The sequence below is a fragment of the Galleria mellonella genome, unplaced genomic scaffold, assembly GCF_026898425.1.
Source record: "Galleria mellonella isolate WM207_F2 unplaced genomic scaffold, CSIRO_AGI_GalMel_v1 utg65, whole genome shotgun sequence".
NCBI lineage: Eukaryota > Metazoa > Arthropoda > Insecta > Lepidoptera > Pyralidae > Galleria > Galleria mellonella.
The window spans coordinates 14,445,765-14,734,122 of record NW_026442138.1 but is presented as its reverse complement, the minus strand read 5'-3'; the positions used below and the strand labels follow the sequence as shown (position 1 = coordinate 14,734,122).

Sequence of the window (288,358 nt, the reverse complement as noted above, 5' to 3'; positions counted from 1 at the left end):
TCCAGTTGAAAATTATACAAAATCTCAATTCTTTTTTAAGATTAAACTACGATCCCTTTTATTGGTGAAATTTTACTACTCCGTACATGACTTCTGTACTGGTGATTAACGTAAATAATTGAAAATAAATTTGACATGTATATAATATTACAATGAAGTTGTCAACTTATTGCAAAGTGTTATTGGGTGGTTGTAATATTCAGGTTAATCTAATGCTTTTGTATATTTCTCCCTTATTTCAGACACAATGTACATTGTTTTTAATAAATAACTAATGACTATCAGGTCGACCTCAACGTGGTTGACCCTGGAAATCATCATGAACAATTCTCGTTGAATTCGTCACGATGGGCTAACTGACCTGTTTCATCTTCACCTATCATCCTTCACTGGTGCCCCGCCGGTGTATACCGATAGCGCGGGTGGGGTTACTATTTCATTATAACCCTTAAAAACACGGTTACACGGACGAAGTGAGGAGTAAAAGCTAGTGTATAACACTTGAGCAGTTTAAACGAACTGGTTGCCACGACACTAGTTTAGATTACGGCCGGAGTGTTTGTTGCTTAAACCCGTAATCGCCGGCACGTCTCCCAGTGGGGTAATTTGCTTCGAGCACCTACCCATCCATCTTCAATACCCACCGCTGTACTTTGAGGATCAGACCGGAGATTATCACAACTTCCGCAGTCCTAAAATACATTGTTTCGCGTACGTTTATAAAATTTGCATGATGTAATCGCAATTTTATAAGCGATTTGCCAAAGATAGAGTTATAGATAAGAGGTTTATAATTTTCCGTGTGGTCCCGGCATAGAATGGGCCACACCTTCCATTCCAGTGGGTGTCGTAAGAGTCGACGAAAAGAGGCGGGTAATGGGCAGAAGCGTCACTCTTAAAACATCTCTAAAACTTAACTGTGGTTGCCAATCCGCCTGCCAAGCGTGGCAATTATATGGCAGTACTCTCCCAGGGAAGAGCAGTTAAAGGATTATATGATGAATTCATCTGTATGTATGTATTTCAATATATACAACTTGGTTAGCTGGGGGGAAAGGGATTGTTAGTAAAGGAGATTGAGAATTCCATTGCTAGCAATATACCCAACCAGGTCGACCTCCTCGTGATTCCCCCTGGAAACTATCATGATTAATTCCTGATGAATTCATCATGATGGGCTAACTGGCCTGTTTTCATCCTCATCGATCACCCTTCACTGGTGCCCCGCCAGCGTATCAAAAGCAAGCGCAGGCGGGGTTACTATTCCATTTTCTACTAATAAAAAAAAAAAACTTGGTTAGCAGAGAGATGTAGGTTCCACTGGATCAAACCACTGGATAAGACATATACTAGATTTTAAGCTAAAGCTTCAGGGACACAACTGTGAATACAGCAATTTGTTTGATATATTGGAACAAACATACAGATAGACAGACATACAAAAATAAAAAAAAATATCGTTTTACCTTTTATTGCCCTTATTAAGACCCTTCTAATTGTTTTTTCTAAAATATCTCTTATGTAAATACATCTCGAGTACCATAAGTACTCGAAATTGTATTCGAATACAGTGTATCCAATTTCTCTATATTGAATACTCGATTACCTATTAGCTATTCGAGTCAGTACTCGAGCTAGCTTGACTCCGCTTGCCTACCTCGTTTATCACTAAGCCAAATTAAATCACAAAGTTTTAACCGACTTCAAGAAAAAGGAGGTTCCCAAATCGGTTGTGTTTTTGCCAATGCTAATGGCTTACATCGGGTTTTCCCTATTTCACATATAAAGAATTGTATTTTAATGCATAAAAAAGTTAGAGTGCATTTTATTGAAGCCCACTGTGTGCATGTTTAAATATATATAAATATATATGTATTTATGTCTATTATATAATAATATATCACGGGAAATACATATAAATATAGTTTGTCATTTTCCCCCATTAAAAACAAACCCGCCGGCCAAGCGTGGCAACTACTGCCAAAATATTTTTATGTCCAGCAGGTAGCAGTCATCGGCTGAAAAAATAAAAAATATTTCTTTTCCAGGTTATTGCTTATAATTACTATATATAGCTAGGTATCTAAGACCTAAGCTCCTTAGATAATAGCGTATAGATAAACAAGCGGGCGTCATTTTAATCCGGTAATCTTTGTTGGCGAGTCAATAAGGCATTTAATGGAGTTTCCACCCGGAGATGTGAGTAGCTCTGTTACTGCGAGAAATATCTACCGTATCCAAGCCAAGGGGCATTATGAATTCAAATGTTTCCCATTCTGACAACATGTGCCAACTTTGCCGGCGAAAATCTGGGACAGAAAGCTAATCGTGGAGCTTTTAATCAAAGTGAGTACGACGCCATGGTGTTCGAGATATGTGTCAAGGTTTTTGGGTCGTTTTATTGGTGTAATAAAAAAATTTGTGTACAAAATATGGTGAATGTAATGAGCAATGCCAGGCGGTACTATTGAACCGGTTGGTAATAATTAAGACGGTATTTTACATAAAAAATTACTACAATTCTAGCAAAACAAGCAATTTTGATTTAAAAACTAAACTACTTAACCGATTTTAATAGAATTTCTATGGAACTAATCTGTAAGTATATCGTTTTAGATAAAAAAAATATTTTTTTAAATCGGTATATAAATGACGGAGTTGGGGGGAAAGGGATTGTTAGTAATGGAAACTAAAAATCCCATTGTTAGCAATATACCCAACCAGGTCGACCTCCTCGTGGTTCCCCCTGGAAACTATCATGGTTGATTTCGTCTGACTTCATCATGATGGGTTAACTGGCTTGTTTTTATTCTCATCGATCACCACTCACTGGTGCCTCGCCAGCGTATCCCGTTAGCGCAGGCGGGGTTACCATTCCATTTTCACCCACCAAAAAAAAAATGACGGAGTTATGAGGTACTAAACATAAAAAAAATATAACCGATATGAGAACTCTCGTCTTTTCGAAGTCTGTTAAAAAGGAAGGTAATGCTATTTGGGTGTAAGTAAAAATTTTGTGCAATTTATAGTCTTTTTCTTTAATGGATGATAATGGAATAATAATAGTAATAAATTTATTTATTTCGACTATCAGTTTATGGGCGATAGTCATCCTTTTTTATAGTGGTGTAGCAAAAACATTAGTTTTGTTTTTAACCAACTTTAGAAAAATGAGGAGCATATCTACATTATATCGTGTAATACTCGTAAATACGATAGCCCGATCCTCTTATTGTGGGTCAAAATTATTATGGGGGCCATAAAATGATTTTTGTATTTTTTTTCTACTAATATATTTAAGTCAAATGTTACTAACAAAAATGAATCTTTGTAATCTATAATAAAGAATATATATATATATATATATATATATATATATATATATATATATATATATAGAAATTTTATCAAAATCGGTTCAGTGGTTTGATTTGTAAATTACAACAACTGATTTCGCTACGATCGATGTCGGTGTATTTTACCGTTTGGTTACGTCGATTTTCCTCACTAAAAATATTATTATAGTAGGTAGCAAACTGTTTTATCTTTTTTTTTTACAATAGAATTATTCATTGTTATGACTAAAAAATAACAAAAATAAATATTTCTTGGACTAATTATTCTAAAAGCTGTCTATTTACGTCTCAAAGTCATAACACTGATAATCTTAATGGAAAATTCTAGAATAACAAAATTGTTATCGGGTACTAATTATTGTAACACAGATCTGTTTAATTCAGGTAATTCACATATATTAAATAAAGTTTTTACCCATGAATTCGTCCAACTGTGGCCCCGGCATAGAATGGGCCACCCCTTCCTTTTCCGTTGGTGTCGTAAAAGGTAACTAAGGAAACCAGAGGGAGACTTTGTACAAAAGTCGATTGCTTGCGTACCTCTGTCCCATTCGTGTTTCAACCTGAAAGTAATTGTGTTTGTATGGCTATGTTTCGGTTTGAAGGGTGGGATATGGCGTGAATTTACTGGGTATGGAGGAATAACACCTGAGTCCTCAGGAATGGCAACACATGGGGGGTATCATGGGCGAAACAGTATACTCTGTTATGTCCATAGTACTGCTCATGTGTACAGGTGACGGATACCACTTTCCATCAGGTGGGCCGTCAACCTGTTGTATTTTAAGTTGTATAAAAAAAAAAAACTTAATGATAGAGAGATAGGCAGCACTCTCCCTCTTAAAACATCACTAAGGCCTAACTGCGGTTGCTAATCTGTCTGACAAGCATACGAAGCATAAGCAAGAAAAGGCCGGCAGTACACCTGCAATGCCGCTGGTGTTGTGGTTGATCATGGGCGGCGGTAGTCACTTACCATCAGGTGAGCCGCATGCTCGTTTGCCCCCTGTGTTGTAAAAAAAAAGCATAGCAACTACTTGTAAAACCCCTCCCTTATGGGGAAGGTCTATGTTTAAAAATGGCCTATTAAACCCGAAGGATAAGCAAGCTGAGGTGGCAATGGGCTGGTTTTTTATTCGTCACATGGTTCACTGCTGGACATAAGTCTCCCCATAGACTGCCATAAAGAACGGGTCCTGAGCCACCTGCATCCACTGACTCCTTGCAATGCATTTCAGGTTGTCACTCTATCTAGTGGGGGGTCGTCTTACACTGCGTTTACCCGTACGAGGTTGCCACTCGGGGAACCTGTTCTGAACTGAACATGTTTCATCTATTTATTGTTAGTCTATAATAATCTATAATTAAAATTTTGTTGTAGGCAAATAGCTAAAAGGCGTTGACTAGATGCAGACAAACATTTAAATTAATTAAAGCATTACACTAGAATATTCATTTAGAAGTATAAATTGCTATGTGGTCCCTTCATAGAATTAGCCACCCCTTTTTTCCCATGCGTGTCGTAAGAAGTGATTGAAGGAACCTATTTTTTTAATGGGTGATAATGGAATAGTAACCCTGTCGGTATACGCTGGTGGGACACCAGTGAGAGGTGATAGGCGAAGATGAAAGCAGATCAGTTAGCCCATTGTGACGAATTCCACTAGAATAAACCACAATGGTTTCCAGGGGAACTACGTGGAGGTCGGCCTGACGGGGTGTAACAATCCCATTTTTTCCCCTAAGGGAACCTATTGGTTGTCGGATAAACAGCACCCTCTCTCTTAAAACAGCACCAAATCCTAACTGCGGTAGCCAATCCGTCTGCCAAGCTTGGCAACTGCACAACTAAACCTCGATGCTGGAAGCTTATGTAGCCGGCAGATTGACGTGATAATACCACCTTTCAAACCGAAACACAGCCATTTATTTTATTATACTAATGACGAATAGAGAAAGCTTTTGCCTTTTATTATATAAAGATCATTACACTGTACGAACAAACTCACGATCACATCGTGTGTAGTAATGTAATTACCCCCAAAGTTGTGTGTTCAGACGAAATTCCAACTAAATAACGGTTTCCTGGTAACCAATAATAGTATCTAAATCTATAATATCAATTAAGCTGAAATTTGATTTAACTCCATGAGAAGTCTAAACAAACAATTTGCTAATTATATTATTTATATGAAATAAAACTCGATATTTTAATTTATGCCCGTATTACTGTATTGTTTGTTTAGGTATTTTCAACTTTAATGTAATAATCAGAAGACATTTTTATATATTTATTTATTTATAGGATTACCAACATAAGATACAGTTAATCATTTCAATACAATACACTGGTAGATTAGATCTGACTGTTCTTACATTTATAGGCGACCACAGCGTGCCTTGTGTTTGATAAACATTAAAATAGAATTAAATTATTAAATAACTAAATATATTAACAATATGAATAATAACATAATATAAATAATGGAAATTGTAATATAATTATTATAAATTATAAATAAATATAATGCAATGGCGAGGTACATTAACATTTTAATTTAGCCATAAACAAAGAGTGACTATCGTTGTGAATATCAAGTTCAGGCTTGGTTTTTACTATATCATTATACAGACGCGTTATGAGGACGATAGGTGATGACGATATAGGTACAATATTGCCTACAAAAACTGCCAACTGCCAGTGTTTGTAGGAACATAGAGCAGCGGTAGGTTTTTTTTATAACACTGAAGTAGCAAATAAGCATATGACCCACCTGACGGTAAGTGGTTACCGTAGCCTATGAAGACCTGCAATTCCAGAGGTATTATGCGCGCGTTGCTGAACTTGAAGAAACCTCTTTACCCCTCTTTTGAAGAACCCCATGCTGTAGGCTCTTGGGACAACCTCGGCAGGGAGCTCGTTCCATAACCTGAGTGTTCGTGGAACAAAATGGTAAGCTGCGCCTTTTCCTGTGTGGGATAATGGGATTCTAATATGTTCGAAGAAATGTGGGTAAGTCAAATCCAGTTTCAATTATTTTATTTTTTCATTTAAAGTGAGCCAGTATACCCACGAATAGTTTGAACCTCTAGTTAGGATACCATTGACTTATGAGAGACCAGGTATGAAAATTGGGGACACATAGACCAATGGAAAGTTCATTTCCTAAATTAGCCCGACAGGGAATTGAACCCGAGATCTTATTAACACAGAGCGATGCGTCCACCAGATCACCAGAGATCGTCAAATATCGTCAATTCATGTTCAGAACAACGATCTAACTAAGAGTCCTTGTTGCGTAATTGTTTTCATAATCGATTATGTTTACTAGCTTGTTGTTACCATATCAGTTTATTGCCGATTGAAACCACCGTAAGCCCCATATTAGGTTAGTGATGATTGAAGCCACTGTTACTCTCATTTTAATTTAGTACCGATTGAAATCACCGTTGGTGTCATTAATGTAGTGACGTTTGAAACCACTATTTATCCTATATTAATTTAGTGACGAATAAAACCACCGTTGGTCCTATTTTAACTTAGTACCGATTGAAACCACCGTTGGTGTCATATTAATGTGGTGACGATTGAAACCACCATTTGCCCCATATTAATTTAGTGACAAATAAAACCACCGTTCATCCCATTTTAACTTAGTATCGATGAAACCACTGTTGATGTCATATTAATGTAGTGACAATTGAAACCACCATTTGTCCCATTCTATTTTAGTACTACTGCGCCCGTATTAGTTTCATGACGAATAAAATCACTGTTGGTTCCATATTAATTTAGTGACGCATAAATCCACCGTAGGTCTCATATTAATTTTGTAGCGATTGAAACCACCATTTATTTTATTTTAATTTAGTACCGATTGAAACCACGGGTGCTTCGATTATAATTAGTACCAATTGAAATCACCATTGGTCCATATTAATTTAGTACCGACTGAAATCACCCTTGGTCTCATATTAATTTAGTGATAATTAAATTGACGTTTTTCTTTGTGGAACAGAAACTGTTAGAAAGCTAAACTCGAATATATACATTCGTATAACCCGTGACTTCGTATTTATCGAAATATTTCGTCGGTTACAATCAAACGTAATGTATGTTTAAGCTAAAAGTATTTCATATTATTATTATTCATGTTATGTAATGAAAATAAAATTTATACAACGAAGTATATAAATAATTTTTATAAAGAATATTTAACCGGGAGTAATGTTGAATAGCGGACAATGAACCGATGAATAAATGAGGATAATAATCGCAAAGTACACTGTGCTGCCCGTGGCATCCCATCCGATTAAATATCATAAAGTTCATTCACCTCATTACATTTAATCAAAGATAATTGTCTGACCCACTCGTAATCTTTCGGAGTTTATAATTGAAATCGTCTAATCGTAATGAGTATTAAGTTACCCCGCCACAGGCAACTTAATTAGTACGCTGAATTACTGGACAACATCCGAGTAACTCATCATCTGATGTTGTGAACAATCATTTTGCACTTTAAAATATGAGTTAAAATTACTTAAAATTATATAATTTTAACTGTAGAGTTAAAAAGAAATATATAAAAGGTGGTACTAAGCAATCTAATAGTTATTTTTTTTATTTTTGGGTTGTTTCGATAAAAATATATGTGTGGAGTATAAAAGAAAGAATAGAAATGTAAAGTAGGTGATTTTCAGATAGAAAACTAATTAACATTGTCCTTATATATTCTGCTTCTGAGAAGGCGTGCTTATATTTATAGATAGATAGATAGATACTTTTTATTGTTTCCTCCCAAAGATTACAATAGTAAACTTATTATAAATATAAACAATTACAAGAAATAATCACAGTGAGAAAACAATGGGCGACCTTATCGCTAAAAGCGATCTCTTCCCGGCAACCTTTGGATGGAGAGGAGTAATTATAAACAATTTGGTGGGAAGCACGATGAAAAATTTTGTTACTTCTAAATATGGAGATGTGATACTTGTAATAATGTAAATATATATCCCTACTCATTTTTTTTATTAATTATACGCTTTTAGTTTTGGAACGACCTCCTATTACATGGCGTGACTACCTCAAATGCATTGCAGGTAGTCAGTGGATGCAGATGGCTCAGGACCGTTCCTTATGGCAGTCTATGGGGGAGCCCTATGTTCAGCAGTGGATGGATAATGACTGAGATGATGATGATGATGATGATGCTTTTAATTTGAATTATAAATATTATTCATAATATTTTAATGTAATAATTACCAGATTAACTTACGTTTTTTTTTACAACACAGGGGGCAAACGAGCATGCGGCTCACCTGATGGTAGTGACTACCGCCGCCCATGTTCACCCGCAATACCAAAGGCATTGCAGGTGTGCTGCCGGCCTTTTAAAAAGGAATATGCTCTTTTCTTGAAGGTTATGTTTTCGTATCGGTTACGTGTAATTAGATCGAGAGAGGCTCGATAGTTTCGGGGTCAATTCTTGATCCTTAATCATGAGCGGCTAAGACCGGTGGTTATTACATTAAAATAGTATCATCATCATCATATCAGCCGTCTTCTGTTTACTATTGAACATAAGCTTCCTCCAAAAGGGGGTTTTGCTAGTATTTTTCACACTTGGCAGACGGATTGGCAACCGCAGTTAGGCCTTGGTGATGTTCTAAGAGACGCTATTGTTCATTCCTCGTCCCTTATTATATCCCCGTCACGCGTATAATTATCCCCTTTAACCTGAGACTTAAGTCTCGGCTAAGAGCTAGTAAAAATATAACTCTAGAACGATTACGTTTTTAAGATTTATGTTTACATTGTTTATATTTTTCATTTTAAATTTTCGCAATAATGTTTGGTTGTGTGATTGTTATCGATTGAATAACTAAAAGTATTTAAATAAAATTTCGTGTACATGTATAGTATATATATATATATATATATATATATATATATATATATAGCTTTTTATACCAAACTACGCTAGCAAATCCACGAGTTACAGTTAATTTACACATAATCTCACTGGAAACATTGTGCATAGATTAATAGCGTTAGTTGGGCGATATAAATTTTGCTACAAACTTCTGTCCTGTATACAATTAATTGTATAGTTTCATCAAGGTCACACACTTGTTTATTAGTATATTGTAGATACATTAGATATCGTTATCAACTTTGCATTCATGACACGTGGAATGATTTATTTATTTAACTCTTATGTACATAGTAAATGTACACATGGCATACATAACGCTTATATGTGTTCTCTATCTGTCAACCATGGGGCAAACAGGTGACGGTATTTTAAAATAAAGGAAACTAAATGAGATTTTATTTCGTAAAAAGGTAACTGCAGTTTTTTAAGTTACAGTACTAATATTAATATAAAAGGAAAGTATAAAAAAATAAAGGGAAACTATAAAAAAATATATACACTAATTCTTACTAATATTGTAAATTTGAAAGTGAGTTTGTTTGTTACCTTATAGCACTTTAACTGCTTAAATAATCACTATGAAATTTAGTATACTATTTTGGATGAATAAAAATATAGTAAACTTTTTATTCCGGTTAGTAGATATACGTATAAAAAATTTTTTTTCTGCAACTTAGAATGGCAAACAAGATGACGGCCCACCTAATGGAAACTGGTAACCGTCGCTTATAGACATGAGCACACTGTTTAGCCCATGATATCCCTCCCCCCTCCCCCATGCGTTGCCATTCCTGAGGACTCAGGTGTTATTCCGCTGTACCCTGTAAATTTACTGCCATGTTTCACCCTTCAAACCGAAATACAGCCATGCAAACACAATTTATCTGTATCTTCTGTTCAGACCACATTTACCCTGGCGTGAAGATATATACTTCAAAAAATATTCTATTACACGTTTGAATCTAAATAGGAAACGAGGACTGTAATATTCCCTTGAGCGCGGATTGTATCGACTTTTCGCTTGATCGTTAACGTGTACCATAAAATCTAATACTCGCAAATGGGTGGCACGAGGAAAGGTTTAACGCATGGTGAGTGGAGTAATGCCCATTTAGAAAAATGCCGGACCGGTGCGTGACGCAACATGTATTACTGGGCGGGTTCCGTAGCGTTTACAATGGAACGCTTCCTTTCGTGCTTAATTACCGCTTCGATTCTAGTAAAACAACCTTGTTAAGCACGTTGCTAGAATTGTTCTCTCGTGTAAGGCAATTAAAACGACTCTTAATATAGATATTTGAGGGTTTTAAATAATCGACTTTAAATTTATGTAAGGGTACCTTTATCTTATCTTATATTTGCATATGGGGTCAGTATAGCCATTATACGTCGACCCATCAGGATCTTTTGTGCTTCCCTCTGCCTTATACCATCATTTCATAGATCCTATGTGTTACCTTAACGATATTCGGCGGTTTGAGATATCTGTAGTCCCCTGGCTCTGGATAAGTCTTTCCCAGTAGACTAATACGCATACTTGCCAATGAATCACAGTTGCACATCAAGTGTTCCATGGATTCCTTAGTGGCGATTTAAACATTTGTTGTCTATAAGCTTTTTAAAACCCATGTGTATGTTATAGAATATGGTAGGTCACGGTGATGGCAAGAAAACGAAGACTTACAATTGGATTTTATTTTAGATTTTATTTTCGTTAATTACAGATAATAAATAGACGTGTAGTGTCGATCGCATCTAGGTGCAGACTGGGGCGTGGCGTCCTTTGCGCCGATTATAAGTTTAAAACCGACTGCACGCAGAGACAATGACATAGACAAACTATTTTATTAATAATTGGGTTTTGAGGCACAGAACGCGTCGCTTACACCATCCTTACCAACTTTTACAATTCAATACTATATTCTCTAATATTTACTAATATTTTTTGTTGGACTAAGAAAAGGATTGCTTCAAATTTGTGCCCCTAAAATCTGCTGCTCTAGTTTCCAGCCTACTCAGCCTGCATATCAGTACAAGAGAAAGATTCCTTGAAATAAAACGATGTAACAAGTTGCTTGCATTTCATCGTTGAAACCTTAATAGATTGTTAAAAATTAAGGTTATTGGACCCAACGCAATCTGCCAGCACAAAGATCATCACAATCTACGCACAAAAGCTCGTCTTCAAATCGTTTTGTCTTCGAATTTTCTTTGTAAATTCAATTTGCTCTAAATGGGTGCTTCAGCGGCGTTATTTCCTTGTGGATAGCGGGTTATTGGTTTACATAATTGTCCTTGTTAACAGCTCAGTTGCTTATTAGTAACCTGAATATTGTACTGCGTTTTCGAAATGATGAAATGTTCAAGTCACTTGATCAGCAGGTGGAATTAAAAGGTAATTGTATAAAAACATTATTTATTATTTAGTTAAATTTTTTAGACAAGTTACAATGAAAGAAGGGCTTAGGAGGGTAATGCTTGTGGATATACGGGCATATAACCCTTTCAGACCCAAGATTTTTTTTCAGATTAAATATATTTTCGTGTTTTGGAGCCAAGCCATCTTGCCGGCATGCACGAGACTACTGCACTACCTAACCGTTAAAATGATTTTCTTATTGGTTGGTTTAGAATCTCACTATCATGTTGTTTCAGCTTCGTGCGTAAAAATGAATTGCGCGCGGGTTTAGAATTTTTTAAAGTTACAACTCACGCCCGTATCGTTCAGGTCTGAAAGGGATAAGTATGTACGAATGTGTGCCATAATGTGTAATAATATGTGTAAAAAAAATAAGTTTTTTTTTTAATAATTAAGGTAATTCTTATTTTGACAAGGATGGCGAGGCCCTCAAAGACCGAGTGTGAATGTGAGAAATGTTTAAGGGAATTAAAATAATCTTATATGAGTAAAGTCTCTTACTATTGCCATCAAAGCGAATATGTAAATCTAAATATTTTGATGGACTCCAAAGAACACAGTTACAATTTTTTTTCTAATGATAAATATGGTGTAAATACACTGTGAAAAAACCTGTCTGTCATCCGAGTTTTGTAACTTTGTCACGTTCCCTTGTTTTAATTACTTCGACTGACAGTAAGTTGTTATTGTAATCATGAATATGTATGTTACCAGAAGCAACAGGTGAGCATTAACAACTCTGAAATGACCTTTTAATGTTATTTTTTAAAATTTATGCTTACTTTTAGAAAAAATCACTATGGTTTATTTAAAGCTTAGCATTTTTAAAATTATTTTTATGCAACTTAGAATTGCAAGCTGATGACCCACCTGATGGAAAGTGGTAACCGTCGCCTATAGACATAAGCAGTACCATAGACATAACAGAGTATACTGTTTCGCCCACTATACCGCCCCTGCATTGCCATTCCTGAGGATTAAGATGATATGCCTCTGTATTCTGTAAATTCACTGCCATGTCCCACCCTTCAAACCAAAATACAGCCATGCAAACACAGCTGCTTCTCTTTATAAACATGAAGAGGACAGAGGTATCCAAGCAAACGACTTTTGTACGAAGTCTCCCTCTGGTCTTGTTTTTAGGATATAAATTCTCTATCATATATGGTGAGTGATGAAATAATATATCACGTTGGGCTATGACCGGGCGGAACTCCGAAACGGTATTTGTTGGTAATGCAAACAAATGTTTCGATAAAGAGCATTGGAAAACTGTATCCATAAAGCCGTATTGGTCGTAAATTGGGAAACGGTTTACTTAGCTTGTTACCTGTAGCTGTTTTCCTCTTTGATATAGTTAGACGAGATCTAATAAGAAGACGTCAAATGATTTAAAGTAAGACAGGATAAATTGTACCGTGGAAAAATTCAGAAGATATATTGTTACGAGTGCTTATTTTTTTTTATATTAGAGGGAGACTTTGTACAAAAGTCGATTGCTTGGGTATCTCTGTCTCATTCGTGTTTCAACCGTGAAGCAGTTGTGTTTGCATGCCTGTGTTTCGGTTTGAAGGGGGGGATATGGCGTGAATTTACAGGGTACAGAGGAATAACACCTGAGTCCTCAGGAATGGCAACGCATGGGGGGTATCATGGGCGAAACAGTATACTCTGTTATGTCTATGGTACTGCTCATGTCTATAGGCGACGGTTACTACTTTCCATCAGGTGGGCCGTCAGCTTGTTTGCCATTCTAAGTTGTATAAAAAAAAAAAGCTAAACATAAACTGTATAAAACACAGTAAAAAATTGAATATATACAATAATACAATAAAAACAGCTGTATACACCTACATATGTAAATAATAAAAGTACATGAATAATAATATAACATTAATACATAAATAACAATAAACTTACACACGTAGATAGTGTTTTACTTACTTAAATGATCTTGAATTCATTACAATTAATAGTACATTACTGCGGCGGCCAGCAACTGAGGCATTGATGGACGAACGTGCAAATGTAGGCCGAGGTGTAACCGAGGCACACATATGTGAGTCTATCAATGCCTAGTTGTGGCCATGGCTTGTATAGTACTTTTCTCAAACAATGCGCGGAAATCAAAAACACAATTTTACTTTTTAAGTTCAATGACGAATAACGGACAATAATATTTTTTTACGCGCCATAATGTTCCTTTGTTTTTTTTCAATTAATAGCTTTCTATTTGCAAGCCAGTTCGAAATTTAAATAAAATCTTTTATTAGTTACCTCCTTGGTAGCCATGTTTCGAAGTAAAAGGTCATTCCATTTTTAAATTACAGGACAGATATGAGTTTACATAGTAATTTATCTGGCCGCAAAACATGACAGATATGGATTTTTATACAACTTTTGCCGGCCGCTGCCTGCATGTATCTGGCCAGTACGGCAATTTTAATTTATCACTAAGAAGATTATCAAAATAATGCTTACATTTCCAAGCATGTTTGAGAAAAAAGATCAAACTAGTTTGAAGAGCATTCGACGTAACAACAAACAAGTGACTGGCGTACAAACATTAGCAAAGCGATTACCATGAACGAGTATATCCGCTAGCTTTTGTTTACTTATTTGCTCGCTAAAGTGCAGGTAACGAGGTGCAACGGCTAAATCAGCCGTCAATCTTTAAGTTATTCGGAGTCTTCGTTAATCGGTCGACAAACATATTCAGCCGGTTTTAATTAATATTTTCTTTTATACAACTTAGAATGGCAAACAAGCTGAAGGCCCACCTGATGGAAAGTGGTAACCGTCGACTATAGACATGAGCAGTACCATGGACATAACAGAGTATACTGTTTCGCCCATGAAAATTCCATTCTCCAACCCATTCTCTCTCTGGTAAAAGTCTATTTGAATAAAGATTTGAATTTTAATCATTAAGGAGCCAAGAGGTGACAAACAAACAAATTTACTTTTACATAATATTAAAAAGAATATCAATAATAAACGTCATCATCAGCCGTTATCCGTCCACTGCTGGACATAAGCCTCCCCCATAGACTGCCATAAAGAACGGTCCTGAGCCACCTGCATCCACTGACTCCCTGCAATGAATTTCAGGTCGTCATTTCATCTAGTGGGGGGTCGTCCTACACTGCGCTTACCCGTACGCGGTCGCCACTAAAGAACCTTTCTTCCCCGTCGGTAAATAATAAACATAAGATGCAAATAATATATAGTACGGTATATATTATTAATATATGTCCGTGTTATAATTACGTCCAAGCCTCCCCCGTAACATTGTGTGCATCGTGTCGAGGCGCCGCCTGTCAGGATTACGTCAACCTGCCGCGCTGTACACGTCAAATGGCCGCTAGATGTCAGCTCAGTGCTGGCAGTTGAGAGATGAAACTCAAACTGTAACGGTCAGATATTGTTTTATATTAAAAGCTTTTATTTTACTTTTAATGTATTATTATTAACATGAATCAAAAATTGATACTTCTGGACGCCTTAAGGGATTGTTATTTAATTGTGTGAAAATTGTTTTGGCTATTTTCGATCTCTCTAACCCCATATAAGGATATAGGTATAAGATACCAGAGGGAGACTTTGTACGAAAGTCGATTGCTTGGATACCTCTGTCCCATTCGTGTTTCAACCGTGAAGCAGTTGTGTTCGCATGGCTGTGTTTCGGTTTGAAGGGTGGGATATGGCGTGAATTTACTGGGTACGGAGGAATAACACCTGAGTCCTCAGGAATGGCAACGCATGGGGGGTATCATGGGCGAAACAGTATACTCTGTTATGTCCATGGTACTGCTCATGTCTATAGGCGACGGTTACCACTTTTCATCAGGTGGGCCGTCAGCTTGTTTGCCATTCTAAGTAGTATAAAAAAAAGGTATATGACAGATATATGAGGTAACAAACATAAAAAAATGCCACGGAATAGAGAACAGCCTTCTTCTTTAAAGTCGGTTGATTAGTTATTTAAATAAGAAGCAAAGAACAGTGGTATATTTAGTTTTATTTTGGGTCGTACCTCAGACAAGATTGACCTTACGTACAGAGGTCGTGTGGGTACGCTCCCGAATATATTGTATTAGACCTCGGCCAGGGATGTGAGTGACATGGGCTTCCATTGCCCTATACCCTGTGGGCCCACCTTTGAAAACTCCGATGCAAGCTGTGTAAAAAATAAACAAACATAAGGTATTCACTAAATTATATGAACAAACGTATTGACCTGCATTTACTTTTAATGAAATATCTGCTAAATGTTATATTCAATACGTCTGAATGCCTTGAATGCGTCTGAATGGGGTCTGGCATTTAGTGTGTGCATTTATAATCTTCTTATACCACCTCTCCAACTAGTGGAGTTTTTCTTTTTCTTTTTTTATACAACTTAGAATGGCAAACAAGCTGACGGCCCACCTGATGGAAAGTGGTAACCGTCGCCTATAGACACAACTGCTTTCCGGTTGAAACACGAAAGGGACAGAGGTACCCAAGCAATCAGCTTTTGTACAAAGTCTCCCTCTGGTTTGGTATCAGATCACTCTGTCCTTGTTTTTTTCGAGATGAAATAATTCGGCTGCATCATCATTTCAGCCGTTATCCTTACAATGCTGAATATAAGCCTTCCCCATAGACTGCCATAAAGAACGGTCGTAAGGCATCTGCATTCATTGATGATGATTGCAATGTATTTCAGCTCGTCACTCCATCCACTGGAAGTTTGCCCTACACTGAGTTTGCCCATACGGGGTCACTACTCAAGAATCTTTCTTCCCCACCGGTTGTCAGTACTTCGAACTATATAACCAGCCCATTACCACTTCAGTTTGTTTGTCCTTCTTAGTCCATAGGAACTATACATGTGTGTTCATGTCATAACATGAACATCCCACTGTTATGTCTATGGTCCCACTCTTACGTCATGTGTTGCCATTTCTGAGGAGGATATAATGTTATACCACCGTGTTCTGTAATTTTACTTATGTAACGTATGTTTGCAATGCAATAGCGTAGTAGCATCCTAGTAAAATACTTATTTCCTTTAATGAAGTAACATACAGAAGACATGTAGGTAGGTAGATACAAAGTATTCGGATAATCGAGGAAAACTTTCAGGCCTTTTACATTCTAGACGTTCCTTGTTACGTTTGAATTGAGTTTCTTTGAGCAATCACGTATTTATCATTATGGAACGACGTCAGCATAACAATACCATTAGTTTCTTTTGGAAAACAAGATTTTGACGAAGGCTAAGAATACAGAATACGAATATATTTAGCTCCGCAAAAATCCGAGCGCCCTTAGACTTTTATTGTCATGTAAGCCGCTAAGAAGTTTCGTTTTATACAATTTCCATACAATGTACACTACACTACATGCAAGCACGTACGCACTCACGCACGTACGAACGCACGCATGAACGCACGCACACATACACACACACTCACATCCCACACGCGCATACACACACACGCATAAGCACGTACGCACGTACGCACGCACGCACGCACGCACACAAATGCACACTTACACGCACGTGCGTACATGCACACACACAAACACACATGTGCGTTGTTATTATATATAATTAATTTATTAAGATATTATAGCTTATTATTTTTTATTTTTCTTAACCTATTCCGATAATGAAGTACCACGTTCGTGATTCGCTGTTCATGCCAAATGTTGACTGGTAGAGAATGCTACTAGCATTAAGTCCGACTTTTGTACCATATTTTATTTTGGTCAATAAACTTATTTAAATAAAAAATTATAAAATAAAAAGTTTCCCTCAAAAATAATAAATAAATAAATAAAACAATTGTTTGTATAAATTTGTAACTCCGTTCCGGAACACCACTACACCAGTCCATTTATTTTCAAGTGATACTACAAACAATCTTCAAACATAATAAGACCCTTTTACCCGTGTCGTTGTTAAAAACGGAATTCAAAAACCATACGTAAGATATAGTATCATCTTAACTGAAGCGGACGGCACGAGCTTTATCCTTGTTTGTGGGGGTCGATACTCGTGGGCGGATCTCTTTGATAAAATCGGAAATGTTCCACATCAATTTTTGAGCACTCTTTGTAATATTAAGATGAAAGGAATGCGCTACAATTATATACGGACAGACAAAAGGGACATGTGACCTTTGTTCTGTGTCCGTATAGCTATGATAATGTTTAAAAACAAAACAAAATGTGTAATTAGAGATTGACGATGAATTATCAAGTATTCGTTAGGTTTTGTTAAGGGACGGCTACGAGCGCGTGACATTACATGACAGGCGTCTATAGGCTACGGTAACCCCCGTTTACTATCAGGCGGGCCGTATGCTTGTTTGTCACCATAGTAGTATAAAAAAAGAAAATAATAATAATAAATATTTTTACATTATTACATGTATCGTATCTCTATATTAAGAAATAATTGAATTACATCGTGCCTCCGATCAAACTGTTTATAACTACTCCTCTCCATCCAAAGGTTGGCTGGAAGAGATCGCTCTCAGCGATAAGGTCGCCCATTGTTTTCTCATTGTGATTATTTCTTGTTTATATTTATAATAAGTTTACTATTGTAATCTTTTGAAGGAAACAATCAAGATATATATATATATATATATATATATATATATATATATATATATATATATATTTCGGAATAGTCATTTTTATTTTATAAACTAACGCCCAGTTAGGAATGCAATTTCAGCTGAGTAGAACGGGCGAGAAACACAGCTGTTGCGTTTTTTCAAATACAAGTTTACAACAAAATAATTATAAATATATAAAATGATTATCACAAACTACGTATTTGTAATGAAAAAGAAAGATGACAAAGTCTTTAATTTTGTTGGTATTTAGAACACAGTATGCTGCTTTACGAAATATGAAAACATAAATATGAAAGATTTTTTTTTATCAATGATGGGATATATAAATATAGCCATAATGAAATAATCAAAGCATGGTCCAATTCAGTAAATTGGGGGGAAAGGGATTGTTAGTAATGGAGACTAAAAATCCCATTGCTAGCAATATACCTAACCAGGTCGACCTCCACGCGGTTCCCTCTTGGAAACTATCATGATTAATTCTTTATAATGAATTCATCATGATGGTCTAACTGGCCTGTTTTCATTCTCATTGATTACCCTTCACTGGTGCTCCGCCAGCGTATCCCGTTAGCGCAGGCGGGGTTACCATACCATTTTCATCCAACAAGAAAAAAAAAAATCAGTAAATTATTTTTAATACTCTCTAAACCAGTGTTTGTGTGGTTAATCTCATGAATCCAATATTTCCAATCTTTTGACTTGTTTTACGTTCCTCTTGACATATTCCACTTCCTTCAATAATGAACTGTCAATAAAAACCTTGTCAAGTTTCGTCACAAAGTTCGATGCATTATATTGTTGGATCTGACAATACTTCAGAATAACGTAATGTTGTGAAAATCTTTCGGCGAGTCGAGAGTGTGCGAGATTTCAAGAAATCTAGTTTCAGTCGGTGCGGAAAAATGTGCTATCACCACAAGAAAATAGAGTTAAATGAGGCTAAATGTTACCAGAGGGAGACTGTACAAAAGTCGATTGCTCCGGTACCTCTGACCCATTCGTGTTTCAACCGTGAAGCAGTTGTTTGCATGGCTGTGTTTCGGTTTGAAGGGTGGGATATGGCGTAAATTTACAGGGTACAGAGATATAACACCTGAGTCCTCAGGAATGACAACGCATGGGGAGTATAATGGGCGAAACAGTATACTTTGTTATGTCCATGGTACTGCTCATGTCTACAGGCGACGGTTACCACTTTCCATCAGGTTGGCCGTCAGCTTGTTTGCTATTCTAAGTTGTATAAAAAAAAAATATTCTGTGCAAACCAAGCCATAGGTAAAAAAAAATGGGTTATTTTTGAGTTTGTCCATTAAAAATAAAAAGTCAAATATAATTCCTTTATAATAATAGAAGAGTTTGAAGTCATCGTATTTGAATTAGTTTTTTCTAGTCAACAAAGTTTATGATCGATAAATTCTGCTATCTCACTTTAACAATATTTTAGTAATCATACACGTTGGCATTGGATATTCTAAGCTTCGTGGCATCCCATTAATCTTGTGTTCTATCAGTATCCGTGTTTTATTCAAACGTAAATATGGCTGTGAAATCGTAGAACCCTGTTACGTTCACTGCAAATGTTTTCCTTGTAGCAAAGAAAATAAAGTACAATACGAGACCACTTCTTTATCAATCGACTTGAAAGAGAAAGCTCTCAAATCGATTGTATTTTTTGTCCAATGATTGTTACCTCATAATTCCGTCAGTTTTTTTAATGGATGATAATGGAATGGTGACCCCACCCGCGCTATCGGTATACACCGGCGGGGCACCAGTGAAAGATGATAGGTGAGGATGAAGTAAGTCAGTTAGCCCATCGTGATGAATTCAATAAGAATTGTTCACGATGGTTTCCAGGGGGAACCACGTGGAGGTCGACCTAATAGGACATATTGCTAGCAATGGAGCTGTCAAACTCCATTGCTAAAAATCCCCCCCCCCCCCCCCCCCCCCCCCCCAACACCGTCAGTTGTAAACCGATTTGGAAAATTCTTTTTTAATCTGAAAAAAATACATTTAAAGATTGGTCTCATAAATTTTTTTAATAAAATAATAATAATATTTTAATTATTGGACTACGTATAATAAAATTACATGTAATCCTGACTCCTAAATTAGCGTTAACTGTATGTCAGGAACTAGTGCATTCCCAAGTTACTATTTAGTTATAGTTCCACATATGTATATATACATGCAGAGGGAGACTTTGTACAAAAGTCGATTGCTTGGGTACCTCATACATCTAGATATCAGCACTGTATGATGGTTGGGTGAATTATTAATTTGTTTACATTTTCATTAAATCCCATTGAAACAGGTAATACTTACCTGTGCGCCCGCATTCGGTACAGGCGAATGGCAACAAAGGGACGCATTTCCGTACAATTTCCTAAGGCCCCCGCACTGCACGATGGAGATTGATGGTGTCTACCTTATTTCTTTTGAGATGGAACTTATTAGTTCGCCATCTATTTGGGTATGACGTGCCAGTGACTTGGAATATAACTGATGTATTATTCATTATTCTTAAGTTAATACAGAAACAATGGAGCCGAGTGAAAAATGAACGAGGAAAACAGTCCGCGTCCTCCCAAATAATGGGATAAGACAGCGCGATGATTTTTTTTGTCTCTAATAAGAGGTTTTAATTCTTTTTTTTGTCAGACAAGCTGACGGCCTGCCTAATGGAAAGTAGTATTTATAGATATAGTTTACATATCGTCATAGTCGTAGAATACTGACGGATCTATGCTACGTACTGCTCATGTCTGTAGGCGACGGTTACCACTTTCCATTAGGTGGGCCGTCAGCTTGTTTGCCATTTTAAGTTGCATAAAAAAAATAAACAAATGGACTATAAAACAAAACATGTCGAATCTATTAATTTAACACGGCGATTTCAGCTGTCATATTAGTAAAAAAGAATTATCAAAATCGGCTCAAATATCGCGTAATAAGTAAAAATATAGCGTAATATACAAAAGTAAAACAGGTGAACTGAATATCTACCTTTGGAAGTCACTTATAAATATCAAAGTTCAGTTCAAAGTCAAAATAAACTTTATTTAAGTAGGCTTACACAAAAGCCCTTTTAAATCGTCATTTTTTGTGATTTTGCTTTACTTTTGGAAAGTTATCGTTGACAAGAAACTACAAGAAACTCCATAGTTTCTTATCTTTTCAAATCTCCGTTGACATTATGAGTATTTTATAAATATATTACAACTGACGATTCGGCTTAGCTTCATGTGGGTATACTGAATTTTCGAAAATATATAGCCCATGTTACTTGCTAATAATGTATCTTTCTCCGGGATTTTTTTTTTAAATCAATTGGAAACTTTTCGAGTATATTCATTACAAACGAACAAATAATCGATCAAATCTTTTCTCTTTATGCTGCTGCCCAGCCCTCGCTCTTCCTTAGTCGCCCCTTACGACACCCACGTGAAAGGAAGGGGTGGTCTATTCTACGCCAGGACTGAATGGCTGATATACTGTATATCAGAGGAAAATTATCTTTAAGCTAAACTAGGCACGTGTCTAGGAAGCATGGGTATAAAGGGGCACGCGCGCGGCGACAAACAGAGTATACTCTGTTCTTTAATAAAGTATTCAGTTTCAAAAGCTTTTTTTTTCTTATAGGCGGTTTAATAATTAAAAAATGTCTACTCAAAAATGTAATCGTTATTAAGTGTAATTGAATATAAAAAAATATTTATTTACTTACCTAAATAACTTTATTATACAAAAGGCTCACTTAATGCTAGTAGCATTCTCATGTTATTGTAATATTCATATACTTACTTGTTTAAAAATTTAAGATTGTTATCAATATGATGCAAGTTAATAAGTTAACTGAGTCCTCAGGAATGGCAATGCATGGGGGGTATCATGGGCGAAACAGTATACACTGTTATGTCCATGCTGCTCATGTCTATAGGCGACGGTTACCACTTTCCATCAGGTGGAGCGTCAGCTTGTTTGCTATTATATTTGCATTTTAAGTTATATATATATATAAAATTTCTATTTCACACTACATAATATAGAATAATTGTTGGTTGGCGTATAATATGTGAACTCAGGTGTCATACAAAATACGATTATTACGGAATATAATACACAAAAAAAAGGACTGCTATTCGTTCAGATATAATAAAACATTTAAAAAAATATATTCACACACACAGAGAGAGAGAGAGAGAGAGCGGAATTCAGTTTTTGAGTGGCGACCAGCTTTGCGACGATTTATTTAAAATAATATTACGTGCTTGGAATAAATTTGTACAAAGCGAGCTTAGCAGTGTTTACATGAGTGGCGGTACTGAAAAATATTTCCTTGCCAATTGTTTTTACAAGCTTTTATTGTCAGTACAAGTAAATGATTGTGGCGATTCGCAAATAATGGTTGTAAATCGTGGCTTTGCCCAGTGTACCAATTTACAATCATATCCGTTTGTTGAAATCAATGTTGTTTGCCATATATAAATATACCAGAGTGAGACTTTGCACAAATGTCGTTTACTTGGACACCTCTGTACAATTCGTGTTTCTACCGTAAAACAGTTGTGTTTGCATGGCTGTGTTTCAGTTTGAAAGATGGGATAGGGCAGTGAATTTACAGGGTACATAGGAATAATACCCGAGTCTCGGCTCTCGTCTGGTCTCGGCTTATAACCTCGTGACCCGAAGGTGGTAGTCTCCGAAGCTGAAGCCAGGGTAAAGGGGTACGCTCCGAGGCCCCTACCTCGCCTGGTGGGCCAAGAGAAGACTGATTGATCTGATATCCACGCGGGCGAAGTAACGGGCAAAACACTAGTGCCATATAAAATTCTCTTCTAGTCAATTTTATGACTATTAAATAAGCCATTTCTCTTTGAGGAATTTTATAAATCTTGTTTATCGCTAAGCTAAATCCACCTGTTGATATATGATCCAGTATTTTTTTTATAATCAGGTATTTCTAGGTAAATTCTTTGAGCTAAGTTAATGAAGCTTATTTTTATTCGTTTTAACATAAGAACAGTATGATTAGAGTATACTACATTGATTACAACTAGTAAGCCCTGTCAAGTCGACCTCCACGCGGTTTCCCCTGAAAACTATCGTGATTTATACTTGTTGAATTCGTCACGATAGGCTAACTGATCTGCTTTCATCCTCACCAATCATCTCTCACTGGTGCCGCCTACGCTATATAGGCGGGGTTACCATTCCATTATCATCCATTAAAAAAAAACTACATTTCTTTATTCCCGTATCGGTTTCCTTTAAAACTTATGGGATCAATTTCATCATCGATGATTAATGACGCTTAAATTCGATGTCGTAGAAAGTTTAAGTATTTATAAAAGATCAACGTCCCAACGGCACTCGAGGTCGACGTCTGATCTCTGTAATGTGAGACGCCGCTGAAGCGTTCTTTTTTCTTTGACACATAATAATGTTTTTGAACTTAATAAGGTTCAATTTCGCAACGTCACTTTATATTAGAGTGTAGTATATTGATTATACGTCTTCACTGATAGATTTTATCGAGAAAATATTAGGTGTGAGTAATAAACAGCCGCGTGGTACCGGAATAGAATACGCCACCCATTTTCCTATGAGTGTTGTCTGCTAAGCGTGGCGATTACTGGTAAAACCTCCCAGGGGAGAGACCTATGTTCAGCAGTGGACAGTTAACGTTTAATATGATGACGATAATGGGTACTAAACAAAACAGATAAACGTATGTAAAATATCTAAAATTAGATCGAACTATTAATCAAAATAATAATGAAATCTTAATGAATAACAAGTCAATTTGCTCTGCAAAAATTATAACTTCAATTGTGAATACATACATATGCACACATATGCGCGCGCACACACACACACACACACACACACATACATGTACTCACATGTATTGACACACACATGCACGCACGCACGCATACAGGCACGCACACAGTACGAGAGAGAAAATGACGATATTTCGTATACGCATTACATTGAGAACACAAAATTGTAAGTATACAAATAAATCTGCTTCGCAACTAAGCAAAAAGATTTTTCAATGCGATTTCTCTGCAGCTTCGTCATCATAAAATTCATATGAGGCCAACAGGGAAGTGGATTGTGTCGATTGAAAAAAATATATGTATCTGAAAATTGTTTCAGAATTGGCGACGTACTCGCGTAATATGCAAATTTTGACGACGACAGAAATCTTTCATTTTGGAAGTTATTAAAAAAAAATTCATCAAGTCATTTGTTTTGAGTCTTATTTTTGTTTATAAGATTTTTATTTATGAAACACGCATATAAATAAATGCAGATGTTAACAATATAATTTTAATTGATAAACATGTCTTTTTTACAACACAGGGGGCAAACGAGCATGCGGCTCACCTGATGGTAAGTGACTACCGCCGCCCATGATCACTCACAACACCAGCGGCATTGCAGGTATGCTGCCGGCCTTTTAAAAAGGAATATGCTCTTTTCTTTAAAGTTATGATATCGTATCGGTTTAGAAATACTGTCGGTGGAAGTTGATTAGAAAGAATGGCTGTGCATGGAAGAAAGTGCCTTGAAAAACGCACGGTGGAAAACCGTCACTCATCCAGATGGTTGGGATGAAACTTTAGTTTGTGGCGGGTTGTACGGTGGTGAGAATCAGCAGCAGGTGTCAACCCGAACAATTCCTCAGAGCACTCCTCTTGATAAATTAGGTAGAAGATGCATAGAGATGCAAGATCTCTACGCAGTTTCAGTGGGTCAAGTCGGACAGTAAGGCGCTGATCATCAATAATTCGAGCCGCCCGAACTTGAATGTGGTCTAATGGAAGGAGTTGGTACTGTGGCGCTCCGGCCTATTGGTGAAAACAGTATTCCATATGTGGCCTGACTTGAGCTTTACACAATTTTAAGCGGTGTTCCGGCGTGAAATACGATCTCACTCTATTGAGCACACCTAACTTTTTGGAAGCTATCTTAGTCGTTTTCCTCCAGATGACCGCAAAACTGGACGTCGCTAGATATATCAACGCCCAGAACTCCTAGATTCGACTTTTTATCAAGAGAAGTGCCCTGAAAGTGAGGAGATACGACAAATGACGTCTTCTTTACGGTGAACGCGCAGACTTGTGTCTTATTAGGGTTGAATTGGACAAGATTGTGTTCGCCTCATATCGAAACTTTATAAAAAAATATATAGGTATACCCTTACTATATGTAGGTATTTATGCCTGATTTAGGTAGTAATATACTGTTATTGGTAATACGTCGTACGTACGTAAAGTCGTACGTCGCAAAACTTTACAGGCAAGAATAAAGTGCTACATAAAACGGTTTCGGTTTGAAGGGTGAGATATGGTAGTGAATTTACAGTGTACAGAGGAATAAAACCTGAGTCCTCAGAAATGGCAACACATGGGAGGGTGTCATGGGTGAAATAGTATACTCTGTTATGCCCATGGTACCTGCTCATGTCTATAGGCGACGGTTACCACTTTTTATCAGGTGGGCCGTCAGATTGTTTGCCATTGTAAGTTGCATAAAAAAAACTTATAGTATTTTTATTTCAGTACATTATAAACTCTTCTCTCCTGAAAATCAGACTTCCATTTTTATTTAATACTACCAACATAACGGTAATAACTTGTCTAAGATAATGTTGATTAATCACAACTCGACAGCACAGTATTAAGATGAGTTAAGCGCGTTAGTTACACGAAATTACGCCGTCTCCAAGAATTTACGGTCGGACATTACGATCTGGAGGAGGCGGCGGGGGAGGGGGGTGATGCATGCGCCACGTGAGGGATGTAAAATATTCATAAGCCCCTAAGTGACATCATCGATTATTATAATACGACCCGAACGCTCTTGTTCGCGGTGTCATCGCTCACAAAAGCGGTTACCATAAAATTATAATGATCCCCCGATAAAAAGAGCTTGGATCGCTATCTTGTATTATGGGCATGATGGTATTGTAATGAGTAATGAATGAATGGTGGCCTAATGGAATGATATTGAAAAAAATTTCTACATAAAAAAAAACACTGATAAAATTATTATGTACTAATTATTATGTATTAATCCGAGCCTGATTACATTATAAATTATTGCTATTATTATTGAAAGAGGGGCTTTTTTCAGGCAGACAAACCTGTGACACTGCGAACTTTCCATCATCTTCTGTGCTCGTCCTTTTTTAAAGTTCGCCGCTAATTTCTTTCAGTGATAAGAATTTAAAGATATTTTTTGTAGCGACGTTTTTTGTCTCCTCAGGATATAAAGTATATTTTCCAAAGAAGATATATCGTTTATGAATGAGTGGGCTACAGATATAAATTAAGTGCTGCTGCGTTGCAAGAAATACGCGTTATAATGAAGTTTTTTTTTTTTATATTTACAGGCTTTTATCCTATAAGGATATGTCAGACCTATCATACCCTAATCTTAAAATGTATTTCACATACTTAATACATTAATGCATTAATAAATAATAAATAATACCTCAGTAGTCTTTTTTATTAGAGGGAATCATTGATGGAAAAATATAGCAATTATGAAGTTACATTACAGAAATAATAAAAATACATACCACATCCTATGGGTAAAACCCATAGGATGTGTAAAATTTAAAAGAAAAGTATCTGTTATTACAGGTTTAAGCCAATACTTTACATTATATTCATCTTTATAACCTATATTATCTCACTAGATGTTTCCTGCGGTTTTGCATTTAAAACAATACATAAAGTCTATGTGTTAAGTTAACCTTTTTTGTTATACAACTTAGAATGGCAAACAAGCTGACGGCCCACCTGATGGAAAGTGGTAACCGTCGCCTATAGACATAAGCAGTACCATGAATATAACAGAGTATACTGTTTCGCCCATGATACCACCCATGCGTTGCCATTCCTGAGGACTCAGGTGTTATTTCTCTGTACCCAGTAAATTCACGCCATATCCCACCGTACAAATCGAAACACAGCCATGCAAACACAACTGCTTCACGCTTGAAACACGAATGGGACAGAGGTACCCAAGCTACCATTACCTTCATTATAAATTTTATTCAAATCCATTAAGACTAAGTGCTATTGAATTACAAATATCTTAACATACAAATTTCCAAACGTAAGTTGGCCGTGTGGTCCCGGCATAGAATAGGCCTCCCTTTCCTTTCCTGTGGGTGTCATAAGAGGCGATTGAGGGAACTTAATGACAGTGGGATAGGCAGCACCGTCCCTTTTAAAACATATTTAAAAGCCTAACTGCGGTTGTCAATCCGCCTGCCAAGCGTGGCAAGTATTAGCAAATCCCTCCAAGGAGGAGGCTTATGTTCAGTGGACAGTACTCTACTAACATCATTGTACAATAGTACAATGATGTACTAATAACGTGAAAGATTACAATAGTAATATTTTGGAGGAAACAATAAAGAGTATCTATCTATCTATCTATCATGTAGTTACATCATTAAAAAGTTTTTGTATCAAATTCCATTATGGCAAAGGGTGTATTTAAAGCAGTCAAGCTTTAGAGATGTTTTTAGAGTGATGCTGCTGCCCATTCCTCGCCCTCCCTTAGTCGGCTCTTACGACAGGAAGGAACTACTCCTTCTTAGGAAGGGGTGGCCTATTATATGTCGAAACCACACGCATGTATATATATATATATATATATATATAGTATGTATGTCTGATTATGCGTGTTAAGTAGTTATTTGGTTTTATTCGAGTATTCTGACACTTCCCTATGGTTGACTGGGAGAGAATGCTTTTAGCATTAAGTCCGCCATGTTCACATATTTGTACTAATGAATAAATAAATAAATAAATAAACATTTGAATAAAGATGATTTGGTAAGCTGAAGTGGCAATGGGCTGGTCGCACAGCTCGAAGAACCGACAACCGATGGGGCAGAAAGTGTCTTGAGTGGCGACTCCGTATGATAAACGCAGTGTAGGACGATCCCCTACTAGATGGTGTGACGTGACCCCTACAAAGCATGCCGAATGGCCGATAGCCATATATATCATATGTTTATTTGATCAATAAATTTATTTAAATAAATAAATAAAATATTTTACTTTTGCCTGTATTCGTTTAAAAATTGTACATTTGTAAAGATATTTAGAGGTTTCTCATACGCTCGAACTACTTTGAATGAAATTTATTTATGAATTCATATTATAACTTTTTTCTAAATACTGTAAAATAGAATCTATGCCCTTGTCTGTCTATTTCAACGCTTATATTTTTTAAACTGTGCATCGGGGTTTGATAAGGGTTTCACTCTCTTTGACACATTTTTTACGAAAAGTTTCCTAAGTACTATTTGTACTAGTGCAAAGTCAGGCCGAATCGCTAGTTTTTTTAATGCAACTTAGAATGGCAAACAAGCTGACGGCTCACCTGATGGAAAGTGGTAACCGTCGCCTATAGACATGAGCAGTACCATGGACATAACAGTGTACTCTTTCGCCCATGATACCCCCCATGCGTTGCCATTCCTGAGGAATAAGGTTATTTAATAAAAAAGAAATTCAAAATAAAGCACGTACTTTTTATACGTAATGTACCTTTTAAATTGCCATCAGAATGACTTTTATTTTTATGGTTTCACCAACGGCCTACAACGCACCGTATCGCCACCTACATACCTCTCCAAGGATATATATATTTTTTCTAATTTTACTTGACAATTCAATTATGAAGTTTGAAGAAACGCGAGTAATTACATTTTCTAAGTAAAAATAGACCGCATAACGATCCAACAAGAGATTTTTATCAAAATATATTATATAAATATAATTAATACATGTTAATTTAATTATTTGGATCGGAAACTTCTTAGAAATATATAATAACATTTCAATATTGATAAAAGAAATTTTGTTTTACGGAATGATGTTTCCGTTTAATTAGAACGATAATTATAACAAGTTCTAAAGGGACTGTGTTTTAAAATTATAAATAATAAAAAGAAATGTATTTATTTTACAAATAATATCATAAAGAACGGTCTTGAGCTACCTACATTAAAAAAAAAAATAGACAGCGCCACAAAATCATTTCAAAATCACATAGAACGACATCCTTAAGACACTTTTAGTGAATAATTCACTAAAAGTGTCTTAGGGATGGCACCTAGAATATATAATAACTTACCTAAATCCCTCACAGACAGATGACATAAAAAAATTTAAAAATAAACTGTATGAATACCTAGTAAACAGAACATACTATTCAATTGACGATTTCCTTGAAGATAAATGTAATAAATTTCTATAATATTATAATTTTTTACTATAAATGTGACATTGTTGATTTTTTTTATATAATTTATTTTTTTTTATATAATTGCAAATTTGTATACCTCGATATATGGGGTTGACCATAGAGGACCTATCTTGTTTTACCATCCATTGTTACCTATGTATCACGATTTAAATAAATAAATACATCCACCGACTTCCTGCAATGCATTTGAGGTCGTCACTTCATTTACCCCTGTTGTCCTACACTGCGTTTACTCGTACAAATTCGCCGCTCAAGAACCTTTCTTTCCCATCCGTTGTCAGTTCTTCGAGAGACAAAAGTGCCCAAGCAAACGACTTTTGTATAAAGTTCATGTACATGTATTTTCAAAAATACGATTATAATATTTAATATAAGCGTTTTACTGTCGACTGTCCGTCATCCTCATTTCCATATTCATCGCAATCCGGACGAAGATGTCGCAGTCTCGACGCGAAAAAGGAAAAGGGTGATCAGCTGCTAACGAGGCCATACACACACGTCGCGGGCCTGCCTAATGCCATTCTCCATTTTAAATGTATTTCTTGTCCTTTTCGTTTGTATTTTCGCTTGTTTTCACATATATGTAATTTGGTTTGGATATGACTCATTTTTTGTTGGGTGACATTTCTGAAAACGGAATAAGAACGTTTTAAATTACCAAATTTAAGAGTTTTTTTTTATTGTAGTGACAATCAAGCAGGACGGCCTGCATTTCACATCGTGGAAAGTCGTGATCATTGCCTGCAAAATGAAATATATAGTAAGCAGAGTCGCGGGTTTTTTTTGATGGGTGAAAATGGTATGGTAACCTCGCCTGCGCTAACGGAATACGCTGGCGGAGCACCAGTGAAGGGTGAGAGGTAGATGAGAATGAAAACAGGCCAGTTAGCCCATCATGATGAATTCATCAGGAATTAACCATGATAGATTCCTGGGGGAACCGCGACGAGGTCGACCTGGTTGGGTATATTGCTAGCAATGGGATTCTCAGTCTCCATTACTAACAATCCCTTTCCCCCTCAGAGTCATGGGTTGTGAATTGAAAGACCCCGATTATCAAGACAAGTTTAATACGAGCAACAAGTAATACACAGTTGTTAGCTATGGCGGGATTGCGCTCTAGGTCTAGGTACATGTAAGACATTTGCGAATGTATTGGCGGCCGGCGTAAGACTACTGTAGAGGGCGCCAGTGCCTATTATTTATAATCAGTGGGTGAGTGCCCGCGAGTGGCCCGGATTGGTCGTTCTACTATGTTGGTAGTAGTGACGGTGGGTTGTAACATAAATATGTATATATTTTTTTATAATACATAGAGTAGCAAACAAAGTGACGGCTTACCTTATGAAAAGTGACAGTTGTGATTCATTCATTCTTTCATATCAGCCGTTAACTGTCCACTGCTGAACAATGGCCTCCCCCATAAGGGGGGGGGGGATTGCCAGAGGTCATGATTCGCAGGTGGGTTAGAAACCGCAGTTTTTTTTAATGGATGAAAATGGTATGGTAACATATACGCTGATGGGGCACCAGTGATAGATGACTAGAGAGCATGAAAGCAGGTCAGTTATCTCATCCTGACGAATTCAACTAGAATTAACCACTATATTATGGTTTCCAGGGGCAACCACGTTGAGGTTAACCTGACAGGGTATATTGTTAATAATGGGGCTATTTGACCTATTACTAATAATCCCTTTCCTTCCGGCAACCCCAGTTAGGCTTTGAGTGATGCATTAAGAGAGACGCTCGTGTCCATCCCTCGCCTATTGAGTTCTCTTATTCGCCTCTTACGCCTCTTACACCCATGGGAAGGAAAAGGGTGACTCATTTTGTGTCGGGACTACGCGTACCTACAGTCATTAATAATAGCATGGATGATCACTAAATACACTGTGATGCCCATAGTATATCTCGTGTGTTGGCATTTAAAAAAAAAAAATATTATGCTTATGCCTCTTGTAATTTCATTGCTGTATCCCACTAGTCAACATACAAACATAACTGTTTAGCGACAGAAAATATAGAAACGTGAGTAGAACATAGGTATTCAAGCGGAGAACTTTTGTCAAGTCTTCTTAAATTCCAAAATTAATTAAATATTTCTATTGATTTTTTTCGGGCATAATACAATTTTTTTTATACAACTTAAAATGGCAAACAAGCTGACAGCCCACTTGATGGAAAGTGGTAACAGTCGCCTTTACACTTGAGCAGTACCATGGACATAACAGAGTATACTGTTTCCCCCACGATACCCTCCATGCGTTGCCATTCCTGAGGACTCAGGTGTTATTCCTTTGTACCCAGTAAATTCACGCCATATCCCATCCTTCAAACCGAAACACAGCCATGCAAACACAACTGCTTTACAGTTGAAATACGAATAGGACAAAGGTACCCAAGCAAACGACTTTTGCACAAAGTCTCCCTCTGGTGAAACAAATATTTAGTAATTAAGGAAAAATGATGTATTTTAATCTATATGAATAATGACAGTGATTTTATTAAACCTTCTGAGATCGGTTGTTGTTTTCCTTCACTTTATCTCCCATAACAAGAGCTTAATGTTGGTAAAGCGTAATTCTCGACACCTGTCAACACAAGTTTCGCCGCATCGCCGCCGCGCGACCTCGAATGAAGGGAAATTTTGTAGGGATCAATAACAAATTAAGATACTGTTTAATTAACAACGCTTGTTTGCACAAGTTTGAATGTTACGAAACAGTCTTTCAAGTACTCACTCTGCGTCTGAAACAGTAGGCGTAACAGTGTACGGAATGTGCATTTAATCGTTTGGTAACTTTAATATGGTAGCATATTTGCTATTATTTCGTGTCATCATTCGGCAAGCATTGTTTTGCTCACTAACTCTGCATACTGGGTTAATTATTAGTACAAAAACTATCTAATCTTTTAAGTTGGAACAAACAACATATTTATAGAATTTTATGAAAGTCGTTTGAGTGGTTTTGGAGATTAAAATGAACGGACATGAGGTTTTTGTATATTACGATTTTGTTTTATACAACTTAGAATGGCAAACAAGCTGATGGAAGGTGATGACCGTCGCCTATAAACATGAGCAGTAACAGAGTTTACTGTTTCGCCCATGATACCCCCCATGCGTTGCCATTTATGAGGACTTAGGTGTTATTTCTCTGTACTCAGTAAATTTACGCCATATCCCACGTTTCAAACCGAAACACAGCCATGCAAACACAACTGCTTCACGGAAGAAACACGAAAGGGACAGAGGTACCTAAGCAATCGACTTTTATACAAAGTCTTCCTCTGGTATCATGAGAATCAATGAGAATGATTTACTCACAACTGTTGACCGCACTATGCCGTGTCACTAAGTGCTTTTCACGCTTTGTTTGAAAGATCCGAGGCTATAGGATGAAGGAATCACGTCTTGGGGAAGGCCTATTATACTCGTAGGGCGCTTAAGTGGGCTGATCTATCCATATCTACAGTTTCGTGTCAAACACGCGTATGCGTGAATTGTAGTGATTTGGAAAAATAAGTAAGATATAACCAACCAGAAGACCTTGTTAATATTCCCATTGTAATCTCTGATACAGAGGCAGACAAATTTAGTTCTCTGAATCGGCAACACATGCGATGTGCCTTTGGGCTGTATGTACTTATATTGTTTGATCTTTATGTTTACATCTATGATTAGGACTATAGGTTTTCTTTAACGATGATATTTTATTTACTTTTTTATTTAATACTTCATTGTATATACTAATTATATTTAAAAATACGACATAGGTAATTAAATGTACAAAAACAAGCTTCACTCTAAAAGAGTTCTCTTCCAGCACACCCGAAGTGGAAAGCAGCATCAGTGTCAGCAGATAGAGCGGTGTACAATAGGGGGAAAATTTTCAAACATAGGAACTAAACAAACTTATTAATACTTATATTACCATTCCATTATCACCCTTTTAAAGAAAATACTTCAATATCTTTATTAATTTTATAATAATAAAATTGTAATTCGCAATTAATAAATCGATCAATCATATAGATCGATTTTTTAATTGCATTACTCAACATCTTGCTCTTTTTATTTAATTAATCGAAACGTTGAATCGTTTGATACTTAAAAGTCGACGTTCTTTGTCAGTAAATGGATTATACAACAATGTCAACTGACAAAACGGGTAACTCCAGTCGATACAATCTATTTGTTATTCATGAAAACTGACAGATTAAACGCGTTTGTGTCTGACGCAGATTCCTGATTTATAATTATCCACAATTAATTTTAAATGTCCTCGAATAAGGCCTCTTATGTTCTCTTTTTAAATGATTTTCGATAGGACATCGTTATTCCGTTACCAATTGTGTACCGATTTCTATAATTCTTTCTGAAAGCGACAAGGTTTATTTCCGATTTGTTACATACTCGTACATATTTTGTTACGATTAAAGTGGTTTTTCTTTGTGGATCTAAATTCTGGTTGTAACGGAGCAAAATATATTTGATAAAGTACAATAAGTTTAAAAATAAAACATTATAATATTTAGTACTAAGTAACAAGTCGTGTTTGTGGCCCAAAGCAATCAGATCGGCTAATTAAAACCTGAATTTGTAGTAGTTAGTAAGCATGGATATGTTGTTACTTTTAGATAATTATTGCTTAATGAAATTGTTATTAATAACATTTCACAGTTATTCAATTTGTGAAATTTCACAGACTGTGATTTTCACTTGTATATAATTATAATTGAAACTGAAACTACGTAAAATGAAGTAAGAAATATGAATATGAAGGTGGATATATAATAGTTCTTCAGACTTCAGATGATTTAATGAATAACTGTGGTATTTGGATATATGTTATCTACGATTATTCATTTAATTCTATTTATAACAGTCTACATAAAGAGAAGTAACAGTTGCGACGTAAAAATCACCAAATCATATGAAATTTCATAATTATGTTATTTGTGAAATATCTCAATAATGTAATATATCTCTCCCTCTGGTAGAATTTCTTACTTTAAGCTATATGCTTAAAAACTAGTTTGCATAAATATAATAGGTTGTTATTAAATATTTTTTGATGATTTCTTAATAACTGTTAAAGTTAAAACATCATTCTATTTTCCCTTTTACGTTCACATTATTTTAGATTTTACTTTAGAAGCTAAAGAAGGGTGATTTTTTTTTTCTATATTTTCTGTCATAAGTCGAAAACTTTTCCGCATAAAAACTTTATGGTGCGTTTTGCGTTGCGTGCGTTGCTAACCCTTTTTTAAACGGTTTTATTTAGCTCGACCTGTACGGTATTTATTTATTTGGGTCAAAATTAGAAATTGGAATTTAAGCACCTTCCCGTTGTCAGATTGATCTGAAATTTGGTACACACATTTAATTTAGATGACAATACAATATAATAAAATCAATAACATTATAAATCTAAGATGGCCGCCGATACAAAATGGAGGATTACATATTTTTCCTTAACCCCCGCAATATGGGTATCAAATGAAAGGGCTACACTAGTAAAACACGATGATTATGTCAAAATTTAAAATTCAAGATGAATGCCGTTCCAATATGGCGGACTAGGTACATATTTTTCCACAACCACCACAATATGGGTATCAAATAATAGGACTACACTGAGACACCCAGACACTAGACACTCGGACACTAGACACTCAGACGCTAGACCCTCAGACACTAGACACTCAGACACTCAGACCCTAGACACACAGACACTAGACACTCGGATACAAGACACTCGGACACTAGACACTCAGACACTAGACACTCGACACTCGACACTCGACACTCAGACACTAAACACCAGACACAAGACACTCAGACACTCGACACTCAGACACTAGACACTAGACACTAGACACTAGACACTAGACACTCGTCACTAGACACTCGACACTCGACACTCGACACTCGACACTCGACACTCGACACTCGACACTCGACACAAAGACACTAAGACCACACTAGACACTTAGACACTCGACACTCAGACACTGGACACTCCGACACTCGGATATAAGACACTCAGACACTAGACTCTCAGACACTTGACACTCAGACACCTAGACACTAGACACTCAGACACTAGAGACTCAGACACTAGACAGTCGAAACTCGACACTCGACACTTGACACTCGACACTCGACACTCGACACTCGACACTCGACACTCGACACTCGACACTCGACACTCGACACTTAGACACAAGACACTCAGACACTCGACACTCAGACACTAGACACTAGACACTCGTCACTAGACACTCGACACTCGACACTCGACACTCGACACTCGACACTCGACACTCGACACTCAGACAATAAACACTAGACACTAGACACTCAGACACTCGACACTCAGACACTAGACACTCGACACTCGACACTCGACACTCAGATACTAAATACTAGACACTAGACACTCAGACATCCAGACACTAGACACTCAGACACTGGACACTCGGATACAAGACACTCAGACACTAGACTCTCAGACACTTGACACTCAGACACCCAGACACTAGACACTCTGACACTCGACACTCGACACTCAGACACTAAACACCAGACACTAGACACTCAGACACTCGACACTCGACGTCACTCGACACTCGACACTCGACACTCGATACTCGACACTCGACACCCGACACTCGACACTCGACACTCGACACTCGACAATCAGACACTAAACACTAGACACTAGACACTCAGACACTCGACACTCAGACACTCGACACTCAGACACTCGACACTCAGACACTAGACACTCGACATTCGACACTCGACACTCAAACACTAGACACTAGACACTCCGACACTCGGATATAAGACACTCAGACACTAGACTCTCAGACACTTGACACTCAGACACCCAGACACTAGACACTCAGACACTAGACACTCAGACACTAGACACTCGAAACTCGACACTCGACACTTGACACTCGACACTCGACACTCGACACTTAGACACAAGACACTCAGACACTCGACACTCAGACACTAGACACTAGACACTCGTCACTAGACACTCGACACTTGACACTCGACACTCGACACTCGACACTCGACACTTGACACTCGACACTCGACACTCAGACACTAAACACTAGACACTAGACACTAGACACTCAGATATCCAGACATCCAGACACTAGACACTCAGACACTGGACACTCGGATACAAGACACTCAGACACTAGACTCTCAGACACTTGACACTCAGACACCCAGACACTAGACACTCTGACACTCGACACTCGACACTCAGACACTAAACACCAGACACTAGACACTCAGACACTCGACACTCGACGTCACTCGACACTCGACACTCGACACTCGACACTCGACACCCGACACTCGACACTCGACACTCGACAATCAGACACTAAACACTAGACACTAGACACTCCGACACTCGGATACAAGACACTCAGACACTAGACTCTCAGACACTTGACACTCGAAACTCGACACTCGACACTTGACACTCGACACTCAGACACTAAACACCAGACACAAGACACTCAGACACTCGACACTCAGACACTAGACACTAGACACTAGACACTCGTCACTAGACACTCGACACTCGACACTCGACACTCAGACAATAAACACTAGACACTAGACACTCAGACACTCGACACTCAGACACTAGACACTCGACACTCGACACTCGACACTCAGATACTAAACACTAGACACTAGACACTCAGACATCCAGACACTAGACACTCAGACACTGGACACTCGGATACAAGACACTCAGACACTAGACTCTCAGACACTTGACACCCAGACACCCAGACACTAGACACTCTGACACTCGACACTCAGACACTAAACACCAGACACTCAGACACTCGACACTCGACACTCGACACTCGACACTCGACACTCGACACTCGACACTCGACACTCGACACTCGACACTCGACACTCGACACCCGACACTCGACACTTGACACTCGACACTCAGACACTAAACACTAGACACTAGACACTAGACACTCAGACACTCGACACTCAGACACTAGACACTCGACACTCAAATACTAAACACTAGACACTAGACACTCCGACACTCGGATATAAGACACTCAGACACTAGACTCTCAGACACTTGACACTCAGACACCCAGACACTAGACACTCAGACACTAGACACTCGAAACTCGACACTCGACACTTGACACTCGACACTCGACACTCGACACTTAGACACAAGACACTCAGACACTCGACACTCAGACACTAGACACTAGACACTCGTCACTAGACACTCGACACTTGACACTCGACACTCGACACTCGACACTCGACACTCGACACTCGACACTCGACACTCAGACACTAAACACTAGACACTAGACACTAGACACTCAGACATCCAGACACTAGACACTCAGACACTGGACACTCGGATACAAGACAGTCAGACACTAGACTCTCAGACACTTGACACTCAGACACCCAGACACTAGACACTCTGACACTCGACACTCGACACTCAGACACTAAACACCAGACACTAGACACTCAGACACTCGACACTCGACGTCACTCGACACTCGACACTCGACACTCGACACTCGACACCCGACACTCGACACTCGACACTCGACAATCAGACACTAAACACTAGACACTAGACACTCCGACACTCGGATACAAGACACTCAGACACTAGACTCTCAGACACTTGACACTCGAAACTCGACACTCGACACTTGACACTCGACACTCGACACTCGACACTCGACACTCGACACTCGACACTTAGACACTCGACACTCGACACTCGACACTCGACACTTAGACACTAGACACTCAGACACCCAGACACTAGACACTCAGACACTAGACCCTCGGATACAAGACACTCAGACACTAGACACTCAGACACTAGACACTAGACACTCGACACTCGACACTCGACACTCGACACTCAGACACTAAACACTAGACACTAGACACTAGACACTCAGACACTCGACACTCAGACACTAGACACTCGACACTCGACACTCGACACTCGACACTCAGATACTAAACACTAGACACTAGACACTCAGACACTGGACACTCGGATACAAGACACTCAGACACTAGACTCTCAGACACTTGACACTCAGACACCTTTTTGGCCTCAGTTCCGTCGAACCCAAATGTACGAAACAGATATATCATCAGTTTTAATTGACTTTGGCACAGACGGCATGCACGTTATTTACCCTAAAGCCATACAGTTTCCAGCAAAATTCAATTATGATACGGCTGAAAAAAGGATGTTGCCCTTAGTTTTGTCATGAGCATTCACCGTCCATAAAATGCAGGGCAGCACCGTCGACCATGCAGTAGTATATTTGGGCTCAAAATGGTTTGAGGAAGGACAAGCATACGTAGCTCTAAGTCGAGTCAAGTCTCTGGAAGGGCTATGTATTGAGGAATTAGATTGTACTAAATTATCAGGTAAGAAACCATGTAATAATGATGCACTGAATGAATTAAATAAAATGAGGAATATTCGGTAAACAATTTCACTAAATACTAAAAACAAGAAAATAAAAATCGGTAAAAAAACTTTTAAGTTAAACGGTTTTATTTTATGTGCACTGAAAACTACAAAATAAATAAATAGTTACTTACCTATCAACCTACGTAGGTGATCTCGGTCATTAATATCTCTGATGGTAGTGGTTGTCATAACATGAACCATGTCAGCGGCCGAAAGGCAGTTCATGAGAGAACACTAACACCGGGGTTTGCTTGGTAGGTAAACTAAGCAGCCCGCACTATAACAAGTAGGTATTTTGACCTTCTAGTTCAGAAATATTTTAGTACTAGGCAGAATAGCTTTTAGGCATATTAGACTAAAATAAAAACGTGGGGCCCCTCTGAAATCATACCTATAGCAGAGCATATCTTATACTTTGGTAGATCATGAGCTCGGCGTTCGCTGGTGAAGCCGTAACGGCTGGTTATTGATGGTCAAAACCTCCAGTTACGATTATAGTAAGTCGATTCAGCGGACCCTGGACTCCGGAGCTATGAGGTTTCGGATGCGACCGGGATAAACCGCTAGGATGATGATGATGACGATTATAATTAGTCGATGCAATCCACACTTAGTATAGTAGAAAGTAATACAGAAATAGTTAATGGGCCCCACGTTTTTATTTTAGTCTAATATGCCTAAAAGCTATTCTGCCTAGTACTAAAATATTTCTGAACTAGAAGGTCAAAATACCTACTTGTTATAGTGCGGGCTGCTTAGTTTACCTACTAAGCAAACCCTGGTGTTAGTGTTCTCTCATGAACTGCCTTTCGGCCGCTGACATGGTTCATGTTATGACAACCACTACCATCAGAGATATTAATGACCGAGATCACCTACGTAGGTTGATAGGTAAGTAACTATTTATTTATTTTGTAGTTTTCAGTGCACATAAAATAAAACCGTTTAACTTAAAAGTTTTTTTACCGATTTTTATTTACCTTATTGGTACGGAACCTTAAAACGGTTGTAAACTACTATGAAACAGGAAATTTTAGGCCCATATACACTCGAAAATATATTCGGAAGCCAATTTTACTAAAATTACTAACTTTTAGTGGCGATAATTTTTATTGCTTTTTCCTTTGCGTGTGTACAGTTCCAATAGAATATTGTGACTTACAATTTTTATATATAGATATATATTTTTAAAAAAACTTTGAAGTAAAGTCATATATAAATATTTAGTGTTTTATACAGGGTTTCTTTTATTGGATGAAAATGGAATAGTAACCCCGCCTGCGCTAACGGGATACGCTGGCGGGGCACCAGTGAAGTGTGATAGATGAGAATGAAAACAGGCCAGTTAGCCCATCATGATGAATTCATCTGGAATTAATCATGATAGTTTCCAGAGGGAACCACGGGGAGGTCGACCTGGTTGAGTATATTGCTAGCTACGGGATTCTCAGTCTCCATTACTAACAATCACTTCCCCCCCACTTTTATACAGGGTTTTATCCGCTATATTTTTTAATGTATGATAATGTAATAATTATTCCGCCTACGTCACTGGTCAGAGGGTAGGGAAGGGGGTGGGGAGATTATTTATACCGAGATACTCATTGTTAGTAATATACCTTGTCCCCCCAGGAAACCATTATGATTAATGCCTAATGAATTCGATATGATGGGGTCATCTGAATTGACTTTGATGTCATTTATCATCTCTCACCGGTGCCCCGCCACTGTATTTATTAGTTTTTTTTAACAACTTAGAATGGCAAAAAATCGGACGGCCCACTTGATGGAAAGTCGTAACCGTCGCCTATAGACATGAGCAGTACCATGAACATAACAGAGTATACTATTTCACCCATGATACCCCCCATGCGTTGCTATTCCTGAGGACTCAGGTGTTATTCCTCTATACCCAGTAAATTCACGCCATATCTCACCCTTCAAACCGAAACACAGCCATGCAAACACAAATGCTTCACGGTTGAAACACGAGTGGGACAGAGGTACCCAAGCAATCGACTTTTATACAAAGTCTCCCTCTGTATACCGATAGCATAAGCGGATGCTTCATTCTGTTTTCATACATTAAAATACGCCGTTGAATTTCATTTGCGTGGAACTTCTGGGTATTTTTTCTAAATGAATATGATGATAAAAGAATGGTAACCCCGCCTGCGCCTGAGGAATGATAAGTGAGAATGTAAAGGCAGGTCAGTTAGCCCATCGTATTGAATACACCTGGAATTCAGTACGATGGTTGCTAGGACCATGTGGAGGTTAACCTGATAGGGTATATTGCCAGCAATGACACCGGTAATTCGCATTATATATTGGGTATTGACCTAATTACTAATAATACCTTTCCTCCAAACGGGAGAGGATTGTTAGTAACGCAATCTACCAGTCCCATTGCTGGCAATATACATACTCAGATCGACTTCTACTCGGTTCCCCTTGAAAGACATGGTGATAAATTCTTGTGTAATTCGTTACGATGGGCTAACTGATCTGCTTTCATCATCACCTATATCTGGGGCTTTGCCAGCGTGTACCAATAGCGCAGGTGAGGGGAGAAAGGGATTGTTAGTAATGGAGATTGAGGATTCCATTGCTAGCAATATACCCAACCTGGTCGACCTCCTCGCGGTTCCCCCTGGAAACTATCATGGTTAATTCCTGATGAATTCATCATGATGGGCTAACTGGCCTGTTTTCATTCTCATCTATCACCCTTCACTGGTGCTTCGCAAGCGTATACCGTTAGCGCAGGCGGGGTTACCATATCATTTTCACCAATAAAAAAAAAAATAGCGCAGGTGAAGTCCATTCCATTATCATGCATAAAAAACCCTTATCTCCCACCTTCCTTTTATGTGCTTACATATAATATATATGAAGTTAAGTCAGTGGATCTACCGTAATCAATTCGTCAGGAATTAACAATGTTTGTTTCCGGGGAGAGCCGCGATAAGATCAACCTGATAAGGTATACCCTTGGGGAGATTAGTTCCAATTACAATAACAACATTTGTCTGTCTAAATCGATAGCACAGATCGGATTATTATTCAATTTTATTCTATTAGAAAAATAAATATTTACAATAATTTTCAATTTATTTCTTTACATAACTACATGTCTGTTTTGCCAAATGTTGACTGGGAGGGAATGCTACATATATTTTTTTTATGCAATTTACTATGGATAACAAGCTGACGGCCCACCTGATGGAAAGTGGTAACCGTCGCCTATAGACATGAGCAGTGCCATGGACAAAACAGAGTATACTGTTTCACCCATGATACCCCCCTGCGTTGTCATTCCTGAGGACTAAGTTGTTATTCCTTTGTACCCTGTAAATTCACTGTCATATCCCACCCTTTAAACACAACTACTTCACAGTAGAAACACGAATAGGACAATGCTTATATAGCATTAAGTCCGCCTTTTGTACCAAACATTTTTTGTAATGTGGTCAGTATAGAATAAAAAAAAAAAATAAAAAAAAAAGAACCCAAGTGTATTTGTAGCAGAAATAAATCATAACCGATAACAGATAATATTATGCGACTCTTTTATTCATTACTCGTTCTCATTAAATATTTATTCGAGGATGACCGTGTGGGAGGGAGATAGCAAATCACGAGTACTCGTGTGTAAAAGTCAATTTAAATTACGAAATTAGAGGTAGCAACTATATATATATATATACATATATATATATATATATATATATATATATATATATATATATATATATATATATATATATATATATATATATATATATATATATATCTGTAGTTTAATTATGAAATCAATATAGTTAGTACCTCTAGTCTAAGGTTAGGTCGCAAATTTTAAATCGACTGTGATTTTTTTTTGCAATCGATATGACCGTATTTATTTAATTATTTATTTTATTTCATTATGTATCTTATCTTGATACGCTATCCAGATATAATATTTTTCAGGGGTAGCGATCGACAGGTCGATCGCTTCTATTAGTCCAGTCGATCGTGGCAAGGCAAAAAATATAACATTTTGCTAAGAATATTTTTCAATTTTATGTTTTCCCTCTTAATAAAATGAAAAAACATTTAAAACACTACATAATTGTGTACTGAACTATGTTGTTTCATTTGGGATTTCAAAAAGTATGTAATTGGTAGATCGCACACGATTTCGTCAGTAAACAGTTGGTCTTGGGTCTAGTCAAGTCGGCTACCCCAAGTGTAATTTATTGGCTTTCCTATTTCTGAAATGTACGCCCACAAAATAATGGGCAAAGATTAATTTTTAATAAAACTAGTGTTATGAAACTAGTTACGTTATGAAAATGTGACGTGAAATTATTTACAGTGTTGCGAAAAAATTTCTAACATTTAACAAGACTTTAATACGTTCTGACTAATTGTAACAAGTTTAAATTATTTTTATCATTTATGAAATTTGATTCGTAAAATAAATTTTAGTTTAAAATTATATAATGTTTCTAAATATGGACGTAAATATATATATACATCCTGTTACATTTTATAGAAGGGTAAGGGCACCCGTTAAAATACCCAAGGGTGAGATTGAGGATAAGCAATATTTTATTTCATTATTTTATTTAGGGTACGAGTTACGATTACCTAAAATTTAGCAGAGTGATAAATTATCACTGACGTTATTAATGTGAAAGTGTATTTCATTTATGCATTGTTATTTTCTTTCCTAACCAACTTCAAAAAGAAGGCAGTTTTCAATTTGTTTTTTTTTTTGATGGGTGAAAATGGAATGGTAACCCCGTCTGCGCCAACGCGATACGCTGGCGGAGCACCAGTGAAGGGTGATAGATGAGAATAAAAACAGGCCAGTTAGCCCATCATGATGAATTCATCAGGAATTAACCATGATAGTTTCCAGGGGGAACCACGAGGAGGTCGACCTTGTTGGGTATATTGCTAGCAATGGGATTCTCAGTCTCCATTACTAATAATCCCTTTCCCCCTCTTTCAATTTGGTTGTATTTTTTATATAAATGAATGAATTCATTAAACATTGTGTTGTACAGTACATAACATATAGTAAACCTTGACCATGAGGTTGACATTTTTACAATTTTATTTGCATAAATTTGTGCAATTTTACCACAATATGCACTTGCTTGAAATAATATACACGAAATTCTTTGTCTCACAAACAAACGCACGCACGCCGCAAGCACGCACGCACGCACGCATGTACGCACGCACGCACGTGTATTTTATTTTGTTTTGTATAGTCGTTTTCGCAATTTTAATTTTAGCCTTACTTAATAAAAATTGTGCATGCTGTCCGAGTCGAGGTGGACATTTTTAAATAAAAAAAAATTGTGTAGCTTCTCCCATTTTCCCAACATTTCTCTTTACTGCTCTGCTCCTATTGGTCGTAGTGTATTAAAAAGTATACTATAACCTGCTTAGGAGTATGAAGAATAATTGTACCAAGTTTCGTTAAAATCCGTCGAGTAGTTTTTGTTTCTATAACGAAAATACAGACAGACAGACAAAAATTGTACTGATTGCATTTTTGGCATCAGTATCGATCACAAATCACCCCCTGATAGTAATTTTGGAAATATATTTCATGTACAGAATTGACCTCTATACAGATTTATTATAAGTATAGATAACTAAAAATAATATAAAAAAAAAATAAAACTTACATACTTGTACATAATATGTTCACCCTTTCACATTTAACAGCTCATCCATCTAGATCCAAGCAATTCGTAACGAGAAATGCTTAAGTGGCCACTTTCGTTTTGATTGCGACTAAAGGATACAGCAACTATAGAAGTACTCAGTCATTGTGTATGGAACCATACGTCTCTGAGTAGTGTTTTCCTGCTTCTATTATATACATGTTATGTATTATCGGTTTTTTTCTATTGTTATTTTATATTTTAACTAACTGTTGCCTTTGGCTTTGCACGTGTTAGATATTTATTTTAAATTATATCAATTTTCTTAAACATCTTGTGTTAAAATGTGTACTTACATTTATGAATTAAAATCAGACTAACTACTTTAAATATAATAAAACGTTAAAATCGTTATTATACCAAATTTGGTAATAAATTATTCTTGTAATATATATAACAAATTTATATTTTAATTAACTTTATAATTATTTATTGTCATGATACTTGAATAAAAAGAAATGAAATTGTAAGAACACGTGGTCTCGCTGACTTGTTCACTCGAATTCGGCCCTGTAGATATAAAAGATTGTTATTTGGGTGCTGGTCGTTTTCGCTGCTGTTGCTTTCTAAACAAGTTTAAGTAAGACACGTACACACCTTACCTTTACCCTTAATTACTATACAATTGTATCGTTATACTTTGTTTTTTTTTTTTTTTTTTTACAACAATAGGCAAAACGAGCATACGCTGTCAAATCAAATCTGAAGAAGACTTTCTGATGAAGTCAAAAAGATAGTCAGATACGCCTAACAAAATAGATTCATAAAATTTCTCGTTATATATACGAAAATAGCTGATTCAGATGAATGGTTTGAATCAGATGGTAGATTATTTTCCCACCGGAAATACACCATAGCTGTATAATTAGATTCTTAGTTTTGACAATTCGCAATGTATTTTTTTTTTTCAATTGGTGTAAATGGTATGGTAACCCCACCTGCGCTAACGGGATACGCTGGCGGAGCACCAGTGAAGGGTGATAGATGAGAATGAAAACAGGCCAGTTAGCCCATCATGATGAATTCATCACGAATTAACCATGATAGTTTCCAGGGAGAACCGCGAGGAGGTCGACCTGGTTGGGTATATTGCTAGCAATGGGATTCTCAGTCTCTATTACTAACAATCCCTTTCCCCCCAATTCGCAATGTATTTGTATTTTTTTGGAAATTTATCACTGGTTTTCAGTTCAGAAACATGATCTGAATTCACTGTTTAAATTTTTGCCAAACTGCATCTTACACTCTGTATATACATATATGCCACCAAAGGGAGATTTTATACAAAAGTCGTTTGCTTGGACACCTCTGTCCCATTTGTGTTTCTACCGTGAAGCAATTGTATTTGCATGGTTGTGTTTCGGTTAGAAGGGTGAGATATGGCAGTAGTCAGGTATGGCAACGCATGGGGGTATCATGGGCGAAACAATATACTCTGTTATGTCCATGGTACTGCTCATGTCTATAGGCGACGGTTACCACTCTCCATTAGATGGGCCGTCAGCTTGTTTGCCATTATAAGTTGTATAACAATATATATACCTTAACTACTTATACAATTGTATCGTTATAATTGTTAATTTTCTTGCTTATTTCCTATATTGTATAATGCAAGTAAAATATACTTATTCATTCATACAGATATATCCATATGAACATCGTTAAAAACAAACATAACCTTTAAAAATAATATAGTTTTTTCACAATTATGTTTTACTGGGATTACACTCGAATCAATTATAAAAAAGAATTGTGCAAATCGGTCCTCTTGGAAGTGTTTTAAAAATGATTTAAAAACATTTCACCAGAGGGAGACTTTGTACAGAAGTCGATTGCTTGAGTACCTCTGTCCCATTCGTGTTTCAACCGTGAAGCAGCTGTGTTTGCATAGCTGTGTTTCGGTCTGAACGGTGGGATATGGCGTGAATTTACAGGGTACAGAGGAATAACACCTGAGTCCTCAGGAATGACAACGCATGGGGGTATCATGGGCGAAACACTATACTCTGTTATGTCCATAGTACTGCTCATGTCTATAGGCGACGGTTTTCACTTACCATCAGGTGGACCGTCAGCTTGCTTGTCATTCTAAGTTGTATAAAAAATATAAAAAAAAAAAACTTCTTTTATATTCTTTCCGCGGTCGTAACAAGTAGACATTTTTCATTTATACTTCACACAATAGGAACAAGAGCAGCTACTTATGTACATCGATTATTTTCTATTACAGGGGCATTTCACAATCCAGCGAATGGGATGGGAAATGTTAGAACATTAATGGTGCTTGGAATTATTACAAGGTTTTGTTTGTCCGTCAGTTGTGTTAGTTACTGTTCGGGCGAAACTTGTAAGTTACGGACCGATTTCCACGGAAATGAGTGAAATTTTCAAATATATAATATTTACTGAGAAGTAAATGTACGTGTAGGTACTATGTGTCAAGGTGTTTTTTTTTTAACTGCCTTCAAAAATAAGGAATAAGGGGTTTTTTTTCTATGTTTGTTACCTCATATCTCTGTCATTTGTACAGCGATATAGAATTTTTTTTTCTTTTTTTTTTTCTTATGCAACTTACAATGGCAGACAAGCTGACGGCCCACCTGATGGAAAGCGGTAACCGTCGTCTATAGACATGAGCAGTACCATGGACATAACAGACTATACTGTTTCGCCCATGATACCCTCCATGCGTTGCCATTCCTGAGGACTCGGGTGTTGTTCCTCTGTACCCTGTAAAATCACAGCCATATCTCAACCTTCAAACCGAAACACAGCCATGCAAACACAACTGCTTCACGGTAGAAACACGAATGGGACAGAGGTGCCCAAGCAGACGACTTTTGTACAAAGTTTATATCTGAAAGGATATACTTACAGATTGGTCCCATAGAAATTTTATCAGAATCGGTCCAGCAGTTTCGTTTTTAAATCATAATAACTGGTTTAACCACAATTAAAGTCTGTTTTTCTTTTATATTATACTATAAAGGTGGCAAACAAGCATACACCCCGCCCGATGGTGAAATGTCACTGTATTGTTGTAGATACCTATTGGGGGTATCATGTGTGCATTGCCGATTCTGAAGAAACCTTAATACGTCCTTTTTGAGGAATCCCATACTGTTGTCTCTAGGGAAAACCTCGGCAGGGAGTTCATGCCACTGCCTCAGTATTCGCGGAAGGTAACTCTATGTATATTAAATAACTTCACACCACTCTTCATACAAAACAGAAGTAATTGTATTTGTAAATAAATAAACTATGTAAATATATAAATGGTTACATATTTTTATATTTGTAAATGTATAAAAGTATATAATTTTGAGGTTTATTACTAAATTTTTAAATATAGATTTATATAAATTAGTTATTTTGATCTACTCCTAAAAGTAGTTTTTAAATTAATCTGCCAAAGCGATTTTGATAAAATTTTATTTCTTTTTTTCCTTTCAGTTGAAAAAGAAATTTCCAAATCGGTTTATACCTTAACGGAGTTAACAAACATAAAAAAGTACAATCGGATTGGAAACTTTCTTTTTTGAAGTTGGTTGAAAACTGACGGCGTAACAAAATTAATATGATGGAGGTGGAAATAAAAGCTATCAATTTAAAAAAAAAACCTAATATCAAAATACATTTAGAATATTGCATAACATTACTAATAAATATGGTAAAATTGAATCTCCTTCTTGAACGTTTTTGAATGAATTTTGTTTACAACACAGAGGGCAAACGAGCACGCGGCTCACCTGATGGTAAGTGACTACCGCCGCCCATGATCACCCACAACACCAGCGGCATTGCAGGAGTGCTGTCGGCCTTTTAAAAAGGAATATGCTCTTTTCTTGAAGGTTATGTTGTCGTATTGATTCGAAAATACTGTTGCTGAAAGTTGATTCCAAAGAGTGGTTGTGCATGGAAGAAACTGTCTTGAAAAACGCAAAAGCTGCTGGGAATTAATGAACGAATGAAAACTCTTTATCCCTTCAAAATTGTAAAAATAAACAATATGTACACACAAAAAAAAAAACCAGTAATTAATTACATGAACTAAATTACATAAAAGCAAGATAAAGTGGCAACAATGGACTGCTTTATCGCTAAATAGTGGTCTCTACCAAATAACTTTAGATAATAGAACAATTGTATCAAAATCCATCTACAATATTCTGGTACTTTATTCACAAAAACCGTAGACTTGGGAATCTTCTTCTTGAATGCTTTTGTATGAATGAATGTGTATATTTTTACATGTAATTGCTAGTCATTGTGAAAATGTTATACCGTACGGAAATTTAATATTTCCGGCTACCATTACGGTTGGAAATTTAATCTTGTTTCCATGTATTGTGCCTATCCCCCATCATGCTATACACTGTAACTCAAAGCGTTTATAACGGGGCACTTTTACAAATCATTTCTCGGATACACATGATTATAACGAATATTTATTATGATTTGTATCCATTGCGTACTATCTTCAACTTCTGTGAAGTAGTTGTATGCAAAACTTTCAGCGGACGCGTAAAATTATTTTAATTTGACATAGCACGTGCTATAGTACGAAGGCACTTGTCTTTTTTTAGGTTATTCGCTGTATTAAGAATGAAATTAAGTTTGTAAGTTGTTTATTTAGGGCTACCGTTTCGTCGCACAGGTGTTACTGTGATTTTATTTCGCAGAAAACCTGGGTAATCGTTACTGATGCCATCAAAAACATGTAAAAGAATGCCAAGTCTCGTCATGCAGATCTTTCATTACAAAAACATATGATATGTTATGTAAAAACAAAGTATTTATTTTAGTTAGTATCTATAGAAAAATGTTTTATGTATTAGATATGAGGGAGTATATAATAGTACATAATAGTATATAATACCAGAGGAGACTTTCTACAAAAGTCGTTTGCTTGGGTACCTCTGTCCCATTCGTCTTTCTACCGTGAAGCAGTTCTGTTTGCATGGCTGTGTTTCGGTTTAAAGGGTGGGATATGGCGTGAATTTACTGGGTACAGAGGAGAACTTTAAACTGTTTGTTTTATCCACAATGAAAGTGCCGTGAGTTGCTTCTAGAAAAGAATGGTACCGCCGTTGTCGCTTGGCCACTGCCGTGCCTGCTGGTAAAGAAATATATGATACATATCCTTTGAATCTAAGATACAAGCATTAGTAGATTATATATATATATATATATATATATATATATATATATATATATATATATATATATATATATATATATATATATATATATATATATATATATATATATATATATATATATTAATATATAAGAAATATATGATACATATCCTTTGAATCTAAGATACAAGCATGTAGATTATATATATATATATATAATCATGAGTTTGTTTGTTGCTTCTAAGCATCATGATTGTCAAAAAATTAGGCATACACGTAGTAAATCTTGAATATCACAGCTTAGAGTTCCTGGTAAAAAAGAACATTTGTAATTAATTTTCTTTGGTAATATTTATTCTAAAAAGAAGGGAAGGCAAAGGACTCTGCCTATACAGCTCACGAGTATCGTAATGATTCTTTCAAAATATTAAATTTTCATGATTAAGATATTTTGTACGACTTGACCCATTGAAACTGGACGCATTTTCTACCGAATTTATCACGGGGAGTGTTTTGATGAATTGTTCGGATTGATACCTGCTGCTGATTTTCACCACCGTAAAATCCGCCACAAACTAAAGTTTCATCCTAAACATCTGCACGAGTGGCGGTCTTCCACCGTGCGTTTTTCAAGGCACTTTCTTCTACGCACAACCATTCTTTTAAATCAACTTCCAGCAGCAGTATTTCCGAATCGATACGACAACATAACCTTCAAGAAAAGAGTATATTCCTTTTTAAAAGGCCGGCAGCACACCTGCAATGCCGCTGGTGTTGTGGGTGATCATGGGCGGCGGTAGTCACTTACCATAAGGTGAGCCGCATGCTCGTATGCCCCCTGTGCTGTAGAAAAAAAAATTGAATTGTTAAAATTATATCAAGATAATAATTATTATATAATTATTATTATTATTATGTAAAGAGCAAAAAAGGTCGTTGAGTTTTTTAAAAGTTCTTTCAGCGAGTTCGGGACATACTGTTCTCTTTGGTAATTTTCAAGCAGACGGCTTCTGAGACATTGTCCTAGTGGTGGTAATAAAAAAGTCATTAATTCATTAATTACTTAGTACTAACTTCTAGGCATGGGATATATTATTTAGTACTCGGTAGGTAGCGTACTAAATTATTCCGGTATAGTTAGCCGTGGACAGTAAGTAATTCACGTACCAGATCTTCTATCTGTGACTGTAAATCATGGCTCTTAGTAGCGCCTATAATGGTAGGTAATATTTTAGTTAGTTCACTTAGTTTGGTGAGACGCAACATTTTTAATGAGAATGTGAGTTTGTTTGTTTGTTTTCTTCCGTTTTAATAGTAATTGAGTGTTAAAAATTTAGTATATAATACATGTAGTATTTGGAATGATAAAAAATATAGGCAGAGGTTATGTTTGATGGTTGATATATGTATATAACTATATATTTGGAGGTCAATTTAACGAAGTCATGAGTATAAACTAGTTTTATATATATATATAAATAACCTAAAAACCCACACTTATTTTCGATCACGTCAATTCTCCGTTTGACCACTTATGGCTCCATCTAATCTGTATCATATATCTATATATATCTATAATCATATCAGCTGTTATCTGTCCACAGCTTCCCCATAGACAGCCATAAGAAACAGGAGCGTTCCTTATGGCAAAATCTCGCTGTTTTACCATTGGCGATATTCTATATAGGGCCAGTCATTTGCCACCCTTGACAGGAAAATTGACAAACGCAGTTTGACTTTTGGTGATGTTTTAAGAAGTCCTTCGATCATTAAGTTCCCTCAGTTGTCTATTACGATATCTAAGGGATAGGAAGGAGTGGCTATAATGATCTAACTATATTTACATCATTAGGGTTTAAAAGGGCGATGACCTTTATAAATTTCTATTGGGCAGAGGAGGGGGGTGAGGGGGGGGGGGGGGTTACAATCTTTAAATCCGTAAATTCCATTATTTTTCTCAAACTCACTTCAACCTTTATCCCCTCCCACCATACTGGTTTTACGAGTATATCAAATTCTTTTGTTTTATATTTTATATTCTTCACGGCTTTGGAACGCGCCGCATGACGCCATCGAGAGACTACCGTCTACACCGTCATAAAAAAAAGTTCGTGTCCACTTCTACACTTTATCCGAGCAGTATATATTATCTGTTATGTATACTCATCTTCAGTCTTGCAGGGACTTTTTAGTATCGCATACTCACAGTGCCCAGTCTGTATGTATTGATTGTCGTAGTATATCTTTTTTATACAACTTAGAATGGTAGACAAGCTGACGGCCCACCTGATGGAAAGTGGTAAGACATAACAGAGTATTCTTCTTTCTTTTTTTTATTCTATATATATATATATATATATTATGTAAATGTTACTTTGTATGTATTGTATATCAATTAATACTAGTTCCGCATTCATACGTCAGAATGCTTGAATGCTGACATGTATTTCGCTTCCCTATGCTTGATTGATAGAGAATGCTTTTAGCATTAAGTCCGCCTTGTACACGCGTCTTTTACTTTATAATAAATGAATTATATAAATATACACAAACAAAAAGTTTATACATATATGTAGATAATATTTTAGTTAGGGGGAAACGGATTGTTATTAATGTAGCCTAAGGGCCCCATTGCTAACAACATAACCCGTCAGGTCGACCTCCACGTGGACCGCTTGGAAACCATCGTGCTGTATTCCAAGTGTATTCATCACGATGGGCTAACTGACATGTCTTTACATCCTCGCTTATCATCCCTCACTGGTGCCCCGCCAGTGTATACCGACAGCGCAGGCGGAGTTACCATTCCATCACTACCCATAAAAAAAAATTGTGAAAGTCTTAGTTCGTTTGATGCAAAATTTTTGGTTTACAATTCAAGTAACATTCTTTCTTGGTGTTTTAGTTTGTTTTTCACAAGCATGTAAATGTTTACGATGTTTATTATTGTCCCCGTGCAGGCACTAGTGTCTCTTGCAGTAGTTTGTTGAACATATAAAAGTAATATAAAAACGAATGTATTACTCCTTCGGCGAAAATATATAAGAAAGTTTCAGTATTGCGTAATAAAATTTTAAGATGGACGGAATGACTTATTGAATAGCGCACTTACTATGTTTGGTAGTTTTAGATGTTTCCACAAAATCCAAATAATATTACAAATGTATGTTTGGATGTACGGAGATTTGTATATTTGTTGCCTAATCACGCTTAAATGGCTAAATATAATTTAGTATAGAGATATATTACATATTCAGACAAGTCTACAAACAGTCAGACGAAAATTCTATAAATTATTTTAGAATCTATTGGTTTTATTAAGACAGTCTCATATTAGTTCTTTTTAATATATCCTAGATACAGATTTGTCTAGTTACCATTTTAATATATTAGTAAGATTACTAACTAGTACTACTAACCACTAACTAGCTATAACTAACTAGCTAGATGCGAGAAATATCACCGTATGTAGCTAGTTGCCACTAAAACAGAAAAAAAAACAATTTGTCCTCACTATTTTGCAATTGTAGTGTATTTCCTTTTATGGGTGATTATTGTAAACTTAAATATAACAATTTTTTTTTATACAAGTTAAAATGGCAAACAAGCTGACGGCCCACCTGATGGAAAGTGGTAACCGTCGCCTATAGACATGAGCAGTACCATGGACATAACAGAGTATACTGTTTCGCCCATGATACCCCCATGCGTTACCATTTCTGAGGACTCGGGTGTTATTCCTCTGTACCCAGTAAATTCACGCCATATCCCACTCTTCAAACCGAAACACAGCCATGCAAACACAACTGCTTCACGGTTGAAACACGAATGTGACAGAGGTACCCAAGCAATCGACTTTTGAACATTAATAAACAACACAATGTAATAATTCCATTCAACTATAAGTTTAGTTATCGAGAGAAGAAAACTGAAGAAATTGAATCCATATTAAAGTTGTTAAATCAGCTGAGATTACTACATGAGGACGCATAATTTGTATAGACAATATTAACTAGCTATTTATCAGTTTCTTGTTTTAAAATCTGTAGTTTCAACCTGAATGCGATTATTCAAACTTGACATCGAATAAATAATCAAAATAAATAATACTCTACTAGATAAATAATACTCGCTTTTACCCGAGACTTTGTCCGCGTGACAAGGATAAACATATCCCTGTCACGCGAACGAAGAAGAACGGGATAAAAAGTAGTCTATATCTTTGCCTATCCTATATAGTACGTGTATCGAATTTCATAATGATTGGTTAAGCAATTAGGTGTTCTAAGGTAATAAACAAACTCACATTCACATTTATAATATTAGTGAAAAAGTGTAGTAAATCACACGATGTCAGTTTGCATGACATCGTATGAGTTCATTCATGAATGAATGAAATGAATAGATCCTATTTCAATAGGTTTCCATTTATCTCTATAAATAGTACGTACGTTACGAAGTATGCCGCTGCGGTATGAAGCCTTTATCCGTGAGACTTTATATTTCCTTAAGAAAGACTCCTCGCTATTTTCACACGAAAACTCGGTTAACAGAGAGAATAAAAATATCTTTAATCGAAGGCCGGGAACGGGTTTTTGTTGACTTTATGCAAAATATTCATCATGTGCCTAAAACAACAAGACCTAAAACCAAGTGCTACAAAAACTCTCTGTGTTTTTTGTAGCGCCCCTGTCCGTAACCGTTAAAGCGTACTTCTTGTGCGGGGCGCTAGCAGCTATTCGAAAATGTCGCGCTCTATAGTAACTGTCACAATACTAGCTATTACATCTAAATTGTGTGTTGCACATCACTAAAATAAAAATATTATTCGATTTTCAAAATTTAAAAATTCGAATTCAACGGATGAGCAATTGTTCCGTCGTCTATCGGATTTCGATCAGTGTGCCTCTAGGCGTAGCGATGTAGAGACGTACGCACGCTCTCACGTCACGGCTGTTTATCAAGTAGATTGTTTACTGTCGGGCAACACGTGTGCGGTTGTGTTTGTTCATTGAGATCAAAAGTTTACAGTTCGTTAAAGTGTTAAAGGATACTAGACAAGTGGTCGGATTACGAGGAAATGATATTTTTTTATTAGGAATAAAATTATACGAGACAGTATTGGGTGTTTTATTATGTAAATTCCTGTGATAGTGAAGTGTTAATGGGGCAGTTACTCAGATGTGTGAGGGCAGGAGGTGGGCCTGCCGAAGCCACCGCACTCCTGACTCTTGTTCTGGCTGTTGGCGTCCTCGGGTATGTGGACACGGAAGAATTAATCAGTGACCTGGATAAGCCTGGTGAGTGAAAACGTCATAATTTTATTTTTATTCATTCATAAATTATGCGAACGGTGTACGCACATTGCTACGTGCTTTTTGTTCATTTTCAGCCGCTCTCGGTTGTTTTGCGCGTCGGCTAAACCAACTGGATTTAAAATTGTTAAAAATATTGTTTTTTAATTTGGTCAGAGAGTTTAAATTGAATTTTAATGATTTGGAATATAAATTATGTATTATTTTCAATCGGCTGTAAAAAGAAGTTCTAAATACAGTTATATATATGTTTATTCCCACATTATTCCGTTATTATAAAGTTATAAACAAGTTTGAATTTTTTTTATCGGAAAGGATTGGAAAGACTTAATAGATTGATCGTACAGAAATTTTATCAAAATCAGTTTAGTAGTTTTCAAATAAAAATAGTAACGAATAATTGAACTTCAATTAGTAACGAATAGCAAAATGAGTATTTTGCTATTCGTTACTAATTGAAGTTGCTCTTTTTGTGGAACACAATTTTAAATTGTATAATTTTTCTTTAATATTATATAAACTATAACTTTTATCAGTAAAAGAAATAAAATTGTCTAATGATGTATAACATTTATTATTCATTTTCTTTATAAATTGTTAAGAGGTTGGTAAAGTTTATACAAAATTGAAGAAAAATTATATAATTCAATTATATATTGAATTTAATATTTAATAAATTTAACTATTAATATCAATATTTACTACGTAAAATATTTCATATAAATATACTAAAAGCAGAGTCCGATATCGTTTAATAAATGAAGAGATGTCCGGACTCAGAATTGTAAATTATTGGATTTTAATAAAATATTATTTACATTAATAAAACATAAATAAACCTACGTATTTGCATTTGCTGTATTTAATAAATCTATAAATCGATGAGAGAAGGGATTTTAGTGACGGAGACAAACAAGCAATTTACCCTATCAGATCGACCTCCACAGCGTCTCCTCAGAAACTCTCGTAGTAAATTTCTAGTGAAATCATGACGATGAGCCCACTGACACGACATCATTCTCAATTTTTCGTCCCTAAGTCGTCTAAGTGTAAAAATAGAAAACAAGTACATTAATTACAAGTACGTGAAAATACAGGGTACAGAGGAATAACACCTGAGTCCTCAGGAATGACAACGCATGGAAGGTATCATGGGCGAAACAGTATACTCTGTTACGTCCATGGTACTGCTCATGTCTATAGGCGACGGTTACCACTTTCCATCAGGTGCGCCGTCAGCTTGTTTGCCATTCTAAGTTGTACAAAAAAAAAAAGAAAAAAATAATTCAGTGGCATTGTGATGTAGATTCAAAATGTAAATCCAAAGTTTGCCTCTAAGAGATCGCTTTTAGCGACAAGGTCGCCTATTGTTTTCTCACTGTGATCATTTCTTGTAATCGTTTGTATCTATCATAAGTTAACTATTGTAATCTTTTGGAGGAAACAATAAAGAGTATCTGTCTATTTAAATTTTTTAGATACTATTTTATCTTATGTTTTGCTTCAGTATTTTCAAGATTATCCAGTTTGCAAAGAGTATTAATTCTTTTATATACTTACTAATATATAAAATGGTCATGAATAAGGACTAAAGCATTTGGCAAATGCAGTATTTAATACGAGGGTAATTATTATAATAATGTCTATTATCCGACTGTCAAATGAAGGAGTGTAATGTTATTCAGACTAACATATGTATTTATTTTTAAATACTTATGTCCTGTTACTTTGGTGCGTCGTGTAAGTAAAATCGTTTGATAGATTTCAATAAATTGTGGTATTATTACAATCGTCTTTATTGCGGGAGGCTACATAAAATATATATAGAGGCAATAAACTCTCAAAGAACTGACGAAAGTAATGAAAACTTTATTTTGAATATTGATAAATTTGATTAGGAAGTGATATTTTAAAGTATAAATTTTATTTATAAAGTTTTTAAATATTCAATAATTATACAGTTATAAATCTTTCTTTTGTTTATTTACAAGAAACTTCTTTTATTTATTTACAAGAAACATGATAAGTGTATAGTTGTTAACAATAGGTATAAGTCCACATATTTCGCCAAATTTACACTAAAAGATATCGAATTTAAAACTTCAGATAAGTATATAATGCGATAAATTTCCAATACAAATATTAGGAATATTATTTAACTGTTACATTTTTAAATAAGATACCTTATTAAAAAAATCAATGTAAACATTTTAGCAATGCAATATAACTATTACCCTTTTAAATCTCCTGAGTAAATACATTAGAAATAATACATATTTATATTTTTAAATTCAAAACTTTAGAATTACGATGTAATTATTACTATTTATAATATTTTTATTTAATTACAAGCATTTTTGAATACTTATTATTTTATAATTCTATCACCAATAATTCTACCAGCAATTTCAACGGAGAAGTACGAATAAAAAACTAAGCTATTGTTTTAAATCAACTTTTTAAATAAAAGTTGATTTTACAATATGAAATATGTATCAATACAGACTATTGTACGAGAGTTATTAAAATCATTAGACAAATCGAGTCTATTGTTATTAATATTGTATAATTGTTAGTTAGTGTACATTGACGCTTATCTGTGCGAGCTGTATACACCTTTAATTGATGTGTTCATATGGCCTTAAGCTTGGTAGTGAGGAGTAAGATTTTTTTGTTCAAACTTAGATTTAAGCATTTTTTAATAGTAGTTTTTCTCTTTTACTTACTAATAACATTGTATATTGCCTGCTTAATTATTGTGAGCATATTGTTGGTGTGTCTTTTATAAATAAATATATTGAATTGTATCTGAAACAAAATATGTTCAGATATTATGTTAAACTTAATTCGTAATTTAGATAAGAAGTGTTTCAAACATGATCATTTAGAGCCAGGCACGTTTGTTTTGTAAGTAATCATTTAGTATGTAATAGGCCTTCATCAACTCAGCCCTTATTCGTCAATTGCTGAAGGTAGATCTCCCCCATAGATTGACGTAAAGGCCCTGAACCACCTGCATCTGCTGACTCCCTGCAATGCATTTGAGGTCGTCACTCCATCTAATGGGGGATTGTCCTATACTGTACATAATATATACAATAGATATTAGTCATTAATTTTAATTAATTGTTGCATTTTCCAATTATACGATTTAAAACTTTACTGCCATTATAATCAACTGTTAATTTTAAAAATTTAAATTCCGGACATTTAATAATAAAGGAGTGGGACTGTTTTTGACTTTGTCACTTTCACTTTTGTTTTTATAATAATCGCATTCAAATACGACTTTTTGTAAGAAATATTTTACAAATCGCAGAACTGAGTTTGTAAGTCGGAAGCTGCTATCAAGAGAACTTTGTGTTCTTAACGGTAACTTACGTTACAAAGTTTATACTTGCTCAAAAATTTTGCTAGAAGCGTTCGTTCGGTGCTATCTTCAAATTTCTTTCAGATTCGTAGATAACACTTACGTTCGTCAGTGGACGGGTAAGGACTGATATTATATATATATATATATATATATATATATATATATATATATATATATATATATATATATATATATATATATATATATATATATATATATATATATTTCACCTTCACCTTCCTTTCCTGTGAGTGTCGTAAGAAGCGACTAAGGAGCTTAATAAGCTCATAGTTCTTTCCCATAATAAGGAAAATTTTTTTTTATTGTTTTAGTTTGTCAACAAATATTTCTGAAATGTAATAAACATTTCAGAAATAGTATAAGGGTATGGTGTCTCAAAGAAAAGTTCAACATTTTAATTTATAATTTACTTCTGCGGTGTCTCTTACAATCTTCACGGGAATAATGAATTTACTAAGTTCGCTAATATTGTTTGTACGAATTTAACAACACAGAAACCCTACTAGTGGAAATCTACGAAAATCACACGGCGTAACCTGGCAACGGACGAATTTGATTACTTATTAACTCCTATTCCAATTTGTATTTTTGTTCCTCAAATGTCGGATGGGAAATTCAATTATCCAATAAATTCCTAGATTCGATAATTGATTAAATACAAATAATATTACTAATATCGGGAAGCAACTTTATTTTTGATTCTGTTTTCAAGGTGAATTTTCTAATTATGTTTTGACCAGACAAATTTCTATGATCCCGGCATAGAATGCGTGGATCCCGTGGATGTCGTAAAAGGCGACTAAGGGAACTTTTTTTTATACAACTAAGAATGGCAAACAAGCTGACGGCCCACCTGATGGAAAGTGGTAACCGTCGCCTATAGACATGAGCAGTACCATGGACGTAACAGAGTATACTGTTTCGTCCATGACACCCCCTATGCGTTGCCATTCCTGAGGACTCAGGTGTTATTCCTCTGTACCCTGTAAATTCACGCCATATCTCACCCTTCCAACCGAAACACAGCCATGCAAACAAAACTGCTTTACAGTTGAAACACGAATAGGACAGAGGTATCCAGCAATCGACTTTTGTACAAAGTCTCCCTCTGGTGAGACTCCTTATGGTCGAGCGATGTGCAGCAGCGTCTCTTTAAAGCAGTTGCCAACTTGCTTGCCGAGTGTGGCAACTATTGGCAAATCCTCTCTTATGGGGGAGTTCTATATTCAGCGGTGGACACTTAACGGCTGATATGATATCGATGATAAGGAAGTCTTGTGGCTGATTTTGATTAAAAATTAAACTGTGTCATTCGATTTTTTAAACATTACGATGGCAGTTAAGCTGGATGACCCACTTACACACACACACGTACAGGACCATAGATGTCACAGAATATACTGTGATGCTCATGGCACCCTTTATGCGTTGACATTTCAAACGCCTAAGGTGTTATGCCTTCACACCCTGTAATTTCACTGCCATAAACACATTCGTGCAGCTATAGTTGTTTAACAGCAGAAATAGAGTGAGACAGAGATATCTAAGCGGACAACTTTTATTCAGTGTCTCCCTCTGATAATTTTCCTATACGAAAATAGATATAATTGATTTTGTAAACGAGCGCAGCCTGTATTATTATGGCAGCTGATAAAGATCAAATTCTGTGTAATAATGACAGACAGGAAAGTAAAGGAAATTACTTTTTTTTTTTTTTTTCTATAAACTACGATTTTATGTTCATTTTTATTTTATTTTTTAAATAAAATTATGTGGTAACTATCTTTTTGTTTATTTTATTTGTATATTTGTTTATATGTAATCAAACACATGTGCACTTCAGCTGCCCTCTAACGACATGTTTTCCAACTGTATTGGGTTGGCTGGAAGACATCTCTGTCAGAGATAAGTCCACCTTTGCTCACAATATTTATAAATGCATCAACTATGTAATTTACAAGTGCAATAAAGAATATATACTTACTTTTTTATTAATGTGGTGTATCGTTCAGTAGAGTTAGATAAAATATTATGTAAATAAATTAAATACCACTATAAATAAATAAATTGCCAGTAAGTCGCACAGAGCCGTATAGTCTCAAACGCAGAGTTGGGGGGAAAGGGATTGTTAGCAATGGAGTTTTGAGACAGCCCCATAGCTAGCAATATGCCCTGTTAGGTCGACCTCCACGTGGGTCCCCCTGGAAACCATCGTGTACAATTCTTGTTGAATTCGTCACGATGGGCCAACTGACCTGCGTCATTCTCACCTATCATCCTTCACTGGTGCCCCGCCAGCGTATTCTGATAGCGCAGGCGGGGTTACCATTCCATTATCACCCATTAAAAAAAAAACGCAGAGATAGTAATATGGATACTAGACTTTTTTTTCTGTAAATAAACATATATTATACTTAGAAAACCGCTACGAGTGTACCATTACTAGTAGACGTACTCGTGAATGCCGTGTCGGTCCCGGCATAGAATGGGCCACCCCTTCCTTTCCCGTGGGTGTCGTAAAAGGCAACTAAGGGAACTTACGGTGGAGGGATGGGCAGCAGCGTCCCTCTTAAAACATCTGTAAAAGCCTAACTGCGGATCAACCTGCCAAACGTTGCAACTATTGGCAAAACTCCCCTTATGGGGAAGGCTTATGTTCAGCAGTGGACAGTTAAGGGCTGAAATAATAATTAAAAAAAAATACTCATGAATATTTGTATTTTTTTAATAAGTGATAATGAAATGGTAACTGCGCCTGCGCAGTTATATATACGCTGGCGGGGTACCAGTGAGGGTTGATAGGCGAGGATGAAAACAAGTCAGTCAGCCCTTCGTGATGAATTTCACTAGAATTATCAGGGGGAACCGCGTGGAAGACGACCTGATGGGGTGTATTGCTAGCAATAGGGCAGTTAGACTCATTACTGACAATCCCTTTTGCCCTACTATTCAGAGACTAGAAACCGTGACCATTGGACAAATGTATGGGTGTGTTTTTTTAATGGGTGCAAATGGTATGGTAACTCCGCCTTCGCTAACGGGATACGCTGGCGGAGCACCAGTGAGGGATGATAGATGAATAATGAAAAAAGCAGGTCAGTCAGTCCATCGTGATGAATAAACCTGGAACTCAGCACGATGGTTTCCAGGAGGAACCGCGTGGAGGTCGACCTGACAGGGTATATTGCTAGCATCGCTAGCAATGGGACTGGTAGCCCGTATTAATAACGATCCCTTCCCCCTGTGTGGGTGTGTTAAGCCACTATACCAGCAAAGTCACGAAATATATACCTACGCATCCAGTTATGCTGCCCTAATGTTTTAGAAACTAAGTCTAACATAATAATACTTATTGCCTTTGTGGAGGGCTAATTGAATTTAGAACAAATCTCACTGTTATAATCAGACTGAAATATGACACAGGACCAACTTGGGTCGACCTAATATTTCTACCTACAGTTAAGAGAATAGCTTTATTAGTAAAAGAGTTTAAAGACACAAGTGACTACGTTTTGTGAAATTTTTGAGAATTTGATTATGATATTATTTTGAGTTTGTTATGAATATTGTTGTGACACGTTATTGAATAGAAGTCGTTAATCCCGACTTCGTTCACGTGACAGATGTATTTATTGTTTTATCGTCTGGGAAATTGGGCTGTGAATATGTAAAATTTAAGAGCAGCAATCCAGTATTATTTTATATTTATTTATTTATTCATTAGTACATATATGTGCACATGGTGAATATAATGCTAAAAGCATTCTCTCCCAGTCGACCATAGGAAAGTGTCAGAATACTCGAATGCGGTACTACTAATTATTGATATATATACATACTAAAATTACATATACGTCCCTCCTGGAAACTATCACGGTTAATTCCTGATATATTCACAATGATGATCTAACGGACTTGTTTTCATTCTCATCTATCACCTATCACTGGTGAAGGATGACTCGCCGGCGTATACCGTTAGTGCAGACGGGATTTTCATTCCATTTTCATCCTAAAAAAATTGTTAGCATAAATTAAAGTCGCTCTCCATCTGTTTCTGCGCTTACGTCTTCTAAATCGCGCAATGGATTTATATACATATATTTTTAAAGATATATAAGTTATATATGTATAATTTGCGCCCGACCAAAGGCTGGGACAGTTGTTAGTATAATTTTTTTTAAACCACTGAGGTGGCAATCAAGCATACGGCCTACTTGATGGTAAGTGGTTACCGTAGCCTATGAACGTCTCTAATATCAGGGGTAGTACGTGCGTTGCCGACCCTGAAGAAACCTTTATACTTTTTTGAAGAACCCCATGCTGTAGTCTCTTGGGAAAATCTCGGCAGGGAGCTCATTCCAAACCCTGTAATATAATGTAATGTAATATAATTTTGTTCCAAGAATACGATGATGCAATCGCCTTTTAATAATGCATTAGCCATTTTATTTTTAAATATTTAATATTGTGCTCTCTTAGCTATATTGTTGAAAAGCGCGCCGACGTTGAATATTATTGGGATAAAACTATTTATACCTCGGGCAGTGTTAAAATATATTGTAAAGTTTTACCGGAGAGAGAAATTGTACAAAAGTCGTTTTCTTGGGCATCTTAGTCCTATTCGAATTTCGGCCGTGAAGTAGCAATGGTTGCATGGCTGTGTTTCAGTTTGAATGACATTTTTTTTTCTTTTTCTAGTCTGCTAATTGGCAATCTGTTCCTTATAGAACAATAATCCAATCTGTTGTTTGGATGTCAGGTTTAAATCTTGTTAATATATGATGAGGCCAATACATTAACCAGCTCTCAGTCTCTGTCTGTAAATCTTTTTACCAGTCCTTGGATGCTGTGTCTTTTTAATCGACAGAAACTAATGCTTCCCGATCCCTGTAATTGAGCGGTCAATTCATTTCTATGGCTGTTCAATCTGGACTGATAGTTTTTGCTGAATGTCTCGATTTCCTTTTTTATCGTTTTCAGTTTGATGTCCATATACATAAATTTATTACTTATGTATTATGGTATATTAATACACATATATAAATGATATGACAGTGAAATTATAGGAACATTATTATCTCAGCCATTTTTTGATTCTAATATATTGCTGAACAAAGGCTTCCCTCATAAAGATCCCTCATAAAGTCTGCTATAAAGAACGGTCTTCCCACCTGCATCTATTGAATCCCTGCAATGCATTCGAGGTCGTCACTCTATCTAGTGGGGGGTATTGCTACATTAAAATTATAGGACACCAAGGCTTAAAATCTTAGTTCTCAAAAAATGCATAAGGGATATCGTGAGTATCGTAGTGTACTCCCTATGTTGTACATGATGCTGTTTATGTCTGTATGCGACGGTTACAACCTTCCATCAGGTGGGCCGTCAGCTTGTTTCTAAGTGTCTAAAAATATATATACATGCTGTAGTTTTTGTTCTTTGTCAACTATAACGACTAAAAATATAAAAAATAAAACGTAATAAAGACAGAGAGAGAGAGAGAAAAGTGTAGATTGAAAGATGATGTAGACAAAGATGGGTAAGGGAATATCGATTGAAATAGAAAGGACGATACTATTACGAATAAGATATTGCATGCGAATGGGAGACGTTAGCAGGGGTCGCCAGAAACGGACGTGTTTCGACCAAAACGGTAATGCGCTGAAAAAGGGTTAATTTAACTGTACTCATAACCCGCACGCTAAGCTTGCACGAATAGATTGATGAATGTGCAGTAAGTGAAATAAGTCTGTTTGGATCGAAATATTTGGCCTTCCATTGTTTCCGCTTATATTTAATGGGAGACAGGCGTAACGTATATGTATGTGTGTTAGAAATAAGTATTTTTATTATATTGGAGTCTATTCTGAGGCGCTATATTTCTATGTTTATCTCTTAAACTTTGAGTGTTTATTCTTTAGGGTGTCGTAAGAGGCGACTCATCCCTTAGTTGCCTCTCGATACTGAGTATAGTAGAGTCCATCTCTTAATGGTAGAGGGATAAGCAGCATCGTCCCTCTTAAAACATAACTAAAAGCCTAACTCCAGTTGCCCACCTGCCACTAATAGTGGCAACTACTGGCAAACTTTCTTATGGGGAAGGATCGTGTTCGACAGTGGACAGTTAACTGTTGATACGATGACAATGATCTTTTAACCTAATATTTAACTTTGTTAATATCGCAAAATTACTGATTTATGGATGATTATAAACTATTTTTATAATAATTTTGAATTAAATCTGTTAAAAAGGGGGGAAAGGGATTGTTAGTAATGGAGACTAACAATCCCATTGCTAGCAATATACCCAACCAGGTCGACCTCCTCGCGGTTCCCCCTGGAAAATATTATGGTTAATTCCTGATGAATTAATCATGATGGGCTAACTGGCCTGTTTTCATTCTCATCTATCACCCTTCACTGGTGCTCCGCCAGCGTATCCCGTTAGCGCAGGCGGGGTTACCATACCATTTTCATCCACGAATCTGTTAAAAATGTAGTCTTAGTAAACAAAATTCCGTGCCTCTGATCAACGAACGAACTGCTTATAACTACTCCTCTCCATCCAAAGGTTGCCTGAAAGAGATCGCTCTTAGCGATAAGGCTGCCCATTGTATTCTCAGTGTAATATTTTCTTGTAATTGTTTGTATCTATAATAAGTTTACTATTGTAATCTTTTGGAGGAAACAATAAAGACTATTTATGTATATAGATTGCGCTGTGATATCAGATTGAAATTTGAATTTTAGGAATAAATTTAGAGACTTGGCGTTTTGGAATTAATTCCATTATGATCATATTCTTCCATTTTATCAATAGATAGACAATTTTATTGAAGTAAAACTATTGGATATTACCATCGTCTATAGACATGAACAATATTCGTCATAGAATACACCAATATCTCTAATGCGTTGCCATTCTTAGAACTAAGATGTTTTACCTCCGTATCACCTGTATGAGACATTGAGGGGGGAGGGGGGGGGGGGGAAGTGTGGGAAGGGCTTGTGTTAAAAACTGATTTTTCACATTTTTCCAGTTACGAAACAAACATTTAAACATGTTTATAAACTCAATGTTTGTAAACTCAATTGGTGATCTCAAAACATCAGACTGCATGAGGCACCTGCTGTATACTGAGTGGGCTAGCGTCTCCATCCAAGAATATCATTACATACAAATATTAGCCATTAATCTATGTTAGGGATTTACTTAGCTTCCATCTTTTAATTAACCGTAGGATCGGCAAAGTGCACGTGACACCCCTTGTGTTGCAGGCGTCTATAGGCTACAGTGACCGTTTACTAACAATCTCTTCCTCCCGGTCTATATGCCATCTTTGTGGTATAAAAAAAAAAAAAAAAACTGCATGTGCTATTCAATATTTAAATATATTCTTTACTTTTTTTTTCACTATTTATTTATAATTTTATTACTTTTTTTACTATTTCAATTTTATATTCCTTTTTATATTAATACCCGCCCACTATGTACTTTTTATTATAACACATTTGCGATTTGTTAATCTTTGTCGGGTGCCCGCGATACAGGTTCGCCTAGTGTGGGGACCATTGTATCTTGCGTTTGTATTTTTTGTCAAATAATAATAAATTTCTAATAAAATTCTAAATTTACTGTCAAGTTTAGAGAAATAGAGGAAAAAATGCAACATAACAAATTAAATATTTGTTTTAATTGTAACTGAAACACGCTTTTTAGCTGAACATTGCGGTCTGTCGCCGTGGGTGCTGTTTGGGCTTGTTCCACTCACTTGCTCGACGAACAAACAACATTAAAAACAAGAATATCCTTTTAAATGGCTGAACAAGTCAAATTTAGAGGGTTATATCGTCATACTCGTAGAATACTGACGGATCTGACGAATATTAAATATATATATCTCTTAGTATTCTACGACTATGACGATATAAATAGGTTTCAGTCGGTGCAAAACCTTCTGATTTAAAACAATAAATAACAGATTCTGTTAAAATTTCAATGAGACCAATCTGAAAGTATAGGGGGGAAGGGATTGTTAGTAATGCAGACTACCAGTCCCATTGCTAGCAATGTACCCTGTCAGGTCGACCTCCACGTGGTCCTCCCTGGAAATTATCGTGCTGAATTCCCGGTGTATTCATCACAATGGGCTAGCTGACTTGCCTTTTCATTCTCACCTATCATCCCTCACTGGTGCCCCGCCAGCGTATACCGATAGCGCAGGCGGGGTTACCATTTCATTATTATCCATTAAAAAAAAATCTAAGAGTATAGTATAATATATACTTATTAATATATCCACGTTTCCGTGTGGTCCCAGAATAGAACAGGCCACCCCTTTCTTTCCCGTGGGTATTGTAAGGAGCGATTAAGGAAGGGCACGGGATGGGCAGCAGCGTCCCTCTTAAAACAGCTCTAAAGGCTAACTGCGGTTGCCATTACACCTGTCAATCGTGGCAACTAATGGCAAGACCCCCCCAAGAGGAGATTTATGTTCAGCAGTGGACAGTTCAAGGCTGGTATGATGATGATGATATCCTTTTGTTAGTTTGTCTATATATATATATATATATATATATATATATATATATATATATATATATATATATATATATATATATATATATATATATATATACTAATTAAAAATAGTCAAAATAAAATACAATTACATAAAAAAACACCGTCAATTTGATAAAGTCGATTGAAAAATAATGATTTTAATTTCTTATCTATTTCAAAAAAGTAATTTACTTTCCAATTTTCGTGTTTCTGTTTTTTAGTAGATCCTTCCCCAAGTTGATGAGGCGTTCAGTCACCCAAGTATAAATTATATTTAGATTGGTTTCGAAGAGAGAAATGTATCAAATTGATTGATGGCACTTACTTCAAGGGAATACAAATAATGAGTAAACTGATACCTGTTCGCGGTTATGAATTGGATCGCTTCCCCTCGTAAATCACGTGCAGTGAAACAACGACGATCGTGAGAATAGACTAAAATGTAGACGGAATAGAACAAGTAAAATTTGAGCCGCGAAAAAGCAATTGTATCAATTCATGACAAAATTACTCTCAGTTATTAATTTTACTATTCTTATTTTAAAATAAAATTTTAAATATTAATTTCACTGTTCTTAATTTAAAAGCAACTATTAATTATTATTTTTACTATTTTTATTTTAAAATGAACTAATAATTATTAATTTAATTTCTTATTTTGAAACGAATAAAACACATCGTTTAATGACGAGATGATTTATAGATTCTACTTGTGAATTTAGAACAATGAATTTTTATTTTTAAAAATGTAAAGTTATTTTTATTATTATTAGTTAGAAAATGTAAGGTATATTTTTTATAGAAAATTATTTTCCAGATCAAATTATAACTGATAAAGAAACATAAATATAATGCAGACGAATTGATATACTCCTCCTTTTTTGAAATCGGTTAGAGTAAATTCCGAAAAAAAAAAATTGTATCCACTTTATGTTATTATGTTGTCAATTCCTATAAATAATGTCACGCTCTTACCACTATTGGCATTGATTGTGTCTAATAAATTAAATTATATGAACATTGTGGGTAGTGCTCTCGGTTTTGTGGATACATAGCCTTGGCTCACCTACACGGAAATAGGAACATTGTAAATACCTGAGATATATGTATACATACATACATACACATATATGTATGTATGTATGTATGTATGTATGTATAAATAGTTTTAAATAAACTAACGACCCGCCCCGGCTTCGCACGGGAGTAATGCTGATACTAAATAGCATCCCCAGCCCCCCATTGTATTACATTAGAAACTTTTAGAATTATCAGTTTTCCTCTACTGCATGTATTATATATATATATATATATATATATATATATATATATATATATATATATATATATATATATAAATCTTCCTCTTAAATCAGTCTATCTATTAAAAAAACCGTATCAACATCCGTTGCGTAGTTTTAAAGATTTAAACATACGTAGGGACAGACAGCGAGAATAGACTTTGTTTTATACTATGTAGTGATTTCTGAAACAAGAATTTTAATATATTAAAAAGTGTCATCTGCCTATAATAAACTTATAAATTTACACATGTTATTTTTTCTTTTTATATATTTTTATGCAACTAAGATTGGCAAACAAGGTGACGGCCTGACCTGATGGGAAGTGGTAACCGTCACCTATAGACATGAGCAGTACCAAGGACATAACAGAGTATACTGTTTCGCCCATGATACCCCCCATGCGTTGCCATTCCTGAGGAATCAGGTGTTATTCCTCTGTACCCAGTAAATTCACGATATATCCCACACCCAGGTTCAGACCATTCGTGTGTATACTAGCTCATTTTAAATGAAAAAATAAAATAAATAAACCTGAATTTGAGTTGCCCATATTTCTCCAAACATGTTAGAATCTCACACAGTACAAGGCGCAGCTTACCATTTTCTGCCACGAACACTCAGATTATGGAATTTTTTTTTATACAACTTAGAATAGCAACAAGCTGATGGCCCACCTGATGGAAAGTGGTAACTGTCGCCTATAGACATGAGCAGTACCATGGACATAACAGAGTATACTGTTTCACCCATGATACCCCCCATGCGTTGCCATTCCTGAGGACTCAGGTGTTATTCCTCTGTACCCTGTAAATTCACGCCATATCCCACCCTTCAAACCGAAACACAGCCATGTAAACACAACTGCTTCACGGTAGAAACACGAATGGAACAGAGGTACCCAAGCAATCGACTTTTGTACAAAGTCTCCCTCTGGTAATGTGGTGCTGCCGAGGTTTTCCCAAGAGACTACAGCGTGGGATTCTTCAAAAGGGGGGTAAAGAGGTTTCTTCAGGGTCAGCAACGCGCGCGTAATATCCCTGGTATTGCAGGCGTTCATAGGCTACGGTAATTACTAATTATCATGTGGGCCGTATGTTTGTTTGCCACCCCAGTGGTATATAAAATAAAACAATAGATGCAAAACGATAACTTTTAGAATATTTCTCTGTCTACATGTTTATTCCAGCATCACCCAAAAACTATGGCACCAAATTGGATCCAGTGTTCACAATGGTACTCTTGACGTTCCAACTTAAAATCTGTATATTTTACTTTGATACACCATCCAGAAGTGTAATTCATTGGTTTCCTTACTTCTGAAATCCACGTGCACGAAGTAGCGGACCAAAAGCTTACCTAAATCTTATATATAAAATTCTCGTGTCGCGGTGTTTGTTACCAAACTCCTCGGAAACGGCTTTACCGATTATTATGAAATTTTGTGTGCATATTGGGTATGTCTGAGAATCGGCCAACATCTATTTTTCATACCCCTCAATGATAAGGGTGACCCTCCTCAAAAAATTTTTTTTTATTTTTTTAACAAATTTTTCCATTTTTATTTTATTGTGATTTAACATTGGAAAATACATACAACTTCAAATTTTCACGCTTTTACGTTCAACCGCTGTCTTTTAATCGCGATTATCATATTTCGCAATAAGTGGTAAAACAACGTTTACGGGGTCAGCTAGTATTTATATAAATATATATAACTGCCCTGCGAGGACGTTAAATGAAGCGAAAATCTAGCATTATGAGCTACCGAGTATATTGCTCTAACTATTCATTAAGCCCGTCCTTTTGATGCCCGTGTAAGAGGTCCCAAAGAAAATATAATCCTCACAACGCTACATTAAAAGAGCACCCTGAAGATTCTCGGTGACTTTATACAGTTTGACGTATTACCAGTGGATTTATGTTGTGAGATTTCGAAATATTTTTTTTATAAATCGTAACGGATTCAAAATTGTACAGTAAATATTCCTATTTTTAGAACTCTTGTTTTTTTTTTTAATGGGTGAAAGTGGAATGGTAACCCCGCCCGCGCCACCGGTATACACCGGCGGAGCACCAGTGAAAGACGTACGTGGAGGTCGACCTAATAAGGCATATTGCTAGCTATAGGATTATCAAATTTCATTGCTAACAATCCCTTTCCCCCCTAGCAATGTAGTTAGACCTCATCCAACTATAAAGTGTGTCCATACTATATTGTAGCATTACTTATATTGTGCTGTTGAATACGGGTGAATTTTATCACCATTTTTTTTTCTTTTTTTTATGGTGATAGATGAAAATGAAAACAGGCCGGTTAGCCCATCATGATGAATTCATCAGGAATTAACTATGATAGTTTCCAGGGGGAACCGCGAAGAGGTCGACCTGGTTGGGTATATTGTTAGCAATGGGATTCTCAGTCTCCATTACTAACGATCCCTTTCCCCCCTTTTATCACCATTGACTCCGCTGTTTCATTGTGACGCGAAGCGGAATTGTTTAATTTTGGATACCGGTCTGTCTATTTTATAATAAATGTTAACTTGACTTTAACTCACTCACAAATGTAAGTGTAAGTGGATACTGTTTGTTTCTCCGAAAGAAAACCTTGCTAAAGTTCATCCAACTTATGAACGAGTTGAGTTGCAAGTTTTTATTTGACTTCGCGTTAATTAGTTTTAAGACTTATGTTTAACTCGAGTTTTACATCAAATATTTAATTGCTTTTCATTTAAACAGAGTATATGCTCATAAATCCTTTAATAAATTACTAAGAGGTGAAAACGCAAAAGTGGTTTATTCTTTTAAAGAAATATTCTATTAGCGTAATTGAAAAATTTCGCAAAAAAAAATAAATCATCGTCATCATTGCAGCCACTTCACACATCATTGACTGACCACTGCTGAACACAGACATAGATCGCCATAAGGATCCCAAGCCACCTACATGCATCATGTCCCTGCAAGACATTTGAGACCGTCACTCCAATTGTATGAAATTATATAAATATATATTAAATTTCAATGCCAGCAATATATGTCAATCCTGGACACCATCATGATTATTATTAAATTCACCACGATGAGCTAATTGACTTGCTTCATTTCTTCTTCATTTACTAGAGGGAGACTTTGTGCAAAAGTCGTATGCTTGGATACCTCAGTCCCATTCGTGTTTCAACCGTGAAGCATTTGTGTTTGCATGGCTGTGTTTCGGTTTGAAGGGTGAGATATGGTAGTGAATTTACGGGGTACACAGGAATAACATCTTAGTTCTCAGGAATGGCAACGCATGGGGGGTATCATGGGCGAAGCAGTATACTCTGTTACGTCCATGGTACTGTTCATGTCTGTAGCAACAGTTACTAATTTCCATCAGGTGGACCGTCAGCTTGTTTGTCATTCTAAGTTGTATAAAAAAAATCAAAACTATCAAATTTGGAGTGAATTGGAAAACTGTCAAGCTCCCTTAGTTAATAGATATAATAAATAAATAAATTTGTCCTGTGGTCCCAGTATAGAACAGGCCCTTTCTATTCCTAAGAGTGTCATAAGAGGCGACTAAGGAAGGTCGAAGGATGAGCAGCATCGTCCTTCTTAAAACATATCTAAAGCCTAACTGGGGTTACCAATCCGCCTGCCAAGCGTGGCAACTACTGGCAAAACCCTCTAAGGTGGAGGCTTATGTTCAGTGGACAGTTAAAGGCTGAAATGATGATGATGATGATGATGATGATGAAATAAATAAATTATACATAAAATACTTCTTTCTTTCTAATAAAAACTTTGTTATAAATCACTATATCTATTAATGAAAACTGCATTAAAATCCGTTGCGTTGTTTAAAAGATTTAAACTTACAGATTAATTACATACTTATAGCTTCAGTACTCTGAAATCTTATAAACCTTATCGCGCTTTGTAGGTCAGAGGTGCCTACTTAGTATACATTCCTCCATCAACCCGTGTGACGTAGGTTTCCACTGAAAAAGCATTTTTGGTCATTCCCATAGGAATGGGAAACCATGAGATCCGCATTCCACGTGGATGTACGTTTGCTATTTATATTCTTTTATATATTAATATTCATTCAAAAACAAGCAATTTTGTAATTTATTTAGTTGACTCAAGAGTCATTTTAGAGAGTTCTTATTTCATTACATTATTAATTTAAATTACTTCTTATAAATTAAGAATAATAAATAAATAAAGGCAATCCTTCATCATCAGCCTTTAACTGTCCACTGCTGAACATGAGCCTCGCCTTTGGGGGGGTTTTTCCAGTAGTTGCCACGCTTGGCAGGCGGATTGGCAATCGCAGTCAGCTTTTAGAGATGTTTTAAGAGGGACGCTGCTCCCCATCCCTCGAAGAGCAATGCTTACTTTTTACTAATATTATAAATATGAAAGTGAGTTTGTTTATTGCTTCTTAGTGCTTTAACAAATTAACATATTGGATAATTAAAGATTTTGCCTCACAAAAGAAACAGGCTTGAATTGTTATAAAACCTATTTTTTGATCTAAATACTGAACCGATTTTGATAAAATTTCAATGAGACCAATTTGTAAGTATATTCTTTCAGATAAAAAAAATATTTCAAAATTAATAATTAAAAACACCTGAGTCTTTAGGAATGGCAACGCATGTGCGGGTATCGTGGGCGAAAGAGTATAGTCTGTTATACCTATGGTACTGTTCAAGTCTATTGGCGACGGATACCACTTTCCATCAGGTGGGCCGTCAGCTTGTTTGCCATTCTAAGTTGTATAAAAAAAAATATTTAATAAAACGCCACGGTGAATGACGAGACGTTCCATAGGCATCTTAGATTCGAATATTTGAATTCACAGAATCGTGTCTGCGAGTACAATTTTGCTACACAACAAGCAATTATTTGCTTCGCAGAAAAAGTAGCTTTGATCGCTTTAAAATTAATATATCGATGCTATGTTATAATGTACATACAAACAATACAGACAGAGGTATTGATAATATTCTGAAAGTCACTTATAAGTGAATGATGAAGAGGGACGAAGTTTAAGTAAGATTTAGGCATAAATAGACAAGGTCGCACCATCGCAGCGGCAACTTTGTGGAGAAACTATTTATGGTGTTTGGTACATAAAAACTTTGTTAGCGTAAATCCCTTTAATCTTGTCACTAAAAGTTGCGACATAAGAATGAACGAAGTCAAATATGAAAATAGAGGATTTTGCGTCACAAAAAAGGCTATGACGTAACAGAATTAGTATTGAGCGATAAACAATCTTACTATTTCTATTAAAAAAAATAAAATAAAACCTACTGATGATAGATGAGCTAATTTTGTAGACTTATTATATTTAAAATATATATATTCTTTATTGCACTAAAACATACAGTAACAACAATAAGTTAATAACAATGTTAGCAAAGGCGAACTTATCTCTAAAAGAGATCTCTTCCAGTCAACCTAACACAGTGGCATAGGAAGTAGTGAGTGGGCAGTAGTAGTGCAAGACAGAAATAATAAATATTTGAATTTATAAAGTGTTACTAAAATAAATAAACAATTTTAATTATTTATTTATTTAACAAAGTAACCGATATAGCCCCAAGGATAAGCAAGCTGAAGTGGCAGTGGGCTGGTCACATAGCTCCGACAACAAAGAGGTTCTTGAGTGACAACTCCATACGGGCAAACGAAGTGTAGGACGACCCCCTACTAGATAGAGTGACGACCTCAAATGCATTGCAGGCAGTTAGTGGATGTAGGTGGCTTAGGACCGTTCTTTATGACAGTCTATCGGGGAGGCCTATGTCCAGGGTTAGTTTCCTTTAGGGCATATATTCAATTTTACCAGTGTAACATTATATAACAGTAATCACCAGAGGGAGACTTAGTATAAAAATCGTTTGCTTCGACACCTCTCTCCCATTTATGTTTCAACCTAGAAGCAGTTGTGTCTGCATGGTTGTGTTTCGAATTGAACTCGAAACACAGGTGGGATATGGCAGTGAATTTACAGGGTACAGAGGAATAACACCTGAGTCCTCAGGAATGGCAACGCATGGGGGGTATCATGGGCGAAACAGTATACTCTGTTATGTCCATGGTACTGCTCATGTCTATAGGCGACCGTTGCCACTTTTTATCAAGTGGACCGTCAGCTTATTTGCCATTCTAAGTTGACTAAAAAAACTAATAATAATAATTCTACTAAATTCCATTTTACACCATATATTTTTACTTTAAGGTATATTACATATTGATATTGTTTCATCTTCGCATTTAAATTTGGTCGAGTGATCATGCACCGCTAACTTTTTATCAGCGGATAGTCGGATCGGCCTATCAATAAGCACAAAGACGTAAGCGAGAGGATCCGAAATCATCCGATAATAAAGTTTAAGTTTAATGGAATGGAATAGGTGGGAGGGGGGGGGGGTTATATTATTTGAATTATCTGCAAAAATATTTCAGTTAGTAGTGGGCAATATTTCAGTTAGTAGTGAGCAATATTTCCGTTTTTTTTTTAATGGATGATAATGGAATGGTAACCCCACCCGCGATATCGGTATACACCGGCGGGGCATCAGTGAAGGATGATAGATGAGGATGAAGCAGGTCAGTTAGCCCATCGTGACGAATTCAACCAACATCCCACCCACTTTCCATCAGGTGGGCCGTCAGCTTGTATGCCATTCTAAGTTGTATAAAAAAACATATTATGTTCCTAATGTTTCAGGCAAATAAATTATTACTATTAATATAAAAAAATTCTATACGGACTAAAATATTGCCATTGTTGTGAAAGTTAAGATTTTTTGGAGGAGTTTGGTAACAAACACCGCGACACGTGAATTTTATATATTAGACTAGCTGACTCGGCAAACGTTGTTTTACTATATACATCATTTCGAGAACTATACATGAAAATGTATCCTAGTACAATTATTATATTCGATTGCCATCATGCAACCATATTGCGGTTTATATGCCGCAATCGCGATTAAAAAACAAGGGTTGATCGAAAAAGTTTAAAAATTTGAATTTGTATATTTTTTTTTAATGCTAAATCATAATAAAATTAAAATAAAAAATTTTGTCAAAAAAATAAAAAATAAATTTTTAGGAGTGGGTCACCCTTATCATTGAGGTGTATGAAAAATAGATGTTGGCCGATTCTCAGACCTACCGAATATGCACACAAAATTTCATGAAAATCGGTAAAGCCGTTTCGGAGGGGTTTGGTAACAAACACCGCGACACGAGAATTTTATATATAAGATATTATTTATAATAGATTACAGTTCAGTGTTGAATGAATGAATGTGTATATATACATATATACATATATATATATATATATATATATATATATATATATATATATATATATATATATATATATATATATATATATATATATATATATATATATATATGTACATATATATATATATATGCATACAACAATCGTATAAATGAATAAAAATATTATTAATTCCTCTTAGATATTACATACATAATATACATACATATAGGCGAGTAACTTTTACTACTATGTTTATTGTACCTTTTGAAAATTTCATGAGAAACTGTACAATTGGCTTACTGAAAAATGTTTTTATATATATTTGTACTTGTAAACTATTTTAATATAAAATTTTTAGGATATGCTGGCGGAGAACCAGTGAAGGGTGATAGATGAGAATGAAAACAGGCCAGTTAGCCCACCATGATAGTTTCCAGGAGGAACCGCGAGGAGATCGATCTGATCGGGTATATTGCTAGCAATGGGATTCTCAATCTCCATTACTAACAATCCCTTTCCCCCCTCTACTTATATTTTGCTTCGGGATTTTTTTAATATATTTTTACCCTCAAAATCCAAGTTTGCAATGGCAGCTTTAAAGATTTATTATTGTATGATTAACATTTAAGTCCACTAAAAAAAAAATTGTTTAATTATTTTTAAAATATGAGAAATTACTACGTAGTCACACTTCGGCAAGTTAAAGCACGCTTTTAACTCCGTCACGATTAAAGCGGCTGTATTTTTTGCGGGGCAAAATCTTATTTTGCGTTTATCATAACTCATTTCATGCATGCACGCCGTTTATGATACTCTTTACTTTTAAGATGTAACTGCAATAAAATCCCATCAGCGAAAAAAGATTCTTATGAGAGACATATTAAAATTCATTTTACAATGGCAGCAGTCTCTCGAGGACTTTGTACGCGTTATAAACACAGTGGTGCAGGAAGCTCGTCTCGCTCTTTCCGCTGCCGCCATTTTTAAATTTCCTCACGTTAAATACGAAGCACTCATTAGGGAATATTGGTGGGTACCATGTTAATAAGTGGTAGCGAAAGAATTAGTGAAACTGTGTAAAATGAAACTGAGTCCTCAGGAATGGTAACGCATGGGGGTATCATGGGCGAAACAGTATACTCTGTTATGTCCACGGTACTGCTCATGTCTATAGGCGACGGTTACCACTTTCCGTCAGGTGGGCCGTCAGCTTGTTTGCCATTCTAAGTTGTATAAAAAAAAAAACATTCAATTATGAATGGCTGAAATATTATCATTATTTCAGATATTATCCATTCGCTCCTGGACATAGGCTCTCTCCTGGAATGTAAGGCTGTGGCCCATCAACGTTTAGAAATCCTCGGAACGGTGAGGTTGCTCCGTGAGGCCTGTGAAGAACCCAGGAAGCTTCTGCGCTTCTGGGCGGAGCTAGGTTGGCTGTACTAGCCACGACTCATACGCACAACGGCGCAAATGAGAGGCTAAGCAAGGAAAACAGTCTTTCTCACATTCACATTCACATAGGCTCTCTCATAGACTGCCATAAGGAACGGTCTTGACCATCCATTGACTGCCTGCAATGCATTGGAGGTCGTCACTCCATCTAGTCGTTCACACTGCGTTTGCCCGTCTGAGTTTCCCACTCAAGAACATTTCTTCCCCATCGGTAGTCAGTTCTTAGAGCTATGTGACCAGCCCATTGCCTGATCAGCTTGCTTATCCTTCGGAATATATCGGTTACTATACATTAAAAAAAAATCCATTAGCTTCGTAGAAAGATAAATCTATCTACATTGGTTGGGTACCTCTGTCCCATTCGTGTTTCAACCGTGAAGCAGCTGTGTTTGCATGGCTGTGTTTCGGTTTGAAGGGTGGGATATGGAGTGAATTTACCGGGTACAGAAGAATAACACCTGAGTCCTCAGGAATGGCAACGCATGGGGGGTATCATGGGCGAAACAGTATACTCTGTTATGTCCATGGTACTGCTTATGTCTATAGGCGACGGTTACCACTTTCCGTCAGGTGAGCCATTAGCTTGTTTACCATTCTAAGTTGTATAAAAAAAAAATATTACAAAAAAAAAAAAATTTAAACCAAAACAATCCTTTCGAATTGTATTTACCATGAAAATTATAAATTGATGATTCTGTAACCAGCAGTATCTTGATAAACGATTTATTACCTGCTCCCGGTTACCAAATAGGGCAAATAAAAGGTGAAATATTAATATTGTGTTCAATTTTGAATGTTTAAATAGGTATTAGGCAAACTGTTAAACAAACAATTTGTCTATTAATAATATATTGCATTAAAATTACAGTTTCTACTCTTGAGACGAGATATTTTGCTGTGAAAACGATTATCCTTAATACCTTAATATACCATTTAAGATTTCTACTTAACCTGATATTGTTATTGAATAATAAATTATTTATCTATATTTAGCAAAAGTATAACTGCGGTTGCCAACTCGCTTGCTAAGCGTGGAAACATAGGCGTACCCCACGAGGAGATCATCATGGGGGACGCCTATGAGTACAATCTTAATATTGATTATTAATTACACAATAAAAACATATATAGTAAATCCATTTATGCTTTCAATTGGCATTCTTTATGTTTTTATACAACTTAGAAAGGCGAACAATATACATATAATGTCGCCTATAGACATGAGTAGTACCATGGAGATAACAGAGTATACTGCTTCGCCCATGATACCCCCCATGCGTTGCCATTTCTGAGGACTCAGGTGTTATTCCTCTGTACCCAGTAAATCCACGCCATATCCCACCCTTCAAACCTAAACACAGCTATGCAAACACAACTGCTTCACGGTTGAAACACGAATGGGACAGAGGTACCCAAGCAATGGACTTTTGTACAAAGTATTAAGTAAGAATTGGATTATTGTTATTAAAAAGGTTACAGACCCTTTAAAATACTGTTTTAAAATGTACATAGACTACCTCGTATTATGCTAATTGTACAGGGTGTTGTCATCTCTTTCGTTCAGAGGATATTTTGTCAGTTAAACTGAACATTTTTTATAAAGGAACATGGGTCAATAAATGTTAATAAATTTTTGATCCATCCATACTAACGTTATCATTCTTTTAGCCATTATCCGTCTATTGCTGGACATAGGCCTACCCCCATAGACGGCCATAAGGAACGTCATGTGCGTCCACTGACTTCCTGCAATGCAATTTGAGGTCGTCACTCCATCTAGTGGATGGTTGTCCTACACTATGTTTAACCGTACGGGGTCATCACTCAAGAATCTTTCTTCTTTTCCTTCTTTCTTTATTCTTTATTGTACACAAAAGGTTATTAAATGTAAAAACAAACATAATAGTGCACAAAGGCGAGCTTATCTCCAATAGAGATTTCTTCCAGCAAACCCAATATGAGAAAACTGACAGTTCATTAATAGTTACAGTCATACATGTGTACCGATCGACATAAATGTTATAGTTAAAAATAAATAAATAAAAATATATATAAGTAAATACATATAAATAGATAGATATATATTATATATAATACACAAATATGATAAGTACGTACATCAGCATTGTGAGTAGTAATAATTCTTCAGACGTGATTTGAAAAGCCCAATGCTTGGGCTATTTCTAATCCATCGGTTGTCGGTTCTTCGAGCTGTGACCAGCCCATTACCACTTCAGTTTGATTATCTATACTAACATGGCATATTAAATTAGTTATCTGAAAGTTTTACAAATTTCCATATTAGGCATCAATCTCCGACTGTCATTTCGTCTACGCAAGTTTTGTGACACGTATTTTACCTCTAAAGAAGGTATCTTCAGGCAAATTAATAGATCGCTACTCGAAGTCTAGTGTTAACCATTCCGCACTCAAATTACGTAAATTAAATTAAGTTACTAAATGTTATGTGCCCAATAAGCTGTTAAAATATATTACGCTAATGATTTTAATTTCACCATATTTAATTAAAAGTCTCTCTGGTTTTAAAACTTCTATAGAAAATCCAATAGAAAGGAATCGTTACATAAAATGCAAACGGTTTTTATTACTAGGAAAACTGTTGTCCCAACGTTTTCGGGATCTAAAAGCGACTTAGATACACCATGTCGCAAAACCCTAAGGGATTCCGCCGTCAACCCTATCTTCGTATCCCCTAAGGCCTTTCCGTATGTTTTACTATGTATTTCAGTTAAGAATAGGTTAGTAATCTTCTGTCGATAGGATTTGCCTTTTCTCGCCACTTTCACCAACAAGTCTCAGGTGCCAATATTGCCTTGTTCCTTTGTCGCTGTAAATATTCGGCACGTTTTATTTGCCACCTTATATCCATATGCTATTAGGATTCTTTTTGTATATGTTGTTGGTTTTCATACGCCCTTACGAGGACGAGTGGTGTGTCTGTCTTAGTTACGGATGTTCGGTTTAAATTTTGTGCGAACCGCGCTCACGGTTCTGTCTGTGCAGTTTTGGAAATTATTATAGAAAAGTTAATTTGCCGTGTAGTCCCGGCATAGAATGGGCCACCCCTTCCTTTCTAGAGGGACACGGATTGTTAGAGATCTAACAGGTCTCTACTACTAGCAATATACCCTAACAGGTCGACCTCCACGCGGTTCCCTCTGGAAACCATCGTGATTAATTTTTGATGAATTCATCACGATGGGCCAACTGATCTGTTTCGTCGTCACCTATCATCACTGGTGCTCCGCCAGCGTATGCCGATAGCGCAGGCGGGGTTACCATTTCATTTTTATCCATTAAAAAAAAACCTCTTTCCGTCAATGTCGTAAGAGGCGATAAGGGGAATTAAAAGGTCAAAGGATTGGCAGCAGCGTTCCTCTCAAAACATCACCAAAGCTTACCTGTGGTTGCCATTTCGTTTGCCAAGCGTGGCAATTACTGATAAAAACCCCTGATAGGGGGAGATCTATGTTTAGAAGTAGACAGTAATGGCTGATATCATATTTGTTAATGTTGGATTTACACCTGGAGACATTTAAATAAAATGTGTTAAGTTTAGTCGTGACTAATGTGTAATAAATACTAAAATACCACTAGGATCATTCACGTTTGGCTGTGGTTGCTAAATTGCTTGCCAAGTGTGGCAACTACTAGCAAATCCCCACTTTTGGGGGAGGTTTATGCCTAGTAATGGACAGTTAAGGGCTGATATGATAGGTGAAAGAATATTTAAAATCGGTAATTAGTTTTTAAGTTTATCCATTACAAATTGTTAAATCAATTCCCCCACCAGAGGGAAACTTTGTACAATAGTCGTTTGCTTGGGCACCACTGTCCCATTCATGTTTCTACCGTGAAGTAGTTGTGTTTGCACAGCTGTGCTTCAGTTTGAAGGCCCACCCTTCAAACTGAAACACAGTTGTGTAAACACAACTGGTTCACGTTAGAAACAAAAATATGGCAGTGAATTTACAGCGTACAGAGGAATAACACCTGAGTTCTGGGGGGAAGGGATTGTTAGCAATGGAGTTTGACAGCCCCATTGCTAGCAATATGCACTATCAGGTCAATCTCCGCGTGTATACCGGTATAGTTACCCCACCCGCGCTATAGGTATACCGATAGCGCGGGTGGGGTAACTATTTCGTTATCACCTATAAAAAAAAACCTGAGTCCTCAGGAATAGTAACGTATGGGGGGTATCATGGGCGAAACAGTATACTCTGTTATGTCCATGATACTGCTCATGTCTATAGGCAACAGTTACCACTTTCCATCACGTGGGCCGTCAGTTTGTTTGCCATTCTAAGTTGCATAAAAAAAGTCTTTCTTCCTCATCAAATTTGTGTAGATACGTATTAAATGCTTCTACAATATCATATCATGTTTTTATTTCAATATCGTGTTCTAAGTTATTGATTTATAACACTGTGTTGTTTATTTTAGAACATATTCTCAATACGCTCAGATGTTTAAGCATATTTGTTATGTATTAAGGTATTTATTATGTATTCTATTTATATTATTGTTGCTGGAAACAAATATAATTTGTAAGGGATTGTACGGTAATAGGCTCACGCGAAATTATTAATTCAATTTGTACGAATATGTATATTTACTTGGTGTTTGGTGCTGGCATAGAAAGGGCCACACCCTTCTTACCCGTGGGTTGCAAGAGGTAACTAAGGGAATTTAATAGTCGAGGGATCGCAAGCAGGGTCCTTTTTAACCCTTTGAGTGCCGACGAGCGCTGTCGCGCTCGTTCGCATTGCAACTAAAAGTGCCACGAGCGTCATAGCGCTCGTGAAATCAGTCGCTGTTTAGATTGCTGTAAATGAAATATTAAAATTGGATAATTTTTAGTGGAGATACAGTTTTTTTTAGAGACAAAGGTAAATGACATGAACACGACAAAGATTTCTTTGGCATTTTTAATTAGATATGAGTAAAAATCAATGACACTAAAAGGGTTAAAACGTTAGTAAAGTCTAATTGCAGTTGTCAACTTGCCTGCCAAGCGTGGCAACTATTGGCAAAATCCCCCTATATGGTGAAGACTTATGTTCAGTGGCAGATATTAAATTGCTGATTTTATGTATATCTACACAAATGAGACGAATGTCACGAATTTCAACCCTTAAGAAGTACCTGCCATGGGCACCATAATGTATTCTCTAAAGTCTACCACTGTTCATGTCTATAGTCGACAATTACCGTTTTCTATCAGGTTGGCCGTCAGCTTTTTGGACATAACAGAGATATTGTTTCGCCCATGAAACCCAGGGAGGCTTTGCCATTCATGAGGATTAAGGTGTTTTGCCATTGTACACTATAAATTCACTGCTATATCCCATGTTTTAAACTGAAATACAGTCATGCAAATATAAGTGTTTCACGGCAGAGACACGAATGGAACAGAGGTGCCCAAGCAAACGACTTTCGTACAAAGTCTCCTTCTGTACGATATCTATGAAAAAGGAAGGGATGGCCCATTTTATGGCGGGACCACACGGCAATTGTCGTTCTACATTTTGTAAAAAATCTTGTACTAAAACAACAGAATGGCATATAGCATCATATACGTATAGTATATAGATAAAGCACCTACATCTCATATTAGGGATTAAACAGCGAATTAACTGAAGCGTAAAAGCATTTTATCATTTCCCCCTTGCAATACGGCTGCGATAGGAGCAAACCGAGTTATTTTTCGAGTTCACTCCATTCATTTAATAAGCCCGAGGTTTCTTTGTGTGACTTTATGGTACATAATTTCTTGTTTCTTTATTTAATTGGAAAAGGATTCAATATGAAGGCGATATTAACTTTCTAAATTACTTACATAGAACTTAGTTATTTAGTATACTCGAAACAGTATACTCTGTTATGTTCATGGTACTGCTCATGTGTATAGGCGACGGTTACCACTTTCCATCAGGTGGGTCGTTAGCTTGTTTGCCAATCTAAATTGTATAAAAAAAAACGTCTGTCCCATTCGTATTTTAACCGTGAAGCAGCTGTGTTTGCACTGCTTGTTTGCCATTCTAAGAGAATTAAACGGAGTCATTTGTCTCGTAGTTGTTATTCTTAATATTATAATTCTGTGTTTACATCATGAAGTTTAAAATATATAAAATTAAAGTCATTACGAATCTGAGTTTCGTTAAATTATTGGGATAATATATATATATATATATATATATATATATATATATATATATATATATATATATATATATATATATATAAACCGTTGCGTAGTTTTAGAGATTTAAGTATATATATAGGGACGGATAGACAGCGACAGCGACTTTGTTTTATACTATGTAGTGATGATGATAAATAAATAAAATTGTTTATAACTAGTCCTCTCCATCCAAAGGTTGCCTGGAAGAGATCGCTCTTAGCGATAAGGTCGCGCATTTTTTTCTCATTGTGATTATTTCTTGTAATTATTTATATTTATAATAAGTTTACTATTGTAATCTTTTGGAGGAAACAATAAAGAGTATCTATTTATGTATCTACCTATAAACAATAATTTTTTTTCTTTTTATAATATTATTATATATATATATATATATATATATATATATATATATATATATATATATATATATAAATTGGATACCTAGAATATTCAGACCTGAATAATTTGTCCTAAATTAGTCCAATTGAGATTCCAGCCTTTTTACATGAAATTATGTGTCTGCCAAATTAAAGCTCCGACCGGGGAAAAGGGATTGTTAATAATGGGGACTAATAGCCCCATTGTAACAAACTTCGTTAGATTGACCTTCACGTGGTCCCCTCTGGAATCCATTGTGATTAATTCCTGGCAAAGTCGTTACGTTTTTTTTTATGGATGATAATGGAATAGCAACCCCGCCAGTGCTAACAATATACATTGGCCCCCGCCATTCCATTTCGATCTATCTAACAAACTAGTGTCACATAGAAATATATATATATATATATATATATATATATATATATATATATATATATATATATATATATATATATATATATATATATAGTACAAACATTGAGTTGCATATCGCGTAATATATTATTTAATACAGAGGCCGAATATCGAGAATACTGTTAGTTCAGTATAACGCATCAATATAATGATCACGTGCCAACCGCGGCGTGTTGGATGGATAGGGGACAGGGAGGGACAAGTTGTAAGCCTGTCTTTAAGCACTTTAATGCATACGTTACATGTTATATATATATATATATATATATATATATATATATATATATGTATATATATATATATATATATATATATATATATATATATATATATATATATATATATAGTCATTAGGAAGTCGTTAATATATACATACTATACATATAGAATACTAACAGCGACAGATATTCATAAATACAAATTGGTAACCCGTGACCATGGGAAGATGAGGAGGTATTTTCAACCTGGCGGGCCACCAACGTTGTCGATTGATTCAATGTACTTACACATCGTAAGTACACGGGTACGTAGGTACCTACTTATAAATAATAAAGTACACACACGAGCAATATCCTGCTTGTTACGAAGCAATATTTTGTATTAATATAATCCTGCATTCTAAATTCAAATGTTTTATTTATAACGTATTTTCTTACATAGAATGGGCCACCCCTTCCTTTCTCTTGAGTGTGGTAAGAGGCGACTAAGGGAACTTAATAATGCTCGAATGATGAATAGCAGCGTCATTTTATGCCGGGATTATTATTATTTCACTACCCTCCATTAATAAAAATGTCTTTTTGTCCATCTACCAGAGGGAGACTTTGTACAAAAGTTGATTGCTTGGGCACCTCTGTCCCATTCGTGTTACAACCGTAAAGCAGTTGTGTTTGCATGGCAGTGTTGCGGTTTGAAGGGTGGGATATGGCGTGAATTTACTGGGTACGGAGGAATAACACCTGAGTCCTCAGGAATGGCAAAGCATGGGGGAAACAGTATACTCTGTTATGTCCATGGTATTGCTCATGTCTATAGGCGACGGTTACCACTTTCCATCAGGTGGGCCGTCAGCCATTCATTAATTACAAAAAATATCAAAATCGAAATAAGAATTGATTCGAATAAAGTACTCGAATAAATAAGTATTCGAATGCAGATTGTCTACGTTAACATGGCACGTCTCTTTAAAATCCAAAGAATTAAAAATGTGTGAGTAAAATATTTGTAAGGTATAAAATACTCCTCTGGCCGGAACGTTACTGGAAACGTTTTCACATAAACATAAACTGAGAACCACGTCTCTATACAGTCACATACAATGAAGTAAAATGTTCGAGGGGCGTGCCATGTTACATAGTTACGTACGTGTTACGTAGACAATAAACACTGGTCCGAATCATCGGACTCGAGTCAGTACTCGATTCTTTCTTAACCAGTATCGAAATGCTCGAATACAAAAATAGGTCGACTCTGCTTATCATTGATAATCGAACAATTACATTTACATTTGTTCATGATACGGTAGAAGTTATCTCGATTCATTTTAAAAATAACGACTCAGCCACTCAAAGGTTGCCTGCAAGAGATCGCTCTTAGCGATAAAACTGCCTATCTTTTTCCGAGCGTAATATTCTTTTGTAATTGTTTGTATTTATAATAAGTTTACTGTTGTAATCTTACAGAGGAAACTGTAAAGACTATCTCTCTATCTATAAGCGATATATCTTTTAAATATATACTCGTACGTCAAGTATCAAGATATGCATAGTCTGTAGTCCGTCCTTTGTAAAGTCCGGTATAGAGTTATTTGATAAAGCTTTATATATATATATATGTCTCTTAGGGAATTGCAATGAAAGATAATACAGAGATAAGTCTTAATTGATTGATTTATTATCGCTGAAATGATTCTGTAGGGATATGGGGGAGGTAGAAGGAATTGTTAGTTATGGGGTCTATCATCCTCACTAACAATATGCATTAACAGGTTGACCCATACGCGGTTCCCCTTGGAAACAATCGATGTTAATTCTTGAAAGCAGGCCTAACTGGCCTGCTTTCATCCTCACCTATCATCTCTCACTGGTGCCCCGTCCGCGTATACCGATAGCGCAGGTGAAGTTACTATTTAATTATATTAATTTAAATAAACTAATTTTACTTTAATCGTAACAAAATTATTATTATTATTATTTTCAGCCGTTATTTGTCCACTGCTGGACATAAGTTTTTTTTTTTTTTTTTTTTTTTTTTTTTTACAGCACAGGGGGCAAACGAGCATGCGGCTCACCTGATGGTAAGTGACTACCGCCGCCCATGATCACCCACAACACCAGCGGCATTGCAGGTGTGCTGCCGGCCTTTTAAAAAGGAATATACTCTTTTCTTGAAGGTTATGTTGTCGTATCGGTTCGGAAATACTGCTGCTGGAAGTTGATTCCAAAGAATGGTTGTGCGTGGAAGAAAGTGCCTTGAAAAACGCACGGTGGAAGACCGCCACTCGTCCAGATGATTGGGATGAAACTTTAGTTTGTGGCGGGTTGTACGGTGGTGAAAATCAGCAGCAGGTATCAATCCGAACAATTCCTTAGAACACTCCCCATGATAAATTCGGTAGAAGATGCACAGAGATGCAACATCTCTGCGCAGTTTCAGTGGGTCGAGTCGGACAGTAAGGCGTTGACTATCGATAATTCGAGCCGCCCGACTTTGAATGCGGTCTAACGGAAGGAGTTGGTACTGTGGCGCTCCTGCCCACAGGTGAGAACAGTATTCCATATGCGGCCTGACTTGGGCTTTATATAATTTCAGGCGGTGTTCTGGCATGAAACATCGTCTCACCCTATTGAGTACTCCTAACTTTTTGGAAGCTATCTTAGCCTTCTCCTCCAGATGACCGCAAAACTGGACGTCGCAAGATATATCAACGCCCAGAATTCCTAGACTCGACTTTTTATCAAGGGAAGTGCCCTGAAAGTGAGGAGATACGACAAACGGCGTCTTTTTTGCGGTAAACGCGCAGACTTGTGTCTTTTTGGGGTTAAATTGGACAAGATTTTGTTCACCCCAGATCGAAACTTGATGGAGTGAAGTTTCGATTTCAGACACAAGTCTATTCCGGCACTCATCGGTATGTGCCCGCGAGATCTTTGCATGACCGGTATATAATGTATCTCCTGTACTGTCGTCTGCATAGCAATGAATATTACTTATCTGTAACATATCATTGATATGCAGAAGAAACAGAGTCGGAGATAGTACACAGCCTTGCGGGACACCAGCATTCAAAGGTTTTAAATCAGAGCATGCTCCGTCGACTACGACCTTAATGCTACGTTCCTTGAGAAAACTGGCGACCCAAATGCACAGTCTCGCAGACAACCCAAATGAAGGTAGCTTTGAAAGCAGCGCTCTATGCCACACACGATCAAAGGCCTTCGCGATATCCAGACTAACTGCTAAGGCCTCTCCCTTACTCTCGATTGCCACTGCCCATCGGTGTGTTAAGTAAGCTAAAAGATCACCAGCCGAACGTCCCTGTCGAAAGCCGTACTGGCGATCACAGATCAGCCGGTGCTCTTCTAGGTACCGGAGCAGTTGACGGTTAATGATGGATTCCATAACCTTCGAGAATAAGGAAGTGATAGCTATGGGCCTATAGTTAGCTGGATCTGAGCGATCTCCCTTTTTAGGGATCGGATGCACCAGAGCAGTCTTCCAAAACTTTGGGACTATGCCCGATGAGTAGCTAAGCCGAAAAAGACGCGTAAGAACCGGAGCCAACTCTGGTGCGCACGTCCTAAGCACAATTGGAGGAATACCATCGGGCCCACTCGACTTATGGATTTCGAGGGAGAAAAGTGCTCTACGCACTGAGCTATGCGTGAATTTAATGTCAGGCATAGAGCTCCTACAACACGTGATGGTCGGTGGTGATTTCATCCCGTCATCCAATGTCGAGTTTGACGCAAAGATGGATCCAAGAAGATCGGCCTTTTCCTTAGCGTTCTGGGCCAATGAGTCATCCTCCCTGCGCAATGGTGGAAAAGATGACTTACAGAAATTCCCTTGTGCAGCTTTGGCAAGAGACCAGAAAGCTCGAGTCCCAGAGGGCAAACTAGCCAATCTCTTGCCAATTCTACTAATATGCTCTGACTTCGCTGTGGCTATAACTCTTTTGAAAGACCTAGAGGCAGAGTTATACTTCTTTTGAGAGCACTGGTGTTAGGATCTCGCGACGCCACACCTTTAGCCCAGGTTAGGAAGCACTCCTGTTTCAGACGAGATGCTGTTCTACAAGAGGCTCCATACCAGGGCTGGGATTTCCCGCCGACGGGCACCACAGAGTTAGGAATAAATAATTCCATTCCCTGAAGCACCACATCAGCAATGGAATCGGCAATGGCGTCAGGATCATCCAGTGTGAAGCAAACCCGCCTCCATGGGTAAGATGCGAAAAAAATCCGCATCTCATCCCAGTCCGCTGACCTGTAGTGCCAGACACGACGTCTACCCGTGGAACGTGGTGGAATCGGACTCATGAGAGGCACCTCGCTCCGCACCAGACTGTGATCCGACGATCCAAGCGGAGCTTCGACGGAAATCACATAGTTGTCTGGGTGGGTGGTCAGCAGAAGGTCCAACAGTGAAGGTGAATGGTCCAACACATCAGGTATTCGCGTAGGCGAGGAAACAAGCTGCGTCAGACCATAAGCCAAAGCAAAGTCATGAACAGATCTTCCCGCATAGTCGGTTGTACGTGAACCAAGCCATTCGGTATGGTGGGCATTAAAATCGCCAAGAATCACGACTTCAGCGGAAGGAATCTGTTCGAGCAGGGAATCTGTAGCCATTTGGACGTGCTCAATGAGTTGGTCGGTTTCGATGTTACCGCTGTGGGACCTGTATAGGCATGCATAGACGCGAGGATGGTCATTGCAGTCTACGCGCAGCCATAAAATAGACAGGTCCGTACCTTCAAGAGTTCCAAGGCGGCGACAGCAGATATCCTCTCTGACATACGCGCATACACCGGCACGCGAAACAAAACAATGTTCAAGTTTATAGCCCGGGTACGTCAGGTATGAAGTTTCGTTTGGAGAGGATATCTGTGTCTCCGTTAGAAAGAGCAATGCCGGCCGCGCCGTTTCTAGGTGGTGGTGGACAGCGTTTAGGTTAGAATGTAATCCCCTGATATTGCAGAAGCTCACATTGAGCGAAGGGGATGCCGTAGAAATCTTGCTCCGTTTGCCCTTGGTTCCAAAGAGCGGAATTTTGCCCCCCCCAGAATACGCAGGGCAGCCCGAGCGTGGCTGCTCGAGAGAGGATTCTCCAGCAACATGGTTACTGGTACCTCCCTGGGGTATGCTATTTTTTTTTAATTCCACTGCCATGGTTGCGTGTTGTAAGATAGGGGGACGGGGTTGGGGAAAGGATTTTAGGAATAGGAAAGGGATGGGTATGGGATGGGTATGGGATGGGCCTCCGGACTCCCTCACTCACCGTACGGAATGTGATCGCACTGAAAGTGCAACCACTTAGCGTCGGTATTCTGTGAGGGTGTGGTACTTCCCCGGTCGAGCCGGCCCATTCATGCTGCAATACCATATGGGGATCTTCCCCATAAGGGGAGTTTTGCCAGTAATTGCCATGCTTGGCAACCGGCAGTTAGGTTTTTACAGATTTTTTTTTACATCACAGGGGGCAAATGAGCATCGAGGGAAGTGTCCTGAAAGTGAGGAGATACGACAAACAGTGTCTTGCGGTGAACGCGCAGACTTGTGTCTTCTTAGAGTTAAAGTGAACAAGATTGCGTTCACCCCAGATCGAAACTTTATAGAGTGAAGTTTCGATTTCAGACACAAGTCTGTTCCGGAGCTCATCGGTATGTGCCCATGAGATCTTTGCATGACCGGTGTATAATGCATCTCCTGTACTGTCGTCCACATAACAATGAATATCACTGATCTGTAACATATCATTGATATGCAGAAGAAACAGTGTCGGAGATAGTACACAGCCTTGCGGGACACCAGCATTCACAGGTTTTAAGTCAGAGCATGCTCCGTCGACTACTACGCTACTACTAATGCTATGTTCCTTAAGAAAGCTGGCGACCCAACTGCATAATCTCGCAGGCAACCCAAACGAAGGTAGTTTTGAGATTAGTGCCCTATGCCACACCCGATCAAAGGCTTTCGCAATATCCAGACTGTTAACAATATACAGATGTTTTAAAAGGGACGCTGCTGCCCATCCTTCCACTATAAGTTCCCTTAATCGCTCTTAAGACACCTATGGGAAAGGAAGCGCGGGGTGCGCGTTGCCCACTCTGAAGAAACCTTAATGTACATTTTTTAGAGTACCCCATATCGTAGTCTCTAGAGAAAACTTCGGCACAGAGCTCATTTCACAGCCTGAGTGTTCGCGGGAGAATATTCCTTTGATGTTACTATTTCTTTTTATTGAAACGCATCAGTGAACTGTATGTTTTTAGTGTATACAATAAAGTATTTATTTATTTATTTTACACTTTATTGCACCATTTATAAAATATGTAGTAAATACAGTTAATTTTAATGAGGAATGATACAAAAGACTGCTTTATCGCTTATAAGCAATCTCTTCCAGACAACCTTTTGGGTAGAGGACACTGAGAAAAGAAAAAAAGACAACAATACAAGTATAAAAGAAACAAATGTTATAAATAAATTAGATAAATAAATGTGAAAGTTTGCAACGGTGAATGGATGTTTGTTATTTTGTTACATATAAACTACTGTACTGATTTATCTGAAATTTAGTACAAGGGTAGGCTACAGTAATTTATGTACTGATTTACGCAAGCAGAGCCGCGGGATGTAGATAGTAAATGAATAAAGCAGTTCACAAAATGGACGCGGCACTCCCTCTTTCTCTCGGGGCTATGATCGGGGTTAGCGGTGAGACCTATAAGGTTGAATAAGGGATTAAGAACCATAAAGTAAGAAATAAACAGTCGAACAGTTTACATATAAATTCTAAACAGAGTACCGTCCCGGATTTATAGATCTTTTGGGACAGGGTACGGTCAGCGGCATAATTTGATCTTATTACATGGAAATTAAAATTTATAAGGGTTTTTTAATGACACTTCTGCAAAATTATTAGCAAGCAGATGCAGATTATTAATTATTAGCAGGCAGAAGGGATTGTTAGAATTGGGATTAGTAATCCCATTGCTAACAATATACCCTGTCAAATCGACCTCCTCGTGGTTCCTTATGGAAACTATCGTGATTGATTAATTGTTAGATTCATCACGGTGGGCTAACAGACCTGTTTTATCCTCACCTGTCATCCCTCACTGGTGCCACACCAGTGTATATCGATAGCGCAGGCGGGGTTACTATTCCATTATCATTCATAAAAATAACCTTCTGGGGCCTTGGAAGCTTTGGCTTCCAATGAACTGTTCTCTGGCATTTCCATTAATGAAATTTCACAGACAAAACATTACATAGATATCATCATAATAACCATCGTTGAATATAATTTATAATTCTCTTTCTAAGAAATTTATATATGTAAATATAAAAAAAAACGGCCGTGTGCTCCCGGCATAGAATGGCCACCTTTCTTTCCCGTGGGTATCGTAAGAGGCGACTAAAGTAACTAAATGGTCGAGAAAAGGACAGAAGCGTCCCTCTTAAAACATTACCAAGGCTCAACAGCGGTTGGTAAGCATAGCAAATACAGGCAAAACCTCCCTTATAGGAGAGACCTATGTTCACACAGCAGACAAGTAACGGATGATATGATGATGATGATGATGTTTAAACAGAGTTCAAGCGTTAATTATATGAAAAATGCACAATTTTGTGTTATTTTTTTCTAAGTTTTTGTTATATCCAGGTACAGCACAATTAATTCTAACTGAATACATTCTCCTTATTTTATGTCAGTCTATGGAGAAGGCCTATGTCCAGCAGTGAACTGATAATGGCTGAAATGATGATGATAAAATATATTACAAATGTAAAAATAATTAGATTTTTTTTTATATTTCGGCTTAATCAGCTTCGAGCTTATATTGTGTAGATATACATATGTCCTGCATATCTATCTCGCTTTAACATATATATTATTACGTTCTCTCTCTCTTGCATTGCCAATCTGTATACTCTATAATCTAAGGGTAAAAGTGTAGTAAAAATATTATTTTCTACTGACCTTACTCTACCGAAGGGCTAAACGCTCGCACCATTGGCGTAACGTATAATTCGCGCTTAGCCCTAGCTCTAACTTCACGATCTCACCGTCCTTAAATCATTTGAAACATTTTTGCAATGCAGATAAGAATTTAGGGCTACCTTATATTCGAGAAACGATTTGGGCCGAACTTTTGTGATTTGTCATTTATTCAGTTTTTATTGAAGAAGTTTAATCTTTTTTGAAAACGTAATCCTCGGTAAATATGTATCTTGAGATCTGAGATTGAAACTAGTATTAAAAATCTAGAATATTTTATATTTTCTCCATTCCCTTACCAGAGGTAGATTTTGTATAAAAGTAATTTTGAGTACCTCTGTGCCACTTGTGTTTCTACCGTAAAGCAGTCGTGTTTGCATGGCTGTGTTTCGGTTTGAAGGGTGGAATATGGCTGTGAATTTACAGGGTATAGAGGAATAACACCTTAGGAATGGTAACGCATGGGAGGTATTATGGACAAGCGCCTATAAACATGATCAATACCATGAACGTAACAGATATACTGTTATGTCCATGGTATTGTTAATGTTTATAGGCGATGATTACCTCTTTCCATCAGGTGAGCCGTCAGTATATAAAAAAAAATATATATAGATATTTAGAAAATTTTTTTTTGTTTGTTATCTCATAACTTCGTCAGTTATGAACCGATTTGGAAAATTCTTTGACTTATCGGAAAGGATATGTTTTAGTTTAAGTCTCATAAAAATTTCATTATAATAGCTTCAGTAGTTTAGTTTTTTAATAAAAGTAATTAGTTTTGACATAATTAAAGTCCGTTTTTTTATTCTTATTACACGTGCTAGTCCCTTGACTATCAACGGAAGCCACCTTATGCTTAGCATAAGAAAATATTTTTTAATTTCCCTTCTCTTAAAATAGTGTATTTATTCCTGTACTTAGAAATAAACGAAGTAATAATTAAAACAAGATTTTTGGTTCTATACTTACATGTACATAAATTAATATATGGTTTAAAAAAAAACGGACTTCAGTAATAGCAAATCAAGTTATTTTAATTAAAAAACTAAACTACTAAAGCGATTTTTATAAAATTTCTATGAGACCAATCTGAAAGTACAGAAAAGAAATACATTGTTGACGCCATCAATTTATAATTAATCTACCATACTCTCATATTATATACATACATTCATATAAAAAAGAATTTTCCAAATGTTAAAGTAAATTTAATGTATATGTATTCTCTAATCGTTTTCATTTATTTGGCTAAAGGAAAATTAATTACCAAATTAATACTTAATTTTTATAGGCAGGTATTCCCTCTCGCAATTAGTATTAACAGATTCATTTTCGATACAAAAACAAATGTGTAAAGGTAAGATTTCCTATAAGTCTATCAGCTATCTAATTTTTAGCCCAAAATGTACAGTTAGTTCTACAGAAAGCCCCGATTATTTCTAGCAAGTATCGTTTTCTTAATTTACTTTTTTTTATCTCGTTTTAGGCAATTACAAAAAGGACCTTTTCTATTTGTTATTTGTTTTATTTTATCTCTGTTAAAGCAATAAAAGGTTCATAAAAATAAAATCGATGATAGGCTATTTCAACTAGATCGAGTGTTATATTTTCAATCGACCTCAAAAATAAGGAGGTTCACAGTTCGGTTGTGTTTTTTATATTTGTATACCTCATAACTCCGTCAGTTGTGAACCGATTTGGAAAAATCTTCTTTATCTGAAAGGATATACTTACAAATGGGTCTTTGTAAAAATTTTGTCCAAATCGTTTGGAAAGTTTAGTTTTTAAATCAAAATTTTCCCGCAATGGAAGTCGGTTTTTTTTAAACATAATATATTTTTGATTGCTGATACCGAATTCGTAATCCGTTTTGCTCCATCACATCAGCGTTTAATCAAAATAAATTACTTCCGACACGACCCACTGAAATTGCTTAGAGATGTTGCATCTCTGTGTATCTTTTACCGAATTTATCATGGGGAGTGTTCTTAGGAATTGTTCGGATTGATACCTGCTGCTGATTTTCACCATCATACTACCTGCCATAAACTAAAGTTTCATCCCAATCATGTGGACGAATGGCGGTCTTCCACCGTGCGTTTTTCATGGCACTTTTTTCCACGCACAACCACTCTTTGGAATCAACTGGAAATTGATGCAGCAGTATTTCCGAACTGATGCGACATCATAACCTTCAAGAAAAGAGTACATTCCTTTTTAAAAGGTCTGCTACAATGCTTTTGGTGTTTAGTGAGTCGCATGCTCGTTTGCTTCTCGTGTTATAATAATAATGTACAAATATATTATAAATATATTATATATAATAATGTACAAATTTGACGTTCATAAGCGGCTAAAATGTCCTACATGAATAAATGATTTTTGAATTTGAATTTGAATTTGAATAAAACAAAAAAGTCGAGAAGGTGAAACCCTGACTTATATATTTATTTATTTATACTGAATATAACATACATCCTTTGTGTCTATTTTATGTTTTGTATTTATCAATTCTGAACGGATTTTCACTTTGTGTAATCAATATTGTTTACGCGTCGGTCTTTTATTAATTTTGTTACGTTTGAAGTGGTCGTGTTTTGCAGATCAAAATCCTGACTTTTAGGATTTTATATCAAACTAGTGACACGCCCTGGCTTCGGACGGATAAATATTTTGATCTTTATATATATATATATATATATATATATATATATATATATATGTAAGGTAAAACACCGCAGTGGAAGCGTTTTATAAGGGAAAGATTCTGTCTGTCGAGGAGGACTAACCTGGCATCGGCTTCGTGAGTTTTTCTGCTGTAGGTGATCGGCAGTTCTTCCTCAACTCCTATATGCACGCACACACAAATTCTTACAGGTTTTTCAGGGCACATACAGTTTAGAACACTCAAATTACGTTTACTTCACTGGAGCAAGCGTCCGCGCATACGTCTCCATTCAGTCAGTATCTTTTTATTGTTAAACTAAGGTGGGAGGAAAATAATATTGACGGACTCCAATATTGTAAATAGTCTGTGTTTTATTACAAAGTGATTAAGGCTTTATTTTGAACAATATATATTGATGGATTTATTCAAAAGAATTGATACGTCGTTAACAATAAAATATAAACGAATTTGATACGGAAATCTTGACAGTTAAATTTAATTAGCCTACACACCTGTCCACAATTTCTAAACGAGAACGTTTTTCCTTAGGATTTCATGAAGAGAGACGTTCAAAAGATCTTTTATGCAAGAAGAATGTCAAAGGTTTTTTTTATTAAGTATCTCGTTCGCGAGATACGGGCTTTATAAATTATAAATGAGAGAGAAAGTGGTAAGAATGTGAATTAAAAGTTAAAGAGATGTAAATTAAATCAGAGCAAAATTTTGGGTAAAGAACTCTGTACTCCACAAGGAACTGATGTTCAAAGTTTAGATAATAGCTTTTGGTAAACACTACAAGTAAAGCCAACGCATAGTGCTGTGGGTGACACAGTATATCCGGTGATGTCCAAACTATTCATGCGTATAGGAGGTGGTTATTAGTTTCTATGAGGTCAGCTTGTGTATCACTCAATAGTATGATATGGCCTTTTCCTTCTCATATAGTATACCAAATTTTATTGTGATTGACTAAACTGTTAAGGCGTTAAGAGAAAATAAACAAACTCATTTTCACATTTCTAATATTAGTAAAGATTTATAGTCACATTCTGTGGTTTATTATCAACTTTGAAATTTACAGTTCACACCTTTTCCTCATATTTTAATAACTTCTACCCAATGTAGAAATTACACATTTGCACCAGACTTGCCAAGTTTGGCTTTACGACGATTAACTTTCAGTCATAACTCGTGTGTTCTTAACTCGTACGCGCGATATTTTCTGTAGCTGTCTACCGTTAATTTAACATGTTTAAAGTAATTGAAACATGCAAACTTCAAATGAAATACAAGTATGTTTGTTTACAGAGTGACTTGCAACCACGTTCCACGTTTTCTGTCGTTTTTCAAACCGTGTTTTTGTTTCGGAAACATTTTCAGTTATTTTGGTGGAACACTTCGTTAAAAGTGTGCTAACAATTTTAACTTCTGTTCGTATTACTCGTAGTACCGCTGTTCATTCGTTAATAACTTATTTCTTACTATTATAGTATGCTATGCTAGGTTATGTTCGCCGTATAGTTCTGGCATAGAAAGGGCTGCACCTTTCTTTCCCATGAGTGTGATAAGAGGCGATTAAATTTAATAATCGAGGGACCCATTACTCAATCATCAAACTCTCCAGCAGCATCCCTCTTAAAATATCACCTAACTACGGTTGCTAATCCGTTTGCCAAGCGTGGTAATTACTGGCAAAAATCCCAAAGGGAAGGCCTATGCTTAAAAGGAGACAGTTAACGGCTGAAATGATGATGATGATGTGAGGCCGTCATGTCACTGTTATTTCTCTGCCATATCTCACCCTAAAACCGAAACGCAGCCATGCAATCGCAGCTGCATTCACGGCAGAAATACGAATGGGACAGAGGTAGGCAAACAGACGACTGGAAATAGAAAACAATTTATAACTCTCCAATCGTGATTTGAACAAATTACATCATATCAAATAGACTATTTTATTGGAGTCATGGGAAATACTTGTAAATACAATTGAAATTAATGGAAAAATACCACCGACGCAAATCTAAAAATATCCCCTGATCAGACCTGGGGCTCATTTATTATACATAATATTACGCGGTGTTCCACGATCCTTCCAACATTTCATGTCACTGTCAATCATGTTTCCAAACTTTTTATACATATAATATAATATAATCCATAATAGGTTACCTGTTTCTCTGATATTTTAAGGTATCAGAATGTTGCCCGCAGAAATATGTGTTAAAGCCTTGTAATACTTGAAATTCTCAGGAGAGATAGAAGAGGAGCGACTCGAATATACATTTTTAAACAACTTCCGGAATAAACTCGAAATTTGTTTCTAATCTTTCGTACGTATATTATACTCAGTTACGTCGACAATTTTGAATCTATTTTGATAGTGCTTTTTAAAATCGATAGCAGCTTGTGCTAACAGGTCACAAAGATTGTTGAATAAAGAAAACTATTACAAGATTCAGTCCCGAGCAGTTCTGAATTCGCGTAGCATACTCATACGAAAGAAAGTTGAGCAGTCTGTAACCTAATATTAAGCATATTTCTTGCGAAATCTAAGCAAAACCTGAATCTGAAATCCACCATCGTCCCAACCCAATGGTAAGATATTAGAAACGGGGAGATGAATAAAATATAAGTTTGGTTTGTTTGTGCACGCTGCGCTGCGCTGTTTGTGCTCAGTAACGTGCCTTTGATCTCATTGTCTGCGAAGACTATTGATAAAAGTCGATATAGATTCCAGTATTAATTACGAATCCAGCAGCCATTGAAATGTAGATGATAATATTCATAAGGAATCTACACGATCCATACTTGGCAGCTTATTGCATAAGTATCTTTGTCTCACTCGGATCTCGGCCGCCGAGCGGCTATGCTTGCCTGGTTGTTTCGTTTTGAAGGTTGAGATATGACAGAGAAAATTTAGAGTTTTTTTTTTGATGAGTGAAAATGGTATGGTAACCACGTCTGCGCGAACGGGACACGCTGGCGGAGCACCAGTGAAGGGTGATAGATGAGAATGAAAACAGGCCAGTTAACTTATCATGATGAATTCATCAGGAATTAACCATGATAATTTCCAGGGAGACCCGCGAGGAGGTCGACCTGGTTGGGTATATTGCTAGCAATAGGATTCTCAGTCTCCATTACTAACAATCCCTTTCTCCCCAGAAAATTTAGGGTACGAATATGAACATTTTTTTTTCATATATTCACACTTTTAAAATCTCTGATTCTTGGAAGAAATTGTTCAGTTACTCTATCTTAAAGTAATTCTAATAAATATTTTTATAAAAAAGTAAAAAGAGTAAAAATGTATTTATTATAAAAGTTTACATAATTATCAAGTTTAACATTGTTTTCTACACTAGGCTGAATCTGTCCTGTAGGAATTATTGGGAAATATTTCAACAAATTAACACAAAACAATATTCAATTGTATAAATTTTTCATTGAATCATTTATTTATTTATTCATTAGTACAAATATGCGTACATGGCGGACTTAATGCTAAAAGCATTCTCTCCCAGTCAACCATAGGGAAGTGTCAGAATACTCGAATGCGGTACTACTAATTATTGATATACGTACATACTAAAATTACATATATAAACGAATAAATATATATGAATAACAAATATATTTACACATATATGATATATACTATATTATACACGAATTTGGGAATAATATAAAGTACTTTATCTATTAATCATTCTATCTATTAATGTAAATAAACCACACTAAAATCCTTTGCGTAGTTTTAAAGATAGTACAGACGGCGGGAGGCGACTTTGTTTTATACTATGTAGAGTATTTATACTATGTATGTATGTATACATACAACTCATATAGACTCTTAGCAGTAGCTATAGTCCACAAGGGATTTGTATCTCTTAATAGCCACATTCATGGTACGAAATAAGACAATAATGGATCTCAAATATCACAGACGGACATTACGATGGATTTATATAACCAAAATACATGTCGATAGAAACAGGCTGCTATTGATATTATCTTAGGAAAGTATAACAACATACAAATCAAACAAACGGCCCGTGTTTACGGCGAGCAACTATATGACTATACCCTCGTCACCGGGAATATTTTATGAAGCTGACGGGCTCATAGTTTCTGCAGTGCGGTAGCTTGCCCTATACGGTTTTTCTATTAAGGACACACATCTTATATTTAACTTCTCTATCCCATTTATATTTTCCTATCCTATATATATAATTAAATCATTTTCTCTCTAACTACACTGGGTTGGCTGGAAGAGATCTCTTTCAGAGATAAGTCTTCCCTTGCTAACAAGTTGTTAAACTAATCCTCGCATATATTGTTTAAGTGCAATAAAGAATATATTTAGTTGTTTGTTGGAATGGAGTAGTTGTGATGTATTTTTTAACTGAGGACAATTCTCAAGTTTTTTTTTTCAAGCTATTTAGAATGGCAAACAAGTTGACCGCCCATCTGATGGAAAGTTGTATAACCAACCAGGTCGACCTCCTCGCGGGCCAGGTCGCGCCTCCCTGGAAACTATCATGGTTAATTCCTGATGAGTTCATCATGATGGGCTAACTGGCCTGTTTTCATTCTCATCTATCACCCTTCACTGGTGCTCCGCCAGCGTATCCCGTTAGCGCAGGCGGGGTTACCATACCATTTTCACTCATAAAAAAATACTACTATGTATATATATAATCTATATATGTAGAATGTATCTATGTATGTAAAAATAATATATATATGTAGTCTGTTAATGGATATATTAAACATTGATTATTCAATATAAATCCAATTGTATTTAATACGGATATTCGACTGGTATGGGCGATATCGAGATGTGTGACGACCTCCTTTCACCGAAACCCAATATATAGATATCGGAGCGTTAAAAATATTACCCAAATCTAGTACTTACGCGATGAATTTGCGTAAAATCTCTCTGTCTATACTAAGTAAATATGAAATTCAGTCACTAGAACGATCAATAAATTTATGACGTTTGATACATTCACCAAAACTCGCCAGCTATTGATATGTGAACAGAATTTATTGAACAGCGGTTACCCGTGCCCGGACTATTTGACCCGGGGCATTCATGGGCAAATAATTTACAAGGGACCACCGGTTAAATTATATATTTCCACGATACGTGCACTACCCCACAAAATATTAATATCAATCAATTGTTTTAGATCCCGTGTCAATTATAAATTGACAAATTCCGCGAACTCGTCTCAATGGATACCTGTGTCACATGTATTAATTTTGCCGTCAAGTGGCTACGCTTACGGGTGTTTCAGTTTGAAGGCTGGGATATAGTTGTGAAATTACAGGGCGCGGACACATATCTTATAGTACACAGAATTTTTTTTTATACAACTTAGAATGGCAAACAAGCTGTCGGCCCACCTGAGGGAAAGTGGTAACCGTCGCCTATAGACATGAACAGTACCGTGGATATAACAGAGTATACTGTTTCGCCCATGATACCCCCCATGCGTTGCCATTCCTGAGGACTCAGGTGTTATTCCTCTGTACCCAGTAAATTCACGCCATATCCCACCCTTCAAACCGAAACACAAGCATGCAAACACAGCTGCTTCACGGTTAAAATACGAATGGGACAGACGTTTTTTTTTATACAATTTAGATTGGCAAACAAGCTAACGACCCACCTGATGGAAAGTGGTAATTGTCGCCTATAGATATGAGCAGTACCATGGACAAAATAGAGTATACTTTTTCGCCCATGATACCCCCCATGCGTTGCTATTCCTGAGGACTCAGGTGTTATTCCTCTGTACCCAGTAAATTCACGCCATATCCCACCCTTCAAACCGAAACACAAGCATGCAAACACAGCTGCTTCACGGTTAAAATACGAATGGGACAGACGTTTTTTTTTATACAATTTAGATTGGCAAACAAGCTAACGACCCACCTGATGGAAAGTGGTAATTGTCGCCTATAGATATGAGCAGTACCATGGACAAAATAGAGTATACTTTTTCGCCCATGATACCCCCCATGCGTTGCTATTCCTGAGGACTCAGGTGTTATTCCTCTGTACCCTGTAATCATCCTGTACCAAGCAATCGACTTTTGTACAAAGTCTCCCTCTGGTGAAAATGAACGCAATGGGAAATGGGAACGCAAGGTTGTAGTATATTTTATGAATGCGATGTTCATAACGTTGATGTCTGAACGCTAAGTATATTTTCTTTCGTTAGTTGAACCGTTTTGGGTTACAAATCATCGTAGTCCTCGTTGTCTGGCTTTTATCCCATTATTTTGGATTGGGCGATACGTTTTGCAAATAATGTAAGAAAATACGAGACACTTACAATTTGTTCTGCAAAATTATAGCCATTTTGTAGACTGAATAATTTTTTTTTATACAACAATACCCAAGCAAACGACTTTTGTACAAAGTCTCCCTCTGGTAATTTACCATTTCATTAAAAACATAAATGTGAAACGAGAGCCAAGTTCAATATTACAAATATGTGTCGATTCTGATTTCGCCAAACCATTGAAATTTATATGGGTGCCAAGTTTTGAGTAGAAAATATTAAACTTTAAAATTTCCAAGAATATGCAGTATTACAAAATGTATTTATATAATAATTTCTTGTTTCTTGATACTACTACCATGTTTGCTGTTTATTAAGGTATTACAAATACTTAAATTTCAACGGATAATTATTTATATTCTGTATGTAATTCAAGTTCAAGCTTTGACTTAGCTAGATTTTACTAATAAACCAAATTATAGAAGAGCAATATATCCATTTCAGTAAAGTCGTGTGTTTTCTTGCATCTTAAATTGATATTCAAAAGTGAACCTTAACTCAATAAACAGTAGGTATTATATCAACCCAACAGTATGAGTACAGTACAAACAGGACGTATATTAACTTGCGTATGACTTAATGAAAATAAGTTGCTTAGACAAATATAATAAAACTTGTACATAAAAATTAGCCAAGCCAAATGTTGAGCATAAATTTCATCCCAGGTGAAATAAATGCGTTGTGATATTATGGATTCAAGACAGGCTAAGGGCCTTTAATAACTGTGCCAAATTTAATGTATGCAGATTAAATAGGTTTCGAATTGTGAGGGGCTTCAAATGTAGCTCGAAACGGTTGGTGTAATATTACACTCAGCTGCTGCATTGCCATTACTTTTTCTTTGAACTTGGCCGGACACGCTGTCGCGTATCTAGAACGTGTTCTACAAAACACTGACTCAATTGTGGCAAAACCAGTTTTATTTTTATTTTACAACGAAACTACTGAACTAATTTTGATAAAATTTATATAAAACTAGTCTGTAAGTATATCCTTACATATAAAAATGAAGTTTCCAAATAAGTTTATAACTAACAGAGTTATGAGGTAACAAACAAAAAAAAAAAAACTACAATCAAATTGAGTGCCTCCTTCTTTTTGAAGTCGGTTGAAAATTAAATTTATTTACTGGTACTTGGAGCCAAGATTGTGAGCTCGGTTTTTATTTAAAGATGAAGAATATAAATAACAAGGTGTACTAAATAAATGTCGTAATACAAGAATTCGCGGACAAATTACCGGTATTCATCTAAATAAAAAATTTCATACCTCACCGACCTCACAGGATGTTACCCGAAAAATGCGGATTTTATTTAGGGTTGTCAACCGTGTGTAGTATTTTTTTTATACCACAAAGGTGGCGATCAAACATACAGCCTGTCTGATGGTAAACGGTCCTCGTAGCCTATGGACGCTTGCAACACTAAGGGTGTCACGTGCGCTTTGATTAAAACTGTCAACTTGGAAAAGTAATACATACGTAAAATTTTATATATATTTTATTATAGTTCATATATTAGACATTTTAATAAACTTGATATTAATTTTGATTGGAAAAATCAATATTTTATTTTTTAATTACCGCGTAGAGTTCGACCTGACAGGGTGTATTGTTAGCAATGGACAGTTAGATCCCATTACTAACAATCCCTTTCCCCCATACTAGTAGTATTAGGTGACAACCCTAGTCCGTTCATAGAGAACGTAGACCAACGCCCATAAATTGTGCCGATATTATAATAGCTTCCGTTTATTATTTTGTTTGTTTATGAGCGGATGAACCCATCGAAGGGATGATTAAGGGCTGGTTACCACATAAACTGCCCTTTGCTTTGTTTTAATACTTTTTTACGATTATATCGAAAGGCGATTTTCACTAATACAATAAGTTATTTTATTGGTTCGCATGTGTTTATTGCTTGGAATAAATGAATAAATCAATGAGTGCCTACATTTAGTAGTTTCCCTGTCAGATATTTTTTTTTATACAACTCAGAATGGCAAACAAGCTGACGGCCCACCTGATGGAAACCGTCGCCTATAGACATGTCGCCCATGGACATAACAGGGTATCGTTTCGCCCATGATACCTCCCATGCGTTGCCATTCCTGAGGACTCGGGTGTTATTCCTCTGTACCCTGTAAATTCACTGCCATATCCCACCCTTCAAACTGAAATACAGCCATGCACACACAACCACTTCACGGTAGACCGACACAGGTGCCAAAAGCAAACCTTATCAGCTTTTAAGGTGAACTATAATATAAATAAAGTCAAGGTGTTAAAAGGAAAATTTTAATGTAGTTACCAAATAGAAAGACAAGCATCTACTTTCATCATCATCATGCCAGCTCTTAACTGTCCACTGCTAAACATATGCCGCCCCCATAGGGGGTTTTGCCAGTAATTGTGATACTTGATAGAGGGATTGGCAACCGTAGTTAGGCTTTAGAGATGTTTCAAGAGGGACGCTGTTGCCCATCCCTCGCTCTACCTTAGTCGGCTCTTACAAAACCGCACGGCCAAGTATACATTATGAAAAGGATTAATTTGGACCTTATTTCTTTTTTTCGAAAAAAAAAAATCTGTATGTACAAATTTTTCGGGGTTGTAAATAGAATTATTAAGAGTATTATTAATTTTTATGGACAAAGCAACCGTGTATAATTAAAAACATAAAAAGTATCGACAAGTCTAATTAATTTTTGACAGAAAAAAAAGTAAATGTAAAGTATCCTTGGCAGAAAACCCTTCCGCTTGGCCTGCCGGTGTCCGAAATTAATTTAACACCAAATAACTTTCCCGGGCTTTGTAACCAGAAGATCGCTCTCAAATTCCAATAAATAACAATTATAATAATTTATAATCTACGCTATTAATTCGTACCTCGTGCAAACAATGTTAACGAGCTATGCCCTGGTGAATAGTTACACAGTCATATCTGACCCATCCAACTTTCTCAAATTCAAATCGTTTATTGCACTAATATCGGTACATAGGGGAAAGGGTTTGTTAGTAATGGAGACTGAGAATCCCATTGCTAGCAATATATCCAACCAGGTCGACCGCCTCGCGGTTCCCCCTGGAAACTATCATGGTTAATTCCTGATGAATTCATCATGATGGGCTAACTGGCCTGTTTTCATTATCATCGATCACCCTTCACTAATGCTCTGCCAGCGTATCCCGTTAGCGCAGGCGAGGTTACCATACCATTTTCACCCATTAAAAAAAAATATGGGTACATACATTAGATGATTATCATCCAGAGGGAGACTTTGTACAAAACTCGTTTGTTTGGATACCTCTGTCCTATTCGTGTTTCAACCGTAAAGCAGATGTGTTTGCATGGCTGTGTTTCGGTTTGAAGGGTGGGATATGGCGTGAATTTACTGGGTACAGAGAAATAACACCTGAGTCCTCAGGAATGGTAACGCATGGGGTGTATCTTAGGCGAAACAGTATACTCTGTTATGTCCATGGTACTGCTCATGTTTATATGGGGCGGTTTCCGCTTCCCATCAGGTGGGCCGTCAGAATGTTAGCCATTCTAAAATGCTTAAAACTCGATTATATGTTTTACCTACTAATGGACGCTATCTCTAAACATCCTAACTCAGCTTCTTATCTCTGCAATATAATTTTATTACTTTAATATAAGCAATGGTCATGATATCTTTCTATCTTTAGAGGTCGTAATATAACTTCACTTAACTCGAATAGCCAGTATTAATTACCTTCGGTCATTTGTGTTTCAGTTAAATTACAACCTAAATGGTCGCGTACAACGCGGTTTCAGAGATGCTTTCTCCCACGAACACTCAGGTTATGGAATGAGCTCCCTGCCGAGGTTTTCCCAAGAGACTACAGCATGGGGTTCTTCAAAAGAGGTTTTTTCAGAGTTGCTAACGTGCGCGTAATACTAGGAGACTTTGTACAAAAGTCGACTGCCCATTCGTGTTTCAACCGTGAAGCAGCTGTGTTTGCATGTCTGTGTTTCGGTTTGATAGGTGGAATACCATCTAAGTCTTCAAGAATGGCAACGTATGGGGGGTATCATGGGCGAAACAGTATACTCTGTTATGTTCATGGTACTACTCATGTCTATAGGTGACGGTTACCACTTTCCATCAGGTGGGCCGTCATCTTGTTTGCCATTCTAAGTTTTTTTTGTATGCCTATAAGGTTGATAATAAAGGACCACGTTGTATCTTTCCATTACGTCATATGTAATGTACCTATTATTCACAGAATAAATAATTGATTGACGACGTCTGTACGTGGAAGATATTACAATGACAGATTGATATATGGGGTCTTCAGAAGAGCAGTAGAAGACAAGCCAATATTTAGAAATTTTGCTTGTCTGACTGTATGTTTATTCCGGCATTAAGCAAAAACTATTGCATTAAATTGGATACGGTTTTCGCAGTTATATTCCTGAAGGTCTAATTTTAATTTTAATATTCCATCTAGAAGTGATCTGTTTCATTGTTTTTTCTACTCCTGAAGTTCACGCTTACATATGAAGTAGAGGGCGAAAAACTGTGTACAAATAAAAATGCTTTTATGACTATATAATAAAGAAAAAATGAAAGATAGAGACAGTAGGACGACATATTTGCTACTTCTACCCGAACGAATGATATGCGTAATCTATATATATATATATATGTATGTATATATGTAAGTTAATGTTATAGTTCCAAGATATACTATTCATAAATATAATAGATGAATACTGCAGATACGAGTACATTGGACTGCCTTCCGAACTAACATTTCCATTCTAAACGAACTAAAAATCAGAGAGAAATTAACGCCCACTATTCATATACGAATTCTTAATTACTTCGGCCATATCATCCGAAATGGAAACTGTATGCAACAACGTCTAATTGTCCAAGGGTTGGTACAAGACAAACATTCTCGGGGTAGATCACCAACGGGACAGACTGACCTCGTCCAAACTGAATTAGATAAAAACTAGCCTATATTCTTCTCCATCCCATATAGAACGTGTATACCAAATTCCATAGTGATTGGTTAAGCCGTATACTGTATTATTCCATAAAACATTTAATAATATTTTTTTATTTACAATTAGTTAACAAATATAATACACAAAAAAGAAACTTATATAAAGTAATCTTTTATATAAGTTTTTTAGCAAATTTATTATATTGGTCGTTAATTATTTCTTATATCTTTGCATTTATTATTATTATTGCACAGTTTAGTAGCTAAGAGCATTTGATAGATAGACATCATTTGTACTAGACTAATAAAACGATGTGCCAGAAATTTAAAAGAAAGGAACTACAATTAACGTGAAATTAAGGCTACTTCCATGTTCACATTCACGCCTGACCTGCTAAATTAATTTCGATGGAAACGGATGTCTCTCGACTGGTTTTCACCAGAATTAATTCAAGTTATCTAGACTGTTGAATATTGATTACTATTTGTAGCCAGCCACGACGAGTTCCGGTCAATCGAATAATCTGGCTTCCGAAAGGGCTTTAGCACCATAGACTACATATATACGCTACAACAGATTATACAGAAGACTTAGAAGTGTAATTTGCCACTTTGTCCGGCCTTTATGGACTACGAGAAAGCCTTTGTTTCAATCGAGACATCGGCAGTATTAAAATCTTTCCAGCGATGTCAGATTGACTATATGTATGTCGAAGTGTTGAAGCGTATGCACAGTAAGGTTACGATGTCATTTTTTTTATACAACTTAGAATGGCAAACAAGCTGACGGCCCACCTGATAGAAAGTGGTAACCGTCGCCTATAGACATGAGCAGTACCATGGACATAACAGAGTATACTGTTTCGCCCATGATACCCCCATGCGTTGCCATTCCTGAGGACTCAGGTGTTATTCCTCTGTATTTTGTAAATTCACGCCATATTCCACCCTTCAAACCGAAACACAGCCATGCAAACACAACTGCTTTACGTTTAAAACACGAATGGGACAGAGGTACCCAAGCAAACGACTTTCGTACAAAGTCTCCCTCAGCATTCGCTGCAGAACTTAATTTACTTGCAATGTTTTGAATGTGAGGCCCCCGTTGAGTTTTATTATCATGAGTGATTCCAAGGAAGACAGTGGAATCTATAAAATTAAGAAGTTCATTATTTAATTTTACAGCAAAATTGGAATTACGATTTTTAGAAAAAGATTTTTTTTTGTTTTTAATGGTTGAGATTAAGCAAAAGAAACCATACTGTACAGCCAGCACGTGAAATCATACAGTACAAATAATTTGAAATGTAACAAATTTCACCTGTCCTATTATAAACATAACATTGGGTTGTAACTCACGTTATATTCGACCTAATTACAGTTTATAATACCAAAATATTTAACAGGGAATTCTCTGAACTAAACACAGACATCAAAAGCGTTCTAATTCAGTATTTGATACGTCGAAAATAGTTTTATAATGTTGATAAAAGTACGGACGGGAACATTAGTGACGTTTATGTTAATGGTCATAGTAAAAAATGTACGAGTATGATGTTTACTAGAGCTATAACGTTTAGATAGAGTGTCTCCATAAAAAAAAACAGCTGTCCTTTTTTTAAATGGTGCGCTGTTTAAAATTATATTTCTGTAATTGGGGACTTTATCACAAATCTTCATATTTATGTGAGTATGTCACGCGATTACGTCGATAATTCTGAAGTGATATTTTGTGAAAATCGAAAATAAAATTGTGTTGTTTCTGTAATCGATATGACCTATTTTGTGTATTTGTTTCCATTGTAAATATTGTGATGTTTGAATTTGTCATATTTCCACTTGAAAATTGGTCATTGTACAGCAAAATTCATTGATAAACATGCGGTTTCGCTTTATACTCGTACATTTGTTTAATAGAAAAAATTTGCTAGTAGTATTTTACGGCACAATTTTATTGTACAAAGTCTTCCTCTGGTGTATATATTGGCGTGAATTTCCTGGGTACGGAGGAATAATACCTGAGTCCTCAGGAATGGCAATAAATAGGGGTATCATGGGCGAAACAGTATACTCTGTTATGTCCATGGTACTGCTCATGTCTATAGGCGACGGTTACCACTTTCCATCAGGTGGGCCGTCAGCTTGTTTGCCATTCTAAGTTGTATAAAAAAAAAAAAAAAAAAAGATATCGCAGTGAGAGCGTTCGTCTCGTTCATTCGCAGGTATGTCGTAAATTTATTCGTTAAATATAAATAAATTTGTGACAATTCTTTCAACTTATGCGATCTTAAGGGAATATGTATATGAACGTAATTTTTTCTAGTTTATTTAGATATTACTGTGGTACTGCACTTCTGTTGTTTGTAAGTCTGTATTGCAATAAATTTATAATTGTAATTTTTTTTTAATTGAAAAATCTAATAGTTATATTTCTTGTCCGTCTTTCTCAGCTAAAATTGCATTCCGAATGGGCGGTAAAATTATAAAAGAATGACTTTTTTTGATGGATGATAATGGAATTGTAACCCTGCCTGCACTAATGGTATACGCTGACGGGGCACCAGTGAGGGATACGTGAGAATAATAGATACGTAAAGAAGCAGGTCAGTTATCTCGTCGTGATTAATACACTTGGAATACAGCACGATGGTTTCCAGGGAGGACTCCAATGGGAGGTCGACCTGAACAATCCCTTCCCCCCAAAAAATTACTATTAAAAAATGCTTATAAATAAGTTTATTTGAATAAAAAAATTTCTTATTCTTATAAATCTTATTAATATTTTAAAAATTATATTATCAGTGAGAAATGTAGATTGTATAATTTTTTTTTTAAATCACAGTTAGACGACCCGTGCAAAATCAGGCCGCATCATTAATCTATACTAATACTGTAAAATGGCCGTGTGATCCCGGCATAGAATAGGCCACCCCTTCCTTTTCCGTGCATATCGCGCATGTCGTAAGAGTCGACTAAAGGAGGCCGTGAGATGGGCAGCAGCGTCCCTCTTAAAACATCTCTCAAGCCTGACTGCGTTTGTCAATCCGCCTGCTAAGCATGGCAACTACTAGTAAAATCCTCAAGAAGGAGGCAGTGGAGAGTTAAAGGCTGATATAATTTTTTTTTTAATCTTTTTTATTTAGAGGTGATATAATCATATTGATGATAAAAAGATTGTTTGTAATAAAATATAAAGTTTCTCTACCAATTTTAAAAATATTTTCACCTGTGTAAAGCTACATAGAGGCTATATTTATTGTATTTGTAAACTCTGTTTACACCTGTGAAGCCAAGCCGAATCAGTAGTGTATAAAAAAATATTCTAGTGAATTATTCATATTTACTGTATGAATATTAATTTCAAGTAAATTATTTATATTGTATAATTAATTAATTAATGAAATATATTATTTGTGCATCGTTTATGTAAATATGTACCTATATAATACAATTTTATCTTTGGCTGTTACATTGGTTAAACAAGGTTACACTCTGGGTTTGTTGTACGCGTCCGTGTAGCCTAACTTCAGGCTGCAGCTGAAAATCAGTGCTTTGCTTTTAAGCGTTTTGCTTAAAAGCAAATCTATTTAAGCTATCACTGAACTGTAGCCTATTTGGGTCACTGCAACACACATGGCGAAAATATATTTTCGTATTTTATCTTTTGTTTTATATTTAAAAAAAGTGTAATTAATTTGTTTGTATGAACTCATTTGTTAATTTACATGTGTCATAAATGACTCAAATAAAGTGTTTATCTATCTATCTATCTATCTATCTAGTATACAATAAAATGATCATAGAATCTGTACTGAACATAGCACTGAACTCATGAGATCGCATTAACTGAAACGAAACGACGTGACGTTTTTGCGGGAAACGATAAAAAACTGCGAACTAAGGATTCCATATCGAGTTGCGATGGGAAACAAAAAAATATCTGTCGCTTTTTGGAGTCCATTAAAATGAATTCGATTGCTTCAGTTTTCCAGTGACAGTTTTATTTTATTTTTTCTACATATTATATTTATTGTTTTTTTTTTTAATTTCTTTTTCTCTTTTTATAAATAAAGATAAGATAGTCTACTGGAATATTTAAAAATTCTCCTTTGAATAGATAAAAAATAAATTTATTCTTCTTAATGATAGATTTCTGTTCTCTTCTTCTCTGTGAATCTTCTACCGAATTTATCATGGGCAGTGCTCTGAGGTATTGTTCGGATTGATACCTGCTGATTAATTTTCAATACCGTACAACCCGCCATAAAGTTTTATCCCAACCATTTTCAGTGCGTTTTTTAAGGCACTTTCTTCTACACATAACCACTCTTTGGAATAAACTTCCAGTAGCAGTATTTCCGAACCGATACGACATTATAACCTTAAAGAAAAGAGCATATTCCTTTTTAAAAGGCCGGCAACACACCTACAATGCGTTTGATGTTGCGGGTGAACATGGGCAGCGGTAGTCACTTACCATTAGGTGAGCCGCATGCTCGGTTGCCCCCTGTGTTATAAAAAAAGAAGACTTGTTCACAGATCTTTAATACTGTCATTTTTTTATGATTGTACTGCTGGATTCGGGATGTTGTTATCTGCTGAGAACCCGCAAGAAACTCCACAGTTACTCTCTTCAAATTATTAGGTAAAATATAATTTTACATTTGCATGGGCGCTGTGTATGTAAATGTAAAATTACCTGCGCAGTTTCTTGCGGGCTCTTAATGGATCACAATTATCATTCAGTTATAATTATATGTGTTATTTAATGGAAAAATTACAAAAGAAAAAAAGAAATTTTAACATTCTTTATCCATTTTTTTTATTTAATTTATTTATTCTTTATTGATTCCAAAAAAAATATATTAAGGCAGACTTAATACTATACAGCATTCTCTCCCAGTCAACCTTTGGCAAAACAGTTTTTTTTTATACAACTTAGAATATCAAACAAGCTGACTTTTCTGAAATCATTTTTCTTAATTATGGGATAGGTGTAGGGCATAGGTTCTCAACGTGGGTGATAAAACCCAATTGTGGACGTTTGCGACTTAACAAACCTTAAGACAGAGGGCAGTAAAAACCTAGAGAAAATTAGGGGAAGAGGGAAAGCATCATTCATCACTGAGATGGTGCAGAGGCGGCGTGGGCAGATTAAAAAATATAATCTAAAAAAGGCTGTCAGTAAGTAAGATTAAAATGAGGGATTATAGAAAAAAGCATATTTGAAAATGGGTAATGTAAATGGGTAAAATAAGGTTGAAAATCTATGATGTAGTCATTTCAGTCTGTTGGTTTTATACACAAAAGCTTTAAATATCTTAGAAACCTATTTGAAATAATATATACAGTTTATTTTAACTCTTTTATCATTTTTAAGTAAATTGGATAAAGACGCTCTCATTGGATACACTCCGCATCCTATAATTTAAGTGTACAATAAAGTGTAACAAACAAACAAACACTTCAAAGTTGAGACAGGTTTATGTTTTATAAATTAGGCGATATCTGTGTTTGTTACACATTTATTACATTCCATATAAAAGTGATCGAATATATAACATACATTCAATAATTTTACAAAGTACCTAGCTCCATTTAATTTGAAAAAAAAAAACCAAGTTACTATATATAGCAGATAGTGGATAGATAATCAAGAAAGAAGAGGAGTACCCGCTAACAGTCACGAAGAACGTATAAAGTAAACCACGCCATACCATGATGAAGTGCGCTTACATTCAGAGACCCAGGGGTAGTTGCCCCCGGAGTTGAATACTGGGTAAAAGGGAATTCCCCAAGGCTCCAAGGGTACAGAGGAATAACATCTGAGTCCTCAGGAGTGGCACCGCATGGGGGTATCATGGACGAAACAGTATGCTCTGTTATATCCATGAAACTGCTCATGTCTATAGGCGACGGTTACCGCTTTCCATCAGGTGGGCCGTCAGCTTGTTTGCCATTCTAAATTGTATAAAAAAACACCGTTAGTTTTATTCATCCCCTTCAAATTACATTGAGTAAAGATATATAGATGAAGCAAGTTAACTGACTATGCGCAAGCGAAATTGAAGCAATCTTCCAATTTATTTTACGCCACTAAGTCAATATCAATATTTTGTTCTTATTTGAAAATACGGCACCCTTGTTTTCTTGGCGCATGACAAAATTGCCTTATAAAATAATACCGGGCCAGGAGAGGGGTGAACGCAACTTGAACTTATTACACTGCTAACTTAATAAAAACATTATGTGTTATATTAAATACTGCAATATGGATGAAAGCATACATTATGTACAATCACGATGTGTACATATGTAGGAGGTCGTGGGTGGAAAATAAAAAGGTATTGATTTTTTTATTTTCTCCGAAATAATTTTGCAGAATTAAGTCGGAAAGCTATTTTCGTCGTTTCATTAGTGGACCAAACTAATTAATTACTATTTATTTGTTTAATTAATTAATTCCCTTCAATCGTATGCTAGAAACATCTATTCTCACATGTGTTATTGACGTAGATTAAGAAATAATATTTTTTTTTGTATTTTTTGTGCAACTTAGAATAGCAAACAAGCTGACGACCCACCTGATGGTAAGTGGTAATCGTCGCCTATAGATATGAGCAGTACCATGGACACAACAGAGTATACTGTTTCGCTCATGACACCCCCCATGCGTTGCTATTTCCGAGGACTCGGGAATGGCAAAAGTATGAAAGGTATTTTCAAGATAATTAAGATTTTAGTATTTTTTTTTCTTACTTTTGATTGCAAACTTTATCACACAAATATTAACTTAATTTATTTATATTTATTAAATTATTATTAGCACTATACTGATTCTATAGTAAATTAGCATTTAGACATTATGTTTGGATGCCGAGAAAGAAAGGAGGACAAGGATCTGTGTTTTCATGGCTGTTTTTCCATTTGAACAGTGGAATATAGTAGTAAAATTACAGATACATAACACCATGATCCTCAGGAATGACATTGCATCAGAGATCCATGGTGTTGTTTATCTCTGTAGATGACGGTTTCTATTTTCCATTACGCAGGCCGTCATATTGTTACCCATTCTATATTGTATCTATATAAAAAAAAGAGATTTGCTACTTCATCTAGACATATATGATCTATGTGTATTCTATTATAAACCAGTCGAAGAAAAATAATCAAATATAAATGGAGATTGTAAATTTATGTACCTATCTATTCAATATCTGTTAATTTGTACGTATAATTACTGAAACAACTGTTTAATTTATGAATATTAAATCAATGGTTAAATTAGAATAAGCATCTACATAAATTTATTAGAACAGAAATCATTAAGTTACTTCAATGTCAATATAATTAATTTACCTCGGCGCGTATTCATTTATATCAAATTTCAAATTTATCGCTGATTGCTGAACGAAATAATGTCGCTGTACCATATCTTGTTGGGCGATTACTCGGTGGGCTCACGATTATTGCATTCTGATGATGATTAAACCAATTTTTAAATTATTTTAAATGTAGATTTTCCTCAAACAAAAATAGTGACCTCAGTAGCAAAAAAAAAAAAGAATTTTAATTAGTAGTTATTTATTAATTAGTGGAACTTTTTTAATTTTATTTTCTAATTATTTTTATGATTATTACCAAGAGTTATTTATTAATTAGCTGAAAAAAAAATACTTTATTTTAAATTATTATTATTAATACAATTTCATCGTGCCTCCTAGCAAATTGTTTATAATTACTCCTCTCCATCCAAAGGTTGCCTGGAAGAGATCGCTTTTAGCGATAAGATCGTCCATGGTTTTCTCATTGTGATTATTTCTTGTAATTGTTTATATTTATAATAAGTTTACTATTGTAATCTTTTGGAGGAAACAATAAAGAGTATCTATCTATTTATTATTATTACTAGGAGTTAATTATTAATTGGTAGAAAAAAGCATTATTTTATTATAAATTATTTTTTACATCGAATGAAAGGTAAGGATTTTTGATGAGATATTTTGATAGTGGAAAACAGGGGAATTAATCTAGTATAGAAACAATATAAAAGTAAACCGTATCAATTGGGAATAAATATCAAAGTCGATTTATAATTGGCAAAGATATCGCATAATAAACACATGAGAAGTTTTTTTTGCTCCGCAAAAAAAATTTGTTATTCCATTTGTAATGTAACACATTGATAAAAGCCGAGATGTTATATAAACACAATAGATTTTTAATTTAGAATTGTATATATGCAGATTTTTCTCTATAATAAGCAGGATTTTGTCTCCTATTTGATATAATTATAAATTATAATATTTGAAGACTTCTTTCTTCTGTAAATTATTCTAAAATCTGATTTCCACGAAATATCTCATTATCTATTACTTTGTACAAAAGTCGATTGCTTGGGTACCTTTGTCCCATTCGTGTTTCAACCGTAAAGCAGTTGTGTTTGCATGGCAGTGTTTCGGTTTGAAAGGTGGGATATGGCGTGAATTTACAGGGTACAAAGGAACAACACCTGAATCCTCAGGAATGGCAACGCATGGGGGGTATCATGGGCGAAACAGTATACTCTGTTATGTCCATGGTATTGCTCATGTCTGTAGGCGACGGTTACCACTTTCTATCAGTTGGGCCGTCAACTTGTTTGCCATTCTAAGTTGTATAAAAAAATGTATAATTAAAAAAAAACTTAGATTACTAGCCAAGATTAATTTCGAGTGATTGAAAAGTCTAATGACTTTAGACTATTTAAACAAATCTATTTATATTTCTCTTTATTTCTCATTCTTCTTTTATAAGCAATTCGCTCAATTAAGAGATTTCTCAATTTTGCAATGGATTAACAAATTATATATATATATATATATATATATATATATATATATATATATATATATATATATATATATATATATATATATATATATATATATATAGCATTACCTATACCTTTATTGCACTAAAACATTCAGTAACAACAATCAATTAATAACAATATTAACAATGGCGAACTTATCTTAAGAGATAAACACCGCTTCCTAAAAATGCATTGATGTATATACTTATAGGATAAGTTAATTTTTAGCAGATATCAGATTGTATTAGAGAGAGGCTTTGTACAAAAGTCGTTTGCTTGGGTACCACAGTCTCACTGTTTGCGTGAAGAGTCAGATTGGGTACTAAAATAATACACTATAGTCTTTTGAAATGGCAATGCATGAAGTATAAGGGTGGCATAAACTGTTCTGTATATACATACTTCATATCTATGTCTATAGTGGTGATTTATTATGTCTATAGCTTTCCATCAGGTGGGCCGTCAGCTTGTTTATCAGTTTAAGTTGCATAAAAAAGATACAGCATTATTTATTTATATATTTATTACATCCACTGGCCTTACAGTCTTCCAATACGCTCACCCAGGAAAGCATGAGAACAATAACATATAAAAAGGAATAAAATACACAAAAATACCAAAAATAATATAAAAAGATTTAACCATATATTTAACTTTATATTTCCTTCTTGCAGATGTAGTATCATAGTACCTGTATTAATAACTAGGCGCTATTGTTTGCTTCACTTCAAGTTGGATAGATAAACGTGTGAAGACTACGAACTTAGCATATCTAGAGTTACAAGTTTCAAAAGGTGCATCCACAATGTAATGCTTGCTTAGAATATAAAATGCCCTATGAGATTGCTCTTAACGCAACTTCTAGACAAACTTTCATCTTCTACTTGACCTCCTTAGGGGTGCATTTTCAGAAATCATTCCATAGTTGTCGCTTGTCTTATATATAAAGCACCAAGCAAAATATGATGCATATAAATTAAATGGATGCGTTTAGTTTGTGTTGTTTAAATGTTGAATATATACATACATATATTCAATTCAATTCAATTTATTCATAACAATATTACATTGTGTCGAATAGGTATGATAGGAATTTTACATATAAACAATGTCAGATACAATCAACGAATCAATATTAATATATCCCTAAAATTCATTTATTTTATAAATACATTTTTCCAACAGAAAGGCATGGAGTTTGATTTTTAATATTCTCCAATTTTGGATAGTTTTCAGATCAATTGGTAATTTGTTATACAATTTCCTTCCCTGAAATTGCGCTCCATGTATAACTACGTTTAATCTTGGTATATATATATATATATATATATATATATATATATATATATATATATATATTATAAATTTGTATGTCTAAATTAATCTTGCGGAAATTTTAAAGGTGTCGCCCTCGTCGCTTTTTTATTGCTGTCTCCGACAGGGTTTACAATATACTTTACTGATTTATAAGACCTTTTATTAATATTGTAAAATGCATTAAACGAATTGAAATATTATCTCTTAGGAAGTATAAATATGACCTACTTATATTTATGTTGCTTAAGAAGTAAGATTTGTCTATACCAGAGGGAGACTTTGTACAAAAATCGATTGCTTGGGTACCTCTGTCCCATTCGTGTTTCAACCGTGAAGCAGTTGTGTTTGCATGGCTGTGTTTCGGTTTGAAGGGTGGGATATGGCGGGAATTTACTGGGTACAGAGGAATAACACCTGAGTCATCAGGAATGGCAACGCATGGGGGGTATCATGGGCGAAACAGTATACTCTGTTATGTCCACGGTACTGCTCATGTCTATAGGCGACGGTTACCACTTTCCATCAGGTGGGCCGTCAGCTTGTTTGCCATTCTAACTTGTATAAAAAAAAAGGCGTGAATATTATAATAGAAATAAAATATTTCTATATCTTCAATAGGCAAACTGACTATGATATGTTGAGTATTTGACACAAAATTGCACATTTATTTATTCAAAGTAAAACAAGTTTATAACAACAATATCATGAACAGGTATTGAACTACGAATTTGAAAATAAAATGGATAATTTAAGGAACTGAAATATGATGGTTCGAATAACGATAATTTATTAATATGGAAAGATGGTTGGAGAGAATGAAAAGGCTGGTCAGTTAGCCCATCGTGATGAATACACCTGGAATTCAGCATGATGGCATCCAGAGGGGACTACGTGGAGGTCGATTTGACAGAGTATATTGATAGCAATGGGACTGAAAGCCCACATTACTAACAATCCCTTCCCCTCCTTACCCATTAGATGGTGCAATAACTTCAAATGGGGTAGGGAGTTAGTTGATGCAGGTTTTTTTTTTACAACACAGGGGGCAAACGAGCATGCGGCTCACCTGATGGTAAGTGACTACCGCCGCCCATGGTCACCCACAACACCTACGGCATTGCAGGTGTGCTGCCGGCCTTTTAAAAAGGAATATGCTCTTTTCTTGAAGGTTATGTTGTCGTATCGATTCGGAAATACTGCTGCTGGAAGTTGATTCTAAAGAGTGGTTGTGCGTGGGAAAAAGTGCCTTGAAAAACGCACGGTGGAGGATCGCCACTCGTTCAGATGGTTGGGATGAAATTTTAGTTTATGGCGGGTTGTACGATGGTGAAAATCTGCAGCAGGTATCAATCCGAACAATGCAGGTGGCTCAGAACTGTTCTTTATGGCAATCTATAGAGGAGGCCTTAAACCTTTGTATGAATACAATAGATACGATCAATATTTAGATTGTTTTCGTTGAATTTTTTTTTATGGGTGATAATGGAATGGTAACCCCACCCGCGCTATCGGTATACACCGGCGGGGCACCAGTGAAAGATGATAAGTGAGGATGAAGCAGACCAGTTAGCCCATCGTGACGAATTCAACAAGAATTGTTCACGATGGTTTCCAGGGGGAACCACGTGGAGGTCGACCTGAGAGGGTAAATTGCTAGCAATGGGGCTGCCAAACTCCATTGATAACAATCCCTTTCCCCCCGTTGAATGATTATTAGGAACGATTAATTGTTACACAGCCTCACGCTCACTTGAGCGGTTCATCCGTGCCGGTAAACAGCCGGTATCCGGATATCGGGCGATTGTTCCAGTCGCGATATCGGAGCGTTCAACTCTCAAACAAATTAAGTACCGATAAGGAGAGGCAAAGAGAACTTTTGGTATTAAGGGCAAATTGTTTTCGGGTCTCATTTTGTTAGGAGCCCGGTTTGAATTTACCATGTACTTTGTGGCATTATGAATACTTAATAGATTCCACAAAGTTTCCTCCTGTAGATGTTTTTCTAATAGTAGTCCTTTTAAAGTGTTAACTAGGTTCGGGCTTAGCCTTTTGTTTTCGAAGTTCCGCAAAATAATTCTGTTAAAGTTTGATTTGAACTCGAGGAAGCTTGCTCTTGGTGATTTTAGGGAGATTTATTATGATTTAGTAATAGATACTGTATGTCTAGATGGAGCATTAACGGTAAAAAACGTCACAGAAAGTGGTCAGCCATCTGGTGTCTGTTGCGTTGTTTCTCCATCATCAGTTAAAAGGCGATATGATGATGACCATCACTCTTTAACTGGTCACTGCTGAACATAAGCCTCCTCCTTGGGTTTGCCAGTAGTTGCCACGATTGGCAGGCGGATTTGCAACCGCAGTTAGGCTTTGGAGAAATTTTAAAAGGGATGCTGCTGCCCATCCCTCAATCGTTAAGCTCCCTTAGTTGTTCCTTTCGACATTCACGGGAAAAGAAGGGGTGGCCTATTCTATGCCGCGACCACACGGCAATGTTTCTCCATACTGTACAAAAATCTGAAAGTATATCATTGAATATAAAAATAAAAATATAATATTACAATATTTTAACCAATAAGAGGGAAATGAAGTATAAATGGAATAAAAAAATGAATAAAAAGGAAGAAAACTAAGGAAACTAGCTGAATAATTAAAAGATTTAGATGCATAACCTGGAATTTAATATCCGGGAAAAAGCGTGCTCCTTAGGGGAGCCACAATAAAAAAAATTAAACCAATAAGAGGGACTTGACACTTTCTTCTGACATTCTTTCTATATATTTGAAGTGACGTAACTCTTTTCTTATTTTACTACCGATACCTTCTGTCATAACAACTCAGTCACGAACTACTTAGCTTTCAGATCATCGTAGTATAAATCTTATAAATGTGAAAGCGAAATGTAACAATGGATAGATGGATGTTTGTTACTCTTTCACGCAAAAACTACTGAACGGATTTGAAAGAAGTTTATTTATATATACACATATATGTTACCGGCCAAACCCGATTGCAGGACAAACTAGTTTTGCCTGGGCTAATACTCAATAGGACAAACCAGTTTAGGCTAGTCAAAATTAATTTCTTCTAATACGCACACTCGACGATAAACTGGTATGGCCTGGTCTAAACATCTATATATATATATATATATATATATATATATATATATATATATATATATATATATATATATACTTATGCACTTGTAAATTATATTTTTAATGCATTTATAAATGTTGTGATCAAATGTGGATCTCTTCCAGTCAACCCAATACAGTCGAAAGCATGTCGTTAGCGGGTAGCTAAGGTGCCACAACTATTATATTAAATATTTAGTACACGATTAGGTTATATCCTAACTTTGGACTTAAGATATTTAATATACTAATTTACGAGGCTAAAGACGCGGGATAGAACTAGTAATTTGTACGCACAATCTGATAACAGTTATATCTATTGAATAATCAATAACCTAAATTTGTCATTTGCGAGAAATTTAAAATTAAACATATAATATTTCCCTTTACCGAAAATGTTAGTGAACATTTTCGGACAAGTCTCAAATTCAAATGAAACGCTGAACTTCGTTCTGAATTTCAATTATCCCTTTGTAATGAGTTAATTGATATTCAGAAGTTACAGTGTCATCACCAGACTCTTGTTACGTCGGTATCAAAATATACTATAAAATTTAAGTACTCGAATGATTTACAGTGCCACTAAAATTTATAGTATATGTATTTTTTTTTATGAGTGAAAATGGTATGGTAACCCCGCCTGCGCCAACGGGATACGCTGGCGGAGCAACAGTGAAGGGCGATAGATGAGAATGAAAACAGGCCATCATGATGAATTCATCAGGAATTAACCATGATAGTTTCCAGGGGGAACCGCGAGGAGGTTGACCTGGTTGGGTATATTGCTAGCAATAGGATTCTCAGTCTCCATTACTAACAATCCCTTTCCCCCCTAGTATATGTATTTATGCAATATTTTATTATATATTTTTATATTTTATTTAACTGTATATTTGTTTATGTATTTTAAATATTAATAGTTGTAGCACTTCAGCTGCCCGCTAACGACACGCTTTCTAACTGTACTGGGTTGACTGTAAGAAATCTCTGTCAGAGATAAGTCCACCATTGCTCACAATATTTATAAATGCATTAATAATGTAATTTACAAGTGCAATAAAGAATATATATATATATATATATATATATATATATATATCCTGAAATTCTAAAGAAATATGGATGTTTCCTACTCAGTCATGCTTAAATGATTGTATCAATGGAATATAATTATCGAATGAGCTGTATTAAATAAAATTTGATATAAAGTACGAACAGAGAACGTTCTGTACATTAAGATATTTTTTATGATAATTTTATTGTAAAACAACAGAATTTAAAAAACACATTTCATGTACGAAATATAATAAATTTGTATCATATGTATTTAAATGCTTTAATTTTTTTAATATATATATATATATATATATATATATATATATATATATATATATATATGTAACGGGACTTAAGAGAAATCTTTTGAACTCACTGTATTTTTTATCGTTTCTGACGATTCTCTGGATGTCACTGTTTGGATGTCAGGGTTGAACGTCCTTATTGTATGATGAGGCCAGTCCATTAATCAGCTCTCAGTCTCTGTCTGTATATTTTGCCGCAACTCCCTGGATGCTGAGTCTTTTTAATCGAGAGAATCTAATGCTCCCCGGTCTTTGTAGTCGAGCAGCCAATTTATTTCGGTGTTTATTCAATATGAATTGGTAGCTTTTGCTGGATACCTCTATTTCTTGTTTTACTATTTTCAACTGAAAACTGATGTCCATATACATAAATTTATTATTTATATCATCATCATTTCAGCCACTATCTGTCCACTGCTGGACATAGGCCTCTCCCATAGACTGACATAAGGAACGGTCCCGAGCCCCCTGCATCCATTGACTCTATGTAATGCATTTAAGATCGACACTCCATCTAATAGGGAGTCATCTTAAACTGCGTTTGCCCATACTGGGTTGTCACTCAAGAACTTTTCTTCTCCATCGGTTGTCGGTTCTTCGAGCTATGTGACTAGCCCATTGCTAATTCAGGTTGCTTATCTTTCGGGCTATGTCGGTTACTTTAGTTCTTTTGCGGATATCCTCGTTTCGGATTCTATCACGCAAAGAGACTCCGAGCATAGCCCTCTCCATAGCCCGCTGAGTAATTTGCAGCTTTTGCAATACGGACAATCGTGTAGGACCATGTTTCGGTTCCATAAGTCATTACGCAACACGCATTTGTTAAAGACCTTCGTCTTCAAGCTCCGAGGTATTATTTTTTAATTGCAGTATACTAAAGCGTGTAATATAAAACATAAAAAAAATATAGACGAATTGAGAAATTCCTGCATTCGTAAATAATTTATCATTAGTTTAATTGGCAACGTCATCGTCTCATCCAGCCACGGGTGTGCGTTTCACAAGACGGACGCCTCCGGTGTGAATTTAATGAGCCGAATAATTCGCAACACGCTGAACCCTCCCTAATGATCTCCAGTGATTCCGTACGGCACATTTAGTTGTACAAACTGGTATAAACACGAATTAGTGGGGGCCAAATATAATATATTTATTGCCCCGTTTGCGTCCCTACACGTGAACTTCTGGAATGGGCATTAATAGCACAGTATAAAGATTTTTTTTTATACAACTTAGAATGGCAACCAAGCTGACGGCCCACCTGATGTAAAGTGGTAACCGTCGCCTATAGACATGAGCAGTACCATGGACATAACAGAGTATACTGTTTCGCCCATGATACCCCCCATGCGTTGCTATTCCTGAGGACTCAGGTGTTATTCCTTCGTACCCAATAAATTCACGCCATATCCCACCCTTCAAACCTAAACACAGCCATGCAAACACAACTGCTTTACGGTTGAAACACGAATGGGACAGAGGTACCCAAGCACATTCTATCTATATAATTAAAGATTACATGTTAAGATATGAATTTTTTTATGATACATAGAGTAGTGGTAAAAAATGACAACCATCACCTGTAAACAATGACAGTATGATAAATATCATAGAGTATGCCTATGGTACCCTTCATGCGTTGCAATTCCTTATAACCAAGGTGTTATACAGAAATACGTATGGGATATAAATCCCCTATACCTAATATACTTAAACAATTTTTGTAATAGGTGATAACAGAATGATAACTCCGCCTACTCTGTCTACGCTGGCGAGATACCAGTGAAATATGATAGGTCAGTATGAAAGCAGGTCAGTTCCATCGTGACGAATTCCACAAGAATTAATCGTGAACCAGAGGGAACCGTTTGGAGGTCTACCTGATAAGGTATATTGCTAGCAATGTTGACTAGCAGAGCCCAATGCTAACAATCCCTTTCCGCCCACACTTACAGCTTGTTTGAACAAAAAATTGAACGTGATTTCCTCGCAGTGCTAATATTTTGTTTTTGGCATTAGTTAAACTGCCAACATCGGCACCATTTTTGTTTGCCACGTACGTATACTGTAAACGTCAGATGATTTTAGAAACGATAAGCACTGATATGATATATGATTTTCTAAGCATAATGTAAGAAAATGTAGCAGAAATGTGTAAAGAGCTTTTTTGTTATGAAAAAAAAAAGTGCTTACAAACAATTATAGAAAGAAGTCATTAATCAATCAACAAAAATTAAATATTGTATCTTACAAAAAAACTGACTTTAGTTGTGAAAAAACCAGTGATTATGACCTAAAACTTAAATGATACCAGAGACTTTGTATCAAAAGTCGTTTGCTTAGGCACCTCTGACCCATTCGTGTTTCTACCGTGAAGCAGTTGTGTTTGCATGGCTGTGTTTCGGTTTGAAGGGTGGGGTGTGGCGTAAATTTACAGGGTACAGAGAAATAACATCTAAGTCCTCAGGAATGGCAACGCATAGGGGGTATCATGGGTAAAACAGTACACTCTGTTATGTCCATGGTACTGCTCGTGTCTATAGGCGACGGTTACCACTCTCCGTCAGGTGGGCCGTCAGCTTGTTAGCCGTTCTAAGTTGTATAAAAAAACGATACTACTCAATCGATTACGATAAAATTTCTATGGAACCAATCTGTAAGTATATCCTTTAAGATAAAACAAAAAGAATCTTCCAAATCGGTTTACAACTGACGCAGTTATGAGGTAACAAACATACAAAATAATACAACCGACTTGAAAATCCCCATCTTTTTTATGTTGATGAAGAAATATGTTTAATTTTGTTACGGTAGTGTCCCTGTTATTATTTTTTTAATAGATGATAACGGAATGGTAACCCCGCCTGTGCTATCGGTATGCACCAGTGAGGTATGATTGGTGAGGATGAAAAGGCAAGTCAGTTAGCCCATCGTGACGAATTCAGCGATAAATTAGTCACGATAGTTTCCAGGGGGAAACCTATGATAGCCTATCAGGTCGAGATCCACGCGGTTCCACCAATCTTTTATTTTTAATTTTTGTATTATTTCTTAATTGACCTTATTATTTCTTTAAATTTTAGTTTATAAATAATTGTAACTTATTTCAAACACAATTGTATGATTGTTATTGAATAAGTAAATGAAAAATGAATGAAATCCCTTCCCTCCATTAACAGTATTACCTACAAAATTATTTTTTTTTTTATTTGTAGCGATAAATGTTAGGAGGTAAATTATTTAGATCTAAAAAATTTTTTTAGTTTAAGAAATACGTTGACACACTTGGCGTTTTTTTACATTTTATGTTTTTGACGGGATAATCTTCTACTTTGTAAATAAAAGCTACAAAAAAATATGAGGGGGAAAATATAACTGGAAGCGAGGTAATAGAATCGGATTGTTGAATCGCCCGAAGCGTTCTTCCTGCAAGATGTAAACATCATTATTTTGATTGATGATTGTTGAAATAAACTGGATTTGTCCATCGACAAGTACGTTAATGTGGGCCCGTAATGGTCGCAAGTAGCGTAAACAATGTACAAACATAACGCTGCAAAGAATTGAAAGCGAGCGGTGTATTTAGGGTCATGATACGCTATTAAATATATAGGATCATTAGCATTTACCAATATGTTCGCTGATCCGATTAAAAACAAAAAAAAAACAATATACCCATATTTAGAACTAACATAATTTTTCATCGTGCCTCCCACCAAACTGTTTATAATTACTTCTCTCCATCCAAAGGTTGCCTGGAAGAGATCGCTCTTAGCGATAAGGTCGCCCATTGTTTTCTCATTGTGATTATTTCTTGTAATTGTTTATATTTATAATAAGTTTACTATTGTAATCTTTTGGAGGAAACAATAAAGAGTATCTATCTATCTATCTATATATATACTTACTTTTATATTTATAATATTAGTAAGGATAACTAGAGTTTTTTTTAAGACTTTTTTATACTACTGAGGTGGCAAACAAGCATACGGCCCGGCCCACCTGATTGGTAAGCGGTTACCGTGGCCTTTGAACGTCTGCAATACCAGGGGCATTACCAGTGCATTGCTGAACCTGAAGAAAGCTTTTTGTCCTTTTTTAAAGAACCCCATGCTGTAGTCTAGAATGATGTTTACAATTACAAACAATTGACAGATCACGTGATGAAAGATAACCGATTTCGGAATAGAATCGACTGAATGCATGTATTTATGACATTGCCAATGCGTTAGAGAGGGATAGATATACACAAACGCATAGTCCGTAGAAGTCAAATTCATCAAGATATATCAATAGATAGTTATAAAGATAGATACTTTCTATTGTTTCCTCCAAAAGATTACAATATGAGTATACAGATATTATAACCAAAATATACCAGAGGAAGACTTTGTACAAAAGTCGATTGCTTGGGTACCTCTGTCCCATTCGTGTTTCAACCGTGAAGCAGCTGTGTTTGCATGGCTGTGTTTCGGTTTGAAGGGTGGGATATGGCGTGAATTTACTGGGTACAGAGGAATAACACCTGAGTCCTCAGGAATGGCAACGCATGGGGGGTATCATGGGTGAAACAGTATACTCTGTTATGTCCATGCTACTGCTCATGTCTATAGGCGACGGTTACCACTTTCCATCAGGTGGGCCGTCAGCTTGTTTGCCATTCTAAGTTGTATAAAAAATATATATATATATATATATATATATATATATATATATATATATATATATATATATATATATATATATATATATATATATATATATATATATATATATATATATATATATATATATATATATATATATATATATATATATATATATATATATATATATATATATATATATATATATATATATATATATATATATATATATATATATATATATATATATATATATATATATATATATATATATATATATTTTTATACAACTTAGATATATATATAGATAGCAATTTCAATGGCATACGCATACCCCACTCTTCATGCACAGTCACGTATAGCTGCTTTACGGCAGAAACACGAGTGGGACAGAAATGACTATGCTGACGCTTTTTGTACAGTCTCCCTCTGGTAGTAACATTTAATATTGCAATATGGCCCTAACAATCGTTACGTCGCGTAATTACTTAGAGAGAGCTCTAAAATTACCACTTTAGCTATTCATAATGGGGTCGTGAAATGATTCATAACAATTTATTTTATTGACAGTTTTCTGTGTGTGTGTGTGTGTGTGTGTGTGAAATATTATAAAATATACGGATTTTTCGACACTGAATATTTATAAGTAAATGTATTCTAATATAATTTTGTATAAGTTTGTTTGTTTGGTTACGTTTTTCTCTGGAATTACCTGCTGCATTTTAAAAATTCTTTTTATGTACATTTGATAGCTTATATCTTGAGGAAGGTTATAAGCTATTAAATATTACGATACTATCATAGGCGAAGCCGTAGGATATAGCTAGTTATTTAATAATAATAATTAGGTTTTATAAAAAAACCGACTTCAATTGTGGAAAAATCTGTTATTATGATTTAAAAATTAAAATACTGAACTGATTTTGATATTTTTTTATAAGACTACTCTGTAAGTATATACTTTCAGATTAAAAAAAAAAATTTCAAAACGGTTTACAACCGATGGTGTTATGGGGTAAAAACATAAAAAAAATACAACCGAACTGAGAATATCCCTTTTGAAATTGGTCCAAAAAAAGATTTTTATAAGCGACGCTTCGAAATCGATAAATTATTGATTTTAAAGCATCACGAATAGGTACGTGGTGAGCCTTAATGTCCTAATATTGAAAATAGTTATGGGGTAAATTCAATAAGAGGTAATCACTGCTATTTACCATGCATTACAAGTTAGTTATAGAGTTTTACTTTCTTATGTTATTTTTGATTTACTCACACGATTACATTCTGTTTAGTTTCCTCAAATTATCTCCGAGTCAAGGGACAACACGACCCACGAATGTAATTCAAGGAAAAAATAATGTACTACAAGTTTTGACGCTTTCACATACATACTGTCTTTTTTTTTATACAACTTAGAATGGCAAACAAGCTGCCGGCCCACCTGATGGAAAGTTGTAACCGTCGCCTATAGACATGAGCAGTAGCATGGACATAACAGAGTATACTGTTTCGCCCATGATACCCCCCATGCGTTGCCATTCCTGAGGACTCAGGTGTTATTCCTCTGTACCCTGTAAATTCATGCTATATCCCACCCTTCAAACCGAAACACAGCCATGCAAACACAACTGCTTTACGGTTGAAACACGAATGGGACAGAGGTACCCAAGCAATCGACTTTTATACAAAGTCTCCCTCTGGTAAATGATTATTATTTGACATTTGCAACACGACCGACTCCCACACTGTTCTATCTCTCCGGTCGTTTGATGGAACTATTCCTAAAATAACATCCTTTGAACACAAAGCACATAATGTCAATAATATTGAGAATTCGTTGAAAACTAACAAAAGTATCAACAGCCCATTTTGAAGGGGCCGGTCTCACATGCGGTGTCGGGGCGCTGTGTAAACAATCGTTGGCAGGCGTCCTACAGTTGCAGGCGGCCGGTCAGGGCTTGATGCTTACCATATGGACTAATTGGAAGATATAGTACTAAATCTAATTATACTCCCGCGGCTACATTAAACAGTAGTGGGTAAGTGAGCTTTTTTTTTATACAAAAACAGTGCAAATTAATTCAGTTTCATGTTGGAACTAACCAAAAATGCGGCAATAGTTACAATTATTTGTCAATGAGAGGAGGCAGGATAGTAATCGCAGTTTTTTTGATGGGTGACAATGGTATGGTAACCCCGCCTGCGCTAACGGGATACACTGGCGGAGCACCAGTGAAGGGTGATAGATGAGAATGAAAACAGGCCAGTTAGCCCATCATGATGAATTCATCAGGAATTAACCATGATAGTTTCCAGGGGGAACTGCGAGGAGGTCGACCTGGTTGGGTATATTGCTAGCAATGGGATTCTCAGTCTCCATTACTAACAATCCCTTTCCCCCCTAGTAATCGCAGTTAGGTTATGTTATTCCCTTAGTCGCTTCTCAAGATACCCACGAGAGAGGAAGGAGTGGCCCAATCTTTGCTGCGACTACCCGACAATGTAATGTGTCAGAGGTTTTTACTTTGTATTTTTAATTTACCGGTGAATTTAGTCAAAAATTTGATGCTTTTTTTAAAAGTAACTAGCAACTGGTCAGATCTTCGCCTGATTAGACCAGTTTGATTCGTTATGTTAATATAATTTTAATTAGGGACCTGTTTGAATATGTGAAATGAAATGTTGCTAGGGCGTGACCTTTGTTTATTATTTCAGTCATTAACTGCCCACTGCTGGACATAAGCCTTCCCCGTAAGGTGAGTTTTGCCAATGGTGACCACGCTTGGCAGGCGGGTTGGCAACCACAGTTAGGCTTCTAGAGATGTTTTAAGAGGGTCGCTGCCGCCCATCCCTCGCCTTCCTTTAGTCGACTCTTACAACACCCACGGGAAAGGAAGGGGTGGCCTATTCTATCCCGGGACCACCCGGCGAACACTTTGTTCAATGCAATTGTGATATAGTGTTCTATTTTTATATATCAATACATTTACCAGAGGGAGACTTTGTAGAAAAGTCGATTGCTTGGGGACCTCTGTCCCATTTGTGTTTCAACCGTGAAGTAGTTGTGTTTGAATGGCTGTGTTTCGGTTTGAAGGGTGGGATATGGCGTGAATTTACCTGGTACAGAGGAATAATACCTGAGTCCTCAGGAATGGCAACGCATGGGGGGTATCATGGGCGAAACAGTATACTCTGTTATGTCCATGGTACTGCTCATGTCTATAGGCGACGGTTACCACTTTACATCAGGTGGGCCGTCAGCTTGTTTGCCATTCTAAGTTGTATAAAAAAAACCGTATTGATATTACGTTTAGGTTATTTTATTTTATATATTAGATTTAATATTTTATTGACAATAAAAATCAGGTATGTAGGCACTTTTTTACCTGCAATCACGTCGCTTTATAACCAAATAATTTAAAATTCCCGCATATCTGTTAAGGTTATTGAGCCGGAGTCATTTTCATACAAAATATTATTGTAATACACGCTGAAAGTATAACGGTTTTTTATTAATAACCAATACCAAAAAAAATGTTTAAAAAATCCCAAATCCGCAAATTAAATGACAATACTGCTTACACCGATAGATCAGAATTAAAGAAAATTATAAATTTGATATAATTTCGTCTACCTTCTCTTAGTGTACACAACATAGACTGTAAGAGCTATTTACGAATAGGGCGTTCTTAATTATTATACTGCCATATTTGTTTTAGACAAATAAATATAAACAGTTTCAAGGAATGTATACGAAATATTTTACACTTCATTTTAATTATTATGTATATAAAAAAATTTACTTTGTATAAATCAGCACACCTGCAATGCCGCTGGTGTTGTGGGTGATCATGGGCGGCGGTAGTCACTTACCATCATGCGAGCCGCATGCTCGTTTGCCCCCTGTGTTGTAAAAAAAAAAAATTATAGACGTAATTTGCACGATGTTTTTTATTTGTGTCTAGTCACTAATCATATATTTATAATAGTAATATAATATTCTTTTTTAAATTTTACAACACAGGAGAATAAGAACAAAAAAGATGATAAATTATTATTATATGGATAAAAAAATAATATAACTGCCCGCAGATTTAGAAATTTTGCTTCAAATTATTTTTAATTACAAAATAATCAATAAAAATTACAAATCTTGATTCTAACGCCATCTAGTACGTCGTGTCTATTTTTGTTCAGGGACCAACCACCTTAACGCTCTAAATCAGTCTTTAAGAGTATTTCATATTAATGAGTCACGTATTAATCATTATAATGGAGATTCTAAGTACCAATTTCGGTGTCACGAGAGGTTTAAGATTTCCATACAAATTTTCACACCCTTATATCATACAAGGTGGAATTTCAAAGTGTTTGTCTGTCGCGAACGATCTTATTTCAACATTCAACATTTGATGTACCTCGCTTGAGTATATGTTGACTGTAAATTGATGAGGCAGTGAAGTGTCTTATGACTTAGTGGAGGTTTAATTTGCTGCATGATGTATTGTGAGTTATTTGTATTATTTAATTTTCTATTATTTAAAAGATTTTTTTTTATACTACTTAGAATGGCAATCAAGCTGACGGCCCACCTGATGGTAAGTGGTAACCGTCGCTTATAGACATGAGCAGTACCATGGACATAACAGAGTATACTGTTTTGCCCATGATACCCCCCATGCGTTGCCATTCCTGAGGACTCAGGTGTTATTCCTCTGTACCCTGTAAATTCACGCCATATCCCAACCTTCGAACCGAAACACAGCCATGCAAACACAACTGCTTCACGATAGAAACACGAATGGGACAGAGGTACCCAAGCAATCGACTTTTGTACAGTCTCCCTCTGGTTTTTTTTATTATATTTTTGATATTGGTATTGTCTTAAAAATACATATATACTTGTAAGAGAATAGAATTTTATTGTGGTGAACATATAGCAGTGAATATTTCTTTGGATTTGATATCAGTATCAACAGTTATGCCCCCTATCGGGCATACAACAATAAATTGTTGTTTAAATGCTAGACTCTATTTCAATCACTAAATATACTTTGTACAAAAGTCGATTGCATGGGTACCTCTGTCCCATTCGGGTTTCAACCGTGAAGCAGTTGTGTTTGCATGGCTGTGTTTCGGTTTGAAGGGTGGGATATGGTGTGAATTTACTGGGCACAGAGAAATAACATCTGAGTCCTCAGGAATGGCAACGCATGGGGGGTATCATGGGCGAAACAGTATACTCTGTTATGTCCATGGTACTGCTCACGTCTATATAGGCGTCGGTTACCACTTTCCTTCAGGTGGGCCGTCAGCTTGTTTGCCATTCTAAGTTGTATTTAAAAAAAAAATAATAATAAAAAATTAAGGCGTTTCTATTTACGTACTGTTAATATGTCTTAAATATCACATCAGCTGTCTACCGTTCACTGTTGAACATAGGTCTCCCCCAAAGGGGGGAGGAGGAGGTGGCTTAATTTAAGCTGATATTATAAATGAAAGAAAATTGTTTGTACGTTAGTTTATAATAAATAAATCTTAGAAAGTAAATAAATACTGCCACTATATCCATTATTAGTAGACTTTAAAAATATGGAGGTATTCAATTCAGTTTATTTGTAATAACTTCATCAATTCTAACTTCGACTTAAAAAATACTTTTTAGATCAAATAACTAGTTTTATCAAAACTGAAGTAGTTTTTTTCTCTGGGATACAATCTTTAATTATTTGAGAGTTCTGTTTATATTAGTTTGGGTGTTTTTTTTTTAACTATTTCTAATCTAATACGATTTTTTAATTTATAAATTTTCAGTTTTGTAACATAAAAATGAAGCCCTTTCAGATGATATCCTACATGGACTTTTTTTATAATGGATGATAATGGAATGGTAATCCCGCCTGCGCTATCGGTATACGCTGGCAGGGCACCAGTGATAGATGATAGGCGAGGATGAAAAAGCAGGTCAGTTAGCACATTGTGATGAATACACTTGGAATTCAGCATGATGGTTTCCAGGGGAGACCACGGGGAGGTCGACCTGTTAGGGTATATTATTAGCAATGGAACTGACAATCCGCATTACTAACAATCCCTTCTCCCTCATCTCACATGGCATAGTAAGTCAATTTTGAACATTCGAATAACATTCGATCCTTTTTGGATCCCCGAGAACTTTTGTTTTTTCCTTTTATATCCATTGCAATATGTAAAACTATTCCAAATTTCAAATATGTAGCAATTTATAGGTGACAATATATATCGATGTGACAGGTGGATGACCGGATAAAGTTGTACCGTTCTATGTAAAAAGGGTATAAAGTACCTTTTTGTACCTTTTTGGCACGGAACCCTAACAAGTACTCGCGACTGGGAGGGGGAGAGGAGGGGTTTGTATGAATAGATTGATGGATGTGAATCAGGCGTAAGAGGTCTGTTCTATCGGAATCTGAGAATTTGGCGTTATATTTCCGCCTATGCCTGCCACTAGCGCAGGCAAGGTTACCATTCCATTATATTCAATTAAAAAAGAAACCAGCAATATGCATGTATTTGAGTTAAATATTTATTTGTTCAATGCAATATGGACTGACCGCATGACAGTGGTTTAGCTCGAAACCAAGCTGTTTGTTTATCCGCGCACACACGCTGAGTGTGGTCGTGCAGCGGAATCCACGAACATGTAATGATTCTATTGTTTTATTTTAAATTTATAATCTAACTTTTACTCGCGACTTCGTCTGCGTGATCGTGGACACGTTGACTGAATAGGATAAACATACCCTGCATCCTTCTCCACCACATATAACTATAGTATGTGTATTGTTGTTGTATACGCATTGAACTGTCCACTGCTGAACATAGCCTCCCCCATAAGTGGGGTTTTGCTAGTAGCTGCCACGCTTGGCAGGCGGGATAGCAACTGCAGTTTGGCTTTTGGTGATGTCTTTAGAGGGATGCTGCTGCCCATCCCTCCAACATAAGCTCCCATCGTTGCCTTTTACGACAGTTGCGGGAAATAAAGGGGTGGCCTATTTTATACTGGGGCATACAGGACTAGTACGTGTATACCAAATATCATTTACCAAAGGTAACAAACAAACTTACTTTCACTCTTACAATAATAATAATAAGGATTTCAATTTTTTTTTAAAGGATGATAATGGAATGGTAACCCCGCCTGCGCTTACGGTATACGCTGGCGGGTCACCAGTGAGGGATGACAGGTTGGCATGAAAAGGCACGCCAGTTAGCCCATCGTAAAGAATTCCACGAGAAGTAACCACGATGGTGTACAGGGGGAACCATGTGTAGGTCGACCTGATTAGTAACATTGCTCGCAATGGGACCGTTTAGACCCCATCGCTAATAATCCCTTTCCTCCTTAAGAATTTCAATTGAACTTTAAAATGAAAATTTAAATACACTAATAAATGATTCAATCATCAGTAGAGAATACGATCCCGGGATCCCGAATAACAAAGGCAACGAGCGTTACATATGCAGCTGTAATTATTGTATATTTTATTGTATAAATTAAAAAAAAAATTAAAAATAATTTTTGAATGACCACAGACGCAATAAATACTTCCAAAGGGAGACTGTTCAAAAGTCGTTTGCTTAGGCACCTCTGTCCCATTCGTGTTTCTACTGTGAAGCAGTTGTGTTTGCTGTGTTTCAGTTTGAAGGGTACATACGGCAGTGAATTTACAGGGTACAGAGGAATAACACCTGAGTCCTCAGGTATTCAGGTATGGCAACGCATGGAGGGTATCACGGGCGGAATAGTATACTCTGTTATGTCCATGGTACTGCTCATATCTATAGGCGACTGTTACCATTTTCCATCAGGTGGACCGCCAGCTATTTTGCCATTCTAAGTTGCATAAAAAAAATACCATTATGTCATCATTGATCAATTGTAATATGATATTTTAATCTTATTCTTATTTCAAGGTTGATGACAGAATTTTATTTTTTGCGTTTGTAGTGAAATATAGTGTAAATGATTCCGGGATTGCATTCTTTAGTCATAAGACAGTTTGATTAACAATCTTAGAAAAAACTTTATAGAGATTTAGAGACCGTTTACTTTCAGACGGGCTGTATGCTTGTTTGCCACCTTTGTGGTATAAAAAAGGGAAGATACTATCCTGTATTCTTTTGCTGATAGCTTTTTTATAATAGAAATAATCTTTTTTTTTATACCACTGAGGTGGAAAACAAGCATACGGCTCACCTGATGGTAAGCGGTTACCATAGCCTATGAACGTCTGCAATACCAAAGGTTTTACGTGCACGTTGTCATCTCTGAAGAAACCTCTTTACCCCCCTTTTGAAGAACCCTATGCTGTAGTCTTTTGGAAAAACCTCGGCAGGGAGCTCATTCCACAACCTGAGTGTTCGTGGGAGAAAACATTTCTGAAACTGCGTTGTACGCGACCGTTTGGGCTGTAGGGTATGAGGGTGAACTCCCTGTCGATGGCGAGCCGTACGATGTTTATTTATATTATGTAAACTAGGCGAATTCGCTATATCTAGCACTGGCCACAGTATCATTAAATAAACGAAATGACGGTTTGCGTAGAAGTCGCCGAGTACAAGATCGGTGTAATCATTTCTAAGGAGACGCTCTATCTAGATATTGTAGATCAATGGCACTGTAGCTGCCATATTTATTATCTAATTTCTTGGGATTTGTAAATAACCTAGTGATCAATTTGGAAGCGGCGTTATTGATCGGGTGACGCTTACCTAATGGACATTGTGGTTGGTAACCGAAGGAGCGGTGTCATAATAATTGATGAGCATTGCTTTTGGTGATGTGGTGTAACGCATTGCTCATGTCCAGTTTTGTTACTGACTTTAACCGACTTTAAAAAGAGGAGGTTCTATATTTGAATGTATCGTTATTGGTATATTGTTATGACTATCAGTTATTCTCAATTCTTACTAATATTATAAATGTGGGAATGTGTTTGTTTTTTTTTTACCCCCTGTTGTAAAAAAAAAAAACAAACGAGCATGCGGCTCACTTGATGGTAAGTGACTATCGCCGCCCATGATCACCCACAACACCGACGGTGTAGCGGGTGTGCTGCCGGCCTTTTAAAAAGGAATATGCTCTTTTCTTGTAGGTTACGTTGTCATATCGGTTCGGAAATACTGCTGCTGGATGTTGATTCCAAAGAGTGGTTGTGCGTGGAAGAAAGTGCCTTGAAAAACGTACTATTTTGTTCGTTACATTATAGCACCTTAATGGCTTTACTAATAACTACTTCTATTTTTTTTGATGGGTGAAAATGGAATGATAACTCCAATATACATAAACAAATACAACAAACTTGAAAACCTCCTTTTTTATTGAAGTTGGTTGAAAACCTGTTAACCCATTATGTATTTTTTTAATGTGTGAAATAACTCCGTCTACGCTATTGATAAACGCTGACGGGGCACCAGTAATGGATGATGGATGAGGATGAAAGCAGGTCAGTCGGCCCATCGTCAAGAATTCGACAAGAATTAACAATGATGTTTTCAAGGGGGAACCGCGTGGAGGTCGACCAGACAGACCCTAGCAATGGGGCTGTTAGAACCTATTACTAATAAACCCTTGTGTGGGGGGGGGGCACATATAGTATTTAGGATGATGGAGGAGACAGGGTATGTAATTTTGTCTCCTAATAAATAAGTATTGTCCTTGAGAGGTAGACAAAGTCGTAGCTTGAAACTAGTTTTGGAAATTGATAATTACTTTTTTATCAAAATATTCCCACTAACGTATTGAATTCAAACCAATTTTGTTTAGAATGCCGTCGGTTTTTTTGTACTGTGACAAAAATCATTAATTTTTTAAAGCATGAATTCTTTACCCCATTAAGATCCCACTGCAGGTCATGGCGTTATTATACGAGATTATTAATTTACTATTATATCGCTGGCTTTTATTGTAATTTTTCCCTTTCGTGCACTAGTGTATTGTGCTCGGTTTCCTTAGTCACTTCTCACGATATTCCGCGCATGAAAAGAAGTAGGGACGCATTATATTTTTACTACGTCATTTTATGGACATGCATTCTTGCTCCATCATCGTACACTTTATTATTACTAGAGGAAACTTATGTTTTATTACATAATATTCTAATACTTCCATTCATATATATTATATATACATTTGAAATGAAAATTAAAAATCAACCCACATTTATTTCCTAGATTATCAGACAGAGTTTTTAGAAATAGACGATATAGGATGCAAAGAAATAACACCTATGTCCTCAGGAGTGGCAACGCATAGGGGTATCATAGGCGAAACAGTATACTCTGTTATGCCCATGGTAGTGCTCATGTCTATAGGCGATGGTTACCACTTTCAATCAAGTAGGCTGTTGGCTTGTTTGCCATTCTAAGTTGCATAAAAAAAAGATATAAGAATTGCTTATGTGTATACCCAATAAAAACAACATGTCTGTTGAGAAGTATTATGTGCCCCAAAAGTCTACAATAAAATTACAGAGCAATACAAATGTTTAAACATAAATTTGTTTTAGAAATAATCTAAAAAAAATGTTAACTGACAAATGTTATCACAATATTAATGACAAATTTTAATAAAACACTTACAACTAATATCTAATTTTTTTAAATTTATTTTTGGTTATTATTATTTGTTGTTTTATTATTATACTATTATTGACATAATATAATTTACAATATTTCTTCTTGTAATACTACAGTTCGCCAAACAAAAAATATGCATGCTAACCTTGGCAAAAGATGTTAGAACTATAAAATAATTAAAATACCTAGTATGTATATACTGCACACACAGTATATTTGTGCAAATACATTTATCTTTATGTCTGTCTTCAGTCAGCAATCAGCTGTGTTTAATATTTTTTAATAATTAAAATATCAATTAATTATAAGAAATAATATAATAAATTTATGAAAGAGAAAGAAAATGCCAATCAAAGGGGTTAATAATAATTAAATGTCAAGGTTAATATACAAAATATACCTTAGTAACTATAAAAGAGTTTGTCCGAAAGCCATTTAGTTAGCTCTTCTTAAAATTTATAAGAGGCAATACTTGAATGTCAGATGGTAAGTTGTTAAAAATATTTCGTGTCATAAATGAGATGTTTTTTGATAAAATGTCGATGCTCGGTTGGGTCAATTTAAGAAATGATCTTTTATAAATTGGCTCGGGTCTTGATGTTCTGGAACTTCTAACATGTTCGTTGTTTAATTCTTTAAAATACATGATACTCTAGCTTGAGTATTAGACAATTGGTGTGCCTGTCTTCAAATACAAATTCTTAAGTACTTCGGCTGTAATCATTCAAAATGATAACTTTAAGGAACGTCTAATTGTCCAAGGGTCGGCGGTACAAGGCGAACATTCTCGGGGTATATCACCAACGCGATGGAATAATCTCATTAAAACGGCCACACAGCAGTCTATTGTGGAATGATCTCGCACAGTTATGAGCAGAAATAGATGGAGACGCATTGCGAGGACCTCAATCATGAAGAAGAGCCTCATCGACAATCCGCTATAATCATGAAAACCACGACTACTCTGTCAAGAATATACGACTAAAGAGAGACAGAGACAGAGACAGAGAGAGAGAGAGAGAGAGAGAGAGAGAGAGTGCTCGTGTAATAATAAGAATTTATTTATTTGCCGTGTGGTCCCGGCATAGAACTCTCTTTTCTTTCCCGTGGGTGTCGTAAGAGTCGACTAAGGGAAGGCGAGGGATGGACAGCAACGTCCCTATTTAAACATCTCTAAAGTCTAACTGCGGTTGCCAACCCGCCTGCCAAGCGTGGCAACTACTAGCAAAATCTCTCAAGGGAGTATGATGATGATTTGTTTGCTAAAAACCCGGTATACAGATGCTAGTAATTATATGTTATGAACATGTGTGTTTTGCCAAAACAATGGCATCCAAATATTTAGTATTTATAGTATTTTTTTCCAAATACTAATGAAAAAGTATCATATTATGAATGTATTTATGTATAAAAAGGAATTTTTCCTAGTCTATCAGATCCTTAATTTAATAATAACAGTTGTCCAAAAGCCATTTGTACAGTGTGCTCTTAAATTGTCTCAGTGTCTTTATATTTCAAATATTATAACATTTTTTTTTTTTGATAAATCGTAGTCCTAGGAATTCTATTTTTATTTTATTTTTACGCAACTTAGAATTGCAAACAAGCTAACAGCCCACCTGATGGAAAGTGATAACCGTCGCCTATATACATGAGCAGTACCGTGGACTTAACAGTGAATACGGTTTCGCCCATGATACCCGCCATGCGTTACCATTCCTGAGGACTTAGGTGTTATTCCTCTATACCCTATAAATTCACTGCCATATCTCGCCATTCAAACCGAAACACAGCCGTGCAAACACAACTGCTTCACGATAGAAACACGAATAGGACAGAGGTGCCCAAGCAAACGACTTTTGTACAAAGTCTTTCTCTGATATCGAATACTAGCCTATTTGGATTTATTTTATTTCACAGATAATGGCCTTGGACAGTAATAACAGTTACTTCAAAAATATACATGCAAGCTAGTGGAGGAATTTTATATTTTTTAAATAATGGTCGGATGGAGTTAGCATGTATTAAATCTTTCTCCGGTTCGCCGGGTCATCTAACAGACTATAAATAGCTATCCGATAGTTCTCTACGATATGCAAACGTATTATCTGAGCCACTTTGGTTATTAAATCCTCTATGTCAATAGGCTCCTCCGAGACATGTGTTTGCCCTTGGGAACCGACGTTCGCTAAATTGGTTTAGTTTCCAAGTCCACCGTTATCACGAACTGTCATTTATCATTGTATTCCAGTTGGCACTCACTCACGGGGGTGTTAAATATTCCTATTTCGGGGTTTCTTTGTGTATTATTACGTGTTTAGAATTATTTTTTACTGACTTCAAATCGAGAAAAGTTCTCAGTTCGATTGTATACTTTTATATGTTTGTTACGTCATAACTCCGTCAGTTCTTTCAAAGGAAGATTTTGTATAAAAGCGTAGTGTTTTTAATCGTAACTGGTATAGGAGTAGTACAAATGTTAGACACGATTTTAGTCTTGTCAATCTACCAGAGGAAGACTTTGTACAAAAGTCGTTTCCTTGAGTACCTCTGTCCCATTCGTGTTTCTACCGCGAAGCAGTTGTGTTTGCACTGCTGTGTTTCGGTCTGAAAGGTGGGATATAGTAGTGAATTTACATGGTACAGAGGTATAACACCTGAATTCTGAGAAATGGCAACGCATGAGGGGTATTGTGGGCAAAACGGTATACTCTGTTATGTTCATGATACTGTTCATGTCTATAGGTGACGGTTACCACTTTGTTTGACATTCTAAGTCGTATATAAAAAAAGTTCTAAATCGATTTGGAAAATTATTTTTTGATCTCAGGATTATAACTTTAGCGTCAACAGATTGGTTTCGTAATAATTTTATCAAAATCGGTTCGTCAGTTTAGTTATTAAAACAAAATAATAATAATAATATTAAATATAATATTTAATTTAATTATTAGTCCAGTTACAAGATGCGGTGGTTCATAACATCTGTGCTAAGGAATCCCTGTGTTACAGGTGTTATACCGGAAGGATCTAAAACAATAAATTTAGTTTTTTCCTATAGTTTAAAACTATACTAAATAGCTTAATTATAAAATATATAACAAAAACCAACAAAAAAATTGATACGAAATTTCTGATAAATGCGAATGATTGTATGCATGCCTGCGTGCGTGCGTGCGTGCGTGCGTGTGCGTGTGCGCGCGCGCGCGTATTTGTGTGTGTGTGTTTTTGGTTTTGTTTGTGAGTTCTGTTTTACCATAAATTAAGTAGTTTTTTTTTTGTGAAACATAATCTTAATTATAAATTATTATTTATAAATTAGTGTTTGGGGTACGGTATGAAAAAGATATAAGGCTATTACAATTTTATTATGTTAGTAACATTTAGTGTTTGATTTAAAAAAAAAAATATTTATTTTCCTAAGTTGGTAAAGTAAAATGGTGGAGCAAATTCGAGGTCTATCAACCAAGTAAAGCTGAATTCGTCCTTTCTTGTTGTCTTATTAGATAACAAAAATAAATCACAGCCTCTCTAACACAATTGCCCGCCATTCATTTGCTGCCCAACGAATAGGAACGGAGGAAACGAAAAATACACTATAGCCCGACTGGTCGGGGGAACTAGTGCGCACGACGGGCGATAACCTCCTTAATTAAATATAAAAACTACTGTCCGAATTCTATATACGACTATGTACTCGCATTAAGTTGGCGCAACGCAATACTGAGGAGTACATTTTTTTTCGTAAAAAAAAATGCGCCTGCAATTTTAAGTACGTAAATGATGGACAATAGGATTCGTAGATATATTAATCTTTTTTTTAACTCTGGGAGAAAACGAGCTTACCTAGCTCGTTTTCTCCCAGTAAAAAATATTGAATTTAGAATTGTGAACATATCGGTACAAGCAGATTTTTCTTTGCAACAAAGCGTTTATTGCTTCGAAAAGAATAACGATTGCATCGTAACAAAATTAATATAGACTCAACAACTCAGTAAATTTTGTTGATTGCAAAACAGAAAAAATTATATTTATCCAAATCTGTTCTTAATTTGAAAAGACTATGGCAACAAAAAAAAAAACGCACCTTTATTCAAATTTCGAACCTTTTTTTTAAAAGAAAAAAATATAATTCCGTAACTGGCACAAAATTAATTGTTCCTAATTCAAATATATTAAAATCGAAATCGCTACAGTCGTCGCGTCGTTGTTTGTCGATGAGTTTTATTCATTTTAAAATAAGAATAATGTGATTATTAGTCAATATTTTTTGTCACTTTTTTTTTATACAACTTAGAATGGCAAACAAGTTGACCCACCTGATGGAAAGTGGTAACCGTCGCCTATAGATATGAGCAGTACCATGGACATAACAGAGTATACTATTTCACCCATGATACCCTCCATGCGTTGCCATTCCTGAGGACTCAGGTGTTATTCCTCTGTATCCAGTAAATTCACGCCATATCCCACCCTTCAAACCGAAACATAGCCATGCAAACACAACTGCTTCACGGTTGAAACACGAATAGGACAGAGGTACCCAAGCAACCGACTTTTGTACAAAGTCTCCCTCTGGTTTGAAAAAGGATATTTTAGATTTGCTTCTTCAAACGCGATTTAGCAGATCAAAATGGTATTACTCCATTTCAGGATACATTTTACAAATTTGGTTCCTTAACAAACATCGTACAACCAAAAAGGTCCGGGAAATATCTAATTTCCATAGTTTGTATCCAGCTCACTATATATACAGAGTTTGCATCACTGAACAAACCATATACTCGGCAAGTTATAACAAAAAGGCACCGCGTGTACTAGAATATACGAGAGGATAAATTTAGCTACAAAAGTAATTGAACGTGAACTTTATTACTTTACTATAACGTCCAAAACAGGTAATGTGGGTGTACCTCTGTTGTACGGTCAGCATTAAATTGAATGAACGTAGTAAGATTATCAAAAACTCCAATACTCTTTAGCAATTATACATTCAAATATTTTTGACCTTTTATGCTGTACTCGAGTTTCATCCTTGTATGTACGTAATAGAGTATATAGGTTTAAAAAAAAAACGTCGATTTTTGATGCTGACTGTATATCTAATATAAGCTAAAAGCTTTAACTTGAGAGGGGTAAGAAAATAGGGCCTGGATTGCCAAACATATAGCACAAACAGAGACTGTTCGCTTCGTATGCATGGTTTGGAGCGATAAGATGTTCAACTATCTTCCGAGAGCTGTAATTTATGAGTACGTAGCGAAATTTAACTTTATAACATATAAAACCGTTATATTATTATGTTTACTGTGCGAGCTGTACGACTATGGAATAGTCTGCCAGCTTCTATACAAACTATATAGTAGCTACCAAGGTTTGAAACCAAAAATTAAAGACTTTCATCTGAGCAAGTTGACATATTCGTAATTTGTCTGCTTAGCATACTTATATTGTTTTTTATTTTTGTAATTATATATGTATGTATATGTATTTATACAATCCAAATTTATATATGGATTTATTTAAGTATGTACCAGTAACATACAATGAACATTAATATATTCACAGTATTTCTTTTACGTATGCATGTCTTAATATGTATTTAAAAAACGAACAGAGTTTCGTGCGTCCAGTCAAACTGTTTATAATTACTCCTCTCCGTCCAAAGATTGTCTGGAAGAGATCGCTTTTAGCGATAAGGCTGCTTATTGTTTTCTCAGTGTAATATTTTCTTGTAGTTGTTTGTATTTATAATAAGTTTACCTCTGTAATCTTATAGAGGAAACAATAAAGAGTATCTATTTATCTATTCCCCATAAGCTAGATATCTATTTAGGTACAAGTTGCCATGTCATAGTTATATTACAATGACGTTCTTTAGTCTATGTAGTACTTAAGGTATTGGCGTAATTAATCACCAAATAACAAGTTCACTGGACTAGTGATTCGGTTTGGCTTCGCACGTATGCAAGATCTTCACGACAGCGCCATTTATGGGAACCAAAACTATACAATCTTTAAAACTATAATACAATCATAAATTTCAATTGTATACGAACAACCACTTGTTCAATGGACTGTGCTCAGAGAAATAGTTCAATATGAGGCCCACGACCACTTTCAACTATCGTACGGCTTGCCATCGACAGGGAGTTCACCCTCATACCCTAGATCTTAGATGGTCGTGAACAACGCGGTTTCAGAGATGTCTCCTTCCACGAACGCTCAAGTTAAGGAATGAGCTCCCTGTTGACGTTTTTTCAAGAGACTACAGTATTTTAAAAAAGGAATAAAGAGGTTCCTTCAGGGTTTGCAAACTGCGCATAATACCCCTGGTATTGCAGGTGTTCATAGGCTATGGAAACCGCTTACCGACTGATGGGCCGTATGCTTGTTTACCATTTCAGCAGTATAAAAAAACGTATGATTTCTACAGTTTCAAACTCAAAATCCTATTTACACTAAACATCGTGTCTGCCATTACGCTCCAGAGGTCTTAATTGCAAAAGAAGACGGTACTTTAAAGCGATCGTTTGTAATTAATTCAATATTAAAATACTCAACGGAAATTCGTGTATAATTGAGCACTCGAGTTATCCATTATCGTTGTATGATCTTCATTATATTTTAATGCAATAATTTATGACATTCAAAAGCCACTTAGTCCAAAATACAGATAATACGATCCACTTGTAACAGGATACAAGAAGTTCGGTGTGCTCTCGTTGCCTGTCACGGAACACCGTGGGACACAGTCGCGTGGTCACGCTTCATGCACCCGTACCCGTGTTTATCGCATATACGTGCGGTTTCCAAAAGGGGGAGTGGTCGTTTTTTTGTATTGCAATGCGACACTACCAGTTCCGTGCCGAAATTGATAATCCTTTTCAACCGATTTCAAAAAAGGAGGTTCTAAATTCGACTGTATTCATTATGTTACTCATAACTCTGTTATTTATAAACCGGTTTGGAAAATTCTTTTTTTTTTAATGACTTTATCTGATCGGTTTCATAGAAATTTTATTAAAAGTGGTTCAGTAGTTTTTAGATTAAAGCCATAGATTTTGCCGTAATTAAAGTCGTTTTTTTAGGAACACAATCTTAAGTTTTTTTTTATTCAACTTAGAATGGCAAGCAAGCTGACGGCTCACCTGATGGAAAGCGGTAACCGTTGTTATGGAAGCACTTCCAGTATGTGGCACGTCTAGTGATCTTAAATCAGTGTAATTATATATCTGTGTTTAGGTCGCTATGGTAACTAGATGTTCAAATATGGTTGTTGATTGTAACATAAAATATATTATTCTTTGCTAATTCTCTTTATTCTCTTTAATATGGTAGCAGAGCGTTCGCGACCTCGGTAAATAGATAGTTTGTAAAGAACAAAGGTTCGGAGAGAGTGTAAACATGTCTACAAATGTAAAACTCGACATTCGACCGTTCGACGGAACTAACTGGACCACTTGGAAATTTCAAGAGTTGATGCTGTTGAGAACACACGCCGGAGCCTTGGAAGCGGTTCAAGGGACACTCACAAAGCCAACACATCCAAGTACCACTGCCACACAGGGAGCTATATCGACTTATAAAGCAGAGTACGATGCTTATGAGCGAATCAATAGCACTGCATTTTTACTACTCACCACCAATATGACAGAGAAAATGCTCGCCAAAGTTATGCGTTTTACTACAGCTAAAGAAGCTTGGGATGAACTGAACCGGCTTTATGAAAGAGTATCACAAGATCGCTTTTATGATGTCTGCATGCAATTCTTTGGATACAAGCTTGATCCTACTCACGATATGGGGACACACTTGACTACAGCAAAGAATTTATGGCATGAAGTAAATCTGATCTTAATGAAACAAGGCAAGACCGAACTACCAGAGATGTTGTTGATATGTAAAATTATGGATTCACTTCCTGAGGAGTACTTCAATTTCAAATCTAGTTGGGCCTTGATGTCAGTGAATGATCATACGATAGAGAACTTGACTACTCAGCTGTGCGCATATGAAAGGTCTTTAAAGAAAAATATAGATGAAGGTGAAAGTAGCAATGAACTTCTTATGGTACGAGGTGAGAAACGTAATGAGAAGCAAAGTAAGAAGAAAAAGTTCAAATGCAACTATTGTGGAGAAGGGTTTCACAAAGTCAGGTCATGTAAAAAGTGGATTGCGGATGGTAGACCTCCAAAACCTCAAAAGCAATCTACGAATGCAGTAATGTCGACAGGTCTAGCTCTAGCTTGCAATGATAAAAATCTTCATAAAGAATCATGGTACGTAGATAACGGCGCGACAAGTCACGTAACTAATAGGAGAGATGTATTTCAGTCTTTCGAGTATTTTCATGATCCTCATACAATTACGACTGCTAACGGGGACGGAATTGAAGCCATTGGCAAAGGTTCTATCCAACTTGAAGCTGATATAAATGGACAAAAACAGTTGATAACATTGACTAATGTATGGTATGTACCAAGTATACAACGAAACTTGTTCTCTGTACTAGCTGCGCAAGATGTGCTTAAAAATAGTCTTTTTCAATCAACTGCTCGATCATGTTGTATGAAGAATAATGGTAAAGTGATTTTAGTTGGAAATCGTGAGGAGCATGGTAGTTTATATAAATTAAATGTAAAGCTATTAATGCCTAAAAATGAAGCAAACCAGTTATCGACGCTACAGAATCTTCAGCTGTATCATGAACGCTTAGGGCACCAAAATTGTCGTCATGTAGCTAAATTAATACAAAAAGAGCTTGGAATAAGGCTAGATTCCAGTTCTGCTGACATTTGTGAAGGCTGTTTCTTCGGCAAGAGCCACAGAAAGAAGTTCGGAGAAAGACCTAAAGCTACCAAACCTGGAGAGCTAATTGTCACAGACGTATGTGGACCATTTTCTTATTCAATTTCAAAATTTAAATATTATGTTCTGTTTAAAGATCAATACTCGAAATATCGTTGGATCTACTTTTTGAGACACAAGTCAGAGGTACACGCTCGCTTGAAGGAATTTCTAGCTGAAGTTAATACTTCTGGACACGTCATTCAAGGGTTGTTGAGCGATAATGGAGGAGAATTTGATAACGAACAGGTACGTAATACTTTGAAAGAATTTGGAATAAAGCAAATGTTGACAATGCCATATACTCCTGAACAAAATGGTTCTGCTGAAAGAGAGAATCGTACAATTGTGGAGATGTCAAGAGCACTTATGCATGCTCATAATGAGATACCAAAAGGTTTATGGGCTGAAATATCTAAAGCTGCAGTCTATATACTCAATAGAACGGGACCAACTCCAGTAGATGGAAAGTCACCGCATGAGCTATGGTATAATAAAAAGCCAAAAATAAATCATCTCAGAATTATAGGATGCAATTGCTATGTACATATCCCAAAACAGAAAAGATTGAGAAAGTTAGAGAGTAAAGCTGAGAAAGGAATACTTATTGGGTATGATGGAGATGAAGGATATCGCGTTTACGATGTGAAAAATCTGAAATTGATGAGATCACGTGATGTAGTATTTGATGAGAAATCTTTACTAGAAAAACGCAAGATTGACAAACCTCCAGAAAAACCTAATGTAGAGCCAGTAGGAAATAAAACATATGTACTACCAATACCTTGTGCAAATTGTGGAACTCATTTAAATTCACCTATAGAGACAAATGGTAGGGATGAAAATATTCAATCGTTTAGAGAAGATAATGAAAGGGATGAAAATGAAATAGAGGCAACGATGGGGCGACAACTTCGTGATCGTAGCCGAATTAAACCTCCTGAGAGATTCAATTTTGAGGAAGTTATTAATGAGGCTATATCTGTTTCTGAGTCATCTTTATACCAAAAAGTCTTAAACAGTCCTGAAAAGGATAAGTGGATTGAGGCAATGAATAAAGAAATAAATTCATTATATGAGAATGAGACATTGAAAATTTTTGATTTTGATCTCAGATGATTTCAGATTTGCTAAAGAACAGAAAAGGATTACAATGCAAATGAGTATTTAAAATTAAAAATGAATCTTAATATGCCTACTCTACGCATTGACTCTACAATCAAATTAGTACATAATCCATCATATGAACTACACCATAAAGCAAAACACATAAAGCCGATACACTTCTGTGTAAGACACTGTGTATGTGAAAGAGAAGTCACTATAGAAGAAGTATCAACTGAAGAACAGCTTGCTAATATTCTTACGAAGCCTGTTTACAAGCCAATGCTAATAAAGCTATATAATGAGTTTGGCTTGAAAAAGGAGAGGGAATGTTATGGAAGCACTTCCAGTATGTGGCACGTCTAGTGATCTTAAATCAGTGTAATTATATATCTGTGTTTAGGTCGCTATGGTAACTAGATGTTCAAATATGGTTGTTGATTGTAACATAAAATATATTATTCTTTGCTAATTCTCTTTATTCTCTTTAATAACCGTCGCCTATAGACATGAGCAGTACCATGGACATAACAGAGTATACTGTTTCGCCCATGATACCCTCCATGCGTTGCCATTCCTGAGGACTCAGGTGTTATTCCTCTGTACCCTGTAAATTCACGCCATATCCCACCCTTCAAACCGAAACACAACTATACAAACACAGCTGCTTCACGGTTGAAACACGAATGGGACAGAGGTACCCAAGCAATCGACTTTTGTACAAAGTCTCCCTCTGGTTGAATATTAATCTAGGAGGGACGGCATAGAAGGCGACTTGATAGGCCGTAATCTCTTCCTCACACTATATAAATGATTCTTTCTATTTTTCTTCTAGTAAATTTGTAGAACAATTAATAAAATAATGCATTTTCTTATAATGCATTTGACGCATGGCTTAATTTGGTAAACAAAATGAATGCGCTTTAAACGTTCTGATAATAATAATTACAAATATAGCAAAGAAAATATAGCAAGAATGCAGAATTCATGCAAATTATTTATTATTGTTAATATTATTATTCAAAGAAAATACTGGTAGTACATGGTACTGCTCATGTCTATAGGTGACGGTTACTACTTTCCATCAGGTGGGCCGTCAGCTTGATTGCCATTCTAAGTTGTATAAAAACAAAGATTAGTAGTCAATTCCTCTAGAATTCTATGGATAACTAACTAACCTTATAATTTCTTACACAACGAGTCTTCTGTCATTATATACCATTAGCATAGGCGATGCGTCATTCAATTAGGAAGGGGGGGGGGGGGGGGAGCGGTATAATGTTCATAATGGGAACTAACAGTTCCATTAATAAGGTTACCTTTTCAGGTTGATTTCCACGTGGGCCTCCCCCGTGGCTACTTTTTTTTAAATTCATCAGGACAGATGAATGACGAATAATAGATGAATCGGAGCATTTGGCGTTCCATTGTTTCTGCCTACCCTAATGGGGGAGAGGCGTGACAGATATGTATGTATGTGTGTATGAATGACCTGACCTGACTTGAATTGATCCCTTCAGCGTTTACCATTAACGTAGGCGTTACTCTTCTACCCATACGAAAATTAATTATTTAATTGTAGTTAGTGTTATTATTTAAAAAAAATTGTGTAAGATAAAATTTTAATACGTTTGTTTAGGCAATAAATTTCAGAATCGGTTTTTTGGGAAGATATGTGTATTGTATCAACAATAAACAAACATAAAAAAGAGGAGAAATTATTTATTTTTATTTTTTTTATTGATTATTAAAAATGTATTCCATTTTTATCTATTGAAACAAAAAATACCCATGTAGTAGAATAAACTACCCGAGCATTGGTTATAGAACATCCATGGTTTTATGTGGTCATTTCTATATATAGCTAATATAATTCAATTTCGTTGCAGTTCCCACGGCGCATGTGCAAGGTGTCCTGGGTAAGAAGGCTGCCTTACCATGCGACATCCAGCCGTTAGCAGCTGGCGACCATGGTTCTATGGTACTGTGGTTCAAAGAGGCCGACGGGGAGCCAATATACAGGTCTGTGTTTTTTTAATACTTAGAATGACAAACAAGCCATCGAAAGGTGGTTATATTCGTCTACATATATGAAGCACCATGGACGACACGTAATACTCTGATGCCCATGCGTTGTCAGTACTGAGGGTTATGGTGTTATACCGCTTTAACAATATCTTGGATATTTGAATACAATTTGAAATAATACAATAAGCTACCACGGCTTCTACTCAAGAGTTTCTAAGCCACTTTCGTTATATCCGAAGGATTCTAGGATGGCTGACCGTATGATGGCTTTACATACTTGCAGAAGTACAAGGGAAAATCAGTTATAAACAGGTTAAACATGATTTTGAAAATTCAGAAGATTAGACTAGATTTCTATGCCTCCGTATGCTATAATTTCTCTGCCATATTCCATATCTCGGTCTTGGCATAAAATAGGCAATCCCTTCCGTTCCTGTGAGTGTTATAAGAGGCGACTAAGGGAACATAATGATCGAGAATTGGGCAGCAGTGTTCCTCTTAAAAAAAAAAAACATCAAAAGCCAAACTTCGATTGCCAACTTGCCTGCTAAGAGTGGCACTACTAGTAAAATCTTCCAACGGTAAACTGCTATGAGGAACGGCCCTGTTTCTTATGACAGTCTATAGTGCCCACGCTGCACTGGGGGGCAATTTGTTAATAAAGGGGGGGGGGGGATTTGCAATTAAAAAATGGACTCGAAGCGATTATAACCATCTTGCTCCGGACCATTTAAATGCAATGCTACGAGTAGATATCGGTGCCAAATATCGGGAAAAATTATGTATGGGGGCATAAAAATTTTAGAAATGTTCAAGTGGGGCATGGCACAAAAAAGGTTGGGAAACACTGGTCTGTAGAATAGGCTTATATTCAGCTCTGGGCAGATAACGGCTGATATGATGACGATGACGATTCCATCCGTTAAACCGAAACAGCTGTTTCTCGGCAAAAACATGTGTGGGTCAGAGTTATCTTGCCAGACGACCTTTGTACAAAATCTTCTTTGGTAAATTTTGTTATGCTACGAAGGTAACAAACAAGTATACAGCCTGTCTAACGATAAACAGTCACTGTAGCCGATGGACGCCTATAACGCTAGGGGTGTCACATGCGCGTTGTCAATATTGAAGACACTTTAATATACCCTTTTTGAAGAACCCCATACTGTAGTCTCTAGGGGAAACCTTGGAAGGGAGCTCATACAGTTGATATATCGTATTTGTAATTATTCTAATTGAAATACGTATTGATTGTGCTTTTAATATTAATTCTGTCACAAATAGTTATGACGTCCGAGGCCGCCTGGCTTCTCAGCCCAGGCTCTGGTCTTCCATAACTGGCTTCGGGACCAGAGCGTACTTCCGGGCAGCGGCCAGCCCGGCTGTACTGTTTGTGGACAACGTGATGTCTTCAGACGCTGGCATCTACAGGTGCAGGGTCGACTTCAAGAATTCACCGACGAGGAATCTGAGATTAAATTTTACTGTGATAAGTGAGTATTGGCTTTTACGTACATGCTGTATGTTAGAAATTTAGACACCCTTTATGCTTTCGATTTTTTAATCAATTTGTTTTTAACCGACTTTGAAAAACGAGGTTCTCAATTCGGTTGTATATTATTTTAAATGTTTATCCCATAACTTCGTTAGTTATAAACCGTTTTGGAAGATTCTTTTTTTTATCTAAAAAGATATAATATACCGGCCATGCGGACGAGGTCGCGGGTAAAAACTAGTAAACAAAAAAGTATAAAAGCATTAATAAGAATTAAAGTCGGGTAAACATAGTATAGGGCGACCCGTAGCTAAATGGAGTGACGACCTAAAATGTGTTGCAGAGAGTCAATGGATGCGGGTGGCTCAAGACCATTACTTATGGCGGTCTATGGGGAGGCCAATATTCAGTGGTGGACTGTGAATAGCCGAAATAATGATGATGAAAGTTCATTTGCCATCTGCGAAAATACTTCGTAACATCTACACAGAAATAGAAATACTTACCAATATTGTGAACTAGCTGTTTCTAACTCTGAGTACAGAAGTACATAATGTATCCTGTGTATAAAATTACGTTATTTGTGTATCAAATTTTATTTTAAATCCTTTCAGTAGTTTTTGAAGAGATAAATAGCCATATATACATATAATCACGCAAACTTTTGTATTTTTATTTTTTTTGGTTTGAAGGGTGGGATATGGCAGTGAGTTTACAGGGTACAGAGGAATAACATCTGAGTACTCAGGAATGGCAACGCATCTTGAGTATCATGGGTGAAACAATATACTCTGTTATGTCCATGGTACTGCTCATGTCTATAGGCGACGGTTATCACTTTCCATCAGGTGGGCTGTTGTTTGCCATTTTAAGTTGCATAAAAAAAGTGGACGAAATTGCCAGTAAAAGCTACTAAAAACACTATGGAACTGAGCATTTTATTCTTTTTTAAGTCTGTTAAAAGTCAACTAACATACCTACGATAACAATATTCGGGCCACTTAAAAGTTGAAAGTGTTAGCGTAATAAATTCACTTATGTTTGTTAGCTACGAAGTTTCGTACAGGCTTGTATCTCGTCAGACTGAAAACGAAGTATTGTAATATTCCTTGTTATTAATTAAATTTGTTACAACAACAGTCGGGTAACGTGGTATATTTTTAATTTACATCAATAATTAACGCGATTCCATAAAGGAAGAAGTTTTCTGTTTATTTATTTATTATACGTGTACATAAAGTCATAAATAAACCCTTGTTTACTGTAAAAAATATTTTGTAAAAATGTTTAATGTAAAAATTTTTTTTATAGTAAATATTAGTAATACGATTTTACAATGCTATTATAGTTATAAATACATATAAATATAAAATTTTACCTATTTACTTAAAGTTTTTACATACATACCAGAGGGAGACTTTGTACAAGAGTCGTTTGCTTGGGTACCTCTGTTCCATTCGTGTTTCAACCGTAAAGCAGTTGTGTTTGCATGGTTATATTTCGGTTTGAAGGGTGGGATATGGCGTGAATTTACAGGGTACAGAGGAATAACATCTGAGTCTGATTGGCAACGCATGGGGGGTATCATGGGCGAAACAGTATACTCTGTTAGGTCCATGGTACTGCTCATGTCTATAGGCGACGGTTACCACTTTCCATCAGGTGGGCCGTCAGCTTGTTTTCCATTTCAAGTTGTATAAAAAAAAACATAATTTTAATAATTGATTAATATTGATTTTGTACCAACATTTCCTTTATATTACTTTTGAATTCCTGAGTTCTTTGTTCGTCTTTAACATAGTCGGGTAATTTATTATAAATTTATATTCTGCGATGGTACGGTCCGGACCCATAAATCTCTAATTTTAATTCGGGACGAACAGAATTCATTTTTTTTTAGGTATAATGCGCAATTATTGCTTGAAGCCGAATTTGAACCGATTTTAACATAAGGTTTATGACCATTTTAATTATTTATTTATATTTTAGTGTACATAATAAGAATATACACAAAAATATGGCAATAGAAAGCGAATATACAAAGGCAACCTTAACTCTGCAAGAGTCCATCGCTATCAATGTACCTTATCGGGTCGACTTCCACGCGGTTCCCCCTGGAAACCATCGTGACTTCTATCGTGGCTGACTACCTTTTCATCCTCACCAATCATCTCTCACTGGCGCCCCGCTAGTGTATACCGATAGCGCAGGCGGGGATACCATTTCATTATCATCCAAGAGAAAAAATCTGCAAGAGTTCCTTCCAGCGAACCCAAAGTGGAAAGGAGCATCAATGATAGCAGGTAAAGACGGCGACAATACTGTCATATACACATACATAGACAATACTATATTATTTATATATATATATATATATATATATATATATATATATATATATATATAATAAAAAAATATATAATAATAAAAATATTTAGGGATTGACTCTCACAGACGGGCATGGGAAGAGAGTTCTATACTCCAGCAGTGTGACGACTACCGTTTCTGTTTGAGGAGCAAAAATAAATAAATCTACGCAAACAAGCAATTCCACGTTTTAAATACAAATATTTACATTATAGAATATACGTATCTACTAAACATCGTTTGTCGGCGTATGTTACACGATACCCTTGTGCTGGTCTCGTACTATTTGTTACTATTGAAATAGATAGATAGATAGATTCTCTTTATTGGTTCCTCCAAAAGATTACAATAATAGCTATAAAAATAGCTACTTTTTTTAAGGGCAAAAAGCGATTGCAAAAAGTGTTCTGTTTTATTTTGCAATGGATACGTATTTATAGGCATTATCTCATAATAATTTCAATCATTACCTGTCCACTGCTGAACATAGGCCTCCTACATAGTTTTTTTTATGCAACTTAGAATGACAAACAAGCTGACGGCCCACCTGATGGAAAGTGGTAACCGTCGCCTATAGACATGAGCAGTACCATGGACATAACAGGGTATACTGTTTCGCCCATGATACCCCGCATGCGTTGCCATTCTTGAGGCTTTAGGTGTTATTCCTCTATACCCTGTAAATTCACTATCATATCCCACCTTTCGAACCGAGGGGGAAGGGATTGTTAGTAATGAGAAGGTTAGTCCTCATTGCTGTTAATATACCCTATTAGGTCGACCTCCACGTGATTCCTCTTGGAAAGTATCGTGATTAATATATCGTTGAATTCGTCACGATGGGCTAACTGAACTGCCTTTTTATCCTCACCAGTTATCCCTTACTGGTGCCCTGCCAGTGTATACCGATAGCGTGGGCAGGGTTACCATTCCATTATCATCCATAAAAATACTGTTTCGTCCATGATACCTCCCATACGTTACCATTCCTGAGAACTCAAATGTTATTCCTCTGTACCCTGTAAATTCACTGCCATATCTCACCCTTCAAACCGAAACACAGCCATGCAAACACAATTGTTTCACTGTAGAAACACGAATGGGACAGAGGTGCCCGTGCCTTTGTACAAAACGACTTTTGTACAAAGTCTCCCTCTGGTGACTATAGATTGCCTTAAGGAATAAAGATAATTTGAATTTTGAATGATCATAAGCCACCTGCATCCACTGACTTTCTGCAATGCATTTGAGGTATCTCTATCTATTGGAGAGTCGTCTTGCACTACGCTTACCCGTACGGGGTCGCCACAAGGATAAGTAGTTTCTTAGGAAAGGAAAAAATCGGACAATGCAACGTTCGTTAGGTCAATTGGTACGAATTAATATTTAAAAGAAAGAGAGATATTCGATACAGCAATAACAGTTACTGCTTCAAAAGTTTAATGCGATATATCAACAAAATAAAGTTTACGTATATGTATGTTTATGTATTATTTTTATTTTTATATTTAGAATATTTTGCATTTTGTTTGACTCCTTTTATGCATTCACTGTATCTGACTTGCGCCATCTACCTTTCTCTCTGTACTTATCCATCTTTATGCCAGGTTGTCTGTAAGAGATTGCATTTAGCGATAAGGCCGCCTCTTGTATATGCACATTCTGTATAAATACTCCTTGTATACATCTCTACTGTGCGCAATAAAGAGTTTATTATTATTATTTACTTGTACATTCTTCAGCATCGTAAACATTATTGGTATACTTTCGTCTTTCCATTATACTTATATGAAAGAAGTTATTTGCGATACCACACTCTTAAGGAATCACAACGTATTTCATATTTTGGTTTGCGTTCAATATTATTATAACAATACAATAGTATACAGATCACTGAATATCTTATATCTCAATTCAAATACGCTGCCTTCGATATCATTAATAAACATTTCGCGTATCTTAATAGCAAGGGGATATTCAATACGCAAAACGGGCAACACTTCGGCGCAGAAATATGAACTAATGAGTGTTCTGCGAGATCGCTATAGTCATTCGCGTGTAACTTATCATGTCCGGGCGAGGGAACAACACGGCTCGATGAGTAGGCGACTTTAATTTCATTTACAAATGCTCCAAATAGAATTGTGGCGAATACACACCGATGGAATCCAATCAACGTTCGACGGATTCACATTGACGGGAATGTCGCTTGTTTATATTCTAAATACTATTGTTTATATTCTAAATTTAAATGTTCAAATTTATTCTAAATTTAGATTTAAAGTGTGCTGTTCTTTTTTTAATTTTAATTGTGTATTTGAAAACGTAAAATTAACTAAATTTTATATATATTTTTAAATACCCAATCGGGAGTTAACGCTACGAAAAAGATTTTAAAGGTAAATAGTCCCTACATACCTGCTTCTTTATCGCCGACATTTCGACGTAGATTTGTGGAAACGACGTGAAAAGTTTAAAATTAACTAAATTGTATACTCCAATATTGACTTAAATTATAGATTAATGGTAGTACTAGACGACCTTGTATTGGTTTTATTACTGTTAAAGTAGATTTTCTTGGAAGAAAAATCTGATTTATATTATGATCAGTCTGTAGTCTAGCTCTATTAATTTTGTAGAAGAAGTTCAAGTGTCTTGTAATTTATAAAAAATAATTCCAAACTCCATCAAATGCCACTAACCTACAGAAATAACAGAATGACTACGAAAATGACCTTGAATTTTAGTAGATTAACCAAATCATTATAAAAAGGAATCTGCTATTAATTCCGAATAAGTTTTAAAGATTTTTAAGCGGCTAAGTCTTCGGACTGGTATTTCGTGATACTATATCTTGCTTTTCTTGAAGTTGAGGCAAGCTACATTTGTTTTTTCTTTTATATCACTGACGTGGCAAACAAGCATCCTTCTACTTTATGTAACCCCGGTATTGAATCTTCTATCTTTTATTGATTTTCATTGGCTTCAAACTTTTATTTGTTCTCTACAAAACTCTTTTATATTCTATTTAATCCATTTACAATATGTTCAACTTTATTTTATACTTTCACATTTCGAACATAATGTCCAAACAATGTAAATATACTTGCGTGATTAACTAACGCCAGGCGTGTTTGTTTACCAAATTAATAATTCAATACATCCAGTTCGTTCGGTATAAATGTGCACATTATATGCTCAATTTTTCCATAATAAAGAACACGTAGCCGCTTGAGTTTCATTAAAGCGGTGTACAATCAAAGCGGTTTCCATTTACGACATCAAAACGAGACCGTTACAAACGTTTCCAATAATATTCCGACAAAATTAGTTTCCGCCTGTACCGGCCCCCGTTCACCAATAGAGAGGGGAACAGTAAAAAAATATTATATTTCTCTTTTCTTTTGTCCTCTGCGGCTATTTCGTTTTATTTTCACATTTTTAATTTACGGCCGGTTTGCTTTGCAAAGTTGTTACGTTACTTGAATGCTGGCAGTTGTCTGCGGGGAAGAGCAAAAGATTGTTTACTTTCAATTGTCGAAATAAAGGGAATAATATAAGTGAATGTTAGGGAGCCATTGTTCTGATGAAATGTGTTGCTGCTTATACTTGTAAAAATAGAGAATTATTAGCACATTACACATTCGACTGAATTGGACGTACTATTTACCCTTTTGTCTAATAACTATGGATGTTTATACTCTGTGAGAGAAAATTGTTTTTTTTTTATACAACTTAGAATGGCAAACAAGCTGACGGCCCACCTGATGGAATGTGGTAACCGTCGCCTATAGACATGAACAGTACCATGGACATAACAGAGTATACTGTTTCGCCCATGATACCCCTCATGCGTTGCCATTCCTGAGGACTCAGGTGTTATTCCTCTGTACCCAGTAAATTCACGCCATATCCCACCCTTCAAACCGAAACACAGCCATGCAAACACAACTGATTCACGGTTGAAACACGAATGGGACAGAGGTACCCAAGCAATCGACTTTTGTACAAAGTCTCCCTCTGGTATTATATTATTATAATATTAGTATTAGGATTGCTTTTCTATCCATTAAACTATAGACATGAACTAAACCTAAAGTCGCTGTTTTCTTACCCTAAATAAGCTCAAACGAACATATTTACACTGTGGCTAAATTTCTATTCTATGTTTTTGTAATCTATGGTAAAAAATTTATATCATAAGAAAAGAGGTGCTATTCTTGAAAGGTTTTTGGTACAAAAGAGGAGAGAAGCTGTTGGTACCCATAAATAAATTATTATAATAGCTGTTACAGCATATTTAGTTTTTATATGCTTGGTGAAATTAAAATCGCTAGCTTCATTTTAAGAGGGTATTCAATTGATTTTTTTTCTCTAAAAGCAAATGGGAAAAGGGTATACTGCCAAACTGTAACTTGATGTGTCAAGCTGTCAGCATAGTATGGGATAACAAGTTGCATAAAACTTTTAAGTAAAATCTGTTACGTAATGCTGCTTGCGACACAGCAGTGAACCGCGCTCATGGACAGGACTCTTATATAGTCCGAAACTAGTTGGGCACCCTCGAAGTTTACATAAGTTTATATAAATAGTTATTAAATTTGATAATTTCTACCAGAGGGAGACTTTGTACAAAAGTCGATTGCTTGAGTACCTCTGTTCCATTCGTGTTTCTACCGTGAAGCAGTTGTGTTTAAATGGTTGTGTTTCGGTTTGAAGGGTGGGATATGGCGTGAATTTACTGGGTACAGAGGAATAACATCTGAATCCTCAGGAATGGCAACGCATGGGGAGTATTATAGACGAAACAGTATACTCTGCTATGCCCATGGTACTGCTCATGTCTATAGGTGACGGTTACCACTTTTCATCAGGTGGGCCGTCAGCTTCTTTGCCATTCTAAGTTGTATAAAAAAAAACATAGATAAAATAGAAAAGGCGACGAAAGAACTATTTAAAACAAGTTTTTAGGCTATACATATCTGGTAATAAATATAAGATCTAGGCATTACACGTGATTATAGTTTTTGTCAAGACAAATCAAATGAGCTCAAGCACGACAGATTCATTATGCGTAGTTCAAAAGTTCCTAGGGCTATCTTTTGACTTCAAACTAATTTAATGGTACTATAATATTCTATTGTTACCAAACTTATATAAGTATACCAAAATTTTGCTTAATTAGATATCAAAAAGGGGTTAAAAATAGACGAGTAAATTTTGAAGAAGTTCTAAAGCAAGTTAAATAAAATCTTTTCAAAGTCATATTTCAAATATTCAAGAAGTTGGTTACACTCGTGTTACTGATGTTTCTTATTACTTGTTTTAGTACGACGTTATAATGTAAGATTATGCTCTAAACTGCTATTCAGTAGTTCCCGCGGGTCATTAGCTCTCTCAGCAGTCTGTAGAAACAGAAATTGCAAACATTTCACGTCATAATTTAAATCATAATTCTGTTATGCTTTAAAACCGTTGAGTTGCCAACCTGTAGCGTTTTAATTTTTAAACAATGGTAATTTACAGCTTATAGGATTTGGATAGATTTTTAATATTATCACAAACGGTAAAGAAACTGACAGTTTATCTGATATGAAACTTATTGGAGATAAAATTTTTAAAATCAAGTATACAGTATTTATATACTAACAAAGAGAGACCAGTAGCCGAGTGTTACAGTAATATTATAATAGTAGACCCAAAGCAGTAGCAATGTTTATTAATACACAAGTTTGCAAAGTTAACAATAATATAGTCGGCGGCCAGTTTAAGCGTAGAAATTATGAAGAAGATAATAAAGTTAGAAATTCGGCGGGTCCCTTTTGATACTCCCCCGCTCAAAACAACGTACTAGGTACTGCTTAAAAATTCAGTAACGCAACGAAACTTTGTTTAAACCATAGTGGAACGTTGTTTGAATGAATTGCTGGTTTTCAGTGTTTTGTTATAATTAATTTATGTACTTTTAATAAGAAAATTATAAAATTGGAAAGAAACTTTTTATATAGATTAGTAGATGCAAGTTTTTTTTTTTTTGTATTGTAATGTATATATTATATTGCGTAAATTGAATGGAATGCTAAAAATCTAAAATTAACAGTTCTGATCCTAGTTTTGGAAATATTTGATGTTTAGTTTTAGAATTATCAATAATTTAAGAAATAAATACAAAGAGTGATGAGGTAGTCAATAGATTTCCAATAAATCAATACATCCTTGGATCAATTTGGGAACATTTTAAATGAAAATACTTTTAGGAGAATTTAAATAAGAATACATGTAAAAGATACATTTCCCAATTTTAAACTAAATTAGACACCTCTTTTTATAGTCCATAGGATATACTCCCATGAGGATTCCATTTATATTTTGTTACGATTGAATAGGTAGTTTCCTTATGGAGCAAAATCGTGAATTAAGTCGATCAAAAGTTTGTAATATCAATGAACTCGTAACAGCCTTATTGTTATCTCAAACAAAATTATAATTCTAAATTTACCGTAACTGTCCATTACCGAGTATAGACCTCTCCTTATTGGAGGATTTTGCCAGTAGTCGCCACGCTTGGCAGGCAGATTGGCAACTGCAGTTAGGCTTTTTTGATGTTTTAAGTGCGACGCAAATATCCACTTCTCAACCGTTAAATTCTCTTAGTCGCCTGTGACAACACCCAAGGGAAAGGTGTGGGCTTTTCTATATCGGAGCACACGATGTAATTCTAAATACATAATATAAACGTCTCTTGTGCTAACATTCTCAGATCGACTTTCAGAAGTTTTTCTTGGAAGCTATCGTGGTTAATTCTCGGTAAATGTGTCGTTATAGGTCAACTGTCCTGACTCCATACTCACCTGTTGTCACTATTGCTCTGCCAGCTGGCGGGGTATTTAGTGATGAGGTAACAGTATATGCTTATACCGATAACATAGGTGGATCTACTATTTCATTATCACCCGAAAATATAATCTTTCTAACTTGAAATATCACAGGACAAGTATATAAAACAGTAGTCGTACTGTAATGTCTAAACAGAACTCTCATTAATTGTCTCCAAACAGTCAAACCGTTGACGAGTCAGACAAACCGAATTATTTACAGAACTCTTGTTTGTTATTTTTGTACAAATATTAATAAGAACAACGACTGTACAAGTTGTAAGACAATAAACGTTGTGATTAATGACATACAATAATAAATACACTTGGAGAAACAAAATTGTTGCGAACTTCCAATGTTCTCTGCGTAACAAATTGAACATTACCGTCGCAATGAAGGACGACTTTATTAACAATCGTGTTTCTTTTTATGTTGTCTAAAATTTTGTTGCGTCTTAATACAGTGTATGAATGATTCGATTTTGAAGTAAGTTTGAATTCCTTTTCTTTTGAATTCCCTTCAAATTTTAATCGGACTATTCGAAAAATAAAAAGTAACGAATCTCTTCAGCCATTCTCCAGATTTACTTAAGAAAACTATACATTTTTTCATTTATGTAGTTATTTATTTTATTTACTTATTCTTTATTGACAACATTACAACCAATGTTTGGTACAAAAGGCGGACTCAACGCTATATAGTATTCTCTCCCAGTCAACATTTGGCAAAACAAAAATTTATAGTAATAATGCGGTGAAAAATTGAAAATTGTTGTAGATAAATACACAGGCGTATCCATATTGTTTTTCAAATTATAACATATACAATGGAGAATTACTGTACATTATAATCATATAAATATACATACATACACGATTATGTATTATAATACAACAACGGTAGAGATCAAAGGTGATGAACATGAGGATGATGAACTGCTTCACAGTTAGGCATATCTTGATGTTTTGCTAAGTTTTACAAATTACTAAGAGAACGGTATTCTCCTTGAATAATGTGGTAATGAAAGAATTGATTTAGATTTAGAAACGGAACAATTGCATGAAAAAACTATAATTAATATTTTTCCAAAACATTTATTTCACTGTAATATTTCTCTGCAAAATGAATTTCATACTGAAGGACATAAAGAAGGATCTCTGTTACAATTTGATTTATAAAGTTTGTGTTTTTTTTCTCGTCTGCGAATATTAATTTGTGAATGTTGATTTGAAATTTAGAAAGTTTAGACTCATGAATACGTATTAGGTTTCGAGTTGATATTATATACTCTTTTTACCAACTCTGTGTAAAATTTACATAGTAAATTGTTTTATCAGGCATTATCCCTGTGAACTCTGGTATTCTAAGTAGGGTTGAAATATTAAAAAATACATTTTCACCATTCGCACGTCATTTACATAAAAAATTGACGTGTTAAAAGACATAAAACACCATTAGCCTCACATCTTAAACACAATGATGCTATATTCATAAATTATGGAAAACATTGCTTTATGAAATATTGAATATAAAGGAAGAATTGTATACGCGGGATCATATTGCATACTTTAATATTTCATCTCACAATGCTCTGTATGTCTGTGTAATACAGCTGTTCGTTTCTTTATCATCCTAAAATTTTTATGTTAAAACCTCATAATTCTTATTACCATTCCCATGATAGCAAATCAGATTCCCAAATCTAATTAATTCGGAAAACAGTTGTCTGCAATATTGGTTTGGAACCACCAATGACTCACTTATTATTTGGGGTCAGCGTAGTATATTTTCCCTTTTCCTGTTGTATTAGATTCGAATATGGTCGGTGTAATGTGAGCAAATTGAAATATTGTATGAAAATAGCTTGTATAAAAATAGACCAGTGTTGAGAGCCAGTGTTTTGAAAACAGACGACGTGATTCTGATAAGTCTATCTGAGGTTACTAAATGACTTAACCAGGAATGTGATATGGGCTTGTTATTCTGAACTAATCCTTCCTTATTATTGATCAGTTTATATTATAAATATGAAAATATATTTGTTTCTATGTTACCTCTTGCCATCCTAATAGCTCAAATGATCATTGTGTAATTTTTATCATTATTTGTCATAAAAAGCTCATAGTATGGAGACATGGTAAAAACATTTACCAAAGAGGGATTTTGTACAAAAGTTGTCTGATTGGGTACTTCTGTTCTATTTGTGTTTATACCGTGAATCAGTTGTGTTTGCATGGTTGTGTTTCGATTTTAAAGGTGGGATAGGCAATGACATTACAGGGTGCAAGGACAAAACATCTTAGGTTTCAAGAATGGTAACGTACGAATTCTATCATGGACGACACACTATACTCTGTTATGTCCATGCTACTATTCATGTCTATTGGCGACGATTACCACTTTCCATCAGGTAGTTTGGTAGCTTGTTTGCCATTCTAAGTTGCACGAAAAATGCAATAGTACTAGTCTATTAATTTTAGAATTTAAAACTGATATGCTATTTATTTCCACCAAGATATAGTCATTGCTTGAAAGGCGTTAACAAGGCTTAACATGATTTCTTTAGACTATTTTTAGTTTAGTATTTACAGTAAGCATCTGCATATTATTTTGCTAAATGTTAAATAAATTTCTTTTAACAGCTCCACCAAATCGCCCAATCATAATGGACGCAAAGACAAGAGACCAGACCCGACTTCTAGAACCGTACAACGAAGGCGACACGTTGGAACTAATCTGCGAAGTGTTTGGAGGTAAATGTACTATCTGCTTTTATTTTTAGACTTGTTTTTAAACTAGATAGTTTATTTACAATTTCTTCACAGACGAAATTTATTAGAAGAAATATTTATAGTAAAGCTGGAAATAGTCGCAACCAAACATGACCATCTCTATGGTGTGGTGATAAACATGTTGTTTTGCTTCAATAAGGTACCGGTTTAGAGGCTCGGTCAGACCAGCACAGCGAACTTCACTCCTAACTTGAAGATCAGGCAAATGGTGTGTTTCTGTGGTATTTATTACCTGATCACTTTTATTCAGAGCTCTTCATAGATGTACTTGAATTGGAATAGCAAGATTATGTTTAGAAATTATTGTATTCCATCTCTTTCTTTCATAAGAGTTGATGTGGAGCAAATGACACCTCTAGTGGTAATTGTTTATTGAATGTGGTGAGCGCTTTCATTACAAATCATGAATATACCACGTTGTATAAAAAATATTAGTAATATTTTATTTTTTATTTAGATTAGAAATATTTTAATGTAATAATTACCAGTTTTATTTACGTTTAATTTGATCGAGCTACCTCGACTGGTTTCGGGACCATTCGGGACCTTTAGTCTTAAACCGCAGCGAAGCGAGCGCGAGCCTGTAAAGAACTAGTAGAGCTTAAATTACACGTAAGTTAAGCTGGTAAATTAAAATATAATATGTCACTTTTAATAACAGAATTATTTTGTTTAATTCCGCTAACATTAGTTTATATGTGACTATCAATACTCGAAGATTGACTACTATTGTTATTACTAAAACTTCTTCAACTTTACACACTATCCATCAATCTTCGACTACCATTTCGTCACGCACGTTTTGCGGCACGCTTAAATGAAGCATTTTCAAACAGATTAATAGATCTCGGAGCCTAGTGTTACCCGTTCAGCACCCAAACTGCGAAAGTTTCACTGTTGTAGCGGAATTAAACAAAATAATTCTTATCAAATAACCTGTGATGTAGACTTCTGCAAGATAACACCTAGTTCAGTAAAATAATAGTTTACGTTGATGAAATCTTTAAAAAAGAATATTCTGGAAAACTCTTAGAAGCAGCGGTTATAATCGAAGTGAAAATAATGTCCGTGATGTCTGTAAACGTATTCTATTTTATGTACGTATAAATTTTTACGATCGGTTTTCATAAGCCCGGTCGTTAGGTTTTAATATTTTCTGCGATCAGAATTTTTATAAGTTACCTATTATATGAAAGTTCCGCTTTATGTACTAATTGTATGAATTTATTTCTAATTTTGTTTTACTGGTTCCTTGTTGTTGCTGAAAGTTGAAAGAAAGAAATAAAGAAAGAAGGAAGGAAAAAAGTAAGAAGGTCCGACGAAAAGAAAGAAAGAAAATATTTATTTGGCGCATATCAATAACAGTTATAATTAAAACAATTGTAAACTTAAAGGAAAAGGAAATACAAAAATAAATTTATAACTAATTAAATATTATGCAACCGTAATGTTTTTTGATGGGTGAAAATGGTATGGTAACCCCGCCTGCGCTAACGGGATACGCTGGCGGGGCACCAGTGAAGGGTGATAGCTGAGAATGAAAACAGGTCAGTTAGCCAATCATGATGAACTCATCGGGAATTAACCATGATAGTTTCCAGGGAGAACCGCGAGGAGGTCGATCTGGTTGGGTATATTGCTAGCAATGGGATTCTCAGTCTCCATTACTAACAATCCCTTTCCCCCCAACCGTAATGGTTATCACTCAGCTAAATGTTTAGGCATTCATACGTAACGCCTGAACGCTGATTTTGTGAAATCAGTAAGAGTGGGAGATTTTTTTTTTTTATTTTGTACTGAGTGGCTATACTGATTGTTAAATCCAATTGGGTACCGATATTTTGACGTAATTGCGTAACTTGAAATAAATTATGCTTACTATAATATCCAGATTGTGGCGATGTAGTGAGACGGGTCGTTGGGCTCCCTATAATATGGTTGTACACAACCACGAACGTGAACGGATGCTTCTAGTAGGGACTGGTCTGTCCAAGAATACTGTGATTGAATATAGTTTTTTATTTTCTTTCTTTTTATCAATATTAAGTTTATGATAGTCATTTTATCCATTCACATTTTTGTTGTAAACGTAACTTTTATTTGAAAGAAGCAACAGCTGATTTTCTAGCTCATTTCTTTTTAGCTGAATTTGCATTCCGTACTGGACGGTAAATTCTTCAAAAATGCCTATTAAAAAATGCTAAGTTTACTTGAATAAAAAACATATTTATCATTCTTTATGGTAAAAAATTGGGATCATTAGACAATGATTCGAAAATTAGTTTTCATTTGTATAGCTTTACTAACTTTCAGCGTTTTATTATGTCAAAAATTGTTGGAATATGTGGCTTCTTTCATTAACTATTCGTGTTAGGCTATGAAAACAGACTATAATAAATTTTCAAGAAGCTTTATGAATGAATGAATGAATGAAGTATACTTTATTTGCATTATACAATATAGGAAATAAGCGAGACAATTTACAAATACAACGATACAATTGTATAAGTATAGTGAGGCGGTCTTATAGCTGAGAGCAATCTTTTGAAGACAACCTTAAGGTAATGGACTAATTGTTATACAAGTAGGTATGATAGTACTGTATAATTAAAAAAGCTCTTTATTTTGTTAACTTTTATAAATATTTTACTAAACTAGGTTTTATTTTGTAGAAGTTCATATCAACGGTTATTTGATTAGAAAAATTTAAATTGTCATTTTATATTTAATGGAAGTCGAAGATTGATGACTAATATGGAAGATTGTGGAACTTCTGGTAGTAGTAGTGGCGGTCAAACTTCGAGTGTTGGCAGTCACACACATACTAATGTTAGTGGAATTAAACAAAATAATTTCAATGTATTTGATTACCAACATTTATAAAATTTTATACGATCGAACAATTTATGTCGAATTGTACGCGTCGTTGATCCACAAACAGATATGATATTATTTCTTTATTCACATATTGTAATATGGTAGCATAGAATAACACATGTATTTATTTTAAAACATATGTTTACGCCGATGTAAAGATAATATGTTTACGAATACGTATCTCGGGCATTGAATATAATAATTATTTTACAAGCCTGAAGGGTTAGAAATGTTGTTAAAAACTAATATATTAATTACATTTATTTATTTAGGTCTATATTTTGTACTAATTTTAGAACCATATTCATTGGTAGACTGAGTGCAAATTGACATGTGAATGGAATATTAAACGAGAATGAAACTAATGCACTATACTATAATAGAATATACGATTTATCAGTTAGTATGAAAGTTCTAATTAGACTGACCTATCATGAATGATAGGATAATTGTGTAGTCTCTGACGCGTATAAGATATCTGATGTGTCTATAGAATCACATGAATTAATGAGATGAAATATGAATTTGGATGAAGCACGTATATGTAATTATGTTCTTGATACTTTTTTTCATTGAGTTCTCCAAAAATGGTAGGTATATTCAGGTTTTCTAAGGGTTGGCTACTCGCAGGTGACACCCCTAGTGTTGTAGGTGTTCATAGGTTACAGTGACCATTTACCATCATCTTCATGGTAGAAAAAATTGATGAAAATTAAATGGTAATCCCGCCTGCGCTATCAGTGTATGCTGGCGGGGCACCAGTGAGGTATAATAGGTGGAGATGAAACAGTTCAGTTAGCCCGCCGTGATGAATATAAAATTAACCACAATGGTTTCCAGGGGAAATGCATGGACGTCTACCTGATAGTTTATATTGCTAGTAATGGTTTAGTTTCCCCCTATTCTTGATACTTGGTTCTCTCTCTGCTCTATAAAGGTTATGTTAAGCTGACGGCCCACCTGATAACAAGTGGTGAACGTCACCTATAGATATCATCATTTCAGCCATTATCCGTCCACTGCTGGACATAAGCCTCCCCCATAGATTGCCAGTAGGAACGGCCCTGAACCACCTGCATTTACTAACTACATCTAGTGGAGGGTCGTCCTACACTTTATCACTTTTGTACGGGGTTGCCACACAAGAAACTTTCTTCCCCATCGCCTATAGATATGAACAGTACATATAATAGAATACGTACTTTACATAACATGATCTCATTCATGCGTTGCCATTTCTGAAGAAAAGGTATTATGCCTCTGTACCCTGTTATTTTATTATCATATCCCACCCTTCAAACCGAAACATAGCCATGCAAATAACTGCTTCATGGCAGTAACACAAAAGGAACAGAGGTATCCAAGTAAACGACTTTTGTATAATGTTTCTCTCTGACTTACAAAACTTCTGACTTTAAAATGACCCATAATGATTGTTCATGACTTGTAAACTTTTTTTTTATACGACTTAGAATGGCAAACAAGCTGACGGCCCACCTGACGGAAAGTGGTAACCGTCGCCTATAGACATGAGCAGTACCATGGACATAACAGAGTATACTGTTTCGCCCATGACGCCCCCCATGCGTTGCCATTCCTGAAGACTCAGGTGTTATTCCTCTGTACCCTGTAAATTCACGCCATATCCCACCCTTCAATCCGAAACACAGCCATGCAAACACAACTGCTTCACGGTTGAAACACGAATGGGACAGAGGTACCCAAGCAAACGACTTTTGTACAAAGTCTCCCTCTGGTAAACTGATTTTAATAACTAATTTTATTTTGCTTCACCAAGGGGACCCCAAGCCGAAAGTGACATGGTACCTCGAGAACACAGTCATCGATGATTCATACGAGCAGCGGCCTGACGGAGTGACTGTCAACATGTTGACCTTCCCCAGTATTGGACGGCAGCATTTGAACGCCAGGCTCGTCTGTCAAGCATCCAATACGAATTTAGCTCCGCCAGAGACCAAGTTACTAATATTAGACATAAATTGTGAGTATATTCTTTGTTTTATATTATTTATTTTCAATATTGTAAATTAAGAGGATTTATAATTTTAGATATCTGTGGTCCCGCCATAGAAAAGGCTACCCCTTCTTTTCTAGTGGGAGTCGTAAGACTAAGGAGGGCAAGGGATAAGCAGCAAAGCTCTTCCTAAAACATCTCCAAAGCCTAATTGCGGTTGCCATTTCGCCTGCTAAATTACTGGCATAACCCCCTAAGGGGAGGCTTATGTTCAGCAGTGGACAGTTAAAGGCAAATATGATGATTATGATTGTTGGATATAGTTTGGATATGTTTTGTATAATTACAATATGGAGCTGTAAACAAGGTTCAGACCCTAGACAAAGGGCAAGCAAACTCAACGATAGAATTGACATCGCTGGTGAGTCCGTGCGCGGGGGGGGGGAGGGTTGATACCTAACCAGGTGGACCTTCACGTGGTCCCTACTAGAATCTATCGTGCTGAATTCTAAGTGTATATATCACGGTGGGCTAACTGACCTATCTTTTTACCCTTTCTTATTATTTCTCATTGGCGTCTCGTCGGTGTATATCGTTAACACGGACGGGGTTTGCCACTTCATTGCCATCCATTAAAAAATCGAGTCCATGAGTTAGAATGAGGTAGCAACGTCGGATGTCTCATTCCAACACGTGAACTCGCTTTCGATAACGATTCTATTGATAGATTCGCTTGCCATTTGTCTAGTGGGGGGCCAGTTGTCTAGGTGGGGGGTGGGGGGTTCGCCTGTGGTATACTGTGATTTCAAAAAGAAGAACGCTTTCAATCCGATTGTATTTTTTTGTATTTATTACCTCAACTCCGTCAGTTCTAAACCAATTTGGATTTTTTTGTCTGAAAGTGACACATACAAAGTGATGCCATAGAAATCTTATCAAAATCATTACTGTAGTTTAGTTTTTAGATAAAAGTGACTGATTTTGTCAAAATATAAGACTACAGTACGGGTTCTTTAAACAACTTTAACCCGACCCGAAGAAACTTTAATACACCCCGTATTAAAGTTTCTTCGGGGCCGGCAACGCGCACGCGACACCCCTGGTGTTGCCGGCGTCCATAGGCTACAGTGACCGTTTACCATCAGACGGGCTGTATATTTGTTTGCCACTTTTGTGGTATTAAATACGAATTGAAGTAGGTTTTTTTGTGGTACAAAATCTGTAATTTACCCTGTGTTTCCTCTGTTCCTTTCAACGTACCACACTTCAAATTGAAGTATAACCTTGCGTGGTTGCACAATCGCTTGGTACCAGAAACACGTGTAGCGTAGAGGCAACATAATAAAACTTTAGAGGAAAATTGTGTACATTGAAAATAATTATAAACATGTTAGAAATTTTATTAATAACGTATTATATATATATATATATATATATATTGTTTCCTCCAAAAGATTACAACAGTAAACTTATTATAAATATAAATAATTAGTATTATTATTTATATTCTAATTATAAATCTGAAAGTGAGTTTGTTAGTTTATTTTTTTTTAATGGGTTTTAATGATATGGTAACCCCGCCTACACTATCGGGATACCCTGGCGGGGTACCAGTGAAGGATGACAGGTAAGGATTGAAAAGGCAGGTCAGTTAGCCCATTGTGACGAATTCCACTAGAATTAACCACGACGGTTTCCACGGGGAACCGCGCGGAGGTCGACCTGATAGGGTGTATTGCTAGCAATGGGTCAATTAGACCCCATTACTAACAATCCCTTTCCCCCTGTTTGTTTATTAACTTATAGCGCATTAACAATTTAACTAGTTACTATGAAATTTGGTACACACATACTATATGGTATATAAAAGGACAATGGCGGACAAAGACGCGGGTAGAAGCTAGTGATAGTAAATTAAAATTGCGTTTCAAACTAGTAAACATTTGGCTTTACTAATCCAGTTTGTTACAGTAAGGCCACTCACGGTGCAGATTCTCAACAAGAGTCAGCAGTTGTCAGCCGACAGGAGCTACGAGGTCGAGTGCAAAAGCACAGGCTCCAGACCCGAGGCTGAGGTGACGTGGTGGAAAGGCAGCAGGCAACTGAAGCGGAGTGCCAAAAATGTTAGTTAGTTTACATTATTTTCTCAAACATGCTTGGAAATGTGAGCATTATTTTGACAATCTTCTTAGTGATAAATCAAACTTGCCGTACTACTCAAAGACACGTGGGCAACTGCAGCCGGCAAAAGTTGTATGAAAATCCTTATCTGTCGTGTTTTGCGGCCAGATAAATTACTATGTAAACTCATATTTGTCCTGTAATTTAAAAATGGAATGACCTTTTACTTCGAAACATGGCTACCAAGGAGGTAACTAATAAAAAGTTTTATTTAAATGTCGAACTGGCTTGCAAATAGAAAGCTGTTTATTGAAAAAAAAAAAACAAAAGAACATTATGGCGCGTGAAATATTATTATTGTTTGTTATTCATCATTGAACTTAAAAAGTAAAATTGTTTTATTTTATTTCCGCGCATTATTTGAAAAAAGTACTATACAAGCCTTGACCACAACTAGACATTGATGAACTCACGTATGTGTGCCTCGGCTACGCTTCGGCTCACATTTGCACGTTCGTCCATCAATGCCTCAGTTGCTGGCCGCTGCAGTAATGTACTATAATCAACATATTGCGGTCATTAAAACATTACAATGTTATGATACAGGCAAATTTCTTTAAGATTTTTTATTATTGGGTCAAACTTAAATAAGATTTGTATATATATAGCCATAAAAATAATGTGCCGTGTGGTTCTGGTATAGAATCGACTACCTCTTTCTTACATGTGGATGTCGTAAGAGGCGAATAAGGAAGCTTAATGTTCGAGGAATAAGCAGCCGCGTCCCCCTTAAAATATCACTAAAGCCTAATTGTAGTTTCTTATCCGCCTGCCAAATATGGCAACTACTGGCAAAACTCCCATAATAGAAAAGGCCTATGTTCAGCAGTGGACTGCTGACAAAATAATAATATCTGATTAATATTCTCTCTCTTTTCATTTAAGAGTTTCCTCTTGTCGGTGCAACTAATCCATGCATCTTCCTCCAGCCAGCTCTATCCCAGGCCATATCCTTGATCTCCCTATACAACATGACGCCTAGTGTTTCCTTTATCTGTCCCATGTAGTTAATTCTCGGTCTTCCTCTTCCTCTTTATCTGATTAATATTATGATTCCAAAAACCTGAAAAGATTTTTTTTTTGTAGCACGATGGTGGCAAATATAGTATACAGCCCGTCTGATGGTAAATGGCCACTGTAACCTATGGAGGCCTGTAATATTAGGGGTGTCACGTGCGCGTTGCCGATCCTGAAGAATCCTTATTTATGCTTTTATATTTTATACATATTAAAGTACTGCTGTATTTAAAGTCTATTTTTTTTTTAATTCTTAGGAGCGTTTACCTTCTTTAGATATATCAGGAGAAGGGATCGTTAATAATAAGGAGGTTAGTCCCCCATTGCTATCAATATACCCTATCAGGTCGACCATCACGCGGTTCCCCCTGGAAACCATCGTGGTCAATTCTAGTGGAATTCGTCACGATGGGCTAACTGACCTGTTTTTTCATCCTCACCTATCATCTCTCACTGGTACTCCGCCAGTGTATACCGATAGCGTAGGCGGGGTTACCGTGTCATTTCACCTATTAAAATTAAATAGGCTATAGTGACCGTTTACCTTCAGACGGGCTGTACGTTTATTTGTCATCTTTGCTGTATAATATAGTAGCGGTCCGTATATATATATATATATATATATATATATATATATATATATATATATATATATTTGACTATCATAATAATATTTAATTGTCGACAACAACAGTAGCTAAGAAAAATTTCACAACATCTTAATCTTTCCATTATTTTCCATTATTTTCCGTATTCATTTCGTACACATTTTTCGTTGATCCACTTTATATGATAAGCAAGTTATTTTTCCTATAAAATACCGATCCAGTGATGATGTTTATTACGTTCGCTTCTTTGATATAAAACCGGAAATATTGTTTTACTCGTATTTTGACAACAATTTTAATTGTAGCCATCCCGTATACTTATTTATTTCTTCAGCAATCTAAAAATTTTACAATTTGGAAGCAGTATTTATATGTTTTTTATGTATTTATATAGGTATTTAACATAAAACATAAGATTTTTAAAACAGATACTCTAAAACATATGAATATAAAACCACTCAAATACACGCATACGCACACAATCACACACGCGCACACACACGTACATACATTCTCGAACACACACACACCAAACGAACTCATATGTACTCACAAGTTTAGTTAACATACATTCTATAACATACACTCGTGTCACACATTTTTTACTTATATTTTAATGCATTCTTATTAACCCTAGCATATAATTTATTTCTGTATTAAAGTTACATATCGAAAGTTATTTATTTTGTATATGCACTGTATCTGAATTTGTATGTTTTTGCATGCATTTGTATTTGCATGGCTGTGTTTCGGTTTGAAGGGTGGGATATGGCGTGAATTTACAGGGTACAGAAGAATAACACCTGAGCCTCAGGAATGGCAACGCATAGGGAGTATCATGGGCGAAACAGTATACTCTGTTATGTCCATGGTACTGCTCATGTTTATAGGCGACGGTTACCACTTTCCATAAGGTGGGCCGTCAGCTTGTTTGCCATTCTAAGTTGTATAAAAAAAAAAGTTTTTTATGCATAAAAAAATATTAATTCACTCTTGCGCCACCTACCCACTTCTATCTATTCTCCTTTAACCGAAGGTTGTCTGTAAGAGATTGCCCTAGCGATAAGACCGCCTTTTGTACCTTTATGTATACATTTCAATCTGTATTTATGTTACTATATTTCACTTGAATTGTTCACTTGTCATTGTATATCATACATTTTTGTTTATGATGCAATGAAGAGTTAAATAAACAAATAAGTAAATGTCCTAGTCACATGGACAAAGATAGGAGTAAAAACTAGTATTAACATTATAATATTTTATATAGAATTGTATAGATTAATGTCGATCTGTACATAGTATGTTTGATAAAGTAAAAAAATTTCAGAGTATCACAAACTCAATTAGAATCAGACTGCTTTCAGTGTCTACGCACTTACTTTTGTATCAAAGGAAATACTGTATATCTGAAATGTTCGAATTCGTTGAGCGTGATTGAGCAATCAATATATTCAGATCTAATATTTCAGTGGATGGCCTCTATACCTTTTTATTTCAGTTACTATTCGTATGTTAGTTGATTGCTGAGCTTGTTGCTAACTCGTTACTGTAAATGTTAGGGGTTACATACCTTCACCTCTATGGTAAACTTACGAAACTGAAAGAGATACATTTTACAGGGGAACGTTTTAAAACATTACAATGCAAATAACTTTTGACAGAAGACTACTGTAAAAGATCGTGCTAACATTTTAGTTTTAAAATCCTGGTTTTTATTGAATGCTAAATTAATTATTATTATATTACAAGTATCAGAAATAAATACACATTCGTTACTTTGCACCTTCATACATGAGAGTTCCCAGGTATTGAGTTATACAACAGCAAATCTACGAAAGTGGCAGTTTCGTAAGTTGCCAAAGAAAATCATTCATTTTAATATCTAGCAAACTAACGAAAGTGCCACTTTCGTAAATATACGAAGGTATAAGGAAGGCAATCATTCATGTAAAATAACTAAATTAGGATTGAAAAATTGATAAAATAATTATTGAAATTTTCAAATTAAAGTGTTTATTATAGAAAATACTATAAAAATATGCTAAGTACTTTGGGTATATCACAAAAATATGGAGATTCGAGCTACTCGATTTCTTTAACCGAAAGAATAATGAATTAGAGATATAAATTTGAAAATAAGACACAATAAGTAGTATGACGCAAAATGTACATTTTTCAAGAAATGTCAAATTTGAAAAAACTGCAAATTCGTAAATTTGCCATAGAGGTGACGATATCTTATATAAGTAATTACAGTAGGTATGTACTATGTTGCGGGTTGTATTGAGGCGACGTGGTTTGTGGAAATGTATATTTCCAATGGCTCGGTTATAACTGACAAAATTATGATCTTATAAAATAATAAAATATAATACTAATAAAATAATACAAATCTGGTGGGGCAATACATTGACCTAGTACGTGCAGTGCTTAATTAACAATTAAAAATTTCTTAATAAACCAACAAATTTGTTGCATTTCACGTATGGACATAAATTAGGCTCCATAATCTTATATAATATTATATATATATATATATATATATATATATATATATATATATATATATATATATATATAACAATATCTATTTTGTATTACTATGGCACACTCACAAACGAAAATTGTATTTAGCTTTATGTATTTTTTTTTATCATTTATGTTATTTCGCTTTTTTTTATATCTATGTTGTAATTTGTGTGCTGTAAGTAATGAAAATAAATTATCTATCTATATATATATATATATATTAGATATTGACTACTCGGTCTATAGATATCTCATCAACAGAATTTTATAAATATGAATGATAGATATCGGAGATGTAGTGACGTAGTTTCTATTACTGGGAATCCCTTTCCCTTGTGCTGTGGTGATGTTTGAAGCTGCTGCTGCCCATATCTTGACCGTTAAGCACCTCTTACGAGACCCACGAGAAAGAAAGCGTGGCCCATTCTATATCGGGATCACATGGTAATATTCAAATATATAGATATTGAACTACATAAAATACCGCATTTATATTCGATAATATATATATATATATTTCTATATATATATATATATATCCGATATTATCCTGATGGCATTAAGAGACTACCGACTAAACTGTCTTTAAAAAAAAATGTTCACGCTCACTTTTTTACTTTATCCGAGCTTTAATATTATTCTCAATTTCGTGTATAATATAGTATATGTCATATATGTGTAAGTATATTTGTTATTTATATATATTTATTCGTTTATATATGTAATTTTAGTATGTATGTATATCAATAATTAGTAGTACCACATTCGAGTATTCTGTCACTTCCCTATGGTTGACTGGGAGAGAATGCTTTTAGCATTAAGTCCGCCATGTACACATATTTGTACTAATGAATAAATAAATAAAATAAATAAATTACTCATGCCTAGTTACTAGTTGGACGAAGTCGGAGTCTCAGAGACGAAGGTAGGACACGCAATTTCAGCAGGATATGTTAACGTTTGCGTGCGTAATAAATACCTTCTTAACCCTTTTCTTACCAGACAGATGTATCGAGGGTGTTGGATTTATTTTTATAAATCGCTAATTTATAATGGTAAATAAGCTGACGGCCCACCTGATGGAAAGTGGTAACCATCGCCTATAGACATGAGCAGTACCATGGACATAACATACTATTTCGCTCATGATACCCCCCATGTGTTGCCATTTCTGAGAACACAGGTGTTATTCCTCTGTACCCTGTAAATTCACTATCATATCCCACCCTTCAAACCGAAACACAGCCATGCAAACACAACTGTTTCACGGTTGAAACACTAATAGGACAGAGGTGCCTAAGCTAACGACTTTTGTACAAAGTGTCCCCCTGGTATTATGTCTGTTACAAGGTTTATACGACGTACTCCGATATTATAGCACTTTTATAGTTCTACTAGTGTTTTTTTTTTTTTTTATATTTATTTACATATCAAATAAACAAGAAGGGTATCAAAAAATTCAAATAATCCTTTTTCTTTATTCAAATACACTATATGGCTTCTTTGCAGCCATGACCAAGATTTTTATATTCAGTAATGTATCGTCCTTGCGATCCAATGTTTTCTGTAATCGCGTTTTTTTTTAATGGGTGAAAATGGAATGGTGACCCCGCCCGCGCTATCGGTATACACCGTCGAGGTACCAGTGGAAGATGATAGGTGAGAATGAATGCAGGTTAGTTGGCCCACCATGAAGAATTCGACAAGAATTAAACATGATAGTTTCCAGGGGGAACCGCGTGGAGGTCGACCTGAGAGGGTATATTGTTAGTAATGGGACTATTACACCCCCATTACTAACAATCCCTTTCCCGCCTCTGTAATCGCGTTGAAGGCCAAGAAAGTAAGTTAAAATATTGACACAAGACTGTAATCCGTTAGTCTTTAAGATTGGCAGCGCTCTAAACGTGCGAAAACCAATTCACGCAGTATCCTCAAGATAGGTTTGCAATCCTCCAATAATATTGTTTCAAACGCTCAGATTCTAACCGGTAGTTTTTGTTTTACAATGAAAAAGCATTAACCTCAATCGTGGCCAAATCGGTTATTTTGATATAAAAAACCGCCGATGGGCCGATTTTAATGACCATTTGTATGGGAGACAAAATTGAAAATATATCCTTTTTGATAAAAAAAAATCTAAGTCGGTTTATAAATAATTGAAGGTTGTATTCTACAAAAAATACCGATTTCAATTGTGAAAAAATCAGTTATAAAATTTGAAAACTAAATAACTGAAACTATTTCGTTACCACTCAGGGTTTGTTGAAAGAGAACTCTTGCAGAGTTAAGCTCGCTTGTTGTACATTTTTATCGTCACTACATAGTATAAAACAAAGTCGCTTTCCATCTATCTGTCCCTATTTATGTTTAGATCTTGAAAACTACGCAACAGATATTGATGCGGTGTTTCTAGTAGATAGAGTTTTTTTTTTATTCAACTTAGAATGGCAAACAAGCTGACGGCCCACCTGATGGAAAGTGGTAACCGTCGCCTATAGACATGAACAGTACCATGGACATAACATATACTATTTCGCTCATGATACCCCCCATGCGTTACCATTCTTGAGGACTCAGGTGTTATTCCTCTGAACCCTGTAAATTCAAGCCATATCCCACCTTTCAAACCGAAACACAGCCATGCAAACACAACTACTTCACGGTTGAAATACGAATGAGACAGAGGTACCCAAGCAATCGACTTTTGTACAAAGTATCCCTCTGGTAAAAGAGGTTTAAGAGTGATTCAAAAGGAAGGTTTATATGTATTATACATGTATAATATAGAAGAAAAACACTGATAATTTTATATGTTTCTAATGTAATGTACGGGGGGGGGAAAGGGATTATTAGTAATGGAGACTGAGAATCCCATTGCTAGCAATATACCCAACCAGGTCGACGTCCTCGCGGTTCCCCCTGGACACTATCATGGTTAATTCCTGATGAATTCATCATGATGGGCTAACTGGCCTGTTTTCATTCTCACCTATCACCCTTTACTGGTGCTCCGCCGACGTATCCCGTTAGCGCAGGCGGGGTTACCATACCATTTTCACCCATCAAAAAAAAAAATGTAATGTACGAGTATGTTGCGAAGCTGGGGCGGATCGCTGATTTGAAATAAGTTATAATAATATAGTTTTTATGTACAATAAAGTATAAATAAATAAATAAATAAATAATTTTCTTCTATGAAAACAATCTGTAAATATATCACCTAAAAAAATATTTTTAAAATCGGTTTTTAACTGACAGAGTTATGAGGTAACAGGCAATAAAAGATTCAAACGAATAAGGAATCTCCTTTTAGGAAATCGATTGAAAGTTTTTTTTTATACAACTTAGAATGGCAAGCAAGCTGACGGCTTTGAAATTCCAACATCCATTTCGTGTTTTTTTCTCTTATAACAAAATCGACCCAGTAAATGGACCTTAATGGATAAATGAGTATACTTTTTTTTTTATACAACTTAGAATGGCAAACAAGCTGACGACCCACCTGATGGAAAGTAGTAACCGTTGCTTATAGACATGAGCAGTATCATGGACATAACAGTACACACACATACTGTTTCGCCCATGATAGCCCCCATGCGTTGCCATTCCTGAGGACTCAGGTGTTATTACTCTGTACCCTGTAAATTCACGCAAAAATAAAGTAAATAAAAACTTGAATCTGTCCTCACAAAAAACTTCTGTGTTTGAATAAAATATACTAGTTGTACACCGTCAGTTTACATTTTACATCGCTGAAAAGTGTCTGTGAATTTGTTTCGAATGCATTTCGTTATTTCCATTTTGTGGATACTGCGAGTCAACGTTTTCGTTGCATGTTACGTGTAGCGAGTGCTGCATTGTGAAGGTGCTGCCACTTTTTTGGTTGTTATTGCTGTGAACGTGTATCTACTTTATTACACTGCTTATTTTGACTTTAAAGATCTCCCGTGTAACTTGTTTTGAATTTGTGCATTTATGTGTGACTAGTTTTTACCTGCTACTTTGTTCCTGTGATCGGGTGAGATAAAACGTAGCTTTCTTCCTTCTTCATCTAATGTAGCATGTGTATACTATATTATATAGTATATATTAGATTTAGCCATTTTTTTTAATGGATGATAATGGAATGGTAATCCCGCCTGCGCTAACGGTATACACTGGTGGCGGGGCACCAGTCAGTTAGCCCATGGTCAGGGATACATCTGGAATTTAGCACGATGGTTTCTAGAGGCAACCGCGTGGGCGTCGCTCTGACAGGGTATTTTGCTAGCAGTGGACCTGGTAGCCCGCATTACTAACATTGCCTTCCCCCCTGATTTAGCCGTTAAGGCGCTATACGGTAACAAACAAACAAACAAAAATCAAACTCATTTAGTATAGTAATAAAATTTTCATATTTTTAATGAGAAAAAAATGTTCACGCGAATTCTGTGCTTCTTCCCCATCCCAAAAATTATCCAACGTCTAAAGTCTAAAGAAGTTTTAAAAAAATACATTATTCACAGTTTCAAACAATTTTGCGATGTAAAGATTCTGTCTCACAAAGACGGGTTTATTTTACGCGTTATTCCTCGAAATAGTTTCAGCTACGAATGCCGTCTCTTACTTTACCATTATTCCACAGTTTATTTCATGACCTCATCCCAATGTTTTATTATAGCCAAAAGTTAGTGGGCAGGGAACGCTTTTAGCATTAAGTCCGCCTTGTATTTCTATTGTGTACTAAGTAAATAAATAAATTCTCAAGTACTCGGCAGTGATAAGCGACAAAGCCGACGATGGTGACGGGTGATTAGTTAGATGCTACTGTCGCTGCCGTACGATTTTGCGGCTTATTGAAGGCCTACCATGAAATGTTTTCCGAAATTTCGGGTCCGAAAGAAAGACAAATTTGATGTTAAATTTACATGAGAGATGAGAGATTTACATTTTACCAGAGGGAGACTTTGTACAAAAGTCGATTGCTTGGGTACCTTTGTCCCATTCGTGTTTCAACCGTGAAGCAGCTGTGTTTGCATGCCTGTGTTTCGGATTGAAGGATGGGATATGGCGTGAATTTACAGGGTACAGAGCAATAACACCTGAGTCTTCAGGAATGTCAACGCATGGGGGGTATCATGGGCGAAACAGTATACTCTGTTATGTCCATGGTACTGCTCATGTCTATAGGCGATGGTTACCACTTTCCATCAGGTGGGTCGTCAGCTTGTTTGCCATTCTAAGTTGTATAAAAAAAAAAGTATACTCATTTATTCATTAAGGTCCATTTACTGGGTCGATTTTATTATAAGAGAAAAAAACACGAAAATGAGGTTGAAAAATTGGAATTTCAAATCATGATAAACCTCCTAATAATATAATATATGTACATTTAATGTACCTATCGCCCTTGTCCATCTCTTTGTACGTCAAACCGTCATAAGTTTTTCAATTTTGTTTCATATTCATGAAACTGTACATGGAGATATCGAGTAACTTACATAAAGAAACAACTGTTATGTTTTTCGAAGTTCAGACTAAAAAAAACAAATCTTTAAATTCCAAGAAATGTATCAAAATAAGCTGTCTAATTTGCTCAGCGTTATGTTCACCCTTAAGACTAAAGAATGTCATGTTTTTCCTATTTGTCATTTCTCATCATCATCATATCAGCTCTTAACTGATAATTGATGATAATTGAAATCGCTGAAATACATATTTTTATGCAACTTACAATGGCAGACAAACTGACGGGCCATCTAATGACAAGTTTACTACTTTTCATCGCTTATATGTAAGTATGACCGTAGTTCATTCCACGTAGGACATCCAACTAGAATGCCCTCGTGAGTGGCGCCTGAATCAGGCGCTACGTCTGATCAATGAGGTAGTAATGAATTCCGAACTGGACAATTTTTTTTTTACTGTACTGCCACAGTTTCACAGAGCGGTAACAAATTAAGCAAAATTTGATTTTTGGTGAGTGCATTGGTAAATCTGTAAAGTGCACCAAAAATATGTATATATATTATAAATAAATAATCACGGACATAACAGAGTACACTATGTCGCCCATGATACCCTTCATGCGTTGCCATTCTTGAGGACAACGTATTACTGTAGATAAATTCTCAAATGTCTTATAATTTAGAGTTAAAAAAATACAATATATATATATATATATATATATCTGTACTATAAACCCAAGAGATCTGAAAGTAATTTTTTTCAATTTTATTCCAAGCGTAATGGGTCCGAACAAAAATTTCCAACTAACTTGACACGCCGCTAACTTCAGCGAAGGGTTTTTAAAGCCTTTTGTTTGCTCGTGGGAAACATCAACGTTCAGCCTGATAAAGTTTTATAAGTAGACAATAGTCATACCGTTGGCTTCTGTATTGATGAAATATTATTGTTGTATTTGATAAGTATATATGTATGTGTGTATAATATGTATGTATTAATATTGTATCTTTCAAATGTATATATATAACTTGTAACTTATGTAAATATTTTAGTTTCTCTTTAGCACTACTACTGCCCACTCACTACCCTCATAGTCTAGACATTGTATGGTTACAATTATAATATTATATTAGTAACATGTTTGTATATATCATTTCAACAATTGTTCCTACTTCATCCGGACAGGTCGACCTCCTCGCGGTTTCCCCTGCAAATCATCGTGCTCAGATTAGAGTAAATTTATCGCATTAGGTGAACTGACTTGCCTTTTCACCCTCACCTGCCATTCCTTGCTGGTGCCTTACCAGTGTATACCGTTAGCGCAGGCGGAGTTACCATTCCTTTAACGTTCTATTTTCTATTTAAACTTCATTCGGAAGTATTCAGAGGACGTATGGTGCTTTGAGTCACAGAGTCCTATCTCACATACCAATCGAAACAACAAACATAATAAGTTCATAAAATTCCCGTTATATATTAAAAATCAGTAGTTTTTAATATAATGCTAATAAGAGTATAGTATTATTGTATAAATAACAATGGCGAGATAAAATCCCCAGGCTACAATAACAGTTCTAAGTTCGCATTATTTTCCAATATATTTCATCAATGTATCAACTTATAAATCGTTCATTCGGTGTTCATTTTTTTGTGAAAACAATTTTTTGGCAGTTAAGTTATAAGGATCGTTGTCTGATCAAAATCAAATTTATTGCAATCTTAGAAAATTATTCTTCTCAATTGACTTCAATGTGGGTGTTGATATATTGGGTAATAATAATCGGGGTCGTTTTAACAACATTTTTTGCGTCTGTCAAAAACTTAAGAAATTTTTTTGACAACCGGAGTGGAATGGTATTCATTACACCCTCTAAAATCCTACGGTGGCATGACACTCCCTTTGCTCTCTTGGGTACAGAGTCTTTAGGCATGGGAAGGATTGCTGCTTTTAATTTATTATCATTGAGCGATATTATTTTTATTAGTACAGTACACAGTAATATCACATGTTACAAAATATTAGCAGTGATTTTTACAAAAAGTAGTTTAATGTCACAATCGCTTATTTTTGTTAATGTAAAGTAGGAATTATGACTTTTATGATCAGTGTACTAAAGTCTCTATTTGCTCGCTCTTTACAGCCCAGTCGATTACATGCTGTGATTTTATTTCACTATTAACCAAACCCTATCGACGATCACTAATAAATGTAAACGACGTGGTATTATTTTTGTTAATACAATACACAGTAATATCACATGTAACAAAATATTAGAAGTGATTTTCACAAGAAGTGGTTTAATGTCACAATCGCTATTTTTTGTTAATATGAAGTAGGAATTATAACTTTTATGATCAGTACGCTAAAATTTTTATTCGCTCGCTCTTTACAGCCTAGTCGATTGCTTGCTATAATTTTATTTCACTATTAACCAAACCCTATCGCCGATCACTAATAAATGTAAACTACGTCACTATCTGTGATTTTTTAGTTTTATTTTGTAGAAATATTAGTGAACAGACGTAGCATGTGTGATTTATGATTTGGCGTATCATATGCTATTTCACATGTTACTCGTGAATTATTCCAAGCTTAGTTAAAATGAATCTAATATTATTTGCAACCAACAAAATCGAATTCGAGCTATCAATAACGTCGACTCGAGCAGTGACACTCCACAAATATATCCATTAATCACAACGTGAAAATAACTTGTTTCAACATAATTTAATTAAGAAATCAACACGTTTTGTTTGAAAATCGTTCGATCATTCGTTTTTAAAATAATACATTTTTATAAACATGGACAGATCTGTATTTACGTGTGACGTTTGTTTAGTTTTTTACTGTCCGTCCTTTATTTGTTGTTTGGGTATATTTAAAAACATCTAATGCGGTTATTTTGGTGATTTATTTATATTAAAAATGTTGTTTTATATGTATATTTATTATGTCGGTGTATTCTTATTATAGTTCTAATTTTTTCTAATGTTATAAGTAAGTTAGTGGATGCAGGTGGCTCAGGACCGTACCTTATGGCAGTCTATGGGGGAGGCCTATGTCCAGCAGTGGACGGATAATGACTGAAATGATGATGACAGTGACTATAAGCATGAAAGTGAATTTGTACGTTTGTTACGTCTTAGTGCCTTAAAAGTTGACCTAATCACCATAAAATTTAGCATACATATACTATTTTTTTCATACAACTTTGAATGGCAAACAAGCTGACGGCCCACCTGACGGAAAGTGGTAACCGTCGCCTATGCAGTATATGCAGTATAATGGACATAACAGAGTACACTGTTTCGCCCATGATACCCCACATGCGTTGCCATTTCTGAAGACTCAGGTGTTATTCCTCTGTACCCTGTAAATTCACTGCCATATTCCACCCTTCAACCCGAAACACAACCATGCAAACACAACTGCTTCACGATAGAAACAGGAATGGGACAGAGGTACTCAAGCAAACGACGTCAGTACAAAGACTCCCTCTGGTAGTATAGGTATATGGGATGGAGAAAGACATAGGCTACAGAGAATACATTTTTTTCTGATCAGTGAACATATTCTGGTCACACAGACGAAGTCACGGGGAAAAAAGTTATTGTTATTTATTTTATTTCATTTATATGCTTTTCAGGTTCGAATTTTAAAGCACTTGCATTGATGCAATTACCTTATAATTGGCCATATTTAATATCTGAAAATAGTACACTATTTTGAACTTTATATATATATGTTAACAAATCAATATATAATATTCAGAATATAATTTATGTCCTTAACATAAGAAAGCACTCACAGAGAATTACTCCCGGCTTATTCTCTTTACTAAATTCCGAAGTTATTTTTGTACTTTTTTGTTTTAAGTCTTTCAATGAATAAGAGAAAGCCATTCATAACAAAAATAACAGATTGAAAAGAAATAACTTATTCAGATTGCGATGAATTATTTCGAAGGCATTAAGTATATTTGTTGCATTTTATCGTCTAGTAAGTACATTTTCCTTCGCAAATATAAAGCGACTTCAAGTGTGAACACTCACACACGTATACACCTATACACGCAAATGTTTTTAGATTATTCTTTAGTAACTCAGAATCGCAAACAAGCTGACGGCGCACCTGATGAAAGATGGTAACCGTCACCTATACACATGAATAATTCCATCGACATAAGAAATACCTTAAATTGTAAATATATGATTTTAAAACGGGGTATCGTATGTTTAAATGTAAAATTTTACTTAATGACATTTAAACGGCTTAGCGGATTAGGTTATATTCTAAACTTAAAACATAGAATACTTTAATATACAAATTCATGCGAACAAAGCCGCGAGAAACAGTTAGTATTCAACATTGTAATATTATTAAAATGGCCGCCATTAAAAGCTTAAAGAATGGATACCGATAAAATAAATGAAGTCTTTTAAAATGTAATCCGCCATGTTGTGGCTGCGGCAGTTACAAGATGGTGGATTAGATGAAAGCATTTGTTTAACGTTTTTAAATAAACTTTTTTTGATCGAATTATAATAGCGTTTACTTCCATGTTAGTTAATTTTTGTTTTATGGAGCATAAACCTTATATCTTATATGTATTGCATTTGTAAATATTGTGAGCAAGGGTGGACATATCTCTGTAAGAGATCTCTTCCAGTCAACCCAATACAGTAGTAAAGCATCTTGTTAGCAGGCAGTTAAAGTACACGAGTGCTGTTCAAACAATTATTAATGCTCCGAATACGAATAACTATTAATACCAATCAATACATAAACAAATGTACAAATAAACACATTTTTTTTTATTATTTATTTATTTTAGGTTACATGGGTCCAGTTTTGTTAGTATGTAACATAAATGTAGTTGTTAGTATTTAAAAACTATATTAATACATACATACATATCTGTCACGCCTGTCTCCCATTAGGGTAGGCGGAAACAATGGAACACCAAATGCTTCGATTCAAACAAACCTCTCTCGCTTCTTCCACATTCATCAATCTTTTCATACACGCACGCCGGTTACGGGTACTTTTAATTTGGCCCTTCTTCAGCACGTCGCCTATTTGGTCGACATACGTCCGTCTAGGGAGGCCCCTACCGACATCTCTATTCGTTCTTGCTCCATAACTATATTAATACTTATTTACTATTATAACGATCTAGTGAAATATTAATACATCTTATAATATAACGTAAATATATATACTGCAAATAAATATAATACCTAACTACTTACATAATAAATGTTAAAATAAAATAAACTATCTATATTAGAAATTTAGTTGAACGATTTTAAGATTTGACAGTTTAATTATAAAAATGAATTACTAGAAAAAATAAAGATTATGACTCAAGGGAAAGAAGATGTCATTTCAGTTTTTTTTTGAAAGTGGTAATAAAAGGACTCTCTCGTATGTGGGAGGAGAGGGTATATATATATATATATATATATATATATATATATATATATATATATTTCATCACATAGATAGTTTTCTAGCTGTGGTTTCTCACAAGGTAAAAATACCAACAACAACTTCCCTTCTCCATCGATTATCGCTTCCTCGAATTATGCTCCTCAAATGCCACTTCAGCATGACTCGTAGATTTTATCAGCGGATGAACTTCAGAAACTTCACGTGCCAAATACTCAGCGCCTTCTAATATTTATTCCAATACTTTTTAAACTAAGTTAAGCAGTGAAATTCGTTGAGAGTTATTTTCTAATATTACAAGGGTCAAATTTAATATTCCCTTAAATAATATATCTACATCTAATTTAAATATTAAATATTTGTAATGATTAAAAATTGCCCTATGGTCCCGGCATAGAATAGGCCACCCCTTCCTTTCTCGTGGGTGTCGTAAGAGGCGACTAAGAGAGGGCGGGGGATGTAGCAGCCTAACTGCGGTTGCCAATCCGCCTGCCAAGCATGGTAACTACTGGCAAACCCCCCCAAGGGGAGGCTTATATTTAGCAGTAGACAGTTTAAGGCTGATATGTTGATGATGATGAATGATTAATCGTCCATACTTTTCTTTTTGCCCAAAAATCTATTTCAAAAATTTTTGTATGGCTATAGCCTCATACATAAACGATATATCTTCTTTGGAAAACACTCTATATCCAGAGAAGATAAAAAAATGTCGCCACAAAAAAACATCTTAAAACTCCTATCATCGATAGGAATTAGCAGCGAACTTTAAAAAAGGGCGAGCACAAAAGACCATGGAAAGGTCGCAGTGTCACAGGCTTTTCTGTCTGAAAAAGCCCGCTTTTCAGTAACAGTAATAAATACGTGTATTTTGAGTTTATCCATTACAAACAATCTCTTTATAACATTAGATATACGAATCCTATTACAGGATTAGCATTTGAATACATAGACAATTCAGTCATGCATATAAATGCCCATATATAATGTAGTTCAGTATTTCTGACATGAGAAGCAAACATTTCCTAGAATATTCGATTGGCAAACAGCGTAATTCCCACAGAGTGCCTACCCATATTACGAGAGGGCTCACGTAATTATGCTGTATAACAATGGAAAAGGTAATAAATGTAACAATTCTCTTGTACGTAAAGAGTACCTTTGTTATCTAAATTTGTGAATTTACAGGGTACAGAGGAATAACAACTGAGTCCTCGGGAATGGCAACGCGTGGGGTGTGATCATGGGCGAAACAGTATATTCTGTTATGTACATGGTACTGCTCATGACTATAGGCGACGGTTACCACTTTGGACGGTTAGCATCAGTCGGGTCGTCAGCTTGTTTGCCATTCTTAGTCGTATAATAAAAAATTATATCATCATTATCATCATCATCAACAACATTACAATCATAATCATCATATTATAATAAAATCACAAGGATACTGAATACTGTACATTTGTTTCACGATTTCCTCGAGCGGCGAGGAACAACTAATCCGAATTGGCTATTTAAAAGTAAAAGCCTGTATCATTGTTTATTACATTATCCTCGTGAAAATGGCTATAATCGACGTTCAATAAAATGTTATAATCGAATATGTATTAGCAAGCCTTAAAATTGGACGATAATTTTATCAGAGTCGGTCGGTCGTTTGAGATTGTGCTGGACACTTCTGTTGTAGAAAATCTAGCTAAATAAGGAAGACATTACAAGTTTAATCGATAAGTTTACGAGATGATTTGCCAGAGGGAGATTGTACAAAAGTCGTTTGCATGGGCACCTTTGTCCCATTCGTGTTTTTACCGTAAATCAGTTGTGTTTACATAGCTGTATTTCAATTTGAAGGGTGGGACATGGCAGTGAATTTACAGGGTATAGAGGAATAACATCTTAGTCCTCAGGAATGGCAACGCGTGGAGTGTGATCATGGGCGAAACAGTATACTCTGTTAAGTCCATGGTACTGCTCATGTCTATAGGCGACAGTTACCACTTTCTATCAGCTGGACCGTCAGCATGTTTGCCATTCTAAGTTGCATAAAAAAATTATGTGTTAGAACAGTTATTGGGAGGAGGGAATTGTTAGTAATGGGTCATGATTGCTAGCAATTGATCCTGTTAGGTCGACTTCTACTAAATCAATTAAGTTGGACTGACTGACCTGACTTCATACTCGTTTATCATTGTTCACTGGTGACTTGCCAGCATATACCGATAGTGCAGGCGAGGTTAACCATCCCATTTTTATCCATTAAGAAAAAATACGTTCTGTTTCTTATAGATATACCATAAAACATGCCCCTAAGAAGCATGTAGAACATTTTTGTACTTAACTCTATCACAAAGAATTTGGAAGATTATGCCAGTAGTTGCAAGTTATATATTACACAGAATTAACTTCATTTTATCAAAATTTATGATCCTTTTCTGTCGTGTGGTCCCGCCATAGAAAAGCCTTTCCATTCTTATGGCTGTCGTAAGAAGCGACTGAAGGAACTTAACATATCCTAGTATTAGGTACATATTTAACATATATGCATGTGATTATATAATTTTATTTGATTGATATGTATGTGTATATATATATATATGTATATATATATATATATATATATATATATATATATATATATATATATATATATATATATATATATATATATATATATATATATATATATATGTGTGTTTTAATTATACAGCACTATCATACCTACTTGTACAACAATTAGTCCATTACCTTAAGGTTGTCTTGAAAAGATTGCTCTCAGCAATAAGACCGCCTTACTGTACTTATACAATTGTATCGTTGTGTTTGTAAATTGTATCGCTTATTTCCTATATTGTATAATGCAAATAAAGTATACTCACTCATTCATTCAATAGAGGGATAGGCAGCAGCATCTCTCTTAACATGTCTGTAAAAGCCTAACTGCGGTCGCCAACCAGCCTGCCAAGCGTGCCTACTATTGGCAAAACTCCCTTTATGGGAAAGGAATTGATGATATAGCATATGATATTTTCTTCTACAGGCTTTATACCATACAACAAGATATTAATATAATAAACTGTATTACCGTTAATGCATGCGCTTCGCTACCAACATAATAATTGGATACACTGATCTAAACATGATTTTACATACATAATTGTATAATACCATGATAGAGATGTGAAAATTATGTTCAGAATTGGTTTGAACATGGAACAGTTCCATTGCTTCAAGGAACTATGTTCTGAAACTATTTAGTTCCAAGAATCATACATCTGATATTTTTTAATTTTTACAAAAAATCACTTTTGGAACATTCTCTTAAGGAGAGGAGATGACAAACTAACTCCCGGCGGAAGCACAGTCGGCCGGAGTTCAGGGCCCTAGAGACAGAAACCGGCGTATAATGCGGGCAGTATCTAAGAGCACCGCTTTCTGCATCTTTCCCGGGAGTGAGCCGCCTCAGAATCCCAGCCGTTTGAGATGTTGTTCCAGACTAGTTGGGATAAGACCGTTCACCGACAAAACGATTGGAATGATTTCGGTGGACGTTACCTCCCCACATTTCGGTCACCTCGTGCGCCGAATCGAGCTTTTTCTCGGTTATTATTATTATTTTAGCCGTTAACTATCCACTGCTGGACATAAGCTTTTCCCATAAGAGGAGTTTTACCAGTAATCACGTTTGGCAGGCAGGTTGGCAACCACGATTAGGGTTTAAGGATGTTTTAAGAGGGACGCTGCTGCCCAAACCTCGTCCTTCCTTAGTCGCCTCTTACGACACCCACGGGAAAAGAAGGGGTGGCCAATTCTAAGCCGGGGCACACACGGGAGGGGGGGGGGGCACAGTAGCTCATAGTTCCATGTTATGTAACCTTGGATATAATAATATTACGAAAAACAATATTTTTTTCATTATTTCTGATCAAACCTAATCTTGTTAATAGAATTATTTTTGTACATTGATCTGGTCAGACTAAGACACTCTGAGTTCCGGTTTGGCTGTGTTTCGGTTTGAAGGGTGGGATATGGCAGTGAATTTACAGAGTACAGAGGAATAACACCTGAGTCTTCAGGAATGGCAACGCATAGGGAGTATCATGGACGAAACAGTATACTCTGTAATGTCCATGGTACTGCTCATGTCTATAGGTAACGGTTACCACTTTCCATCAGGTGTGATGTCAGCTTGACTCAGGTGTTATTCCTCTGTACTCTTTAAATTCACACCATATTCCACCCTTCAAACCGAAACACAGCCATGCTTTACAGTTGAAACACGAATAGGATAGAGGTACCTAAGCAAATGACTTTTATAAAATGTCTCCCTGTGGTAAAAATATATTCCAATATCTAGAAAACGTTCGTACATGATCAGGCATTTCAGGCTATGCAAAGGCTTCTTGGTTTGTTCTGATATATTTATATGTTTGGTATTTAAAAGGATGCCATTAGAGAGCATAGTTCTTGGAACTATGTCAGTGTGAGACAACACACGCCTAGTAATAAGCTAAGATCATACAGTTGCGTTCTCTTCGAGTTCACTGGAGTGTACATATTGTATAAATTTAAATATACAAACTATATATCAAACACGTGTAATAAATGGAATATATAATGGAAAAATGGAATGGTTGACTGGTAGAGAACACCGTCCGGTGTTAAGTCCGCCAAATGTTCATAGAATTTTACTGTGCATTAAAGGTTAAATAAATAAATAAATATCATTTGTTTAGTGATAACACTAGTAAGTGGTTTTTTTTTAATGGATGATAATGGAATATTTTTTTTTAATGGGTGATAATGGAATGGTAACCCCGCCTGCGCTATCGGTATACACCGGTGGGGCACCAGTGAAGGATGATAGGTGAGGATGAAGTAGGTCAGTTAGTGACATGACGAATTCAACAAGATTTTTTTGTTCGCGATAGTTTCCAGGGGGAATGAATGAATTAATGGGGAACTACGTGGAGGTCGATCTAATAGGGCACATTGTTAATAATGGGGCTGTTGGATGAAATATAATGGTTTCCCCGCCTGTGCTAACGGTATACGATGGCGGGGCATCAGTGAGGGATGATAGAGGAGAATGAAAAGAAACAGGTTAGTAAGCCTATCGTGGTTTCCAGGGGGGACCACGGGGAGGTCGACCTGGTTGGGTATTTTTCTAGCAATAGGGCCCTTAGTCTCCATTACTATCAATCCCTTCCGATCAATCAACACTAATAAGTTAGTGTTTTCATTTTAATTTTTACTAGCGACCCGCCCCGGCTTCGCACGGGTACACATTACATCACATCACATTAGAAACCTCTAAATTTATCAGTATTTCTCTACTATATTATACATGTATTATACATATAAACCTTCCTCTTGAATCACTCTATCTATTTAAAAAAAACACTTCAAAATCCGTTGCGTAGTTTTAAAGATTTAAGCATACATAGGGACGGACAGACAGGGACAGCGACTTTATTTTATACTATGTACTGATCACCAATAAACAACCGGTGACCGGTTCCTAATGTCTACCGGTTGGGAAGTTATCAAAATAATTTAATTAATATCCGTCGTGAGCTGCCGGTAGTAAAAACAAACTAATGAACCGTCTATACTAAACACGTTTTATGACTCGTCATTAACAAAGACGTATATAAAGATAGATGTAAAGGAATGGGAAAGAAATACTGGGAAACAGGAATTATAATCATTGCTGGACTGAATATTTTCGTCAAACAAATTTAAATTGAAAAAATAAAAACTTTGTTATGACTTATCCAATGTTTTGTTTTTTTTTTTTTTTGGAAAAATATATTAAATTTCAATTCCTTAAAAAAAGACACTAATGATATCCATTTCATTAGTAAAATTTTTTATATAAATTGAATAATGTATGAATTAGAAAAGAAAACATTTAAAATTTATTGCCAATAAATACAATTAAATTACAATAGAATTAAAAAAAAAAAAACATATACAAGAAGTGTCCCATACTAGGCAAAAGGAACCGGCTCAGCTGATGCTGTGAGTGTCCCAGCGCAATGTGAACAGCTGCGCAGCGTTGGTTTTCAATTAACTTATCTTGAAAAAAAAAATTCACAATAAATATACAGTAACTAATGTAATTTGCAATAATTAATATTGTATACTTTTTTTTTATACAACTTATAATGGCAAACAAGCTGACGGCCCATCTGATGGAAAGTGGTAACCATCGCCTATAGACATGAGCAGTACCATGGACATAACAGAGTATACTGTTTCGTCTATGATACCCCCCATGCGTTGCCATTCCTGAGGACTCAGGTGTTATTCCTCTGTACCCAGTAAATTCACGCCATATCCCACCCTTCAAACCGTAGCACAGCCATGCAAACACAACTGCTTCAAGGTTTTAACACGAATGGGACAGAGGTACCCGAGCAAACGACTTTTGTACAAAGTCTCCCTCTGGAAAATACTTATGAAGGAGATAACTATGATCGATGTGGTAAAATATAGTACTCTTTTTATGGTATTTAAATGGCAAAAAAAACTGACGGCCCACCTAATGAAAAGTGGTAACCGTCGCCTATAGATATGAGCAGTACCATGGACATAACAGAATATACTGTTGCGTCCCTGGTACTGCTTACAAAAATCGATTGAAAATACAGACGAATTGAGAATCTTCCCTGTTTGAAACTTACCTAATATTTTTTTTAACAGTTCTCAGAGAGCAACGCTACGATAAGTCTTCTAACGCTAGTACCAGAAGCCGAGGACCACGAGAGGACGCTGGTGTGCAGAGCAGAGAATCCCCGCGTACCAGACGCGGTACTACAGGACGAGTGGAAACTGAACGTGCATTGTAAGTAACGTCCCACGGCTGGGAAGAAATCTCGTCTCATATGAAGTAACCGTGGCGAGGGAATCACCATGTCGACGTTCACTCTCTGCACAGTTTTCTCTATAATCCATGGCGGTTTATTGCTGATGAATTTATAACGATAGATAAACTATAGCCTTCATTATCATCAAACATCATTTGATGGGTTTTATAGGAATAAAGCTAGGTATGAAAGGTATAACGAAAGGATACAAGGACTCACCGTCTTGTCGTTTCTTTTTTGACGGGTGAAAATGGAATGGTAACCCCACCTACGCTAACGGGATACGCTGGCGGAGCACCAGTGAAGGGTGATAGATAAGAATGACAACAGGCCAGTTAGCCCATCATGATGAATTCATCAGGAATTAACCATGACAGTTTCCAGGGGGGACCGCGAGGAGGTCGACTTGGTTGGGTATATTGCTAGCAATGGGATTCTCAGTCTCCATCACTAACAATCCCTTCCCCCCCCACCGTCTTGTCGTGGGCTATTATATGATGTCCTGTGCGGGCGCCTTGATTCCTTCCGTCACTTTATCACCAATGTACACACAAAATATTGTCTAGAAACACAGCACTTCAAATTATGAAAGCGGTAACCACGTTAACAGCACAACAATATTGTTAAATATTTTATACATGATTGCTCGTCGATTGCGGACGTCACATTGACGATTAAGAATTGAAGCCAGCTCTGAAGTTTTTTAGAAGCTTCCGGCGTCCTCATTGGTTGTTGCAACTCGGAGGTAAAGACGATGACGATGATTGGATATGATAGGATCAAGGGAAATGAATTTAGCACTAGGTACCGATTATTATTATTATTTTTGAACTAGCACATAAATACAGATTAATAAGAATAAATTTATATTGATATTATTAAAAAAAAAAATCTAAAGGAACGCGCAAATATCATTAATAGCAACGAAAATAGACGGATTAAGAACTACCTCTTTAAAATCTTTAATCTCTAGGGTCTTCAACTATTATTAATATTTATATATTTTTTCCAGATGTTCCCATAGTAACATTGAAGTTAGGAGCGAGTCTCAACCCTGGATACATCAAGGAAGGAGACGACGTATACTTCGAATGTAATGTTAAAGCGAATCCGAAGAGTCACAAACTCACGTGGTACAAAGGGGTAAGTAAGTGAGGAAGGTACGATTACCCCCACGAAGGAAGGGGTACCTTTGATTGTTACAACGAACTATTGTTGTCATTGTCAAACGCTGGTCTCTCTCCATAATTGAAGAATATTAGCCTATTATTATCATGACTATTATAGTTGTGTGACCCAATTTAGAATGGGCTACCCCCTTCCTTTCTTCTGGCGTAGAATGGGCCACTCCTTCCTTTCCCATGGATCTAGTAAGGGCGACTGAGGGAATTTAGGGAAAGATGAACAGCAGCGACTCTCTTAAAACATCACCAAAGCCTAACTGCGGTTGCTAACGCGCTTGCCAAGCGTGGCAACCACTGGAAAAACCCCCCCTTATAGAGGAGGCCTATATTCAGCAGCGGACAGTTAACGGTTAGAATAATAATAACATGGTAACTAAGCGCCTAATATACTATTTTATTTCGAGTTTTAAGTCTCCTGTTGTTCTCTGTTACCCTAGTCGCATAATATAGACACTCTAATGCTATAAAATCATGAAAACAAACAACTCAAGATTCCTTAGCACGCATTGTGATTTATGCGGTTTTGGAATGGCTTAAAACGCAAAACCGCGTACGAGCACGCAGTAAGGGACGCCGCGGGCTGATTTTCGTGGTAGGTTTGAAAATGGAATTTCTTGAGAGGAACATAATTATATGTTAACTAACACCTCTTGTGCGATTCTAATTTCCTAGTACTTTATAGAAAAATAACAGGATACTTTCACAAAGGGCGTGCCGTTGACGGCAGTATATTAAACCGTCTGTCTCTCTCTTTCGTTGCCTGCCAAACTGTAGCACATACACAATTGTGTTTCGTTTCGACGAATTCAGAGAAATGAGACGTAACTTAGTACTCAGTAATAAGAACACGTTATAGACGTTAAAATATGTTTGTAAATAAGATGGTTATGGGTTGGGGTGGGGGGGAGTTAATGTACCATACTGTATCATATCAGCCGTTAAGTATTCACTGCTGAACATGGGCTTCCCCTATTGATGAGTTTTACTAATAGTTGCCACGGTTGGCAGGCGGGTTTGCAAACGCAGTTAGACTGGTGATATTTTAATAAGGACGTTACATTCATCCCTCGACTTTTAAGTTCCTTTAGTTGCCTCTTACGACACTCACAGGAAAGAAGAGGTGGCCTTTTCTATGCCGGGATCACACGGTTAAAAGGGGTAAATTATAATGACTAGGAACTTCAGTTCTTATCATCTTTTCTCTCTTTGGTTCTCGTACTGTGTATTATAATACGTATCTCTTGTATTTACTGACCCCTTTTCTTGCAGATGAAGGAGATTCAGCACAACGCCAGTGCTGGTATCATTCTCAGCGACCAAAGTCTAGTTCTGCAGAGCGTGACCAGATCCGCAGCCGGTGATTACAGCTGTCTAGCGTCTAACAAAGAAGGAAGTACCACAAGCAACTCCGTGACACTACAAATAAGATGTAAGCTGTAGTAAATGTAGAGAATATAGTTTAATTTATTTATTTAAACTTTAATACACGGTGATACTATGCATATGGTGGACTTAACACCGGACGGTGTTCTCTACCAGTCAACCAATGGACAAATAGAGAAATAAGTAGTTATTGAATTTAGGAAATATAAAAAGCAATACTTAAAATACTTATATATTTAAATTAATTAATAATAATTTGTTTAATATAAGCATTGTATTTCACTGTAATGAATTGTGAAGAGAAATAAATCTGTTTATTATTATTATTATTAATTAAATTAATATAAATATACACATAATATATTAAATAAATAAATATATACATACTTATATAAATAAATACATAAATATTACTCAAACAATAGAAGAGCAAATAGAATAACCTATGACTCAAACAAAGTAACCAGCATGATAAAGTTTAAAGGGGAAGTTAGGAAAAAAATAGCAATATAGTTATGTTAGTAAAAAGACAAGGTGTTTAAGGGTAACACAAGGGTACCATGGGCGCTGCTTCGTTCACCATGTTCCATCAACGAGCTACCGGTTTCTTTGAAGAAACTTCTTTGAAGATATTATTGCCTAATAATATGTAATGTGACGTCATAGAATAAATATGGAATAACCAAGTTTAAGTGACAGAATATACTTAGCTATTAACCGGCTCAAATAAAATGCCAGTGAGCGAAAGTTAACGAACTGTGAATATCGCCTTTTATTTTATTGGCACGGTTATGTTACGAGGTTGAATTTAAGTGTATTTAGGGCGAGGCCTAATACGTGATCTCATAGACATGCATAGGGGTAGATGGCGCATGTAACTTTATATAAAAATTAAGCATACCATTATTTATTAGTTTACAATCTATTCGATATTACTTAGTTGTTTTTGTAGCGCTTTATTGTTTATAGGTATATTTAAATTATTATTATTTTTTGTAACATTAAAGATGTGTTTTTATTTTTGGTATATTTAAAGAAATTGCCTTTTTTTATACGACTTACAATGGCAAACAAGCTGACGGCTCACCTGATGGAAAGTGGTAACCGTCGCATATAGACATGGGCAGTACCATGGACATAACAGAGTATACTGTTTCGCCCATGATACCCCCCATGCGTTGCCATTCCTGAGGACTCAGGTGTTATTCCTCTGTACCCTGTAAATTCACGCCATATCTCACCCTTCAAGCCGAAACACAGCCATGCAAACACAACAGCTTCACGGTTGAAACACGAATGGGACAGAGGTACCCAAGCAGTCGACTTTTGTACAAAGTCTCCCTCTGTTTGCCTAGATATTTAATTTTCAGTTGCTTTTAAAATTTAAATTACTTGTTGTAATACTATAAAACCTATTGTTGATGTGGCTAAGGTTCAGTTTTCATTGCAGACGATTTTATAATAAAAAAAACACGTCTTTACCAATTGAATATTTTAATTGTACCGTTTCACAAACCGCTAGGAACGATTTATAATATTATCAACATGCATTGAACATATCGCCTTCCAAAGGGACCTCTTTGTAACACGTATATATGTTATACAAATTAATTAATTAAAATAAGACTAAACTCCTATTATCATATCAAATAAAAAAAAAAAAATGTAAAATCCTCTTCGAAAATATAATAATAATAATAAAATAATAATGGTATTGTTCTTATACAACTTACAAAAGGAGTAGGATTCTCATTAATTTTTGTTTTGTGCTTTTTTATTTTCATTCTTTTATCTCTTTTACTGTGTATTATGTGTATGTTTTTTTTTTTATTGTAATTTGTGTGCTGTAAGTAATGTAAATAAATTATCTATCTATCTATCTAACTTCTATTTTTTTATGTTACTTTAATCCTTCGTTGATTCTGTAGCGATTTTGACTGTTCTTTTTGCAATAGATATAGTTTACTTATGTGTTGATCTCATATTAATTTTGTGACCACTGGGAGCAAAATATAATTAATGACAATAAATATATTTTGCTCCTTGTCATCTTTCAAACTTTTTTAACATTATAATATTGGAACTATCAATTTAATTACTATTTTTTAATTAATTACATTTTCTTATTATTTATAGCACGTAGATGTTAATTCTAAATAGATTGAATCTGCATATTGTATTGTTAACTGTCTATCTAAGTAAATACTAATATTTATTACTATACATTAATTATTAATCGAAATTTAAACTGAGCGTATTACAAAGTATATTTCATTGCGTCATCTATTTATGTCTTTATATCTGTGGCTAAGGGTTTGAATTTATGTGTATTTAGGGTCAAGCCATAAACGGGAAGTCTTTTACCACTTGTTCTTGTAGATTCTAATGGTTTTCCATATAAGACTCCGATGGCTGTGAGTTCGAATCTCATAGAGTTCTCCAAAAGGGTAAATAGGTAAAGAGGTAAAGGGGGTAAAGAGTCTCTCTCATCTCTCTCTCTCTTATTAAATAGGCAGATAGTCCAAATTATAGCATACAGCCCCCCACTAGACGAGTGACGACCTCCAATGCATTGCAGGGAGTCAGTGGATGCAAGTGGCTAAGGACTGTTCCTTATGGCAGTCTATGGGTAAGGCCTATGTCCAGCAGTGGACGGATAATGGCTGAGACGATGATGATGATACTATGCAGCGACATTTTGTGGCTTAATCTTACCATGCACTTCACCAATGAGTTCCAAAATGAAGAAAATATTGTATAATATATATATAATAGTAATAAAAAATATAGTGTATAATTTTTTTTTATACAACTTAGAATGGCAAACAAGCTAACGGCCCATCTGATGGAAAGTGGTAACCGTCGCCTATAGACATGAGCAGTACCATGGACATAACAGAGTATACTGTTTCGCCCATAATACCCCGCATGCGTTGACATTCCTGAGGACTTAGGTGTTATTCCTCTGTACCCTGTAAATTCGATATCCCATCCTTCAAACCGAAACACAGCCATGCAAACATAACTGCTTCACGGTAGAAACACGAATGGGACAGAGGTACCAAAGCAATCGACTTTTGTACAAAGTCTCCCTCTGGTATATATTTAATGCAACCTTTACTTAAAGGTGATGATAATGAATTTTAGATATCATCAACTGGATTATTACATGATGGATACACTTCTGTGATACTGGAAGGAGACTTTGTACAAAAATCATCAGCTCGAGTGCCTCTATCCCATTTGTATTTCTGCCTTGAAGTAATTATGCTCGCATTGCATTTCATTTTGAAGGGTGACTAGTTATATGGCGTATAACTTAAGGGTGCGTGGTGACGCTGACTTTACAAGGTACAGAGGAATAACACCTGAGTCCTCACGAATGGTAACGCATGGAGGATATCATGGACGAAACAGTACACTCTGTTATGTCCATGCTACTGCTCATGTTTATAGGTGACGGTTACCACTTTCCATCAGGTGGGCCATCAGCTTGTTTGCCATTCTTCACCCTTCAAACCGAAACACAGCAATGCAAACACAACTGCTTCGCGGTAGAAACACGAATGGGACAAAGGTACCCAAGCAATCGACTTTTGTACAAAGTCTCCCTCTGCTAAATTATTAGTGTATTATTTACATTAATCACCAGTACAGAAGTCATGTACGGAGTAATAACATTTCACCAATAAAAGGGATCGTAGTTTAAACTTAAAAGAATTGAGACTTTGTATAATTTTCTGCTGGACAGGTAATTTATTAAATAACACTACTGCCTGATAACGTGTACCATGTTTGATAATGTCCAGACGGGGCACAAAGTTAGTAATAACTAACTTAATATACAGTATTACGGTATTTTTTTTTTATGGAAAACGTATACCTGAATTACAGTCAATACATAATCAAATTTATGTCTATGTTAAGCCATAAAACTATTTGTTTTTAGGCCAATAAATATTTTCAATTCTATTCTTTTCTTATTTCCATGGTGTCATTCATGTCTATAGGCGGTTACTTTCCACCATGTACACTGTCAACTTGTTCGCCATTCTGAATTTGAAAATATCATTTATTAAGTAGTTTCCATGCAGTAGAAGTCGCAGCAATAGCCAATATGTCATGACAATATTTTTTTACAAAAAATGGAAATGGTTTAAAAAAAAAATACGAGTCATCAATTACATTAAGAAATGTTAAACTAAGTTTCTAAGATGGAATATTTCCGTCATTTTTGTTGGTGAGAGGTTTTTCTTCGAAGCGCTAGGTAGGTGCTTGAGATGTTGATCGATTCTTCCCGTTCACCCACTCTCATATTTCATTCGTTCAATAATTTCTTATCCGTACATTTATTGAGCTCATTTCTTCTTAATACCATTATCAAAATGTTGCCTCTCGTTGCTTTACTCACTTAAAACTTTATAATTATACTAGTTTTTACCCGCGATTTTGTCTATATTATGAGATATATTCACTGTAAGGAGACTGTACAAAAGTCGTTTGCTTGAACACCTCTGTCCCATTCGTGTTTCTAACGTGAAGCAGTTGTGTTTGCATGGCTGTGTTTCGGTTTGAAGAGTGGGATATGGCAGTGAATTTACAGGGTACAGAGGAATACATGTAAATCGCATGGCGAAACAGTATAATCTGTTATGTCCATGACTACTCATGTCTATAAAAGACGGTTACCACTTTCTATCAATAGAAACATGAATGGGACATAGGTGCCCAAGCAAATGATTTTTAGTCATATGGTAGTATAATAGCAATTAAACTTTCAGATGCACCGATGTGTAAAGTTTTCAACGACGGGGAGGTGTACGGAGCGTTGAAACAAGAGACTGTACAGTTACTGTGCACTGTGGACTCGAGTCCACCGCCTACCAGCTTCAGTTGGACCTTCAACAATTCTGGCGAAACTATACAACTGTCTCCCAAGTAAGTAGTGTTTATCTTTTACAATTTACGTAATTTTTCTGCATGCGTGTAGGTATATCACTGAACTCATGTTAAACCGCTAAATCGATTTTGATTATTTTTTTATGTCTCTACGTCTACGTCCAGGTACCGAGTTGGTTTCTAATTGTCAGATTGAGGTGGCATTGACGATAGGATTCCAGAAATATTTATTTTTAATACACCTCAAAAAAGAAGGTTCTCATTTCGGTTTTATTTCGCTTTTTCTATTTATTACCTTATAACTTATTATTGTTATTAACCGATTTGAAAATTTATTATTTATCTGAAAGGATGTATTTTCAGATTGTTCGTGTAAAAACTTAATTGTAATCTATTCATTAATTTAGTTAACAAATCAAAATAATTAGGTTTTCCATGTTTCAAGTCGGTGTTTTTTTTTTGTGAAACAAAATTTTGAATTATTCGTTTTTTGAAAATTTTTCAAATATAAATACATAACAATAAATTTATGGCGTGAATTTACAGGGTACAGAGGAATAACATCTTAGTCCTCAGGAATGGCGACGCATGGGGGTTATCATGGGCGAAACAGTATACTCTGTCATAGTGACATTTTGACATTTTTTGATACTAATAGTTTTATTAGTGATTTTTATTTGACAAAAGATACAATGTATCTTTCTAAATCATCTAAAAATAAAATAGCCACTTTAGTGGCTTATAATATTGACTACATGAACAGTTTACATGGTAAACTTAAACATAAAAATGCTGACATAACAGATAATTCTATTAATATTTGTGACATAGGTACTATGACTGCAGATTTAAACTGCTCACAAAGACAAAGGGAAAGCAATCAGAATTAATAATTGTTCATCAGAACATACAAAGTTTTCCCGGCAGCGAGTTAATTATACAATTATTTTTAGAAAAGTATAATATTGATATTGTCTGTTTCACAGAACATTGGCTTAAAGAAAGCAATATGATGTTCAATTTAAATAATTATAACGTTGTCAGCTGCTTCAATAGAAAGTCAGTTAACAGAGGCGGGTCTATGATAATTGCAAGAAATAATATTAAAGTAAAGGAACGTGCTGACATTGTTAGACTTTCTATTGAGTGTTGTATAGAATTATCTTGTATAGAACTAGAAAATTATATCCTTATATGTGTGTACAGGCCTCCTAATAGTGATTACAATGTTTTTGAAGGGGTGATGGAGGATATTTTAAAAAAAGTATTTAATAGTATTAAAAAAATTATTGTATGTGGAGATTTTAACGTTGATATTCTTTGTAACACACCCACATGTACAAAAATTATTAGTTTATTTCAGTCATTTGATTTATGTCATGTCTTTCATGAACCCACTCGTGTAACTGCCACGTCTGCTACTTGTCTTGACAATGTTTTTTGTAACTGCGAGTATACAGAAAAATTCATAATAAATAAACTTCCTTCAGATCACTGTGGTCAAGTTGTTAAGTTTAGCAGTCAAATCAATAAAGTCAACAATAATAAAAAATCAAAAAGACAAATAAACGTTTACAATATTAATAAATACAAAAGCGCGATTAAAAATAAATTGGATTTGCTGTTACAATCTAGTAATAATCCTGATTATCTTTACACCAAGCTAATTAATATTTTATCCGGAGAATATGAACAATTTTTCAAGAAAAAAGAAGTTCATGTTAAATCTAAATTCACGGAATGGGCAACAGTAGGAATACTTAAAAGTAGAAATATTTTGTTTGATTTATACGATCAAAAAAAATATCGATTTGATGACAAATTCACCACTTATGTAAAAAATTATTCTAAAATTTTTAAAAAAGTTTGTATTATGGCTAAGTCTAATTATTTTAATAAACAAATTAAGCAGTCTTCTGACAAAATTAAAACCATCTGGAGCATTATAAATAAAGAAACTGGAAGATCTAAAATAGCCTGTAATCAATTTACATTAAATTATGATAATAAATTAATAACAACAACAAAATATGTAGTTAATATTTTTGAAGATTTTTTTGCTAATATTCCGATTGATATTACATCTTCTCTGGACTCATCTCAATCTCGAGCAAAAAAATTACTAGAGACTAATATCGGTTGTTGTTCTTTAAGATTTAAATTTTCACATGTTAGCCCCTTTCATATCATAAAAATATTCAAACAGCTAAATTTAAAAAATACGGAAGACCTTTGGGGCATGTCTGTAAAAGTAGTTAGTTCTTTCATAGATATTGTTGCTCCATATCTAGCCACTATTTTTAATAAATGTATTGATAATGGCGTTTTTCCACATTTAATGAAATTTAGCAAATTAATCCCACTATTTAAATCAGGAGATAAATTTGAGCCAGGGAACTATAGACCTATATCTATTTTGCCAGTTCTAAGTAAGGTGTTTGAAAAGATAATGTTAAATCAAATGTTACATCACTTCAGGGTTAACGGACTGCTTCACAGTCAGCAATATGGTTTCACCGCCGGCAAGTCTACCACTGACGCAGGTGTTGCGCTAATGACACATATTTTCGAATCTTGGGAGAGGTCACAGGATGCACTCGGAGTTTTTTGTGACCTATCAAAGGCATTTGATTGTGTGGATCATAAAACGCTTTTGTACAAGCTCGAACATTATGGTATAAGAGATAATGATCTAAAATTAATGAGAACTTATTTAGAGGATAGGGTTCAAACTGTAGATATTGACGGTGTGAAATCTAAGGGAGCTAATATTAAGATGGGCGTTCCACAAGGGTCAATCTTAGGCCCCTTTCTCTTTTTAATCTACATAAATGACCTTCCCTTTATGGTAGAGAAAATTGCAGATATAGTGCTGTTTGCGGATGATACTTCGTTAGTGTTTAAAATTGGACGTCAAAGTAATCAATTAGACGATGTAAATTGTGCTATGTCTGCAATATTAAATTGGTTTACATGTAATAACCTATTATTAAATTCCAGCAAAACAAAGTGTATAAAATTTACACTTCCTAATGTAAGACTAATAAATACACAGTTATTGCTTAATGACGAAATAGTAAATTTTGTTAATGATACAGTTTTTTTAGGTATAACAGTGGACTCGAAATTACAATGGGGGCCCCATATTTCAAAATTGGCCAGTAGACTCAGTTCTGCTGCATATGCAATTAGAAGAATTAGGCAATTAACAGACGTGGCGACGGCTAAACTTGTATATTTTAGTTATTTCCATAGCATAATGTCTTATGGCATACTGCTGTGGGGTAAAGCAGCCGATATAAATACTATATTTGTTTTACAAAAGAGAGCCATACGTTCTATTTATGGTATGGGTTCAAGAGAGTCATTACGTCAGTGCTTTAAGGACTCAAATATCCTCACAGTTACTTCACAATACATTTATGAAAATATTATGTATACACGGAAGAACTTAGCGAGTTTTAAAAAACTCAAAGACTGTACAAGTAGAAACTTACGCAATATAAATAAGCTTATTTTACCTAAATGCCGTCTGCACAAAATCAGTAATTCATTCTATGGTAATTGCATAAGATTTTATAATAAACTGCCGGAATCTGCATTAAATCTGACAGAGAGGCAATTCAAATCTTATATTAAACAAATTTTATGTAAGAAAGCCTATTACAGGATAGACGAATTCATAGATGACAACATATCAAGTAAATAATTAGTTTATTAGCATACAACGTTATAATTTTATTTTCTCATTGCTTTCTTGATTTAATTGATTAATTTTAGAAATATGAAAGCGTAGCGGTTTTTTGTATTAATTGCCGCATGCATTCTTATGTAAAATGTGAATACTATAACTATCAGATGGCAATTGTGAGTAGCTTTGACGTGGTCTAGTGTTTTGAGTAGTCATGCTCACTAAAATGTCCAGACTTGTGGCGGCGTGGTGGGCCGGGTCATTGGGCTCCCTAAAATATGGTCGAGCGCAGTGATGGCTGGCTCATCCGTCATACTCGTGAACGGGTGCTGCTTGTAGGGACTGGTCTGCTCTAATCACTATGACTGATTTCCTCTTATTATTTGTTTAACCAGTTGGTTATGTATTCAATTTTTTTTTTCTTTTTTGAGTATTTAATTGAATTAGTGCTAATTGGTGGTTTGTATTCACACAATTAAACTTAAAAATGTAAAATAATAATAAAATTATTTAAAAGAGCATCACGCAAGTTTCTTGCTCGTTCTTCTTGTGATGAGACAGCTTTCCGAACGAGCGGTAAATTAAAAAAAATGTAATGACTTTTCAAAAGTGCTTCAATGTAAGTTTATTTGAATAAATGATTTCTATTCTATTCTATTCTATTCTCTGTTATGTCCATGGTACTGCTCATGTGTATAGGCGACGGTTACCACTTTCCATCAGGTGGGCCGTCAGCTTGTTTGCCATTCTAAGTTGTATAAACAAAAGTTAAAATTTTATTATATTCCTAAGATATATATATATATATATATATATATATATATATATATATATATATATATATATATATATATATATATATATATATATATATTATACGTCATCAATCTTTTATAGCATCCTCTGAACGATATCAGATTTAGATGAAACTATCAGCCAACTTTATAGAATTTAATTCCTATACTAAATTAATTTGTTAATTTAATTGGATAGGCTCGGCAGGTAGAGTAACCATGGTAACGTAACCGAGCCCAAATATATTGTATCCATTTATAATATTAGAGGAATACCGCAGCAAATTGAGACTGATTAAGTATGGGTCAACGATCTGTCAGTTAACCACTAGACGCTAACTAGTGTTTACTTGTTCGTAAGAATACATTTGTTTAACCATCATAGAGAAGGTCACCCCTTTCTTTCCCATGGGTATCGTTAGGGGCGCCTAAGAGAGTTTATGGTCCAGGGACGGGCAACAGCGTCCCTCTTAAATCATCACCAAAAGCTTAACTGCAATTAACTAAGCTTTTTTTATAGCACTGAAATGGCAAATAATCATACGACCCACCTGATGGAAAATGGTAACCATCGCCTATAGACATGAGCAGTACCATGGACATAACAGAGTATACTGTTTTACCCACGCCATTTTCGTAGTCCTTTAAAATTATAATGTTTCGATACATTTTTCATTACGCCAGGTATCCTATATAAATACAGCCCACTGAAAAGGACCTCTAAAAGTTTTTACTTACATTAATATTATATTAATAAAATTTACATAGCAATATATATTTTTTTGGGGATAAGTGATGTCTGATGCTGAATAAACATTACTTTTTTATGCATTTTTTTTTCAAATAGTACTGGGACTGACGTCTGACATGTCTATGAATCGTAGCATAATATTAAATTTAATACTACATGACCCGATGAACTTTATATCACCTATAACGCCATCTATTGAAAGTATATCGAAATAACGATTCCGATACAATATTACCTATTTAAATCGATCATTTGGGGGGAAAGGGATTTTTAGTAATGGAGACTGAGAATCCCATTGCTAGCAATATACCCAACCAGGTCGACGTCCTCGCGGTTCCCCCTGGAAACTATCATGGTTAATTCCTGATGAATTCATCATGATGCGCTAACTGGCCTGTTTTCATTCTCATCTATCACCCTTCACTGGTGCTCCGCCAGCGTGTCCTGTTAGCGCAGGCGGGGTTACCATACCATTTTCACCCATCAAAAAAAATCGATCATTTTTATTAGTTTTTTTTATTATTATAGAATATTATAGAATAATATGTAGTTTACAGAAGATGAAGATTTTTGGTATTTTGAAACTATATTCGAATTATTAGTTTAGTTTTTAAAATAAAATAACTGATTTTGTCACAATTAATGTCGTTATATATTATTAATTGCGAAGCAAAATCTTAGAAAGAAAGAAGTATTTTTATTCAAGTAAACTTAGATAAAATTCGACAATCCGTTTGCCAAGCGTGGCAACTACTGGAAAAACCCCCCATGGGGGAGGCTAAGTTCAGCAGTAGAAAATTAAAGACTGATTTGATGATGATGATGGAATTTAGATTTAAGCATTTTTGAAAAGTCATTTTTTTCGTTATTGCCCATTCGGATCTCAATTTCAGCCATTTTACTCATCTCTCTCTTCTGATAAATTAAATAAATGTTTATTTTCTTTAAGCCTGTATACAGTATCCGGCTACACGTCGACTCTGAATTACAAACCGACGACCGACATGGACTACGGCTCGATTTTGTGTACAGCGAGCAACGTGGTGGGGAAACAGGGAGTGCCGTGCCTTTACAAATTAGTCGCTGCAGGTAACTGATCGCTTTCATTGTTGTACCCGTACTGGTTGTAGTGATTTCTGTGAATCAATTTATAAAGTGTTCTACGAGTTAGAATATAACCTATTCTTGTGCTAATTATCATTCAAATCCGTTCAGCTGTTTGAGCGTAATTGAGTTCTGAGGAAATGTTCGAATTGATACCTGCTGCTGATTTTCACCACAACAATCCGTCACAAATTAATGTTCCATCCCCACCATTTGGACGAGTGGCGGTTTTCCACTGTACGTTTTTCAATGCACTTTCTTCCAAGTATTTTATACTGCTGTTAGAAGTTAAAGCATGGTTGTGCCATGTTTTAAAAGAGCATATTCCTTTTTAAAAGGCCGGCAGCACACCTGCAATGCTGTTGGTGTTGTTAGTGATCATGGGCGGCGGTAGTCACTTACCATCAGGTGAGCCGCATACTCGTTTGCCCCCTGTGTTATAAAAAATAAATAAATATTTAATCAATTAATTAAAGTAATTAAGTATTTAATTACTGATTAATAATTAAATACTTAATGAATAATTAATAATGAAATTATTAATATTCATTAATTCATTATTAATATTCATTAATTCATTATTAATATTCATTAATTCATTATTAATATTCATTAATTCATTATTAATATTCATTAATTAATTATTAATATTCATTAATTAATTATTAATATTCATTAATTAATTATTAATATTCATTAATTAATTATTAATATTCATTAATTAATTATTAATATTCATTAATTAATTATTAATATTCATTAATTAATTATTAATATTCATTAATTAATTATTAATATTCATTAATTAATTATTAGTAATCATTAATTAGTTGTTAAATAATAATAAATGAAAGTAACAACCATATTCTATTAAGTATGATAAAATATAAGTATTACAAATGCAATGCGGAATTTGTAAACAAATAAAGACATTGATGCAACGAGAAAAAAAAAATATGCTCAAGGCATTTGGAATGTAGGATAGGAGGAGATAAAAATGATAAGTTTGACAGAAAAAAACAAACAAGAACATATTAACAGGAGTAAATAAATAATCAAGTACAATCAGTGTTAATGAAAATACTCGTATTAATGAAAATAATGAAAAAAATCTCAATTAAAAAAATGTTTATTAAGAAATAGAATTTGATTTTAATGAAACGTGTCAAGAATTACAAATTTTCTCAGGTTATTTTAAGTTATTTTTTTCAGGTTTCTTTTTATCATATTTCTTTTTACGTTTGTTACCTCATAACTTCGTTAGTAAACCTATTCGGAAAAAAATATATATTTACAGATTTGTCTCATAAAAGTTTTATCAAAATTAATTCAGCTTTTTAGTTTTTAAATCAAAACAACTGGTTATAAATTAGTTTTATTTTTATGGGATGTTAAAAATCACATAATTAAGATAGTCTTAATTATGTGATTTTTATTACTCCTCAAAATACAGAAGCATTTTTCTAAAAATTTTTTTTTTATTATCGTTTCTATTGTCAAGTAGCTATTTTTATAAAATCAATAAAGTACCGGAATCTGGGAGACAATGAGGTATTTTTCCCATTTAACAACAACGAATTAATACCAAGAAACGGACAAGTTTAAAAATGGAACTCAATTATTAAAGAGAAAGAAAATAAATTGACTTAATGGAATTAATAATGAAATTTATATAATTACTAGTTTATACCCGCGACTCTGTCTGCATGACAGGTATATATTGATTAATTGTAAAGTAGCTTGCGTCCTTCTTAATCTTAAATCAACAAACAAACTCAATTTTAGACTTATAATATTAGTAACTATTTTCTGTATATTTTTTAATAGTTGTTCAGGAAGAGTTTGTTTTACCAGAGAGAGACTTTGTATAAAAGTCGATTGCTTGGGTACATCTGTCCCGTACACTGGGTCACTTGTAAACCTATTTACGAGCTGCGAATGGATTAATGACAATGCAATTCATTTATATTTTGTACAAGTTCAAATGTAAATCTACCCACGCAATTGCAACATTTTAATTTTTACCTATTTGTCGCTGGAAGAAAGTAGTATCTATGATACAGGCTCGGCCTAGTATAGATGCTACTGGTAAATCATATGTATGATGCGTATTTAACAAAAATGTAATAGTTTATAAGAAGAATAACTGTAACTACTTAAGTTGGAGTCAATAAAATATATTATTATTATTATTCGTGTTTCAACCGTGAAGCAGTTGTGTTTTCATGGCTGTGTTTCGGTTTGAAGGGGGATATGGCGTGAATTTACTGAGTATAGAGGAATAACACCTGAGTCTTCAGGAATGGCAACGCATGTGGGGTATCATGGGTGAAACAGTATACTCTGTTATGTCCATGGTACTGCTTATGTCTATAGGTGACGGTTACCACTTTCCATCAGGTGGGCCGTCAGCTTGTTTGCCATTTGTATAAGTTGTATAAAATAAAAAATAAAAAGAAAGACTAATAAGTTTACATAGTCCTCTGATTTACAGGTGTCATTCCCAATCACTTACACCATAGTCTAAAACAAATAGGTCTACGAAAAAATCTCTACATCTGCCTACAAAAGGCTGACATACCTATTGAATAGTCAGAAAATTCTTAGATGAGGATGAAGTAGCCACCCGTCATACACAAGCATAACCTTCCATACAAAACATACACACTGCACTTACTTGGTCACGTACCCGTAAGTGTATTTACCAGCGCTAAAAGCTGAGAAATTTTAAAGACAAATAATAATAATAAATTTATTGCCATTCTTTATAAATATGGTACAGAAATTATCATGTAGGTATATTATAATAAATAAATAAATACATATTATACATAAATTAAATAAATTAACACATAAAATACACATACATATAGTAGGTGTACATAACATTGACTATACATTGCATGCATAAAAATGTCAGAATATAACTGAATAAATAAAATTTACAATAATAAATACATATTAATTATTATAAAATTTAAATACAAAACAAGACTAGGTAGTACGATCAAATCTACATGATCTATTATACAATACTTTACCAACCCAATGAGTCAGGGGGGAAAGGGATTGTTAGTAATGGGGTCAAATAGCCCTATTACTAGCAATATACCCTGTCAGGTCGACCTCCACGTGGTTCCCCCTGGAAACCATCGTGACTAATTCTAGTTTAATTCGTCAGGATGGACTAACTGACCTACTTTCATCTTCATCTGTCATCCATCACTGGTGTCCCGCCAGTGTATACCAATAGCGCAGACGGGGTTACCATACCATTATTACCCATTAAAAAAAAAAACCCAATAAGTCATGGGTTATGTCGATATCTGAATTTGAACCGCATATATGACTATATGTATTTATTGAAAATTCTCACACACATTTTGTCTATATCAATAATAAAAAATAATAAAGAATGAATATTTAACTATTTTATTTTAATTTATTATAAAATCTCTACAAAGAGTTTCGTACTTAATTATACGATATAAGAGCGTATACGACCTCTTTTCTGCTCTTTGACGTCACGCCGCCATGTTGTAATTTAAAAATATGAAAAACATAATGATGAATGAATGAATGAATGAATGAATGAATGAATGAATGAATGAATGAATGAATGAATGAATGAATGAATGAATGAATATTTATTTGCAAGAAATATGGTAAATATACAGATAGATAAAATAATATCAAGTCCACATATTTCGCCACAATTAGGCATGCAAAATTTTAAAAACTTAAATATTAAATTAACAATTCTTATAACAAAACAATATGTCAATTACAATTTCATGTCAATTAATGTACTTCATCTCATTTGATATATTAGTAAGTCTGTGATTAGTGTCAACAATATTATTATTATATTAATTAATTATCATTTCACTTTTAATTTCAAAAATTCATTAATTGAATAGAAACAATGTTCAATTAGCCATTTTTGCAATTAAGATTTAAAAAAATTAAGAGGTAATTTTTTGAAGTGCTGGGGAATTTTATTATAAATATTAATAGACATAAAACAGCAGTTCCTTTGATATAGAGAAGTTTTACATTTTAGTACAACTAATTTAGTTAAATGTATTAAATAAATTTAGATTAATTAATTTAGTTAGTGATTAATCAAAAAGAGAAATAAACAAATATGACTCTTTAATTTTTAGGCAACACGGTCTCCGACCTTAGCCTGTTTCATAACAGAACAAACGTACTAAAAAAAAACAAATATGACATTACTGTCATATCTGTGTTAGTTTTTTTTTTTCAATGGATGAAGATGGAACTCTATTCCATCTTATGCTAACAGTATACAATGACGGGGCCCTAGTGGAGGATGAAACAATGTGGTTAAAGTTGAGTTTATTAGCCCATAGTGATGAATTTACTAGGAATTAGCCACGATGGTTTCGTGATAGGTCGTACAATGCGGTTCAGTCTGCAAGTGCAATGTACAATGTAATTCGAACCTTAATAACACTTTATAAAATGCAGTTTTGTATCGAAAACAATACGAAAAGAGAACTAATTCGAAATTCAAAATTTCCAATAGGTCGACCGATGCCGCTGCAGAATTGTTCTGTTGTAAATCAAAGTTCAAATAGTTTGCAAGTAGAATGCACAGAGGGCTTCGACGGTGGCTTACTGCAAACGTTCTACATGGAAGTACTGGAGCTGCCTTCTTTGATGGTAAGCACATAAAATTGTTGTAGTATTATTCTAATCGTACAATAGATAAAAGTCCTTGTTAGTTGTGGGGATTGTTGGCGCTTGGTGGAGTTAGGAGTTTTGTTTTATATGTTATAATGCTATTGTACTACTTCCACAGCCTAACTGCGGTTGCCAGGGGGGAAAGGGATTGTTAGTAATGGAGTTCATTAGCCCCATTGCTAGCAATAAACCCTATCAGGTCGACCTCCACGCGGTTCCCCCTGGAAACCATTGTGATTAAATTATATATAGTGTATTTCATGACGATGGGCTAACTGGCTTGCTTTCATTGTCACCTATCATCCTTCACTGGTGCTCCGCCAGCGTATCCCGTTAGCGCAGGCGGAGTTACCATTCAATATTCATCCATCAAAAAAAAAATGCAGTTGCCAAATCGCCTGCCGAATATGGCGACTACTGGCAATACTTCTCCTTATGGGGAAGGCTTATGTTCAACAGTGGGCAATTAATAGCTGATATGTATAATAATGATCGTGACTACGTCTACAGATTTTTTATTTAACTATATTTAATTATTTCCTTTTTTTGAATTCAATTACAGTTTACCAGAGGAAGACTTTGTACAAAACTCGTTTGCTTGGGTACCTCTGTCCCATTCGTGTTTCAAGCGTAAAGCAGTTGTGTTTGCATGGCTGTGTTTCGGTTCGAAGGGTGGGATATGGCGTGAATTTACTGGGTACAGAGGAATAACACCTGAGTCGTCGGGAATGGCAACGCATGAGGAGTATCATGGGCGAAACAGTATACTCTGTTATGTCCATGGTACTGCTCATGTCTATAGGCGACGGTTACCACTTTCCGTCAGGTGGACCGTTAGTTTGTTTGCCATTCTAAGTTGTATAAAAAAAACTTATTAACTGATATAATCTAGCTCTCTATAAGTGATATGTTAAATATTTAGCCGTTAACTGTCTACTGTTGAACATAGGTCACATATTTGAGGGATTGGCCAGTAGTTGCCACGCTTGGCAAGTGAATTAGCAACCGCGGTTAGACTATGGAAGTAGTATAAGAGCGAGAAAAAGAGAATTTCTAACTCCACCAAACGTTAACAATCTCTATCTCTGACAGAACAATTTATTTATCTGTTATTTGATTATTTAACTTGTTTAGAATTAACAAATTGATTAAACATTTACTAAAAATTGAAATTAATTAAAAATTGTATAGAATAGAAATTATGTATATGTTATATAGGTCCGAGCGAACATATCTTCGAATAGTACCCCTTACTTCGAGGTGCCAGATTTAGACAGTAGGTCTAGCTACACTGTCATACTATATGCGGCCAACGCTAAAGGCAGGAGTGAATCGGTCAACTTGTATACAGTGGCTTTGAGGTCTCCTGATAAATATACAGGTAATTACAACAGACAATTATAAAGTTTATTTTTGTTTTGTTTTATTATAATATTGTCGACCATAACTTACATTTTCAAATGTATTTTTTGTTATTGTTTTTTTTAATTATTGCTATTTTTATTTACTATATTTCCATATTATATCCTATCCCTTTATAATGGACTATTAATTTACATATATTAATGTTTATTAACTTAAGTTATTTACTAATAAGAAATTGATTTATGTTCTTCCAAGAAAACCAATTTTAATCTTGAATAAATTACTATGGAACTAATAGGATGGATCATCAGTACGCGTCATACCAAGTTGTACACAATAATACTAGAGCACGTACCTCAGGTACACTTGTGTTTAAAAAAAAAAGAATAATATAAAATGATTAAACAAATGGCGAAGTTATTCACAAGAAGCAATTTCTTACTTCTTAAAGAAAATCGTTATAATTGTGAGCTTGTTAGTTACAAAGGAAATAGTTACACCTACACGCGCGCATACACACACATACACATGTACACATACACGCACACGCACACGCTCACGCTCACGCACACGCACACGCACACGCACACGCACATGCACATGCACACGCACAACATACGCACACGCACACGCACACGCACACGCACAGGTACGCACTCACACAAACAAGCTCAAATGAATTTATAGGAGTATCCTCTTTTTATAAACTAATCAAACATTGTGATTTAGGCGCCAGCACTTCGATTCCGCTGTCGCCGATGCTGGTGTGCCTGCTGGCGGTGGCAGCGTTGCTGTGCACCGGTATCTGCGGAGTGATCACCGCGTTATACCGGCGACATGCTGCCAGGAGGCATGATATTGATAAGCGCCTGCCCACGTAAGTTCTTTTTATGCAGCTTTACAAATTCCGTGGTGCAATTCTAGGCACAGTACTTTGCGTAAATGAGGTCCTGGCTTCATTTCCCGATCGAGCTAATTTAGGAAACGAAATTTTCCTGAACTGATTTTGATTTACCTGTTATGGATTGTGTTCCGACATCTTCTTTGGCTGATTCCTCATAATATAGGGTTTAGTTTGAGAACTAGATGCTTGGTGTAGTCGTATGGAGAAAAAAAATTTTTGTATATTCCTTTTTTTTGTATTTTCTATCAGCTAACCATTAGGTAAAAATGAAAGCAGAGAGGTAAGAGAGGCAGAGGTGGTGAAAAATGAACTAATATGAAATATATATATATATATATATATATATATATATATATATATATATATATATATATATATATATATATATTAAACAATAATAAGAATTATGAAATATAGTAACTATTGAGTAATTTGTAGCTAGAGCTGGTTTTGTTAACTTAACAAATAATTAAATAATTGAAAAGTTAATCAGTATATTTATTTATTTATTTAAACTTTAATGTATAATAAAATTCTATGTATATTTGACTTCAGACCGGACTGGATTTTCTACCAGTTAACCATTGAGCAAACTGAGAAATAAATAGGTGGTGCATTATTGAATAGAGAAAATATAAATTAGTACTTGATATATTCATATAATATAAACATATAATTAGTATATGTATTAATTTATTATATGTATTATTAATAATATATTGTTACCACAACAATGTAATTTTACAATAAAAATGAATTTGGAAATAACATATATAACATATATTACAATGTATACGAAATAAAATTTATAATAGTAGATTATTTAGTATCAAATTTACTTTTGTTTTATTGTAAAGAAGGCACTTCAATATTAATTTATTACTCAGATAATATCCAATATTATATTGTATTACTTCAGTTCAGCCAATAATTTGAATAGTAACTTTTCCATATGAAAGAAGGTTCATCGTTCTTTCAAAATTATTCAATATACTATCTCATAATTCCGGGAATATTTTTATTGGGATACATTGAAAACAGTCTTATTTTGCTAATGTCTTAAAATTACTTAGGCACTAGACGATGTGTAGATATGGGAGATATTTAAGAAAAAAACAATATAAGTGCTCTTAATAAAACTGGCACATGTCACGATAATATTTTTTTATAAATTTCATTTATCTGTCTGTATCTAAGAACAAGGAATTACATAGAAGGAATGATAAAATAGAAATTGTAAATCATATGGTCACCTCCTTTCTTCTTATGCAAATGCAATTAGTAAAAAGAGGACGAAAGCTACACCATCAGTTGCTATTCTTGTCAGTTCTTAGCTGGCTAGTGTATAAAATTTTTTTTTTATACAATTTAGAATGGCAAACAAGCTGACGGCCCACCTGATGGAAAGTGGTAACCGTCGCCTATAGACATGAGCAGTACCATGGACATAACAGAGTATACTGTTTCGCCCATGATACCCATCATGCATTGCCATTCTTGAGGACTCAGGTGTTTTTCCACTTTGAATTTTTATAAAATATTTTCACTGAAACCAATCATTTTAAATCGTTAACACTCGAAGCTGCTTCGGTAAAATTAATACTTTATATATATAATATTTTAAATAATTTGTTGCTAAACAAATTAAGCTATCCGTACCGCAACTCGTGTAATTTCATTTCATACAAACTTTACTCATAAAGCATTGTACTACGTATGTGGTATTGACGTGTAATACATATGTATATGTTTTATATATCTACATGCATATTGTACATAATTCCAAACATTCGCTTTGTGACTGCTATTGTTTAGAATTACAATATACTATATAATTGGAATACACTGTAATACGTTGAATTTACTTCTATCATGCATGAGAAATTGTATGCCGTTATTCTAATTTTGGCTTTTTGAGGGTAGTGTCATATTAAATTATTGAGCATTTCATGATTTATAAATACTTAATCTAATTTCGACTACATCTTTATGACATCGCATTAGCTGAACATAGACTTCCCCCATAAGTGGGGTTTTCCAGTAGTACGCTTGGCGGGTGGGTTTGGCAACTGCAGTTAGAATTTGATGATGTTTTAAGAGAGATGCTGCTGCCCATCTCTCGTCCTCTCCTAGTCGCCTCTTACGACACCCACGGGAAAGGAAGGCGTGGCCCATTCTATGCCGGGACCACACGTTTTTATTCGTATTTATTATTAAAAACTAATATTTTGTTATTATTAAATGAGACCGATTTGTCTGACTTACGATCATGTCACGTCCGCTCATGACTAAGGGTCCTAGATGGTCCTGAAACTAGTCGAGCATTCTCGACTAAAATATATATTTTAGCAAGTGAAACCGGTAGTTATTATATTAAAATAAAAACTATTTTGTTACAGAAATGCTTTATACACAGAGCAAAGTGTGGAATCTCTATCCAAACATGACAACCTGAACACATACTGTGGCTCCCCCAAGCTGGACTATTGCAGCCAGTACGAGCTGAGTGCGGAAGGTGAATTGGAGGAATCAGATCCTGATATTATACCTTGTCATTATGGTAAAATATTGTTATCACTAATTTCTTTTTTAACCGACTTTAAAAAAAGAAGGAGTCTCTATTGTATTATATAATTTGTATGTATGTTATCTCGTAACTCAATATATAAATCAGTTGTTTTGTTTTAAAAACTAAACTACTGAATCGTTTTGAAAAAAAAATTATGCGATCAATCTGAAGGTATATTTTTTTTAGATAAAGAAAAAATCTAAATGGGTTTATAATTGACGGTGTTATAAGACAGTGCTTTTTAATCTTTTTCATGACGCGACCCCCTTAGTATGTAAAAATATTTTGTGACCCCTACCCTCCACGATTTCGAAAGTGTATAAATTTTTTTATAGTACAATTATGAAATCCGTACAGTTGTATTTATATTCACAGTTAGGTATCGATGTAATAAAATAAATAATAGATAATAAAATATCTAAAACAGACAGACAGACAGAATCGATGTCTGTTATAAATACTTCATTATATATTATTGACTGATTGATGTATTTACAGAACTGTTGATTTTTCACTGCTTTGCGACCTTCCATGACCCTCTTGTAGAGGCACGGGGACCCCCCAAGGGGTCGCGACCCACACATTGAAAAACACTGTTATATAAGGTAACAAACATAAAAGAATACCGCCGAATTGAGATCCTGCTTTTTTGAAGACGGTTAAAAATGAAGTAAACTATTTGATATGGGTGAGATCTCCCTCTCTTCCTTTTACGAGATTACAAATAAATTAATTTATTTAATATGTCGATATATTTTAAGTCGTTCGCTTAGTGTAGTGAAATAATAGGAAAACAAAATGTTTCCAGAGACATTATAATTTATCTGTTGTCTCTGTAAATGAAATTTGGACGATTCCTGCGCATTATCTGTTTGTATAATTAATGGACCCAATCATATAGATTTTTAATTAAATATTCAAAAAGTTTTTCAAGATTAGACTTTTTCTTAAAAAAATATGGGTCTTTTCATAAATACTATTACAACTGCAAGTCTAAATTATTGAATGCAGAAAATTTAAAGCATATCAATAGTTCTATAAAACAAAGAGTATAAACGGTAAAATAAATGTAGATTTTGAAAAATATCTAATTACATTTTTATTTGTTTTCTCAATTTTTTTTGGCGCACGTTGGTTGTACAAATACCAATTGCATTATTAAGTTTGCGCATTTTCATAATGACCTCCATTGTTAAAAACAGTGATGGTGACACAGAATTTAGCCTTATATTCATAAATGTTGTGACCTGTTGTGAATGTAGAGTATTTGGCACTTTTTCAAATTGACAATTCAAAATGAAAAGGCAAAATACTCCAGTAGCTAAAAATAGGTTTATTGGACGTTTTTATGAATAAGGGGGTAAGTGTATGTTTTTCAGACAGGAAGCTGGTCAACGAGTTCAGTAAACTGCCGAGTCCAGAGGTCATGTTCAATCCCTATGGAGCAAATGGTGAACGAACAACAAATTTTCCAACTAGCGCAGTAAGTATAATTATACAATAAGTACGAATAGTTTATAGGTTTAGAGTTTAGACTCTAAAATTTCTAAAGTTTAGAGAGAGGAATAACACCTGAGTCCTCAGGAATGGCAACGCATGGGGGGTATCATGGGCGAAACAGTATACTCTGTTATGTACATGGTACTGCTCATGTCTATAGGCGACGGTTACCACTTTCCATCAGGTGGACCGTCAGCTTGTTTGCCATTCTAAGTTGTATAAAAAATAAAAAATAAAGATTCAGAATATACAGGATGAAATAGAAATCGTAAAACTATGTATGTACTTATAAAAGATATTAGGAAAGCACTCTTTCACCAGAGGGAGACTTAGTACAAAAGTCGATTGCTTGGGCACCTCTGTCCTATTCGTGTTTCTACCGTGAAGCAGTTGTGTTTGCTGTGTTTCAGTTTGAAGGGTGGGATATGGCAGTGAATTTACAGGGTACAGGTACGCGTGTGAAACCAGGCTTAGCATGGAACTTTCAACATTTTTTATCACTTTTGACCGATCGATATTCTTTTGAGTAAAATGATCACGTTTGTTGATAGAACACTTCCTACAGAGGCTGCTAACAATTTTGATTTCACCCTACGTATTAGTAAAAAGAGAATCGAGACCTTTGTTTTATACAATGGTGGTGATAATCAAGTCTCATGGCAAACGACCGTCGCTGTTCAACCACAGATCTCACTTGCTATGTCACTGAAATTTGTAACATAAGGAGTTTATATCTGAATACCCAGTAATTTGACCTTTCAAACCGGAATACAGCATGAAAACTGACATTTTGTAGTCTCCCTCCAGAAGATTGCTTAGAGGTAGTTATGAAAAAGATCCGTATTAGGTAAACGTGCATGCATGTGCGTGCATGTGTATGCATGTGATAAATATTCAGCCATCAATTAAAATAATGATGGTCAGAGAAATTTTGCATAGCTAATAAATTTAATGCATTATCAAATACTTACATTAACTACCTAATACATTCACTTCTACATGACAATTAAAATATGCTTTACTTTCACCAAACTAGATTAATATGACTTAGAATGGTTTAATAACTGTTTCCTATAAACCTTTTGACTAGTCCTCCTCAAGTATATCGATGGTGAATCGAGGGGTGTGCGCTAGGAGCTCGGACATTGCGGCGGCGACGCGGGGACGCACCGAAATCGTCACCACCGCGAGGAAAGTCAAGGAGAGCTGTATATAATATTGTGACCAAGTGTAGAAATATAGCGAACACAAAAGTATCTTAAAATGACAGTCAACTCTAAATAGTCCCCGCAAATTTAGGTAATTTTAAATAAGTCGTGCTTTTTTACAGACTTACGTGATAATTGGTACATAAGTTGATATTAAGGATTGTAATATATTTGAACAACTGTTATTCAGTATTGAATAATTTAAAAATGCGAATGTAAGTAAATATTAATAGGAATATTAAGAATGCGAAGTAAATGTATTGTTTGATTCTTTTATGTAACAAAATATTTTATTAAATTAATTGTACTATAATATATTGTATAATATATTGTAATATAATAATAATATTAAAAGAATTTATTAAATTTATTGGAGATTTAAAAAGAATCAATTTTAATCAATTGTATTTGAATTAATTTAGAATTTTAAAGAAAGAAAGAAATATTTATTTAGTGTTTAATTTAATTTAATTTAATTTAATTGTACACTTAATTATTATGTATAAAACATTTAACAATAAAAAAGAAGGTATAAGTACAGTCACGTGTAATAACTTTGTAACAATTAATTTCATAGGTTTTTAAATTAAGTAATAAATGTTTTTAATAATGATAAATCGTATAATAATTATTATAAAATAGAACAAGGTACAAAAAATATTAACATAGTGTTATTTATCTTGACTGTACTTATCGAAGAATTAATAATATTATTACGTATCAACGAAGAAGTTGAGTGATGAGTTTGTAAGATGCAAAGTAACAGAAAGATACATGAAAGATAGACCGACGAAAGATGTAATAATGTTGGTGGTATGTTAAATTAGATAAATGAATTAGATACTAACATTCCGAAACCGGCGGTAAAATAAAAAAAAAATTACGATTTAAAAGAATTTGTAAAATTTAATTTAATTATATTTTAATTAGATTAATATTTTTATTTTATACTTAATATTTTTATTTTGCTCGCTACTTTGTGCATGCGGATTTTAAAAGTAGGAATATTAATGAAATATACCACTTTTAGATGGCGTATCAAGATAAAACTTATACCAATTTCTATGTTACACATATCTGTCAAAACTACATTCAATTTGGCGCAGTAGCTTTTACGTGATATCGGAACAGACATATAGATTTACAGACAGACAAACAAGATTTCTGTAATGTTCTGATATCTATTGGTGTTATTAAAATCCCTCATATTTTTTTTTTTAATATCTTCTATGTACATTTTATTATATTTGTAAGATTTTATTGTAGATCAGAATAAAAGGCAAAAATATAATATACCAGTCACAAATACAGAAAAAAAGTTCTGGAGAATCTCGCCGCTTAATGCGTTCCACTCACCCCATAAATAATTTGGACCGTATATTTTAATTCTGTTAAGTCTGCTTGACGATGTCATCGACCAGTATCATCGACTTGGCCATATTGATTTGTGAACTTGTCGAATTTCGCAGAATTGCCAATAAATTATTTAAAAAGTGTCCAATAATTACATTTTATTATCTTTTATATATTGTGATTCCTAAGGGAGACTGTCAAGCCTACTCTAGTTGGTAACAAATAATAAATAAATTTTAATTCATTCGAAATATATTTCTAAAAGTGGAATTTTGACATAAAATGTTTGATTGATTGTAATTTTGTGATTAGATGCACATTAATACAGATTTAATAAGAATCGATTGACGTTAAAAATATATAAAATATAAATTTGTAATTTAATTTCAATTCACCCCTCTAATGGGGTGAGTGGTCATCTTAGAATAATTTTGTACCCGACATATCAAACGAGTACGCGGGGTAACATTTACGAATCTAGTGAGTTCGGGACGAATAGAACTAATGTATTGTTCTACATACATATATGAAATGAAAGTTTGGATGCTTATCACTTGTGACACATGTTGTGACAAGTTATCATCCGACATGTTTATATATGTATTGACATATTGACGCATGGGGGATATCATGGACGAAACAGTATACTCTGTTATGTCCATGGTACTGCTCATGTCTATAGGCGACGACTACCACTTTCCATCAGGTGGGCCGTCAGCTTGTTTGCCATTCTTAGTTGTATAAAAAAAAACTCTATTGACAAAGTTCACAAGTTTCTTAACTACTAACTATAAGTGGATCACGTTGTCTACAACTATCTAGTTTAATTAGGTTTAAAAGAAATAAAATTAACAAGAGGTTGTAATGAATTAATGTTAAATTTAATATTAATTTACGAGTAATTCCAAAGTGTATAATGAGTTAAAAAAATTTAAAGTTAAGGGAAGGATAATGTTTGATAAATTATTCGATAATTAATTATTAAATAGATCACTTGTATATATTATATATAAAAACTAATTTAATAATGTATATGTATAAATTACATAAAAAATAATATACATCGAGTTACTATTTTCACTTAGTAAAAATTATAAATTGTAAGCACGTCACCCTATGTTACTAGTAGATATTTGTATAATATATAACACTGATATAAATATAAAATTGATATAAAAAAATAAATTGATATACACTGACGAGATTCGTACTAAGTCGATTTTTATATATTATAAGATTAGTGTATAAAATGTAATTATGATAAATATATAAAATAAATTAAAAATGTATAGTATTCTAAAATCTTAATTAATTAATTAATAATGACGTTAATATTATTGTTGTATACACTTAAACAGTTAATAGGATTTGAATAAAATTTGGTACACATTTGGACTATATTACCTTGGGTTGCATAACTTGGTACTTTTTAATCTGTTTCTACTTCTAGTATGACAATAATGATCAAATTTCCTTATAACTGCGCAGTCACGTATTCGATTTAGTATGAAGAGCTAAATCAGGGGTTCCCGAACTTATTTTGTCTACTGCCCACTTTAAGAATAAATTATTTTTTAGCGCCCCCATTTCTTCACCTAGTTAAAAACCACCATTACTTCAAGATCAACAAATCATCCCCCAAGCCTCTACACAACGTCTCCATTTTTTTTTCTGGGTCTCTGTCTGGGTCTGGGTCACAGGTAAATTAATGAAATAAACAATTACAAATGTAATTGGAATATCAAGGTAAAACATTTACACGTTTTTAAGTTAGACGTTCAGGAGTACAACTGTGAAAACGGTATCGAGTTTGTTGCAATAGCTCTTGCGTGATGTCATAACAAACACAGACAAACAGACAGATGGATAAACAGACGGGCAAAATTTCTAATAATTATTCTTTTGTCTTTTATTGGTATTAATAATAACAATACTTTAATAAACGCAATTAGGGCCCACAGAATTTTAACAATATCAATTTGTACCAAAAATAAACTATTAAATTAAACACTTATAAATAAATAACATTGACCTAACCTACTTTTTTTTTGTATGTTAGCCAGCATGTGTTTCATTCATTCTGCAACGATTCAAATACTGACAATCTGGACGGTCCGCAAATACCTTTAGGATAGCGTTAGAGTTGCTATTATTAAAATCCCTTGTTTTAATTTTTCAGAAAATACTCCTATTTACAGATATCGTATAGTGACAATTTATGATGTAAAATAACATGGTCTCTCTGTGTAGCGAGTTCGATTCGAAACTATTTACCCTATCAGCGTGTCAATCGAGTTTATAGGGTAAATGTGCTTGGTAACGAACACCCAACGTTTGACATTTATAATGGGCGGCAGTATTAGTTGTTTTGCCCCATTTTCCTAGGGGACGAAGGTTCAGTTACATGAATGGATATTATTGTTCGATTTCGCTTTATATATAACTCCGATATTGTTTATTGTGGTTGCTTTAATAATACATTTTATAAAGTCATTTTCTAAAACAGTGTTTTTTAAAGTGCGAGTCGCGACCCCTCGCGACCCCGAGCCTCTACAAGGTGGTTGCGGAAGGTCGCGAAGCAGTGAAAAATCAACAGTTCCGTAAATACATCAATCAATTAATAATACATAATGAAGTATCTATAACAGACATCGATTACATGTCTGTTTTAAATACTTTATTACGTATTATTTATTTTATTTTAACGATACCTAACTGTGAATATAAATACAACTGTACAGATTTTATAATTGTACTATAATAAAATTTATACACATTCGATACCGTGGAGGGTAGGGGTCGCAAGACATTTTTACATAATAAGGGGGTCGCGTCATGAGAGGGAGACTTTGTACAAAAGTCGATTGCTTGGGTACCTCTGTCATATTCATGTTTCTACCGTGAAACAGTTGTGTTTGCATAGTTGTGTTTCGGTTTGAAGGGTGAGATATGGCGTGTATTTACTGGTTAAAGAGGAATAACACCTGAGTCCTCAGGAATGGCAACGCATGGGGGGTATCATGGGCCAAACAGTATACTCTGTTATGTCCATGCTACTGCTCATGTCTATAGGCGACGGTTACTACTTTACATCAGGTGGGCCGTCAGCTTGTTTGCCATTCTAAGTTGTATAAAAAAAAATGAAAAAGATTGAAAAACACTGGTCCAAAATATTTCATTTCTATGTCTATTCATTTAAGTCGAAATTAATTTATCGAATACTGCGTCAGCTAAACCTGTATATCTTTTACTTTTTAGAGTTCCGTACCTTCAAAGAAAAAACGGAACCCTTATACGATCGCTTCGTTGCTCGTCCGTCCGTCCGTCCGTCCGCCCGTCTGTCAAGACCCTTTTTCTTAGGAACGCGTGGAGGGATCAAGTTGAAATTAATATCATATACTCAGGTCTGCGGTCTCTTAAAACAATGAAAGATTCAAGCTTCTAAATCAACATAATAAAAAGATACGGCCGTTTATGTTTCATTTATATCGCATATATTGACATTTGTAAAGGGAATCAAAACCTATAAAGTATTTTTCGTTGACCTAGAATCGTGAGATTTGACAAAAAGCAATGCCATGTAGCACACGTAAAGGAAAAATCCGAAAACCGTAATATTGTAGTTATTTCACAGAAAAAAAAATTAATTTGTAGATTTTGTACGGAACCCTCGTTGTGCGAGTTCGACTCGCACTTGACCGGCTTTTTTAATTTTAGAATGATTTTTTTTTAAACTTATTTGCATTTCTTATTCGATGTGTTTTGTCGTGAGTCCGTTAATTTCCCGCGAATTATGTACATATATAGACATTATGTATTTATTTATTTATTAGTACATATATGTGTACTAGGCAGACTGAATGCTAAAAGCATTCTCTCCCAGTCAACCTTAGATTATTAACATAAGAACTAAAATCAGGGTGTGATACCTACCTCTAAAATTAGAACTTTCCCAGTTGCTCTCTAAAATATATATATATTAGATATTAATGTAGACGTTATCCGTTAAGGGATGATATAATGATGATGATGACGGTGATGATAGACGTTAACGTAACTTTACAGTGAATTTACAGGGTACAGAGGAATAACACCCGAGTCCTCAGGAATGGCAACGCATGGGGGGTATCGTGGGCGAAACAGTATACTCTGTTATGTCCATGGTACTGCTCATGTCTATAGGCGACGGTTACCACTTTCCATCAGGTGGGCCGTCAGCTTGTTTGCCATTGAACATCGTCTATGTGAACGTGAACACGATCAAAACATAAACCTTTGTATTATTAACTGTTCACTGCTGAACATAACCTTTCCCTATAAGGGGCATTTATTTTATATCACTGAGGTGGCAAACAAGCATACGGCCCATCTGATGGTAAGTGGTTACCGTAGCCCATGAACACCTGCAATACCAGAGGTATTATGCGCGCGTTGCCGACCCTGAAGAAACCTCTTTACCCCTCTTTTGAAAAACCCCATGCTGTAGTCTCTTGGGTAAACCTCGGCAAGGAATTCATTCCATAACCTGCGTGTTCGTGGGAGAAAACTTCCCTGAAACCGCGCAGTAGTTAGCACGCTTGGTAGGCGCGTTTTTTTTTAATGGGTGAAAATGAAATAGTAACCTCGCTTACGCTAACGATAAACGCTGGCGGAGCACCAGTGAAGGGTAATCGATGAGAATGAAAACAGTTAGCCCGTCATGATGAATTCATCAGGAATTAATCATGATAGTTTCCAGGTGGAACCGCGAAGAGGTCGACCTGGTTGGGTATATTGCTAGCAATCGGATTCTTACTCTCCATTACTAACAATCCGTTTACCCCCTGGTAGCCGCGTTAGTTTTAATGACAATGCTGCCATGTCATAAAGTTCCCTTTGTCGTGTTTTACGACACTCATGGGAAAATAAATGGTGACCCATTCTATGCCCGGACCATATGACAAATATATACTACTCCCATTATCAAAGCGGTATTTCAACTGATTAGGACATTGACCTCTCACTACGTAGCAGGTGTGGGTTCAAATACGGACCATTTCAAAACATTTTAGTCGAAAGATAATAATAATATATATATATATATATATATATATATATATATATATATATATATATATATATATATATATATATATATATATATATATATATATATATATATATATTTTTTTTTTTTTTTTTTTTAATTATTAAACTTTTTATACTTTATTAAATATTAAATCGCCATGTAGTTCCCGGCATAGAATCTACCACCCCTTCCTTTCCCTTGGGTGTCGTAAGGGGCGATTAAGAGAGGACGAGAGAAGGGCAGCAGCGTACCTCTTAAAACATCAACTTACCAGAGGGAGACTTTGTACAAAAGTCGATTGTTTGGGTACTTCTGTCCTATTCGTGTTTCAACCGTGAAGCAGTTGTGTTTGCATGGCTGTTTCGGTTTAAAGGGTGGGATATGGCAGTGAATTTACAGGGTACAGAGGAATAACACCTGAGTCCTCAGGAATGGCAACGCATGGGGGGTATCATGTCATATCATCACCACTTTCCATCAGATGGACCGTCAGCTTGTTTGCCATTCTAAGTTGTATAAAAAAAAAACATCATTAAAAGCCAAACTGCGGTTACCAACCCGCCTGCCAAGTGTGGCAACTACTGGCAAAACCCCTTTGGGGAAGGCTATGTCCACCAGTGGACAGTTAGCGGTTTTATTAAATCGATCGGGCTAACACATAAAATGTTATTTAAAAAAAATTCTTCACTGATTCTCCATGTATATAACTTATGCTACATAACACAAAATACAGGTAAATAGTGTGATTTTATATTTACATAACAACAGTGATTGTGAAGCTAAATATATTTATAATACCTATTTACTGATACTTCTTATTAATTATGTATAAATAGTTATCAATACATTCGAGTTATAAATTTTTCTTTAGTAGTTACATCTTTATATACACTTTATATATATATATATAGATATATATATATATATATATATATATATAGATATATATATATATACATATATATATATATATATATATATATACATATATATATATATACATATATATATATATATTTCTTTGGACATTGATGGCGGAAAAAAGGTCATCAGCCATTTCGACATTTATCTATTTTAGAATGTGTTAAAAGTCTGTTATCCAATATTATTTACTTTGTACAAAAGTCGATTGCTTGGGTACCTCTGTCCCATTCGTGTTTCTACCGTGAAGCAGTTGTGTTTGCATGGCTGTGTTTCGGTTTGAAGGGTGGTGGTTTGATATGGCGTGAATTTAGAGGGTACAGAGGAATAACACCTGAGTACTCAGGAATGGCAACGCATGGGGGGTATCATGGGCGAAACAGTATACTCTGTTATGTCCATGGTACTGCTCTTGTTTATAGGCGACGGTTACCACTTTCCATCAGGTGGGCCGTCAGCTTGTTTGTCATTCTAAGTTGTATAAAAAAATATTATTTAGATACGAGTATTTTTAACATATTCGTTATTAGACCACTATATATATATATATATATATATATATATATATATATATATATATATATATATATATATATATATATATATATATATATATATATATATATATATATATATGTCGTCCTCCGTGGCGCAGCGGTCAACACGCCTGCCTGCGACGTGATCAGGTCATGATGGAAAACGATCTTTTCCTGATTGTCCTGGGTCTTGGATGTTTATCTATATATGTATCTATTATAAATATAGTACCGTTGAGTTAGTATCCCATAACACAAGTCTCGAACTTACTTTGGGGCTAGCTCAATCTGTGTGATTTGTCCGTATACATTTATTATTATTATTATTATTATTATTATATATATATATATATATTATATTACCCACCCTTACTTTCTGTTGATTACTTGTAATTAAATAAATTAATAATACAAGATTATCGAAAAATGTGTAAAGTATAGCATAGTTAGCTAATTAGTCTATGAGGTTATTGTAATTTCTTGAATAACTGCGATGTACAGTCAGCAACAAAGTCGATTAACACATAAATATTTTACAAAACAAAACAATATTATGAAGAAATGGAACTAGCCAATAAATTTTTTTTTTTATTTGCACTATTATTATTTTATTTATTTATTTTATTCTTTATTGCACAATAAAACTTTGTACAAGTGGCGAGCTTAATGCCATATGGCATTCTCTACCAGCTAACCATTAGGTAAAAACAGAAAGCGTATGAAGGGCAGATGTGGTGAAAAATATGTGACATAATTATAGCAACATACTGAAATAATTATACATAATAATACATAAGACATACACATATAACACATAAAGACTACTTATATTATTAATAAATTAAGTAATTATACTAATATATGTGAAATATATACACATATATACATATACACACATATATACACATACACACAGTGTTTTATCACCGTTATCATTCCAGTCATCACTCGCTCACTGCTGAATATAAGCTTCCTCCATAGCCTGCCAGAAGGAACGGTCCTGAGCCAACTATGTCCGCTGACTCCCTAAGCATTTGAGATTGTCACTCCATCTATTGAGTGGTCGTCCTACGTTGCGTTTGCTCGTACGAGGTCGCTACTCAAGGACCGTTCTTCCAGTGTCCTATGATAGGGTCAATTTATTTGTTTGTGTATATTTTCATTACGGTCAATTGAAACTGTGAATTTACTGGGTACAGAGGAATAACACCTGGTCCTAAGGAATGGCAACGCATGGGGGGTATCTTGAGCGAAACAGTATACTCCGTTATGTCCATGGTACTGCTCATGTCTATAGGCGACGATTACCACTTTCCATCAGGTGGGCCGTCAGCTTGTTTGTCATTCTAAATTGTATAAAAAAAAAGGTTAAATAAATTACGATGTATTTTGTTTTACTCATTTTTACGATGTCCTATTGTAATTGTAGCGTTAATTTCGTCGAACGTTTTATTTATGTAATGGCGTTTAGGTATTTTAGAGTATCTGTGTGTGTTATCCACTTTCGCTGCTGACTGTACCAGAACGAAATTAATTAATGATTAATATTTAACGCACTGTTGGTTGTTAAACAAAGTTTTTTCTATTAAGGCGTTGTTTTAGGCGAACCGACTGACATTACTGTTAGTGATTATAATGAATATTGTGAATGTTTTAATAAAAATTCAAAAAAATTGTGTATCATTTTTTTTTTACCATACCTTTTTAAGTTTAATTTTTTTAATTTTAATTCTTTTTAAACAAGCTGACGGCCCACCTGATGGAAAGTGGTAACCGTCGCCTATAGATATGAGCAGTACCATGGACATAACAGAGTATACTGTTTCGCACGTGATACCCCCCATGCGTTACCATTCCTGAGGACTCAGATATATATAGATATTGGTACTAAAATATATAGATATTGCTATATATTGCCCACCCCTAGGTGGGATATTAAATAGCATGTTTGACGTTTATTGGCGTGCTAGTACGCTATTGGTTTACATTGGTGATGCGTCAATGAGGGATGACAAATGAGGACGAAGTTAGGACAGTTTGCCCATCGTCGTGACGAATGCACTAGGAATTGGCCACGCTGCTATCCAAGGAATGATATCCCCACTGCTATTGGCGAATTTAGGTATACTGTTAGCAATTGGATTATTAGATTGCCATTGTTAACAATCCCTTTTTCGACTAATTGCATATTGGTAGTCAATGGGGTCACTAGTCCCCATTTGCGATATATAGTGCATACAATATAGAATATATTGTATGTATAATACATCAAGTATTAAGTATAACTAAAACAATGAGTTTAAAGGTACATAACTATAATAAAGAAAGCTATAGAAGACAGACTGTGAAAGAGCGACAAAGAGCAATGGAACAATTATATAAAAAGTGTAAAAGAAAATATAAATAATAATAAGAAAATATAAATACCAGAGGGAGACTTTGAACAAAAGTCGATTGCTTGGGTACCTCTGTCCCACTCGTGTTTCAACCGTGAAGCAGTTGTGTTTGCATGGCTGTGTTTCGGTTTGAAGGGTGGGATATGGCGTGAATTTACAGGGTACAGAGGAATAACACCCGAGTCCTCAGGAATGGCAACGCATGGGGGGTATCATAGGTGAAATAGTATACTCTGTTATGTCCATGGTACTGCTCAAGTCTATAGGCGACGGTTACCACTTTCCATCAGGTGGGCCGTCAGCTTGTTTGCCATTTTAAGTTGTATAAAAAAAAAAAAATAAAAATAAAAATAAAATGCATTTTGAAATTTGCAATACCAATTTTAAAAATCCTTTTCCCCCAATAAGAAATGATAGGTGAGGATGTAGCCAAATCCATTGGTGTAACGTGAGGAATTCATCAGGATGGACTTCAAATAATAATGCGTGTTATGGCATCCGTTTCTATCAATCCCCGTCACCCCCTTTGACCCTACTAGTTACTTTAGCCAATTTTTAATTTCTTATCCAGTAATGACACATATCGTTCATATACCAAATTATTCGAGAGACGATGGTAGGCTCGCCTTGCAACGGTAGGTTCTAATATGCTCGACGAAATGTGCATAGCGATATGCATGCATACAGCCCGTCTGTTAGTAAACGGTTGCTGTAGTCCACCAGGAGGTCATAGGATTACAGAGATATGCATTTTTTACTAAGAATATTTAATATACGAGGTCTGTCCGGAAAGTTCGTATAAAAGTGTTCTGGAATGCGAGAAAGAGGAGTGGGGAGGCCAGGTAAGCGCAGGACCCCTTCCTTATGTCCCTAACAATGCTTCAGTTCTGGTCTGACCGCCGTGCGGTGCGAACTGGCTTGTCACGCCATCTGTGAAGTTACCTCTTAACGAAACCCCGTCGGCATGGAGCCCGCTTCCGTTGAAGAGCAGCGCGTCGTAATCAAGTTTCTCTCGAAACTCGGCAAGAATGGCCGTGAAATTTTTGCCGATCTCAGAACAGTTTATGGGGATGATGCTGTGAAGGAACCAACCGTCCACAAGTGGCTAAAAAGATTCAGAGAGGGCCGAGACAATGTTGATTGTTTTTTTCGATGTTCGGGGGATTGTCCATCAAGAATTCGTCCCTCCAGGCCAGACAGTTGATGGAAAATTCTACGTCGATGTGCTCAGACGCCTCAAAGCTCGTGTGGCACGAGTTCGTCCAGAATTGGCGCGAGAGGGGCGTTGGATTCTTCACCACGACAATGCCCCTGCCCACACCTCTCTTGTTGTCCGTGAGTTTTTGAGTAAAAATTCCATTACGGTGACCGAACACCCCCCCTATTCGCCGGATTTGGCCCCGTGTGACTTCTTCTTGTTCCCAAAAACCAAATTGGTACTTCGGGGGCGGCATTTGGGGGACATAAATGAGATAAAAAAAGCTACGACGGGGCAGCTGAGAAACCTACAACCAGAGGACTTTCAAGGAGCCTTCTCACAGTGGAAACGGCGTTGGCACAAGTGCATTATGTCACAGGGGGAGTACTTTGAAGGGGATAAAATTGATTTACCTGAATAATTGTAAAATAAAATTTTTAAAAAACTTTTATACGTACTTTCCGGACAAACCTCGTACATCTAAGTCAATGCAAAAGAACCGACAATTGATGTGAAAGAAAGGTTCTTGAGTGGCAACCTTGTAAGAGCAAGTGTGCAGTGTGGGACGACTCACTACTAGATGGAGTGACGACTTGAGGGCCTACCATGAAATATTTTCCGAAATTTCGGAGACGAACGAAATAGAGATTTGATGTTAAAATTACAAAATACATGCCGTTTAAAATTATTAAAAATATTAAAATATCGTTCCTCTGGACTATTAGGATAGGATTTATGATGAATGAAACGTTAAGCTCCATTTACTGTGTCGATTTAGGTACGCACAAAAACACGAAAATGAACCCGAAAATTCGAAATTTCATTTCATGGTAGGCCCCCTTAAATGCGTTGTAGGGAGTTAGTGGATGCAGGTGGCTCAATGCCGTTCCTTATGGCGGTCTATGGGGGAGACCTATGGCCAGCAGTGGTCGGGTAATTGCTGAAATGACGAAGTCAACGCATCTGTAAACATGGCGAAATGTTTGTAAAAGATAGTCGATCTGGTACAGTACGCTTTCATTTTGATCTTCTTACAGCCTCAATGGTCGCGTGCTGCGCGGTTTCAAAGATGTTTCCTCCCACGAACACTTAGGTTGTGGAATGAGCTCCCTGCTGAGATTTTCCCAAGAGACTACAGCATGGGGTTCTTCAAAAGAGGGGTAAAGAGGTTTCTTCAGGGTCGGCAACGCACGCGTAATACCTCTGGTATTGCAGGTGTTCATAGGCTACGGTAACCACTTATCATCAGGTGGGCCGTATGCTTGTTTGCCACCTCAGTGGTATAAAAAAAATGAGATTTTGTATGTTTTTTTAATAGGTGAATATGGAATTCAGCAATATTCAGCTGCACTATGGGTAAACGCTTGTTGAGCATCAGTGAATAACAATAGACGAGAATGAATTCTGGCCATTCGGTCCATTTTGACGAATTCCGCTTGCTAAATTCTTAAATTAACCATGATGGTTTCTAGGGAGAACCGCATGGAGATCGACCTGATAAGGTATATTGCTAGCAATGAAACTACTAAACCCTATTACCCCAGTCATTCCCCCAAATTTTTTAGGTTTTTATTTATACAACTTAGAATGGCAAACAAGCTGACGGCCCACCTGATGGAAAGTGGTAACCGTCGCCTATAGACATGAGCAGTACCATGGACATAACATAGTATACTGTTTCGCCCATGATACCCTCCATGCGTTGCCATTCCTGAGGACTCAGGTGTTATTCCTCTGTACCCAGTAAATTCACGCCATATCCCACCCTTCAAACCGAAACACAGCCATGCAAACACAACTGCTTCACGGTAGAAACACGAATGGGACAGAGGTACCTAAGCAATCGACTTTTGTACAAAGTCTCCCTCTGGTTTTCGCTGTGCAAAATGGCGGCTACTGTCATTATAAAATAGGGGATCAACACGGGCGTAAACAGTGTCGATGTCGATTAAAAAAAAAATCATCAAAATCGAGTCGGAATTTGCAGAATTAGTCGCGAAACGTACACACAAAGACAATGCAGATGAAATGAAAGAGTTTAAAAAGTTATGAATTGAGCCTATCGCTTAATTACAAAAGTAAATACCGTCGGTATGAGGCAGGTACCAATTTATTATGGACATACAAACAAGACTCGTGATAAATTATAATTTCGACGCCTTGGCCCAAATGAAATTACTTCACCCAATTAAGTCACAGGTAAGTGACGAGAGATGAAAACAAAGAGCCTCCATTAAGCTCTCATTTATAAAATGCAAAAATACCCTTAATAGAAAACGGTGGAATCGCGTGGATAAGGCTTGGAAGATTCGTGAAAAAAACTGTTACTATTTTTTTTTTATAAAAAAAAGTAAAAAAGTTTATAAAAAATTGTAAAAAGCTATTTTGCTCGCTGGTTGTACTTGTTACGATATGCTGTTCTTTTTGCGTGATGCCGGAACAAATATAAATTTATAAAACACATTGTTTTGGCTTCCATTGCACCTATTAAAACATCTTACATAATTTTTTATTAACTATCTTCCACGCACAAGTATCTTGTAGTTACAATTTTAATATATTAATAACATGACGGTAAGCTCGCTTCTTCTAAGTTCATGTTATTTTCATCTCAAAGGAACAGTCTAAAAAGAGTGTCCTTTCGAAGGCCTCTGACCAACCCACAGGCATTATGTATATTCGTGAGCATATTTTTTAAAGCATCTTATGTTAATTATTAAGAGTTTATTCACATTTATTCAGTATTGTATTCGGAGTCAGCCAATTATGCCAATATAGTTTATTGATTGAAAATATCTCCATTTTTAATGTCGGCGGAACTATTACTCTACGAAGTAGGTCAAAGACTCTAAATGTATATAAAAATAATCTGCGGCACATTTCGTATTTAAACATGATAAAAATTTATCTAATTATGACGAGACCAACACGCAATATATATTCCATTACAAAAGAATACAGAATACTCTATTTTTTTTATATATTTTACAATACAAGACAATTGATGGGATTACCAATTGTCTTGTCTTCAAGCTAGAATGCTCTATGCGAGAAATCAGGCAACGAAGGTATGGAGCACAATCCAAAACACTCCAATTCGAAACAAATCGAAAAAGTTCATTTTATAACTGAGCATCGAACCTGGATTTCATCAACATGCAATACATGCAACATGCCCATTGCTTCGCCATGAACGTCGTCATATCAAATCAGAAATATTTTGAAATCACTTAAAGACGGAATATAATCGGAGGGGATTACTATTTTAGTATTATTGTCTCTAGATATGAAATGACAATGGGAAGTTTTGGAAACAGACCGTTGATCTTCAATAATGGTTTCTCCATTCATGAATATCGGCAGAAATCGGCAAAGGCACAATAATGGCCATCCCCGAACACAAATCCAGCTTTATTTTGAAAATACAATATACATTTATCGGAATTAGTAATACGCAGTTCTGAAATAATAGTGTAGATTATCATTGTGATGGGGTTGATTACGCGTATTTGATCAAAATTTTCATAAGCATTGTAAAACGGATCTGTTCCTGTAGTAACGGACTTCTTTGTGTGGTAATGAGGATGTACATATAGTGATAGAGTTATGCATATATTATTGTTTGTGAATTGTTGGTGTGGTAATAGTTGTTTGTGAAGTAACGGAGTTGTCAGTATGGTGACAGAGTTGTCGACATGGTAACAGAGTTGTTTGTGTGGTAACGGAGTTGTCAGTATAGTGATGGAGTTGTCGGTATGATAACAGAGTTGTTTTATATGGTAATGGAGTTATCAGTGTAGTGATGGAGTTGTCGATATGATAACAGAGTTGTTTGTGTGGTAACGGAGTTGTCAATATGGTAACGGATTTGTCGATATGACAACAGAGTTAATTGTTTGGTAACAGTGTTGTCAGTGTGGTAACAGAGTTGTCAGTGTGATAATGAAGTTGTTAGCGTAATAATAGAATATTGATAATAATCCGTATACATATATACATAATATATATCCATAGACAAATTTGCCACTATATATATTTTCTATCAACCCTTGAATAAACTTTTTAACTTCCAATTCAACTATAAACAGTATATCTATTAAAACTTAAAATATATAACTAAATATGTATTATAACAAAGTAAAAATACATAACCTATAATATAAAAATACACTATGATGGCTAGAGAATTGCAAATTTTATGTAAACAGAAATAATTTCCGACAGAGGAACGTGATTGGCCGGCGGAATACCGTTATTTTTATATAATCAATAAGCTGTCTTATATAATGCGAACAAAGAAATTTACAGTTACGGTATTCGCATAGCAAAAAAAAAAGAGATAAAAATACTAAATTTCTTAAGAATACCTCATTTCCCTTTTCGTACGTGATACATTTTTCTGGCCGACAAGAAGCAGTGAAACGAAAATTTCTGAATTTCTTTGTTGACGAATCTTCGTGTTAAATTGTTTAAAATAAAATTTACTATAAATTTATATGTAGTCAAATCTAGAATTGTAGATTTAAAAGTTGAGCCTGAAAAATTATCATAAAAAAGTCTGTTTTGATGACTTCTTTTTAAATTACTATTGCTATTTTTTTATGCAACTTTGAATGGCAAATAAGCTGACGGCCCACTTGATGGAAAGTGGTAACCGTCGCCTATAGACTTGAGCAGTAATATGGACATAACAGAGTATACTGTTTTGTCCATGATACTCCCCATGCGTTGCCATTCCTGAGGACTCAGGTATTATTCCTCTGTACCCTGTAAATTCACTGCCATATCCCTTCCCCTAAACAACAGCCATGCAAACACAACTGCTTCACGATAAAAACACGAATGGGACAGAGATGCCCAAGCATACGACTTTTGTTTGTTAGAAATGTTGCTGAATATTGTAATAAGACATTTGTTTTCAGGTTTGATTACTGAAGTAGTTGTTTGACCAAGTCTAACAAATAATCAGTAATGCAAATATAATAATATGATATTATTTCTTTCTTTGTATCAACTGAGTAGCTGTATTGTCTGATCTTTGTTGTCTAGGTTCCATCCTGTAGACTTCGTAAAACCAAAACAGCTTAAGTGAGATACATTTTTACTTGTTTATAATAAAAATATTATTTAAATAATTTTACGTTATATAGGTACTTATTATTTTTGTGTTTTTTTTTATATTCATGAATTACACAAACTTTTTTCTTGCAAATACTGCTACATTTTATAGTCTAGCGAAGCTGGACGAGATGAAAGCCTATCTTCAAGTCGTATGAAGTCAATTTGATTCATTTCTTTTTACATGCTGATAATGTAGTTTTGTGCAGGTAAAAAAATTTTAAAATACATTTTTTTTATACAACTTAGAATAGTAAACAAACTGACGGCCCACCTGATGGAAAGTAGTAACCGTCACCTATAGATATGAGCAGTACCATTGACATAACAGAGTATACTGTTTCGCTAAGGGCACCCCCCATGCGTTGCCATTCCTGAGGACTCAGGTGTTATTGCTCTGTACCCAGTAAATGTACTACCATATCCCACCCTTCAAACCGAAACACACTTAAATATAATGTGTGCTTATGACACTTTTAACAATAAAACTTTTATGTCGTATCTATAAAGGTCTTTCGTTTAATTTTTTCCCCCCCGCTGAAGCAATCAAGGGTTAATTTTCAGTTCGCTGTCACCTCAGGGCGTCATCTCGGTTATTGAAGCGAAGGGTTCCGTAGGCCCGTAACGAGCTATTTCCTCCACAAAAAAGCTATTTTGTATAGAGATTTGTTTGGGTCAAGGATGGCATTATTCCAACGGGAGGTGGCGCTAACTCAATTACTAAAGACTGGAACTTTGTTCAAAAGTGCTACGGCGGTTTTGCATTTTTAACTTAGAAGGACTGTACTGGGAATATTAGACCGTTGGGAATCTTAAAACTCGTTTTTACCAACATTTTTTAGTTAAAAATAATTGTAATAATATTTATGTTTACCTATCTTTAAGCTCGATCCCATACGGTGTAGGCAGAGAGAGTGAAAGTCGAGTTAAAAAAGTATATATTTTCAACTAATTTCAAATAAAAGGAGATACTAAATTCTGTTAAATTTTTATGTTTTATATTCGCTATTAACTATCTAGAAGGGTATTATCAGTAGTTGCCACTCTTGGCAGGTGAGCTGTAAACCGCAGATTGCCTTTGATGTTTTAAGAGAGGCGCCGGGCTGCCTATCCTTCGATCATTATGTTCCCTTAGTCGCCTCTTACGACACCCACAAGAAAGCAAGGTGTAGCTCATTCTATGCTGGGACCATACGGGTATTTTTATGTTTGTTACCTTATAACTCCGAAGAGGCAAAATGCTGGGCCATCTTATACGACATGACGATTTTTTAAAGAGCATGGCAGAAGAAAAAATAGAGGGCAAAAGAGGAAGTGAAAGACCGAGGAATAACTACAAGGGACAGATAAAAGAAACACTAGGTGTCATGTGGTATCCCCATAGTCAAGAATATGGCCTGGGATGAAGACCACATAACTCCATCAGATCTGTACGCCACCATACAAGACAATGCTAGTTCCGCAGACTCTTGACTCCTCCATCATATTTTATTTGCATTACTTACTGCACACAAATAACAACAGATACTTAAACAAAAAAAATTTGATAAAACAATGTATATACAAAAAAAAAACAAAAAGAAAATACATAAAAGATGTAACAAAATTTTTCAAATCGTGTGTGTGACAAAAATGTATGATGATGCATGTAGTTGAAATCTCAATTTAAAAGATTAAATAAATTATTGAACAAAAAATAAACATTTAAGGAAAAACAATAACAAAAAATAATAATAACAAATACAGCAATCATAGCGTAGAATATTACGATACATCATACACACTAGAGGGAAACTTTGTACAAAAGTCGATTGCTTAGGTACCTCTGTACCATTCGTGTTTCTACCGTGAAGCAGTTGTGTTTGCATGGCTGTGTTTCGGTTTGAAGGGTGGGATATGGCATGAATTTACAGGGTACAGAGAAATAACACCCGAGTCCTCAGGAATGGCAACGCATGGGGGGTATCATGGGCGAAACAGTACACTTTGTTATGTCCATGGTACTGCTCATGTCTATAGGCGACGGTTACCACATTCCATCAGGTGGGCCGTCAGCTTGTTTGCCATTCTAAGTTGCATAAAAAAAACATATATACATTTTAAATTGGCGATAAAGGGGTAAGCTAAAAGTACCCGTAACAGGCGAACTTGTGTGAATGGATTGATGAATGTAGAGGAGGCGTAAGAGGTTTGTTTGAGCATTTGGCATTCTATTATTTCTGCCTACCCCAATGGGAAACACTTGTAACCTATACATATGTATGTATATATAATATATATAATCCTGAACATGTTTGTTCATTGTTTGTTCATTAAATAGTCCTCTCGTGAAAATGCTCGCCGAGAGGACTAGATCATTATTAGTGATTAAGTATTAACATAGTTTCTAAGTACACTTACTAACAAAAATGGATCCAAGTTATATAAAAATAAATAAATAAAAAAAAAGATATGCATATATATAGGTCACGATGTTCTTTAAAACTAGGGCTATGCCCTCCATGCTGCTGGAATGATGCTCCATGTGAAATGAATTCTTTTGTACTATTCCAAACTGAGAAAAAACTTCCAAAATAGGATTCCAAACCTTGAATGCTTTACTAGAGTACTTCAGTAAGCTAAAACAGATATTTACAATCGAAATTGAAGTCGCTTTTTTTTAGCAAAATGCTGGTAGGCCTAGAAGGGTGTGCCTGGAAACTAACAAATTTTTCTTTCGCTGCCTTTAATCCACATAATCTAAAGTACCTCTAAAGTCAAAAGAGATCAGAAAAGAACCAAGAAGACTTAACTAAATAATGAAATGGAAATGTAATTTCTTTATCAGGCAAATGGGGAACTTTACATTTTATTTTTTATTTTTAATTTATTAAAAGTGCTCACATAGGTAATTCATAAAACTCACGGAGAGCGCGCAAAATTACTTCAATTTACATTCAGCGCCCCTTGGTATAGCACTTTATGAGATAATTAAGCTAGCCATATTGAAGAGGGTTTAATTATGACCTTTAGCGCCTTCTGTTTCAATATTTCTCCGTCGTCACTCTATCAAAGGGCAATTTGGAGCATTTCTCTTTGTCTTATCCTAATTCGGGAAGCTCGTGGAAGTTGTGATTTTTTTTCAATTTTTAAAAATTTTTTCAGCATGTAATAATATTATACATCAGCAAAAGTAAGATTTAGCCTAAAATCTTTGAATAGAATCAACCTATGACATTTTTTTATAGGTGATAGTGAAATAGTAACCCCACCCGCGCTATTGGTATACACTGATAGGGCACCAGTGAAGTATGATAGATGAGGATGAAACAGGTCAGTTGGCCCATCGAGACGAATTCAACGAGAATTGTTCACGATGCTTTTTAGGGGGAACCACGTGGAGGTTGACCTGATAGGGCATATAGCAATGAGGCTGTCATACTCCATTGCTAACAATCCCTTCCCCCCAACCTATGACTTAGGTGAATTTAATTCATAGTAATATACAAAGGGGACATAATTTTGTTCGTTTGTAATGAATAAAATAAAAAACTACTCAAATGATTTTAATTTTTTTTTCTCCTACAGAAAGCTATAATATCAGCGAGTAACATAATAATCATCGTCATCATTCCAGCCATTATCCGTCCACTGCTGGGCATAAGCCTCTCCCATAGACTGCCATAAAGAACGGTCCTGGGCCACCTGCATCCGCTGACTCCCAGCAATGCATTTAAGGTCGTCATTCCATCTAGTGGGGAATCGTCCTACCCTTCGTTTGTCTGTACGGGGTCACCACTCAAGAACCATAACATAAGCTAAATTATTTATGATTAATGTGCCTTTCCCCCAAAGTGGGCGATAACGCACCCTTGTGGGCGCTGCAGGCCTAAAGGGGGGGGGGGATAAGAGACCCAGAAAAAAAATGAGGGCATTGTGTAGAAGCTTGGGGATGATTGAATGGTTTTTAAATAGGTAAATAGGTAATAGGTAAATGGGGACGCTAAAAAATAATTTATTCTCAATGTGGGCAGTAGACAAAATAAATTTAGGAACCCCTGGTTTAAATAATAAATATAAATGTCACAGAATCACACCAGACACTTGGTTCTTAAATTATAATCTTGCTTGATTCCTCCCTAACTCAGGGTGTTTTAAGAGGAAGCGAGCAGCGAATATGTGGAGGTACAATCCGGAACAGATACGACCAAAACATATTACGTTTCTTTACCACTTTTGCACTAAAAATATACTATTTTACAGACATGTACCTTAAAACGAACTCCAGTCTATATTTCTATATATAGAAATACCCCAAAAACATAATAAATGTTGATCGACCTGCATTCCAAATGAGGCTGTGTCGATCAAATTTCCGGACATTCGTCATTTTTGAGTTTCACCTTTTGACTGTCATCTGCCATTTAATTGTTGGACCGTAATGAGATTTCCTTTTCGGAATGGAATCTTGCTCTGGGGAGCGGTGCCAATTAGTTCCCTCAAGGATGTACGATCAGACGGCAAAGTTCATGTAGGGTTGCCGATAGAAAATACTTCCTTTTTTAATTGAACGCGAGAGATGACAAGATAAAAAAATAATAACAATGTTGAGTGGTCATAAAATAAAATGGTCATAAAATTTACGTGATCGGAAGTGGTAATTATTACCAATAGACAAAAAAAGAAAGTCTTTTTGTACCGTTACTTTACAAAGCACAAGACAGAAGAATTCATGCAGACCAGGATAATTACTCAGGACAATAGATAGCTACTCTTTATTGTTTCCTCCAAAAGATTACTTCATCATCATTATTTGTGTTATATGCATATTTCTTATGTATTACTATGTATAATTATTCCAGTATGTTGCTATAATTATGTCATATATTTTTCACCACATCTGCCCTTCATACGCTACGCTTTCTGTTTTTACCTAGTGGTTAGCTGGTAGAGAATGCCATATGGCATTAAGCTCGCAATTGACTGCCATAAGGAATTGTCTTGAGTCACCTGCATTTACCCTGCAATGGATTTGAGGTCGTCGCTTCATCTAATGGAGGGTCATTTTACATTTATTTGCCTGTATGGGATTGCCAATCAAAAGCCTTTCTTCCGTATCGGTTGTCGGTTTTATGAACTAATCAGCCCATAAGCACTTCAACTTGCTTATTATTTGGACTATGTCGGTCACTTTTCTTCTCCGGATATCTTCAATTCGGATTCTATCACGCTAAGAAACTCCGAGCATAGCCTCTTTATAGCTCGCCGAGCAATTTGAAGCTTCTGCATGCAGTCAACCGTCTACACGAGTAAAATTTCCCCAATATTTTTTCCACACTAGCAACCCTAGCTGGCTCATTATTGTATTACCGTTATAACTAACGTGCCCCATGTCCCCGGCTCGTTTGCATTCATCTTAAGTAATTCAAGCTATGGATGAAATTTTATGGATTTATTTTATCGTTTTAAGAGACACTTAACTTTTATGTACTTAAATAATTTTTTATATGTATGTGTATGTATATATATGTATATATTTAGATGTATGTGTATATTTATGTATGTGTATACGACTATGCTGTCACAGATATTATTTTTTACAGATCTATTCTTTTTAACGCGCCACCTACCTATTTATGCTTTAATTCCTTCTACCCAAAGATTGTCTGGAAGATATTGCTTAACAATAAGACCGCCTTTTGTACTACACTACACGTATTGAAAATTGTTCAACAAATCCTGTTATGTTGGTGCGATAAAGTGTTAAATAAATAAAATAAATAAATAAATAATAAAAAAGATATAGGGGGAGGTCCCCCAGAACCGGACACTTAAGGAATAACAGATTATATATTTGTGTTGTGACTTTTTGAAGGGACTTCATTATATCGACTAAATATTTTATTTAAAATATTTGCTTTTCGTAGTACTGTATTTATATATACATATATTGTGTATATCTATATAAACATACAGACATATATGTCTACGTATATTGCCATGTGGTGGTCCCAGCATAAAATAAGCCACCCTTTCTTTTCCCATGGGTATTGTAAGACGCAACTAAGTGAGTGCGATGGATGGGCAGCAGTGTCCCTCTTAAATGATCTCTAAAGCCTAACTGCGGTTGCCAATCCGGCTGCCAAGTGTGGCAACTACTTGTAACCCCTCCCCTCCCAAGGGGAAGGCTTATGTTCAGCAGTGGACAGTTAGATGATGACAATGATGATATTAGAGAAGAGACGATCATAAATAATACATTATTATTAGATATATTAATTCAAATAATAATATAAAATAATTAATATTCTTAAATAAATATTATAAATGTGTGCCACGTGGTTCTGTAACTGTCCACGGCTAAACAAAGGCTTTTCCCATAAAAGGAATTTGTTGTTATAATTGTCACGCTTGAGAGAATGGGATTTTATTGATGATATGGAATTTTATGGATGATAATGGAATGGTAGGTATACTATAACATATTCTGCCTGCATTAATGGTATACTCTGGCGGGGCTCCAGTGAAGGTGATATGTGATAGGTGAGAGTGAATAGGTAGGTCAGTTAGCTCATCGTGACGAATACACCTGGAGTTCAGCACGATGGTTTCCAGGAGGGATTACAGGAGGTCGACCTGATAGGGTATATTGCTAGCAACGGGACTGGTAGTCCGCATTATTAACAATCTCATATTCTGTATAAAATCTCATTAGGTATAAAACAGAAAGCGTACGATGAGCAGATGTGGTGAAATATATGTTATATCTAAAAGAATATTAGAAATTTATCAAAATCGTTTTCGTATTTTAGTTTTTAAATCTATATATCTGGTTTTGCCACAATTTTTTGTCGCCCATGGTCACCCACAACACCAGCGGCATTGCAGGTGTGCTGCCGGCCTTTTAAAAAGGTATATGCTCTTTTCTTGAAGGTTATATTGTCGTATCGGTTCGGAAATACTGCTGCTGAAAGGTGATTCCAAAGAATGGTTGTGCGTGGAAGAAAGTGCCTTGAAAAACGCACGGTGGAAGACCGCCACTCATCCAGATGATTGGGAAGAAACTTTAGTTTGCCACAAATAAAGTAGATTTTTAGTGAATTGCGATTTTACTTTTAATTTATATATATTTGGTTCGAAAACATAAGCATTATTTATATAGTAATATTTTATATATTTATTTATGTATGTATTTATCGTATATATTTATTTATTTAATATATTATGTGTATGTTTATATTATATGAATTTATCAAATATTGCTTCATTTTTTTCTCTATTCAAAAATGCACCGCCTACGTATTTGCCCAATGGTTGACTGGTAGAGAACACCGTCCGGTGTTAAGTCCGCCAACTGTACATAGAATTTTACTGTGCATTGAAGTTTAAATAAATAAATAAATTAGAAATATACGTTCGGAAAGGTGACATACCTATACTTGCGTTCCTAAATTAACATTGATTATAATTACCAAATAGCAAACAATGATAATTAATGATTAAACGGTTTCAGTGGCGCCACCTGCGTTGTAATTTATGCGGTAAATCACGACACACAGTTAGACGCGAACTGCGGTTAGAATTAATTATATGTTATTGTTGTAATTAAATTAGTTTGGAATGTTAATTTTAGTTGCCAAGCGTGATTATACGTTGGCACACCCACCATTTCTTAATTGGGTCCATCAAATTAGTGTATATACTCATCGAAATCGATTCAGGCGTGAATTGTTAACAAACTTGTTCGTTACCTAGTATTTAAGTTTCTTAGTTGATGTTTAGCATGTAGTATAATTAAATGTAGGTTTGACTACGTGAATAAAAGACGAGATAATTTCAATTTGATAATGATTGAATTTTTTTTTAATACCACTTAGAATGGCAAACAAGCTGACGGTCCACCTGATGAAAAGTGGTAACAGTCGCCTATAGACATGAGCAGTACTATGAACATAACAGAGTACACTGTTTCGCCCATGACACCCCCCATGCGTTGCCATTCCTGAGGACTCAGGTGTTTTTCCTCTGTATCCAGTAAATTCACGCCATATCCCACCCTTCAAACCGAAACACAGCCATGCAAACACAACTGCTTCACGGTTGAAACACGAATGGGACAGAGATACCCAAGCAATCGACTTTTGTACAAAGTCTCCCTCTGGTAAGGTGAAAATTGTGAAGATAATATCCTTTAACATAAAATGAACAAGCAATTTCAATATGTTTTGAATACTATGCCTTACTAATGGCATTTGTTAATTTTTGGACAATTATTATTGGTTGTTTTGTTGCTTCGAACTTTTTCTGTTTTATTATAAAGTTATTTTCTTATCTCTTCTTGTTACTTATATTAAATATTCAACACAATATTGTTGCGTATATAAATTTGAATTAAATCTTATTACATTTTATTAGAAATCTTATGTTACATGTTCCTGTCCAGTACACTGCATTTTTCTCTAATTCTTTCGCCGTTCAGGCTACCAAACACTGGAATGCTTTACACTTTGACATTAAATCTGCTCCAAGCAAATTGGCATTAAAGCATAAACTATGTTCTCTAATATTTTTAATTATATAAATATTAGTATATATATATCTATATATACACCAAGAAAGTGTAAATGGCGGCCTTCATCGCGTGCGTTATCTACCAGTCGACCGTAGACAGGAATAACAAATAATATATATGGAATACTGATATTACCTACATTATACATATATATATATATATATATATATATATATATATATATATATATATATATATATATATATATATATATATATAGATATTATATCGGCCGTTAACTGTCCCAGTTGAACATAGGCCTCTTCTTAGTGGGAGATTTTGCTAGTAGTTGCTAGGCTTTGCAGGCAGGTTGACAACCGCGTTTAAAGAAACAAAGTAGTGTCTGTTCCGTTATTGTTTTCTTGCCTATGTTATTGAAGAGGAAGTAAGAAAGTAGAATTAATTTTATAATAACACACAACAATGAAGTAAGGAAAACAAGAAGTAAGATATTAAAGACAGAATCGGAATGTGAAAAATGTAAATGATTTTTATATTATGTTGTATTTTGCCCTTTTCAATTGACTTCAAAAAGAAAGAGGTTCATTGGTTCATGTGATTACTTTTTTCAGCTTTGCTAAAAGTGATTATAAAATAACGAGAATGAAGTCAGGCGATAGAGTATACTCTGTTATGTCCATGGTACTGTTCATGTCTATATCCGACAGCTGCCTCTTTCCATCGAGTAGGCTGTCAGCTTGTTTGCTATTTTAAGTTGAAAAAAAAAAAGATTAGATGAATCTATCGTGGCGAATTTTCTAATAATTAAATGTGATAGCTTCTAGGTAGGACCTGGTGGAGGTCGATCTTATAAGATATAATACTATTAATTGAAACTAGCGTCTCCAATATTCCCAATTAAAATAATTTATTAAAAATTAAACTCAGTTACATGTTGTGATTATTAATTTCCCCGTATTGTACAGGGGGAAATGGCACTTAAACACTTGAGTGGCATTTCCCCATACTTTCCACTTATTTCCCCGACAATTCGAAACTGAACTGACCTAAAGCATTGTGGGCACGAGGAGCGGTCCTGATGTTCGTACAATACGTTAGCAACCCTTAAACGATATACACCGAGTATGAAACAAATGGAATAATATAAAGAATAAATAGCATATTTATATGATTATAATGTATAGTTATACTCAAACGTATCTGTTATATAATTTGTGAGTCAATCTCTTTTCATTTAAGAGTTTCCTCTTGTCGGTGCAACTAATTCATGCATCTTCCTCCAGCCAGCTCTATCCCAGGCCATATCATTTATCTCCCTGTAAGTCAATATAGATAGATAAATAGAGAATTTATTTGCATCTAAAACATACCTACACACATCGAATTACGGTCAAAATACAGTCGATCAATAATCATTAAAAATAAATTTTAGAATATACAAAACAATAAATATAATATACCTCAGCACATGTGCCTCAGCAATGCAGAAGGATTCAAAGCTCAGTGTGGAAATTTACTCAGAGAGAAAAGCACTGTTTTTCCGCTAAAAACATGGGGATGAGTCCGAAATGTGTGCGCATGTATGTGCACGTGCGTGCATGCGTGTGTACGTGCGTGCGTGTGTGCATGCGTGCGAGCGTACGAACGTGCGTGCGTGCGTGTGCGTGCGTGTGCGTGTGTGTGTGTGTGTGTTTTGTCAATATTTTTCACTATGTAATTACATTTCTGTTTTGCCAAAGGTTGACTGGGAGACAATGCTATATAGCATTAAGTCCTCATTTTGTACCAAACAATGTTTTGTAATGTGGTCAAAAAAGAAAAAGAAATAAAAGTAATATACTCATACTTTAATTAAGGGAGAGGGCATAAATTGCTGACAATGGGGACTAGCGGCCCCGTTGTTGGGTAACTAATAATATATCCTGCCTGTCGACTCCCACGCGATCCCTCATGAAATAATCACGGTTAATTCCTGGAGAATACGTCATGACAGGTCAGATTATGTAATTCCATCTTCACCTATCATCTCTCACTGGTGCCCTATTAGTATAAATCAATAGTGCGAGATATGTTTCTATTCCATTGAAAAATATTATAAAAGCTTGTTTAAATAGTTTTTTTTTTTTTATATCTTTAAAAGGCAGATCAGTTAGCTCATCGTGCAGGTATATTCATATACATCTGGAATTCAGCATGATGGTATCCAGGGGGGACCACGTGGAGGTCGACCTAACCGAGTATATCACTAGTAATGGGACTGGAAATCCACATTACTCAATCTCCCCCCTCTTCAAAGACTAAGATATTAGGCTCCGGTACCCTGTAATTTCGCTGCCATGTTCCACCCTTCAAACTGAAACACAACCATGCAAATATAGTTGCTTCATGGCAGAGTTGCGCGTAAGACAGCGGTACCCACACATATATAATTACAAGGAACACAACAGTGGACATTTCATGTCTGTAATCAAGTGTACTTAAGTATTTAAATGTACCTCAATAACCCATTAGTGGAGAATATAACTTATTATTAACTTACTGGCCCGACATTTAGTTAATACAGTTTTATTTCAAGTTATATCAAGTTACACTCATGTATTGGGCCTTTTTCTCGTACTTGCTAATTTAGGAATGAAATAACCACGTATTCATCATTATACACTTTTTTTATGCGACTTAGAGTGGCAAACAAGCAGATGGCCCACCTGATGGAAAATGGTAATCGTCGCCTATTGACATCTGCAGTACCATGGACATAACAGAGTATACTGTTCCGCCCATGATCTGGCGATCTGGCGAGCATGGGGGCTATCATGTCGTTTGCCATTGCAATTTCTGAGGATACAGGTGTTGTTCCTCTGCACCCTGTAAATTCACTGCCATATCCCACCCATCAAACTGTAACACAGCCATGCAAACAGAACTGCTTCACGGTAGAAAAACGAATGGGACAGAGGTGCCCAAGCAAACGACTTTTGTACCAAGTTTCCCTCTGGTATATTCTTACAAAGCATAATAAAATTTAAACTTTGAAAACAGATGTTGATATTAGCGATTAAAGTAAGTAAGCTTACTTAGTAGTTACAAAGCAATAATTTTTTTTTGCCATTAATTCTTTTATTTATTTATGATTGATTGTGACATAGATACTCAATCACAGATAAATTAAAGGTAATTTTTTTATTTATACAACTTAGAATGGCAAACAAGCTGACGGCCCACCTGATGGAAAATGGTGTGTAAACTTTCAATGCCATTTTTAAAGAAAGAATGAAAAATAATTTATTATTTGAGTTAAGTAGACAGATCGCCTATATCTCTGAAATATAATAATCTAAAGATGTATTTTATTAAAATTTGTAAATATATTTAGAAATGTTTAGTCATTCGTGCTTGACAAATTTTTTTTTTTACAACACAGGGGGCAAACGAGCACGCGGCTCACCTGATGGTAAGTGACTACCGCCGCCCATGATCACCCACAACACCAACGGCATTGCAGGTGTGCTGCCGGCCTTTTAAAAAGGAATATGCTCTTTTCTTGAAGGTGATGTTGTCGTATCGGTTCGAAAATACTGCTACTGGAAGTTGATTCTAAAGAATGGTTGTGCGTGGAAGAAAGTGCCTTGAAAAACGCCGCCGGAATTAAATTTAATATATTAAATAGATCGTATATTTTTTTTTTATAAATGAAAATGGAATGGTAACCCCGTCTGTGCTATCGGTATACACTGGCGGGGCACTAGTGAGGGATGACAGGTGACGATGAAAGCAGGTCAGTTAGCCCATTGTGATGAATTCAACTATACTTAATCACATAGTTTTCAGGGGAAACCGTGTAGAAGTCGACCTGATAACCCTTTTTCTAGCAACGAAGCCGTTAGACCCGTTAATAACCTCTTTCCCCCCTCCCCTAGACAGTACATTAGGTATCCGTCTGTGATTTTAAATATATTAAAAAAAATCAACTCCAAAATTCATAGCTCCGGTCCCCGGACATGACAAATGGACGGAAACGATGACGTCACATTGAAATAATATATTACTCGAAGGAAAAATCTCCCGGCAATCCTTTAATGCGTGTTGCAGTGGATATCTACAGGAAGTTTTCTTTTATACAACTTAGAATAGCAAACAAGTTGACGGCCCACCTGATGGAAAGTGGTAAACGTCGCCTATAGACATGAGCAGTACCATGGACATAACAGAGTATACTGTTTCGCCCATGATACCCCCCATGCGTTGCCATTCCTGAGGACATAGGTGTTATTCCTCTGTACCCTGTAAATTCACGCCATATCCCATCATTATTATGGGGATCCATTAATTATATCAGATCAAAATGAGGGTATCTCATAAAATCACATCAAATCGTTGACAACGACTGTTATATACATATTTATTATTATTATTTTTTATCCTGGTCAATAGGAAATCCCTGTTTATGCGAGCATAGTCGCGAGCAGTAACTAGTATGAAACATAAACAAATACAATTTTTCATTTTGTCGGACTTCGTTAAGCAACGGCACGGGACAGACATGGGATCCCATGAAATGAGATTGTTAAAAGTTTGAAATGTAACATCGTAAATGTATAAACCTGTGAGCCGTTCTACACAGAAGTGTCAATTTGAATGAGTTGAACACATTTCAGTTGTATGGTTACTGTAACTGGTTCTGTGCTAGACGTGTTACAGAATTGATATAGTGTTAAAAAATAAAGGTTATATATACATGGTGTTTCACATTTGTTTTTACAAACTAAAAGTTTTGTATGGATTTCGTGATTGTTTTTGAGTGTTGAAATCTGAATAGATAGATAGATACTCTTTATTGTTTCCTCCAAAAGATTACAATAGTAAACTTATTATAAATATGAACAATTACAAGAAATAATCACAATGAGAAAACAATTGGCAATGTTATCGTTAAAAGGGGGGGAAAGAGATTGTTAGTAATGGAGTTTGATAACCCCATTGCTAGCAATATGTCTTATTAGGTCGACCTTCACGTGGTTCCCCCTTGAAACCATCGTGAACAATTCTTGTTGAATTCGTCACGATGGGCCAACTGACCTGGTGGTCTACCATGAAATGAAATTCCGAATTTTCGGGCTCAATTTCGTGTTTTTGTTCGTACCGAAATTGACCCAGTAAATGGAGCTTAACATTTCGTTCATCATAAATCCTATCCTAATAGTTCAGAGGAACGATATTTTAATATTTTTAATAATTTTAAACGGAATGTATTATGTAATTTTAACATCAAATTTCTGTTTCGTTCGTCCCCGAAATTTCGGAAATCATTTCATGGTAGGCCTACTGCTTCATTCTCACCTGTCATCCTTCACTGGTGCCTCGCCGGTGTATACCGATAGTGCGGGTGGGGTTACCATTCCATTATCACTCATTAAAAAAATTGCTAAGAGCGATCTCTTCCAGGCAACTTTTGGATGGAGAGGAGTAATTATAAACAATTTGATCGGAGGCACGATTAAATATCCTCTTATTTCTAAATATGGAAATGTGATGAATGAAAGCTATGTGAAGCATTAATATTGTCCAAATATAATTATGCTGATACTATGTTTGGAAAGTATCTACTAGTTCTAATTAAAAAAGTGATCAACGTATCCAGAATGCGTGTTTTTTTAATGGATGAAAATGGAATGCTAACCCTGCCTGCGCTATTGGTTTACACCGACGAGGCACCAGTGCAACATGATAGGTGAGAATGAATGGTCCGTTGGCCCACCATGATGAATTCGACAAGAATTAACCATGATGGTTTCCAGGAGGAACCGCGTGGAGTTCGACCTGAGAGAGTATATTGCTAGCAATGGTGCTGTTAGATTACATTACTAACAATCCCTTTCACCCTAAGAATGCATGTACTCGATTTTGTTTTCCGATTCCTCGTTGTGTTCATGTCACTCGCATTTTAAACCAAAGCAGTTGAGTAAATATGACAGCACGGTAAAATTTATATTTTGCTTCGTTGCTTTTTGGTATCATAAATAGCAAAAAGACTTTTTTTTTATATTTACAACTTAGAATGGCAAACAAGCTGACGGCCCACCTGATGGAGAATGGTAACCGTCGCCTATAGACATGAGCAGTGCCATGGACATAACAGAGTATACTATTTCGCCCATGATACCCAGTAAATTCACGCCATATTCCACCCTTCAAACCGAAACACAGCCATGCAAACACAATTGCTTCACAGTAGAAACACGAATGGACAGAGGTACCCAAGCAATCGACTTTTGTACAAAGCCTCCCTCTGGTACAAAGTCTGGTACAAATTGGTAAGTAAAAGACATCATTTTTATTTGTTAAATTAAAAAATTTACAGCGTAACAATAGAATCGAGTCTCTTTTACTTTGCCCACGTCACAGAACTGCTGTTTTTCGTGGTAGCTTCCAGTAGGCTGCTACGAAATGCTGGTACAATCTTCCATTACCAGTTAGGAATGCTAAATCACTTACCGCTTTTAAGTTATTGTATAAAAAATATTAATCTTTACTCCCTTTGTGTTACATAATTTGTATTATTTTGTTCATTTTTATTAAATTTTATAACATTGTTAGCATAATTTCATTTAATCGGATTTATGTTATATATATATATATATATATATATATATATATATATATATATATATATATATATATATATATATATATATATATGTGTGTATGTGTGTGTGTATATATATTGTATAAGGTTGTCTGGAAGAGATTGCTTAGCGATAAGGCCGCCTTTTGTATCACTCCTCATTAATATTTACTGTATTTGTTATTTCTCTTTTTACTTAGTGCAATAAAGTGTAAATAAATAAATAAAAATAAATAAATATACCGTTTATTAGGCCTTTTCAAATTATTTGGGCAATCGCCTTTAATGTGAACATACAATTTATTATAAAAAACGAAATAAAAATGTCTTTTACAAAAATTGAAAAAATATTGGATGCATGCAATGCATACAAATCTGTATATGGTTTCATAGAAAAAGCGCTATGAAAAAATAAAAAATAGTTACGTAAAAAAAAAGTGACAAATAAATATGAATACTGAAAACTGAACAATAATAATACTATATCTTCATTTTTAATTTAGCGAAACTTATATGTTTCAATTGGAAACATTTTCGTTGAATAATAACTATCGTGAGTCATACTATATCGTAACTTTTTTTATACCACTGAGGTGGCAAACAAACATACGACCCATCCGATGGTAAGCAGTTACCGTAGCCTATGAACGCCTGCAATACCAGGGGCATTACGCGCGCGTTACCGATCCTGAAGAAACCTCTTTAAAGACACTGTTAATAATGTGAGTAAAGCTGACGTAAATAGATAGATAGGTCCTCTTTATTGTTTCGTCCAAAAGATTATAATACTAAACTTATTATAAACTAGCGGCCCGTCCCGGCGGCGCATGGGTGGGCATTTTTACATTTTAAAAAGTGGCCATTAAGGCTGCACACGCGACGGAAGCTTAAAAATGGAGTAACTTCTCCCGTTTTCCCAACATTTCCCTTCACTGCTCTGCTCCTATTGATCGTAGCGTAATGAAAAGTATATTATAACCTGCCCAGGAGTATGAAGAATAATTGTATCAAGTTTCGTTAAAATCTGTCGAGTAGTTTTTGTTTCTATAACGAACATACAGACGGGCAGACAAACTTTTTACTGATTGCATTTTCGACATCAGTATTGATCACTAATCACCCGCTGATAGTTATTTTGGAAATATATTTCATGTACAGAATTGACCTCTCCACAGATTTGTTATAAGTATAGAAATAAAAAATTACAAATATAATTAATTATAAATACAATTATAAATAATGTATCATGATATCAGCCAACATGATAACTGTCCACTGCTGAACATGGGTCACCCCATAAGGGGATATTGCCAGTAGAAACCATGCTTAGCTGGCGAGTTGACAACCGAAGTTAGGCTTTGGTGATGTTTTAAGAGAGACGCCATTCCTCGACCATTAAGTTTACTTAGTCGCCTCTTACGACATCCATGGGAAAGTACGGAGTAGCCCATATAAATATATAATTTGATGTAAATCCATAGGCAGCAAAAAACATTGTGGTATGACATGTGGACATGAGTATGTTGGCAACATACTCATGTCATGCGTACCTTTTTGAAAAACCCCATAATGTAGCCTTTAGGAAAAACTCATTATTGTCTGATCTGGGAGTTGTAACGTAAAAGGATACATTATTATTCTAAGTTGGATAAAAAATAAAATAAAAATATACGCTCACAAGAATTTGTTTTTTCTAAACAAAACTGCATTTTTTATTACATTTATTTATTTTAAAATCTTGCCTTTAATATTACGGTGTATCGACGGTAGTTCCGAAGTTATTTTACTTCAATGCCAAATATATCTGGAAATGATAAAAAGTTATATTTAAGTAGTTATTAGGTATTACTTACGTTATAAGTTGTTGGTAAAAATCCTTAAAATAACTAAAGATTTGTGGGACAACAAAAACCGGACTTGTGTGATTGTGAAAGAATCAGTTATTTTGTTATATATCTGAAAACTAAACAATTTTTTATAACCTTTCAGATAGAAAAAGAATTTTTTAAATCGATTTAGAACTGACAAAATTATGAGGTAAACAAAAAAAAAAAACGAAATACAACTTACGAACCTTCTCTTTTTTTAAGTCAGTTAAAAAAGAACACCAGAAATATAAGAGTTCATATTTAGCAGCTTTTAATCAAATATAAGTTTAAAAAAAATTGGGCTTTCCATAAAAAACCAATGAGTGCCTCTATATTTTTAATTCAGAATAAAGTTATTGTTAAATTACAATTGCTAATTGAAGAAAAACGTTCAAATTATTTAAATTTTTACAAAACCGTATTTAATATTCAAAAAAGGAAAAGAAATTTAAATATTCGTAGGTAATATTATTGTAAAAATATTCAAATATTAAAAAAAATAATATTGAAAATCTGGACGAATATATCACCTACATGTTGGAGCTACTGAAATAGTATCTACTGGTTGTTATCTCAGTGTTGGAAGTAACACTCTTGCTTTTATTACTCCTGTTTGTTCCAGCTAAATTCGAGAGAGGGCGTTAAAACGAATTTTAGTATGTAAAATCAATTGCGGGCAGCACATTGACTTACAGGTTACGAGACTAAAATGTTAGCCATAATATTTTGAAAATTATCATATTACCTTTAAGAAAAGTGTTAACTATTTTCAACTTGAGAAATATATGCTTTCAGTTATTATTTCTTACCATTGTTTGAATTTGGTATTTAAATTTAAAGGGTTTTAAACGTAAACAATTTCAGTACTATTTTAAATCAATACCTATGAGACAGTATGTAATATCCACAGTTATTTGGTATCTAGTTAGTAAGAAATCATACGTGTTATTTACAATAATATATATAAATATTCCCTGAAATAGAAAAATCGTATGTCATGATTTTTTTATATATAATAATATATTTTTATATAAAATATTTAATAAAAGATAATTACTGTGGTATGTTTTATTAGTTTTGTCTATTCAGATTTCATATTTTTTTCTTGTTTAAATGTTTCTAAATTTTAAAGACGTATGAAATGTTTCTCTAAAGTATAAAAATTAATTTTTTATTTATCCTAAAATATATATAAATGTGTGTTTGTTTATTTTTTATATATGCTATAACTTAAGCGAGAATTTGAGAATTGGATATAAAAATCTTATTATTTTGGTAATACTCTTTTAAATTTTAATGTACATCGTCAACATGTCAGCTGGTAAATATTTTGGCAGTAGTTGCCACGTTTGGCAAACGAATTGGCAACCGCAGTTAGTTAGTTTGGCGATGTTTTAGGAGAGACGATGCTTACCATCTCTCAACTATTACGCTCCCTTAGTCGCCTCTTTCGACACGGAAAAATCAGGGGTGGCCCATTCTACGCCGGGACCACATGGTAATTTATCAATAATCTTGAACTCACCTGAACTATAATCAGTAAATAGTTAACGGTTAAATCTATAAGATCAATTGGAACTGATAACTCTAATCTGAGTACTGTTCCATCGAGATGATAAGGTTGCTGCAACATAAGACTCTTCTTGAGTCTACAAGCAATTTGATGGTCCGCCGATTTTGTATCTAAAACAAGAGATATTATTACGCGTTAATTTAAAATCATACGGTTAAATTGCCTATCCACAACTCCCATTTCTACACCAAATCCTTTACAGTGCAAGCTGTAAGACTTTGGAATCTCCCTTTTGGAATTTAGATTGGAATTGGGAATTTAGGGAAAGGGATTGCTGTAGCGATCCATTTATTATTGAATTTTATTATTAAAGTTGCAATAGACTGATCACATAGCTCGAAAAATCGGCAAACAATGGGAAAGAAAACTTCTTGAGTGTCGATCTCGTACGGGAAAACGCAGTGTATAACAATTCCCCGCTAGATGGAGTGACGTCCTTAAATATATTGCAGGGTGTCAGTGGATGCAAGAAGCTTAGGACTGTTTTTTTATGGCAGTCTATGGGGGAGGCCAGTGGACGGACAATGGCTGTGATGATAAAGATGATTCTATTGCTAGCTATAGCTATTGCTAAACAGGGTATATTTACCCTGTTTTTTTTTAAATGGATGATAATGAAATGGTGACCGCACCCGCGCTATCCGTATACACCGGCGGGGCACCAGTGAAGAATGATAGGTGAGGATGAAGTAAGTCAGTTAGCCCATCGTAACGAATTCAACGAGAATTGTTCACGATGGTTTCCAGGGGGAACCACGTGGAGGTCGACCTAATAAGGTATATTGCTAGCAAAGGGGCTATCAAACTCCATTGCTAACAATCCTTTTCCCCTTGCAATATACCCTGTTAGGTTGACTTCCACCCAGTTACCTGGGAACTAACTGATGGACTAACTGCCTTTCTTTCATGGTCACCCATCCTTCACTGGTGCCCCGCTAGCATATTTATACCGATAGCGCAGGCGGGGCTACTATTCCATTTTTTAATTTATTTAAACTTTACTGCACGGCGAGACTATGTACATATGGTGGACTTAACACCGGACGGTGTTCTCTACCAGTCAATCATTGGGCGAACCGAGAAATAAGTAGGCGGTGCATTTTTGAATTGTAGTATAATAAAAATTAATACTTTATATATTCATATATTATAAACATATAATTAGACTTATATAAATAATCATATAATAATATAAAATAAATAAATCTATCTAAATAAATAAATCTTATAAAATTCTCGTGTTGCGATGTTTGTTACCAATCTTTTCTGAAACGGCTTTGCCGATTTTTATGAAATTTTGTGTGCATAATGGGTAGGTCTGAGAATCGGCCAACATCTATTTTTCATACCCCTCAATGATAAGGGTGACCCACTCTTAATTTTTTTTTATTTTTTGACATATTTTTTATGCTTTAGCATTGAAAAATACATACAATTTAAAATTTTCGTGATTTTTATATAACGTAATATGGTGGCAATCGAAAATAATAATTGTAGTACGATAAATTTTTATGTATAGTTCTAGAAATAATGTATATGGTAAAACAACGTTTGCCGGGTCAGCTAGTATTACTATAATACACAATTAACTATATTAGAAGAACAAATGAAACAATCACACAAACAAACAAACAAATCTGTGATTCAAACTATCATAAAAAAGACTTTTTTTTTTCCAACCAATTCATGCATCTTCCTCCAGCCAGCTCTATCCCAGGCCATATCCTTTACCTATACGACATGACGCCTAGTGTTTCCTTTATCTGTCCCATGTAGTTATTCCTCGGTCTTCCTCTTCCTCTTTTGCCCTCTATCTTTCCTTCTATTATGCTCTTAAAAAAATCGTCATGTCGTATAAGGTGGCCCAGCATTATAAAAAAGACTACTTAATAAAAATAAAAATGAAATAAATATTTTATTTAACTGTATATTTGTTTATGTATTCTAAATCTTAATAGTTGTAGCACTTCAGCTGCCCGCTAACGACATGCTTACAAACTGCATTGGGTTGACTGGAAGAGATCTCTTACAGAGCTAAGTCCACCCTTGTTCACAATATTTATAAATGCATTAACAATGTAATTTACAAGTGCAATAAAGAATATATATAAATAGTAATATAATAATAATAATATTTATTGAATCAGACTACATAAGACCCATTTTGTTAGTTATAAATTGACTTAACCTTATGTTACTAAATGAGCGGCCATGACGCTCGTGCATTGATAACCTGTCCCACCCAATATTTTAGGATGGGACAGTCCATTTTATCAGCAATTGTCTTCAGGACACAGTTTGAGTTAACACGTACCCTACCCAACAGCGAAACAATTCGTTCGCGGCGTATTGCGTAAAAATCATCCATACGCTCTCGTGCAAACATATGTGACGCACTACAGCGACAGTGCCCTGAAGATAAATAACTTACCTGTTGGGTACAAGGTCAACCTGCTTGTAAGATGGTAACCCAATCGATCACAAATAAGTTTGGTTTCCGAAGCGGTTAGACAAAGTTTCCATAACAGATAGAGTAATTTGAATTCACGCCACATCAAAATTATCATTAGTTTCACTATCTGGAATATACATTGAAATTATATTGAAAATATTCGTTTACGTATAGAAAACTTAATAAACAGCAACTAACAGAGGTTTGTTTGAATCGAAGTATTTGGCGTTCCATTGTTTCTGCCTACCCTAATAGGAGACAGGCGTGACAGATGTATAAGTACGTATGTATTTAAAAAAAAGTTTTTATTACAAAGTCTCCTTTACCAGAGGGAGACTTTGTACAAAAGTCGTTTACTTGGGTAACTATGTTTCATTCGTGTTTCAACTGTAAAGCAGTTGTAATTGCATGGCTGTTTCGGTTTGAAGGGTGGGATATGGCGTAAATTTACGGGGTACAGAGGAATAACACCTGAGTCCTCAGGAATGGCAACGCATGGGGGTATCATGGGCGAAACAGTAAACTCTGTTATGTCCATGGTAGTGCTCACGTCCATAGGCGATGGTTACCACTTTCCATTAGGTGGGCCGTCAGCTTGTTTGCCATTCTAAGTTGTATATAAAAACAATTAATAATATTTCTCGGTAAGATACATTTATATCATCGTTTCATATTTTATCTTACCATATCTACTTCGACCAACATAATGAAGACGGCAAAGACAGTACTCGAAAGCAAAGTAGAAGCGACCATTAATAGTATCTGAAAATGAAAATTAACGATGTTGAATGAATTAAATAAGATATGAAGTACAAATTATATCCTATTATATACAAGTATTTTACATTTAATAATAATATATGGGTGGGATATGGCGTGAATTTACAGGGTACAGAGGAATAACACCTGAGTCTTCAGGAATGGCAACGCATGGGGGATATCATGGGCGAAAGAGTATACTCTGTTATGTCCATGGTACTGCTCATGTCTATAGGTGACGGATACCACTTTCCATCAGGTGGGCCGTCAGCTTGTTTGCCATTCTAAGTTGTATAAAAAAGTATATATAAATTGTAGATCTATTATCTAGAAATTTTGTGGTAAATGACCTGCGTGCGAATCGTCTTAAGTCTCTAGCCAATGCTTGCAATCTAGAGATCCTACCCCTTCAAGCTACCCACTTCTTTCCTAACTGTAACCCTTCCTTGCTTGATTTGATTTTAGTCTCATCACCTGACCATGTTGCCAAACACGGCCAATATCCTGCAGATGCATTCTCGTTCCATAACCTCATTTATTTGTCATATAAAATTCGTCCTCCCAAAGTTAAACGGAAAATCGTTATGCAGCGCAATTTTAGTGGTATTGACATTGACCGATTACGACAAGATGCTGCGAAATGTGATTGGTTGAGTATTGGCACAGCAGCTAACATTAATGAGCAAGTGGAATTATTTAATAAATTGATTTTAGAACTGTATGATAAACATGCTCCGATACGGCCAGTCAGGGTTAAGCATTTACCTGCACCTTGGCTTACAGATAAAATCAAGTCCATAATACAGAAGAAAAATATTGCTAAAGCTAAATTTAAGTCGGCTCCAGACAGATACCGTGATGATTACATCAGTGCTAGGAATCTCTGCAATAGGATGTGTAGGGAGGCTCAACGACGCCACATCCATAAATCTGTAGAGAATGGTGATCCAGCAAAAGTTTGGAAATTTCTCAGGTCATTAGGGGTTGGTAAAAATCGTAACGATAATCCCGTTAATCTTGATATTGAAAATCTTAATAATCATTTCTGTCCTTCTTCTGTCATAGATAGTAATGAAAAATCTAAGACATTGAATTATCTTTCATCCACGTCTACCCCTGATTGTACTCCTTTTATCTTTGATCAATTGACCGATTGTGATGTTGAGAGGAGTTTGCTTTCTATATCATCAAATGCCGTTGGCACCGATAGCATTAGTCGTAATATGATCTTACCTATCCTTGATATCCTTTTACCTACCATCACCTTACTTTTCAACAATTCCCTATCCTCTGGTATCTTTCCTTCAGTATGGAAAACAGCATTCATCATTCCTTTACCTAAAATAAAAATTCCTTCCTCGTTCTCAGATTATCGTCCGATTTCCATACTTCCCTTTCTATCCAAAGCCCTAGAACGCCTTGTCCAACTAAAACTTAACTCTTACTTAACTAGAAATAATCTTTTAAATCCTTTTCAATCTGGTTTCCGCCCTGGTCATAGTACGACGACTGCTCTTATTAAAATCACAGACGATATCCGCTTTGGCATGGAGAATTCTCAATTAACTGTCCTAACGTTATTGGATTTTAGCAACGCCTTTAATACTGTTGATTTTGATATTTTATTAGAATTGTTGGCCTCTCTCAACATATCTCCAGTGGCAATTGACTGGTTTCGTAGCTACCTGTTTGGACGTCAGCAGCGCATTCGTATTGATGACGTTTTGTCTTCTTGGTGCCATACGTCTGCTGGCGTACCGCAGGGTGGCGTCTTATCTCCTCTTCTTTTTGCCTTATTTATTAGCACTATCTCTTCTAAACTTCAGTCTTCCTACCACCTTTATGCAGATGATCTCCAAATTTATTCTCTGGCCCCTCTCGCTGATATCGCTTTAGCAATATCTACTGTTAACACTGATCTTACACATATATCAGCCTGGAGTAAATCTTATGGTCTTGTTGTTAACCCTTTAAAGACACAAGCCATCATTATAGGTAGCCCCAGGCTTATTTCAAAAATTTCCTTGGAGAGTCTCTCGCCTCTGATTTTTGATGGAGTTCTAATAGATTACAAAAAAAAAGTAAAAAATCTTGGCATTATCTTTGACAGTACTTTATCGTGGTCTCCGCAAATTTCAGAGGTTAGCAAAAAAATTTTTGCTGTTACTAGCGCCTTGAATAGATTACGCAATTTCCTTCCTGTTACCACCAAAATTGCGCTTGCACACTCCTTACTCCTGCCCATTCTTGACTATGCCGACTCCTGTTATTTAGACCTTACTGAAGAGCAATTAAACAAGCTTGAGCGTCTTCAAAATTTATGTATTCGCTTCATATTTGGTCTTCGCAAGTATGATCACATTTCTCAATTTCGTACTCAACTCAAGTGGCTCCCTATCCGTTTTCGTCGTAATTTACATATCCTATCTCTCCTTTACGCGATTCTTTTTAACCCCATTGTTCCTGATTATCTTAAAGACCGATTTGTGTTTCTTAGTGAGGCCAATGGCCAAACTTCACGCAGTGTCAATAATCTCCGTCTCAAATTTCCAACTCACTCCACTTCCTTTTATTCCAATTCCTTTACTGTACAGGCAGTTCGCCTGTGGAACTCACTACCTACCTCTATTCGGTGCGCTCAATCTCTCGCTAGTTTCAAAACCTCTGTTAAAGCCCATTATCTCTCCCTTTAAGTAACTATTTTTTCCCATGTTCTATCTTCATCTTCCAGTGTCACTCTCTCCTGTTGTATGTGTACTTTTAAGTTTGTGTATGTTTGTGTATGTATTTGTTTATGTATATATATGTATATACATGTATATGTATATATCTTTGTATATATTTGTTTATATATAATTAGTACTAATATAATAGTGCGCCACCTACCCTTTATTTTTCTTTGTTTTCTCAATGTTCTCTACCCAAAGGTTGTCTGGAAGAGATTGCTTAGCGATAAGACCGCCTTTTGTATCATTTCTTATTACAGTTAAATGTGTTTACTATTCTATAAATGGTGCAATAAAGTGTACATAAATAAATAAATAAATATTATTTAAGAGTTTAATGGACGAAGACATATTTTCAATAAATTTGTACGGAAATATTATACAACTATTGAAACCAATGTTAAAATTAAGTCAAAAGTTTTAAAAACATTTATTAATTTTTTATAATCACTCTATAGATAGAAAGATTTTTATAAATTTATATTTACCTGAACCTATCTATTACGTACATACATACATACATTAGTCACGCCTGTTTCCCATTACGGTAGGCAAATACAATGAAATGACACTAACTATCTATTGTATGTTTTTTTAAATAACTTAGAATAGCAAACAAGAAAGTGAACTTAATTTTTTTATAGGCGATGCTTTTATCTAAATTTTTCTATATTAAACAATTAATATAAAAATTTACACGAATTGTTTATTTTAATATTGTATATTTTTTTTATAAACTAAAAAAAGACTAGCAATTAAATTAACACTGACTCAAATGAAAACTAAATTATATTTACTCTAGTAGTAAACTCTTGGCTCACGTTCAACACAGTAACTAATAGATGTCTATAAATTTTCGATGCAAAAATCAATGAAGATCTTTCCATTCTGCGTAATTTTAAATTGACTACTTCTACTAATATTGTATAGAATGACATTTCAGCATCGTGAGCCCACACAGACAAACATATAATTAAAATAACACTTGGATTACTAAATAACATGATCAATCCACTTATATCGAGAATCGATGAAATTAAACATATAACAGATGATTTGAATACAGAATCTTCAATACATTTCAAATAGTCATCGTCTATACCGCATTTATCATCCAATCGTTTTACAGCATCAAAAGACTTCCCGAATACGGCGGCACAAACTGCTAAAGATACCAGTTCGAAACCATATAGGAATTGGAAAATTCGAATGCTGCTATTTTCATTGCTTCCAAAATAGCAAAAGTCGTAACCAAACGTGAAAAAGATTATGAAAACGACACACGTGAAGATAAAGTTGCAAAAAATATTCAATTTTTTACTGTCGACAAGATAGGACCGGTTGATACAGAATAAATTTTCAAAAATGACAAGAAGTCGTAAACTCGACGTGGTACTTCCTTTGGATGTAGGAATTATTAAGTCTCTTGATTTAAATACTGCCATTTTAAATAAGTTTCACAATAACGTTTACTATAACATCATTAAAGGCTTTATTTTGAAAATTAAATTTATTAAAAATAAGATTTTTAATATTACAAATTAATTTTTTTTTTCTATATCAAAGTTTTATAAAAACATTTTTTTTTGTACGATACAACTACGTTTTAAGAGATTTAAAATGTTACTAATAATTTGAGTATTGATTTTGTTAATAGCATTGAGTTAATCGTGTTTGTGTTACTGTAAATTTCTCATGGGAATTGTATTCAATTTTCCTAATGATTCAATAGTAATCAGTCTCATTTGGAAGTAACATACCAGGTAAGAACATATACCTACTTCTTTATTCTTCATAATGCTTTATAGTTCATCTTTTTCAAAAATATTAGTATGTTTTTAAATATCTTCACAAAACACTCCTTAACGATGTCATTTTCTATCACGTTTGGTTCTGAAATTGGCTCTTTAATCTGTATTTGCAAAACATTGTACTCGTATCTTAGTAAAGCCCTTATAGACTCTAGCGAAGCTAGGCGAAGCTGTATGCTTCGCCTAGTGCGGGGTTCGATGTAATCATGTTGTAGGTACATAGAGTAATGTGTAACAACTTCTATATACATAGATATATAAATAGATATAGAATATATTTATTTATTGTTACTGCGAATATTTATTTCTGTACTAAAGTTAATATATAATTTCTCAAATACTATTACTAATTATAAATAGTCTCCCAACGCACCACACCGAGGCAGCGTACCCAAGATATTCGCAGCATTACCTCTTTAGATTGCTAAACTTATCTTTTGCGCAAAGTAGCTACCAGCTCTCGGGTTACCAGTAGCCTCGATGAGGCGCGCTGTGATCCTCCGATAAAAATTCTTTGCATCTAGGCCCTACGGGCCCATCGTCTCTACAGCAAATGGTAGGAAACAATAAGACCCCTCCAGATGTGAATATGATGATAATGAACAGAGAAAAATGTGGCATGTGTGGCTGTAGCCCACTCATACATAAACGATAACGTTTGGAAAACACACTCTATATCCTGAGAAGATAAAAAAAGTCGCTACAAAAAATCTTAAAATTCCTTTAAAATTAGCAGCGAACTTTAAAAAAAGGGGTGAGCACAAAACGATTATGGAAACGTCGCAGTCACAAGTTATTCTGTCTGAAAAAGCTCGTCTTTCAACAATGATAGTAATGTATTATTTGAATCCCATATAAATACAATATCATACTGCCAATATCATTTATTCATCAACCAATACTTCTATTTATACATTCTATTATAAAGGATATAAAATTTCTAGAGCAGTCTAATAATTTGAATGTTGCAAATAATGATGTATACCTATAGATGGGTACACAGTGCTGATAAAAATTCCGCAAGCGTCGAACTAAAGAGAACGTCTTTTCAGTGTTCCAGATACACACTGAATTTCAGCTGAAGTGCGAGGATTTGCATCACAAAGCGGTCACTGTTTATCTGTCTGTCTTTTTGGTTTGCTTGGCCCCCCCGGAACTGAAAAGGTTACATTTAAGGCAGTGCTTTGTCTACATAATATGCATGTTATTGTTTTTCAAGCTTTATTTTTAAATGATATTTTGCATCAGAAAGGATATATGAGTCACTGAATTATAATAAAAAAATATATTCACAATATTTTGAATATTGATGGAGAAGTTACTTCTAAATGGACTCAGGTTTTGTGTTTCGACTTAGATCTAAAGTAATAAAGTCAAATATATCTTATAAAACAAGTTTCTTATTTAAGCAAATGAATACATTTTATTCATGTTTCTTTTGTTTTTTTTTTTTTTTATTTTTTATTAAGGAATTTTGCGGCTGTGTTTTGGCCACAACAGAATATTAGTATTTTGCTCTTTTGAGGGCGAAGCAATAAACCGTGTTGTGACCATTTTGTGTTATTATGGCACACGCATGAAGGGGGAAATTGTTACTTCTTTTACGTATTTTGCTTTTTTTTGTATATATGTATATTCTTTTATCTCTTTTTATTGTGTATATCTATCTCTGTCTGGTATTATTTGTATGCTGTAAGTAATGCAAGTAAATTATCTATCTATCTTTCTATACAGGATGATTTTTTAAAGCAATCTACATTACATAATGGCGCAAACTCCTTAGTTTTTTTATAAATTTTTTAATTTTTTTTTTTTATACTTTTTGTTTTTGTAATTGTCACATTACTCTTTGTCGCTTTCGTAATCTTTCTGTAGTTTTGTTTATTATAAATATTATATATTATATTATATGGTTCTTACTGAAAAACAGCGCTGTAGCGCTTCAAGCGCTGCAGCAATATGCTGAGCACGGACCTATATCACAGAACATTGCGACACACACGCGCGCACGCGTACGAGTACATTATAATTTAATTGCTATCTATTTGTATATAATTATTATTTTCTTTTGGTTGTTTTGTTTTTGATTTCTTTTGTTTTTGTTTTGTGCGCTACTACGGCCCACAGGCCGCATGTTTCTTTTGATTAAATTATTTCTTTCTTTCTTTCTATATTTACCAGAAGGAGACTTTGTACAAAAGTCGTTTGCTTGGGCACCTCCGTCCAATTCTTGTTTCTACCGTGAAGCAGTTGTGTTTGCATAGCTGTTTGTGTTTGAAGGGTGGGATATGGCGTGAATTTACAGGGTACAGAGGAATAACACCTGAGTCCTCGGGAATGGCAACGTACGGGAGGTATCATGGGTGAAACAGTATACTCCGTTATGTCCATATTACTGCTCATATCTATAAGCGATGGTTACTATTTTCCATCAGGTGGGCCGTCAGCTTATTTGCTATTCTGTATTGCATATTTTTTTTTTCCTTTCAACCCATTGTTTTATTTATACTAAATACATAAAAATACAGTCTATAATATCGCCCACATATATTATTTTGGCTGGAGTTACCTTCATATGCATAATAGCGTGAAGATACCATCGAATTGGGGGTCCCAACCTAAATACTGCTGAGCAACATGGATTGGCAATAGTTATTTACAATTCCCGTTATAGCATTATCCTATACGTTGTTTCGTATAATGGAGATTGTCTTACATAGAGATATCTAATAACCATACGTTGTAATCAAAGGACAAAGACGTTACTGAACCTCCCATAGTCGCTTATTGCATGGAATCTACACTAATATTATAAAGAGGAAAGGTTTGTATTTTTGTGCGTATGTTTGTAATGAATAAACTCAAAAACTACTTTGCCTATTTAAAAAATTCTCTCACCATTAGAAAGCTACATTCACATTGAGTAACATAGGCTATATTTATTGCTAGAACAGGTTAGGAATCCTTATTAAAACTTTAGTAACGTAACTCAAGGTGTAAAAAAATGCTATAAAATATCTTTGGTTGCGTGCGCTGCGGAAACTATTGGTGATAGAACAAAAGTATGTTCTGCAATATTGAAGAAAATATCATTAACTACAAAAAACTTCTCGATACTATATGTCTAACTATTATTGTTATGTCACAATAAGCACTTTTTAAAATGTTGTAAAAATGTCCAGCCGTGCGAAGCCGGGACGGGCCGCTAGTAAATTGTACAATTCCTAGTTCAAAACCGTAATATAAATTTAAACACAAACAGCATAGCTTGTTTAGTTTCGCACAAAAGTTGCGGACAATTTCAACAAAATGACTGTTTGATGTCATATACATATATGTATGTCGCAGCGTTTTGTCCCGTTGTCCGTTAGTTTGCAAAGTTTTACAATGTTTCGTGGATTTAGCGGCTCATTTGCGCCGCGGTTGTGTGATATGTATTTAAATGTGAGCGTCCAAACATTGTCTCGGCAGTTGTGTGGTTAAAAACTGCTTTTATACAAATATTGTGATCATATTAGAGCTATGTGGCCTCAAAATAGATTGTGCGACCCTTTCCTTTCTCGTGCGTATCGTAAGAAGCGACTAAAGGAAACTGGTTGATGGATGGAAAGCAGTGTTTTCATTTTCATATTTCTTGGATTTCACAATAAACTTTTAGCAATCAGAGTTACTGTACTTATATAATTGCAACGTTACATTTATTAGTTATTTTACTTTATTCCCTATATTGTGAATGCAAAAAAAGTATTCCCGTACATAAGTATGTATGTATGAATGAATGTAAAGTTACATTTATTTAATATATTTTTAATACGTATTTACTGATTTAAAATAAAGTGTAAATAAGTAGTTAAGTTTTTGCCAAATTGTTCTTGGCTGAAGCTAAATAAATATATGAAAAATATAAATGAATAAAAATCACATATTGCAGTACTTCATTTAATAGATTTTTCATTATAATAAATAGCATAAGGCGAGTGCGCAAACTGAAAGGATCTAAAATCGGCGTATAATAAAGTTTTATAGGCAGTCCGCTTGCCGCTGGAACTGCGGGAGTGGGGAATTATATTGTTGTTGATATTACTTGTCATTTTAGATTTTCAAAATACATTTTCTTTCATATTATGCTTATAAGAGAGGGACTGGCTGAAAACCAGCGCTGTGCAGCTGTACACATTTCTTTTTTTACGCTGACGGGACACCAGTGATAGGTGAGGATGAAAGCAGGTCAGTTGGCCCATCGTGAAGAATTCAACAAGAATTAACCACGATGGTTTCCAGCGCGGACCGCGTGGAGGTCGACCTGACGGTGCATATTACTAGTAATTAGTAAAAGTGGGGCTGTTAGAATCCATTACTAACAATCCCTTCCTGCCAGCTGTAAACATTGCACTGGGACACACACAGCATCAGCTGAGCTAGTTCCTTTTGCCTAATATGAAACACTTCTTATATATGTATTTTCTGTTGTACCTAATTGTGTTTTTATGGCAAAAATTATTTTCTACTGTATATATTTGGAGCAGTTTTAGCTGAGTATAAATGAGGAATCTGCATTTATTATAAATTTTTTTTTTATTTATTTAGGTCAACAAACAGTAAACACAATTAGTGTATATATACAATGAGTATATAAATTTAACCATCTGGTATTAAAAAGACTTTCATTTTCCCTAATATTTCCTATAGGTATGGATTTAAAAGAAAGTTTAGAGACTATGAAAATAGATTGAAATATTTTAAAATATTATCTTTAACTAAAAGAAGAAAAATAAAAGAATCACTGTACCTATATAAGATTATAAACTGAATGGTGGATTGTCCACAACTTTTAGAATTAATTAATACGAATGGCCGAATTCGTCTTCAACGTACTTTTACTGTGCCTCTTTATAGAAATAATATCTCTTTAAATAACCCTATAGCCAATATGTGTAGATCATATAATGACGCTCATCAAAATGACCTTGACATATTTAGACTCAGTTATAATCAATATCGCAGACAATTGTGTAAAATAATGTAATATTTAGAAATTTCTTATATAACTTTGTTTTGTTTTTTATTTAACTTTCTTTATGTTAATTTTCTTTTTATGTTGAATGAATGGCTTCGTTGCAGTCGCATTTATTATTGGAACATGCTGTGTGCACAAGTTGGGGCAAGTTTACCTGATCAATACATTGATGTACTTGCATGTTGTAATTTAAGTTTGTATTTGTAAACTTCTGTTATGTGCGCCTAATAAATAAATTAAAATAAAAATAAAATTTTGTTTAGTAAATTTTATCCTAAAGGTTGACTGGTACAGAATGCCTATTGCATGAATTCTGTCTTTGATACTACATTTTGTTAATAAAAAATTTTTAAATAAATAAATATATATTTCTAAGTGGTCCCGGCATAGAATAGTCCACTCTTTCTTTGATGCCGTGGATGCCGTAAGAGGACAAGGAATGGGTAGCAGCGTCCCCCTTAAAACATCTCTAAAGTCTAACTGCGGTTGCCAATCTGCCTGCCAAGCGTGGCAACTACTGGCAAAACTCCTCAACGGGGAGGCTTAATCAACAGTGGACAGTCAAAAGCTGAAAAGATGATGACAATTGTATTATAACTAATATTATATTTAGCTTAATTAGATGCTAAAAAAATAAATTCAAAATCAGAAAGAATTAACGAAGCAAGTTAAACGAAGACTTGTAAAAAAAATATTAACGTCATAAAATCCTAAAACCGTTATAAAATAGAACACAATAAAATTCAAATGTTACGTAAATGCGCGCGAAATGCCATATTACAATGACACTTGTCGCTCACGCTGCAATGGCGTCGCGTAGGTGAGGCAAAGGAAAAAATTAATATCCACGTTAGCGGTCCCGGTGAGGTGTATTACACCAGCTAAATTGACTTATATCCGTGTTGAGCCGCGACGAGATTACGTCACCGCACACACAAAAATGCTTGGATATTCTCTTTTTAAAACGTGTCTCGGGAAAATGTCTCGTCTTTTTTTTTTTAATTGGCTCACCTTTTGATATCATGATATTTATGCTACGGCATTACTTTTAAGCGACTTTATTTTATAAATTTATTAATCTACTAACAACTTAAATATTAAAACTCACAATTATAACAGCCTATTTTAAAAAGATTTTTCAATTATTTGTTGAGTCTATATGATCAGATCTAGCTACAAATAATTCAATAGTTACTATTATCTCATAATGTTTTTTAATTTGAAGTCGTGTGCCCCAAAAAAATAACCTATTCCAATTCTGACAAAACCAGTTTGGTTTTGTCGGTTTTTTTTTTATTATATTTTTAAAGTATTGAACTGTTCTGAAAGTATCTCTCAGATAAAAACAAAGAATTTTGGAGAATGGAGAAAAGAACTGATGGAGTTATTTGGTAGCAAACAAAAAGAACAACCTAATTTTGATCTTCATTTTTGGCGTCGACTGATAAAAAGAAATAAATAACATATATAAATGTATAAGTTAAGGTATTACTTTTTAGTATAAATGAATATTTAAATATATTAGTTAACAAATTTCTTATAAACATATAGTTTTTTTTTTATGCAACTTAGAATGGCAAACAAGCTGACGGCCCACCTGATGGAAAGTGGTAACAGTCGCCTATAGACATGAGCAGTGCCATGGACACAAATGAGTACACCGTTTCATCCATGATACCCCCCATGCGTTGGCATTCCTGAGGAGTGAGGTGTTATTCCTCGGTACCCAGTAAATTCACGCCATATCCCACCCTTCAAACCGAAACACAGCCATGCAAACACAACGGCTTCACGGTAGAAATACGAATGGGACAGAGGTACCCAAGCAAACGACTTTTGTACAAAGTCTCCCTCTGGTAAAAACGATTAAAAACGTATATGTATATGTAATAGTGGTGGTCAATCTTCGAGTGTTGGCAGTTGCACATATACTAATGGTAGCGGAATTAAACAAAATAACTCTAATTAAATAACCAGTTATATGATGTATGATATATGATATATTATATATGTTATTTGTTAAAAATAATTTAAATAAATATAATAAATTAAAAAAATAATAGACATCACCACAAAATCATTTCAAAACCACATAGAACGACATTATTCACTAAAAGTGTCTTAGTGATGGCACCTAGAATATATAATAACTTACCTAAATCCCTCACAGACAGATGACATAAAAAAATTTAAAAATAAACTGTATGAATACCTAGTAAACAGAACATACTATTCAATTGACGATTTCCTTGAAGATACATGTAATAAAGTTCCATAATTATATTTTTTTACTATAAATGTGACATTGCTGATTTTTCTTTTTATATAATATAATTTATATTTTCTTATATAATTGTAAATTTGTATACCTCGATATATGGGGTTGATCATAGAGGACTATATTGTTTTACTATCCATTGTTACCTATGTATCACAAAATAAATAAATAAATGAACTTCTGCAAAATAACACCTAGTTTAGTAAAAAAAAAATTATTAGTTATTTCCAGCGAATCTACTTTCTGAACTGTTGGTAGAATTAACATAATCTTAAAAATCTGTACTACATTCACATGAATAAAAAAAGAACACTCGAAATCTTTAAAACATTGAAAACTTACTTATGGGAAAGGAAATGAGTATTGTAAGGACTTTTTATATATATTTTTTTACCACGAACGCTAGTAGCGCTTTGAAACGGAACACCTACAGTTGGATTGGGTTTTACTGGAGTTATTTGAACGGAATAGTATTGGAGCGCATCCAATATGTCGGCTTTGTCCCATTTTTCTAGGGTCCGAGGCATCACTCCAGCCGTTCCCCAACGATTACCTCGCCATTTTTGAGCCATTCCCGTCCATTTTCCTTTCTATATATGCAAATCGGGGACCTCGGTTAAATTGCAGGGGGTGAAAAATGTCCCAGTGGGGTCTTTTTGCTCGTAATTAGAATGAAATTGAGCCTTTTACTTTGCCAAAATAAACTGCGTGAATGTTTAGTTCGAAAAATATACATATACCGTCTGCCACAAAAAGATTAAGCATACAAGAAATAAATTACGATATTTTTTTTATATCATGTATATATTAATATTTTACATTCTATTCATATATTTAATTGTAATTAATTATATATATAGCATCTAGATACCAGCTTGAACCCTTAGATTCGGTGCAACGACGAGCTAAGAGAATTGTCGATGATCCTAGGCTTACAAGCGGTATCGAACCATTAAGTCTTAGGAGAGATTTTGCCTCACTCTGCGTGTTCTACCGCTTGTACAACGGATTGTGCTCAGAGGAATTGTTCAATATGATGCCCACGGCCACTTTCTATCATCGTACGGCTCGCCATCGACAGAGAGTTCACCCTCATACCCTACAGCCTAAATGGTCGCCTCTGGTATTGCAGGCGTTCATAGGCTACGGTAACCACTTACCATCAGGTGGGCCGTATACTTGTTTGCCACTACAGTGGTATAAAAAATATATATATTAGATATGAGATAAACATAAATAAATGGGGTTTTTCTAAAAAGGGGTAAAAAGTTTCCTTGAGGGTCAGCAACGCGCGCGTAATGCCCTTGGTATTTCAGATTTTGGCGCATATAATTACATATAATCATTATTAAACTGAATTGTAACTGTTGATATCAGCTATATTCATGATTTATTTCGATGATGATAAGGGATGAGGGTGGGAGGGGGGGGGGGGGGGTGTTACGGCTTTGTCACGAGTGAAGCGTGAACCGCGCTCATGAATAATTTCAATACAGTATAACTAACGATAGTTACCATTCAGCAATTATTACACTGACTAAACAATATTTAATTACTAAGACTTGTGTCAGACACTGTTTAGATAAACAATGTTTTATTTATTTATTTATTTGAAAATTACTCACCACACTTACAGTCTCCCAAAACGTGTAGTGAGAGCCATAGGTTTATTTTACAAACATACAAATTTTGTACAACATTTTAAAAATATATTTATTTTGTCATTAAATATGTCAATATCTGGCTGTTGAACAATCAGAGAATTGAGCAGAGAAATAGCTTTATAAGTGGGAGCGAACTGAGCAGTACAGGTGCGAACCGGCGGTGCCGATAGTAGTCGACAAGCACGCAATCGCATGCAGCGTTGGGGTGCGTACAAAGAACAACGGCTGAGAGTTGCAGGATTGTCTATTCCGCCGTTGAGCAACCGATAATAGTGCACCATCAAATTATACTTTCGCCTTACCTCGAGCGTTTCTAGACCTACCATACCGGATACGAACAGTGATGGGTACAAATAAGGATTGTAGCCGTAAAGTTTACTATATAGAACACGCGCAAATTTCCTCTGAACTCTTTCTGTCTTAAATTTTTAAATATTTACTTTTTGTTTTAGTAGTGAGACCGACAATGAATGTTTTTCTAATGGCTTGCGTGAAAGATAGTTGGTGGATATTCATTTTGTCTGTCGATATTACTGGTGGTGTGGTTTTGGCACAGAATAGACTATCCTTTCCTTTCCCGTAGGTGTCGTAAAAGGAATATTAGAACATCTCTAAAGCTTAACTGCGATTGCCAATCCGTCTGCCCAGCATGGCTTATGTTTAGCAGTGGACAGTTAAAGGCTGATACGATGATGATGATGATGAAGATGATGTTTAATTTTGCCATAGCATGCTTTTCGACCGACTTCAATAAAGGGGGTTCTCAATACTTACACAATATTTGTTATGTTTGTTACCTCATAGCTCCGTCGGTTATAAATCAATTTAGAAAAGGATCTGAAAGGATCAAAATAAATTAAATAGTGTTCTTTTGAAATCGAACTGATTGGTTTTGTTAAAACTAAAGTAGTTTTTTTTTATATATTATAGTACACAATCTTAAATTATGCAAAATAAAATTTATTTACCAAACTAATGTCATGTTTCATCACCTTACCCTATTCCCTTCATCTCGATCAGCGAAAATACAAAACACTGAAACTTGTATATGAAAAGTGCTGACAAATGCCATTATACAAGCGTCGGCGTTCGTTGGGACACCTAATGACAAATATAATGTGACACTTTCTTGGGGCACGGGGAGAAGTATTGAAACGAAAACTACATATAACTCATCCTGATCCATAATCCATTAGCTACTTTAATAATAATATATAATTAAATAATTAATTCGGAAACTAGCATTATCTAGTATGTTTCAGCATATATATATATATATATATATATATATATATATACTCTGTTTTTTAATGGGTAATTATGGAATGGTAACCTGGTCACTGGCGGGGCACCAGTGAGGGATGATAAGTGAGGATGAAAAAGCAGGTCAGGTAGCCCATCGTGACGAAGTCAACGAGAATCGTTCACGATGGTTTCCAGGGGAAATCACGTGGAGATCGACCTAATAGGGAATATTGCTAGCAATAGGGCTGTCAAACTCCATTGCTAACAATCCCTTTCCCCTCATACTATGTTATGTCCACGGTACTGTTCATGTCTGTAGGCGACGGTTATTATTTTACATCAGGTGGGCCGTCAGCTTGTTTGCCATTTTAAATTGCATAAAAAAAGGATCTAAAACAAATAGGACAGTAATATTTCTACGAGCTCTTCCAGATAACGTTGAGATCATGAATGTCCGTTTGATTAACAAAGGGTTGTAAATGGGCTGTCATGTATCAGCTCACCTTATAATGATGGTCGTGTTAAAGACAAATGATGTTACTTGAATGATGTTATCCGAGTCATCATACGTGCGGTGGACACACGAGCTAAGAGACCAACGAATATACGTGACTTAGATATGGCCGAAGTATCGGTAGTAAAAGAAATGGAGTATTACCATTCTGAAGAAAGAACATGACTCGAATAATCTCTAAGAAGCTTAATATATTATGGAAACATAACCAGGCGGAGACTATAAACGGTACCTTCTTGGGGAAGTCTGTCCCTCTCGTATTTCTACTACGAAGCACCTGTATTTGTATGGCTACCGCCATATACATTTCGGTGTAATGCGTGAAATTTCGATATTACGGACCATGGATAATTTTTTTATTTTATACAGCTTAGAATGGTAAACAAGCTAACGGCCCACCTGATGGAAAGTGGTAACCGTTGCCTATAGACATGAACAGTACCATGGACATAACAGAGTATACTGTTTCGCCCATGACACCCCTAGGCGTTGCTATTCCTGAGGACTCCTGAGGTGTTATTCCTCTGTACCCAGTAAATTCACGCCATATCCCACCCTTCAAAACGAAACACAACCATGCAAACACAACTGCTTCATGGTAGAAACGCGAATGGGACAGAGGTACCCAAGCAATTGACTTTTGTACAATACCATAATGTTATTTTACCTTAAGGTGTATTTTAATTTGCAATTTTTTCTTAATGAGTGAGATGGAATGGGAACCCCGCCTACTGGTTTAATCTGGTGGAGCACCAGTGAAAGATGATAGGTGATGATGAAAGCAGGTCAGTTATTTCATTGCGACGAATTCAACAAGAATTAACCACGATGATTGGGGGGAAAGGGGTTGCTAGTAATGGAGACTGAGAATCCCATTGCTAGCAATATACCCAACCAGGTCGACCTCCTCGCGGTTCTCCCTGGATACTATTATGGTTAATTCCTGACTAATTCATCATGATGGGCTAACTGGCCTGTTTTCATTCTCATCTATCACCCTTCACTGGTGCTCCGCCAGCGTATCCCGTTAGCGCAGGCGGGATTACCATACCATTTTCACCCATAAAAAAACCACGATGATTTCCAGCAGGAATCGCGAGGAGGTCTTTTAGCAAAGAGAAAGGATTTCTAGCAAATGGGCTGTTAGATTCTACTACTAATTACCCTTTTCCCTTATTCTGTAGGACTACGGAGCTTTGCGGTTCTCGAAGCGTTATATTATTTTCTATAAAATTCATGGTACTGTTCGTGTCTATAGACGATGGTTACTATGCAGCAAGTTGGCTGTCTGCTTAAATATTAATTCCATAAAAAAAAAAATATTGGAGGTAATCTGTCCTTACGTGATACGCAGGCATAAAGCAAGTGTTTTAAGAAAGGTATTATGTATGAATGTGGATGGATATAAGAGTAGAGGAAGACCTAAAAAGACATGGATGAACTGTGCGAAAGATGATATGGCCAGAAGGTGATTGAATGCTGAAATAACTGCAAATCGAGAAGAATAGAAGAGAAAAATCGCCGATCTTAAAAATTGAGATAAAGATCAGAGAAGATGACGTTTTTCTATTTGAGAGAGAATTCAAAGTTTCCGTAATTGTTATATATGTATAATGTAATAAAGTTAAACATCACTAGAAAATTTTGTCTGTAAGAGATTGGCCTAGCGATAAGACCGCCTTTTGTACCTTTATATGTATATATTTTAATGTGTACTTCATGCTGTAATACATACTGTATTTCAGTTGAACTGTTTATATATCATTATTTATTTTTATATTTTTGGTACAATGAAGAGTTAAATAAATAGTAAAATAAAAAAAAAATGTTCACCGACTTATTTGTCTGTGTGTCACGTATTCGTTATCGGGTAGACGACGCTCGAGTGAACACTTGTGATGACGTCATAGTCTCATATCACTTGTCCAGGACTCGCGGGGAACACTCGGCGGAACGACTCTACGCCGTCGTAAGCACATGTTAGATTTGGGTCATTAGCCTCGATGGTGGGATATCGATGACAAGCTGTCCCGTTTACTTGCATTTGGATTTTTCATTTCTTCTTTCCACATTAAATAACATAAATTCGACTAAAAAAATAAATAACTGATTTTTAATCCATTTGGACGATTAAACAAAACTGTTAATATATTTAGAAACGTTTTAATTCAGTTTATAAGATATGACCTAAACAAACGAACAAACATTGCAATTTAAACAAAAAGTAGTTACAATTTTATTATATTAGTAATATAAAACGTTTCAGGCATATTATAAATCAGGGCTATCAACAGCTCGACCGCGACTGTTATGTTTCTCTCTTAATGAAATAAAAAAAAATACTACAATATTACATAATTGTGTACTGAACTAAGTTCTTTCATTTGAGATTTCAAGAAGTATGCAATTAATAGATCGTACAGGGTTTCGTCAGTATACAGTAGATCTTAAGTCTAGTCAAGTCGGTCACCTCTGTTATGAAATATATAAAAAATGTGACCGAAACTTGACTGTTCTGGCATTATTATACCTTACATAATTTCTCATGTTTATTGCATGAGAAAAATCTGACCGAAACTTGACTGGACTGGCATTATCATACCTTACATAATTTCTCAGGTTTATTGCAGGAGAAAAATGTGACCGAGACTTGAATGGACTGGCATTATCATATCTTCAAAATTGTTAATTTTCCATGTTCATTGTATGAGAGAAACGTGGCCGAGACTTGATTGGACTTGCATTATTATATCTTCAAAATTGTTAATATCCCACGTTTATTGCATGAGAAATTGTGATCGAAATTTGACTGTTCTGGCATTATCATACCTTACATAATTTCTCACGTTTATTGCATGAGAAAAATGTGACCGAAACTTGACTGGATTTGCATTATCATACGTTCAAAATTGTTAATTTCCCACGTTTACTGCACGAGACTGTAACAATGGCACGTATTCCACACTCCCTGGACACACATCAATTATTTCCTACATCAATCCTCTTTATAAGTTCGAACTACTTATTGAACTATTAGTTCCATATACAAGACGGGACAACCATTCACCCTCTAGGGATATTAATTATAATGAACTAGAACTACCCAGTAAGAGTTGGTTTTGTTTTACTTGAAATGCTTGTTTTCTTGTCTGATCTTTATATTTTTATATTGTACTAGCTTCTAACTGTAACCCTGTAGATCTATGCAGAGCATCAAGTAAGGATATTTTTAAAAGAAGACTTTTTAATTATTTGTTTGTCAACAAAACCAGCTCTAGTTACAGGTTACTCAATAGTTATTATATCTCATAATGCTTATAGTTGTTTTAATTTATGTATATATATATATATATATATATATATATATATATATATATATATATATATATATATATATATATATATATATATATATATATATATATATATATGTTTATGTATTATATGTGCATTTCTTATGTGTATATTATATTTATATTGTGTATTGCCTTAATGTGTTACTATAATTGTCACATATTTTTCACTACATCTCCCTTCATACGCATAATAATAACTTAGGGAGGAAGGATTATTAATAATGGAGACTAAGGAAGACCCTGGAAACCATGCTGAATTCCAGGTGTATTCATCAGAATGGACTAACTGACTTGCGTCATTCGGGGGAAGGGATATTAATAATGGGGACTAGCAACCCCAACGTGGTTCCCCCTCAAAACCATCATGGTTAATTCTAATTGAATTCGTCAGGATGGGCTAACTGACCTGCTTTCATAATTCACCTGTCATCTTTTACTGGTGCCCCACTAGTGTACACCGATAGTGCAGGTGGGGTTACCATTCTATTATCATCCATTAACATTAAAAAAAGCTGCGACTTTAACTGCGTTACCGGGATATGTTTACTGCCCGGGATAAAAAATAGTTTATATTATTCTTTTTACCAACCCATACAAGTTTCATAGTAATCGGCCAAGCCGTTAGAGCGCTGTAAAGTAACAAATAAATGCACCACTTTCAAATTTATAATACTAGTAAAGATATTGTATTACTAGCTACCCGCCCCGGCTCCGCACGGGTGTACTAATAAAGAAAGTAAGACTAAATCTTTGCTTTCCCTTTTTTATACCAAAGGTTGTCTGTAAGAGTTTGCCCTAGCGAAAAGATCACCTTTTGTACCTTTATATGCATATATATATATATTTTTTTTGATGGGTGAAAATGGTATGGTAACCCCGCCTGCGCTAACGGGATACGCTGGCGGAGCACCAGTGAAGGGTAATAGATGAGAATGAAAACAGGCCAGTTAGTCCATCACGATGAATTCATCAGGAATTAACCATGATAGTTTCCAGGGAGAACCGCGAGGAGGTGGAACTGGTTAGGTATATTGCTAGCAATGGGATTCTCAGTCTCCATTACTAACAATCCCTTTCCTTCCATATGTATATTTTGATCTGTATTCCATGCTACTGTATTTCAGTTTAATTGTTCAAATGTCATTGTTTATTTTTATGTTTTTGGTGCAATAAAGAGTTAAATAAATAAATAAATATCCAAATTTTTCATTCTTCCGTATTAGTTCTTCAAACATATCCTTTTTTCGCATACAGCGTTTCTTGACAATTAACTGTTTTTTATTATTTTAACATTCCTAACAGGCTTATGATTAAAAAAAATATTATAAAATTACTCTTTTTTATTATACAACTTAGAATGGCAAACAAGCTGACGGCCCACCTGATGGAAAGTGGTAACCGTCGCCTATAGACATGAGCACGACCATGGACATAACAGAGTATACTGTTACGCCCTTGATACCCCCCAAGCGTCGTCATTCCTGAGGACTCAGGTGTTATTCCTCTGTACCCAGTAAATTCACGCCATATCCCACCCTTCAAACCGAAACATTAAAAAATAATAATAACGAAAGTTATTAAGTGAATTTAATAATTGTCGTTTACGTTTTTATTTTTTTAAATTACATCTAGTATAATTCTAAGATTTTTCATTTAATTCCTATTTATGTACCTATACACGAATGTCCGATACAATATTATATATTTATCAAAAAAAAAATAGTTCCAAATTAAAATTTCATAAACAGACCTATCAATCCCTGAATCTAGGAAAATTTTAGTACAATTTACTTGCAAAAGCGCGTTTTACTTTATTAAATAAATTAATAATCAACCAAACGTCATATTAGCTGACTAGTGCTAGATTTTAACACTTTTTGACGCTCTGTGCTCTATCTATGTAAATCTGAGCATTCCATATTATATCCATCTAGTTATTACCTGATATATCTAGTTATAACCAGTGGCAACAGTAAATTAATATCACGCACTTATAAACCTTTGCTCTGTACGCGTGCTCGAAGTTCCACGGTTATCGTACAGATGGCACTACTTTCATATTACGGCATAATGTAGGGGCTTGCTTGAAATTTGAGAATAAGTACATACAAAAGGAAACCAAAATGGCTACTTCAGTGTGTTTTAAAGGTATAACAAGTAGATTTTGCTTCGCAATAAAATAGATTTTATTGTGACAAAAATATTGTTGACTAGTATTTAAAAATCAATGTAATAATACAATGTAAAGGTAATATCGAGCTTATGGTCGACGAAATGTTTCATACATAGATTTTTAGATCCTTAGGTATTAATATTATGGATCTGAAAGTGAGTGTTACTTCTTAGAACTGTTAAAACTACACTGGCTACAGGTCAAAGTACAAAAACGTCACGTTAAATGAAATGTTATGAAGTATTCCAACCGACGTTATTTTTCAGAAAAAAGTTTAATATTGAATTTATTTGGTAAAATACTATGCTATTATTTGTTTCAATTTTACTCTGTATTTAGTTAACAAATAATAAAAAAAAAATATTTTAATTAAATGAATGTAATTGTTAGCATTTTTGAATAGTCACTTTATGGGGGGGGGGGGGTAGAGATTGTTAGTAATACGGACTACCAGTCCCATTGCTAGCAATATACTCTATCAGGTCGACCTCCACGTGGTCGCCTCTGGAAAATGTCGTGTTGAATCCCAGGTGGTGTCATCACGATGAGCTAACTGACCTGACTTTTCATTCTCACCTCTCATCTCTCACTGGTGTCCCGCCAGCGTATACCGTTAGCGCAGGCGGGGTTACCATTTCATTATCATCCTTTAAAAGAGAAATAGTTTATATGAATCTACACTTCGGTTGGAAATATAATTTCAGCTGAAAATTACGGACAATAAACTCAGCTATTGCTTTTCAACCAATTCCAAAAAAAGGACGTTTTCTATTCGGTTATTTTTTTTTATTTGTTACCTCATAACTGCGTAAGTTTTTTTTAATGGATGATAATGGAATGGTAACCCCATGCGCTATCGGTATACACCGGCGAACAATTCCTTTTCTCTCCCCTCAACTCCGTAAGTTGTAGACCGATTTGAAAACATATTTTTTTATCTAAAAGGATATTCTTACAAAGTAGTCTCATAGAAATTTTATCCAAATCGGCTTAGCAGTTTAGTTTTTAAATTAAAACAATTGGGTTTGCCATTATTAAAGTCGGTTTACTTCGTGGCACATAATCTTAAGTTATTTTAAACAAAATAAATAGTATTTAGTTGAATTAAAATGTGGTTCTGTCATAAAAGGCCACCCCTTTCTTTCCCGTTGGTGTCGTAAGAGGCAACTAAACGGGGAATGGGCAGTATGTCCATCTTAAAACATTTCTAAAGCCTAACTGCGGTTGCCAACATGCCTGCCAAGCGTGGCAACTACTGGCAAGACTACCCAAGAGGAAGGCTTATGCTCAGCAGTGGACAGTTAAAGGTCATGATAATGATAATGACGAAGGTGAGTTTACCAGAGGGAGACTTTGTACAAAAGTCGATTGCTTGGGTACCTCTGTCTCATTCGTGTTTCAACCGTGAAGCAGTTGTGTTTGCATAGCTGTGATTGGGTTTGAAGGGTATGATATGGCGTGAATTTACTGGGTACAGAGGAATAACACCTGAGTCCTCAGGAATGGCAACGCATGGGGGGTATCATGGGCGAAACAGTATACTCTGTTATGTCCATGGTACTGCTCATGTTTATAGGCGACGGTTACCACTTTCCATCAGGTGAGCCGTCGGATTGTTTGCCATTCTAAGTTGTATAAAAAAAAAAGGTGAATTAGGTAAAAATGTCAACGGATTCATAAACTATTGGGTATGAAGTAACCCATTAAGATCGAGAAGCAGTAATAATCGACTAGTATAATAGTCCCATCACTAACAATACTTGTTAGTAAATAACTACTTAATAATTTACAAGGCGGAGTGATTCAATTAAACTTCCGCAGTTTACCACCTATATTATCTAAAGCACAACTTTACAAAATGTTTCCCACGTCTAAACAAACACATCGGAACTTAGTCACTCCTCAACTCGGTCGTGTAACATGAAATTAATAGTGTTGCCAGCGTGCATATCGACAACGTATACTCGTACTGTTCAAGAGTTTAGTGAAGTGAGGGGCAATTTGTATGCAAATATCGATGGAACGCTACGTAATCGCTGTGACGCTACGGCCTAAGTTATGAAAGGTGAGATTTTTTAAATTTTAAGCTTATCTCTATTGTTATTGGTCATGGCTGGAAAGAAGACATATAATATATTTGAAAAAAGAAAAAGAATTATTTGAATTTTTTTATATCGTTCTTGTATTCTCTTCGTGTAATGTTTTATAACTATAATATTGATATGTAAATAAATATAAAGAGCATTAGTGGAACTATAAAAGTAGTATCATTTTGAAGTACGTCGTCTAGTTATGTACGGACAAAAAGTATTGTTTTGTATCAGCCACGGATTCTTTTATTGCGGATTTATGCTACAATTGAACTCGGATTTTTTTTTAAATCACAATCTTAAATACCACTATACGATTTTGAAATATCCAAACTGTCAAAAAATTTATCCAAATTTCTCCATGCCCATTTCTTTTCATCTCGAAGAATTACATTTGTGTTGAATTTGGCGAGCACAAAAAAATACCCAAAATTGTGGCAAACACTACTCAATCTGGCAACACTGCTTGCTTAACTGTGAGTATCTTATGAAACGTATCCACCGAACTTTTATTATTCCCGGCGGAATGTATTCCAAAATTATTCACTGCCCCTTAAACATACCAAATTGAATTTTATTGCTCGTAAACGCTCGAAACTTGTACCGTTACATTACAAGATAAACTTTGTTCGCTGGTCATATATTTTGTAAGAAGTTATCGCGGGCTAGCTTATTATGACATGAAAAATTATAATTTTTCACGTACATTCCGAATATTCGTGTCTTTTTTGTGTGAAATTATTTTTATTCTTTTTTTTTATTATTGATCTTAGCAAATAAGCGGACGGTCCACTTGTTGGGAAGTGGTAATCGTCGCCTGTAGAGAGAGATGTTCACGGCACTAAGTAGTACTAATTCTTAGTACGTTTTGCTAAGTCTATACATTAATCTGTTGCTATTCCTGTTTTTTTTTCTATAAGGATTTTCTCAATTTTTTTTTATTTAATTATCATGCATAAATACATTAAAAAAACTTGATTTTTAGTACCACTTAAACCTCTCGGGCTTGTGTGTGATACTTTACATTTCGTCCTCAAATGTCAATATTTACATTAATATTCTGCTGTTTTAGCAAGGTTGGACAGTAAATAAGCTTTCAGTTTAAACTTTATGTTTTTAACAGTGATATTGCTTCGCAAGTCGGCAGGTAGAGAATTTACTAATCTCGGTATGAGGCAGGCGCTCGTTCGCTCGCCATAGTAATTTTTTGCTCGAGTAGTGACTAGCTTGTTTTGCGCGTCAAATTATTTTCCCATTTGATCTCATTACTAATAATCGCTTTCAAATTCAAATAATCTTTTTTCAAATAGACTTTGCCTAGAGGCATTTTTAATTCGTTATTTTTCTATGAATGCAGGATTCGGAAAGATGTTATCTGCTGAGAAGAACTTGCATGAAACACATCAGTCACTTTTTTGTATGTCTGTTAATATTGTGTATTTATTTAAATTGACATTCAAAAGCCTGTGCATGATCGACAAACATCATGCACATTTGTCATATAAGTAATTGTTCAATATGTAATAGGCTTTTTTCAATAATTATTTATAATAACTGTTTTAAATTTATTATTAAAAAGGTAAATTCGAAATATTCTTCGGTATCTTATTGCCCCTAAAAGCTCAGGTTGTTGAGCTTCCTAAAATATAGTTTAACATAAAAATGGACAGTACATCTATCATAGATAGATAGATAGATAGATAGATATATAATTTATTTACATTACTTACAGCATACAAATTACAATAAAAAAGAACATACACATAATACACAGCAAAAGAGATAAAATAATGAAAATAAAAATTCAACAAAAAAAAAACAAAATATATAAACGAACGATCTCCTTTCTTTCTCTAGATAGATAGATACTCTTTATTGTTACCTCTATAAGATTACAATAGTGAACTTATTATAAATACAAGCGATTACAAAAACATTTTATACTGAAAAAACAATGGGCAGCCTTATCGTTAAAAGCGATCTCTTCCAGGCAACCTTATGTGCGGCGGGAATGGGATTATTAGTAATGGAGACTAAAATCCTATTGCTAGCAATATACCCAACCAGGTCGACCTCCTCGCGGTTCTACCTGGAAACTATCATGGTTAATTCCTGATGAATTCATCATGATGGGCTAACTGGCCTGTTTTCATTCTCATCTATCACCCTTCACTGGTGCTCCGCCAGCGTATCCCGTTAGCGCAAGCGGGGTTACCATACCATTTTCATCTACCAAAAAAAAAACCTTATGTGCATACTACTGATAGGAACTGGTTTGATTTAATTACCTTATTACCTTATATGTCTATATTTTAAATTATATGCTTGACAGCATTAGTAGCCATAAAATAAAATAAATTATAAGTCGTATCTATATATATATATATATATATATATATATATATATCGTATCTATATATTCGAAAAGAGCAACACCTAAATTTATTATATATTCCTTTTATTTGAAACACTTTTCGAATTGAATGGTTGATAAAAAAATTATTTCAGTCTGTAAAATCTAAAATATAAAAACAAAAATATATAAAAAAAGAATATTAATTCATATATCAATTATTTTTAGAAATATAAAACGTATCTGGCCAGTACCTTCTGTACATATATTTGAATATTGCATATTGATTGATTTTATATAATGTATGGACGCCGTCGGCCAGTACATAGATAGGTACTGTTTTAAAAAAAATCTGTATTCGATAAATATTAATATACAAAACGTCATCTGTGTCGGTGACAGATCGTCCATATTTACATATTTGGTAGGCATCGGAAAAATCTTGTTGAACGCACCCACAGACATGCAAATTGGCCGAATTTTGTGTTAGACTAGCCGTACCCACGACTTCGTATGGACTCGATAAAAATAACCTATATTTTTCTCTATACCAAATAGTAAATCTCAGATTATTTATTTATATTTATTTATTTATTTATTTATTTATTTATTTATTTATTTATTTATTTATTTATTTATTTATTTATTTATTTATTTATTTATTTATTTATTTATTTATTTTAATAAGGCACACATAACAAATTATAACCTTTTGTTAGGTTTATATATAGATAATTATGGTGTTAATGCTAGGTTATAATTCAAAAACATGTGTACACAACATGATTAACATTTAAACATAACATTTCAATTTCGACACGTGGAAAACATAATAATTAGTAAACATTATATACATATATCATAATTTACATTAAAAGAAATTGAAACCATAAAACTATCATCACACAAGAAAAACAGCCCAGCCTTAGGATGGCCTTAACATGAACCACATCACTAAATACCAGTAAACGTGCAAGTTCATTCCAAACGGCTCACGCACCTCCTGAATGATGACAGCTTCATGTCGAATATATCAATGAATTTGTATATATACTATTTCTAAGATATAGTATTTTTGGTAGAAGACAATTTTGTTATAATTTCTCAAAATTGTTATAAGTTCTCAAGAGACTATATGCAAGCACAAGAGAGGCATGGGGTTCTTCAAAAGGGGGGTTAAGAGGTTTCTTCAGGGTCGGCAACGCACGCGTAATACCTCTGATATTACAGGCGTTCATAAGCTACGGTAACCACTTACCATCAGGTGGGTCGTATGCTTGTTTGTCACCTCAGTGATATATAAAAAAATTATAATACAAGGGGAGTTTAAATTGCTGTATGTAATATAATAAATATATAATAAAATATGTACTACAAGTGCAATAAAGAATATATATATATATATATATATATATATATATATATATATATATATATATATATATATCGGTTTGTTTTTATCATATTCATAATCGCATTTAAAAAAAAAAGATACAGCGATTAGTTTAACAACTTGTTAGCAAGGATAGGCTTATCTCTGAAAGTCGAATAAAAAAGTTATAAGACTGCGACCAAGGGAACTTAATGGTGGAATGTGGAACGAGGGATAGGCGGCAGTAAGAGGTGACTTAATAGTCGAGAAATGGGCAGCAGTGTCTCTCTTAAAACATTACCAAAAGCCTAACTGCGGTTGCCAACCCGCCTTCCAATTGTGGCAATTACTGGCAAAATAAAGGGGGTTTTGCCAGAAGTTGCATAGTGAAGTTCTATGTTTAGCAGTGCCTGCTGATGCTGTCATTATATCACTAATCAACTGTCCAATTATATGGTACTGATGAGACCTACCAGAGGCAGACTTTGTACAAAAGTAGTTTGCTTGGCCATCTCTGTCCTATTCGTGTTTCGATCGTAAAGAAGCTGTGTTTGCATGGCTGTGTTTCGGTTTGAGGGGTGGGATATGGCGTGAATTTACTGGGTACTGAGGAATAAGTAAACAGTATATTTTGTTATGTCTACTGTGTATAGGCGACAGTTGCCACTTTCCATCAGGTGGGCCGTCAGCTTGTTTGCCATTCTAAGATGTGTTAAAAAAAATCCTAGATATTTTTTATTTATATATTTTTTTGTTTATAAATATGATGTTTTATATACCAATTCACATGCAGTTAGTTACAAAAAATAATAAGTTTCAGGAAACAAAAGTTTTTACATCAATATTAACATATATTCGTGTTCAAACTTTATCCTGTCCAACGGTAAAATCCAAAGAGGGGGCATGAGATATAGAGGACTCAATATGAATGATTCCCGTCCCAGCTTTCACTTAGAGTGATACGTCCCAAGCAGGAATGTCTCTGCCACATAAATCAGAGTAGTGTAGACCGTTATAAATTTTTCGGTCAAGAAATTGGTCGGTTCGGCGTGATATATATGGGTTACTTGATGGTAAGGTTAGACGACCACTCGCGACTTGTCGTGTAGAAATTATTTTATTGTATTTTTTTTTAAAAAACAAAATTAGTAAAGGAATATTTTCACGCACACAATCATAGTGAATAATACACAATGTTGCAATACAGAGGGAGACTTTGTACAAAAGTCGATTGCTTGGGCACCTCTGTCCCATTCGTGTTTCAACCATGAAGCAGTTGTGTTTGCATGGCTGTGTGTTCGGTTTGAAAGGTGGGGTATGGCGTGAATTTACAGCGTACAGAGGAATAACACCTGAGCCCTCAAGTATGGCAACGCATGGAGGGTATAATGGACGAAACAGTATACTCTGTACTGCTCATGTCTAAAGGCGATGGTTACCACTTTCCATCAGGTGGGCCGTCAGCTTGGTTGCCATTCTAAGTTGTATAAAAAAAAAAACAGAGACTACTTAAACAACATGAAATCCTTGCTAATATAATAAAATTGTAAATGAACGATGTTTATACAGTAGCTGTGTGGTCCCGGCATAGAATAGGCCACCCCTTCCGTTCTCGTGGGTGTCGTAAGAGGCGACTAAGGGAGGGCGAGGGATGGGCAGTAACGTTCCTTTTAAACATCGCTTAAGCCTGACTGTGGTTGCCAATCCGCCTGACAAGCGTGTTAACTACTGTCAAAACCCCCCAAGGGGGAGGCTTATGTTCAGCAGTGGACAGTGAAAGGCTAGTCTGATAACGTCTATACATGGGGGAAGCAATTAAAAAAATCCCACATTAATGGGATTTTTTTTAATAACTTCTTCCATGTATAGACATACCTATCATTCTTCACTGGTGCCCCGCCAGCGTATCCCGATAGCACAGGCGGGGTAATCATTCTATTTTCGTCCATTTTAAAAAAACCAACGACTTCTATTTCGTATTTATAATATTTATAATGATTAACAATTGAGAATATTCATACTATAGCGATAGTTTTGGGTTAATAAATAATTGGTCTTTGCTTAAATGAAGGGGATTTCTATAGGAAAGCATTGCAGTTAATTTAAATAGCTAAAACTTATGTGAAGCAATCATCTATTGAATCTCAAAAACTATACCAATGTCAAATACCTCAAGAGATTGTTATACCATATTATTGTTTTTGTTAATTAGCACGCTGTGTTTCCTTTAAAATGATTGTACACTAAGTATAAATAGACAGTAATTTTAATATTAAATCTTATCAGTGTAACAATTGCTAGGAGACCAAAGAAAGATAAAATAAAAATAGAAAAATATGCATACACTAATCATTAATTTAAGAGAGTAGGCCAGTTGCTTTAAATCAAATACCGAGTTTGAAGTCTCGATCAGGTGAATTTAGATTTTATGTACAATATGCTCAAGTCTGTTTTGCATTGTATTCAATATCCCACGAAATTTATAATATAAACTAGCTTTTAGTCGCGACTTCGGCTACGTAACCGGGATATTTTTTACCGACAGGAATCATGGTGCGCCACCTAGTCCTTTTTTCTTAATGCCCTTTACTCAAAGGCTGTTTGGAAGAAATTGTTTCCATTCACATAACGATTTAATGTTACTATTATTTGAATAAATAGTGCAATAAAGTGTTAATGAATAAATAAAAATAAACAAATATATATTCTTCTATTTATTAGTATATAAAGTTAGATATACCATCAAGTTACCACTACGTTTCACTTATCTGCTAGATAGACTGTCATATTTGTCTGTTTATTTATTTATTTATTTACACTTTATTGCACCAAGTAATAAGAGAAATAACATAATACAGTAAATATTAATGAGAAGTGATACAAAAGGCAGCCTTATCGCTAAGCAATCTCTTCCAGACAACCTTTGGGTAGAGGACATTGAGAAAAAGACAAAGGGTAGGTGGCGCACTATTATATAAATATTATCACATACAAACATATATAGATAATCTGGTAGTATTATTTTATTGTTACCCTATTCCCTTTGGCCGCAACAGAATATCAGTGCTTTGCTCTTTTAAGGGCGAAGCAATAAACTGAGTTGTGGCCATTTTGTATTGTTATGGCACACGCACAAAAGGAAAAATTGTACTTGGTATTATGTATTTTTTTTTAAAATAATTTATGTTAACTCGCTTTTTATGTATATCTGTATATGTTATAATTTGCTGTAAGTAATGCAAATAAATTCTCTATCTATCTATATCCCATATAGCACATATATATAACATTTCATAGTGATTGGTTAAGGCGTTAAGATGTTATAAAATAACAAACGAACGAACAAACTTAATCCTATTATTTTTGATCGTTATTTAATCTACATTCAGATATATACAGAGATAGGCTTACAAAGTCTCACGCTTATAAAATGGATCAAAGTTTTTGATCGATGCGATTTTTCTTGCGCGACTTGTCGCCAGTGTGCAGTGAAACTAATCAAAACTTACCGGGCAGTAGCCAGGAGCGATTTATGTTAGCCAATATTAGACTTGATGAAACTTTGAGACGAAACTGTTTTTCTTAGAATATTTTGCGTATAGGTGGTGTTTGTATGTGATGCTACAATATGTAATTAGTAGGTCCAGACACCAGAGGGAGCCTTTGTACAAAAGTCGTTTGCTTGGGTACCTCTGTCCCATTTGGGTTTCAACCGTAAAGCAGTTGTGTTTGCATGACTGTGTTTCGGTTTGAAGGGTGGGGTAAGGCAGTGAATTTACAGGGTACAGAGGAATAACTTAGTCCTATAGTATACTCTGTTATGTCCACGGTACTGCTCATGTCTATAGGCGACGGTTACCACTTTCTAACAGGTGGGCCGTCAGTTTGTTTTCCATTACAAGTTGTAGAAAAATAATTCATCCAGTGTCTGTTTCCATATTCTTATAGGAATTAGAGTTAAAGTCTAATAATAACTGTCCGTCATTCCGGAGGACTAAGGTGTTATTCCTCAGTACTCGGTAATTTCACTGCTATATACTACCTTTCAAATCGACACACAACCATGCAAACACGACTGTTTCATGGCAGAAACTTAAATAGGACAGAACTACCCAAGCAAACGACTTTTAAACAGAGGGAGTCTGTTAAATAAGATAATAAAAAATAGAGGCCACTTGTTGTTTACTTACTCTATAGTCAAGCAGTTTGCTTGCATTTAAATTGGCCAGTAAATCATAATAGTGAACTATAATAGATACCATAGACACCACAATATATTATTGTTGTTTTCAATTAGCTGGGTCAATAGTTTGACATTTGTACTTCTTTGAAAAAAAAATCTTTTCTCCAATAAATTTCTATGAAGTCGCATTAAATACACACAAAGTATAAACTATTTATAAACAACCTTACTACCATTGACCTAGTTTAAAATAGATAACTTAATTATATCTGTTATGTTTACCAATATTTTGTCCTGAGTATAAATACAAACACAACTGTTTCATGGCAGAAACATAAATAGGACAGAACTACCCAAGCATACGACTATTAAACAAAATCTCCCTCTGTTAAATAAGATGATAAAAAAATAGAGGCCACTTGTTGTTTAATATATAAAAATATATTACTTTTCCTGATAACATGCGTGTCATGTAGACACATGTAAGTACATGTGAGTCGACTTACACGTGTCACAGTACACCGCTTGGGCTGCAAGTGTACGTAAATTGAAAATAACAGGAATATCATGGGACATTTGTGTCGTAGCGATCACGACGCTCGGAATGGAAGCAAATGGGGGGGTAAAACATAAACAAACTTGGATTATTATGTTACATGTTACTGCATGTGATTTCACAATTTTCATATAAAAATATTGAATGGAATATGTGTGATTTATATATATTAATTAGGCACATATAACAAAAATATATTCATGTTTATGTATTTATTTATTTCTTATTGTATTTCGTAATTATTATATTTTATTAGCCATTAACTGCCCATAGCCGGATATAAGCCTTTCCTATAAGAGGGTGTTGCCAATAGTTGCCATGCTTGGCAGGTGGGTTGGCAACCACAATCAGGCTTTGATGATATTTTAAAGGGGTGTTGCTGTCCATCCCTCGCCCTCCCTTAGTCTCACGACAACCACGGGAAAGGAAGGGATGACCTATTCTATGCCGGAACCACACGGCCGCAAATAGCTATATGTAAAATATTCCTTTTCTATTTTTTATATAGATTATAACAATATAGAAATTTTACGTTAAACGATATTTACAACATATTTTTTTTTTATACACCTTAGAATGGCAAACAAGCTGATGGAAAGTGCTAACCGTCGCCTATAGACATGAGCAGTACTATGGACATATTAGACTATATTGTTTCGCTCATGATACCTCCCTGTGCGTTGCCATTCCTGAGGATTAGATAGATAGATAGATACTCTCTATTGTTTACTCCAAAAGATTACTTACTTTACTTACTCTTTAGTACCATAGATACCACAATGTATTATTGTTGTTTTCAATTAGCTGGGTCAATAGTTTGACATTTGTACTCCTTTAAACAAAATCTTTTCTCCAATAAATTTCTATGAACTCACACTAAATACATATAACGTACAAACTATTTATTAAACAACCTTACTACCATTGACCTAGTTTAAAATAGATAACTTAATTATATCTGTTATGTTTACCAATATTTTGTCCTGAGTAAACACAAAAGTGCCTGCTCCAATAGTGGTTAAATCTCGATTCGGTGATTACGTGCAGTTTGTATCCAGAAAGTTTTGGGAAAGTATCATATAGATCAAAATCATTAGTATCGTTTCAAAAGTGTATTCTACCGATGAATTTAAATCATTTCATCAAGTAAACAATAGTAAAATAGTGAATAAACAACAAAACATTTTGGGCTTCCCATAGTAACATACAGCTAATATCATTTTTAGATCTATATCTCTCTTGGGATAAAGTCACGAGTTAGTTTTACTCCCTTAAAAGGGATTTGAGATTTTGGTTTATTCTCGTATAATTTGCTAGGTATACTTCCACGGAGTACTCCTGAAAAATTGTTGTTCTTGATTAATTCGTTATAATTAGATTGAATTAGCCCATTCACCTGACTTCATCCTTGCTAATCAACAGATATTGGTACTCTGTTAGCGCAAACTAATAGCTTAGACTAATAACCATTTAAGAAAACAAGCTTTCATAATATACT

The 288,358-nt window shown here is 35.2% G+C and overlaps 1 protein-coding gene across 1 annotated transcript; it reads left to right on the top strand.

The window, feature by feature from the left end:
• Positions 1 to 55,005: 55,005 nt before the first annotated feature.
• LOC116413723 (hemicentin-1-like) lies at positions 55,006 to 219,602 on the top strand. Its single transcript, XM_052900586.1, has 17 exons — positions 55,006 to 55,392; positions 148,457 to 148,589; positions 149,880 to 150,088; positions 161,976 to 162,086; positions 166,801 to 167,004; positions 168,949 to 169,100; positions 190,921 to 191,062; positions 192,097 to 192,227; positions 193,538 to 193,697; positions 198,433 to 198,589; positions 204,736 to 204,875; positions 209,443 to 209,579; positions 210,819 to 210,981; positions 211,695 to 211,842; positions 214,269 to 214,429; positions 215,818 to 215,921; positions 217,029 to 219,602. Exons 1-17 carry the CDS (start codon positions 55,257 to 55,259, stop codon positions 217,152 to 217,154), a joined length of 2,514 nt encoding a protein of 837 aa, XP_052756546.1. The 5' UTR covers positions 55,006 to 55,256; the 3' UTR covers positions 217,155 to 219,602.
• The last annotated feature ends 68,756 nt before the right edge of the window (positions 219,603 to 288,358 follow it).

What these genes read in the sequence shown, in the direction of transcription:
- LOC116413723 (XM_052900586.1), top strand. Translation starts at nt 55,257, where the DNA reads ATGGGGCAGTTACTCAGATGTGTGAGGGCAGGAGGTGGGCCTGCCGAA. An exon ending in ACTATACAACTGTCTCCCAA is followed by an intron (nt 198,590 to 204,735) that starts GTAAGTAGTGTT and finishes ATTTTCTTTAAG; the next exon opens with CCTGTATACAGTATCCGGCT. An exon ending in CAAATTTTCCAACTAGCGCA is followed by an intron (nt 215,922 to 217,028) that starts GTAAGTATAATT and finishes CCTTTTGACTAG; the next exon opens with TCCTCCTCAAGTATATCGAT.